The sequence below is a fragment of the Peromyscus leucopus genome, chromosome 7, assembly GCF_004664715.2.
Source record: "Peromyscus leucopus breed LL Stock chromosome 7, UCI_PerLeu_2.1, whole genome shotgun sequence".
NCBI classification, from domain to species: Eukaryota; Metazoa; Chordata; class Mammalia; order Rodentia; family Cricetidae; genus Peromyscus; species Peromyscus leucopus.
This window is the reverse complement of record NC_051069.1, coordinates 111,171,600-111,384,482: the sequence shown is the minus strand read 5'-3', so window position 1 is coordinate 111,384,482 and position 212,883 is coordinate 111,171,600. Positions and strand designations below refer to the sequence as shown.

The window sequence follows — 212,883 nt, the reverse complement described above, 5'->3', positions numbered from 1 at the left end:
AACTACAGGCCTGAGCCACCACAGAGAATTAATGGGAGCCTTCTTTCTTTTCCATTTTCCTTCTTTCTTTCTTTCTTTCTTTCTTTCTTTCTTTCTTTCTTTCTTTCTTTCTTTCTTTCTTTCTTTCTTTCTTTCTTTCTTTCTTTCTTTCTTTCTTTCTTTCTTCCTTCCTTCCTTCCTTCCTTCCTTCCTTCCTTCCTTCCTTCCTTCCTTTTTTTTTTTTTTTAAACAGGGTTTCTTTGTGTAGTCTTGGCTGCCCTGGAACTCTCTCTGTAGACCAGGCTGACCTCGAACTCACAGAGATCCGCCTGCTTATGCCTCCTGAGTGCTGGTTTAAAGATGTGTGCTACCACTGCCCGGCTTATTTCCCTTTTTAAACAGCTGTGTAAGTGATACATGCTGGGTGGCGGCGGCGGCGGCAGCAGCAGCAGCAGCAGCAGCAGCAGCAGCGCACGCCTTTAATCCCAGCACTCGGGAGGCAGAGCCAGGCAGATCTCTGTGAGTTCGAGGCCAGCCTGGTCTACAAAGTGAGTTCCAGGAAAGGTGCAAAACTACACAGAGAAACCCTGTCTCAGAAAAAAAAAAAAGTGATACATGACAGAAAATCAAAATAATAGTCTATACACATGTAAATTCTTTCTAAAAGTTTAATTGATTTCCCATTCTATTGCAAAGAAAGTAATTTCCACTTACAATTAAATTGTTTCCATAACTACTTCAATAATCCTGATCCATAAATGTGTTTGGTCTTCATTCTTAAGTTGTGAACTAGTAGTTATAAAATATACTTGATGAGAAAAATAGACTCCTTAACACATTTTCACATCTGTATGTGAGACAGGCCTTTTAAAATAAATTAACACCACACATGGCTTTTACTTATGCCACATTGAAGGACTACTGGAATTCCCCAGATCACATGTACTCTACTTGTGCCTATCTATGCATGAGTTCTTAAAATTATTCCTCACTTGTTTGCCTGGAAAACTACAAGTCACCCCTTTTTGACATGCAACCTCCCAGAAAAGTTTTCTGTTATCCTTGTCTTTACATCTGGAGGGGTCAGAAGTTCCCCTCTTCATAATAATACACCATTTTCTTTTTATTATTTTATGTGTGTGGATGTTTTGTATGCATGTATGTCTCTGTACCATGTGGTGGTTTGAATAAGAATGGCCCCCATAGGTCATATATTTGAATGCTTAGTTATCAGAGAATGGCACTACTTGAGAAGGATTAGGAGGTGTGGTGTTGTTGTTGGAGTAGATGTGGCCTTGTTAGAGAGAGTGTGTCACTTGGGTGGGCTTTGAGGTCTCAAAAGCCCATGTCCAAGAGTCTTTCTCTCTTCCTGCGGCCTGCAGATCCGGATGTAGAACTCTCAGCCTACTTCTTCAGCACTATGTCTCCACGCCGCCATGCTCCCTACTACGATGACAATGGACTAAACCTCTGAAACTGTAAGCAAGCCTCAATTAAAGGCTTTCATTTGTAAGAGTTGCTGTGGTCATGGTGTCTCTTCATAGCAATAGAACACTGACGAAGGCACATGTGCATTCCTGGTTGCCCATGGCTTAACAATGGCTCCATACAAGAAACTAGGGTAACCAGGAAACATTCAGCATCCAAACTGCTGGAACTAGAGAAGTCTTTTTGTTTGTTTGTTTGTTTGTTTTGTTTTGTTTTTCGAGACAGGATTTCTCTGCATAGCCCTGACTGTCTTGGAACTCACTTTGTAGACCAGGCTGGCCTCGAACTTAGAGAGATCTGCCTCCCAAGTGCTGGGATTAAAGACATTCACCACCATCACCCGGCTCCGGAGAAGTCTTTAAAACAATTAGTGAAAGAGCCTGTCACAGTGTGGCTTGTGAGACTGTGGGACACAGGAGTTAATAGGATCAGTCTGACTGCTGTGGAGTCAGAAGAACTGAGTAATGTTACTGTCCATTCCTCCTTAAGGCAAGGGCTGCATAAACCTGAGACAGTGTAAGGGAAGGGACATCGGTCCCTGATGGGCTGGCTTATCAGAGCCATTAGGAATAGTTTTTAATCTCCATCTGAGGTCCCCATAAATATCCAGGACTAGGGGCGGGGGATAGGTGCTATTGAGGAAACTAGGAATTAGAAAACCTGTATTTGAATGCCAATTCACTGGGTCCTATAGAGCCATGTTCACAGGGCCAGTAAAGAAAAGGGATTCAACAAGGACCTCAAGGCTGGTTTGGAGCTTTGGCAGCTTTGTTGGGCTCTTTTTGTGAGGCAAGCTCTTTATAAAGTAGACGAGGCTTTGGCAAACCTAAGTGACTTAGACCAGCATGTAAAGAGTGTCTGTAAAGAGAGAGAGTGCAACCTGGGGAAGAAAAGAAAAAGGCAAAGCAGAGGAAGAAGTCTGTTTGTTTTACTTGAAGACAAATGTGGCAAAATTTGTGTCAAGCCGGAGTTCCTATGGAAAAACATGATAGGAAGCCAACTGTGCTAAGGAGATTCTAGAAGGCTTCAAAGCCTGAGGAGCTGTTCACAGAAGATGTTCATGATAGAGTAATACAGGTGCAGATGATCAAGCCTGTCCCAGGGGTGGGTAATTATCCCCCCAGACCAAGGAGGGTGCATTTCTCTCTAGGAAAATGTTATGCTAGGGGTGGAGATGCTTTGCCCAGCCAGGAACTCCCCCAACAACCAGGTGTGGTAAGTGGGGAGGCAACAGCTACTGTGCCAACCCAGGGAGCCAGCAAATGCAGCAGGGGTGAGGAGGACCACTTTCTCCCTTAGCCCTAGGTGGTGGAGTTGATCAGATTAAGCCAAGCCCACTGAGTTAATCAGGGGTGAAGTATAGGGCGTCATCATGGAAGAACTCCAGGATATGGAAATGCAATGGCTCAGAGAGAATGAGTGAGGATTACAGAGAGCCAATTAAATTACAGGTTCCTATCCATGCTTTTGTATTCAACCTTAGTCTGTGGAGGAAGCAACTGATACAAGTGGATGGGACCTTTCTATGCTGTATTAGACCTTGCTTATGTTCCACTTTAGTATCTTCTTAGTTGTGAATTTCTGGGATCACTTGACACTTGCTCAGAACAGATGACATGGGTTTTCAGAGTGCTTGATCAAGGTTATCTTTGTAATCTCACTATTTGGTATGAGATTGTGGTTCAGGGTGTTATGTTGCCCTGCTCATCCTCTGAAAAAGGTTTTGTTATATAGATAACATAATCTCTGAATGCTTTGAAGATTGGAAAGCCATTGGAGAGACCTGTGAGTGTACCCTAAATAAGTTCACAGAGAGTAAGCAAGGGCATCTTGCAAGGGGAGAAGCAGATGCTACCAAAACCCATATGATTGTTGATTGAAACTCACAGTAATAGGTGTCAGTTACCTCTCTAGGGGTATTTGATAAAGGAGGCCCTAATGAGAAAGCCACTGCTGCTGTTTATCAAATGGGTGTGATAAGCCTGTCAAACACAAACATTTGTGTTTATGTCCATTGATCACTATTGTCAGCTTCAACTCAAAACCACTGGTGACACTCCTGTTGCTGTGGTACAGGAGTCATATAGTCAGCCCCTCCAGTGCTCAGAGATCATTGTGGAAGAGGGAATAGAAAGAATCTAAGAGCTAGATTAAAACTTTTCATCCTGCATTTACTTTAAGAGAGAAAGTAAACAACTCAAAATGACTTCTGGGAGCCCCTGAAGCTGACCCTCTTTCCCAAGAGTAAAAAACAAAAACTTCTAAGACTCACTCTCAGACAAGACAAACTGCAAAGAAGACTCAGACCAGCCAAGCAGCTTGGAAGAAGCAGATACAAGCCAAGCTGCCTGGAAGGGACTCAACGGAGCCTCCTGGAGAGGGCACTCTCCAACCTGTTGAGCTGCCTGCAGGCTGTGCAGTGTGCTCCAGGTTTTCAGCTTCTGTGAGCTGTCACCATGCTGAGGTGGGACTTTGGTGATGCAGCCGTCTTTGAGTCATTTCTTCTCCTGTAAGTAACTCCACTAAAAAACTAATTGGTATATCATGTTGGACTTCGGTGGGATCTAGATTTGGAATCCAGGTTCACTTTGGTCTGTCCTGGGCTCACTATCTGGGGTGAGTAAATGTATGTGTTGTGTCTCCCCAGGAGAAGTCTGTCACATAACACACATATAATTAAAAATTATTAAAATGTAACTAAAGATATAAAAATCTTCAAAAAATTATATAAACATAAAAGAACTGAAGGGACACTAGCCCACTCAAGCATGTAGCTCTGGTAGGTATTGCCCTTATCCCCAATTCCCTCAGCCTTGCTAAAAAACCAGTAGATTACATTCCTAAAGCTAACCCCTAATGTCTGTTCCCTTATTTGGCCATTTCCTCCTCCTAAGGCTGACTACAATGGTCCAGCTATCAAAGTATCGAAGTCAAGCAATCAAAAGCCTCCTTTGATTCACCTAGTTAACGTGCCCAATCAAAATATACCACCGCATCCTAGCTCATTCTAACACAGAGCTCCCCTTTCTCTCTTCTTAAAAATTACATCTGCAACGTCATTTGCTGCTGTTTTTCTGCCTGAGTCAGAAAGCAGCCTCTTTAACTTTTCTTCCCCTATTAGTAAAGGACCTCTCTGTGAAGACAGGTGTTTGGGTGGTTTGTGCCTCATCCAGGTCAGGGAGGGACCCCCCCAACTTGTGCCAGGGTCTCCTTCAAAAACTGTATTGAAAACAAGGATGGTAGTAAAGATTAGCCTCTTTCTAGTTCTTTATGACATTCTCTTGCTACCTGAACTTTTAAAAAATATTCCTTTTCTTTACAAAAGGATTTTGTTGTATCTTACTTTTACTCTTATTCCGTGGCTGGATGTGTGGCTGGGTGGTTGGTCTCTAGGGTCCTCCTCTCCTTGTTCTCTTGCTTTTTCTTTCTTTTCCTCCCAGGTTTCTCCTTCTATTTATTCTCTCTGCCTGCCAGCCCTGCCTGTCCTTTCTCCTGCCTCGCTATTGGTTGTTCAGCTCTTTATTAGAACATCAGGTGTTTTAGACAGGCAGAGTAACACAGCTTCACAGAGTTAAATATATGTAGCACGAAAGAATACAATATATCTTTGCATCATTAAACAAATGTTCCACAGCATAAACAAATGTAACACATCTTAAAACAGTATTCTACAATATTTCTCCCTTTTTGTCTAAATAAAAAGAAAGATTTTAAATACACACAACGAAAACAGTTATCAAGTAAGAATTACATTTACAATATTCTGTCCATTTGTACTTAGCATATTCAGAGAAAATAATGCATTATCTATCCTATCTTAGTGAATCCAAAGTTTTACACCTAATTTACTTTCTATCATAACTAAAGAAAACTGCAACTATAACTATTTAGTCTCCAACTCCATGAAAGACCCAGAAGGAATTAACAATACCTAACAACAGAAGCATCTGGCTGTCTGGATAGTCACCCAAAGTTCTTTTGCAATGTTGGGGCATCCATCTTCAGCCTACAGGCCCAAAATATCTGGCAAACTTTTCTATGAAGCAGGAAATTTGAAGGACTCTCATACTTTGTATTGGCAAAGTTCATCAGTCACTTTCCTCTGTGTCCTATTTAACCTAGAAAACATACCTAATGTGACTACAAGTTTAATTATAAATTAACTACTAACCTCATTTCTTATTTATACATTGCATTTTTAAATGAACTGCATAAGTACAATACCCCAAACAAGAATAGAAATATATATGCAGTATAACAAAATTAACTTTAAATTTGTATCAATGTATCAAAATCCATGCCAGTGCAAAATATCTGAGATTAATAGTTGTCTTTTTATCCTATATGTTTATATTCCCCTAAATGATAACAAAAATCTATACCCCTCCAAATAACCAGAAGCCTCCCTCACCTCTCTTGGGAATGTGGGTATTGTGTTCTCCAAACTGCTTCCTGCTGTCTGTGGGCAAAGTGTCTTTAGGATCCCTGAGAAAATTTGAGATAATGGCCAAGTCCTGGGAAGACCAGTAGTAACCTTTGTTGATATATATCATCTTTCAAGGTTCAGGAGGTCTCCCTTGATCAAACCTGATCCATATTAACCTGGAATGAATCCTCTTGTTTCCTCTGGGAGGGGGGGAGCAAAACCTCTTCTCCAAAGCATTTTCGACTTCCATTTGACAAACACATTTTTTTGAACTTATTTTTTAAAGTTAAGAAAGCCCTAAAGTATCTAGGTTGGTTTAATTTTGCAGTCCTGTTCATAATCCCATGTCTCCTAGCATCTGTCTTTTGCTTTTCAGCAATCAAAAAATTCAAAATCAACATAATACTATATAGGATCCAGAGACCTTTATTTCTCATCTTACATGGCTTTTTTATTTTATATTACCTTTACTCTCTCTTTAAAGACTTTACTATTTTTTTAAACTCTTTATTTCTTTCTATGACTGTCTATACCCATATCCTTTCTTTCTTAAATCTACATACATTGTAAAACATGTTGGAAACTGTTTAGAGGTTTTTTCCATATGGACCTCTTTTACTGCACATTTCTAGGTTTTTTTTTTTTTTTGGTTTTTCAAGACAGGGTTTCTCTGTGTAGCTTTGCGCCTTTCCTGGAACTCACTTGGTAGCCCAGGGTGGCCTCGAACTCACAGAGATCCACCTGGCTCTGCCTCCCGAGTGCTGGGATTAAAGGCGTGTGCCACCACCACCCGGCCATTCTAGGTTTTTTTTTTAAAGTTATTTTGACTGCACAAACAAACTGTTAAGCTACACCTGGATCCTCCATGCAGCTCTCAGCTGGCTTGCCCTGCTTCTCATGTTGGAAAAGCCAAGCCTAAAGCTCATGGCCTGGTTGGTTGGAGGTTTGTGACCTAGAACTGCATTCAACCTTACTAGCTGTAGGAAACTGGTACCTGCATTGCCACAAGCGGTTTTTACTTAGCTTGCCATTTTTATTTAGGGCTGCTGGCTGAACAGCAGCACCTCTTAAAGGAGCCATGTCTTTTTCTTTTCTTCTTTTTTTCAGCTTTCTCAGGACCTACATGGAAATTTGCCCCGTGTTCGGCATCAGAATGTAGTTGGTTGTTTTAACTCTTTTTACTCCTTGCTCTTGTGGGGGGCCTGCCACCCAGCTCCCAAATAAATCACACATGGTGGCTTATTTTTAATTATAAATACCCAGCCTCAGCTTGGTGTGGGAGTCCAGCTCCTACCTTTTGAGGGGTTCTTAGGTGGAGGAGAGAGGAATGAGGAAATATCAGATAGAAAGAGATACCTAGATGATGAGAAGAAAGAAAGAAACACAGGATAGCTTCAGGAGGGCCTGGATCAATATCCAACAGCCCTGTCCTGTATTGAAAAGGGCTTTTTATAACATGTCAAGGGGAGAGGCAAAAGACCTCCCCCTTGCAAGATCAAAACACACCATACCGTCCAGTGTAGACCCTTCCAAACACCTGGCAAACATGCCCATGACCAAATAATCTTTTTATGTAGCCCTGTTGGGTAAAGCAAGCTCAGATTCTCTGACCTTGAGTAAGTTCTCACTAGGAAACCTCTATGGGTCTCCACAGCTACACTTTTCAATATTTTAAAGGGCCCCTCAGACCTCACATATGGATTATGCCTGTCTTAGGTCATCTTCTACTGCTAGAAAGCCTTATCTGTTATTGAGATACACTTTCTGCCAAGTGTACTCTGTCTTAGGTTGACAGCTAGCAAGAAGGACTTACCCATCTCTGACTACCAGCCTCTGGCAGGGGAGGGTGCAGAGCTTAACTCTATGCAGCTCTGAAGCTGCTTTTCCATTAAGAGCTTGCAGATAGCTGGAATAATTATAGCAATACTCCTGCTCCTTATGGCTGCTAGGCCTCCTAGTAAAGGGGTAGAGGATGGTAAAGATAGAATGGCCTTAAGATGTTTACAGCAGTCTTAGCTACATCAGGCCCTTTTTTAAATCAATAAACTGATGCAACTACATCAAATAAATCAATAAACTCCTAATGCAACCGCATCAAATCTAAATACTCCCCCTTAGCATCACCATTAACATTAACAGGTTAACATCATAATTCTAGCATTAATATTACTAAACACAATTACAATTCTTACAAACTTATATCCAAAAGCAAACTCTCAATAGAACTATTTTCACTTTACAAACTTTACCAAACATCCAAAAGCAATCTCTTAGTGGAAATATTTACACTTTAAAGCAATCTCTTAATAGAACTATTTGTATTTCTTGCTAACAAAACATAAGGTACATTAACACAAGTTAACATTAATCCACACAAGGGACAAGAAAAATTTTTTTTTTAATTAAAGAGACTGAGGAATATTAATTCCCCCTTTTCTTTATAATTTTAAAACTGCATCTTGAGCCTGGGTAGAAAAAACAAATTTCTCCATTTTACATAAAGCATTTTCATTTCTACACCAACAGTTCCATTTTTTACACAGGTTGTGAGTCACCACAGTTAATAAAACATATATGCATACACAAAACAATTCCATTATAATTGAACCACTCCTGTCCATCTCATTTCTTAAGTCTGAAAAGTTCAAAAAGACAGTCTTAATGTTCCACTGAGCACTGCCTGGCTTTTCAGCTGCCCTGAAGTCCCTGTATAGCAGTTCAAGTTATAATGACTCTGAAGCAAACAACTCCAAATATGAGGAGTCTTATTACCAAAACTTATTGCAGTTCCCCTGTGTGGGCCGTTTACCCACAAATCCCACAGCTCCCAGAGTTTTCTTCAGTGCGAGCAGCAGGAAATATTAGATAGAAGGATTTATTGCAGAGAATCTTGCAGAGATAAACAGATAGAAAATAAAGGATAGCCTCGAGAGGGCCTGGAACCTTTTCCAATGGGCCCTGACTGTCTCTGAGCCAGGGTTTTTATAGAAACGCCAAGGGGTGTAGCAGAAGACCTCCTCCCCCAGCACAGCCAAGTGCAGACCATCTCAGACACCTGCACTCAGGCCCATGGTCCTGATCATCCTCTATTTGGACCTGCTGGGTAGAGCCACGAGGAACCCGAGAAGGGGCTCCCACACCCTGAATGCAGCAATTCAGTTCAAACACCAGGTTCTAAAACTTCTATTTCAGTTACAGCAGCATTTTATGGCAGTCTTACCCCAGGAACTCTGCCTCAGGACGAAGGTGGCTGTAATAGTAACTGAGCTGCTGCAGATCTCTTTTCAAAAAAGCTCTGCGCAGCCAGCATAAACTGAAGCTGTGTAACTATTTTACAGTCCCAGTCCTGAGGCCTGAGGGCTCTCAACTGCCTAGTGCCGCAGGAGCTCAAGGAAGGAAAGCCTGCTGCTACAAGCTGTAGCTTCATTGAGTCCCATTATCTGTTCTGTTGGTAGCCTTGCACTCAATACCCTGGGTCCCAGAAGCCTCTGTGCATTGCCCTGCTTGCATGGTTGAATGCCGCCCTTAGGGCAGCTGCATGCATGGCTCTGCTTTTCAGCTTGCTGCTGGGAGCCCAGGCTGGCCAGAGTTCCAGTGTGTCTTACCTAGGTATTCAGTCAGCCAGCAGTTTCCCCTGAGTCCACAGCACTACCTCTGCGTGGTTCCACCCTGGGTGGATGCTGTCCCATCTTCGCAGGGACCCTTGTTCACTGCTGCTTGTGGTAGTCAGGCCTACCTTGGTGTCCCCAAACACACACACACACACACACACACACACACACACACACACACACACACACAGACTCAAAGGCACCCTGGCCATCCTGGTGTATACCCTCAGGGCATATTTCTCTGGAGGCAGCTGCCACAGCACCCTGCACTCTGTCTCCAGTTTCTCATGTGGCTTTCCACCCATGCTCTCCCAGGGCATCCCTTACTGGGCTCTGGCTTCAGGGGACACTGGCTCCAAATGACAGACCTGCTCTGACCATTGGGGTCCGAAGTTTCTGCTGCACTCCAAGCCGCTTATCCTCTCTTGCTTTGCAGCGTCTCTGCTTGGCTTGTCAATGTTGCATGTAGCCTCAAGCCACATACCACGGCTGACCACATTCTCTTCACCAAGGTTCTGCCATGGCAGAAAGCGTGCAGAACCCCTTGCTGCTTGTGCTGGCTCTTGGTGTCTGCCATTGTTGGTGGCTTCTGGAGCTTCTGAAGCTGCTCGGACTGCTAAGTTCAGAGTGGCTGTTAAGTCCTAGATGCTGCTCTCTGTGTCCCAGGTCCTGTCTGTGCTCAAGGAAAAACTACTCTACTCTAAATTACTTTATATTAAACTTCACTGTATTCCTAGACCTAAAGCCTATATTCTCCACCTTCACCAAACTTTTTTACAAAATTAAACCTAACTTAGTAAATAGATAAAAACAGAGAGAGATACTTGCTGCAGCCTAACTGTAACTACTCTGTTTTATATTACACTTTTACTCCTGAAGATTAGAATATCACCGCCTCCTTTAATTCATTACCAAGCATGCCCCCTGCTCTGTGGTGTTCCTTTTCTTTATCCTTCGTACCTAAGTCCCTGTTGGGGCACCATCTGTGGGAGTCCAGCTCCCACCTTTTGAGGGGTTCTTAGGTGGAGGAGAGAGGAATGAGGAAATATCAGATAGAAAGAGAGACCTGGACGATGAGAAGAAAGAAACACAGGATAGCTTCAGGAGGGCCTGGATCAATACTCAACAGCCTTGTCCTGTATTGAAAAGGGCTTTTTATTACATGTCAAGGGGAGAGGCAAAAGACCTCCCTGCTGCAAGATCAAAGCACATTGTACAGCCAAGTGTAGACCCTTCCAAACACCTGGTAAACATGCCTGTGTCCAAATCATCTCTTTAGCCCTGTTGGGTAAAGCAAGCTCAGATTCTCTGACCTTGAGTAAGTTCTCACTAGGAAACCTCTGTGGGTCTCCAAAGCTTGGCTTGTTTCTTGCCATCTTTTCTTAATTTTAATTATCCCATCTATCTTTTGCTTCTGAGCTTTTTCCTTTTCTTACTTCTGTATATCTTACTTTCATTATTACTCCATGGCTGGCTGTGTGCCTGGGTGGCTGGCCCCTAGGATCCTCTGTTGGTGGAGGGCGTCTCTCCAGGTTCTACCAAGCCCCACAGTCCCACAATCCACATATAAAATAATCACTCAGACGCTTATATTACTTATAAACTGTATGGCTGTGGCAGGCTTCTTGATAACTGTTTTTTTTTTTTATCTTAAATTAACCCATTTTTATAAATCTATACCTTGCCACGTGGCTGGTGGCTTACCGGCGTCTTTACATGCTGCTTGTCCTAGCGGTGGCTCCAGTGTCTCTCTCTCCTTCCTGTTTCCCCAATTCTTCTCTCTCCTTGATCCACCTATACTTCCTGTCTGGTCACTGGCCATCAGTGTTTTATTTATATAGAGCGATACCCACAGCACTTCCCCTTTTCTTCTTTTTTTAAAAAGGAAGGTTTTAACTTTAACATGGTAAAATTACATATAACAATACAATTATCGAGCAAGAATTACAGTTACAATATTAAAGAAGATGTCCTATCTATCTTATATTTGTGAGTTTAAGGTTTTATATCTAACTTATAAAGATATAAACTTATCTTTTATCATAACTGAGGAAATTACAACTATCTAGTCTTTAACCACATCAAAGACCTAAGAAGGAACATAATGGTACCTGAGAAATGGTAGATGGATGCAAGCAACTTTCGGGAATCTTGCAAGAGTAGACCAAGACAGCTGGCAGCCTGGACAGTCACCTAATGTTTCTCAGCATTGTTGGTGCATTCAAATTGGCTATAGACCTAGAGCATCTGACAGACCATTTTCAGAAGCAGGAATTCTGAAAGACCATCTTACCCTGTCTTGGCAGAGTACAGTGGTCGCTTTCCTTGTGTCCCACTTGTCCAGAAAGGAGAGCATTGCATTCATACTGTCAGCCGTCAAGGCAAGGGCAGTTTTTTGCCCAGTAGGTCATTTTGTGCCAAGAAGACAAACTTTCAAATGGAAATGTCTTAGAAGCCCAACATTCTCTCGGGATCAAATTGGTGCAGCCAGGAGCAATTGTGTCTCACGTCAATAGAATTCTAAGTTATTTAAATGCCATATTCTCTAGGTCTATGAAGTGTTTGAAGATTACCTATCTATCTGAAATATATCTATGTATACCTAGAAGACTTAACTAACATGGCTACAAATATGATTATCATAGATGACTAATTATTAATCTATTTTTTAATTATCCATTATAATTTTAAATGAGTTACATAAACATAATACCTCAAACAAGAATAGAAATATATATATACAGTATAACAAAATTAACTTCAAGTTTGTATCAATAAACTAAAATTTATACCAATGTAAAACATTTTAAACATAAACTAAAATCTATACCAATGTAAAACATTTTAAACAAGTTGTTCTTTAAAAGTAGGTTCCTTAATCTACCCTTTTATCTTATCATCTCTATATCCTCCTATATATCTATATCATATCCCCTTTTCTTTTTTAGAAAGAGGTCACATTTATAATCAACCTGTTTTAAATAAAAATATTGGTTTTTCTCTGTCCCACACCAGAGGGCTCTTCTGATTTGGGACACAAGAATCTCTTAACCATTTTTTTTTAAAGCAATATGTCTGGGTTTAGTGGGGGAGTGAGCCAATACACCTCTAAAGCCAGCTTGGTATATTTGGGAATTTGGGCGTAGCATCTCTTACTACTTCCTGCTGGAGGGGGGTGCTGTATCTTATGGGGACGCAAAGAAAATTTTAGGCCTATGGGGTAGTCCGTGAGGCTGTATTGTGTGAACCAGTTGCCTTGAAAGCGCTCTGGATGTTAGATCATCTGGGCCATGGTGTCATCAGAGACCTTTCAGGGGGTCTTGGCTGGTGAAACCTGATGTATCTTAATCTGGAACAAATCCATAGCCTCTGGCTTTCTGTGGAAACAAAAGCAGAACCTCTTTTTCAAAGCAACATATCCTTAAATCCAAATTTTGAAGTCAAGGGACCTTTAAAATATACATATTGGTTTAATTCAACATCTTTTCCGATCAAATTTTTTTTGCAGTTAAAAATCCCAAAGACAACACAATCCAGATTGTCTGTGTAATATTCATCTTTATGTGGCTTTTTTATATTAATTTATCTTTTTTTGTCTCTTTCAAGCCTACATATATTTTACACACATTGTAAACGATTTTATCCGAATCAGTCTTATTGTGAATCTATTGCTTTAAACTGCAGTATTCTAAGACTGAAATGGCTCTGTGGCTGCTGGCTCCGCCCATTTCAGCTTACCAACATGGCGTTTTCCGCCAGTTTTGTGAGTCATCAAGTCTCAGAAATAGTGGGTCTAAGCTTTTTTTTTTTGTTTGTTTTTTTGAGACAGGGTTTCTCTGTGTAGCTTTGCGCCTTTCCTGGAACTCGCTTTAGAGACCAGGCTGGCCTCGAACTCACAGAGATCTGCCTGCCTCTGCCTCCCGAGTGCTGGGATTAAAGGTGTGCACCACCACCGCCCAGCGTGGGTCTAAGCTTTTTTATCAAAGCAGTGTGTAGCCCAGAAACCATTTTTTTTTTTTAATACTAGTAAAGACTAAATCTACCACACAGCGTAATGTGCCGCTGGCAGACACCTCATTACCGCCATACTGCAGTCAAACGCAAACGCCAGGAACGCGCCAGTAGTTCAAACCTGCGTTTTGAGGCATCTAGCTGCCCATATGAGACATGAAGCAGGAACCTGGTTTTGGCTCTGTTTAGAATTGGTTATTAAATATTCTCAGGTTTAAGGTGGAAACTCAAGCCGTTGGGCGCCATTTGTTGCTGGAGGGCTTCTCTCCAGGTTCCACCAAACCCCGCAGTCTCACAATCCACGTATAAAATAATCACTCAGATGCTTATATTACTTATAAACTGTATGGCCGTGGCAGGCTTCTTGATAACTTTTTTTTTTTTTTTATCTTAAATTAACCCATTTCTATAAATCTATACCTTGCCATGTGGCTGGTGGCTTACCGGCATCTTTACATGCTGCTTGTCCTGGTGGTGGCTCCAGTGTCTCTCTCTCTCCTTCTTCCTGTTTCCTCAATTCTCCTCTCTCCTTGTCCCGCCTATACTTCCTGTCTGGTCACTGGCCATCAGTGTTTTATTTATATAGAGCGATATCCACAGCAATCCTCCTCTCCTTGTTCTCTTGCTTTTTCTTTCTTTTCCTCCCAGGTTTCTCCTATTTATTCTCTCTGCCTGCTAGCCCTGCCTATCCTTTCTCCTGCCTCGCTATTGGCTATTCAGCTCTTTATTAGATCATAATACACAACTTCACAGAGTTAAACAAATGTAACACAAAAGAATGCAACACATCTTTGCATCATTAAACAAATGTTCCACAGCATAAACAAATGTAACACATCTTAGAACAATATTCTGCAACAAGAAACAGCACAACCTGTTGCTTCAGAGAACTAAGTCCTTGTTGAGCTAGAGTCACCTATGGCCTTAGTTTGCTTTATATTGTTTTGATAAAGGACATGACTAAAAGCAACTTGGGGAGGAAAGGGTTTGTTTGGCTTACGACCTATAGTCAGTCCATCATGAAGGGAAGTCAGGGCAGGAGCTCAAGGCAAGAACCTGGAGGCAGGAACTGAAGCAGAAGCCATGGAGGAATACTGTTTACTTGCTTGCACAACCTGCTTTCTTAATATCACTCAGGACCATCTGGCTAGGGGTATCTCTGTTCCCCATGGCTGAGCCCTCCCACATCAATCCTTAATCAAGAAAATGCCCTACAAATTTTAACAGGTAATCCCATAGAGGCATTGTTTCAATTGAAATTCTTCTCCTGTGGTGACTCTGGCTGGTGTCAAATTGACAAAAACTAACCCAAACACCTACCTAACCTATTAAGGAACCAGTGCATCCTGGAAATAAAGTGGTTTTTGTAGGCACTAAACATTTATAAGAATTTTTTTTCAATTAATACTTAAGTAACTGCCTTTTCTCATCCACAAGATTTCTGCATGGAGAACTTGCTAAGAGTACTCAACCATACCTCTTGAGCCAGCTGGCACACCAGAGCTTCGAGTGGCACCTCTGTGGGGAACAGCAGTCTCATCTCCATTACCTAATGCACTATGCAAACACAGAGACGGCAGGTTTCTATGGGTGAGAAGTATTAATGCTGGCTTTCCATCTTCTCCTCTACTGTAGATTGACTTGTATACTTTCTGTTTCTTTGCTGTCTAAGGCTGGTCTCAACAGCTAGAGTGAAGAGGATCTCAGAGCTCAGCACCTGCTTTCTTCTAGGAATCTGCTGGGCATATGTTCTTTAATCTTTGCACTGTTGTCTGAAGTATCTTCTCAATTAATACTCAGACAGGTTGGAACCATCCAGAATCTTCTTTTCCCTCTGTGCATCCTTCTGTCTGAGAATAGTGTTTTTCTAAAGTAATGTCATCAACACATATACATTTGCAAATGAGTAGTTTACTAAAGTTCTTAAAATAAGACGATAGCTGATTACTATCACACATACAATAGAAACCATTTTTTTCCCATTCATTACTTTAAACACTTGTTGTTCTGTATAGGTCAGGCTAGCTGTCGCATGAGCTTCTAGGATTATCTCTCATGTGATGGGTACATTGAGATGACAAATATTGTATGTGTCAGGCTCTTATGTGGGTGCTGGGGTCTGAACTCAGGTCCTCGTGCTTGCAGAGACACCTCCCTAGACTTACATTCATCTTTTATTTCTTTACCCCAGTGGCACTAAAGTCAAGATTCCTAGAGACTTGTCTACCAGGGAGCAGGCTTAAAGTCTTTGGCTATTTGTTATCTTGCTCCTCTTTCTTTTGTTTTCTTTGTTTTTGAGACACAGTCTCCTTATGTAGCTTAGCTGGCTGCATCTTGCTATATCATCTAAGCTGGCCTGGAGCACACAATGACCTCTTAACCTCCCAAGTGTTGGATCATAGGTGTGAATGACTATACCTGACTTTAGGATCCCCTCCTCAACCTCTCAAGTGCTGTGATCAGAAGTGTGAATGAGCACACTTGACTTATTTTACAACTTAATTATTATAACCTTTGATAACTTCTAGAATCATAGTCTATACTGCTAAATATCTTGACTCTTTCTAACCTTATTGAGAAAGCAGTTGATGTTTTGGTTGGCTTTTTATTACATTTTAATACTTCAGTTGTTCCCAAATTGTAGTTTTTATTAATGCAGCCAGTTTTCTCCCTTCTAGGTGAGGATCATAAATCCAAGAGAAGCCTGTCCATAAAAAGAACCTCACAAAATAAATAGTGTGTTTGTGTGAACCCCTGAAATAAATATCCATCACAAAACAATACATAATTTCAATACAGAAACACAAGAAATATGAAAATTCACGCAGTATGACTCCTCCAAAAGTTCATGACTGCTCATTGAGATACTGAAATCCTATAAAGTTATTTTAATTCAGATAAGCAGATGAATGAAATACAGAAGTCAATGCAAAACCTAAACAAGAAAGCCAGCAGTGTGGCTAAAATTCAACAGAATAATTGGGACTAGGAGTGAAAACTCAGAAATATTGGAGGTGAAAACTCAAAATAAAACAAAATTTAAGTGCACAAACATATGTGAACCCACACCCAATCTTTGACTGTGGTTATGTTGGTCCACCAACTGGGGACCAAGCATTCAAACATGTGAGCCTATGGAGGTCATTCTCATTCAGGCCACCACAGCATTTGATGTTTTCCTCTGGTCTCTGCACACATACATGTACACATACACAACATATCGCACTATACGCATAAATGAATAAATACCTAACCAAAGAGTGTGCTGGAATTTGTCTTCTGCACAATGCTGGCTTCAGAGGCCCTCAGTTCCTCCAGTGTGAGGAGATACATCTAAAGAGAGGTGGGTCAGAAAGATATCCTTGTATGCAATCTCCTTCCTTGGGTCCTCAGTTTTATGACCCTGGGTGGATGGCCCTGGATTGCAATGAGGTGCCAAGGGCCTCATTTCTTCCTGATTAAAATACATATAACACCACTTAGGAAATGCCACATTGTTTCTTCTGAGCCCTGCTCTCTGCAGCGGTGCTTGGGGGCGGGGACTCCTAACACACTGGGGACTTGTGGAGAGGTAGACTAGCTGTGAGTGTGGGTGGCCAGGAGGCTGTGAGGAGAAAGCCTGAGGATTCTGCTTCCCTCTTCCTGCAACATTGCCTTGGGAAACCACAGCCTGCTATTTCCCTGGTGGAACGACAACATTCATACCATTAGAAGTCCAGGTAATTCGGGTTGCAAAGACAGACAAACAGAGCCCTGCTAGTGTGAGGTGTTGAGGATAGAAAAGCTTCCTGTCCTCTGTCTCTCCATCCATGGGAGCAGCGACAGTGCAGACTTCTCCAGCATGTGACCAGGAGTTTAAGGAAGATTGTGTGTGGGAGGGATAGAAGACAGTTGGAGACTGTGGTTCGCCAAGATGGAGATGAAGTGGCTGAGTTTCAGTCTCCCCAGGTCCTATTTACCAGGCATAGTGACTCAGACCCCAAGGATAGATAGAGCCTTGCAGGCCTGATATCTAGACACTTGGAGAGTACCTTTCCATGACACCCAGAACGAGACAGAGAACAGATCCTCTGAAAGAGTTCACGAACAGAAACAAAGGACAGCAAGGCATGTGGGATTGACAGCCCAGCTGTCCTCTGGTCTTCACGTGCATATGTGTACACATGCACCTCAGCACTCGCGCACCTGAACACAAGTGCACCTACACATGTGCATCTGCATCCCCACGTGCCCCCGCACACGGACCTGTATACATACACACACACATGCACAAAACAGAAGGTTTAAGTCTCTCACGTGGATGGCTTCTGCACTTACGGGGAATCCAGCTTTCCCACCCTTGCTTTGGTGTCACCTTCGTTTTGGAGAGCACCCAGAAGAGCCTGAAAAGAGAGGCTGGCTTGTTTCTAAAGAGTGTTGAGTGAGTCTTTAGGTTTTAAATTATTTTTATTTGTTCTTTGAGGTAGAGTCTGTCTACTGTGCAGCCCAGGCTGGCCTTGGAGGCTCAATCCTCTTGTCTTAGCTTCCCTGTTGCTGTATGACAGATATACCATCAGGTTTGAGGTGGGGTGTAAGCTTCAGCTCTCCACCAGACACAGGCACAGCCTTGCACAGGACACATTTTTATCTTCACAAACAACCTGGGGGCAGATGCTGTTGTCCTACCCACGAGTCGAAGAATGGCAGAGGATTCCTTTAAAACAGGCACTCTGCTCTTCAGAGAGGACTGAATCCTCACGCATCCCTTCTCTGTCGTGAGTTCTCCTTTGTAGCCACTAGATGGCAGTGTGCCAAAGGCTATTCCTTTCATGTCTGATTGCCCAGGAATGCTCCTCAGTTTTAGATCTTTCTAGGCGTGAGCTTCGAACCCCCCCTTCTCGACATGCACGCCCGTTGCCCCAGCACTGTCAAACCAAATGCGTCTTGCTTTGGTTAAATGGAGCTTCTCTCCTTGCCTCTGACCCCGGCTTGTTTTGTAGCCTTGATCAAGAATGTCACACTAAAGTCCATTATCAGGTTAATCCCACATGTCTTGCAGTCACATCCTTTGTTTGTGTTCGTGAACTCTTTCAGAGGATCTGTGCTGTCTCATTCTGGGTCTCATGGACCCAGATTCCTCAGCGTTGAAACTCAGCAGCGACATTCACAAGTGTATGCTGAGTATGTTGAGAAGACAAAAATTCAGTTCTCTTCTCATCAGGGCCATCTCCTATGTCATCTTACAGAGATCCTGCTTGGGTACTCCTTTCTGTTAGGAAAAGTGTTTGGACACCTACTAAAATGTAGCTACACAATAAAAACAAAGTTTGTGTCACTGGGAGCTGGCCTTTTTGAAGCCCTGTGTGAACACAGTCTATGCTTAGCTACAGTTTTGCCTTCTTGTTTCTGTTACCATGGCTAACCCTTAAATAGAAAATTCCAGAAATGAACAATTCACAATTTTAGATAACTTTTATTGCAGCCTGTGGTAATTATCCTGTTTTATAACTAATAGTTATGGTTACTCTCTTACCATGCCTAATTTGGAAATTAAGCTGTATCATAGGTGTGTAGGTGTAGGAGAAAACCCAGAGTACTCAGGATGTGGTACTATTGAGGCTTTCAGAGATCTGCTAGGCATCTTGGAACACCCCCCTCCCCCATTAATAATGCTGGCTATTGTTCTACAGTGAGACTAAAAGTAATCTCATTCAGTCATGAGTTTTTCTTTAATCGGTGGTACAGCATTAATGGCTGTCACTCTATCAATAGGGCTGTGGATCCATTTTATGACACCCTTTCCAGTGGTTAGACACCAACATAAGGCTCTCTGAAAACCTCATCTAAAATCATACATAATTCACATGCTAAATGGCGGAGCTGAAAATCTGCCTCTTGTCTTCCTCACTGGAATTTAAAATGTAATGGGATGATTTAGTGGTTGGATCCTCTTCCTTGTGGAGTGTGCCTGATGAAATGCCCTTAAGTGTGAACCATGGCACTGAACCTGTGTTCAGGACTCCAGATTCTTCTTCAGACCAATGGCAAAGAGCTTTTGATGGATAATATCTCAGTTCTAACTAATCTGTTAAATTCCTATTTTTAGGTGCCCATTGGTAGAACCCCAATAACCAGACTCCTGTTTTCAGTGAACTTTCCTTTGAAACACATAAATAGGCACTGTTAAAACTTTTATTTTTTTACCTCCCAGAGTACACCATCCTATTTGGGAATGGTATAAATGTCAAAGAGTTTTCATGAACTGTATGCACTCTGCCCTCCTCCCCTCCTTTCTCTTCTCTCCTCTGTTTCCATCTTCCCCTGCCGTCTGAACCCAGGGTTCATTCGTGCTAGGCCAGCACTCTACCAACAAGCTCCACCCTCAGCATCTACTTGTGCACACTTTTATTTGCTGTTTCTATGAATCAGACTGTACCATTGGACTGTCTACTAAGCAAAGTCTAGTGTCTTTGACGCTGTTCATGTGTGACGATTGTACTCACCTTAACAGTGTCTACTCCCATCTTTCAGCCTATTGTCTCCTTATAGTCCCTGAGCCAAGCATCACTTTGTAGCCACATGTCTCCCCCACAACCCTATCCCTAACACCCACTCCCATTCAACTGTAGCTGTTTTAAAGCATTTGTTGCGTTCTTAGGTGTGATTTCTCAATGGGCAATGGGCTGTGCTCCTCCACTGTAAATTTCATTCCTCCTCTCCATCAGTGCTTTCTTAAGAGGCATATATAGGCCTGGGCACAGCTTGTTTGTGACATTGAGCCTCATGTGTGTCCTGTGAACTTCCCTTTGAAGCTCATGCTGGTATTAGGGAAATGTTGGCCTTATAAAACATTATTAAATTATCCATTTTCTGGAAGAGTTTGTGTAAAACTAATATTTAGAATTTTTTGTTGCTGTTAAAAGTTTGATAAAATATGTTAATGAAACTATCTGGGCCTTGAATTTACTTGGAAGAAGCACCTTGGAAAGTCCCTTTAAGATTTGGGTATTCTAAGTCAGGTGGTGGTGGTGCACTCAGGAGGCAGAGTCAGGCAGATCTCTGAGTTCAAGGCCAGCCTGGTCTACAGAGTGAGTTCTATGACAGCCAGAGCTTCACAGGAGAACCCTGTCTTGAAAAAACAAAACAAAACAAACAAGCAAATAAACAAACACTTGGGGTATTCCTGTTCTAGGTTTATTTCCTCTTGCATAGCTTTATTAAGTTGCAGTTTTCATGAATTTGTTCATTTTACCTGGATTGCATGATTTATTACCATGAATAAAATTCTAATATTCTTTTGTCAGTTTACAACCTTTCTTTCCTGATATTGGTAATTTGTATTACTTTTTATTAATATTGCTAGTTTTTAAAAAATTATTTTTATTAGTCTGTTACTAGAATTAAGAAGGAATTTGACTTTCTTTAGACCTTAATTTTTTCAGTTTGTATTTTTTCTATTTTTAAAGAGAATTTATTTATTTAATCTGCATGAGTGCCTTGCCTGCATGTGTGTGTAGTGTACCGTGTGTGTGCAGTGCCCACAGAGGCCAGGGGAAGGCATTGGATCCCAGGAACTGGAATTACAGATGGTTGTGAGCTGCTGTGTGAGTGCTGGGAATTGAACCCTGGTCCTCTGTAAAAGTAAGCATTCTTACCTGCTGAACTACCTCTCCACCCCCCCTCTCCATTTTTTCTATTTTTAAATTGTCTGTTAATTTGATCTATTTCATTCACTTATTCTCTTATACTTTACTTACTTTGGGTTTACTTTGCTTTGTTTCTATCTAATAAATGAAATCTTAGATAATTGACTTAAGATCACCCCTTCCCTGCCCCTTCCCTCCTCCCTCCTTGGTTCTCATTTCTTCTGACTGTAGGAGTCACTTTATCAGGGCCAGGGTAGAGTAGTTGCCTAGCATATGAGAGGTCCTGGGTTCAGTCCCCAGTACCTCAAAATCAGTGTATAAGGAGGAGTAGAAGTTAATAGAAACAAGTTGAGCCCTAGGAGGTGGCACCTACGCAATGCCTCTGTGACAGAGGATAGTGTAAGCAAAGACTTGTGTCCCAGAAGGAAGCTCCTGGGAAATCTCCAGAGTGGACCCAGCAGGCTTTCCCCATGCTTCTCTCCCAACCCTGAGTTCACTGTCTTTTGGCTGCACCCAATAGCCTCAGCATCCACAGGGCCAATGTCAGGGATATAGAGCTGAAATATTGGGCTAACCCAGCTCAGTGCTCCTGCATGTAATGGTTTCTGTCTTGTTGGAGTGATGTGAGCTAAGTGATTAATAGAGTGATGTGAGCTAAGTGATTAATGGTGACTACAAATCAGCATCATCCCTTTCCAAATGGCAAGGGGCAGATGCGATGGCTCTCTGCACTAAAAAACAGCAAATGTTCCCCTTCTGTGCCTTTTTTTTTTTAAGAGTGGGAGGGAAAATAGTGACTTGAAAAGATTTGCTGCTCTTGGAAAATTGGTCTTTACCTTAAATCACCCAACTTGGTTCTCAACTCCATTCTCCTTCAGCTCTGCCTTAATGTTCCCAGGAGTCCTGGGACACACTTGCCTTCTCTACTGCTATAGGTACCACACCTCCCCTGTTGATGCACTAGTTAGTTCTCTGTACCCCTTGCTCTGTTACAGGCAGAGGCATCCAGTGCAGGGCACTGATTGTCTATCAAGCTCCTCTCTCCTGAACAAGCTCGTGTAGCACAGGCCTTGTTAGGGAGAAAAAAGGCCACACTTCAGCACTTTGCAGCTGCCAATCATCTCATTCCAATTTGCTAAGTTCAGTGTTGATGTTATCTATTAATGTGCAGGCAAACTGTGTTTAAAATTACACAAAATCTTTGCAGCTTAAAACTCCAAGCACTTTCAGAGTTTCAAAGAGTATGTTTTTGCTATAGATATTCAATGCCTGAAAAGAAGCAACTTCGAGGAGGAAGGGTTCGTAGTTTAGAAGGGATGCATTCCATGGTGTGGGGAAGTGATAGTGTGGAGTGTGGCTAGTCACATTTCATCTGCAGCCAGGAAGCTGAGAGCCGACAGGAAGTGGGACTAGACTGTAGAACTTCAAGGCTTGTCTCTCAGTGACTCTTTTCTTCCAGTAGGGTTCCACCTCTTAAAAGGCTTCACGGCTTTTCAAACAAATTGGTCAAGCCAGATACTTTGACCTAGAGTTAAGGGTCATGTATGCACTACGGACAATTCCCAATATGTAATTGTTTTTAAGCTCATGATCTCAAGCAGCAGTATATTAGTGACTTTTCTGTTACTGTCATAAAACACCAAGACCAAAGGTAACTTAAGGAAGAAAGAGTTTACCAAGGCTTCTGGTTCCAGAAGAAGAGTCCATAATGGCAAAGGAGGCATAGCATCTGGTGGCCAAAGCAGGAAGCTCACAGATCATATTTCTTCACATAGGAAGCTGAGAGGGTGAACTGAAATGGGGCAAGACTGTAAACCCTCAATGCCCGCCCTCAGTGACATTCTCCCTCCAGCAAGGCTGTGTATAATAATGGTCAGGAAGTACATAACCTCCCACACAGTGCCACCAGCTGGTAAACAGATGTTCGAATACACGAGTCTGTGGGGCACATTTTTGTTCAAACCACCACAACCAGTTGCCTTTGTCTGTCTTGATATGTTCACATTGAAAGTTGTTTATGTCAGAGGCCAAAGAGAGCTGTAGTAGATGGAAACATTTATTTATGCAAAGCTCTGTTTACTTTCCAATATGGATCTAATTAAGGAAGCATGGCAATGCATGTGTGTACCTGTGTTTGTCTGTGGTGTGTGTGTGTGTGTGTGTGTGTGTGTGTGTGTGTGTGTGTGTGTATGAAAATAGAAAGAGTTGAGTCCAAGAGCCCAGAGAGGCACCTAGGGAAGCTGCAACCATGCAGGGAGAGGAAGTATCTAAGTATCTGATTCTAGACTTGTTGAGGGGCTGATATTTGTATGGGCTCCTTCTGAATGAGGCCCCCAACCATTCTGTACTGCATATCTGAACAGGGCTCCTGAAGCCCCCCTGTAAGAATACTTCTTTTTTTTTTTTTTTTTTTTTTTTTGGTTTTTCGAGACAGGGTTTCTCTGTGTAGCTTTGCGCCTTTCCTGGAACTCACTTGGTAGCCCAGGTTGGCCTCGAACTCACAGAGATCCACCTGGCTCTGCCTCCCGAGTGCTGGGATTAAAGGCGTGTGCCACCACCGCCCGGCAAAGAATACTTCTTGAAGAAGTAAACTACCTTTTGTTTCTAGTGCTTTCTGTCATCCTGTATGTGTGCACATATGTGTGTGTTGTGTGTGTTTGTATAGGTGTGTGCATGTATGTGCATGTGTATGTCAAGACCAGAGATAACAGTACCTTCCCCTTTTGCTCTCCACTTCATTTTATTTATTTTTTAAAGGTTTACTTTTATTTTATGTGTACGAGTGTTTTGCCTGCATGTATGTCTTTGCATCACATATATACCAGAGCCCGTGGAAAACAGAAGAAGGCATCAGATCCCCTGAAACTGGAATCACACATGGTTGTGAGCTGCCATGTGGGTGCTGGGAACTGAAACTGGATTATCTGGAGGACTGAGTTAAGTTCTCTTAACCCCTGAGCCTTTTTTTTTTTTTTTTTTTTTAACTTGCTGTACAGATCAGTCTGGCCTTGAACACACAGAGATCATCTGCCTCCCAAGCAGGGATTAAATGTATGCCCTGTGCCCAGCTCCACTTAAGTTTTTGAGGTAGGGTCTTTTGGTTGACCTGGACCTCATCACCCAGAGCTTGCTGGCTGGTCCCTGCCTCCACCTCTCTAGTCACTGGGTTACAGCTATGTGCTGGCAACCCTGGGCTTTTCCGTAGGTGTCAGGGATTAGAACTCAGGTTCTGATGATGTTGCTGTTAGCACTTTGTCCCAGAGGCATTTCCTCAGTCACCATTAGCAGACCCAAAGCTTAGTTCTTGGTACCCACAAGGCAGAATGGAGACCACTTTTGCCCCAGAAGTTGCCCAGTGCTAAGGAGACATTAGCTCTTTAGGAGGTTTTAGTCCCTGTCCCTCCATGGCAGAAGTACAGGAGCCCTGAACTCCCTTCCTCCTAGCCCTTTCTGTGGCTGTGGGCTTCTGCCATGATGTCCCTTTGCCTAGATTGGCTCCACTATGAGCCACGTTGACTGTGGAGGTGGTTCTGCAAACCCAAACTAAGAGCCTGCTTTGACAAGGCTGAAAGCAAAGCTGTGAGCAAGTTTCCAGAGCTGCAGTTGGATCTTTCAGTTCTGGGATGCACCACACGTGCCTAATGTGACAAGCCCTTCCTCCCAGCCACCCAGCAAGCAGCCATTTATTCCCAATTGCTCCCCACAGCATGGGCCAATTAGAGAGGAAGCCAGCAGGACTAGGGTCACTGGAGAATCTTTTGAGGGCAGGAGACCCCTGGGCTGCCTAGTCAAAGGCACTCACCCTCCATTCACATGCTGTGCAGGAATGCAAACTGTGGGCTGCCCCAGAAATGGAGTGGGGATTCTGTCCAGATGGCAGAGCCACAGAGTAAATGTTCCTGGCCCTGGAAACTTCCAAACTAAGATTTACAGTTCTGGCCCACCTCTGTTGAGGCAGAAATCTTTGCTTCAGCCACATCAGGAATGGTCTCTTATTGTTGACTTCCCCTTAGGGATAATACTTTCACAGCTAGCTAATGCTTTTGTTTCAAGGTAGGAGGAGTTCTCAGTTTTTCCTCTCTGAATTGTGGCTGGATTTTTCTTTAATAACTTATATCCAAATTCTTTTTGTTGGGCATGTCACCATTGCTAACAGCCAATGCTACACATTTCCACGGTCGCCTTATTTTCATTGTGCACGTGCTCCATGTTCCCTGTGAAGCCCACCATCACAGCCTGTCCTGTCTCTGTCTTCATCCCCGCTCAGAGGCAGCCATTCTGTACCCCACCCAACCCCCAGCAAATCTGGTGTGAGGTCTATTGCGGGTGTGATTTTTGTGGTATTTCTTGGCCCTTGATCGCTGAGATACCCTTTCAATTTTCTTCCGTGATTTCATCACCTTTAGTTTCCTTTCCCTATACATTTTTAGAACACTGTTTTGGTCTTACCAATGTTTACTGGACCTTCCTATCCAGCTGAATTGCTCAGAACAAGCAAATAGTTAGGTCTGGGCCACTTTCCAGGCCATTTAAGTCAGAATCTCCAGGGGCTGGGCCCTGGCCTGGGAAGAGAAACTTCCCTGATGATTCTAATGTGCAGAGAGAAGAAAGAGCTGGACACCCAACCCACTGAGGTTAGTTCATGTGAATCACTGGGAGGTTTGGTCCCAGAGATGAGCTGTGGGGTATCAGCTTACATTACTTTAGCTATTTTCCTCTTACACAAATGATTTGTGTTCATTGAATAAGGCTTAGAAAATATAGAGCCAGAGAAATTGGTAACCATGTAGAGTAGCAGTTTAACTCTCTGGTGTATATTTTAATGTATATTTTTATTTTGCATGTATGTACATAAAGAATATGTCTCCCAGCCTGGGCTACCAAGTGAGTTCCAGGAAAGGTGCAAAGCTACACAGAGAAACCCTGTAGCTAGAGTTTTCCTGCCTTGCCCAGTCAGGACAAATCTCTGTCACCTGCCAGTCCCACAGCCGCTCAGACCCAACCAAGTAAACACAGAGACTTATATTGCTTACAAACTGTATGGCTGTGGCAGGCTTCTTGCTAACTGTTCTTTTTTTTTTTTTTTTTTTTTTTTTTTAAGATTTATTTATTTATTATGTATACAGAGGAGGGTGCCAGATCTCATTACAGATGGTTGTGAGCCACCATGTGGTTGCTGGGAATTGAACTCAGGAATTGAACTCAGGACCTCTGGAAGAGCAGTCGGTGCTCTTAACCTCTGAGCTGTCTCTCCAGCCCTGCTAACTGTTCTTATAGCTTAAATTAATCCATTTCCATACATCTATACCTTGCCACATGGCTGGTGGCTTACCGGCGTCTTCACATGCTGCTGATCATGGCGGTGGCTGGTGGTGTCTCTCCGTCTCAGCCTTCTGCTTCCCAGAATTCTCCTCTCTCCTTGTCCCACCTACTTCCTGCCTGGCCACTGGCCAATCAGTGTTTTATTTATTGACCAATCAGAGCAATTTGACATACAGACCATCCCACAGTAAAACCCCGTCTCTAAAAACCAAAAAAAAAAAAAAAAAAGAATATGTTTCTTTTTAAAAATTTAATTTTTATTTTATGTGTATGAGTGTTTGCCTGCATGTATGAATATACACCACATGTGTTCAGGAGCCTACGGAGGCCAAAAGAGGGCAATGAATCCCCTGGAACTGGAGTTACAAGTAGTTGTAAGCCATTGTGTGGGTGCTGGGAACTGAACCCAGGTCCTCTGGAAGAGCAGTGAGTGCTCTTACCTGCTGAGCCATTGCTTCATCTCCCTTTTGTTTATTTAAACTTTTAAAATACACTTATTGATTGTATGTGTGTGTGTGGGTGAGGAGAATGTACGTGGGTGTATATGTGCTATGATAAAGATGTGGTCAGAGGGGTAAATTATGGGAGTCAGTTCTTTCCTTCTGCCATGTAGGAATCAGGAATCAAAGTCAGGTCATCAGGATTGGTGAAAAGTTCCTTTATCTGCTGAGCCATCTCACTGGTCTGAGAGCATCTTGAATAAAAAAAAATAGACTATTTACAACTTAGTATCGCTTTTAATACTATGAATCCCTTTCCATGTAAGTACACATTGAATTCAGTCGTCTTAACTGATGACATAGTCCAGTTCAATCTTCCAACTAATGGGTTTGGGCTACTGTTTTACCAAGGGACTGACTTAATCTTTGCTTTGGGCTCATTTGCCAGGTCATCTTTTAATATGCTTACACATTTCAGAATTGTTCTTACACAGAATTGTTCTGTTCAAAGGGAGCCTTAAAGCTGGTAATGGTGGTATATGCCTATAATCCCAGCACTTAGGAGGTAGAAGCAGACAGATCAGAAATTCAAGGTCATTATTAGCTACATAGTGAGTTTAAGGCCATACTGGGATACATGAGACCCTGTCTCAAATAACCAAAACTAAAACCAACAACAAAATGAGTTATTTTGCCCCTTTGATTGCTGAAGCCTAATTTTCTACCAACTCTTCTCTTCTATGTTTACCTTTTTCTTCAAGTTAGAAACCCCTATTTTGCCTTTAATCCAAGAATAAATATTATTCCAATCCATATGCAAGATTAGTTGGTTCAAGCTCCAGATTGCCCCAAATCTTTCCATCACCTGATCAAATCTCCTTCACCTCTCATGTAAAGTACTTTTGACTCTGACATCTCTGTTGTTTTTTTGTTTGTTTGTTTTGTTTTTGTTTTTTTTTTTTTTTTACATTTCAGCCAGAAGGATCTCCCTCAGGTATAAGTCAAGTGAAGGCACACTTCCACAGGGCTCTGTAAACCTTGTAGACTTTTTCCATTCTACTCTCTGCATTGATGATATATGCCCGGATGATGAGAAAGTCCTTCAATTTAGGAGTCTTGTTTTTTTGTTCCAAGGATTCTTTACTGGGGAGATGAGAACAATGTCTATCTACTCTCCTCATGAGGTCCCAATGACAAATCAAAGTGTGATTCCACCAAAGAGGGAATCAATGTGTTTATTGGACTTACTCACAAAGCAGTGGTTGTCAGGTTGCTGACAGAGGCACAGGTGAATTTGAAGCAGCTATATCCCCCCCCCCCCCCCCCCCCCCCCGGTGAATGACAGCTTCCCTAGGGCTGCACAGATGGAGTACCCACCCCTTCCATTAACCTTCCTCAGCATTTACACTGCAGCACCTCTGGAGACCCAGAGGCCGTAGTGCAGTCAGGGAAGAATTATATACAGATGGCTGGGGGAAGTGGCTGCGAACTCAGATGAGGGTCCAGTGACCCTCTCTACCCTCTCCTTCTCTGAGGAGAGACCAACAACCCACAGGCTCATTTCTGAAGGCCTCTTGCAAACAGGTACAGCTGGTCTGATGAAAATGGTGCCTGTTTTGTTCATTCTACAGCAATTCTATCATGAAACAGTGGCAGGTTAACTGGTTAGCTTGCAGGTAGGGTAAAATCTCAGAGTGATGTCCCAATACAAGGGTACATTCTATTAAATAAGCTTGCTGCTGGGTACAGTCTGTTGTGTTTCATGAGTATAAACTTGTCCAGGGTGTTCATAGAACAAGCAGGTCTTACCATACTTCTCCTTTACATTTAGTTATTTAGCATGTATATATGTGGGCTTACATGTGTGGGCTCATGTGTAGGTGAGATGACAGCTTGCAGGGGTTGGTTCTCTCCTTATACCATGTGAGTTCTGGAGACTGGACTCAGGTCATTAAGCTTGGTGGCAAATACCTTTATCTGCTGAGCTATATCATTGGTTCCATGGTCTTTTAGCGTTATAAATTGTTACCTGGGTATGGTGACACACTCCTTTAACCCCAGCACTCAGGAGGCAGAGGCAGGCAGATCTCTGAGTTCAAGGCCAGCCTGCTCTACAGAGTGAGTTCCAGGACAGCCAGGGCTACACAGAGAAATCCTCTCTCGAAAGAAACCAACTAACTAATGAAATAAATTGTTTTGTTCTTAGTCACAGCATTGAATGAATATCTGATGAAAAGTGAGAAGCATGAGGAACATAACTGAAATACATATAAAAAGATAAGTGATAATTCCTCAAATTAGCTTTGAGACGCTCTCTCTAGATCTGAAAGTTACATTTACCTGATTATGGTCTTCACAAGAGTCAACATACCTTTCTGAAGCATCCAGTGCTAGAAAGAAATATGGTGCACACCACTCTGGATCATCTTCCTATGCAATAGTTTGTAGGAGTAAAAGCTATGCTGTACACATCTGTGCTGTGCCATTTATAGAGAAATGCCTACAGACAGCATCTTGAAGTTTCTAATCTTATCATCTTTATAAAAACTCTTGATGGTTGAGTGCAGTGGTCCATGTCATGTTCAGAAGAAACTTTACCATTCTGATCCCCACACCATCCCCAACCCTGACCTCTGGCTGTTACAATCTAAAGCAACCTTTTAAAAAGAGAAGTCAGCATTCATTATTCTAAGAGCTTGGGAGTCATCCTTTTATTCATCTTTGAATCCTCAGCCATGGCTTGTCTCATAGTTGTGTCTTGTCCCCTTTCCTGTACAACCAGGAGTGAGGTGAGAACAAGGACAAGTGGGTGTTTGCCACCAGGCTGGGAGAAAGAAGCAAACTTGAATCGGCTATTTCCATGAGGCACCTCAAGGTCTGTGTGAATGGAGAGAGATGAAACTCTCCGTGTGACTCACCTGCAGCAGGCTTTGGGACATCAAACAATAGCTACAAAAAAGTAAGAAGCAAGTGCAGAAGAAGCCCATCAGAAAAACCCTCAAAGAAGTGAAGTCTGCCGGGGCTGGTGAGATGTCTCAGCAGGTAAAAGTGCTCACACGCAAGCCTGATGACCTAAGTTCCAACCCTGGAACCCACACCACAAAGTCAGACTCAGTGGCATGCAACTGCAAGCCCAGCACTCCTAATGCAAGATGGGAGATAGAGGCAGGAGAATCACCTGGAAGCTCTTGGGCCCGGTAGCCTGGAGTATGCAGCACAGTGGGAGAAATGAGAGACCTTGCCTCAGCAAAGCAGAAGGAGAGAACCACCTCCCAAAAGTTGTCCTCTGACATCCACATGAAAGACTCCCAGGGGAGATCTTCCTTCAGGAGAGACCCCAAACCCAAGGAACACACCGAAACCACCGATCAGATGCAAAAGCAAGAGGGTTTATTAGATACACGGGTACCCGGGGCGAAGTCTCTAGGAGGACTTGCGCCGCTTCCTAGGGCAAAGGGGACTTTTTATGGGATTCCAGGGCAGAGGCGCGGTTACAGAAGCAAGAAGCATAGTTACAGGGTCCCTATTGGTTGTTTCAAAGAAGGCCAGGGTGAACTTGGGGTCGTATGTGTGTGGCTGATTTGGCCTTGCCCAGGCCAGCTGCTTATTCCTCAAGGCCAGGGGGCCAGCCATAAAATATCCTGATTTGACTCAACTGTCTTTCTCCCAAGGCCGCCGACCACAGTTATCTCTCTCTCACAAGGCCGGATGGCTGGCCATAGTTATCTCTCTCAAGGCCGGGTGGCTGGCTACGGCTGTGAACTCCTGTTTTTCTGATTCCTTCAGAATGGCGTTTCTTGGGCTAAGTTATTGGGGGGGGACATTTCATCGGCCCAACGCCCCATGTCCTCATAATGGAGCGGGGGTCTTTCACACACACATGCTGGGGTATGTGTGCATTAAATTCGCATGTGCGCGTGCACACACACACACACACACACACACACACACACACACACACACTTAGATTTAAAAAAAAATGTCCATGGGTTTTATTTGTTTGTTGTTTGTTTTCTAGATTTGAAGGAGAGACATTTTTGAAATATTATGGATTTGCAGAAATTCCCATTTGAGACTTCAGTATGGATAAACATAAGTTACCTGGAAATTAGTGCTGCTGGATGGAGTATTGATGGGACCTTTACTCCATCCTTCATATTTCAGACGTTTGTTTTCAAGAACACAGTGTGATTGGCATACAAGTGACCTCGGTACCAATAAGAGCAGTAACCTCATTGACAGTGCTCGGTGTGGACACTCACAATTGCATTTCATAAATGCCTCCAAAGACATTGCAAAAGTCACAACTTTCATACATGGAAAGATCAAAATGCCAAGCAAGCATTTTATTTCTTCTCTGTATTACAGATTACCTTCTGACTGCAGGCAAATGGGCAGTGAAGCCCCTCCCATAATTACTAAATTACAACCCACTTGCCCTGTGTTTTTCTGCTGTATTCCAAAGAGGACTTAAGGTGATCTTGAGAAGTACAAATAGTACTTCTGTGTACAAATAGTACAGTCTGTGTGTGGGTTGAAACTTCTACAGTGTGGTTATCCCTATGACGATGTCTCCAGGACAACAGACTGAGAAAGATCTGCAGTCATGTATCAGAAGGGAAACAGTTTCCTTGTTGGGCAATAGTATTTCCATTTTACAATAGGAAAGTAGTTCTGAGGGTTAAATATCTTGCCTGAAATCACCCAGCAACTAACCAGCGGGGCAGGATTCCAACGCAGGTCTGGACAAGAGAGCCGTGATTCTTTTCGCCTTGCGTCTGGGCCCTGCACTGTGCCCAGTGCTGACTGTGTCAAGACCTTCTATTTGCTCATCAGAGCTCAGATTCAGATTTTGATTTCCTAAGAGACATTACTGTGAAATGACCTGAGCAAATGGCACACTGGGCAACTCGTAGCACATTAGCTGGAAATTCCTGTCCGACGTGGGAGACGAGAGCTGACTGGATGTCATGGGCCTGACGTTCTGTCAGTCATGGTTCTAAGTGTATCAGGAGGAGCTGGTGTGTATTTTTGGAAGCCTCATGTTCTAAGATGAGGCCGGGCCAAGGAGACCTACACGCTGCTTCATTGGGGTCTCTCTACATTGGTGGCCTCAGGGCTGACATCTGTGTTGTCGCTTGGTCTAATGTTTGAATCTTCCAAATTTTATAGCCATCTTTGATTTCTCCTTTGAGAATTTGGCCTCAATCCTCTACACACCCACTCAACATCTCCATTTAGGTCCTACAAGCAAAGTGGTGGATTTGTCTCCTTAACTTCCTCTTGTCTTAATTTTCCAAGCTTAGCAAAGGGCTCCACACCCCACTTGCTTCCTATATGCAGAGATGGTCTTCTACAGTCCACTTGTTAAGAAGCTGAAGAACTCCTTGAAATTTGAAAGGTGGGTCAGAAAGTTGGCTCAGTTAGAGCACTAGCTGCTCTTGCAGAAGACTGGGGTTCAGTTCCCAACACTCACATGGTGGCTCACAACCATGTATAACTCCAGTTCCAGGGTATCTGGTATCCTCTTCTGACCTCTGAGGGCACTAGTCATGCATTTGGTGTACAGACACACATGCAGGCAAAACACTCATATATGCAAAATAAAATAAAATAAATAAATCTTTAAAAAATTAAAACTTTAGAAAGGAGTACAGATTGAGAACAAAAATATAAAATTGTCTTTATTTGTAGGTGATGTATTTTTCTGTGTGAAAGACAAACAAAAAAACCCAAGGTATCTAAAAAAACAAAACAAAAACCTAGAACTAGTAAGCAATTTGGGTGAGGGAGACAATAAGAGAACCTGGAAACTAAAATGAAAAACACAGTACTGTTTACAATCACATTAAAAAAAACTTAGGTATAAATCTAGAGTGTGCACAGGAACCCTTTGTTGAAAATAGTAAAATACTAGTACAAGAAATCAAAGACTAAAACAATGGAAAGTCAAGCTGTGTCCAGGGACTTAACACAGCAAGGATGTCAGTTCTATACAAACAGATCTATAGATACAATGACCTATCACCACATACTGCCCATCCCCCATTGGCTACATAAATTAACCCATTTATTGTGGGCTAGGGATGACTCAAATGGTAGTTTCTACTGGTCTTTCAGTTCTCTCAGTCTTCTGGTGGCAGACTTGTCTGTGACAGCAGAAATGGTATTGCAGGTCCAGGCCCTACAAGCCACTGTTTTCACATGGAAATCTCAGTGCCAGATGCCAACAGCCCATCTCTTCAGCTTGGCCTTGCCACAGAAGGAGCAAGTATATATGAGGTGTAGCTGGTTTCCACAGAGAGGCCCCATAGTGTATCTGGTGTTTATTAGGGATGCCAACTTCTTGGTGCACTTAGTCATATCACCATGACCTGGGCTTAAGCCCAGAGAGAGTTCCCTTTCTCGTAAGTAGCCAAGGGTTCACTACACTTGAGGAACTCTGGAGAACTGGAAAATGAGATTGTCACTACCCAGGCAGTTCATGCTGTAGGAAAGAGTCAGAGTCCCTATCCCAGGGCCTTTTGCAAGGTGGCTAAGAATGTGGTGCTGTGAGCACATCTCTAGCAAGAGGTTAGGCTCAGATTCCACCCCCATCCCCAACAAGGCCTGGTTTAGCTCCCAGATGCCCTAGCTCCTGTAGCCCCTCCCCATCCATCTGCTGACAGCAAAAGTAGCTCTGGCTACTTTAGATTCCACAGGGATGGCTTGTTTCTGACCTAGTCATTTCTTTTTATGACCTCTCTGATGTTTGGGGACATCGTTCATTCTCTTTGCCACTCTGTTGCCCCAGCATCTACTTGATAGGGTGGCATGGCTGTCCTTTGCCTATTTTAAAGATCATGCCTAAAAGATCCACATCTTGGCTAAATATGTTTTCCTTTCCAGAGCGTGCAGCAAGGGATATCCATGGAGCTTTAAAAAGTTGGGTGTACTTTTCTTTTTTCTTCAAAGACACTTTAAACTCTTTGGTCATCATTTTCATCATTTCCCTTCAGATACCCAGGGTCAAGGGCTATTTTTAGCCATTGTTCTCCCCAGTGGGGTTATCCTCAGAGCATCCTAACTGCTGGGGCTCCCGTTTCATAAGTTTCTTCACAGCATCTGCATCTCAACCCCCTACTCCCTTTGAAGTAGGTTGAATCATTTGTCTATTGCTCTTCTAGCTATTTTTCATTAACTGAGAAAACTGATTGGAGGGATGAGAAGAAATGTAGCTATGGTTGCTTTGAAAGAGTGTACTATTTACCAGATGTCCTAGGGAGACACTGGTGCCTTTGAAAGCAGTGCTTTGTCAGACCCTTGGGAAGTGTTAGGAATCTCCAGGTGCCTGAGAACAGAACAGTCTGAAAAGAGGAAAGAAAAGAGCAGGATTTGCAGGTTGGTCGTGGTTTTTGAGAAGGGGAAGCACAGCCAGGAAGGAGGAGGAAGAGGCACAAAGGGAACAGATGTCAAGACAGCGGAAGGTCGCATGTTCCGAGACACAACCCATCACTCGGTGGTGGGAATCGCTGGTGACGTGAGACTGTATTAGTCACTGTTTGGGTGATGTGACGAAATATCTGACAGAAGCAACAAAAGTTTGTTTTGGCTCTCAGTTTGAGGGGAACAGTCCATCATATGGTAGCAGGAACACAAGGCAGCTGGTCTCATTGACCTCTACCTCTGGCTATCGACAGGGATTGTTCCATGACCTCCATTCCTGGCTGTGACCTGCAGGCAGAGCTTTATGGAAAGGTCTTCTGTGAGCAGACACTGAATCCTCAGGCCGTATCCCCTCAAAACTGGTGAGCTCAGGTGTACAGTCTGTGACTGTGACACACTTTGGTTAGACCCAAAGTGTCCCCAGAACTCTCCCAAGGTGTTGATTCCCTGGCACCCTGGGAGGGGGCATTGTCTGATACTCTATACTGTTTACAGTCTGGTTTCTTCTCACTCCTCTGTCTACTGTTTCCTGGGAGTGTTTTCTGATAAATACTTAGTTGTGAATCCTCACATCTGGGTCTTTTAGTAGAGATTCAGGCTGATGCAGCCTATTTTCTTTTTATTCAGCATCCAGTCAGAAACCCAGTAATTCTACTCTACTCTAAGGAACCACATTAGTTGGGTTATTGATTGGACTCCAACAGAACCTCAAAAAACTCGATTTATCACGATGAATGTTTCTTTCTGGTCCTGAGACAACCTTTGGGGCTCCATGATGTTGAGACCTGGGTTGAGAGGTCCCCCATTCCTCAGGGTTGGTTCACCTCCATGGTATGGACAGCTCCCTTCACTTTCACCCCGGACATGAGGAAGGTGGGAAAGTTGCTGTCTTCACAGATGCATGGCCACGGTTTCACAGGAATGGATGCTAGCTGAGTGAACACATCTAGATTATAACCTTGGGCTCTGTCATCACTGGGGAAGATGGAGAAGAGACTTCTCAGCTGGCACACTCACACCTTGCTTATGTGCTCCCTTCTAGCTAGAGTTTTCCTGCCTTGCCCACAGTCAGGACAAATCTTTATCACCTGCCAGTCCCACAGCCACTCAGACCCAACCAAATAAACACAGAGACTTATATTGCTTCAAACTGTATGGCTGTGGCAGGCTTCTTACTAACTGTTCTTATAGCTTAAATTAATCCATTTCTACAAATCTATACCTTGCCACATGGCTCGTGGCTTACCAGCATCTTCACATGCTGCTTGTCCTGGCGGTGGCTGGCAGTGACTCCTGCCTTCCTGTTCTTTTATTTCTCCTCTCTGTTAGTCCCGCCTATACTTTCTGCCTAGCCACGGGCCAATCAGGTTTTATTTATTGACCAATCAGAGCAACTTGACATACAGACCATCCCACAGCACAGGCAAGTGCAGACTATCTCAGACACCTGCACTCAGGTTTGTGGTCCTAATCATTCTCTATGTGGACCTGCTGGGTAAAGCCACGAGGAACCCGAGAACGGGCTCCCACAGGACATACAGAATATCCCACAGAACTCCCTTGCTTCTGGAGAGAGGTTGGCTCAGCATCTACATTGCTCTGTTTCACTTCCCTTTCATCCTGTCCCCATACAGGCTCAAATGCTGAGGTATGAGTTCTCCAGGGGGACTTGGTTTTAAGTTGGTCTTCCAGAAATGCAGTTTACTCCAAGTTTGTCATTCATCTCAAAGCCACTGACCTTCTGTACTGAGCAGAGTGACATGAAAGTAGAGGTTTGGTTTCTTCTTTTCTTAGTTTTTAATTCTTGCAGGATAAGAAAGCAGCGAGGAGTGGAGGAAACAGAAAAAGAGAGAGGGTGATGCAGAAGGGGAGATTGGGGCTGGTGAGGTGGCTCAGTGGGTAAAGGCAATTATTGCCAAGCCTTAAGACCTAAGTTGGATCCCTGGGACCCATGTAGTAGGAGGGAATCAACTCTTGCAAGTTGTCCTCTGACATCAACATGCATACTATGCACAAGCAAATACACATGCATGTGAAATATAATAAATGTTTAAAGATTTTTTTTTTTTGATTTTTTTAAAACTTTTAACTTCTTCTTTTTTTTTTTTTTTAAGGTTAATCGTTAAATTTCTTTTTTTTTTTTTTGTGATATATATTTTTTATTTTACAATACCATTCAATTCTACATATCAGCCATGGGTTCCCCTATTCTCCCCCCTCCCACACCCTCCCCTTACTCCCAGCCCACCCTCCATTCCCACCTCCTCCAGGACAAGTCCTCCCCCGAGGACTGTGATCAACTTGGTAGACTCAGTCCAGGGAGGTCCAGTCCCTTCCTCCCAGACTAAGCCAAGTGTCCCAGCATAAGTTCCTGGTTTCAAACAGCCAATTCATGCATTGAGCACAGGACTTGGTCCCACTGCCTATATGCCTCCCAAACTGATCAAGCCAATCAACTGTCTCACCTATTCAGAGGGCCTGATCCAGCTGGGAGCCCCTCAGCCTTTGGTTCATAGTTCATGTGTTTCTATTCATTTGGCTATTTTTTTTCAATAATTGAGTAAAACTGAAATTTATTATAAGCCACAGTCGTCCTAGGGACCTCCATGCTATATATATATATATATAGCCTTTATGGTTCTATGGGTTGTGGTCTGATTGTTCATTTTATATCTAGAATCCACCAATGAGTGAGTACATACCATAACTGTCTTTCTGGGTTTGGGTTACCTCACTCAGGATGATTTTTTCTAGTTCCATCCATTTGCCTGCAAATTTCATGCTTTCATTGTTTTTCTCTGCTGAGTAGTACTCCATTGTGTATATGTACCACATTTTTTTCATCCATTCTTCCGTTGATGGGCATCTAGGCTGTTTCCAGGTTCTGGCTATTACAAATAGTGCTGCTATGAACATAGATGAGCATGTATCTTTATGGTATGTATCAGCATTCTTTGGGTATATGCCCAAGAGTGGTATGGCTGGGTCTTGAGGTAGTTCGATTCCTAATTTTCTGAGAAACCGCCATACTGATTTCCACAGTGGTTGTACAAGTTTACATTCCCACCAACAGTGGAGGAGTGTTCCCTTTGCTCCACATCCTCTCCAACATTGGTTGTCATTGGTGTTTTTGATCTTAGCCATTCTAACAGGTGTAAGGTGGTATCTCAGAGTCGTTTTGATTTGCATTTCTCTGATGATTAAGGATGTTGAGCATTTCTTTAAATGTCTTTCAGCCATTTGTAGTTCTTGTTTTGTGAATTCTCTGTTTAGCTCTTTAGCCCATTTTTTAATTGGACTGTTCAGTGCTTTGATGTCTAGTTTCTTGAGTTCTTTATATATTGTGGAGATCAATCCTCTGTCAGATGTGGGATTGGTGAAGATCTTTTCCCAATCTGTTGGCTGTCTTTTTGTCTTATTGACTGTGTCTTTTGCCCTGCAAAAGCTTCTCAGTTTTGAGAGGTCCCATTTATTAATGGTTGTGCTCAGGGTCTGTGCTGTCGGTGTTTTATTTAGGAAATGGTCTCCAGTGCCAATGCGTTCAAGAGTGCTTCCTATTTTCTTTTCTATTAAGTTTAGTGTAACTGGATTTATGTTTAGGTCTTTGATCCACTTGGACTTGAGTTTTGTGCATGGTGACAGATATGGATCTATTTGTAATCTTTTACATATTGACATCCAGTTATGCCAGCACCATTTGTTGAAGATACTTTCTTTGTTCCATTGTATAGTTTTGGCTCCTTTGTCAAAAACCAGGTGTTCATATGTGCATGGATTAATGTCAGGGTCTTCAATTCGATTCCATTGGTCCGTATGTCTGTTTTTATACCAGTACCAAGCTGTTTTTATTACTATGGCTCTATAGTAGAGTTTGAGGTCCGGGATGGTGATGCCTCCAAGGGTTGCTTTATCATATAGGATTCTTTTAGCTATCCTGGGTCTTTTGTTTTTCCATATAAAGTTGAGTATTTTTCTTTCCAAGTCTGTGAAGAATTGTGTTGGGATTTTGATGGGGATTGCATTGAATCTGTAGATTGCTTTTGGTAAGATTGCCATTTTTACTATGTTAATCCTACCTACCCATGAGCATGGGAGATCCTTCCATTTTCTGATATCTTCTTCAATTTCTTTCTTTAGAGATTTAAAGTTCTTATCAAAAAGGTCTTTCACTTGTTTAGTTAGTGTTATCCCAAGGTATTTTATATTATTTGTGGCTATTGTAAAGGGTGATGTTTCTCTGACTTCTTTCTCAGCCCTTTTATCATTTGTGTATAGGAGGGCTACTGATTTTTTTGAGTTGATCTTGTATCCTGCCACTTTACTGAAGGAGTTTATCAGCTGTAGAAGTTCCCTGGTAGAGTTTTTGGGGTCACTTATGTATACTATCATATCATCTGCAAATAGTGAAAGTTTGACTTCTTCCTTGCCAATTTGTATCCCTTTGATCTCTTTTTCTTGTCTTATTGCTCTAGCTAGAACTTCTAGTACTATATTGAATAAATATGGAGAGAGTGGACAGCCTTGTCTTGTTCCTGAATTTAGTGGTATCGCTTTGAGTTTCTCTCCATTTAATTTGATGTTTGCTGTTGGCTTGCTATAAATTGCTTTTATTATGTTTAGAAATGTTCCTTGTATTCCTATTTTTTCTAAGACCTTTATCATGAAGGGGTGTTGGATTTTGTCAAAGGCTTTTTCAGCATCTAGGGAGATGATCATGTGGTTTTTTTCTTTCAGTTTGTTTATATGGTGTATTACATTGACTGATTTCCGTATGTTGAACCATCCTTGCATCCCTGGATGAATCCTACTTGGTCGTGATGGATGATTGTTTTGATGTATTCTTGGATTCGGTTTGCCAATATTTTGTTGAGTATTTTTGCATCAATGTTCATGAGGGAGATTGGTCTGTAGTTCTCTTTCTTTGTTGCATCTTTGTGTGGTTTGGGTATCAGGGTAATTGTAGCCTCATAAAAAGAGTTTGGTAGTGTTCCTTCTGTTTCTATTGTGTGGAACACTTTGAAGAGGATTGGTATTAGTTCTACTTTGAAAGTCTGGTAGAATTCTGCACTGAAACCATCTGGTCCTGGGCTTTTTTTAGTTGGGAGACTTTTGATGACTGTTTCTATTTCTTTAGGGGTTATTGGTCTATTTAAATGGTTTATCTGGTCTTGATTTAATTTTGGTATTTGGTATTTATCCAGAAAATTGTCCATTTCTTCCTGGTTTTCCATTTTTGTGGAGTACAGGTTTTTGAAGTATGATCTGATGATTCTCTGGATTTCCTCATTGTCTGTTGTTATGTCTCCCTTTTCATTTCTGATTTTGTGAATTTGGGTGCTCTCTCTTTGCCTTTTGGTTAATTTGGCTAGTGGTTTGTCTATCTTGTTGATTTTTTCAAAGAACCAACTCTTTGTTTCATTGATTTTTTGTATTGTTCTCTTGTTTTCTATTTCGTTGATTTCAGCCCTCAATTTGATTATTTCCTGGCGTCTATTTCTCCTGGGTGAGTTTGTTTCTTTTTGTTCTAGAGCTTTCAGTTGTGCTGTTAATTCCTTGGTATGGGATTGCTCCATCTTCTTTATGTGTGCATTTAGAGCTATGAATTTTCCTCTTAGCACTGCTTTCATAGTGTCCCATAAGTTTGGGTATGTTGTACTTTCATTTTCATTGAATTCTAGGAACTCTTTAATTTCTGTCTTTATTTCTTCCTTGACCCATTGATGTTTCAGGTGGGCATTATTCAGTTTCCATGAGTTTGTGGGTTTTCTATAATTTTTGTTGTTATTGAGTTCTAACTTTAAGGCATGGTGGTCTGATAAGATACAGGAGGTTATTCCAATTTTTTTGTATCTGTTGAGATTTGTTTTGTGTCCAAGCATGTGGTCAATTTTTGAGAAGGTTCCATGGGGTGCTGAGAAGAAGGTATATTCTTTTGTGTTAGGATGGAATATTCTGTAGATATCTATTAGGTCCATTTGAGTCATAACATCTGTTAGGTCCTTTATTTCTTTGTTAAGTTTCAGTCTCTTAGATCTATCTTTTGGTGAGAGTGGTGTGTTAAAATCTCCCACTACTAATGTGTGGGGTTTGATGTGCGTTTTAAACTTTAGTAGTGTTTCTTTTATGAATGTGGGTGCTTTTGTATTTGGAGCATAAATGTTTAGAATCGAGACTTCATCTTGGTGGATTTTTCCCGTGATGAATATGTAATGTCCATCCTGGTCTCTTTTGATTGATTTTAGTTTGAAGTCTATTTTATTAGATATTAGGATAGCTACACCAGCTTGTTTCTTAGGTCCATTTGCTTGGAAAACCTTTTCCCAGCCCTTTACTCGGAGGTAGTGTCTGTCTTTGGAGTTAAGGTGTGTTTCTTGTATGCAGCATATGGATGGGTCCTGTTTTCTTATCCATTCTGTTAGCCTGTGTCTTTTTATAGGTGAGTTGAGACCATTGATATTGATGGATATTAATGACCAGTGATTGTTAATTCCTGTTATTTTTTTGGTTGTGTTGTGTTGTCCTTCTGTGGTGTATGTTGGTGTAGGATTATCTATTGCTTGATTTTTCATGGATGTGTTTAGCTTCTTTGGGTTGAATTTTCCCTTCTAGTGCTTTCTGTAGGGCTGGGTTTGTGGACAGGTATTGATTAAATCTGGTTTTATCCTGGAATATTTTGTTTACTCCGCCTATGGTGATTGAGAGTTTTGCTGGGTATAATAGTCTGGGTTGGCATCCGTGGTCTCTTAGTGTCTGCATGAGGTTTGTCCATGATCTTCTAGCTTTCATAGTCTCTATTGAGTAGTCTGGTGTTATTCTGATGGGTTTGCCTTTATATGTTACTTGGTCCTTTTCCTTTGCAGCTCTTAATATTTTTTCTTTATTCTGTGTGTTTAGTGTTTTGATTATTATGTGGCAAGGGGACTTTTTTTTTGGATCCAGCCTATTCGGTGTTCTGTAAGCTTCTTGTATCTTCATAGGTATTTCTTTCTTTAGGTTAGGAAAGTTTTCTTCTATGATTTTGTTGAATATATTTTCTGTGCCTTTGAGTTGGTATTCTTCTCCTTCTTCTATCCCTATTATTCTTAGGTTTGGTCTTTTCATGGTGTCCCAAATTTCCTGGACGTTTTGTGTTAGGACTTTTTTGTCTTTATTGTTTTCTTTGACTGACGAATCTATTTTCTCTATCATGTCTTCAGCGTCAGAGATTCTCTGTTCCATTTCTTGCAATCGGTTGGTTATGCTTGTTTCTGTAGTTCCTGTTCGTTTTGTCAGGGTTTCTATTTCCAGCATTCCCTCAGCATGTGTTTTCTTTATTGTCTCAAATTCATTTTTCAGATCTTGGAATGTTTCTTTCATCTGTTTAATTGCTTTTTCTTGGCTTGATTTGATTTCTTCCCATTTTTTGTTCGTTTTTTCTTCCATTTCTTTAAGGGAGTTTTTTATTTCCTCTTTAATGGAGTTTTTCATTTCCTCTTTAAGGGAAGTTTTTATTTCCTCTTTAAGGGAGTTTTTTATTTCCTCTTTAAGGAAAGTTTTTATTTCCTCTTTAAGGTAGTTTTTCAATTCCTCTTTAAGGAAAGTTTTTATTTCCTCATTGAGGGAATGTTTTATTTCTTCTTTAAGGGCCTCTATCATCTTCTTAATGTCATTTTTAGGGTTGATTTCTTCTGTTTCTTCTGTCATGGTATGTTTAGGTCTTGCAGGTGTAGAATCACTAGGTTCTGATGTTGCCATATAGGTCTTTATGTTGTTGCCTGTATTTTTGCACTGGCGTCTACTCATCTCTTCCTCTGTGAGGTGCAGGTGGTGTCTGTGTCTGAGAGTGCCTCTCTTGTTCTAATTTTTAGTCTTGGTTTAGTAGGGGTTCTTGGTTAAATTGGTGCTATTGGGCTATTTCTTCAGGGGCAGCTGATTTCGATCGGTGAATTATATACTTATGATTCTGGTGATCTGGTTTGGTGTCTGGGTAGCGCCTTCTTCTGTGTTCCCAGGTCACGTTTTGTTCATTTGTCAACTCCTCAGCTGATCTTGATTCCTCAGACTTTAAGCTGTAGGCATCTGAATCCTCTCCCAGATGGGTTTCAGCTGAGCAGGGTAGTCTCACCAACACCTCCAAGTTGTTGGGTTTTACAGGATCAGCAGCTGGGCCCTGGGTTGTTCTCAGACGGAGTGTTCAGATTCGTTCTGGTTCTGACCCACCGAGATAGCTTCTTCCCCAGATGTTGGGGTTAGGGGCGTCCCTGTTCCAAGCTGCGTCTGCTTGTCTCCGTCCCTGGGCCTGTTTACCTCTGCAGTCCGCCACCGGGCCTGTATGTCCCTGTCAGCTGCCGCTGGGCCTGTCTGCCTCTGGAGGCCGCCACCGGGCCTGAATGTCTCTGCAGGCTGCAGCCGGGACTGAATGTCCCTGTCGGCCGCTGCGCGGGACTGAATGTCCTGTCGGCGCGCGGACTGAATGTCCCTGTCGGCCGCTGCCGCCGGGCCCGTTTACCTCAGCGGGCCGCTGCTGGGCCTGTCTACCTCCACAGGCCGCCGCCACAGGCCTACCTGCGTCTGCTTGTCTCTGCCGCTGGGCCTGTCTACCCCTGTGGGCCGCCGCTGGGCCTAAATGTCTCTGCCGGCTGCCGCCGGGCCTGAATGTCCCTGTCGGCCGCTGCTGCTGGGTCCGTTTACCTCAGCAGGCCGCCGCTGGGCCCGTCTACCTCTGTGGGTTGCCGCTGAGCCTGAATGTCTCTGCCGGCTGCCGCCGGGTCTGAGTATCCCTGTCGGCTGCCACCGCTGGGCCCGTCTACCTCCACGGGCCCCCGCCGCAGGCCTACCTGCGTCTGCTTGTCTCTGCCGCCGGGCCTGTCTCATGTTTAAAGATTTTAAAAGAAAAAAAAAGATGAGAAAGAGTTCAGGTGAACCTACATTTTGTCTTAACCAGAAGTCCTGGAGCATGAGCTTGTTGGAATAGAGGCATGTAAGCTGAGTGCTCTTTCACCAGCCATACATCAGCTACAGAGAGAGCCCAAGGAGGCCAGCTGCAGGGGAGCTGCAGGAGCTAGTGGGGTCCTTCTTATGGGATTCTCTTCTTGGAAGGAGTAGCTTCCGGTTCTGTGGGGGCAGTATTCAGACTCCTTGCAGCTTAGTTTCTGGGCTTTCCTCTGGATTCCATTTGCTCATTCCAGAGGCAGGATTAAATTGGGATGGATTAGTGAGATCTGGAGTCCTATGTCTACAGGGATGGCTGACTTGACTATCTATCTACCCAAAGGGATAAATGCTATGACACTGGGGCTCCCAACCCAGGTATATCCCATCAAACAGAGTAGGTGGTAGATAGAGTTTAAGGGATTCTCCATGTGTCTGTTTCTAGGTATGTCTTTTAAATTAGTTATGCTTAAATTAGCAGTGATCTGCTTTTAATATTCTTCTCTCGAAGCAGCTAGTGCAGTTTCAATCAGGCACCTGATTAATATGCAAAATGATTTGTTTTGATTTGTTTAGTAGGCTTTTTTCTTTTCTTTTCCCTCTTTCTTTCCTTCCTTCTTTCTTTCTTTCTTTCTTTCTTTCTTTCTTTCTTTCTTTCTTTCTTTCTTTCTTTCTGGCAACTTCTTTACCAAGTTCCTTTGCTTATAAAGGACAAAAAGAAACACTTCTCCTTCAATTCAGAGGGCACAGTTTCTTTGAGAGTGCAGATGGGAAGGCCTCTTGGAGCTGGTGTGAAATCCCAACAGCATGGCCTAGTCAATGGCAAGACTTTTTTTTTTTTTAATAGTTTTCAGTCTATTAAAAAGTGCCAGCCCTCAGCTTTAGAGATAGCTCAGTCAGTAAAGTGTTTGCTGTGCAAACATAAATTCAATCCCATAGGCATGATGACATGGGTTTGCAATCCTAGTGAGTGTGAGGCAGAGACAGGAAGATCCCTGGGACTTGATATCCATCCAGGCTCTCTGACCTCTGGTTTCCACATGCATGTTCATGTACTTTCACACTCAAGTCCTAGCCCTACATCAGCCCCCATCAATACTAAATCTGGTCTACAGTGAGTCATAATCCACATACTTTGTTCTGTCAGACTTTGTAGTTTGCTATTGACTGTGTGCTCTTGAGTTATTTAACATCTCTGAATGTAACCTACTATCTTTAAAAGGGATTAATATTATTGGAGACTGTGTGAAATATAAAACTGTAATCCTTTGTCTCAAAACCTCAATATATCCAGAGTTCAGAATTTTGGGGGTTGTAGGAAGGTAATTCAGCATGTATATCATACTCTTAGCACCCCCAGTGGAGCCTGGAGAGGCATGATATCATCAACATATTAATATTTCTGCAGCCAAATTCATGAATATTCATGTAGCATAGCATCAAGACTAAAAATAACCTCCCAACAGCGGAGGGCAAGGTTTGTAAATGAGTTACAAATGAGTCTTTCACAGCCTTTGGATGCTGGGGCTGGAAACTAGAGTCTGTGACTCTGTCAAGAGACAGCTTCTGTGTCCATCTATCCCTTTCTCAGCAAGTTGGAAGATAAGAGGACCAAAAGGGATGCATGACATGGGAGGACACAGTTTGTACTTGCTGTTTCACATTCCTTCTGCTTGGGCTAGGCTGGGCCTTTGTTAAGTCTTTTCTTAAGACACAAAATGTAGGTTCACCTGAACTCTTTCTTGTCTTTTTTTTTTTTTTCTTAAGTCTTGTCTTTGTTAAGTCTGACACTTTAAATATTGTATGTGCAGAGGTCTGGTTCTGTATAGACTCTACTCTTTGGACACAATAGAAGAGACACTTGAGAGGAGACCAGTACTCAAAAGGCCAAAGCAGGAGGACCACAGGGATTTCTAGGTTGGCCTGGGCTATATAGAGACCCTGTCTTGAAATATATGAAAGCAATCAGGCATACAAAACCAACCAAACCCAAATACATAAAGTTGATGGTTTTTGAAATCAATATGCGGAAATGTAGAAAGCTCTAATTTTCTAAATGACATTTCTCAAAGTTCAGACCTAAATACACAGTCAAAGATAACACTTTCAGTGTCTGGAAGCCTGAGGTAAATTTCCAGACTCCCATGGTTCTTCCCTGCTCTGCATATAGTCTGCAACTCCTGGCTAGCCATGCTTGACTCGGACAATGTTTCATCTTGGTTTGTTATGGTATCTCCAAATATACGATACACAATGTTTATGGTAATTTATCAACGTGATGAATCCCCTCCACAATTCCACTTACACCACACATTCTCCTGAATATTTCTTGTGAAAATTTAAGTTGGGATAAATAAATAAATAAAATGTTGTCCCAGGGATAGTGAATCAGAAGCCTAGATTACTTTTGGGTTGTTGGTTTGAGGTGTTGTCTTATTCTACTACATTTTATTTATTTTGCATTTATTAATCAGTTACTGTATGCTAGGGAGCATTATTAGCATCTACAGTACAAGCTCAAGGATTCCTTATATAAATCAGTTAGGGCCAGGTGCCTTTGTGGGTTTTTATCTTATTTATTATTTACTTTAAAATGTAACACATAAATAATCATACATATTAATGGCGCTAAGTATGATTCTTACAAGCACACACTGATCAATTCCAGTTCCCCTTCTCTACCCTCCCCTCTCACCAAACTTCTAGCAATCCCTATTCTACTTTCAGGCTGACTTTTCTATTCATGTAGCCTTCCATATGTGAGGGGAAACGTGTGGTATTTCTCTCCCTGTGTCTGTCTTATTTCCTATACATGACACCCTAGTCATCCTTACTGCTACAAATGACAGGATTTCATTCTTTAGTAACACACACACACACACACACACACACACACACACACACACATACACACACACACTCAGTGTAGTGGCACACACCTTTAATTCTAGCATTTGGGAGGTGGAATCAGGTAGATCTACATGAGTCTGAGTCAAGCATGGACTACATAGCAAGTTCTGGGTCAGTCAAGGCTGTCTAGTAATACCTCCCTGCTTTGTTTTGTTTTGTTTGAGACAGGGTTTCTCTGTGTAGCCCTGGCTGTCCTGGAACTTGCTCTGTAGACCAGGTTGGCCTTGAACTCAGTGATGAGCCTGCCTCTGCCTCCTGAGTGCTGGGATTAAAGATGAGTGCCTCCACGCACAACCCTATCTCAACCATGCACAGCAGACAATGGAATACACACATAGAGATGTGGCCACACAGCCACACACTGACAGAGGCTGTCAGAGAGATTATGTTGCTTGTCCAGTGTCATACTGCTGGCCTCTGGCAGGGTTGGTCCTCAAGCCTCTCTGACAAGAAGCTCTCTTCTGTCTACTTCACCACCTCTTTGGGACTAAGACACTGGACCTCACACAGTCAGTGACATCTGCTGGTACTAAAGGGTACACTCCTGTCCACCGTGGGAGGGTCTGTTATTCTCACTCTTCCTGGTCCCTCCTCTGCTGCCACACAGAACTACATTTTTGGATAAGACTTTCCTGTTGGATTTCAGTCAGGCTTGGCCAATGTGAGGCACTTGAAGGAGGGTGGAAAGTGGGAGAGGCAGAAGCCAGCACAATCCTGTTTCTGGAGATGTGATTGATTCAGGGTGGCTTTGCAGATTTCAGCAGCACTTGGATTTTCCAGAGAGGCGAACAAGGAAACCACCTTTTACGATCCCTGCAATCTCTTTTTGCTCTGCCGTCTGTCCTAAGCCCTTTGAAAAACAAGTTATGTGCCCCCATAAGGATCACCAACAGAATACACAATGGTCAGCCAGTCACAGAGGGGGGAACACGGGTATATTGTGCTGCACTGTGGTTGCAGCAGTTTCTGATTTCAGCACCACGATGGTGGACAGCTCCAAGCTAGCCGAGGTGTCAGTTCAGTGCTAAGAAGCAGATGCTGAAACAGAACCAAAGGAGAAAGGGATTTATTTAGGGAAAGCTGCGAAGGATAAAAGGGAAAGAAGCAGCAGTTAGTAGAGAGAGCCTCAGGTGGCAACAGGAGTATAACCTCTGAATTGCAGTGGGTAGCCATTCCAGCTTTGATCTGGAAATTCCAACCCCCATTGAGGCTTCGGTAACTGTCACGCCTCCAAGGCAGGGCCAAGAGAGGACCCTGCAGACCCGAGATCTGGATGGGCCAGTTCTCTGTTCCTGGACCCTGGACGGTGGAGGCTGACCGAGCAGAGCTCCAGAGAACACCACTGGACTGTGCTACATCTTTCCCAGACCCTGCGACCTACCTATCCCTTCATTTGTAAGTTGCACCACTAATAAACTTTCCTCTTAACTACGTGGAGTGGCCTTAATAATTTCACCAATACTGAATGGTTAGCCACATACACGTACTTACATATGTACGTACGTACGTGTGTGTGTGTGTGTGTGTGTGTGTGTGTGTGTGTGTGTGTGTGTGTGGTGTCTATGGCTCCCTTTGTATCTTGTCTTGACTGGGCTAACAGAGAGACCATGAACAAAGGCTGTCCTCCAGAGGGGTTTTGCACAAGGTCAGAAGGCCCTGGTTCCAGTATTGCAGTTATGGTCAGTGGTTGACTGGCAGGATTCAAGAGTCAACACGTAGCCATGGCATGTTGCACGGTAGACGTTTATGGATGTTCCAAGGAAGCCCAGAGCTTCCAAGCTTTTCTCAAACTGAAGAGCTGGACTTGCACAGACACTTTGTCCAAAAGCACAGAGAGATCACAGGGACCTGTGGATGAGTGTACAGCTTCCCACCTGAGGCAGGGTCCCAGTAGAACTGAGATCACTGTCCACAGGAGTGATCTGTTCATTCACATACAATTCCTCCACTTCCCACTGCCTGGCTCTTGTTTTTTGAGGTCACTCTTTAGGTGCCCTACTTGCACACAAGCCCTTATTTTAGAATCTGAATGTGAAGGGAGATGTGAATGGAATATAACTGAGGTTGAGCACCCTAGAGGAGCTCAGTGGTGATGTTCAGAGTAAGAGAACTGTAAGACTGGGGAAATGGGACTGACACTCCAGGGAAGAGCTGAGGTTTTATAAAGTAATAGAATTGTTTTATTTCATATATATATATATATATATATATATATATATATATATATATATATATAAAAGTACACATGCATGCAGGTCCACATGGAGACCAGGGGACAACCTTAAGAGTTGGTTTTTAGGGACTGTCCACTGAAGATTTTGGAGACAGGATCTCTCATTGGCCTGGAACTGTTTTCACCTCTCCAGTGCTGGGACTATAGATACATGCCAACACCAACAGAAAGGAACCTAGGACAGAGGTTGTCTTCCATATCTGTGTGGGTATCTAAGGCTCCCTATGTGTCTCTGACAGCATTGGTTGATGATGAGAGGAACTTATTGGAGCCTCCTTTACCTGGAATTATGGGACTTCTTGACCTTTGGCTCTTCCCCTATCAATCTAGTTTGAAATATGTGTCCGAACCAGAAGGCTCCTTTGTTCTATCCCTTTTACCCACTGCAAAGAGGAAGCTTTTGCTAAGGAGGCCACTGGAGCTGAGACATTGTCCTCCTGGGCTGCTGCTGGGCCTGCTGCACTGAAAACTGTTCTGTGAACCTCTGTGCATCTATCTAGCAACACTTTAAAAAATATTCCTTTAATACTTTTTGAAAACATTCCTTTATGGCATCATTAGCTGCTGGACATGGTGGTGAACACTTTCAATTCCCAGTGCTTCTCAGTGGCTGACCTGTACCTCGGATGCGGAGCCAGTTGGATCTCTGTGAATTAGAGGCTAGCCTCTGCATAGTGAGGTACAGGTCAGCCAGGGCTACATGGTGAGGCACTGTCTAGAGACAGAACACAACCCAACCCAACACAGGAAGAATGAACTCAGAGGATTTGGAGGGGGCATTATTTGTTTTTTAAAGTAGGGTGTGCTAGATAGTTTTATTTGATATAAAAGTCATCTGAGAGGATGAAACCTGACTGAGAAAATGCCTCCATAAGATCCAGAGGTAGACAAGTCTGTATTAGTGATTGATGGGGAGGCCCCAGCCCATTGTGGTTGGTGCCACCTTTGGGCTGGTGGTCCTGGGTTCTATAAGAAAGCAGGCTGAGCAAGCCATGAGGAGCAAGCCAGTAAGCAGCACACTTTTATGGCCTCTGCATCAGCTCCTGCCTATTTGAGTTCCTGTCCTGACTTCCTTTAATGATAAATAGTGATGTGGAAGTATAAGTAAAACAAACTCTTTCCCCACAAAGTTACTTTTGGTCACAGTGTTTCATCGCAGCAATAGAAATCCTAATTAAGACACAGTATCTCTCTATGGAACTCACTATGTAGAGCAGGCTGGCCTTGGGCTCAGAGATATGCCTGCTCCTGCCTCCCTAGTGCTGAGATTAAAGGTGTGTGCTACCACACTCAGATAGAGGTCTTTTTACTTATAACATCATTCTCTATCTTCTAAAAATAATGATTTACTTAAAATATTTATTTACTTTTGTTGGTGTGTGCATGTGCCACAGCAAGCATGCAGACAATCAGAACAGAGGACAACTTGTGGGATCAGACCTTCTCCTGCCATGTGGGTTCCAGGGATGGCGCTCACATGGTCAGCAAGCACCTTATCCACTGAGACCTCTCACCAGCCCTTTGTTAGCTATTTTGATGCAGATAGTTTTCTATTCTCCTGGATTTTGATCCAAATGGAGGTTATTATGTGCCAGAACAAACAGGAACCTCAGGTGTGTACAGATGGACTATTCCTGGGCATAAGTATGAGTGGAGGGATGAAGTGTTCCTCTTCTGATGTCAGGAAACCTAAGAACTGTCTGCAGTGTCCACCTGCCACATCTCTGGCAAACACCTCCAAGTGCAGCCTGTGTGTCTCTGTTGGGTGGGATGTGTGTTCTCTTCAGAGGCTACACACCATGGCAAGCTCAAGCTCCTGAAATCTATAATTAACTACAGATTTAAAAATCATATTCACTCTCCAGAATAGGAATGAATAAACTGGTTCATTTGTGGGTTTTTAATCCTCGAGGTACACACGCTTTGTAGAGGATCAGATTTTCAAACCGTTTTGTTTGCTTTTGATACACAAGCTGTGGTATCCTGTGATCTGTTCAAATACCTGTGGGTGCTGAGTGTAACCAGGGCTGGGAGGGGTGGTGTTCTAGGGACGCCTCTCTTTGAGAGATGCTAATGTAAGGGACACAGCCAGAATCTAAAGGTGACCTTCACTGAAAAGGACCAGCATTCCAGGTGGTAAAGAATCTCAAAGCCCCATAGGGTGGGACAGAGAAATTGCATTTAAAAGTCTCCACCTTTCCTCTAACGCTCATCTGTACTAAACTCTGAAGATCTCTCGCTCTAAATGGGGATGGGCGTAGCAGGTGAAGCAGGCAAGCCTCACTTCAGATATCTGATTCAAATTCTCTGCTGCAGGTGTCTGATCCCTTTGTTTCCTTTTCTGCAAACACACAAAGCAGCCAAGTAGAATTAAAGACACAAAGACTGACAGTAAACAGAATCAAGGAAGTTCATATTAGGGGTCAGAAAATGTGGCTTCTATTCAGTGTGTTTGCAGGTTTGTGACTCCAATTCTATTTTCCTAAAATATGGGTAGACTGTGGAGTAGAATTTAAAAATCCATGCTAGTGGCTGGGGAGAAGGCTCAGTCAGAAAAGTGCCCAGTGCACAAGCTGGAGGACCTGGTTTGATCCTTGAGACTAGGAAGCTCCCAGAAGCTGGGGTGGGGTGATGGTCACTTGGCACAGCTCTGGGAAGACGGAGACAGGAGGATCCCCCGGCTGGCTAGTCTTGCCCCATTTATGAACTCTAGGCTTAGAGAGAGATCCTGTCTTACAAAACAAGGTGGATGACTTCTGGGAAAGAGGATGGCTTGCCAATGACCTGCTCCCAGCCAGCCCCAGACCACGGTGCATGCTCCTTTCCCTTCAAAATTAGAGACAGTCAGTACACCTTAGTACCGATTTGCTCAGGGCATACCTCTGGTTTTTACAGCTGAGGTAAGATAGATTGCAGGAGCAGTACAGTGCTCTCCTGTGTGCCAGAGGGCAGGTCAACAGAAGGGTGCTGGAGTGAGTCTGAGGTGTGAAGGGAAGAGGAAGCCCATCGTTTTGCCTGAGGACTTACCTGGCTCCCACAACCTCTGCTTTGTGTAATTGGGGCTTTTTATTAGGGAAACTGTTCTCAAGATAGAATCCTTTTCTTCTTCCTTTCTTTTTTTTGAGACAGGGTCTCACTATATAGCCTTGGCTGGCCTGAAACTCACAGAGACACAGCTGCCCCTCTCTGAAGTCCAGGGTTTCCTTTTCTACCATCCTTATGAGTTTAGGGAATTTGTCACAGGAGCATCTGTAGCCCAACAGAATCCCAAAGTAGAGGCCCTTCAGAGCGTGGGGATGCCTGACCACCTTATAAAGAGCCCACTGTGCTGACAGCTTCACGTGCCTTCCTGGTTCCTCCACCACACTCACGGCACTGGGGATGCTGACTCCCTACAGGCTGTGGGAGGCTGGTGGAGCTGGGAGCAGGACCTCCTGGCCTCTCCTCTACCCTTCATCCATTAGAGTCTTGATAAATGGTTGAATTCACAGCAGAAGAAACACCGAGGGAGCGCCGCAGTTTGCAAGCCACCTGGACGGTACGCAGACTCTCCAGGCCACTCTGAACCGTGGTACTGACTGCAATGTGAGACACAGGGAGAGACAGGTGCAAGCACTGAAGGCCAGTTTCTCGGCCAGGAATAATAGCCTGTTCGCTGACTGAGCCCCAGGGTGGCCCTTGCTCACTTGGGCTTCTCATTCCCCCTTCCCGAGGGTGTTTTCTGTGTGACTTAGAATAAAGATTGGACTATGCAGATGTTACCATGGCAACTAGTGTTTTAAATAAAAATAGTGCTACACCCCCGGTAGCCTGTCAGTGTGAAATGTGCCTATCAGCATGAAGGGCTGGGGGCATCTTATTTCTTCAGCTCCCAGCATCCATCTCCTGCACTTCTCCGGGCCTAGAGGGTAGAACTGGCTGTACTGACAGATGCCCAGCTCTGGGGCTCCTTGGGAAGAAAGTGGGTGCCTGGCACATGCAGGCCCTCCTCAGCCAGCCAGGGGACTCTGCTTGGTGCCTCTTTCTAGAGCATCTGCCAGTGCAGGAGGGTGTTGTATTCTCTGTCTTTCTGGAGAGAAACTTTGATGGAAGACTGGTTTTGTCTGTTTCTAGGAGGAGCACAAACCAGGGCACATATGTTAGTGTTAGGTCTCAACCTGGGACAAAGGCTGAGGTGCTTACTTAACACATCAAAGGAACCTGTCTGTCAGGTTCTCCCAGCATCCCTCAGTCCCTACCTGTTACAGGTTATGGCTGGCATACCCCTACCCTACTCTAAACTTCTCCAACCCAGGGGCTGGGCTGCCCTTCCCCCAGCTGCCCCTCCTTATATAATCTAACCATTTTTGGTTACCTGGTCTCTTTTTGTCTACCCTTTACCTTCCCGGCCTCTTGGTCTGGCTCTCCTTTTCCCCTCCCACCTCTCCTCACATGGCTCAGGGTCATGTCTATTCTGGATTCTTCTAGATGTCCCTGCCTCTGGCTATGCTCTCCCTTTTATCTACAATAAACTTTCTCTTGTACCATACCTAAGAGGAGTCATTTTTCCTTTTTTATTTCTGTTTTCATTCATCTGGTGCTGAAACTCGGGACCAGTCATGTCCCTCCCTCCCTTCCTTTTCTTTTTTTCTTTCTTTCTTTCTTTCTTTCTTTCTTTCTTTCTTTCTTTCTTTCTTTCTTTCTTTCATTTCATTCAGTTAGTAAAGGTAATTTTGTAAGAGTGATTGTGTGGACAAGCAGAGGACAGTCTTGCCAAGACCAGGTTGCTCAGGAACCCCCTGGGCAAGAGAACAGCTATCACCATCATTAGATGCAGCTCCTTTCTGAGGCATTAACTTTGCACTTTCAGCCTGACTTTTTTTTTTCCTTTTTATTAAGAGATTATTCTATTCGTTTTTTTACATATTAACCACGGATTCCCCTGTCCTCCCTCCTCCCACCCCCCAGCCTTCCTTCCCAACCCACCCACTATTCCCACCTCCTCCAAGGCAAGGTCTCCCTTGGGAAGTCAGCAGAGCCTGGTACACTCAGTTGAGGCAGGTCCAAGCCCCTCTTGCCTGGACTAAGACTCAGCAAAGTGTCTCAGCATAGGCACCAGGTTCTAAAAAGCCGGCTCATGCACTAAGGACAGGTCCCGGTCTCACTGCCTGGGGGCCCTCTAAACAGTCCAGGCTAAACAACTGTCTCACTTGTCCAGAGGGCCTAGTCCAGTTCTATGGGGGCTCCTCAGCTATTGGTTCACAGTTCATATGTCTTCACTAGTTTGGCTAGTTGTCTCTGTACTTTTTTCAATCATGGTCTCGATATCTCTTACTCATATAATCCCTCCTCTCTTTCATTGATTGGACTCCTGCAGCTCCGCCTGGGGCTTGGCCATGGATCTCTGCATCTTCAGCCTGACTTTTTGAACGATCAAAACTAAAACTTCTGAAAACCCACAGAAGTCCTCAGGCAGAGAGCCAAGGGGCCAGAGCCTATGGCTTTAGAGGTGAGTAGCTACTTAAGAGGGTGTGGCCCAGGGCCATATCACCTGCTAGGGCCTCCCCACAGATCAGGGCACTGTGTTGGGAAGAGGAGCCTGATCTGAAAATCTGGAGGGATCTGAAACAATGTTTAAATGTGACGTCAGCCTGAGTCTTGTGAAAGCCTATTGGTGCACTCGGGTCAGCTGCTCCCCATCACAGCAGCTGGGGAAGGGTAACCCAAGCAGGTGTTTTCTGTTTGTGTAGGTGTTTAAAGCTGGGCTTGGGGTACTCACTTGTAATGCTGTCACTTAGGAGGCAGAGGCAGGTGAATCATGGATTCAATATAAAATGAACCAAAAACCAATCTAAAAGGACATCATTATACACAGTTCCAACCATACAATACCTCTGAGAAAGGACAACCAAAGCAGTGAAGGAGTAGTTGCCAGGTGTGTTGGGGAGAGAGAGAAAGAGAGGGAGAGGGAGGGAGGGGAAGGGAGGGGGAGGGAGGGAGAGAGAGAGGTGTAAAGATGGGGGCCTCCGAGGGCAGTGCCGCTGCTGACACTGACACACTGAAGAGTGTGTCACACATTGAGTGAATCCTGATGTGAACTACCGACTCTGGGCAATAATGATGTATCTGTGTAGGCTCATCACTTATAGTAAATGTGTCACTCTGGTCAGAGATACTGACAATAGTGGAGGCATTGAGTGTGAGTAAATTTCTGCTCCTTTCACCCAGTTTTGCTGTCAGCCCCAAACTTCTCTTAAAAAACAAAACAAAACAAAACAAACAAACAAACAAAAAAAGAAACAAAAACCAAAACAAAACAAAAAAACCCCAAAACCCAAATCTATTTAAAAAAGACAACAAAAGCAAAAGGGGGTGGGAGTGCCAGCGAGATGCTTGGCACTGAGCCTGGCAGCTTGAGTTGGATCCTGGGACCCACATGGTGGAAGGAGAGAACCAGCTTCTGTGAGTTGTCCTCTGTCCTTCACAAATGTGTCCTGGCCTGTGCTCACCCCACAAATAAATAAATGTAAAATAAGGCAAAATGGGAAAAAGCAACAAACCAAACCAGGAACTACACAACTGTCTCCTGTTTGGATCCCTCAAAGCAGACTCTGACCGCAGTTTATCTGAGAGAACAATCCGGGAATCACAAGTCTGGGGTAAGCAAGGAATGGATGAACCTTTCAGGGGCATCATGGGCAATGAGACTCCATCTGCAGGAGAAAGCCCGGGAGCTGTGCTGAGTATGGGGTGACCGCCACCCCCTCCTCCATGGTGGAAGGTGACTGGGGTTGTAGGAGAGGGTGAAGGAGAGAGGCATTAGCTCCCAGGCACTTCCTGGATGACAGGGCTTGCCCCCAAGCTGCGCTGGCTCTTGGGTACAGGCACAGGGCTTAGGAAGGCTGGGATGAGACTGTGGCACATGTCTCAGGAACTCAGAGGTGGCTGGGATGATGGCAGGGTGTCTATTGCCCATGCCATGTGTGCATTTGAGATTTATGGAAAGAATCTGACTTCAGTTTCAGGGTGTGTGGTATGACTCAGGTTTTGGGAGAAGTAGCAGCTATGAGTACCCCATGGCCCAGGGCTTTCATAACACAATCCAACAGGTTAGCGAAAGCAGCAGGTATTTCTTAGGTGTTTCTGTGGGTTTGCTCTCTCCCAGGGCCTCTCCTTCTTGTAGACTGGCACACTCCTGCTGTGTCCTTATAAGGCTTTTACTCGACTCTCTATTTATATAGAGGTCACTGGTTGTATTGGATTAAGGCCCTACCCTTATGACCTAATTTAGTATTAAGTTTCTTCTTTAAAGGTCCTATTCAAGGGCTCAGAGCTTCATCATATACTCTTAGGGGGACACAATTCAGTCAACAATTGGAAAGAGGAGAAATCCTTATGCTCAACTTCTTCTGTCTCCTGGTACTAGAAAACAGCTTGGTGAGAAGCCAGAGGCCACACAGCTAAAGTGGCAACATTATGTTGAGTTGGAATCAAAGCTGTATGCCCAGGGTGCCTAACACACCAGGGACCTTTGAGACCCATGGCCTACTCTATGGCCACCATGCCTCCAAGCCTGAGATCCTGGGGCTAACCTCTGGTTCTGAGGCCTAGGCTCCAGGGCTAGCCTTGCCGCAGGCCTGTGCAAGTGCTTCCTTCTGACCTCAGTAGGGCAGTCAGCTAGGTTAAATTGCCAGCAGATGGATCTGCTCCCCTGTGACCCACTTCTCAGGTTGGTGAAAACTTTGGGGGAATGGGCATCTGTTAGTGGACAGGTACACTGAGCCCTCCACAAGGAAGGCAACTTGGCTCATATTCAGACCCTTTCGGAAGTCTCTTTGCTATAGTCTCAGAAGGGAGCTACTGGACCCAAGATTTAGCTGTAAGTTGACCTGGGTCAACTTCTCCCATTTTTTCTTTATTAATATCAGAATGATTAATACCAAGGGACCTGGCAAACAACACCTTATACAAGGGCATGTGCAGCCACAATGCACAGTTCTGCAAAGAACATTTCATGAGCTGGATTTTTTTTTCACACTACCAGAAAAGTCTAATTTCAGAGCACCCTACCATGTGGTCCTATCCCTGTTAAACATGAAGAGTCAGATGAGTAAGCCAGGAGAAATCAGTACTTAGTTGTGAAGGAGTGTGGAGACTTTAGATCTTCTTCACACCCCCCCCCCCCACTGACTCCTGGCCCAGGCATGCCAGCCTGGCAGTTAAAAAATCTATTTATTTTTATTTTGAATGTAGGAGTGTTTGTGTGCATGTATATATTTGTACCACATGCATGCAGTACCTGTGGAAGCCAGAAGAGGGCGTCATATCCCCTAGAGCCAGACTCAGATGGTTCTAAGATGCCTCCTGGGTGCCAAGAATCAAACCTGGGTCCCTTGACAGGAGAGCAAGTGCACTGAGCTGTCTCTCCAGACCTGTACATTTTACCTGTTCCTTTGTAAGACGTCCCACAAAATAGTCGCTATGTTAAAATCAGTTGTGCGTTCTCGCAGATGCTGCTGGTTGGCAGCAATGAGGGTGTCAGGGATTGCTGCTTTAGCTTTTTACTCCTTATAGTGGCATCTCAACTTTCCCCAATGTTCCTAGTTCTGGGGCCCAGGGATGGAGTTCTGCCCGGGATTTCCAAGTCTGCTGGGTTGGAATGTTCCTGGGAAGGTGGCATCATTTGGTGAAAGGAGGGCTTATTACTGGCCCCTCCAACTCCCCTTTATTCCTCTTGAAATATGGAGGTGCTGACTAGAAGGCCAGCATCCTTTCTGTGATCACAGGAGGGTGGTAGCACAGAGGGACAGGGTCAAAGCTTTTGATAACATCCCTGAAATTGTCCACCAGCTCATCGATTTCTGGCTTCTTCATCCAGTTAACAATTCAGATGGAATAGCTGGGTTAGCTGTTATATAAGATTTTGGCTCCAAGTGACAATGTTGAGACCTCCCCTCTAAGTCCTAGATCACACCATTCCACTTTCACAGTGCCTGCATGGAGAGAGGTATTTTCCCCACGCTGGCAGTACCATCCACTTGACTATGAGCAGTGCCCATGTTTTATGTACTGAGGAACACAAGCACTCCACATGCTAAACCCAGCAGACACCGTATGAGATGGTAAGTCACATGTCCTGTAAATGCTATATGCCAGGTGATGGGGGACAGAAGAGCCCCACACTCTGGGTTCAAGGCTTATTTCACACCATGATGGCTGTGCACCCTGTTGAAGGGTGTGGTACCATGTGAGTGTAACAGAGGAGCCTGGCTGGCTTTCAAGGCTCATAAAAGGTAGCAGGGAAGTTGCTTCCTGTCTTTTATAAGTTCAGCAAGATGCAACTAATTACCAAGCCTGTCTGTGACAGCCACAGAGTCACTGCTAGAGGCCTCTGCTCAAGGCTTTAGTGCCCAGATTATGAGATAGGGGAGCTAACATATGAAGACAGTCTATGAGTCTTCCATGAGAATAAGCTAGCTATGGCAGACTGGGACACTGGGGGGGCTTTCGACATTCCAGCATGGACAGCAGAGGAACCCATGATTGTTCATAGAACAGCCTTGCACTAAATACCGACCGTGTACTAAGCTCTACTGTGTTGGCTTTGGGTGCACCCAACAAAGTAACAGTGAATCCTGCTCTTGGGGACTCATGGTCCTGTGGGAGGAAATGAGATCACAGGTGACTACTGTGGGCCCACATAGCCTCTGCTCCAACAAGGCATGATTGATGGTTGCTTTAATTTTTATTTTTTCTCACTTTCAGCATGCTGTCCCCAAGCCCCAGTTGGAGACAGTTAGGAACCTTTGAAATTAGTCACTTCTACATAGCCTGGGGTGAGTGGCAGGAGCTGATCACAAAGTGTGTGCAGAATGTCCTTTAGGCAGGCAAGCAGCATACCTCCTTGGGGCATGATAATCAACTGCCAAACTATGGGACCCTGAGCAAGTGTTTTCATTGTCCTGACCCTCGTCCTTACATAAACACTGAAACAATGCTGCTTCCCTTCCCAGGGTGCTCTGGGGTCTGGAACAGTACAAATGTCTAGCACATGGTAAATATTACCAGGGTACTGGGGCCACTGCCTTTGTCCTGGATCATAAGAAGCTTTGGTTCTGGAAACAAAGGGCCAAGCTGTGTGGCCCAGGGCAGGTTCCTTAGCCATCCTGATCCACTTCCTTGGCTATAAGATGTTGCTACTCAATTGGCCGCCTAGCAAGCTCCAGAGATCCACCTTTCTCCCCTCTCAGCTGCTGGGATTACAAGCACATGATGCTCCGACCGCCTTTTCTTGTGGTGCTGGGGAACCAAACTCAGGTCTGCATGCCTGCACATCAAGTGCTTTTCCACTTAGTGCTCTCCCAACCCTTTCATGCTGATGTCTTTAAAAATAGCATTTCAAGCTCTGTGTGACACTCCTTCAGGAGTTTTTGTTTAGGGGATAGAGGGAACAGCAGGTCAGATTAGTTTTCCTCTGAAAATCCGAATTATGATGAAGACCTCAGACTTCAGTTCTGTTCTCAAGGTCCACGTGCTCTTCCCTTGTTAACAGTGTGTGAAGTTTCCCGGGTTGTGATGGGAAGTGGGACACAGCTTCCTCCTGGTCTCACCACAGTGCACATGATAGAAAGGTCAGAACTCTTGATCTAAATTACTGTGCTTTTCTTAGGGACACTTGCCTGGGTCAGTACCTACTGAGATGCTGTGGATTAGGGCTGGAAAGATCTTTGCCTCCAGTTTATCTGTTGTATGTATGAGATCATCCACAAGGTGAGCATAAAGGCTATTGATAACTACCACCGAGATAACAAGGATGATAACAGAAACTCATTCCGAGGTCAAAGAGGCACAAGATGTTCGCATTCAATTGCAGTCACCACCCAGTCTCTAGTCTTCAGGTCAGGGTTTTCTGTTAGGGGCCGATCATAAGTGGTTTTTCTCTGATCCCACGGACACAGGTGCTCTACACTGGACATTCTGGCTTCTGTGCTTCATATTTGTTCATGAAAGAGGGGCCAAATGAAAGGCAGGGCCAAGCGAAGCACTGGAGACAGCAGGTTCATGATTGCAAGGGTAGGCAGCCACTTCCACCTGGGGGAGGTTAGTAAACCTCTCAAGATCCTCTTCTTAGAATGAGGTTGCCTCAAGCCCAGAGTGGAGAATGTGAAACCTTTGCAATGTGCTGTATGAGAAGATATGATAAGGCTTTGCATTGGTACCTGTGGCCTCCCAGGGGCAGGGATCAAACATGCCCTGGACATATTTATTCAGAACATAGGAGAGGTCAGGACTCCATAGCCCAGGGCACCTGGAGATTTGCTCCTAAGATTTGGAAAAACGGGTTTTAAACTGTTATTCAATATTCGGTGAAAACCATAAGCATATCACACTGCCGAGGATGGTGGCCTGGGAAGCTTCACTGTCACATGCTGCTGAAGTCATTTTATTTCCTCCCTCCTTCCCAACAGGTTCTCACTGGCTGGGTTTGGTGATTTTGTGTGGATGTGTTAAAGGTGTGCACCATCATGCCTAGATTTTTCTTCTTCTTGCCACCAGTATGATTTGGAACTCTTTGGAGTGCTGGCCAACATTCAGCACAGCCAGGGTAGGGCTGGTGAGTTGCTCACCCAGTAAGTTCCCATGGGTGCTGATAAGGTTGCCAGTCCCAGAAACACAATTTGAAAAACACTGTTCTACTTGGTATTCAGTATTACAAGGAAATGTCCTTTCTGAATCCAGCTTTTCCCAAAAGTACTGGCCATGGCTAGCAGGTGGTAGCCAGTCTGAAAGGTCAAGACACTGGGTGTCAAAGAGTGTGTGTGTGTGTGTGTGTGTGTGTGTGTGTGTGTGTGTGTGTGTGAGAGAGAGAGAGAGAGAGAGAGAGAGAGAGAGAGAGAGAGAGAGAGAGAGAGAGAGAGAGAGAAGCCCACTGTGTCCACAGCTTTTTGTGGTCTGCATTGGGCCATGTGGCTTGCTGCAAATGTAAGCCTCACAGAATGTGCAATGCAGAGATTCTAAACTTCCAATGAATGGCTGCTGAGAAGGCTACAGAAAACAGTGGCTGTATGGTCTTGCTCCCTTCTGATAGGTATCATCAAGTCCACCTAAGTGGATGGTCTGGAATGTTCTGGGGCTGCAGTTGCTGTTCTCAGTGAGACAGAATGCGCATTAGAATAAAAGCCACACTGTGAGTAGACCTGTGTGGCTTGGAGTGGTGCCCTGGTGGGGTTAAGGACTGAGAAGAAAGCCCAAAGTTGTGTTCTCCCAAACACTGAGTTCTGAGGGGGCCCTCATCTGAATTTGCAGCTTTGGTGTTTGAAGGTCACACATAAACCTCAGAAGAACTTACTGGTATCACGCCAAATTAAAATCCACTTTCTTCTGGGTCTTATATGATTCCCTCATTTTCTCTGGGTGTGACCCCATTTATATTTTATAAGGTTTTAAGTCAGGTCCCATTATGAAGCCTTTCAAACAAGGTTAAAACCTCTTACAAATGTTTATTAGTGGGGAGGGGTACCTGGTTAAAGACCCCAAGATGGAAGATTCTGAGAATAAAGAGGACTTTGCTAGGTCCCTAGGAGTGACCCGCTCCTCAGCATCATGGCACAGAGGCTCAGGGCACAGACGTCAGGGTCTAGGTTTGAACAGCAGGGTCACTGGTGACCAGTGGTATGGATGGTATCTCCTTGGCACTTTCTGTACGGGTTGTTCCACGACCCAGCTGATAGGAAAAACTGAGGCTGATTTGGTCAAATGCTCAAGGCAGTACCTGGCGGAAGATCCACTCTACAAGTGACTATTGGTGCAACATTGTCAAAAGGAAATAAACGATGCAGGACTCGACAAAAAAACGAGAGGGCCTTGGAGGATGCTCACAGCCTGGGCACACTCACCCATGCATTTAGCAGGCATTACTGTTCTCAGTTCTCAGTGAGCTGGGCCCACTCCAGACAAAGACACATCCTGAAGTGGAATGCAGAAGGGCAATGGTGTGGGTCGGGGTGATGAATGCTCCAAAGGACAGGAATTACATCTTGCCATGTCCATGGACTGGTAGCTACCTGTCCTTCTCAACTGGGGAATTAGATCTCTCTGAAATATATAAACCATCAATCAGGTGTCAATCACGGGAGGATGGGCTAGGAGTATCCTAACAAAGGCCTGGGTGTGGAGAAGGCAGGAGGGATTTTGGAGAAAGAGGAGATGGATGGAAAGGGAGGGAATTGGAAGTGGAAGTCAGGATCTGAACCCCTCACCAGTCCTTCTATGGGGGAGGGTGATGCCAAGTCCTTGCAGATAGCTCTAAGCCTGTGGAGGAACTGCAGGTCTTAAGGTGTAGTCTTGAGAAGATGATTTGAACATTCAGAAAATATGGGTTTGGAACAGATGTTGGAGAGGATGTAGGGAGGCCACAGAGACAAGCAGTGAAGGAACCCTGGACAGACTATCCCTGTGAGTCTGATGCGGCATGGGGCCAAGGATCCATGTATGCCCCATACTGAAGCTGTGCCCAGAGGCCGAGCCATGAATGGTGCTGGTCTCAGCCTTGTGGTGTCAGGAATCAGGAGCAGATAGTTGGTGTATTCTAAGGAGATGGTAGGAAAGTCTGAGAACTGGGCTCCTTTCACACAGAAAGCAAACATAATTTAGTACAAATGCTACATCTACCCTTAGGGGCTCAGGAATGGGGTGAGGAACAGGAGACTGTAGGAAGCAAGAGGCTCTTCTTCCAGACTCTAAGGTGACAGAGACAGCAGTGGCCCAGGATCTGTCTGGGTGACCTTCATGCTGGGCAGTATTTGCACAGGGCTTGGTCTTGTCCACTTCTGCTCCCCATGGAACCTCAGCAAAAGCCCTGTTCAAAGAGCGTAGAGTACAAGGATCATCAGAGTGTCCTGGCTCTGTATCCTACACAAAGGCAGAGAGGAAGATCCTTACTTTCCCTTGGTACTTCAGAAAGGATGCCATACAGCTCTTGAGAGTCTGCCTGGGCTCTGAAAAACAGTGTCACAAGTAAGATTTATTAGGCACAAAATACTCAAATTTGGGAGACCTTAGGTCTTCAAGTCTAAAGGGTGGGGCTAGGAAACCGCTTGCCAAAATAAGTAAGTGGAGCCTTAGACACCTCAGTGCCCCGCGACGCCTAGTGCTTGGCCCTTGTTGGTCTTTGTGTTGCTGGCAACTGTGTACGTACATAGGGCAGAGCTGTGGAAATCTCACAGGATGGAGTCAGCTGCTTAGGGAATCTGGGACCATTTGGGACGAAACACAGGCTGCCCCTGTAGGGGAGCCCTTTGAAGGTTACAGTGAAGTCACCCCTTAACCAGGTTCTCCCTCCTCCACTGCCAATATCAAAACCAAGGGCTGGGCTGACAGCTCAGTCGGTCAAGTGCTTGCTGGCACGAGGACCAGCATTAGGTCCCAGTACCCACTGGACACACTCCGGTAATGCCATTTCTGGGGAGGCAGAGTCGAGAGGGTCCCCAGGGCTTGGTGACCAGCCAGTCTAGCTGAATTCGTGAGCTCCAGGCTCAGTAAGACACTCTGCCAAGAAACTAAAGTGGAGGACTGGTGAGATCATCGCTCAGCAGGTGAAGTTACTTGCTGCCAAGCCGGGACCCCACGTGACAGAAGGGGAGAACCAACTCTTGAAAGTTGTCCTCTGACCTCTACCTCAGTGGTTCTCAACCTTCCTAGTGCTGTGAACCTTGAACACAGTCCCTCATGCCGTGGTGATCCCTAACTATAAAATCATTTCGTAACTACTTCATAACTGTAATTTTCCTCTGTTATGAATCGTAATGTAAATATTGGTGTTTCCCCAATGGTCTTAGAAGGCTCCTGTGAAAAGGTAGTTTGATCCCCAGAAAGGGTTGAGACCCACAGGTTGAGAACCACTGCTTTGCATGTGCATGTTATAGCATCAACATGTACATGTGTGAACGAGCATACACACACACACACACACACACACACAATAAACAAACAAACAAACAAATAAAATGGAGCTGTGGAGTTAACCATCTGGAGTTTAAGAATGCTTGCTGCTCTTGCACAGGACTGTGTTCAGTTTCCAGAACCCACATGGCTGCTCATAACCCCTATAGCTCTAGTTTTAGGAGATTTGACATCATCTTCTAGACTTCCTGCTCACTCGCACACATGTAGTACACATAAACTCACATAGGCACATGCACACAAATAAATAATAACATTTTAAAAAGAGCAATTGAGGAAGATACCTTTGGCTCACACACACACACACACACACACACACACACACACACACACTCACACCTACACATACACAATTTTTAAAAAAGGAGTAACAGAAAAATAAAAAAGAAAGAAAACAAAAAAGGACAAAAAGGACCTGGTTCTATTGTCTCCACGTGCTTCCAGCCTCTCTGAGGAGACATTCAGTTGAGAGTGCTCAGCCTTTCTAAGGGCCTGGGAGACCTGTCTGCGCAGCTGCCTTTGTGGGAAGCTAATGCTGCCTGGAGTGGTGTGCTCTTCTGAAGTTGAGCTATTTGTGTTGCAATAAACAGCAGCTTCCGCGGCCCCTTCTGAGCAGGAGTTGGAGAGTCACCACGTGGGGCCGGAGCCAGCTGGAGGAGCCCTGGAATGACCCGGGAGTGGGGAGGTTGTCTTACAGGCTGTGTCCAGGTGCTCAAGTGTCCGGATGCTCGATGCCTGCAGTGCAGTGTGACCCTGGTGTTGTGAAGTAGCCGTTCTCTGATTGGCAACGGCCTGATTCACAACACCAGCTGTCCCACTACACCATGCCAGAGGTCTCTGGAGTGGCCGATGGAGGAGGGGTCGACTCTGCAGTACCTGAGCTGCTGCTGGGAGGCGCTGGCGACAGTAGATAGTTGATGACTCAAGGGTGCCTGCTGGGAAGAAGTACAGACAGGATGACAGTGCAGTAGGACCAGGGTGCTTGCCCTGACTCCTACTGCAGAGACTTTTCCGTGTGTGTGTGTGTGTGTGTGTGTGTGTGTGTGTGTGTGTGTGTGTGTGTTCAACCTTTTGTGTCATTCCTCAGGAGCCATCCACACATGCCAAGAGCAACTGTCAGACCAACCAACAAAAGCTGAGATAGTCATCAAGTAGTCCTCATGAAAGAGAGGGGTTGCGGAGACATCTGTAGTGAGTTAGATTCCTAGAATCCACATAAAAGCCAGACTGGTGCATAGCAACATGGAGAAGGCAGAGACAGATGGACCCCTAAGCCTTGTGGGCTAGTCAGCCTATCCTCCTCCGTGAGTTCCAGGTCAGTCAGAGACCCTTCCTCAAAAAACAAGGAGAACGGTGTCCTGAGAACCAGCACCCAGGGTTGACTTCTGAACTGCACGCACGTGCGCACATGCACACACGTACTTGTGCACTAGCTGGCAGAGAAAATCCCTTTTTCACTATGGCTACCTGCAACAAAACAGAATGTAACAGAAAAGCCCACCTCCAAATGCAGGGGAAGGCAGGGGCTACGTAAATGGCCTATAAAGGGTCATGATGCTGAGAGCTTGGGGCTTTTGAGTCTCAGGCCTGTCCAGCTTTGTAGCTCACTTCTGTTCTTGGGGCCATCTTTCTCTTCCTTATATTTCTATCCTCACTCAGTGTTCCAGTTCCAGTTCTTTGTTGCAGCACAGAAGAACCTGGAAACCTCAGTGGGTGCCACTCACACCCTGACTCACATCTTTATATCCCAGTGGCCTCAGCAATCCTGCACACAGGCTGTTACCCTGGGTCTAGTTACTTCTTTGGGGAGTATGTCTAGAATGTGTGTCAGGAAATTATCCTCCAAGGACGGCTACCAGCCAGGAACAGTAGGGAGCTGGTAGATAACTACCAGGCTCTCTTGCTCTTTGGGTAGAATGATCTGAGATGTGTTTTACAGGGCCCCTCAGAGGTCCTCCCCTGCTTAATTCTTCTCCTCTATTGTTCCATCCCTGGGACTATACCAATACTCAGCTGCCTGTTGGAAGTGTGTTGATTTTGAATGGGTATAGTTGCACTCTTCCTATGGTAACCTGCAGTAGGGTAGTATGAAGGGCAATGCATGAGTTCTCATGTGTTCACCTTGTTCTGAGAATGAGCCAGACCCTGGTACCTCCTGAAATGTCACATCACTGGAGTCTTGCTTGCTCGTGTTAGTCCCATACAGACTCTCAAGGAATAAGAATACACAAGTCAGGTCAACAGCCTGGGTCAGGTAGGCATTTTCTTTTTAAATTTTATATTTTGTATTTTATGTGTTTTGCCTGCATGTGTGTCTATGCACTATGTGTGTGCAGTGCCTGTAGAGGCCAGAAGAGGGTGTCAGATTCCCTAGAACTGGAGCTAGATAACTGTTAGCTGCTGTGTGGGTAATGGGAATTGAATCTGGATCCTCTGGAAGAACAGCCAGGGCTCTTAACCACTGAGCCATCTCTCCAGCCAGCCCCAGGTAAATATTTTCTACATGTGTCTAACCTGCATTTCTTCATTGCTTTTTCATAGGTAAATAATCCTGTAAGTGGGACCTTGGCACCTGAGTTTTGAGGCATTAAGGGTCAGTAAAGGGCCAGTGCTGTACCAGGCACTGAGCACAGTGGCTACTTGAAGACAGTAACAAAAATAAACTGAAGGCAGCCAGTTTGCACTCAAACATCTTGGCAGATGCCACCAAGATGGGGTGTGCAAGAACAAAGCCGTGGTTCAAAGAGGCTACCAGGCTGTTGGAGCCCAGCCTGAAGTTTATTACTACGGTTAATATTGCATGCAAATAGATTTCCCCACTTTGGTCATACCAGTCCATTAATTCAGGCCCTGTCTGCTACATCTTTATTCTCAGCAGGTTAATCCTGCCAAATGCCTTTTCTGGAGTTCACATCATGCTGTGCTTGTGTGTAACAAAGCAATTGTGCCTAATCCTGTCCTATCAGCTGTGTGTCCCCGGCTGGTCAAGTCGATGATGGAAGAAGGGCAGTAAGACTTTTGTCAGGATCTCTCTCCTGCTCTGGTCCCACCCTGCCCTGTCTTTTTCTTTCTTTCTTTTTAAATTCATACGTTTTTCACTAAATGGACCTAGAGTCAACCATAGTGTTGGACATCTGCCAAGGCCATTGTTTTGTGAAGAGGAATGCCAAGGTTCTTGGTGATCTCCAACCTTCTTCTAGCAGCCCCACACAGCCATCAGCTAGACACGCCAATGAAGGCTTAAAATGGGGCTATCTTGGGCCTTTCTAGGCAGATTCTTTAACATGGGCTGTAGAAAGATGGCTTCTGCCATCACCAGATGGGGGAGGGGCATGTCCAGGTCCCATAGAATGCAGTTCCTCTTGTCCACGGCCCAGTGCTGTTAAGGTCTGGGATTTGAACCTGGACTTATCCCCAGAGGAGAGTCTGGGAGGCTAGCTCAGTTGGTAGAGTGCTTTCCCAGCATCCAGAAAGCTCTGGGTGTGGTGGTGTGTGCTTATAATCCTGGTACCAGGAGGCAGAGGTACTAGGGAATCAAGTTCAAGGCTATCTTCAGCCACACAGTTGAGTCTGAGGCCAGCTTGGGCTGCATGAGACCCTTGTTTGTTCACAAAGAAACAAACATCAAAGCAAATCCCAGGGAAGCTGCCTTCTGCCTCTGACTTTGAGCATTATGTTTCCTCTCTGGCCTTGACGTGGCTTGTTTATAAAATGGTCACACTATAGACCCCCTGCATATGACATCTGCAAGGATTTAGTTGTTGAGACATGTTAGCCATGCAGAATGCTGCTGGCATGCACTCAGCCAACATCAGGTGAAGGTTAGCTCACAATTTCATGGATCTGGAAACTGAGAACATGGTGAAACTCCACATAGGCATGTCTTTGAGGATCTTCAAAGGGGACTCTACTCTCTTTTCTGTTAATTACAGAGACACAGCAATGCGGAGGCCTGTCTACCTTACTTCTCACCGTGATGTAGTCTTCTGCATTACCCTGGCAGACTTCACTGGTCCCAAGGAGGCACTGCAAGGGAAGTCAGCACCTGTGATTCTACCCCAGCTCCGGGTCCTTCATCAGCTACTGTGACCCTGAGCAGGTTAGTCAACCCAAGGCAAGGGGGTCTTGAGTTTCAGGTTATCCTGGGATACAGGGCAAGACCCTGTCTCAAAATAAACGAATGAATGAATGAATGAATGAATAAATAAATGAAATAAGAAAAGGTTTAGCTGAGGTACCTAGCACTCTTCTACCAACACAGTAGTGCCTTCTTGTAATGGCTATTGGGACTTTGTGGCTATGGAATCCCCTGCTTGGTACCACAGCTTGTTTTCTAATCCTCATCCACCTGCCTTCTAGTCTTTCCACAGCATTCATGGAGATGCTGCTACATGGGATGTGGAAGGAAATCCATCATATAGCACCTGGCTTCCAACTCAGGCTAAGCAGGTGAAGTGGCCCCATTGTCTCACTGTGGACAGGTGGCTTGTGTCTGAACATCCCATAGAGCCTGTCCATGTGACTCCAGCATGTGAGGGAATGCTTTTAATGTATGGCATTCATGCATAGATCTGGAACCACCCCCTGTGACACAGCTGATTATGTATATGGTGTGAATGCTCAGCATCTTTCTGGTGGCCTTGAGTTAGAACACTGAACCTATCTGGTGTTTCAGGACAAGATTTTCTACCTTGCCCTGGAGACAGAATTATTTTGCTACAAGGAGGTGCTGTCTGTTGCCCTCAGCCCCCAAGCTACTCTCCCTCCTCCCTCCTTCCTCTCCCGGATCCTGATAGAGCTCCTCAAAAACAAAGTCCCATCACGAGTTGAAACCACATGATGTCCTTATCACCAGACTCCACATCATATTTGTTATCTTTCCTTTAAAACAACGAGAAAGACCATTTATTTATTTATTGTGTGTGGGGTGTGGAGGGAGGTGTGCATGCCAGGTAGCTTGTGTGGAGCTCAAAGGACCACTTGTGACACTTGGTTCTCCCCTTCTACCACACGGGTTCTGGAGAAAGTGCATCGCTGCCGAGCCATCGTGCTGGCCCCCAATTAATTTTCTCATTTAGTTTCAACTAGAGACACTACTTTTTACCAGTTTCTCACCCAAGGAAACAGAGGCGTGGCATGGTAATCAGCTTAGTCACAGCTGCAGATAGCAGATGCCACAGACCGAGGCTTGAGCCCCGATCTGCTGGCTCTAGGCCACTAAACTGCAACATGCATCTTGATGTGATGTCATGGCTGTGGTGATATATTGTGCACCCTAAAAAAATTTGCCTGAAGATCAGAGAGACAAAGGAACAAGTCCTGCCATGTCTTACCTCTAGGACTCCTCAGCTTGAAAAGCTCTAGTTCCTGTCTCTTCATGCCTTATATACCTTTCTCTGCCCAGCCATCACTTCCTTCCTAGTGCTGGGATTAATGGCGTGTGTGCTTCCCAAATACTGGGATTAAAAGTGTGAGATCTCAAGTACTGGGATTAAAGGTGTGTGACTCCCAACTATTGGGATTAAACATTTGTGCCACCACTGCCTGGCTCTGTTTCTCTCCTAGACTGAGTCAATTTCATGTAATCCAGGGTGGCTTTGAACTCACAGAGATCCAGATGGATCTCTGCCTCTGGAGTGCTAGGATTAAAGGTGTGTGCCACCACTGCCTGACCTCTATGTTTAATCTAGTAGCTTGTTCTGTCTTCTGAACTTCAGGCAAATTTTATTAGGGTGCACAATATATCATCACACATGGCTGCTATGGAGCATGGGTGGGCTTCCCGAATTATCAGTTTCATCTAGCATTTCCTTATTCCAAGGTGCAGCTATGTCTCCCGCAAAAAGGCCAACCTCATGTTCCCCTTATTGTATATATTTTAAGACAGAGTCTCGTGTATCTCAGGCTTTCCTCCAACTTATTATGTAGCTGAGGATGGTCTTGAACCTCTGATCCTTCTGCCTCCAGCTCTTAAGTGCTGGGATTACAAGCATCCATCCTAACACTATGTTTATGCAGCACTTGTGCATACTAGGCAAGGACTCTACCAACTGTGCTACATCTCCAGGTTCCTGTTATTGTTTTGATGAATATTATACTTAGGCTGTTTTGGGGGGGTGGATAGGATGAGGGTATATATTTAAAAAAAGAGGGGAGGGGTAAAATTAGACAACCCCAGTACCTAACATACCATAATGATCAGAACACGAACACACGAACACACACACACACAACACACACACACACACACACACACACACACACATCATAGCCTAGTTTTTACTTGCCAATCTGTTGAGTAAAATCAGTCAGCAATACCATGCTAATTAAAACATGATGGAATCAGGCTATTTGCAGAATTAGCAGTTGTGACTGTCTGGCCTCGGCGGCCCGGGGAGGCCCACTGAAGGCTGCTTCTGCATTGCCTTGTCATGAGTCTGCGCTGAGAAGACAGTTTCCCCAGCATGGCTGGAGCAAGCCTTGTCTACCTAGCAAACTGCAAATGTCTCTGAACTTTGTTCACTGGAAAAGAGACAACATTAACTTCCCATTAGCATCCCTGCACATTTCCTCCAGGAAGATCAATCACACTGCAGGCCAGACACATGGCCCTGGCTCATAATTCATCTTGGGAGGAGGCATAGCTGTTCTGTGATGGATCTAGGGATCTGGGTGCAGCTTTGGTTGGGGGAGCAGAGGGAAATTAGGTTTAGGAGCAGAATAATAAGTAGGGCTTTGGGAGAACACTGCTTTGTGTCATGTGGCCAATTTACTGTCAACAAATTTGCTTTATGCGTGCATGCTACTGGAGTTTGAGCTTATGATGCCTTCTTTTCCACACTTCAAATTTGGTGTCTTATGTATGTGCGTTTGTACATGCGTGTGTGTATGTGCATGCATACATGTACATGCGTGCGTGTGAGCGTGTGTGTGAGCGTGTGTGTGTGTGTGTGTGTGTGTGTGTGTGTGTGTGTGTGTTTGTGTGTGTGTCCTCCTTTCTCTTTTTAGCCCAGTCAGTGTTGGCTGTGCTCCATGTCTTTGGTGTTCTAGGGGCCAAGTAAGAGACAGTGTTTAGTGTTCTCTATTAAAATAATTCAAATATGGCAATTTTAAAATGTCCTGACTTCCTTTTACTTTGTTGTTGAAATTCTGCTTTTCTGCCCCTGCCCCTGCCCTCTCTTCCAGCACTGTTCTCCTCTCCATCCTGGGCTTCTAAAGGGCCGATAACAAGAGGAAGTGAAAGCCCCACAGGAATCTGTCAACACCGAGGAACTGTGGGATGAAGGTTCCCTGAGGAGCTGTGGGCTCCTTGTCTCCCTGAACCATGTTTGCTGCTGTTTTAAGGACCAAGAAACATGCAGGGGAAATGTGCTTTCTTGAAATTTGCAAGAAGCTACTTCCCCTGGAGCTACCTCCCGCCACCCTGGAATCCCTGCAAGACAGACTATGCTGGGACACGCTCCCTGGATAAAGAGGGCTGCTGTCCGTGTACATCCCTTCACCAGCCCAGGGAGACATCAGCAAAGGGAGGGCGGACATGTACCACAGATAAAACTGTTCACAGCTGAGACAATTCCTTGTAACCATGCTGACCACAAGGACCTACAGCTTCCCTTCCCTGCCTGTCCCATCAGAACTTCCAGGGGAGTCCCAGACCTTCTGGAAGGCTCCAAGCCCAGGGCACATGAGCTGTTGTCCTTTCCTGTGGGGGCTCTAGGCAATTCCATTTTCACAGTACCAAATGTTCCATTTTCAGATAAAATACAGAAAGAAGAAGCTGGAAGGAGCAGTTTTTCTCATGGAAGACAAGAAGTTTCAGTTGGGGTGGGGTGGGGGTTGGAACCAGCATCAAGACCTGAGCTGCCTGCCCAGGCATCTATCTTCATCAGACCCACTTTCTCTCCTCCAAAGTCCTGCTTCCTTCCCACAGTTCAGCTGTGGAGCCCTGTGAGGCTTCTCTTGAAAGGTCTCGAGACTTTCGTCATGACGGGTTTGCAATCTGTCCAGTATTTCTCCTAGGAAATTCTCTTTGTAAAAGTGCAGCCATCAGTATAGTCACAGAGGGAGACAAATGTTTAATGGATGGAGCAATTACAGATCAGCAAGAAAAATCCTACTCTAGGACAGAATAAGTTACCAATAGCCACAACCAGTGCTCCGACAGTTTCTGAGAATGAATGAGGGAGTCCCCACCTCTCCCACCCGAATCCCTGAGCTGGGACGACAGTGGAAACACAGACTCACTCCAGCGGTGTCAGCAATGTCACTGGATCACTTCAGACGTGCTGGCACACTGCCAGCCACTACTGAGGAAAATTAGCAGCCAAAGCGAAGGTCAAGTCTCAAGTTCACATTGCTCTGGGCACGGGGACCACTGGCCTCGCAGACCTTGATTGGGCGTCACTGGGATATTACTGTAGCAGCAGCAGCTGAGGACCACTGCAGCCCTGAGCTATCGACATCACCTCAGCAGTGTGTTTAAGGGGAAACGGCTCACTCAGGAAAGTGCTTCATGCAAGGCCCTCAGCTGTATTACAGATGTTGAGGGGAGGGAGATACGAGGTTCCGGGGACTTTCTCAACAGCAACTCTAGCTCAGCCAGTGAGTTCCAGGTTCAGGAGGAGACCCTCTTTCAAAAAATAAGATGGATGGCTCCTGAGGAATAACACCTGAGAATGATCTCTGGTCTCCAACACACATGTGCACACATGAACACCACACACACACACACACACACACACACACACACCACACACTTCTGAGTTCTGGGAACAGGAGGCAGCTTACTGCACACAGAGGCACTCTAGGCCTGAGCAGAGTCATGGGAGGAACAGGAAGGTAACAAGCACAAGTGAGATACCATTAAGGGAGCCACACGGCTTCCCTGGTAACCCTATTGAAAATGAGTCTTTGTATAAATATTGGTATCATTAAATAAGGACTACTTAGACAATGATCCCAGAGACTTTGCTCAAAGTAAAGCCTTTTTGTCACAGAGGGCAGCAAGGACATCAAGACACATTTCCATACTCCAGAGAAGATGTATTACCTGGAAATGCTACATCCTGTGCTGGGCAGTGCTCCACCCATGCCTCAGTTTCCCCATTGCTAAAATGGGATTGGCAACACCTTTGAGTCTCAAAATCAAACACTATGTGACTGGTTTGAGGATACAGCTGTCACCAATTCAGACCCTATCAGCTGGCTCAGAATAAACCCACTGACCTGTGGGTACAGCACAGCCTCTCCAGTGTCGCCCTGGAACAGCCACATTCTTCATTCTGTAAGAAATTTCCAGAAATTAGTCATCCACACTGTCATCCTATCCACTCAGCCAGAGCAGCTTTGGAACACAGGTGAATTTCATGGCCAATGGAGGGGTCCCTGAGTTACTGCTGGCCTGACCTGATGCTGGGCTGCGAAGCTGAGGGTTAGATGGAGGATGGGGTGCTCTTCCAGCCAGGGCACTTCATGAGGGCTCTCCCCAGTGTGAGCAAGTTCTTCGACAAAGAGACAGGGCACATCTAACACCATCACTGTCCCCTCGAGTGCGTCTCAGTTCCTGTGTGACTAGATGCATGAGTAACATGCTTTCACAGGCCTTTCAAGCATAGGCAGAGAGAGCACATAGAGTTTCTGCTGTGAGGCTGGGGCACCTGGGTCCATGTTTGCCTCCGATATTGGCCTTTCCAGCCCCATACCACACCCCCTAGCCCCTTCACACATTGCTAGACAGAAAAGAAAATGGTGCGATACTCTGTAGACAAGGCACTAAATGCACAGCCTAGTCAATGATATTCCATGGTCTCTCCTCCCTCCTAGAGGCTCCACAGACAGCTACAGAGCTGAAGGCTGAGAAAGAGAAACTTACAAGAAAAATTGGGGAGGAAGGAAAAACCCTCAACAATGGTGTCTTCTGAGCTGAAGAGACATTGGACCAAGTGACTCTGGTCACAGTTTTGTCTCCGTTTTGCAAACAGAGACTGAAGCAGAGGAGCTTTCCTGGGAGCAGTCTGTCAGGTTGGAAGGGGTGTCTCTACATCACAAACATCTCCAGCATTCCCTTAAAGCATCCTTTGGTTCGTGGCTGGCACTGCTTCTTTACTGCTCCGCTGGGCTCACAACAGCAAAAGGGACAAAGCAGCTCCTTCACAGAGTTTAACTAGACTGGGTGGACATGCTGTACTTGAGAGGTCCTCAGGGGGTACCCAAAGACACCTGAGCACCTGGGGTGGGGGAAAAGGTCAGCAAAGCACTTTGTAATGAACTAAGTCTCCTTCCTTGGCTGCAGGAGAAATGAGGTAAATAAAGGTTTATAGCCATTTTCATTTACCATACATAGTCACATGGCTGAGAGCTCACACGGGTGTCCTTGTCACCACAGAAATGAGCCCTAACAACACAGTGAGTTGTTCCTACAACAACTCTGACAGGCAAGTCCTGGGGGGTGCTGTACACTCCAACAGCCACTCCTAAGTAATGCCTCTAGGCACGGGGTCCATTATTTCACAGATCCATGACATTCTTGGAAATGCTTTTTTCCAATATCAAAGCTTGGGAAGACAGCTGGGTGTGCTGAGGGACACCTGTAAATCCCAATGCTCAGGAGGCAGCATCAGGAAGATGGCCTCAAGTTTGGGGGTGCCCAGGTTAAGGCTCCCAGAATAAAAGCAATGGGCAGTGCTAGACAACCAGTGATGCTGTCACTGAGAAGACATTTTGGAGCCCAGTAGCCAGCAGCTGAGAGCTTGCCCCTCGCACCTGCTTCACTGTGACCCAGCATCCTTTTGAAATCAAAGAGCCCCTCAGTACTGAGTGGTTTTGTGTGTCAACTTGACACAAGTTAGAGTCATCAGAGGAAGGAGCCTCAGCTGAGGAAATGTCTCTTTGAGATCCAGCTGTAAGGAAGGCATTTTCTCATTTAGTGATCAGTGGGGGACGGCACAGCCCATGGTGTGTGGTGCCATCCCTGGGCTGCTGGTCCTGAGTTCTATAAGAAGGTGGGCTGAGCAAGCCAGTGAGCAGCACCCTTCCATGGCCTCTGCATCAGCTCCTGCTTCTGGGATCCTGCCCTGTTTTGAGTTCCTGTCCTGACTTCCTGCAGTGATGAACAGTGATGCTGAAGTGCAAGCCTAATAAACCCTTTCCTCCTCCCTAACTTGCTCTTTGGTCATAGTGTTCCGTCACAGCAATAGAAACCCTGACTAAGATACCCGCCATGGCAGACCCCTCACCTGGTGCCCAGCCACCCCACACTCTGCTTTGAGGTGGTTGCTCTCCTCAGTCACACATTACCAGGGACCTTTGTAAGAGACACCCTCCAAGCCTACTGTGGAGACAGGCTAAGGAAGTGGACATGTAGCACGCTTATGATAGATCCACTACACTACATAGATTCCAGAACATTTCATACATACTATGCCAAGAGAGTTTGGAAGTAGATCCTGAAGTGCTGCTTCAGCTACCCAGATACCCGTGACCTGGGGGGCAGACACCTTCTCCCCTTTTAGGGCTGAGGTAAGGCTCTCAGACCCTATCGTCCTGCCTTTCCAGGGACTTCTGACATTTCTGCCGGTGGTAACAGTTCTCAGGACCTGAAATTCTCTGACAGATTTGCTTCTATTTTAGTGTCTTGCCAGAGGTGAAATCTTGATTTCGAAGCTGAAGAATCCTTCTGACCCTAGAGGGACTGGAGAGGAAGGAGCCTGAAGCAGGGCTCGGCAGTTCTTTCACCAGACCCAGAAGCCGGAGGTAGCCCATCAGCATGATGACTGAATCCAGGATGAGGCTCCTCCCTAGTGCTCTCTGGCCCAACCCAGCTGCTCTTCTGAATTAGTCTTCACGGGCTGGGACCCAAGAGACAATGTTCACTTCCACAGCACCTTCTTGCTCCAGACACCAGAGATTCAACCTAGAAAAATCAGCAGTAACCTAGTTCAGGGCTGCTGAGGAGGGACGGAGACACTCAGCCTGGCTTGGATGTTCTAAAAAACACCACCAAGCCCCACTACTCACATATACCTCTGCTCCTAGCCTCCCCAGTGTTGGGATTACAAGCAGGTGCCACCATACCTGTGACTTCTGGGAATTAAACTTGGGTCTTTATGCTGTGGAGAAACATTTTCACAAACAAGCTATCTGCCCAGCTTCTCACCCAACTCTCCACTTTTTGACAAAATGTTGTTGTCCTAGGCTGGTCACAAACTCACAGTCCTCCTGTCTTTGCCTGTCCACTGCCTCTGTGTCCCTGTGTGTGATGACAGGTACCTGCTGTCTGATAGTTGCAATCTTTCTGAAACATAAGCTTTGGAGAGAACATTCGGACTTTGGGTCAGGCGATGCTTAAGCTTACTTCTCAGCTCTGTAGTTCCCCTGCTGCATGCATCTCTGTCTCCTCTTGGGTAGAATGGGGACAGTGTGTCCCTTGGAGGGCTGCTGGGAAGATCACTCCAGATGATGTGGGGGAAGAGGAACCATCAAAGGGTACCAAAGAGAACAGGGGAGTCCAGAGCATCTTAGTTTATTCTTCTTACCTTTGGGACCTCTGTTCTGGTTATAAAAAGAGAATTTTCCACCTGGTCTATGATTTCCTGTGAGAATTCCTTTCTGATTCAATGTCTAGGAAGCTGGGCTCGATACTACAGAATGTGTTATTCAGAGAACAAACCAGCAAAAAGCACATAAGCATCGAAGTTAGGCCAGGAGGATGGACACTGCCACTGTGAGCAGGACACCCAGGTAGCCTGTCAGGCTTTCTCCTGAGGATTTACAGACCCAGGCATTAACTGTCAGCCTCGCAATGAGAAAATTAGTCAGCGATTCCCAGTGACAGCTCTTCTTCCAAACAGTAAGAGAATAATCAAACACTAAGTCCTTCCAGTCAAGCTGAAGAGCAGGATCTGAGGAGTGAGTGCATCCCACCTGCCAGTCACTGGGAAAGAGGGACAGAGGTCTGCTGCAGCTTCAGCTTTTATTGAATTCCCAGGATTATCAGGGTCTGGAAATTCTGAATGCAAAAACCACAAAGGCAGCGTGTGGTATGAGTGCAGCAGGTGGAGGCTTCCAGGTCTGGTTTGTGTCTGGATGGAGTCATAACTGCTAAGGTCCTGGTGCACCAGGGTCTGCTCTTCTCCTTCCACTGAGGTTAGACCCATCGCTGAGGCTTTAAATGCACTGGTACCTCCTGCGGGGATGTGGCCTGCTGGAAATTGTGTTTTATGCTTTGGGTCTGATTACCCTGGAAGGTCACCCATCTTGGCATCTTGATTTTGTTTCTGGTCCACTTTGGAACAACCTTCCCTGGCCCATCTTTGCACTGCATGCCTCTCCCCCGGCCTCCAGTCCTGGCTGCCAGGGCTGAATTCAAGAGTGTGAGTGTCATTAATTGACATTCATCAAAACACTCCTCATTGTTCGCAGACACTCCAGGCCGAGAGGTGGAACTCACTCGGTATTTCATGTTAATCTGTATTGAGGACTTGCCTGACAAAACACATTACTGTAAGAATTGCCAGCCTGAAAAGGAAGCTGTGTTTATGGCTCACCCCTATTTTTCTTGCCTAAAGGAAATGACACTCCCCTCTCTATCCTTCCCAGCCTTCCGTGGCTCACCCTCCCCTATCATCCACACAGCCTTAACATTTAATTTTTCCTTCACGAGTAAAGCTTTTGTTGGTGGTGTCTGCAAAATTATAATAAACATCTTGGGCTTCTGCACTGGTGTCTGAGATTAAAAACACAAAACAATGAGCCTCGACATACTGCTTTTAATGCGGTGTGATAAGTGGCATTTCCCAGGGGACCACATTGTGGCCATCTAACTGCAGCTCCAAGGGCTGTGTGCTGGGGCGGGGGTGCGGGATGTGTCTCGAAGAGGAGGCTACAAGCCATGCTGAATGGTGACAGTCAGGACTCAGTGTCCATGTGACATCTGCAACACAGTGTCAACTTGTGTTTCAAATTACTTTCATGTGTAAAAACAAACAGGGTTCCTCTCTCACAGGGAAGATCTTTTATTTTATGTTCGTTTGGTCTGTCCTCTCTGGATGAGGACACTTCCCTAAGTGCCCGCCAGGCACAGCTCACTCTCTTGCTCCTTTCTTACCTCTCTTGCTTCTCTTGTCTCTGTCTGTATGTCTGCCTGCCTCTCTCATGTCCCCACTCAGACATGGCCTTTCACTTCCCCCTTCCTCCTTCCCCTTCCCCAAAAAACCTCTTGTGCTAACTCTGTTGTGCATGTGGCACACCTTGGCACACCTTGGCAGGGTCCACCAAAGGCTACCCACTTTGCCTTTCTTTTTTTAATCCTTTCAGGTGGGCCAACCATATGTCATGGGAAACCCTAGTTCTTGTGACAGGGAAAAGGTACAGGGAATCATGAGCTTTGTGTGGGAAGGGCTGGTGGGGTCTATTTCTGACTGTGCAAGCCTGTGCAGAAGCCAGGCGGAACCGGGCTGGATACAGTGGTTCTGTCTGCTCCTTCTGCTGGGTGAGTGCCTTAGATCAAGTTGTGGGGAAAGCATATCTGCTTTGGAGACCCTGGATATAAAATGGCTCACAGCTAAATCCATAATTCAAGCATCCCAGGTCGGTGCTAAAAGAACCCATTTCAATGACTTAAAATGTTTCTAATTAAACCTTGATGGGTACAGCTGTCCCCTCCTTTGGTATCAAATCCATGCTACCTAGGTGATTTTAAAAAGACATAATTAGTTTTTTTTTTTTTAATTGCCATGACAAAATTTCTGACAAGAGCAATTTAAGGAAGGAAGGGCTTACTTTGGCTTGTGATTTAATGATTTAATGGTTCATTCAGTGCATCATGCTGGGGACGGCAGGGCAGCAGGGGCCTTATGTGTCTGATCACAGTCAGCTTTCCCTTTCTCACTTTTTATGTATCAGGGACCCCTGAAGGACAGCACGCCTCACCTCCAGGTGGTCCTTCCCTCCTCAGTCAATCTCTCTGGAAACATCCCGACAGACAGACACTCAGTGCAGATCTCAGGCGACTCTAAACCAGCCAAACTGACAACGAAGAGTCACCATCAAGATGTGAAGAAGTAATGACTTTGCTGTTTGAAGCAATAGCTGCAGTCCTTTACCTTCCGAATTTGAAGAATAAATAAATGCATGGCTTGGATTTGGGGAGATGGATGAGAACGGTGAAGACTGACCAACACTGACCAGCCACACAATGTCCCGACAGCAGGAACAAGGCGGCATCTATTCTAAATCTAAGCACTGTTGTCTCAGTTAGGTTTCTGTTGCTGGATAAAATACAATGACCAAAAGCAACTTAGGGAGGGTTTATCTCAGGTCTCACTCGACCCCGAGCAAAGTCAGGGCATGAACTCAAGGGAGGACTCTGGAGGCAGAAACTGAAGCAGAAGCCACAGAGGGACTCCACTTACTGCCTTGCCCCCAGGAGTGGCACCTAAGAGTGGCACCACCCCCAGAGAGCTGGACCCTTGCACGTCAATCATTAATCAAGACAATACCCCACACACTTGCAGACAGGCCAATCTTACAGAAGGCATTTTTCCCAATTATAATTCTCTCTTCCCAGGTATGTTTAGATTTGTATCAAGCTGACCATAGTTCTGATGTAAGAATTAGGTTAAATAAATATGCTCTATTAACTTCTTGAACAGATTATTAAATGGATATATTCAGACCCCTGACCCAGGCTCAATCCAAGATGGCCACTCTGCCTTGCCTCTGAGAGCTGGCTATCAGAAAGCTTGATGCCTCTACAGACTGTCTGCAAAGAACTCCTAGACCTTGTTCACTGCTATCTGCAAACTAACCTCAAATCCAGCCGAGGGAAAAGAGGGAACAGACAGGAGGCCTGAACAGAGATGTGCCGGCTCCAACCCCACAGGCAGACTATCCCGCAGAGGCCAGACCCGAGCCTGCAGAAGGTCCTGCTGCTGCTTGTGGACTTTCACCCAGCACACGATCCTTATCATAGCATTTATGCCCATCTCTTGTATTTCTGCACTAGGCACATCATATCTCTCCACAGGAACAGAGGATCCACAGGGATGGGGGTTCTTTGACTTGCTCAGCTCTGGAGCTCGAATGCTAAGCTCAGCGTCTAGCATGTAGCAGATGCTGAATCAGCTTGCTGGGTGGATGAAGGAGTGAATGAAAACGGGAAGGCGCATCACTGTTCCTCAGAGCTGCTCTCCGTACTTTTGGTATTTGCACAGAAGTAAGCATGGAAGCTGATGCAGAGCAGGTAAGAATCGACTCTAAATTATGTCAAGGGTAAAAAGCCTATTGTTGTTTATCTTTGTTGCGCTGTGAACTGGGTGTCACAGCCTGTTGACTGTGCTGCTTCCAGCCTGTTCTTTTAAGGCTGGTAGTTACTGCAGAAACATGGTTGGGTAGGGGAACAGCAGGAGAAAAGAATGAAATTGGATGCCAAGCAAAGCATGCTTGAACCAAGAGGGCAGAAGGGTCTCTTAGTGCTGTCTGGAACTCACCGCATACACGTGCCGGTGTCTGTGGGTGAGAATGACCCAGGGTCAGTGAAAATTCATGGCTTAGAAGACTCAGATACTAAAAATTCCTGTTCTAAGGGCAAGGGGGTTCTTTAAACACTTCTTTCAAATCCAACACACACATAAATTTGTGTGTGTGCGCACACATAGCATCCACAAAACCCTTTCCTAACCTATCACTGAAAATCCAGGTGTATAGTGGAACCAGGTGTATTCAATTGAAGACTTGCAGGTTATATATTTATTTCCCTGGCTTAAATATAAATCTCCATCCCCCTCCTCCAGTGTTTCACCCATGCTAGGTAAGCTCTCTTCCACTGAGCTGGAACACAGCACCCATGGACTTCTCTTTCAACTGTTATTTACTAATTTTTTGGCCTTACCAGTGACCTTTACTCAAAATTCTTAGCTCTTCAACTGACCAGCCAACCTTTCTGTAAATGGTTAAGATTCTTATGAAAACTAGACTTATGGACAGAAGGTCAGATTCATTTGCAAACGGAAGCGACCGCTTCTTTTTCAAGCTCTACAGCTCCACACAGGAGTGGAAAAAAAAAAAAAAAAAAAAAAAAAAACTGGCTTCATGCTCAGCCAACTGCCTGCTTTTCTATGTTGGATCAAGTCCCTGCATGCTTGTCAGGGGATGTCTGCTGCAGGCTGAGTGGTGACACATGAGAGCTGAGACCAGAGCCTGAGCACAGGGTCCTAGGCTAGCAGGGTGGTTGGACACTCAGAACTGAGAGCCATGCCTAGCTTAGATATACGTTAGTGACAGGACTCATCTTTGCTACCTGTTTTGAACATGATAATCACATAAAGGGCTTAGATTACACATGGGAACACGGCACAACATGATTAAAAAATGTGCCTTCTGGGGCTGGAGAGAAGGTGAAAAACCAGCCTGTCTCCATCTTAGATAAAGCCATCTTATAATAAAGACCAACCAGGTTCATTCATGTTCATGATTAAGTCTGTTTCTCAAGGATTGGGCTCTGCCCCACCTGTCACCTTAACTACAAATGGCTCTGTACTGCCTGGTCCAGGAATGTAATCATGTCTTTGTTTTAAAGTTGTTAAGACCACCTTGCAACCATGTCTTTGTTTTAGGGGTTGTTATGACCAATTTATTATGCATTTGTTCTGCTTTTATATCCCTACCTATTTGCCTGCCAAATCTCCCACTTAGAAATTCCCTACTTATCTACAGCCATTCCACCCTGAACGTGCCTGATCTTGTCTGAAGGGTCCCCTACTCCTAAACTAAAAACCCTTATCTTTCCCATGTCCAGTGCTTATGTCTTGAACCCCACCTTTAAGGAGAGAGAGCCTATGCACATGAATAATAAAGCTTGCTTTAACTGATTTGGCCATGGTGATTTGGGTCAGTGGTATTTCTCCTTGCATCCATGGGACTAACAATGGATCAGAGGTTAAAAGCAACTCTGCTCTTCCAGAGGATACAGCTTCAGTTCCCAGAACCACATGGTGGCTCACAACTTCTGGTAGCTCCACTTCCAGGGGATATGAAGCACTCTTCTGGCCTCCTTGGGCACTTGGCACACACAAAGTGCACATATATACATGCAGGTATACACACACACACACACACACACACACACACACACACACACACATTTAAATAAATCTTTAAAAAATGTAAAAAAAGAAAAGTGTGTCTTCTATTTAACCATGGGGAAAGAGTAGAAGAATCCAATTAGAGCCACATTCTCAGTTCTTACAACAAAAATGCCAGTGTAGGGGTAGGAGCTGGGGCTCAGCAGCAGAGCCTGGGCCATCACGCTCCTCAGCACCAGAAGAGAGGTGTGAAGGAGGAGAAAGGCTTCAAGTGAGACCTTCCGGGCAAATGCAGCCTGTGCTACTTACTGCCTGGGTTCAGAGAAAAGGAGATGGCCAGGTGATGGTGGTGCACACCTTTAGTTCCAGTACTTACTTGGGAGGCAGAGGCAGGTAGATCTGCATGAGTCCAAGGCCAGCCTGGTCTACAGAGTGAGTTCCAGGACAGTCAGGGCTACACAGAGAAACCCTGTCTCGAAAAACCAAAAGAGAGAGAAAGAGGGAGGGAGGGAGATAGATAGATTACTGTAAAGCACATCATTGGGATAAGGAGGAGAATCAGAAGGTAGACCCTGACACTGTACCAACGCAGCCAATACAATACAGCAAACAGCTGAGCCGAGACTACCCCACCTCATTATCACACTTTCCTAACTGTGCATACTTTGTGTTCTCAGTAAATAGATGCTGAAATTCTAAAAGATATATGAATTCCTGAAGAGTTTTTTTTTTTTTTTTTTTACAATTTTTTGAGAAGTATTTATTTTTATTTTATATTTATTTGTCTGTGTGATGGCACTGGATCCCTTGGAACTGGAGTTACAGATGGATGTGAGACACCATGTGGATGCTGAGAACTGAACCTGGGTAATCTGGGAGAGCAGTCAGTGCTCTTGACCACTGAGCAGTCTTTCCAACACTCTTGTTTTCCTTCAGTTCTAAAACATGCCAGCCATAACCACATGCTTCTCTCCAAGGAAGCAAAAGCCACATGGGAAATAACCAACATTACTACAATACCTATTTGTGTATTGTGGTATTTCTGTAAATGCCAGTATCATGTGACCCCAGTGATTGCTATTTGTGTCACATAAAAAGTTAAACTGTTTCCTAACTTTTGGGGTCCTGTTAGAAAAACTGCTTGGGAAGAGAAATGATATTTTTATTTTATATGACATTAAGTAAAACAGATGATTTCTGTTTTTCTTCCCATAATATAACAGGGATGGAATCATATAATGCCTTTGGTTTTTTAATTATGTCAGAAAAACACATTCCAGAGTTATTAGTAGCTTCTATTTGGGCTTCTGAGGGCCAGTGTGGCATTTGCTCTAGAAGCCAGACCACGTCTTACGTATGTTCAACCACTGAGGAGAATTCACTTTTGGTAAGGAATACACACACACACACACACACACACACACACACACACACACACTCCTGGACACTAAAATACACTTTCTTCCATTCAAGTTGCAGATAATCAAAAGGATACAAGCAAGAATATTTTGCTTGGCATGTGGCCTAAAAGTTCTAAATTTATGTATTCTATTTTTGCTTCTTTCTTAGACTGGATTAGTTACTAGGCAACTGAAGTATTTAATTTCATTTGCTAATAGTTCCATGTGCATAGTGGCAGCTAAGCATGTGGGACTGTGGACGCCAGTACAAACACAGCCCCCCACCCAGCCTCTACTCAGTCCTTACTGTACCCCAACACAACCCATCCTTCCGGTCTGTGTCTGACTTGTGCTTATGAGGAACTCACATTTCTTGTGGAAATGTTTATGGTGCAGATGCTCTTGGGGTCTGTCACCCTCACTCTGAGATCCTCGTGTGCAGCATTCAGAACCCTCTTCAGACTTCTGGTTCAAGATGGCAGACCATGCACATATGTTTTCTTCCCTTCCTAGAGAAAGGAAATAAAATCTTTAGTAATATACTGCATAGAAAAACAAACAGGCCATTGTGAAAAGAGCAATCTGAGAGCAAAAAGAGTCCTTGGGAATCAAGAACATGTAAAAATGTGCTCAGGGTTTTGTCTTGAGGGGAGGGCAAGCTACAAATTCTGAATAAAACTGCATTTTACTATTAATGGCAAGAATTAAATATCCTGCTTTAAGTAACAAAAGTATATCAGTAAAATATAGAAATTCTAAATCACCTTCTCCTACCAAACATACACACCCACACCCACCCCACCCCCCACACACACTCATGCATGCTACTTAAGCAAACCAACCCCGTTGAATACAGTGAAACAGAAAAGGTGGGTAAGGAGATGATCATAAAAAGCATGTTAAGTTAAGCAGGAAACAAAAATAAATGACAGGGATAAGCCTAAATATACCAATGGCACAATACAGAGGACTTACAGTTCTCCTATTAAAAGACAGACTTTCAGATGGAAAGGTATACAACCACCTATATGCTACACTGAAAGGGACTTAAAATGCTATGGCATGGAATAATTGGAAATAAACATAGTGTGTTATCAATAAGAAAGAAAGGAAGGAAGGAAGGGAGGAGTGAGTGAGTGAGGGAGGGAGGAAGGAAGGAAGGAAGGAAGGAAGGAAGGAAGGAAGGAAGGAAGGAAGGAAGGAAGGAAAAAAGCATTGATATAATTAGACCAAAGCAGAATCCCAGGACAAAAGTGAACATTGTTATGTGGGTTGGATTAAAACACGAGGGGGCACCTGGGAAACCTGAGCTCAGAGGAGGGACTTGCCAGGCTTCTCGCTCAGAAACCCATGAATCAAGCACAGCAAAGAGAGATGGCTTGAATATACAGGCACTGAACTGGGTGGTTTTCAGATTCCAACTCAACTCTCAAATAACAGCACAACACATTGGTGGTTAAATCTCCACAGGACACCTTGAAAATTTCACCAGTACTAGGTCACAAGTAATATCTCAATAAAACTTACTTGAAAAGAGAAATATTCCAGGCTTCCTGGAGCTCTAACTCAAGAGTAATTTATGGAAGGAAATCAAAGGTGAAATTAGAGACAGTACTGTGATGAATGGCTATAGCACTCAGCTCAAAGTCTGCAGGAGGCATCAAAGAGACTCCAACTTTAAATGCACCCAGCAAGGAGAGAAGCCTGAATATCACTGTTAGCTCAAGAAAAAAAATTGAAAAGTTGAAGGGATTCAATAAAGAAAAAGATGATGAAAGAGAAACAAGTTGGTTTGATCATTAGATCTTAAAGATGTCAAAATGAATAAAAAGGCGAGTCTAAAACAAACAAACAAACAAACAAACAAAGCCAAACAAACAGAAAACTAAAACTTAAAAAAGGTTGAACAATGCAAAATTAGGAATAAATAGGGCATTGCAGACATGGATTGATTTCAAAATTATAACATGCATGTATGTGAAAGTACTAGTAGTACATTTGAAAATATAAATGAGGAAATGGAAGTAAGTGGTATTCTAAGAACATACACATTACTGTAACGAACCAGTAAGGGGCAGAGAGAACGAGGAAGCAAAGCTGGAGGGTCCCACACGCAGATGGTTGGGGACTTGGCACTTTCTTTGTCCTCTGGCAGTCTCTAAAGTACACTTTCGCTTCTGTGCTCTCCTGAAGAGACATGAGGTTATCAAAAGCTTTTCTGTTTGCTGCATGAAGCTGGAGGAACCTGGATACCCCAACAACTTGAGAGGTATATTTTTTAGGAAGTCTTCCTGTATCCACATTCCACTGAACTAAGAGGCAGAGAGTAGAGGATGCCTGATAGATAAACCTGACTCAGTCAGGACAGCTACCAGGCCTGGGTGCAGCCCCAAACACTGCGGCTGTTGTTTCCTCCCTGATTTCCAGGTCACCTCTGACAAAACAGTGATTGACCCTGGATTGAAAAGAATAGGTGACATCCAAAACAAGCCCAGGGACTGTCAGGTAACTAAAAATCACAGTGACCTGTGATACCAGCAGGATCTACCTAACTAAAAGTGAACAGTCCTTCCTGCTCACACACCTTGCCTAAGTGTTCCAAAACATGGCAAACACATTTGTAAAGCCATCTTCGATGACCGTGTCGTTTTAGAAAATCAATTGCTTCCTGCGGGCCAGGATGTAAATTTCTTCTTGCACCTGGGAAATGATGTTGACAAATTACTTATTATGTTATTAATTTTCTTCTTAATCTCTGTGCTCCTGCTAGATCACTTCTCAAATGTGTTCAGCTCAGGTGGCCTGTGTCCATCCATGTGCAAAGTGGACAAGATAGTAACACCTTCATTGTGGACATTTTAAGTTTACATTAGAGCATACCTCATGGTGCTCTTCTGGGAGCCTTCACCACAAACCCCTTGGAAGCATGTAATAACCCGGGGAGGCAGGCAGAACTGAAGTGATATCAAGAATTAAATGACTGATTCTAACATTTCCCAGTCAGTGGGTGAGTCAGAAACCAAATGAGATGCTCCTGCTTTCTATCGTAGCATGCTTCTTTTTCTGGAAAGCATGGTGGGGAGATAGGTATCTTCCTTATTACTCTCTACAAGATAGGAGTGGTCAGTGGCAGCACAGCTGTCCTGCTTTATGCTTTCTGACACTGTTTCAACTTTATACTTGTTTTGCTCAAACATGAAAAGTTTAAAAATTGGTAGATATTTATTAATGATTCACTGTAGTTAATGATTTGGAGACCAACATTTTCACTGTGGAAGGGCCTAACTTAATTTCTAAAACAACACTTGGTGAAAGAAGCAACCTAGAATAAGGGAGTTCTTAACTTAAAATTATATATATATCCACACCCAGAGAAATGTTAGGGTAAGTAATTCAATTCAGTAATTCACACATAAATGAGACTGGGCATACACACATGTATGTATGAATGTATGTATGTAAGCACATATGTATAGTGGCATATGCCTGTAATTCCAGCATACAGGAGGCTGAGGCAGGAGGGTCACAAGTCTGAGGGCATTATCTAGTAAGACTTTATCTTGAAAGAATATATGTGTGTGCATGCATTCATGTGTGTGTGTGTGTGTGTGTGTGTGTGTGTGTGTGTGTGTGTGTGTTTTCTCTCGTGTTCGTTCGTTCGTTCGTTCGTTCGTTCATGCCTGCTTGCCCATGGAGGCCGGAGGATCCCTGGAGCTGGAGTTATAGGTAGCTGGTTGTGGGCTGCTCAGTGTAGAACCTGGGAATTGATCTCCAGCCTACAGAAGCAGTCAGTGCTCTTGGCTGCTGAAACATCTCCAGCCCTCAGAAGGTGTTCTTGCTTTTAGAAAAAAATCTGCTCAGCACAAGAAAGCAACCCCAGTGGGCCGGGACGCCTTTGCTGCCTTGTAAAAAGGGCAGACTTACTGAGTGAGACCAAGAGTACATGCTCACCTACTGCCCAAGTTTAAACCTTCTTGGGGAGAATGTGACCAGAAGCTGCCGGACCACCTCTGGAGAGAGAACATGGCTGACAGATGTCACATGGCACAAACACAATCAAATAAAAAAACACTGGGGACAACATTGAAAACAGTGATGAGGGAAGCCGGCTCAGCAAGAGGGAACTGGGATGCAGCAGGAAGGCTGCGTGGGTGAGAGGCTGAGGAAGGGGCTGGCTCAGAGGGAAGGAGGCTTCTTTTAGCAACCATTGAGAGAACATGGTTTGTGATGAATCATACATCCAGCCTCAACCTGTGTGTTAGAAATGTACATTCCTTAGTGCTTCTTAAGCCAATATTCACTATAGGAAAAGAAGCCTGGGTCAGGCCTGGACTAAAAGTTCACGTTTAAGACGTTTGCTTTGAGAGCAGCGGCTCTCAAACACATTGCATGGTGGGTGCTCAGGAACTACTTGACCAAGTTGTGTAACCATGTCCTTTCTCCAGCTCTGTCTACTCAGTTTAGGGCAAGTCTTGAAGGGTGCTTCTTTTCTCTTCCCTTTTTCTTCTACTTCTCCTTTTCTTTTCCTTTTTGTCAGGTAGGGTCTCGGGTAGCTAGCCTTTACTCACTATGTAGTCCAGGCTGGCCTTGAACTCCTGGCCCTGCTCTCTCCCAGGTGCTGGGGTTAGAGGTGTGCGCCTCTTTATTCAAAGGGTGCTGGGGATCTACCCCCATGCATGGTAGGCAAGCACACTACCCACTGAGCTACATTTGTTGACCTTAAACTCAGATTCAAGCAATTCTCCTGCTTCAGTTTCCCCAGGAGCTGGGACCAGTTACCACCACACCCAGCTAGAGAAAGCTCCTAAAAGAGGGGTTCACCCAGGTACTTAAATCCACTGAGGCATAGAGGAGCATCCTGAGCCCTAGATAACTGCAGATTGGGAGCCTTTTCCACACCCCTCTCCATCCTGTGCCTGGTTGCAGTTACCAAAAAAAAAAAAAAAAAAAAAAAAAAAAAAAAAAAAAAACCTGAGGGGATGGCAGAGAGTGGAAGAACATGGGCAGAGGGACTGCCATCCAAGGAGGGATGTCCATCTTTCCGGGCAAAACCAGCTGTGAAGTACCTTGGGAAAACCTTCACTTTTGCCTTTACCTAAGGATGTCGAGACAAGGTAGGAATGAGGCTTGGTATTCTCTGCCTTATGTAGGGCCCAGCCTCGAGGGTGTAGGGGGGGGGGAGTGCTAAAAGTGGCCTCCTAATGGTCTTTCTTAAAATTTCCAGACACTTTCATTTTAAGCCAGTGGAAGGGCTAAGCCATTTATCTCTGCCCCATCTGTACTGGAAAAAAATCAACCTTGGAGTTCACCTGACAAGTCCCATTTTCCCACACCAGCCTGAAGGACCGTTTCCTCTCCTGACATAGATACATATTCTCATTCTCTCTCTCTCTCTCTCTCTCTCTCTCTCTCTCTCTCTCTCTCTCTCTCTCTCTGACTCTCTGTCTCTCTCTGTGTCTTTCTCTCTGTCTCTCTGTCTCTGTCTGTCTCTCTCTATTTTCCTCTCTCTTTTGCCAGGCCTACTGGCCATCAAGCTCCAGGGCTTTCTTTGTTTCCACCTCACCAGCTGTCACATGGGTGATGGAGACTGAACTTAGGACCACATTTGGGTAGCAGATGCTTTACTGGATGAACCATCTCTCCAGGCCACTAGAAATCTCTTGAAAAACAATGTAAGTTGAGATTAAAGAAGAAAACATCTCTTCCTCCTCCAACTGCTGTGGGTGAGATAACCTGGTTAAAGAAGCAAAGATCTCACAGACAAGAGATCAGTTTGCTGAAGTGAGCATAAAATAAAGACAGAAGAGAAGAAGAGACACAGATGTGTAAAGGCCCCTGAGCTAAGCACAAAAGGTGGGAAGTGAGGCTAGGATGCATAAGCAAGGGCCCCAGGGATGCTGGAGAGCAGCACCAGCTGACCTACTGACTTAAGATGAAAAACCAAGGCTTTGATTAAGACCATCAAAAAAAAAAAAAAGGCAGAGATTACCAAAGCCTTCATGTCTCAAATGCTTTTACCCTCCTGTCTTCTCCCACAGGTCTTTAGAAACAGACAATTAAGACAAATAGCAGCTAGAACAGTTGATATCTTGGCCAGTCTTGGTCAGGCCATTCTGAGGGCTGGGAACTTGGGAGCTGGGATCTGTTCTCAGTCCTATTCCTCAGATCCACACAGCGCTTGTGCACTAGCCGCGGTTGATGCTCCCTCTGCCAATTAAGTGTTTTCGTTATCATCCTTCCCACTACTCATTCATCCAGCATTAATCCCCTTAAAATCGGTTTTTGCTAGGGAATTTTGCTTTTTAAAACCCAGTATGCATTTAATAGAAGCCACGGCCCCAGCTTGGCTGATGGGCAGGCGGCCTCCCTGTTTCTCCTTGTCTCGAGTCCCACCTGTCTCTGCCACTTGGTCAAAGTCTTGCCTTTCTAGGTTAATAAACTGCCTTCAAAAATGGCAGTTAATCCTGGGATGACAAAACGTTAAGCCGCCCAAGGAAGAATTAAATATTTCAGAAGAAGAGGCGGTTAAAAATTGGCAAGTGCTATTTTAGATTCTTTGAAAATTTAAGTAGAAAAGCAAAAAATAGAAAATGGCTTGTCTCGGGTAAAACGGAGCAGAGTTCATTTATGAGACTCTTAAAAACATGGGGAGGGGCAGTCAGGGACAAATGACAACAGCAGCTTCTGGGTACAAAGTGATGGACCAGCACACCAGTGGGGATGCTCTGGTTGGAGGGAACCAGTTGCTTGAGTTGGGGATATCTAGAGACTGCTGGAGGAACTCCAGCATGGCAAGGGAACAGGATTCGAAAGCGGAGAGCTGACCTGATTTCTTCTCATGGAACGGAAAGCAACCCTGGCGCTGTTGGGGAGGAGGTCCTGGAGTCAGGGTTGGGTCCTGGGTTTGAACCTTGTCTCTGCTGGGCTGAGTTAAAGTAGGTGGAGAGGGTAAACTGCTCGGCTGCATGCCTTGAGGTATCAAATCATCAATACAAGCTAGGCTGTGATGATATAATGGCCACACAGACTTAACCCGACACAGTTTTTACTTCGTACAAAGAGAGTGAGAGAGAGAGAGAGAGCACTTTTCCCTCCACGGACAGAGGGAAACCAGGTAATTGTAAAAACGCTGCAATCATTTTCCTACCCTGCACTTTAACAATCCAATTTATTGCTCTGCTCCTCACAGCTGCTTTCTAGGGCTACAGACTGAGGTTCAAACCTATTAGTGGGATCTGAATGGCAGGTTTGAGGATTTATGTATTTATGGCTCACTTCAGAGAGGCACAAGTGATGTGACTTCAATTGTTTTAATTTGCTATACCCGGTCTCCAGCTGCCTTGGAGTGTTTAGAAGGGGCTGGAATTCCCTGGTGTGCTGCTACAGGGTTCTGGGTGGTATTCATGGGCTGGAGGTGGCACATTCTGGGCACCATTCATGGTAAGTGCAGCTCAGACCACCTAGAAAGTGACTGGTAGAGTTCCTGAAGGCACCTCATGGGATGCTGAAGTTGATGTGGCTCCAGGACACTAGAGTTTGTGGCTGAAGGAGGGACAGACCCCACACACTATCCATGCCCCAAGGATTCTGCAGGGCATGTGGCTTTCCAGGGTGGGGGAACAGTTCCCCTGCTGCAGAGAGCCAGGTGTGGGAGTGGGAGCAGGGGTGGGACGCAGTCCCTCAGAGGACACAGTGTGCTTCATTCTCCATCTCTCACCTAGATATGTAACTTGGAGCCAGTCCTTGGCCTTTCTTGGTCTAGGTTTCTCCACCTGTTATATGGAGATTATAAACCTACTGCTGAGGGTAGTTAGGATGGTGAGAATTCAGTAAGAATGCATCAAAGAGACCAGCAGGAAGGAGGGGCACAAAGAGAGGGCATCAGTTTAAGTGTGCATGTGCACGTGCGCTCATGTGTGTATAATGTACACATATATAAAATACATGAAAATGTCACAGTGAAGACAATCATCTGTACCATTTAATATACATAAATAAAACACCTTTGAGTGCTGGGAGGGAATGTGGGACTCTGGATGTTGGCTGTGGTTTGCGAGATCACATGCCTGCGTCTCTTGAAGACTCCCTGGCTGTGGCACATCAGGCCCCCACAGGCTCCCATTTGTCCACTACAGGAGAGACCTCTCCCTGCAGTGCACTATCCCTTTGGGGCTTTGACTCCTTGCCTGGTTTCAGTTTCCTACCAGTTGCCACCTCCTTCTTATGTGTCCCTGCTCTCAGCTGTCCTGCCTCCCTGGCTTCCTACACACAATATAAAGCAAATGTGGCAAGCACCATGCCATGACCACACCATGCCCATGACTCCTAGGCCCTAGACACAGGGCCCATGTCTTAGATGCCCCTTCTGGCCTTCCCACTGAGCCCCATGTAGGGCTTAAACAATGCAGAGAGTTACAGCCATGGGCCCCATCTTGCATCCTCTCATTCAGTGAAATCACCCAGCTTTCACAGCTCTCTGACTTAGAGGCCTGGCACTTTCATGGGCTAGACACCCGCCTCAATCAGACATAAAAAGATACACTCCATGCAGACCCTTCTAGAACCAAGGCAAGGACTCAAGACTGAGGCTATCAAGTACTCAGAAAAAGTGCTAACCTCTCATTGCATCTGTGTACCTGGAAAAGTCCATGGTGTCATCAGTGGGCCTGCTGCTGCTCACTGAAGGACTGCACCTAGATGCAAATGCTGGTGAGCCACACTTGAAAGGTACATGGACCCTGCTTCTACATCAAGACCTTGATGTTGTTGGATTACAATGCTTTAGTTAAGAGGCTATTTTAATTTTAACTTCCCAAATGACCACGGATTTGGGGCTGCATCTTTACTCAAATGTAAGTAGCTACTGGTTAGGGATTGGGTGCTGGAGTCTGTAGACCTGATACCTAGTCTTTGCCGAGGATTCAGGCACGACCCCCCAGACATCTCTATGACATGAGAATGGATTGTACCCTAACCTCAGGGGCATCTGACCCAGCAGAGGGCTGTGCTGTGTGCAAGAATTGGGTTGGGAGCTTACAGCAGCTCCATCCCTGTAGGATGGTTGAAATGGAGGATAAAGTGGGGTCCTCATGAAGTAAATGAAGCTCCCATAATCTAGCATAAGTCAGAGATGATGGGTGACCTTGTTCTGCTTGGTCAGTTTAATTGGGTGCATAGAACATAAATGGGAAAGAGATGAAATGAAAACAGAGTCCACGTGTGGCAAGACCATAAGGCTGACAAAAGGGACCACCTGGTTTTTAGAAAGTTTAGCACTCAGAAGGCTGAGGTGAGAGGATTGCCATGAATTCAAGACCATCATGGGCTAGAAAACAAAACACACCCCACCCCCAGGCACCTCAAAAGGCAAAATCAAAGGTAATTTAAGAGATGACAGAAGAAGAAAGGTTATGTATTTGTGGCTCACCTCCGGGAGGCATGGGTGAGGAGATCTGCTGTTTTAACTTGCTACACAAAAGTGGGTAGAAGAAGACTGGACAGCAGGCTTTCTTTTCCATAGACTTAAGTTTTGAAAATACCTGTTCTCAGAACATTAACCACATCTCTAGCGTTCAGCTCATTGCTAAGCAGTCATAGGAAACAACTAGTTGGCAAATCTCAGCTTTTAATCCACACAGGTTGTCTGTCTTTAGGAAGGAGGCTAACAGCCAGGGCTTGAGAAATTGCCATCCAACCCTTTTGCTTTTTAAAACCAGAAAAACCACAACAGCCTCTTCAACTAAGACGCTCAATGGGCTCAGATTTGCTGGTGGCAGTCAGAGGGATTGTGAGGCCTGCCTGCCTCATGGGTAGTGGTGCTAAGGAGGTGGTTAAGGGAGGCTGTGAAGTATCTGCCTCCATTCTCGACTCAAATTACCCCAAGGAGCCAGAGGAAACCACTTTCCGAGTGTGCAGCAGGCAGCAGGAGAGGGTGGTGCTGGGGAAATGTCTGGCTGTGAAGCAGAGTGCCATTTCAAGAAGGAAATCAGCAACCCACAGGCCATGCTGTTTACCATGCCCCTGCTATTCACAGGTAATTTACTGAGAGCATGAAGCCTGCTGCCTGCATCCTCTCTGGCTTTCATGTGGCCGCATTTCTAGGTCCCAGTGGAGCCCGGCTCCTGGGGCTGCAGGGCTGTTTGTTCTGAAGGGTGGCAGAGCTGTTTCCTCAGGGAGATGTTCACCATCTAGTTTCCATCCTGTGATCACCTTACCTCATGTTTGACTTTTTTATTTTATTTTTTAAATTCTAATCATGGGAAACAACAACAACAACAAAAAAACAACAACAACAAAAAAAAACCCATCTTGTTTCTAGTTTCTCACGGTGGCTCCAGAGACCAACATCATCTCCCTGAGAACTGGTTAGACAAACCAACTGTGGGAAATGCTTTTTCACAAGATCCCCATGTGCACCCACAGAACAGCAGGAATCCTATCCCTGTGTAGGTTCTCATGGGCTGCTTCCCATCAGGTGATTTAAGTAAATTAGTCTACACTGTGAGCTGGGTCAGCTCTTCAGGGAAAGGGAACAAGAGAGGAGTCTGGGCATTGTGGATTCCTGTTAATCCCCTCTCTTTCACCCCCTCTCTCTTCCTTCCTTCCCCCTCCTATTCTCCCCTCCTCTACATAAAACAGGGTTTTATGTACTCCAGGCTGGCTTTGAACTCGATATGTAGCCAGGGATGATGCTGACCTTCTCATTCTCCAGCCTTCATCTCCCGAGGGCGGAGATTCCAGTCAGGGCTTCGAGTTATGTTAGGCAAGCACTCTACCAAGTGAACTACACCCCTAGCCTGATTCTTATTAATTTCATAAGAACACCACAGGGTAGAAAGCCTCCTCAGCTGCAGGGAGGCCACTGGGACTCTTCACCCTTAGCTCAGCCACATGGGTTATGTGGGTATACATCTTCTATCATTATTACTCTTACTCTGGAGGGAGGGCTGACCACATTCTGCTTGACTCCGGGACTCAGACCTACCCCTTTCCATCTTGGCTGTCCTCTAGTCATGACCCCGATTTCTCTTCCATGTTGTCACTACAAGAGTCACACTGGCTTCCAGTTTCCATCCATCCTGGGCTGGGGTTGCCCAGGACTCATCTGCCTCTACTCGCCCTCTCTGTTTTCCTGGCACTGTGTCATCTGGCGGGCCGGCGGCGGGCGGGCGGGCGCTCAGTGCTCCCTCGCCTGACAGTCTGACTGTGATGCTTCCCTTCCCACCTCTGCATTCCTTCTTCTCCCTCTGTCACCCTGCTGTGGCTTTGGGAGGCTGACAGGAAGGGCTTCCTCCCCTCCTGGCAGCATAGAGAAGCCAGGATTCAGGTTCCCTTACTACACAGACTCATCAGCTCAGATCTTTGCAGCTCTCTCTGGTACCTGCAGGTCACTATAGTTCCACGACTAGACATGGCCTCATCTCTGCAAGTTCCTTCTGTTTGGTTCATAATCCCTTTATAAACCTTTTAATGCAATGCCAGTGTGGCTTCTGCTGCCTCCGGGGCCGACCAGGCTGCTCTCCACACATCACATTCCTGAAGGTCCCACTGGCCATTTCTCTCTCCTTTGTTCTCTGTTACACCCCGTAGACAGTTCCTCTCACAGCCGCACACATGGCAAGTTCAGAATGTCCCAGGTAGGTCCCCCTAGCTGGTCAGAGTGGTATCACTTGCTCTGTCCAGGTTTTCATCTGCCATCACCACCCACTCTACCACTGACAGCATCTCAGGAGTCAGATGGGGAGGGCCTCAGACTTCTCGTTCTAAATCAGGTCTGGAGAGTACTCTCCCAAGCTCCCTAACTGGTGTAGAATGTGGGGGCCCACGGACCTTCCATGTCCCATCTCAAGGTCCTGATCCCCTAAACTGCCCTCCTGATGGCCTCTCCATTCCCACCTCTTATTCCAATCAATCCATCCCTGTGACAAAGACACTTTGGAATGTCAGCCCAGCTTAGACACTTCCTGAGGTCCCCAGGACGCTATGTCCTGGCATACAATCTAGATGAGCGACCGACATCTTCCTAGCTAGGACAGCCAGCAGACCCTCTCCACTTCAGTCCTGGCAGCCCTCCCCCTGCTGCTGCCCCGTGGAGGCTCTGTCCCACTCCTGATCATCCCGTTAGAGTCTAGACTGCTTGGGAAAACCCCAAAGGGCTCTGCCTTTCTCTCATTTCCTGCAGACTCTTACTTTCTGTCCCACTTACCATTAACAATTAATCACGTCCTACTTCTGGCTGGCTTGAACAACCTCAAAAGACACAGTTAACTCTCGAGCAGTTTGGCCTGATAGCCCCAATCACACCATTTTCCAGAGGGGTGGCTACTCCACCTGAGCATTTCTTCAAACCCCTCAGCATGCAGGATCCAACAGGGTAGGCCACAAACCAAAGACACGCACAGTCCTCCCACTTTATGACATGACATAGATATAAATCGGCCTTTTTGAGTCTCACAGTGCCCCTGTGAGCCGAAGAAGGCACACTGAAGGGCACTCCAGCTTCCACTGTCCTCTCAACTGCCCAACTTTCAATTGGCTCCTGGTTTCTATATAAACCTGGCCTCATTACAGCTGATTAAACACACTGCAATTTCTACTTGAATATAGGTTGTGATATACACATTTTTTTTTTTCTGAAGACACTAAAGTGCTTCTGTGTCATCCCTCATGTGACACTCTGCTGTGCAACAGTTACACACCTCTGCCCTAAGGTGCAAGATGCCTCACTACATCCTGCCTTGGAGAAAGCAATGATTTTCACCAGGCTCCCTTCCCTTCTGCAGCCCACTCAAGTCCACTGTCCCTATGGCAGCAAGAAGGATTAAGCAAAGAGTTGACTAGGTTATTCTCCACCATCTCTGTTCCTACAAGGCTGCCCTACAATGTTTTCCTGTCCAGAGGATCACCACTGCCTCAACTCTTCCTCAGTCCCTCATTGAGTGGCCTCATGAACCCATCCATCTTGGTTAGCTTTTAGTGCTAACTTGGCACAACCTAGAGTCGCCTGGGAAGAGGGGCCAGCAGCCAGTAGAGGATTAAAAGAGGAGGTCAGAAGTACAGAAAATGAAGAGTGGGGCCACAGTGGCCACAAAAGCATAGACTCAGGTTCTTGGAAGACACCTCATAGACAATGCCTCTCACTATCCCGTGTGTTCACTCATCACCTGTGTGTTCAATGTGGTACCCTTGGGAGAGCCCAGCATCTGATCTAACAAGCTCCAGTGATCTCACCTTGAGCCCTAAGATTCCAGGTAACCTAATTCAACTATCTGGTTTTATAAGCCGAAGACAAAAATGGTCGGGCAGGAAGGTCAGTGTAAGAAATGGGAATAGTCTAAGGCAGTGCCTGTAACTCCTGCCCTCAGACCCTTTCAAGATAACCATTAAAACGACACAGATGATGGGGTGAGAGCTTCCTCTGCCCTCACAGTCATTAAAATGACACAGATGATGGGGTGAGAGCTTCCTCTGCCCTCACAGTCAGCTTTGGGTGTGATGTCACTTGCAGACACTGCTCTGAGGCCTGGTAAGAACTCAAAGCCTGAAAAGGAATTGATTTAGTAGCATGAACCTAAAACAACAAACAAATAAAAAATCTGGGACTCTTAAAACAGAGGACTCTCAGGATCATGGAAATCGAGTGAGTGACCTGGGACACACAGGACTCAGATGCTGCTGGAATGAGAACCTCTTGCTTTAACAAGACATTTGCATAACATTTGTCAACACTGCCAAGTCTTACTGACCAGGATGCTAGTTACTTGTCTTATTTCTGTGATAAAATACTCGATTCAAGCAACAGAAGGGAAGAGTGATTGCTTTCAGCTTGACGTTTAAGGGGCACAGTTCAACATGGCAAGGAAGTCTTGACATCAGAAACAGCCATGGCTGTGGCAGTGGCAGCGTAAGGTGCTTGCTCACATCTAGGCAGATCACAAAGCAGAGACATGACAGGAAGTAGTACGTAGCAATAAATCACACTGCTTCCTTCAACTAGGCTTCATCTCCTAGAGGTTTCAAAACCTTCCCAAACAGCACCCTTGGCTGGGGACCAAGTGTTTAAACGTATGAGCCTGTGGGGGATAGTTCACATCCAAATCATGTTGGAAAGGAGAGCAGGAATCAGCTTCTGGAACAGTTCATCATTTCCAATGGGAATGGTCCAGAAGCTCAAGTGACTTGGCAGTTTCCAGAAGATCTTACCCTTCAGCTCCCCCCCTGAGCTTGGATCATAGAACTGCAATGAGCAAAACCCCTGTACTTATTACCACATCATCCTAAACCTTAATTAACAGCTTAGTAACCTGTGCTTTGGGATAGGCCCAGGCTCAGAACCCTGACAGCTCATTTTAATGCCTGAATTCAGGACCCACCAGGCTAGATGACCCCCTTCAACTGCATTTAGCCTGGGGTGGTGCAATCAAGGACACGGTGTTGCCTGTGTGCCCTCTGGTGGTCATATCAGAAGGTGAATCCAGCTGAGGAGGGGTGGTACACACCTTTAATCCCAGCACTCAGGAGGCAGGGGCAGGTGGATCTCTATGTGTTCAAGGCCAGCCTGGGCTGCATAGTGAGTTCTAGGACAGGTTCCAAAGCTACACAGAGAGACCCTGTCTCAGAAAAGCAAAACATTGACAACAAACAAACAAAAACAAAAAAAGGAGAAAGAAAGAAGGTGAATGCAGGGCCCATTGCCTGAGCTGAGGAAGGAGAAAATGAGGGTGGCTGGGATCCTCTACCTTCTGATTCTGTTTGAGAAGGAGCAATATCACTAAAGAGGAGGAGAAAGAGCCACCTTCGTTATGGGAAAGGCAATCTAGATAGTTTAGAATGTGCCAAATATGAAGGGATCAAAACTGAGTTGTAATCTCAAAGAGGAGAGAGTTGTTTCTAGAAGGTGCTTTTCAAGTGCATTTGCAACTAACTGAACATTTGATGTCAGACAGATTTCCCCTGCACGTGTGAGCAGCTTGCTGAATGAATTCTGAGCCATGTAGAAAAGCACAGCTGTGAGGACAGTCCATGGAGGAGGGGTTCCACATCTCCCCATCCACAGGGGAAAGCAGAGGAGGGCGGCTCCACCGAGTGAGTCTCCAGGGATGAGGAGCTGAAGCAGGGACATTACTGGCTCCCATTCTATCCCCTTCCTCTATCTTGAGAACTTGCCCTCGCACTCACAGGGTGGGGGGCATCCTTGTCTGCCCCTTGACTTTAGGTTGCCCAGGCAACTTTCTTTGGCCAATAGAATGAGGCAGGTGGATGGTATGCTGCTCCAGAGTCCTTGTCTTAAGAAAACTCAGATGTGTTAGCTTGTTCATCTGTTGTTGCTGTAAGCAGAGCTTGCCTGGTTACCTGCTGGTCCATGGAAAGAGAGCCAGATGAATGGAGGTACTCAACCAACCCCAGACCTGGGGAGCAGAGAACACAGACACACAGCTGTGACACCTGAAGCTCTGGGACCCACTGAGTCAGCCCAGAGAAGCTGAGCTATAGTAGCCCTGTGGGCCTGTGATAACACTTGTGGGCCCTGGAACAGATGCAACTGGCACCAGCCCCTCTCAGGCTGCCAGGTCAGGGTTCTGCTCCAGGCAGCTCTTTATCCCAGAAGGCAGACTGGTGAGCTACTAGAGGAGGGGCTATGACAACTGAGTAAGGGGTCATTGGTGACTCTAATTTCATTATCCAATTGTCATTGTTCCAGCATTCTGCTGATATTTCTACACAGTATGCAAAGAGAAATGAGACTTTTCGTCCCGCCCATTGGCTGGAGAGAGGGACTTTTGCTAATAATGAACTTGCAATCACTAATGCTTTGCCATGCCACACGCCTTTCCTCAGGTCTCCTGGTGTCTCCTAAGCACTTCCTCATCCATCATCTGGAGGCCTACAGCTCACTTTTGCGCTGTGGGATCTCTCCCAAGCTCTTCAGTTAACAGTTTTCTGGGAGGGAAGGACAAGGAAGTGCCCATGGTCTCACTAATTAAATGACTCCCTACCAGCTCAGTTACTCACCACAAATCTGGCTGAGGTCTTCTTTATGACTGTCTTATCTTAGGAAAATCTAATTTTCTGTGCCTCTCATTCCTCTACAAAAAGCTTAAAGGTTGCTGTTGTGGTTAAAATAGCACACTTCTAAGAAAAGCCCAAGCCTATGTTTACACATGGAGATACTTGTATTAACATTATGTTATTGTATCAAAATGCCTTATACAAGAGAAACGCTTTACTTTGGCTCACAGGTTTAGAGGTTTTAAGTCCATATTTGGTTGGGTGTGGTTGTTTTGAGCCTGTGGTGATACATTAAGGTGAGAGTGTGTGGTGGCACAAAACTGCTCACGTCTAGGCAAGGAAGAGAAAGGAAGAGAAACGAACTGGGAGCCCATTGTCCCTTCAAGGACATCACTCCAGTGATCTACTCGTAAAGATTCTGCCACTCCCAATAGTGCCATTAACAATTCTTTAACACATGGGGGCCCTTGTGGGGTACTTCTCAAGGGTAGCCATTTGGTTTAGAAACACTAAGTAAGCAGGGTTGCCGTGCAAGGCAGTGGGGCTGGGGGTTACATGAAGATTCCTGGTCACAGAGGTAAATGGTGCTAAGATCCAGCGCTACATGGCCTAGGCCTTGCCTCCCACAAAGCTGGAGCTGCCCAGAAGGACACCTGCTTTTAACCTGTACAAAGGCTTTGTGGCAGCATGCCCAGGGCAGTAAGCCTGAAGATATATTTGATATGTTTTCAGGCAAAGCGAAGAATATCCCTTCCCTCAGTGGCTTGAAAAGAAAAATAAAAAAGAGGGACTAGAAAAAAGGCTTCCCCTTTGCCCCAAAGAGTTTAACAGGGTGTATGGAGAGGCTGGGACTGGAGTCAGGGCCTTGCTCATACCCAGCAACTACTCTGCCACTGAGCTACATCCCTAGCCTTTGCTCTGTATGAGCTCCTGTGCATGTACAACTTGTGCAGAGGTCTGTAGTGGGTAGCCATTCCAGCTTTGATCTGGAAGTTCCAACCCCCATTGAGGCTTCGGTAACTGTCACGCCTACAAGGTGGGGCCAAGAGAGGACCCTGAAGACCCAAGATCCTGATGTGCCACCTCTCTTGGTTCCTGAACCCTGGATGCTGGAGGTAGACCGAGCAGAGTTCTCCAGAGAACACTGCCGGACTGCGCTATGTCTTTCTCAGACCCTGCAACCTACCTATCCCTTCATTTGTAAATTACACCACTAAATAAACCTCCCTTTTAACTACATGGAGTGGCCTTAATAATTTCACCAATAGAGGTCAACCTTAAATGTTGTTTCTTAGAAACCGTTCCCCTTGGTTTTTGAGATACCTGGCATAGAACTTGCCAAGCAGGCTAGCTGGCCAGTGAGTCCCAGGAACCTGCCTCCCTCCATCTCCCTGGTGCTGAGATTACAAGTGTACACTAACACACCTGGCTTTTTAATTTTTTTAAAAATTCTTTTATGTGGTTTCTGGGGCTGGTACTCGGATCTTTGTGCAAACCTTTATCCAGCTGAGTTATCTCCCTCAGCCTCCTTGGCCTTTTCCTTTGCTTGGTTGTTTTTTGAGACAAGATCTCAAGATGGCTTTGAACTCATGGCACACTCCAGGCTGAGCCCTGACCCTGTTGCCTCTGTTTCCCAAAGGGCTGGGATTCCAGGCATGGACCATTTATACTTCACAGGCCTTGGAATGTCCTCAACAGCATCTTGTGAGCTGTTTGTACACAACTAGGTTTGAGAAATGCTGTGATGTTTCTTGTCTCTTTGATCTAGGTTTAGATTCTCAGAAGCCAACAGCAGGTCAACCAAACAGACCAAAAAAGAAAAAGAAAAAGAAAAAAAAAAAAAAACACCTCTAGCAGTTTATGTTTAAATTCTAGGGTTAAAGTTCCAGCCATATCTTTCCTGTCTTGTTAACAACCCCCTAGTGAGTCAGAACCTCCCAGTGTCTGGGCCAGGGAAAGGGCCAGGGCCTGGAAGGGGATGTTGGGTGAGGGAACAGCTTGGGAGGTGGCCTGGTCCCTGCCAAGTGGCCTCTGATGTCACACTAATGATAGGAAAGAGCTCGGCCACCGAAGGCAATTAGGGAGGATGAGACACCGCACACGCCAGGCAGCCGGGGAGCACAGGGGGATCTGATTATCCTTCTGTCTTGTTTAATAGGAGTTAATAGTTGGAAAGGAATAAAAGGATAGTGTGTGAAGTTCACTGCCAATGCAGTCTAATATGCATGCTATGTTTTTATTTCAAAGAGGATAAAGGCCCAAATTTTATACTGAAAACAAATGTTAAAAATTAATTATAAAGGAGATACCAGAGGGCCTCCAGCCTGTTCCCTGGGTGACTGATTAAATGCCTGCCTCATTTAGGCTGGTATAAACCCAATCTGTTGGAAGGAGGCCAAAACTACTTGCCAACGTCCACAGAGACTCTCCAAGAAAATGATCTTGGTGCCAGAGAAGAGAAAAACACACTTACCACCACTGCCCGGAGCCAGCCACCACCACAGGGTGCCACCCGGTCATAGGAAGGACACTGAGCCATTCTGCAAAGTCACAGGGGGGCAGGAGTGTCCTTTATCAACTGGTTACCAGTGAGCCAAAGGAATGGGCTGCACAGGCCAGGAGAAGGTAGCCTCCACAGGCTGGGACTGGATGGGAATTTTTTTTTAAATCCATATTTGAGTTTTGTTTGGTCTTGGAAAATATCTTCCCAATTCTCAGAACGTGCAAGCTCTAACTGAAAAGCTTTTCCAGAGCAAGCCAGGAAGTAAGCCAATGACTCCATTTATTCTTTGAATTTTAAAATTAATTTTAATGTCAAGATAACATTTTTTTTGTTCAAATAAAACTAGAGGATTGCCCCCAAATGATTGCAGCCTACACTGACACTGTGAACAGGCTGGTGTGGGTCCTCCCAGTCCCTCAGAAAACATATAGAGGGCTGTGTTGTGTAGTCTCTGTTTCACACGTAAGATCAAAGTGGCCTATTTTACTGTAACTTGCTTTTTTTTTTTTCTAGACAGGGTTTCTCTGTGTAGCTTTGCGCCTTTCCTAGAGCTCACTTGGTAGCCCAGGCTGGCCTCGAACTCACAGAGATCCGCCTGGCTCTGCCTCCCGAGTGCTGGGATTAAAGGCATGTGCCACCACCGCCCGGCTTAACTTGCATTTTATATAAAACAGCAGATCACAGAAATTGACACACACACCATTACCTACACTAAGTATGGCATGGTTATCCAATATGTGGACTGGCCATGCCATGGGGTAGGTACTTGGTGATGTCTATAATGAGCAGATCACAGAAATTGACACACACACCATTACCTACACTAAGTATGGCATGGTTATCCAATATGTGGACTGGCCATGCCATGGGGTAGGTACTTGGTGATGTCTATAATGAGCAGATCACAGAAATTGACACACACACCATTACCTACACTAAGTATGGCATGGTCATCCAATACGTGGACTGGCCATGCCATGGGGTAGGTATTTGGTGATGTCTATAATGCGGCCCTCACCTGTGTTCTCAACTGTGTCACTTTGCCCCTCCACTTCTCCAAGACACTAAACACCGGCTGAATGACCCATCTGTTGGCCCCAGGAAAGGAGGCCAGGCATTTCCACAGAGACCACAGTGTTTATGTCCTTTAGGGGCTACTCTTTACTCTCACCTGCTGGTCACTACCTACCGCTCTGACTTCTGGACCCTTGGTTCTCACCTCTGCCTCTTCTGTTGCACTGCTGAGCAGTGCTGGGAATTATGGGGTCTCACCTACCCCACCCCCCAATTTTGAAATAGGATCTCATGGAGTCCAGGCTAACATCAACGTCTATGTGCAGCAGAGGATGCCCTGAGTTCTGGATCCTGCCTCCATCTCCTGATCCTTGGATCACAGGTGCATGCCGCTATATGGCTTATTCACCTTCCCACTTCAGTGGGCGGTTCCTTAAGAGCAAGAATGAACAGGAAGGATGGAACAGATGTTCAACAAATTTTTGTTCAATTAAAAAAGCCTGGGATCTAGCTCAATGAGTAAGAGTACTTGCTACACACACATGCATGTACACGTGCACCCACCTACCCACCCACCCACACCACACCACACCAGGGCATGGTCACATGGGCCCTTAATGCCTAGGTGGTAGATGTGAAGACTGGAGAGTCACTGGGATTTGCTGGACATCAGATTAGATGAGAAAAATCAGCGGATGGCCTGGTTGCAAGGGGCCACAGAGAAGCAGGCCATTGCTTGAAACTGGGTGCAAGGCCTTGCGCTGGCCAACTAAAGAAGCAAGTTTGACCAAATGGATGGCCAGTTAAGGGCAAGGCTGCAGTCTAATTCTGACATTACATCCCACCAGTCTCTCCTTACTGAGCTCTCTAAAGTCCACAAAACTATCCCTTTCTTTCCAGCGTGGATACAGCTGCCAGCCCTGCCAGGTCTCTGCAGTAGCATGTGTCTAATACCCCACTTCCATTCACTCCACATTAGTCTGGGCATCTCTGAGAAACAGCCCTGTCCTGCCAGCCACTCATCTGGCTGTGGCTTATTTCCTGCAAGTTTCAACTCTGCATTAGAGACTGTCCCCACTGCTCGTGTGTGTGTGTGTGTGTGTGTGTGTGTGTGTGTGTGTGTGTGTGTGTTTGTCTAGATGTGCACCACATGTGTCTGGGTGCCCTGGGAGGCCAGAACATAGGATCAGATTCCTAGAAACTGGAGTTACAAGAAACTGTTGGTCACCCAGTATGGGTGCTGGGAACCAAACCTGGGTCCTTTACAAGAGCAGCTGGTGCTCTTAACCACGGAGACGTCTTTCCAGTCCTTATGGCTGTACTTTTGATTCTCCTGCCTTCCACCTTCCATGCACCACCCCCGCCACATACCCTCATCCTCTTTTCTTAAAACAAACCAGTGTTGGTGTCCCTGTAGGTTGCCTGGGGACAGGGACAGTGATGACCCAGTGCCAGCATAGGCTGAGCTCTTTGCCAATTCCTGATACCTGGCTGAGTCTCCAGGGATACAGTCAGTGTGTTCCAATGGACACACCCTCAAGAGCCAGCCGGCTTGGAATTACTGAGCAGAAAGCATAGGTCTGAAAGGATTCAAGCAAATACCGACATGAAGGACCCAACGTGCTTCTGCTGCTAGGATTGGCAGACAGGAGGCAAACCTAATTCCCATCAACCTTTTCCAGGATATGCAAGCCAGAGCTGTGCACACAAACTGGTGTCAACATTGCCCTCGATGCTCTATCAATCATAGTTATTGCACAGGTCTAACGATGTTATCTTTGCTCCCAGGTCCGAGAGTCTGTAATTTAACCCAAGCACTTTTCCACAAAGTGTGAGCCAGGCTCATTCACCAGCTCTCTCAACTCCCTTTGTGCTTCTAAATTAGAAAACTAAAATGTCACTTCTCTCAGATCTTAAAAAAAAAAAAAAAAAAAAAAAAAAAAACCCAAAAACCTCTCCAGGTCAAGGGAAAAGAATCAAAGCAATTAACTTCTTGGATAAATCACAAGATGGTGGTAAAAGAACACACCTGAAAAAGTGCTTAAGAAGTAAAGCCGTTCCTGAAGTGACCTCTCTGCAGTTCCTTTCCCTGGGCTCCTGTCACGTGAGCAGCCAGGTAGAGGCACCCCAGATGGCTGCAGGAGAGACGACTCACACACGGCGGGCACACTCCTGGCTGTTTGGTGAGGCACGACTCACACAGGCGGGCACACTCCTGGCTGTTTGGTGGGCACACCTGTGGCTGATCTCTTTGCTTTTCTTCCTTTTTTTTTTTAACACCTTCTTTCATTTTCCCTAATAACAGGAGTTTCATTTCTGAGTTCCCAGGGGGCCACTGTGGTCTAACAAATGATGCATATTGACTGTGTACACGGCCTTCTGTCACTGGGCCTAGAAATTAGGAAAAACAGACTTGTCTAGAAACAAAAGGAGGAAGTAGGATTCCAGCTAGTTGGTCACATCTTCACCTTTTCTCCGCTAGCTTTGATTCATATGATTAATATGATTCATTAAGATCTGCCTTCTCCTAGTGTCTCTGTACAAGTGAAAATGCATTTTGAATGGCATGTTTCTTTCCAATAGCCAGTGTGGTAGCTTGGAGGGCTAAAGGTACCTGCTGACGACATCCAATGGGTTTTAAAGTCACAGCTTAAGATAGGTGTGGTGATGGACAACTGTCACCCCAGTACTTGGGAGGTTGATGCAAAGAGGGTTGTGAACTTAGGGTTAGCCTGGGACACATTGTGAGACCTTGACCTAAAACACAAACAACAAAACCTACCTTGAGATGTATGCAGGGCTAAGCTCAGCATCCTGGAGTTTCCATAGTCACATGAACCTGACCTGGGCTGGACACATAGCTAAGTTGTTAGATTACATGCTTGCCATACTCGAAGTCTTGGGTTTGATTATTGGCACAAATGAATGCGGTGTGGTGGCTACACCTGTCATCCCAGTACTTGGGAAGATCAGAAGCTCAAGGTCACCCTCAGCTACACATGAATTCCAAGCCAGCCTGGCCTACCTGAGATGGAAGAGTGCCACAAAATGTGGTCTCCTGCACATGGTGTAGCTGTTGAACTCACAAAGTCACACAGTTGTGACTACTTGTATAAGATTGGGCCTATCAACTCTGAATATGGGAGGGTCTTGAGAGGTCCTATTTGCTATTAATGGCTACTGGGGATGGGAAGTCATTTTCCTTAATGGTGTAGCCCCTGGTCAATTGCTCATATTCCAATAAATAATCTCTCACCCATGTTCAATCCTAATTAAACTTGGTGGGTCACACCCCCACTCGGAGACAAACCTTTGAGAAGGGTTCCGTAGGAACTAGAGTGGGAGAAGCAAGTAATTGGGGGTGAGTATGATAAAAATACAATATATGAATGCATGAAATTATCAAATGATAATTTTTAAAAGTAAGCCAACTATGAACCAAATATACATGGCATAAAAATTTTAAATTACCAGAGAGAAAAAAAAATGTAATTATAAACTTGATTACTCTAGTAAAGGAGGAATTCAAAAGATTAAATGTAGTAAAACCAAATGTAATTGATAAAAATTTTTAAAAAGAGAAGGGGGAAAAGGACACCTAAAGGACTTTGATTTGAGAATACTAGATAGTGCAGAGTAAAGCTGTGCCTGACCCATCCAAGGGTGTTCCTGAGACAGGCAGGACCCACCCCAAGTGGTGTCTAATCAAGACCTTGGTAGGTCTTGTCACCTTGCTGCTATAGCTATGGTTTTCTTCGTAAGAGTGACACACACCTGGCCCTGAGGGCTATGAAGTTTCTGTCCTGGTGGCCGCATGTATGTCTATGAAACTGTGGCCCATAGGGTCTCAACGGACACTGGAGAAAGACAAGTCTGGCCATAGACTGTTTTCCCCGTTACTCTCAGCCAAAAGGTACACAGACAGGGGCTGGGCTTGTAGTAATCGGAGGTCACCCACTCCCGTGACTTCCTAAACACATCTCAAAGCAAAGGCCAGTCTCACTTCCTCCAACCCCCCTGGTGGAACCTTAGTACTGCAACACCACCTCATGAGCAGGCGCTGCAGAGATCCTACCACCATGCTCCTTTCCCTCCCCCATACAGACAACAGCCAGTGAGTCTCCATTTCTGGGTGTAGACAATGCTGAAATCCACAGATCAAGGGTGAGGTTGGACCAGAGGGACTGCATGGAGAAGATGATAACAATGGGATCTGCTTTCAGAAAGCCCTTGCAGACACTTACCTAATCTCTGCTGGGGTCTGCATACTGTGGAGCTGGGATGGACACTACTGGGCTACACAACGCCTCACAGCACTCTCCTCCTTTGGGGCTGGCAAACTCACTCCTAGGAGCCGGTGAGCCCAGCGGATTAGCAGTGCCAGGCAGCTTGCCTGTGCCAGGTGTGCAGGTGGCAGGAAGCCCAGGGAAGAAGGCTGCTCACACCCACCCGTGGGCCCCAGCCTGGTATGCTAAGGAGGACAGAGTCACTCTGGCAGGCACATGCTGTCTGTGACTCATCCAGCTTTGCTCTTAGGACTGTTTAATGTCTTTTATCTTCCACAAACGATCTTGTCAGGCAGCTGGGAGGTGTGAGATGTTCAAGCAGGCTCAGGGGTGTAAGCATGCACACACAGCATCCTTTGAACAGCACAGTCGTCTCACTCGAAAAACAATAAAAACAGCACACCTGCTCGCCTTAGAGTGCTCAGCGAACGAACAGTCTTTTGGTGACATCCCAGCTCCCCTCTCTCCCCACCACCCAGTGGGAAACGACTTCTTTTCCCCAAAGATAGCCAAGGGCTGGCTGTATAGTCAGTGGCAGAGATGTCCTGGGTGCCATCCCCAGCCTGGAAGCAAGAAAGAGTGGGGCACCTTAGAAGTGTGGTGGGCAGGACGGAGGCAAGGAGCGGGCAGAAATTAGGATGGGTCAGGTCAGTCGGCTTGAGCACAAACACTGCCGATGTTGGGCCACCTACTGCCCTGGGCACTGGGCCCTGGGGATGGATCCAGTGTGGGGTTATCAGGGCCACTAGCAAAGGAGCTGAAGAGTGTTAGTGAAAGAAAAATGTGATTTAAAAAATTACTCTCTCTTTATTCCTTATTTAATAACTAACAATGGGTTTGATACCTAGACATTTGGAGGGAAAATAGACAATATTTTCAAGTCACATTGAAAAAAAAAAAAAAATCTAAGAAGCCTGAAGCCGCCTGGATGAAGCGGGACTCCAACCTGACAGGAAAGACCCAGTTCCACTCCAGAGGAGCTTATTGAACAGCACTGTTCTCCTAAGAAACTTAGAATGTCCAGAGAGAGGAAGACATGTAGGAAAAACAAGAAATAAGGTAACCATAATGATTAATCTTAACTGTCAACTGGACTGGACTTACAGTCACCATAGGAACACAACTCTGGTGCTTCTGTGATGTGAGGATATTTCCAGAAGAGGGAAGGCCCACCCTAAATGTGGGGGGTACCATTTTATAGGCCAGATTCCTGGCCTGAATAAAAGGGGGAGGGGCCAGCTGAGCACCAGCATTCACCGAGTGTGGACACAATGTGACCATCCACCTCAGGCTCCTTACAGCATGCTCCCCACCATGTATCCACAAACTGTGAGCAAAAATAAGCCCTTTCTCTCTCTGTCAGTTGCTTCCTCTCAGCAACAAGAAAAGTACCCACTACAGTAACTGATGTAAGAGCAACCCCAGAAACACACTGTACAGCCCCCCTCCCGTACAGAGGACTGCAGAGAGAGAGCTGGCAGGATATCCGGGGTCTGGATGGCCAGTGCTGGCCCATGAGTGGCCCATGTGACACAGCTCAGAACCGCCAGCTCCTGGCTGGGGTGGTGGCCACCAGTAGAGAGATCTGATGGCTCATTAAATGTTTCTTGGGGTGTGTTGGGCAGTAGGTGTCTGCTCTCAACGTGAGAGTCTGCCTGGTGAAGACAGGGGGATTAGAGAGAAGGCAGAGTGTAAAAAAGAACAGGCAGTATTGAGAGAGATTTGGAAAGGAAGCAAAGTCACAGGAGGAGGCGGGGGAATTGGGAAGGCAGTAAGAGAGATGGGTCTGCCAGTGAGAAGCCGGGGCAGTGCTGGTGGTGGACATGGCAGATCCACCAGGGTGGAGCTCCTGGGCAGCAGGGAAGCCAGCTTCTTCCCTGGGCCTTTATACCTCAGCATTAAGATGAGGGTCATCTTGGCTGGCAGAGGCCAGCCACCTACAACGGAGCATCACTGAACACTGCCAGCTTAAAACACAGGCCACAAGAGCTTGATCAAGGACATGCATGGGGTCAGATGTGAACAGGGAAGCACAGGAGACAATTCTCAAAGTAGAAGACAATTTTTAAGGCAAAAGAGAGCCGAGGCCTGTTGACAGCCTGTCCCAGAAGCCCTGAACTCCCACAGACACTGACAGGAAGATGAGAAATAGCTACTGGGTTGCTCTAGTTTCTAGAGAGATCCAGGAAGGATTAAGGAAATAGGGTCTGTCTTGAGGGAGTACCACATACTTTACAGACTTTGTATTTGAGAGTAATAGAGGCTTTTAATAACACCGGATTCCTGGCAAGAAAGGGGCTCCAGAAATCAGGCGTGTTCCATCTCCGTTCTTACTGGAGGCGTTTGTCAGCTTCATTACCCGCCACAGTGGTTCCATATCCTACACTGGGGGAGCTGGGGAGGAAGACTGCCATGGGTAACAAGCCACCCCACAGGATTATACAGTGAGACTCTGTCTCAAAAACCAAAACAGAACAGTAACAAGATGCCATAGGGGTTCCTGAACCCTGGCCACCTGTTCCATGTCCTGTTACTACTCCACAGAGCGCAGCCCTCCATCAGGGGCTCTCAGCCTCTCTGGACAGACCACACTTACAAAGGGGAAATGCGGGAAGTGTACCAAGTGTGCTCTCCGTGGCACTTGGCTGACTTGAGCTCCCTCCTCTGACAGAGCAGAAGCTGTGAGGTTAGTGCAACGGGGCAAAGATTGTGTAGCCCCCCCCCCCCCGTGTGCGTGTGCATGTGTATGTGTGTGCGTGTGTGCGCGCGCGTGTGTGTATGTGCGTGTGTGTGTGTGAGTGTGTGCGCGTGCGTGCGTGTGTGTGTGTGCGTGCGTGTGCGTGCACGCGCGTGCATGTGTGCGTGTGTATGGTGGGTGTGTGTGCATGTGGTGTGTGTGCGGCGGTGTGTGGGTGGGGTGGCGTGTATGTATGTGTGTTGTGTGTGCATGTGCATGTGCATGTGTGTGTATGTGAGTGTGGTGGTGTGGTGGTGTGTGGTGTGGTGTGGTGTGTGCGTGTGTGTGCATGTGCGTGTGTGTGCGTGTGAGTGTGTGTGTGCGTGTGTGCATGTGCGTGTGTGCATGTGTGTGTGCGTGTGTGTGTGCGCGCGCGCGTATGTGCGTGTATGTGCGTGCGTGCGTGCGTGCGTGTGCGTGCGTGTATGTGCGTGTGAGTGTGTGTGTATGGGGGGCTGCCGGAGTCTTCTTTTCCCAGACTGTCCTGGAACACCTCCAGCCTCAGCATGGTAAACACTAGGATATCGGTATAAGTCACCAACCCAGCACTACACTGTGTTTGAAGAAATAAAATGAGTAACTGAAGGAATACAAGGGTTCTGCTCTTAAGGTTCCAGTTGACAGAATACTGATGTCCCCAGACAACCCAGTCATTTCAGAAGAAAAACAGCTCATGGGTCAAAAATGAGACTGCAATGCTGATTTAAAGAGAAAAGTGCACGTGCTGTGGGCCACTGGCCACCTCCGTCAAAGGCCGGCGTCCTCTAGCTTCATTTTCTTGACCCTTCGAGGTCCCCAAACTTTTTCATCCTTTTTTGTTTCTTTCTGAGACAGGATCTTGTGTAGCTCAGGATGACCACCACCTCACCATGACAAGAATAACAAACTCCTGGTACTCTTGCCTCTATCTGCCAAGAGCTTCCTTCACAGGCCAGTGCCCCCACAGTGCTGGGCCGGGGCTTACAAGCATGTGAGTGCAGTGCCTGTGGAGGCCAGAAGGAGGAGCTGGATCCCCTGGAGCTGGAGTTACTGATGGTCATGAGCGGCCCCACATGGGTGTTGGGAACCAGATATAGGTCTTCTGGAAGAATAGCAAGATCTTAATCCCCCGGCCATCTCTCTAAACCAGAAACAATAACTTTAAAATGAACAATTAATGAGAGGCCAGGTTAGTTTACTACAACTTTAATAGGACCAGCTATACTGGCTCCTTAACTTTTACTTTGATGGAAATCTTTTGGGGGTAGAATGAACGGCCAGGGGCTTTGGAAAAGAAAGGAAAACGGCAGATGCAGTGTCTGGGCTTTCTCCTTCTTATGCCCTTGGCAGACATTAATAATCAATTACAGGACCCTTGCTGAGTGTTGATTAGATCTCAGATTTCACCTCAGATGCCAAGCTCAATCAGTCCCGGTAGCTCTAAAGAAGGATCCTCTTGCCTTTTTCTGTTAGATCTAGATTTTTAAAAGCAACACTGTTGGAAAAAGGACACAGGGTAATCCCTCTGGTTTTACTGTCATGTTTTTATTTTTAAACTCGTCTCCCTCCCTGCCCTGATTTCTGTGGCCCTCTTGATAGCCTGTGCCACCCTGTTTAAGCAGAACCACACCCTGATCTCGCTGGCATTCCTTAAGGATGCTCTTGGTTCCTGCCTGGCACCCAGGCTCCACTCCACCTGGGGTCACCTCCCACACCTGGTAGGCCTCCAGCAGAGCTGGACATTAGAGAGGGAAACACATGGTTCCTGTTGGTTCTCTCCATGGCTCTAAGCACAGGAGCTCAGGTTTGCACTTTCATGATGCATGAGACCTAGCTCTCCATATTAGGGTTCTCCTCACTAACTCTGGGGGTTGTGGAGTCAAAATGTTCTTGGAGTTAGAGTCAGAACCTAACCTTATGGCCAGGCATATTGAATAAATCTTCCTTTTCTGCTTTGTGCTATTAAAATTGGCTTACAAGGGTGGGGTGGGGGTCGGGGGCACAGGCAAACCTGCCTTGGGCTTCCAGGGCATGCGAGTAGCTCCCAGGTGGACCCATGGTCCTGTCACATCAGAGATTGCTCCCATTCAGCTGTCAGCTGTCTGTCTCTCCCAGGGATGTAAGGCTTTGCTGGGCCACTGTGATCTTACACGATCCCAGTCCATCAGCAGTGGATGCAGACATGCAGACCTGACAGTTAGTGATGCTTGTGTGAGGAGTCTATAGGAGGAAAGAAAATAAGTCTTCACCCCTCAAACACACGGAACACAGGAGGTAAACCCAGAAGCCAAAGACTAGCCTGCCCAGCTGAAGAGAGTAAAGGCAGACAGAGCTCTCCTTGTCTCCTTCCCCTGGGGACAAGCTGAGAGCCAGAGGACAGTAGCTAGCCAGTCAAGAGGAAGCTAAGAGGTTTCTGCAACCCAGTATTTATAGCCCAGGCTGCCCTTGAACTCCTCATCCTCTCTGGGTGCCACAGTTCCAGAGAGGACACATTTGGGGTCCATTTTTAGACTCAACTGGGCTAGAAAACACACATCCTCAACCTCTAAGAAGTCAAGACTTGGGCAGACCTGCACTACAGGTGGCATCTGGGGAAGGTAACGGTGGCTCTGCATCCTCAGTTCCTGTTCCCTGCCACTCAATCTCTCACGGTGGCTCTGCTTCCTCAGTTCCTGTTCCCTGCCACTCAGTCTCTCACGGTGGCTCTGCTTCCTCAGTTCCTGTTCCCTGCCACTCAGTCTCTCACGGTGGCTCTGCTTCCTCAGTTCCTGTTCCTTGCTGCTCATTCTATTCTATCATGGTGGCTTTGCATCCAAAAGTGCCCGGCTGGTCTCACTGTGATGAGGTCTGGGATCTGTAGACTGCACCCAGCCGTCCTGGCCCTATAGGGTGCTGAACTGGGGGTGACAGGGACTCTCAGTCATGCAGGAGTTGGGGCAGAGAACCAGTGTGGTATTCTAGCCCTCAGGATTGCCTGTCTCCAGAGCATCTGGGGCAGACTTTGCTCTGGAGATGGGAATGCAAATCCAAGGGGCAGACAAGGAGGCCAGCTCCTGGAGCCCACTCTAACTGGGCTATTTTCACTGGCTACAGTTGCCTTGCAAACACTCAGTCACATTTAGACCGACAAAGGCCTTCAGTTCCTCTCTTGGTGGGTATTCAGTGACCTCTGGAAGTGGGAGAAATTAGAATGCCCTGATGTGTTCATCCCAGGGACTCCCACCAGGGCCATCCAGAGCTGGGTCTCAGGGCAGAGGAGGTGGAGCTAGTTACCTGCAGGCCTTTTTCTGCCTTCACCTTCCTCCCTTCATCAACAGTGCCTCATTCTGGATCTGGGCAGGGATCCAAGACACTGGCTTCTCTACCCTGGCTGTGGGCTACCCTCCTCAAGACTACGGTGTCCCCTTTCCTCCTTCAGGGAAGGAAGGATCCAGAAAGCAATAAAAAAAAGACATACATAACAAACAAACCATCTTTCATTGTACACAACCCTGTGTGACATAAGGACAGTCACACAACTGTACACAGCATGTCACGCCTGTCCCCTTACTGCCTGTCCTCCTTTCCCCACCCCCACACCCTTAGTCCCTTCATTCCTCCAGCTTCACTTCTGGCTAACATACACATACACAACCTTATGTAACCATATATCTAGGAGCCACAAAGAGAGAAAACATAATATTGTCTTTCTGAAACTGGCTTAATTCATTTAATACAATCATCTGTTTGCATTCATTTTCCTGCAAACAAAATAGTTCATTCTTCTTAATGGCTGGGAAAACACCATGGTATATATACACTTTTTTAAACCCACTCCTCTGACGATGGGCGCCGAGGTCTGTTCCATAACTGATGGTGAATGGTGTTGCACCAGTGTCCAAGGATCTCTGTGCTATGTACAATCCATTTTAATAGTGCTGTCAAGCTGGTGTTATGCCCTTCATGCTTCAGAAACTTAGTGGAAACAGAAAACAGACCTAAAGTTTGGGACCAAACTCAGTTCCCCAGTGGCAGGTGCGGGGATTACTGCTCCAACAGCTGTGTATGACAGTGAGGGTGTGTTGGAGAACATTATACCAGACTCTGCTTTGTGTCAGCAACAGGCCAGCTGTGCAGCCTGGGAGGGTGGGCAAGCAGCCACATCAGGGCTGGGGATGTCTGAGGTCTCTCACTATCTGATTCACCATGACTCAATGGGAGGCCATTTGTGACAGTCTTGTGCTCTGGGGCATGGACATAAGGCCCAAGGAAGAAGGACCCATTTCAATTCAACAAAAACGTATTGAGATCCCAGGTGCTGGCATCGTGCTCAGCACGGGGAGAAGCCAGCTGAGAGGAGAGAGGACAGTTGTGTGAGGGCTGCAGTACAAGCATGTCTAAGTCAGCTGAGGCCCTGGCATTGCACTGCACAGACTGGACAGTGGGGTCCTCACATACCATTGTCTTCATGAGGCAGGCCACTCACTCTCGAGTGGGAGCACTGTGCCCTTTGAACAAATGGACACACATTGCTTTCTGCTCAGGACACTGCTTTGCCGTAGCCAGCACTGACAAACTGTCCTCTGACGGGCAACAGTGTGGATGCCACAGAAGCATACAGATGCTCAGAGGGGCTGGCGTCTGCCAAGTGCTCTCTTCTCACACTTCTTTACACTCTGTGCTCCTCATCACACCATGTGTGGTGGTTAATCTTTAACTTGACTAGATTTAGAATCACCATGGAAACACACCCCTGAGTGTGTCTGTGAGGGTGTTTCCTCTGAGGAAGGAAGACCCATTCTGAATGTGGGTGGTACCATGCTACAGTCTGGGGTCTCTGGTGAATAAAAAGTGGAAATCAAGCTGAGCACCAGCATTTGTCTGTCTCTTCTTCCTGTCTGGGTGAAACGTGACCAGTATTCTCTTCATGACGGACTGTACCCTCAAACTGTGAGCCCAAATAATTACTTCCTTCCTTAATTTATCAGCAAATTTGTCCCAACAGGGAAAGTGACACACCAGGAGACAGGCGCTCCTCGGCCACTGATCCTTGTATTTGCATCTGAGAGTCTTAGTGGCTTGACAACTTCTGACAAGAACTGAAGATGACTTTTCAGATTAGATGAAGCATTTCAACTCTTGACCATTAAGCTATTCTTGAGATGTGAGGACCAAAAATTCTCTAATGAATTTGTAGATAAAATTCCGTTAGAAATAGGAGAACTCTTTCTTGCATGATTCAAAGAAACTATCATACAAAGATATGTAAAAATACCCACATCAAAGAAAAGAAACAAAGCTACATCTACTCATTTACTCTGGTCTTAAAGGATTTTATGCAAAAGTACAAGTAGGCCAAAATAATAAATAAAATTTTATCCCTAAATCAACCTCTTATGGAAACGATCATAAGGTCTCCTCCTAATATCCCTGAGCTCCAGTCCATATTGTCCTAAGACAAGCAGTGAGCCCAGAGAGCTTCTGCAGATGGGGCTGTGGGGTTTAATCTGTATAAAGGTTCTTATCTGCTAAGGGGAGAGCCCTGTGGAAAAAGCTTCTGCCTACAGAAGAGCAATCAACTCACATGCAGATGTGGAATAGACTTCACAGAACCACATGCTTCTTGTGCTACTGAAAAAAGGTGTTGGCTCTGTGACAGGAGGGTAATCCTTCACTTGGGAGAACAAATGCTTTGATCAGATGTTGCTCAGCATTCAGAGGCTGACTCTTGGTAACTTCCGGCTAGTCCTTCACTAACACAACCCTTCACCAAGGCACTGTGAGATCCCACCACTGCCTGGCAGTGGAACAGGACCTTATACAGGAAGGTTGTCCCTGAGATGACAGGTAGATAACAGGCTGTCACTCCCTAGTTGTACCCAGACAGAGACAGCATGAATCAAGGGGATGCAACCTCTTATTTCCCCACACCTATCTCAAGCAGTAATTCACTTCTGCACGCCTCAGTAACACTGCCCCTCAACTAGGACAAGAATGTCTCCTCATTTCAAACCAGAGAGAAATCTCCTTATCTACAGCTTATGGGCCCCAAGCCCAGGGTCTCTGCTAGAGAAATGGATTGTGGAAACTTTGTACCTAAGGTTGTCAGATGTCCACCATCAGTCCTGCTCAGAACTGCAAGAATGGACTGTTTGAAGAAAGCTAGCTCAAAGAACTTGGTAGAAATACCAACACAGCCTGGCAACACTGGACCCTTTGTTTATCTGGACTACTCATAGAGAACAGTCCCATTCAGAAGTATTTACAAAGAGCTGAAATGGCCATTCACCAAAGACCTCTTGGGTTGCTGTGAATTGATCAGTGATGGAAGGTTCAGTCACTGAGAAGACTGATAGAACATGCTTGTCTCAGTGCATCTCCAAGACAAGGAGGCCATCATACAAGGCATAAAATTGCTTCTGTGTTGGCTTGATTCTTTGCCCTCCTCCATCCCAAGCATTGTTGGTCACCATGTAAACTCTGGAGCTGCTGAAGGTCTACCTTCCACTCTAGAAACATGATGCTAGGTTGAACTGAGACCCTTGACTCTCCAAACATGTGGACGCTACTAACTGAAAGATCTGTGAGGAATGTGGGTGCTAATGATACTTTTAGATGGTTGGATGAATTCAATAAGGTTCTTCTAGCTCCTATGTCTTCCCCTGGATAAAGTGCCCCCCCCCCCGTTTTTCATGTGTATGCATGCCTATATGTGGATGAACAAAGTGGATCTCAGGAAGCATCCGTGATAACTCTTCCACCTTATGTTTTGAAGTTGGGCCTCTCTACCAAACCCAGACAGAGCTTGCTCATATGGCTAATTTTATTGTCAACTCCACACAAGCCAGAGTCATCTGAAAGGAGGGAACCTCAACTGATAAAATGCCTCCATAAGATCAGCCTGTATGCAAGCCTGTGGGGCATTCTCTTGATTAATGATTGATGGTTGGTGCTACTCCTGGGCTGATGGTCCTAGAGTGAAGAAGGAACAAACTGAGCAAGCTGGGCGGAGCAAGAACCCTTTCCTCCCCAAAGTGCTTTTGATTGGTATTTTATCACAACAATAGAAATGTAACTAAGACACCTTGCCTCCACCATCTGAGGATGCATTTACAGGTTACCACATCCAGCTAGTATTTACATGGGTTTCTGGGAATCTCAACTCCAGACCTCACATTTGCCTCACTGGCAAGGGTGCTTTAACCACTGCTCCATCTCCCTTGCTTGGAGAGGGTTTTCTTGCTAAGAAAATCAGCAAATAATCAGAAGGTGGTATGTCACACTCCAGCTTTTGAGGCATGGTGTTGTATCACACAGTAACTTGAAACCAGTAAGAGTGAATAAGGTGTTAAAAATCTAAGACTATGATTGACTTAAAAATAGCAATTGTCAGGCTTATTCATATAATCATATTGCTTGCATTCTGATGAGACTGCTGCAGTGGGGGTGGATGGGTGGACTTTCAGTGACTCCCATGGACCTGCTCATAGCTGGCACCCTGCTCTGTCTGCCCTTGGTTAGTAATCACTAATCCTGTCCTGCCAAGGTGGAGGCAATTGCTAAGGACTTTTGTGCTTCACTGCCTAGCAGAATTTGTTTTTTGCTGGTTTTACTGGAATCTAAGGATACTCACAGCACTGTACCTCACATGTCAGTGTTACCTAACGCCTGTGTCTGGGGCGGGGGTGGAGGAACAGGTTTCTCTGAAGCAATCAGAATTCCTTTGATGGAGAACTTGGAGCTGGAAGAAGTAGGTCAATACTTGGAGCAGTTGGTTACAGCTCAGCCCAGGAACCCCAAACCCTGTGTAGCTGGGATGACTTTGGGTTCAGATTAAGTCCATGACCTTTCAAACCCTTACCTCAGTGTGGTTTTTGTTACTGGGAACAGGGGACACAGCCAGGTCTCTCAGAACAGTGGTATGTGTGGAAGCTGCTATTCTTGCTGGGAACAGGGGACACAGCCGGGTCTCTCAGAACGGTGGGGTGGTGTGTGTGTGTGTGGAAGCTGCCGTTCAGCTGAAGGTTGCTGGGGCATTTAGATTTACAAAGGTGTGAGGAAGGCTGGCTTTCTCAAGTCTTAAGAGCTAAGAAGTTGCCACCTTTAGAAACAACTTGTTCCTACTGTCTTTTTCTCACGGTTAGGCAAGGAAATACACGCATACAGAGAAAACCAGAAAACCGGGCTGTAAAACACTGTTTGGGAGACAGCTCGGGTGGTAAGGTGCTCGCCTCGTGTGCACGTGGGCCTGAGCTTGGATCTCCAATCCCATGTAAAAAGCTGCATGTGATTGATGGCTCTTCATCCTAATACTGAGGAGGCAGAGACAGGAGGACCCTTGGCTCTAGCTGGCCACCTATTCTTACTGAACCTGAGCTCCAGGTTCACTGAAGGACCCTTTCTTAAAAAACTAAGGTGGACAGTGACTGAAGACACCTAACATTGACCTCTAGCCTTCACACAAATGCACACACGTGTGCACACATCCCCCCTCCCATGTGCACATATACATACATGCATGCAGCACACTGCAAACACGTATACTGCTTAACATAATAACTTGATAAGTCAAAAATGTGTGCACATAAAGAAAGGTATCTGAGCCGGGTGGCAGCGGCGGCGGCGGCGGCGGCGGCGGCGGCGGCGGTGGCGGCGGTGGCGGCGGTGCACACCTTTAATACCAGCACTCGGGAAGCAGAGCCAGGCGGATCTCTGTGAGTTCGAGGCCAGCCTGGGCTACCAAGTGAGTTCCAGGAAAGGCGCAAAGCTACGCAGAGAAACCCTGTCTCAAAAAACAAAAAACAAAAAACAAAAAACAAAAAAAAAAAAAAGAAAGGTATCTGAAACAGAAAACAATATTAGTAACGGGTCTTCCCAGTACCTTGTGCTCAGTCCTCTTCTCACACAGAATGATGCTGGCGACACTGTGTCCCTTCAGAAGGTTCTTTAGTCTATCATACAGAGCTAACAATAGACATCAAATATGACATCTCACACCCCAGCCTTCTGAAGGAAGTAATTCAAGTCGACACTACGTAGCACACAGGCTTAGAGGAAAATCACCACACTCCTGCATACGACTGAGGCCTCAGTGTTTTTTCCATCCAGCGTCTCTAGATTCATGATGGCTGGCTGATGAAGTAGTTGCCTGTTTTGTTTGCTTGTTTTAAAGGACATTATCCCAACAGTTAAAAAAAAAAAAAGCTGTTACCCTACCCCAGACATGTGTATGCTCTACCTGGCGCATACTAGGTTCATATCAGTTATCTGAGGATGGACAGTTACTATCTGTGAAGCTGCACCTTTTCTGTACCACAGTGGGTTATCTTCTGTTTAAGCAGCTAAGAGAGGAAGATGTTCAACACAACGTGGCTGATGTAACTTGCTACCTGTGAGGTTTCGGAGACAGGGGCTCCAAGAGCCCCAAACACTCACTTATTCCACTGGCATATAGAGTTTAACAGCTATCACCTTGGAAATCCCCAGCCAGATATGTGGATAACAAGTTATCAACAGGACTGCATTCTACCTTGAGCTGAAAGTCTCTCCCCCAGGACTCAGGGCAGCTGGGGCTGGGGACCTCACTCAGCATGAGTGGCAGGATCAAGAAATACAGCACTTTCATTATTTTCAGGGGATTATCCACAAGACGGTTAAATAAACAGGCTTCAAGGTTTTCTGTTAGAAATACACAACCATGGGGCTGGAGAGATGGCTCAGTGATTAAGAGCACTGACTGCTCTTCCAGAGGACCCAGGTTCTATTCCCAGCACCCACACGGCAGTTCACAACTGTCTATAATTCCAGTTCCAGGGAATCTGGTACCACACCTCACACTGACATACATGCAGACAAAACCACCAATGCTCATAAAAATAAATAAAAAAGATAAAAAGAAACACAGAACCATAAATAGAATAGTTTTAGTAGTAATAGCACAGAATTTCAATGTTCCCATAATAAACTGGTATCAATTAGGACACCAAGAAAAGTCAAACTATCTCAGTGTAACCCAACTTTCAAATAGCCAACAAGAAATACGCAGAATCTGTGTGATTTTCTGTCTCATTCAAATAGGTTCTGAGTATCATGGGGAACCCCTTCAAGTTCAAATCTTAAAGAGAGAGAGTAAAAGCTAATATAATCTCAATAATGCAAACCCAACACAAAGTCTCACAAAAATGTTACTTAACTCCATTTCCACCTGCATCAGGCAGAGACTCTAAAAATGTCTGAGACCGCCCCCCAGCTCAAATCTAACACCCAGTGTCAGCAGAAAGTGCACCAGCAGTGACCTCACTGTAGGATGCAGGATCGAGTGGCCACCAGAGGTCCAGGACCCCCCCCATAGGATGAGTCCAGCACGACCTCCAGGGAGGCAGGATGGTGCAGGATCCCACATTCCATGACCCCCCCATGAGGATGCAGGATCGCCAGAGGATGGAGGATCGAGTGGCCACCACACCCATAGGATGCAGGATCAGTGGCCCCATAGCAATGACCCCCCCCATCACAGAGGACATAGAATGACCCCCATAGGATGCCGAGTGGCCACCACAGAGGACAGAGGTCCAGCAATGACCCCCCCATAGGATGCAGGATCGAGTGGCCACCACAGAGGACAGAGGTCCAGCAATGACCCCCCCATAGGATGCAGGATCGAGTGGCCACCACAGAGGACAGAGGTCCAGCAATGACCCCCCCCCCCATTCCAGCAAGACCCCCCCCATAGGATGCAGGATCGAGTGCCACCACAGAGGACAGAGGTCCAGACCCCCCCATAGATGCCGAGTGGCACCACAGATTGGAGGATCGAGGGCCACCACAGCCCAGCAATGACCCCCCCTAGGAGCAGGATCGAGTGGCCACCACAGAGGACAGAGGTCCAGCAATGACCCCCCCATAGGATGCAGGATCGAGTGGCCACCACAGAGGACAGAGGTGCAGACCCCCCATAGGATGCAGGATCGAGTGGCCACCACAGAGGACAGAGGCCCAGCAATGACCCCCGGTAGGATGCAGGATCGAGTGGCCATCACAGAGGACAGAGGTCCAGCAAAGACCCCGCCCCCATAGGATGCAGGATCGAGTGGCCACCACAGAGGACAGAGGTCCAGCAATGACCCCCCCCATAGGATGCAGGATCGAGTGGCCACCACAGAGGACAGAGGTCCAGCAATGACCCCCCCATAGGATGCAGGATCGAGTGGCCACCACAGAGGACAGAGGTCCAGCAATGACCCCCCCCCCCGGGATGCAGGATCGAGTGGCCACCACAGTGGACAGAGGTCCAGCAATGACCCCCCCATAGGATGCAGGATCGAGTGGCCACCACAGAGGACAGAGGTCGAGGTATAAGTCTGAATGCCCTGTGCTCTGTGTCACAGATAAGCCTGGCTTTCCAGAGCCTCCTTTCTGCTAGAAACATCAATGACGGTAAAGATTCTCAACCTCACCTCACCAGCAAGGAGGACAGATGACAGGGAACTCCCTTCATGGTGCTCACACAGGCCTGAGTGAGCTGCAGTAGGAGCCCTAACCCTACCTGGCAGAAAGTTCCATGAGGAGCCAGGCGTGCTGGTAAGGAGAAGTCTAGTAAGTCTTGAAGAAGGCCGCCTCTCAGGGCAGCCTTCCAGGCTAAGGCATTTCACCCTACCCAGCAGACAATAAGTTAATAGATTTGGCTTTAAGTAAGACATAGACCTCTCTTTCTGTACTTTTTGAAAATTTGACTGGATTTGGAAGCAAAAACATAACAAAAAAGAAAAGAAAAAAAAACCTGAAATAATGTTAAAAGTTGAGATAGCCAAATAATTTATCTGCTAAGATAGGTCAAAATTTCATTTGACTGTGGTGATATATTGTGTCCCCCAATATATTGTGCACCGTAATAAATTTATCTGGGGTCAGAGAACAGAACAGCTACTAGATAGACATAGAGGCCAGAAAACGGTGGCACACACACCTTTAATCCTATCACTTGGGAGGCAAAGATCCATCGGGATCTCTCTGAGTTCAAGGCCACACTGGAAACAGCCAGTCATCGTGACACATGCCTTTAATCCCAGGAAGTGATGGCAGGAAGCAGAAAGGTATATAAGGCATGAAGACCAGGAACTAGAGCCTGGTTAAGCTTTTAGCAGTTCAGCTGAGATCCATTCAGATGAGGACTCAGAGGATTTCAGTCTGAGGAAACAGGATCAGCTGAGGAACTGGCAAAGTGAGATAGCTGTGGCTTGTTCTGCTTCTCTGATCTTTTAGCATTCACCCCAATACCTGGCTCTGGGTTTGTTTTTATTAATAAGAACTTTAGAGATTTGTGCTACATTTGGTCATTGTTATTTTGGGACAAAATCTTTTATATAGCCCTGGCTGGCTTGGAACTCACCACGTAGGGTAAGCAGACCTTAAATTTAAGGAAATCCTCCTGCTTCAACCTCCCTGGTGCTGGGTTGTGAGCCACTGTGCCTGGCTAAATATTACTTTTGTTGTTTTGTATTAAGGCCTCAAATTCTAAGTCATTAACAATGGGGCAGGGACATTTTATTGATTAAAATCCACCCAGTGCTGAGCACATGCTGGTGGCATTCTGTGGGTGGCCGTTACAGTGACCAATGTGAACTTAAATCGTGGAGAGAGAACCAAGGTGCCCCATTTTTTACAGGTGTCATAACTGAACTTCATCTTGAGAAAGTGACCAAAGTTGCTCAGAAATGTATGCAGGAGAGTCCTCATGGAAGAGACTTATGCAAAGCACAGTTAGGTTCCTTAGGAAGGATGTTTAGAAACTTCCTGTGTTACCTTAAAAACCAGGAGGGAAAGCAAGCAAAGATGCCACTGGTCCTCAGAGACACCAATGAAAAGCCAGCAAGTTCCCCCTAAAGGGCAACGTATGCGGAAACTGCAGCCATGCTGGAATGAACATCGGAGAGGCACTCTTTGAAGACAGTATGAGAACTTCCTAAGTTGGCTGAAGGGCAGGGGAAGGTCACAGACTGTGTGCTCCTGGGACTCTCTTCCTGTCCTGGTCAGTAGGAAGGTGACAGGTAGGAACTTTGAGGAACAGGTCTCTATCCTCAGAAAGGGCTCAGCTTGTCCAGGTCACTCTACCAAGAGGAGAATAGTGTGCACTGATCATGGGGAGGCAAGGGATGAATTGTGCCAAGCGTGGTGGTTCATGCCTGTGATCCTAGCACTTGGAAAGTAGAAATAGGACCAGCCTAGGCTCCATGGTGAGCCCTGTCTCAAAAAAGAAAAAAAAAAAAAAAAAAAAAAGGAGTAAGAACAGGAGGAGGGAGAAGGAAGGGGGGGGGCAGTGGCCTTTAGCAGAGCTACTGGCACCGTGCTGCCTTGGGCGCAGAGCCTCCTCTGCTGTGCACTGCCTTCTGGGTACTCAGGAGCATGGAACCTGTCTTTCCTCCTCATTCTCACCCCCAAACATTCTCACTCACCTGCCTGCTGGCTGACTTCCATCTGTCTTTCTGCCCCTCCAGATGTGTTCCTAAGGAGGGTGTGTGGACCTTTGCAGGCCTCAGAACGATGTGTTTCTCCTGAGTTTGTGGATAACCTGATTGGAGTTTGTTAGCTTGTCACCTGGACATCAAACACTGGCCTGTGAGTCAAGCTTTGAAGAGAAGTAATGGTCTACCTCTAGGGCCACACTGTCCCAGATGAACTCTTCAGGGAGCGAATGGGAAATGGAAGGAGGGCCAAGATGGGCAGAGTTTTGCTCACTCTCAATTGACGAATACAAAATGGGCTAAAACCCAGCAGGTGGAAGTAGGAGTCTAATCTCCTCAGGTGGGCTGTGGTTACGGGGTGGTCTTAGCCTTCACTGGGAAATGTGGCCTTCTGGTGACTCAAAGATTCTCCGATCCTGTCTGCCACAGCAGCCACACAGCAGCATTCTCCATTAGAAAGCCCTAGAAGGAGCCTTTCACTTTATACACAGACAAGGGACCCCATGAGACACCAGGCAAGTGACCTCAACAGTGTGGTAGGAAGGAGAATCTAGGTGTCTGTTGTTGAGTAGTCCTTAATTTTTCTCTATAGTGTTCTGCCTGCGTGTGTGCATACGCACAAAATGTATGCCTGGTGTCCTCTGAAACCCGAAGAAGACATCAGACATCCTGGAACTGGAGTTACAGATGCCACAGAGGGCACCATGGTGTCTCTCTCTGTTCCCACAGAGAATGGAGTAGAAAGCTTAACAGAGGACTGGGTGAGATGCTGGGTTGAGGGTACAGCCTGCTCCTGGGTAGAGTTGCCAGTCAACCTTCCAGCTAAGGTGTTGGCTGTGTCTGTTGCCTTTTAAGGTTATAATGTCCATTTCCTCCTTACCAATTGAATCTCTTTTTGAATGCCTATGCACTACTAACTAATTCATTTTTTCCCCAGTGCAGCGGCTTAGGCTTTTTACCCGGCTCAGCTTCTCAGTGGTTCGGATTGACTTCTAGGATCCCTTAGGAGAGCCTCAATCAGTTCTTTGTTAAATGTTGGGAACACCCTCACCAACCCTTTCAACTCAGTTCCCACTGCCTACATCAGACTTCCTTAAATCATTGGTGCTTTTGGGAGTCTCTTTTAAGACATGATTCCGTGTCTGAGGTCATAAAGACATGTACATTTTCCTTTTAAACATTTTAAAACGTTGTCTTACATTTAGTTTTGGATCCATCTGGAAATTTATTTTTATGTCACATTTGAGAGAGCTATCTAAATTTATAGTTAGTTCCCTGTATGGAAGAAAACAAAACAAAACAAAACAAAACAAAAAAAAAACCCAAAACCAGGCACCCCAGCAGGGTGCTCTGAGCTGGCTCCCTTCTCACACTGATTGACAGTGCCACCCCTGAAGATGAACCTGGACATACTCCACACTTGAGGGACAGAACCCAAGCATCACAGGCTCTTCTCTGCAGTGCTTTAACACTGTGTGACTCAGGCTTGGTTGGCTTGTTTGTTTTCCTGCCAGGTCTTCGATAGCCCAAGCTGGCCTTGAGCTCCTGGTGATCCTCTTGCCTCTACCTCAGTGCAGAGACTTCAAGTGTGCCCACTCCAACCATTTATGGTGAACTGGGCTGCTTGCAAGCTAGGCAAGCGCTTTACAGCTGAGCCACACCCACTTACTCTTCCTGCCTGGTTGGCTTTTGTTCTTGTAAGACAGGGTCTTGCTACGTCATCCAGACTGCCCTGCCTCATCTACCACCACGCCCAGCTTGTCTTCCTTATTCTGTCTTTGGTTTTCAGTATTCAACATGGATTTCTGGATCAAGTTTGTGAATACTTTTATTGAAATTGTATCTTAGTAATATGCTAAGTTGGGTGAAATTGCTCCCCCCTTTGCAGTATTAGTTTGTTTTAATTTAAATTTTCTTTCAATGAAAAGCTAACAGCTCCCCACACTCTCCTTTGCTATTAGATTTATTTCTGTTTCTCACTTTCCAGTTAATGGAATCCTTCAAACTTCATTTTCTTCTTACAAGTCGGGAGTGCTTAAGAATGTTACTAAACTAGTCTCTGTCAAAATTCCCAGATGCATGGAATGCTTCTAATTATGTAGATTATCTGGGATTTTCTAGGTAGACTGCCATATGGGTTTTTAAAAAAGGAAATTTCTCTTCTTCTCACCCCTTGTTCCATTTATTTCTTCATTAAATTCACAGACTCTAGTCCTTCAGGACCCAGGAACCGGTGTCTTTGCATTTCTTACATGTAACATATTACTTACCAGTCAAGGTGTTTAACTTTCTATTAAATATCCTTCTATTCACATAATTTAAAAATTAGTAATTTTTAAAACTGAAAATGAATGTAAATTTTTGTAAAAAAATCTTTTTATTTATTAAACACTTGAACACATTAGCATGTGACTGAGGTCAATCCATTTACATCAGATTTTTAATGTAAAGCTACCCACGAGTCTCCTAGGTATCTCATAGGCTTTCCTAATAGATGTCTGCACTCAGCTGACTTGTGGGCCATTTACGATTCCACTGTTGCTTCTGCGTTAGAGCCTCCATGTGTGTACATGTGTGTATGTATGTACTCACATGTGTAGGTGTGCACCGTGCACGCATGATATAGAGTCAGACATTTTTAGAAGTTTTTAGTCACATGAGAAAAAATTTTAAAAAGCTATTTTCATGGTAGAGTTCTACGAAGGTACCCTGGCATCATGTAGTTATTTGATTTTGTCAGAAAGTTCCACTTACATCTGAGAACCTACCATCAATGAATGCTGAAGCCAAACACAGGCTGGTGGCAGTAAGGCTGTTTCCCTGCTCACCCCTTCAGGGCCAGCAGGCAGGTGAGCTGGTCTAAGTGAGTGGGGGCTCAGGGAGGCCAGGTCCACCTGGGCCTCATAGCATCCTGGTCCTTTATTCTACTTCTTATCAATAGATAAGTTTGGCATTCTATCCACTCCTAAGAGATGGCACACAGATCACAGGGGAACAATATCCCTCTCGGTTTCTTGCTTCCTCTGAGTGCCAGTCAGGAAATAAAAGACAGACATCCTCCATGGATGGTTTGTTTCTGGCATCTTCTCCTCTCTTGCTCTACACCACAGGAACACAGGAGAGGACATGGAAAGAGCAGCAGAGAGAAGCCACTTAACCTACAGGAAGGACACCTACAGGAAGCTGGGGAGAGAAACTGGCAGCTACGGGAGCCAGGAACATGTCACCAGGGATGGCTATAGTCCTGGTGACCCTTAGGACTCTGTGCAAGGAAGGCTACTGGATTAGTCAGTGTTTGCTAGCATCACACATACTCTGGGGCAGAATCTTGGCTGAGCCTAGGGTCCAGCAGCTCCTTCCTTCTGGAAGATTCCATCATTTCAATCAAGGCTTCTAGCCTCAGAAGAGAGATGTAGAGTGTCACAGAAACACACATACAAGGTGGAGGGGACCAATCCTGAAATAAAGTAAGGCTGTGTGAATTTCACAGAGCTGTGTAGTTTAAGTCTCCTGTCAAGGGCACAGATCTGTGGCTATGAGAGGTAAATCCAGTAGTTATTCATTGCTATGGAATGTGGTAACATCTTAAATACTAGGGCATCTGTGAATTCATTTGATTCTTGCTCCCTTCCTGAGTAGTGCTGCCATTATCCCCACTAACCCCTTAGAAAGGGCAGCCAGCCCAGAGGCACAGGGCTCCTGTGACAGGCCTTTTAAATACCAGCTGTACTTCTCCAGAGATGGCAAAAGCAGCCTACGGGGATGGCCTGGGGGGGGCATATATGATGACCTTCAGAAAGGGCACCCCACACTGATGCACAAGGCTGGCATCTGAGTAACCCTGAGTGTGGCAGCCTCACACAGCACACCAGAGTAACAACCCAGTGTACTGTGGACAGCAGCTCACAGAAGTGTTATTGTGAATCCAACCTGCTCCTTGAGGAGTTGTGGGCAGTGTCTTCACCCCATCTCACCCCAAGTGATTATTTTAGAATTCTTCTATGTGACAACTACAGAGGTGTTCTGGGAAAGCCAATCTCCTCATGTTGGGAAGTGTCCTAACAGGGGAAGAATGTTAGGGACACTAATATGACCGCCCTTCATCATCCACTGTCACTTCAGGAAGCAGTGAGATAGGCTCTCACTTGGCTCATGGCCAGTGTTCACTGGCCTGATGAGATGGCCCAGACAGGTGTCTTCCTGCCCATCGCCCTAGGTGCACACTCAGTGTGAACTGAACAGGCTTTGTAAGATGTTTTTTTGCACACATCTCCAGTCTACACTGCTCCTGAACAGAGGCCGTCTCTTTCTTGGTGCCTTGGCAACCAAGCCCAAGACAACTTGTTAACTGGGTTGTCATCAGTTCTGTGCTCAGAAGCGCTCTTCTTCTCAGTAACAGAACTGGGAAAGCCTGCGTGTGGGAGGGTTGCATGTGGGTTGCAGGGCCGCAGCCGACAGCGCCTTCCAGCCCCGAGCACAATGTGCAACAACCCACCCCAAACCACAAACCACCACCCAAAGCTGCAGTAGCTGCAGGGCCCGTCCCCTGCTACAGATGGCCATGCCGGTCAAGTACTGATCTCTGCGCATGAGTACAAAGCACAACATGTGATATGTACACGGAGGCCAGAGGACAACCTCGGCTGTGGAGTTTCAGGCGCCATCCACCTTCTTTTTTTCAGACAGGTTCTCTCACTGGGACCTGGAGCTTGCTGACTAGGCTAGGCTAGCTGGCCAGTGCTGGGATTATGAATGTGCATAATCTTTCTTTTTTTAAAATGTGAGTTCTGGGATTGAACATGGTTCCTCTTGCTCGCTTACAAAGGACTTTACCAATTGAATTATCTCCCCAGCCATCCCCTCCAAACTGTGCTTTCAAAGTGGTGGTGATGGGGGGGCAAACAAAATGAAGCCCAGTGCTTTTCTGTTCTATCATAGGATGCTGGTACTTTCATTTCTCATTTTCCCAGAAAAGGCATCATCAAGCACTTGAGCTCTGGGTGCAGGTGGATGAGGATCTGGTTCTAACTTTATTGGCCCTAGCCCTATGACCTCAGACACTCTCTTCAGGAGACTGGGACTCAGTTTTCTCAAATTCAGAACCTGACTGCCAGTATCCCCATTGCAGGGGTGCCTTTGAGGACTGGGCAGAATTATATGTGGAAAGTCCTTGGAAGTTGGTAGCAAATGACTGAGCACAAATTTGATTTCTAGAGAAAGGAGCGTTAAGTGTTGAATACACTCTGTGAACTCATGTGCAAAATGCACTTGGAAGACCTGCGTGCTATCCTGTAAGCACAACAGACCTTACTTTTAAATGCAGGACTGGAGGCATGCCCGCAGCTTTACAACAATGAACAATGCCTATTCACAAAAATCTGGAAAGAAACATTTGTTAGTAAGGGAACAATTAAACACATGTAGCTTATATCCACTCTTCCGAGTTCACTTGATTAACATCATGAGAACATGCTCAACAGAAGACAGAGAGTGGGAAGTGAACAGGATGTGAACCCCAACTTCGACCCTGTGTTAGCAGAGACCAAGGCAAAGGGACCGGATTGGAGGTGGCCTCTTATTGTCATAGGGTATGGCTGTGGGTGGTACATATTTTTCCTGTGTGCTTTGCTGTACTTTCCAAATTGTCTAAAATGAACATTTCTTACTTTTAGAATCAGAAAAAAGTGGATAGTAAAAAATAAATGTGTGTGCCACACAGCACTTGGGAGCGGTGGTGCTATTATGGAAATGAGGTACGCTCTGCGGTACTGTACTCCTAAAAGGGCGTGGGTGTGGGTGGGTGCGAGATGGAAAACCTGCTCACTACTCAGCACCATAGAAAACAGAGGCTTCGGCTCCAACTTCAAGACAGAAAAACTGGGAAATGGGCTTTGAAGAGTATAAAACTCACTGATCCAAAGCCCAAGGAATTATTTGCGCTATCTAATCAGGAAATGAGAAACCAGGAAGGAGAGAAAAGTCACAAAGTAGTTTCTCAATGAAAAATTGCTGTCAAACAATTGTTTTATATGACACAGAGAATATTCGAGAATTGCCTTTTGTTATTATTATCATCATAATATCATTTTTAAAAACATGAGCTGGGGTGATAGCTGTCAGTAAAGTACTTCCCTTGAACCTGAGTTCAACCCCCAGAATCCTTGTTAAAACATCAGGTGCAGATGGAGAAAGATGGGCCAGTAGTTACTAGCACCCAGTGGCCTGCAACTCCAGGGGATCCAAGACCCTCTTCTGGCCTCTGAGGGTACATGTACAAACACTCATCTCTCTCTCTCTCTGTCTTTTTCATATATATATATATATATATATATATATATATATATATATATGTGTATATATATATATTACATACATGTGCACACACACTTGTGCACACACACACATATACAAACAGTAAATTTAAATTTTCTGAAATAAGATGGCTTATCTGGACTTAAATGATGGGAAATTGGATTTTATTCCCAAATGGAAATAATATAAAATCCCTGTAGCTATGTGCGTTTACACTGGGTGGAATTTTTCACTTATAACCTTCTTCTTTTCAAAAAGATCTGAAATAGAGTATCATCTTTGATTTTTAGTTTTTGTATCAAAATGTCTGCAGGGACGACATTAAAGAAGGCCAAAAAAAGTGAATTCTCTGGTCCCAGCAACTTCACCATGGTTGTGAGGGAGCACATAATTAGTGAGGCAGAGTATGTGGGGCTGCTGCTGCTGTGGGGGAGGGGCTGCAATGCTCTACAGCTTCCTTAATCCACCTGCAACTTCAGTTTATGGCTGCTTTGTTTATCTGTTGTCTTTAGAGGAGGCCACGATGGATTTTGTGTTGGCTAGCCCTTGCTCCCATGGCAGGGCGAAATGAGTCGCAGCTGGACCCAAAAGGCACTGTGGGCCCAAGTATTATGAAGTCACTCCAGAAACTGTGGCATCTCAAGAAGCTGGAACGAGGCAGATGGACCACCCTGAAGCTCCAAGGAGAACACAGGAAAGGAAATTTGGTACATAGGCCACTCTAGGAGCTAACTTCCCACAGATAAGAACTGTGCAGGTGACAGAATGTAGGTTTCTGTAAAGGCTGGTGATCCTGTCAAGACTGGTGGTGACACCATCGGTCACAAGGAGCTCAATGCGGCATTCCTGACCTGCCTTCCATGAGAACTGCAAATGGTTTCATTTTTCATCTTATAATGATTAAGCCAGGAAAACTTCCATCCATTCATCCATCTAACCATCCATCCATCCACACACTTACCTATCTATCCATCCATCCATCTTTCTATGCATTTATTCATCCATCTATCTGTCATCTACCCTACCACCCACCCATCCACCCATCCATCCATCCATCCATCCATCCATCCATCCATCCATCCATCCATCCATCCATCCATCCCCTTCATCCATTTATCCATATATCCATTCATCCATCCAACCATTCATCCACCCATCCAGATATCTAACCCAGTCATTAGTTACCATTCACTGTACTAGGTGCTAAAAGCATACAGCAAGATTTATTATTTCCTAGCCTTGAGATCAGAATTGAGTAATAATAATAATAATAATAATCTGTAACAAGACATCTGTAACATCCTGTGATAAAGAATAACAGGTTGTGATGTGGAAGAGAAAGACTCTGCCACACTGACAAGGACTTGTGGGTCTTGGTTACAGGCTGGACTGGGGAGGTCAGCAGCATTCATGCCTTGGTTGTTTCCCACTTACCACTGGCAAAGTCCTGCTTTATACTCTTGTTTACTGTTGTTAATGTGTGAAGTCCTGGGGAGCGAACCTGGAGTTTTATGCCAGTCAGTAAGTCTTCTACTGCTGAGCTGCATCTCCAGCCTTCTCAACTTTTATTTTGATACAAGGTCTCACTAAGTTGCCCTGGCTAGTTTTGAACTCAATTCTTTAGACCTTGAATTTGTAATCTCCCTGCCTCAGCCTCCCAAGTAGCTGTGATTATAAGCCCATGATACCAGGTTCAGTTGTATCCCAGCTTCTGTAAAACTCTTTAAGAAAAGTAAGTACTTTGGAAGGCCTGGAGGGCTGAGTGATCAGAGGTGTGGCATTAAAGGCAGATGGAGGGACCCAAGTGGACCAGGCAAGGAGTACCACACTCCACATGAAGGCCTCCACGGAGGGGAAATTAGGAGGCACAGATTCTTCCTTGTTGCCAATGAGAGACTTGGTTTCAGATCTGAGCTACATGCTCAGTGGCACCTGCCCCTAAGGGTGCAGCTGAGGAGTGCTGGGCTCATGCAGGGGTTGTGCAGTGGGCAGCCTTGGGACAACCGAAAGCTGTTGTCCCAAGGCTGCCACCGCCAGGAGAAGCAGCATGTAAAGATGCCGGTAAGCCACCAGCCATGTGGCAAGGTATAGATTTATAAAAATGGGTTAATTTAAGATAAAAGAACAGTTAGCAAGAAGCCTGCCACGGCCATACAGTTTATAAGTGATATAAGCATCTGAGTGATTATTTTATATGTGGATTGTGGGACTGCAGGGCTTGGGGAACCTGGAGAGAAGCCCTCCAGCAACAAGTACTGCTTGGCTATCTCAATTCATGCCTCTTCTGGAGACATTTGGAGGTAAGCAGGGTGGAATCCTCTGGTGTGTGTGCTGCACAAGCCTCCAGCAAAGACCCGTTTCTCCCTCCCCTTGAATTTCTGAGTGAAAAATGACAATACTAAAATGTCTCAGGAAAAGGTGCCTGCCAACAAGCAAGGTGAGCTGAGAAGAGCCCCTAGGACTCACAGTGGAAAGAAAGAACTGACTTTGGAAAGATGTCCTCTGATCTCCACACATGTGCCATAGCATGCTGTTGCCCACATATGTGCATGTGCCTGCATACAAAATAAATAAAAATATAGTAAAAATTTTACTTACTTTAAATAATCTGGCACCCTTTATTAATTCTACCCATGATAACAGTATTAGAAGGACCCTTGAGGTAGGGATTGCCTGACCTGTTGCAAGCAGGAAGCTGAGATCTGGAATACAGCAGCCAGGGCTGAATATGGGTGAGACAGTGGGAGAGGCCTTTGAGGGGAGATGCTGGAGAAATGACAGAAGGCAAGTGGTGTGAGAGGAGAGATGTCATGATGATATGCGAGAGCCTGGTGCCTGGCTGTGCTGGTGAGAGATGAAGAAGGAGTAGGTCAGGGGGAGACTAAGCTCATCATTGGAACAGTTAATGCATTGGTGGGACACACATGGGAAAGCCCAGCCAGACTCAGGAGGCCATTACTTGGGATGAATGACAAGCCACAAAACCCAATCCCCATTTAGAGCCCCGGGCTGAAAGATCACTCCCCTCCTTCCTATATGGAGCACACTGCACATACTTCTGTGTGAAGGGCCCTGACCAGGTTCTGGAGGTGCAGGAGACAGCAGACTATCTCTGGACCTTGGGGCAATTTGTTTCTCCCTGGATGACTTTAAATAGCATAAAGGAGGCACTTCTGAAGAATTGCCTTCTGAGCTGAGATCTGAAGACCACAAACAGAGAAAAGGGTTAGATTTCAAGGCATGAAACTTAGGAGGAGGGCGCTATATGGCTCATCCAAGGAAGTGAAAGAGGCCAGGCTGGTCTGAGTATTGGCAGTGGGGCTGGGTAGGGAAGGCAGCGGAAGGAGCTGCATCTTCCTTTCACAGGTAACGAAGAGCCTTGGAAAGCTGTTTCCCCTACTCTCTGAGAGATGGTTTCTACCTGGTGCCTGCCAAAGAGTTTGATCCTTTAAGGGAAGTGACTACTATAGCCTGAGCCAGGCTGTTATTTTAGTAACTCCCTCATTCAGGGGCCTGAGTCTGAGCCTACCCAAGACACATCATCCATGCTGGGGAGGTAGAGAGAACCAGGGGTAACAAATACTTGAGTTGAAATGCCCCTCTGCTGCTAACCCATTGGACTTCTGTGTCTCAGTTCCCTCCACGTTTGCTTCCAGGACATTTTCTACACCTGTGTTCTCTTACCTAAGCAGCATGCACCCTGGCTGTGGATGAGTCTATTCCCATGAATTATCAACCATTGGTCTTAGCAGGATGACCCACAGCATTTGAGTCAGAGTACTGTGTCCGCCTTCTGTCACAGAAGCCTACCTTTAATTAACGGTCCTTGTTATTCTAAAATAGTTTAAGTCTCTAGTAATCACAATAATTCAGGGTACCTTTCAAGCAACTGGTGATGAGGTTTTCTGGAATCCTAGTAGAGTAACTCATGAGGGAATCTCAGTTCTGCATTTGGTTGTGGGTGGTCTGCAGTGGGAGTCCAGCTTCAGGGCTATATAGAAGCCAGTAGGAAGGAGCTGAGCAGTACAACCAGGGAAAACCTGCCTTGTGAGTTGCTGAATTAGAAGGACTCTGGAAGGTTCCGGTGAGTTTTGGAAGGCTGGATGGTCGAGCGAGAGCTTTGGAGAGGCAATCCTCTTACCTCCTAGCTTTAGGAAGTAATCTTAGAGCACTGTGTGACCAAAGTTATCTTGAGGGCTATGAAGAGAGTGGTTGGGATCTAACTGACAACCTTTCTACCAACCAAACCACAATGCTTTCCCTATCTGGGTCAAAAACAAGTGATGGGAAAAACAGTTCTCGTTGTTTTTCAAATACCTGGAACTATGGGAGCTCAGTATATGCATGGGAGACAGGACTGGAGAAAAGAAGGGAAAGGAGAGGGGAAGAGCAAGGGCCTAGCACTCTAATGAGAGGTGATGACAGAGAAGGGAGTCATGAGAATCTTGTCTGGAAACTAGGAATAAAATATTTTTCAGCATCTGTCTACCCAAGGCAGGTTGACCTTAGCTGAGGGTGGAGAGCAGAAACTCCAGAAGGAAGCTGAGAACCAAACCACTAATCCAGCAAGCCTTAGACTGTCTCACTTCACGGTTCCCATGGCCCTTGCCCACACGTTCTTTCAGTTCCTGCCAACAACCCTGTGAAATAGAAGCTATTACTCTTTTTAGGGATGTGAGAACTGAAGCTAAGAAACCAAATGAGACTGTCAGTCACTGGCATCAGAAGGCTTAAAATGCAAACTCCCAGCTCTGCCTTCAGAGGAATTAGGAACTCAGGTCTGGGGAACAGTAGGCTGAAGTTCCAATTTACATTCTTCATCCCCAGCTAGTCTCAATGCACCTCCACTGAGGGACCACTGAGTCCCTGTGATCCTGGTGCTGGGAGTCACCCTATCCTCAGCTCTCCATTAACCCACCATTTCCTAGAGACTTGTTTCTTGACTGATCATGAATTTCTACCATTTGGTAACTCCAGTGGGGCCAGATTTAACCATCATCCTGGGAACAGGATCATGAGATGGCCCGAGAAGTCTGCGAGGGCTAACTGAAGCCACTCTACCTTGTTTATTCTGATCACAATGTGACTTTGGAAGGCATTTCATTCATGCTATACTGATAACAATAAAACTTTAAAATGATAACCAAGAGGAATACATGGGTTTAAAAATGGTTCTGTATACCAACAAAGAATCAAATGCAAGAGGAGTAAGAAAGCCTACCACTTCATATGTAAGATGCCTCTCAACTGCACAGGAGCATCTCATCTCCTGCAAGGGAACAGGGAAGAGCAACGGAAGCATTTGAATAAATCATGAATGACAGTTGTTCTTCTGCTTATACGGACATGTTCAGCTATTGGTGATTTTGTGCTTCTAACCTGATGACCAGTTAATGGTTTCACTTTCCAAAATGCAGCTTTTTTCATTGTGGGGTTTTTAAAAACATGAAAATTGGTTAAATTAAAGAAGAAATCTAAAACACTTGACCTAGTTCTCCTGTAGCACTTAAAAACATGGAGACACTTCCTCAAATAAAAGAGGGTGAGATAAATCACAGCCATGAGGTAGAGAAAAGATAAGGAATTGGCCTGAGCTACAACAGCTTGAAGTACATGAAGACTTTTGCTCAAAAGATGTTGGTGGCTTTGCCCACTGGCTGTGGGAAGAAAAACAGAGTACCGCAGTGACGAATGCACCCTGCAGCAGGAAGAGGAAGAGAGCAGCTTTGCTTTTAAAAGCTTGACTCAGTGTGCTGATGAGTAAGAGCAACGTGGAGCCACGAGTAAGACTTACAGACAGTATTTTAAAAGCTCGCCTTAGAAAGCAATAGTAGGTGCCTTGGTTTCTTTTGCTGTGACTGTGATGAAACACCCTGACAAGGCAACATAAGAGAGAAAGGGATTGTTTCTGGCTCACAGTTCAAGTGTACAGTTATCATTGGGGGGAGTCAAGACACCAAGGGCTTCGATGGAAACAGCTGGTCATATCGCATTTGCTGGCAAGAAGCAGAGAGTAGCAAAGGTCTGCACTCAGTTCACCTACTCCTTTTTATAGTGTAGGACCCCAACCTAGGGAATGTCACCACCCACAGTGGGTGGGTCTTTCCATCTCAATGAATTTTATCAAGGCCAGGACCTGTCATCTATGTGATTATAGATCTCATCAAGTTGACAAGTAAGATTAAGCATCACACTAGGTAAGGAGTCTCTTTGGAGCTGCGGGATTTCAAAGGTTCCAGTTGTGTTTTAGAGTAACCTTTTCTGGGAATGATAGCAAAAGATCTAAAAGAAGAGAAATGCCTGATATGTCTACTTATGGTCCATAGAGACCAGGGATCCTTTCACTAGAATAAAGGAACAAATTTAGAGAGTAAATATCTCAAAGTGTGACTTTGTTTTACACTAGAAATACAAGTAAGACACCATCCCATTGTGGATAAGAAAACAGGACTGAAGATAGCCATGTTAAATGACAGGAGGAAGAAGGAAAGGAGAAAGCCAGATTCAGAAAGGTGAATATCTTGTCTTCTTTTACTCATGGAATCTAGATTGAAGGAGGACTATCAGAGAAGAGGAAAAAGGAAGTGGGAGGGAGATGGAAGGGTGATGCAGGTGCAGATGAATGAAGTGATCAAAGGTCATTTATGTATAAAAGTGCCATCATGAATCTCATTAACAATTATCATATGCTAATAAAAAGTTTCAAGAGACACCAAGACAATTTATCTACTGCATATGCAAAGGCTCTAAGTTTTCTTCTTTCTTTTTTTAAGTATGTGTGTGTGAGTGTGTGTGTGTGTGTGTGTGTGTGTGTGTGTGTGTGTGTACCTATGGAAGCCAGAAAATGGCTTCAGATACCCTGGAGCTGGAATTAAAAGCAATGGGGAGCTACCTGGATGCTGGGAACTGAACTCAGAGCCTCTGGAAGAGCAAGCACTCTTAATTAAGCTGTTTCTCCAGCCCTATCTTTTCCAAAGGAAGGTACTTTTTTTTCCCCACATCATTTTGCTGGTTGTTTATTCTTTGGTTTTGTAAAGGGAATGGCATGTAATTTAAAGTTGTCTGATGCAGTAGAGCCCAGAGTCTGGATGGATAAATTATTATCTGTCATGTCAAGAGTCCTACGCAGTAAAGGAAACTGGCAGTCCCAGAAATAAATGCTGAAACGAGAAATTCATGACGTGCCACCGTCTGAACGCACTGGACACTTTAGTTCTTCTGGAAGCTCAGACACACCCTCTAGTTTCTAGTATGACCCTGTGTGAGTGGCTCCCTCAGCAACTAATACTACCCCCAGAAATGGTGGTCCAAGCCTGAAATCCCATTATTTAGGAGGTGGATGGGGGAGGATCAAGAGTTCAAAGTCATCCTCAGCTACATAGTAAGTTTGAGGCTATTCTGGGCTACAAGGACCCTGTCTCAAAAAACTCAAAAAGTTTCCAAGACAGCCAGGGCAGTTAAAGAGAGAAACCCTGTCTTGAAAAACCAAAACCAAAACCAAAACCAACAACAACAACAACAAAAAAAACCCATCATTACCACCAACAAAAACCCAATAAGCAAACAAACAGACAAATTAATAAATATTCCCACCAAGTCCACTCAAAATCTAATACCAAATCATCTGTGATCAACATACATGCAGACAACATGTCCACCCCATGCAAACAAGGAATGAAGCGCTTACGCTGGTGATCACCAATCACAGGCCGCAGGGCAGAGCAGTGAGGGTCCAGGCAGAGAGGAAAGGAAAGACAATGGCGGCACCTATTCCTTCTGTGTCCCTATCCTCTCCTACTAAAGGCAGAAAGACCAGAGGACAGCTGACTCACCTCATGCCTCACTTGGTCCCAGTGTGACCTGTGAGGGCACAATCTGAGGCATCTGGGCTCGTGATAGAGCAGGTCACTCACGTTTGTCCCACTGTTCACACGTCCAGGCCCTCACTGCGATAGGGACCCTCATGTGATGGGGTGTTCAGAATGACAGAGCCACCCAGCTGGTGAAAATGCTGGGGCCAGTGTGGTGTGGGTTCCTACCCATCCCTGCACATTTGGAGTTAACAGGGTCAAAGGAATGGTTAGCACCAGGCCCTGGTCTCCTATGCAGCCACGTTAAGCGATTTGATTCAGCAAAGAAGCAATGCAAGGTCAGAGAGACAAGAAGGAGGGGCAAAGTCGTCGGTGCAGCAGTGGCGAGCAGGAGAGAGAGTGTGGCCTCAGGGCAGCTGCAGGGAGCCAGCCTCGGGTGTGGCTCACCAGCACCTCACCTGGCTAGCTGCAGGCTGCTGTGTAACCTAGCACCAGCTACTCACTGTCCCTGTGCTCCAGTTTTCTTACGAACCATCACACGTCAGCTTAACTGAACGGAGTCTTTAGAAAAGTACCATGTTACCTAGCATGCCTCTGTGAGTTCATCTCATTCACTAGCCCGAGTTCCACTCGAGAACACTGTCTGGAACCAGGGCTCTCAGGCTGACAGTTCAGCAGAAGTGGGGACAGGAAAATAGGTCAAGAAAACATAGGGTCTGTGCACTGTGAGCGACAGGGCTGAGTCTTTCAAGGACCAGCCAAGGAGCCCAAGCAGATGGAAGATGAGTAGAGAGAGCAGCTCTCCAGAGGTCCCACCATTCCCAGGTGAAGGGGTCTGACTGAAGTGCATGGTTAGCACAGGGCTAGAAGTGGGAGGCAGAGCATCGCTGGCTCACCCGCAGGAAGCTGCCAGAAGCCGTCAGTAGGCTCTGCAAGGCTGCACCTGTGAGGGCTCAAGAGCATGCACAAAGTGCCCAATGTATTCCACTAGCAAATACTAACCACCTGCTTGGTCCGGTGGGGAGGCCCAGCACGGAACAAGGCCATCTTTCTCTACCACCATGAAGGAAATGGCGACAGGGAAACAAGCGAGTGAAAATGAGGCTTCCTGCCAGGTTAAAGCACTATGAAGAAAATAAAATGGGGCGATGGGCCTAGGCAGAAGATTTCCTGCGATACAACAATGGGCCTCTCTGAGGACGTGAAATTGGAGTTGAGGCCCAAATTATGCAAAAGAGCCAGCCATAGAATACAGAGGCCAGTGCAAAGGTCCTGGGGCATAAAATGGCTGGTGAGATACAGGGACAGCTTAGGAGGAAGTGGGAGATTCCAGGAGAACCACAGGAGGCAGGATCATCTCTTGGAAGGTATCAGAGGAGATCCTAGATTTTATTCCAAGTGAATAGAGAAGCCATCGGAACATCTTGAGACAGAGAGATTACATGATCTGGTTGCTTTTTGAAGAAATGAGCCAACATTAGAAACAAGAATTAGCATGTGTTGCTTTTGTAGGTTGGACATAGGCAGATGCAGCTCAGCATAAAGCCTGTCCTGGTGCCCATCACCAAGAATAAGGGCAGAATCTTCGGGATCTCAAAAGAGCTGGTGGTGGAGGTTCTGTGGGAAGGCCCTTGTCATGTCCTATCACCCACCAGCACATGAGAACTCATCTATCAGCTCCCCTTCCACTGTTTGCTGGAGTCCCTGCCCTGCTAACACACACACACACACACACACACACACACACACACACACACACATATACACACTCATGGTGACACAGGTCACACTGTTTTGCCATTCATACAACACAGTGGGGAAAGGACTTGGCAGGATCTCTTTCCTCCTTCATCCTATTTCTCTTCCTGCCTCTGGGGTTCTTAGAAGACAGGAAATTCCTGAAGGCAGAAAGACGGATCTGTTTAAGAGGTGACCAGGATGAGCCTCCACTTGCAGTGGTGACTTGGGGGTTCAATGAGATTCACCCTGGTCAATTCCCAAAGCTAAATTAGAACTCAGACCAGCTCTGCACACGGTTCTCTTCTTCCCTGCCACACTCTACTTAGCTGTCGCTGGTAGCTCTGCATTGGTGTGAAGGTTATGCTTTAAATATGTGTAAGAATATGTCACAAGTTTCTCTTTAGGCTGTGGAACCTCGTCTAAGATGCTGTGTTTGGCAAGCTTTCTTTGACACTCCAAGGAACTATCACTGCACTCAATTTCTAAAATCTTCCACTGTCTAAACACTCAAAGATGTCTCAGTGAGGCTGTGCCCTTTGACCTCACTGTGCACTTTAACCTTGTGGTCATCCTTGAAGCACAAAGGGAGAGTGTGTTTGACCCCTCTGCCACCTGGAGACTGGTGCAGAAATCTGAGGAATGACATGAAACTTCATCTTATATTAGATCCCATACAAGCCACGACCACCGATTACCCAGTGGTTATGGGAAGAAGAGTCAGAGACTGTCCACTGTGAATCCATGAAGAACGGGCTGCTTAGAGCCTTTGGGTTTCTATGAAATGATTCCTAGTTGTATTTTTCCAAGACATGTCAAATTGTTAACACTAGCCAAGCATCTCAAGTAGATCAAAGAGCCACCAACCCACGATTTATATAACAAAGGGACCATAAGGCATCTCATTGCTTCCGAGAGCTAAAATCTGCAAAACTACACTCAAGCCTTGTTCAATCTCTCTCTCTCTCCTCCCACCCTCTGTGTTTGGGGGAACCAGAAACCAACCTTGTATGCCATCCTCAGAAAAACCATCCACCTGTGTTTGGAGACAAGGCCTCTCATGGCCTGGAACTCAGCAAGTGGACTGTACTCCCAGTGCTGTGGTTAGGTGTGTGTTACCATGCTCAGGCTTTTTAACTTGGGTTCTGGGGCTCGAGCTCTGATCTTCCTGCCACACGGTTCCTGGTAAACATGAGCGCAGCACCAACATGCCCTCAAAGTGTCCTATCTTACTTTTAGCTACGATTAAGAACACAAAAAATAGACTCACATGCCAGTAAAGTATCTATGTAATAATTTCTAACATTCTCTGGAGGCACTGTCCCTCCCCACACCATCCCTAACAAATGTGAGATCAACAGGACTTTCAGAGTGGAATCGATTCTCCAGATCCGTGATGCAACCACAACGGAGCAGCCTACAGCCTTTCATATTAACCGATCCCTTTTAATTATTCATCAAAATGAGGTAGTGCTTTTTACTTTAAGTGAATATTTGAAACGATGGTTTAACATCAGGCAGGGCTAGGATGTTTGCCTCAAATATTCTGAGACTGAAAGAAACTTTGTTTTAATAGTTTAGACTGATTTTTTTTAAAAAAATCTAAACAGGACTATATGAAGGCAATAATATCCAGGTTGTTGTTCAATGAATGTGCATTTGAGTGTATGTGTTTTATAGAATACAATAGAATTCAGGCCATCAGTAAAAGATTTTATAGACCATAATCCTCCCCAGGGACCGAGTGCCAACTGCACCACAATGAACAAAGGCCACATACAGAGAGGGTCACTGTGGTCTGCTCTCTCACAAAACCCACAATTTAAACCATAGCATCTCTTGTACTGGAGGGAGTCATCTCAGTCTCATTTTAAGCCTCCTCCTCCCTTCTTCCTGTCCCTCCCTCCTTCCTGGAGTCTGCTGTAAGGTTCTGTTCTCCTCAAGCTCTCAGAAAGATGTTTGCACAGTTCACTATAATAACCGCATTATTGCAGTGTGAACTCTATACATTCCTTCCACGTGTAACACACCAGTATGGTGGTTCAGACAGGGAATGAGCTTTCCACACACCAGGCACAAAGACACCACACTCACTCAGTGTCTACTGTGCTGGCTCCCCCATAAGCATCACTAACATCTCCAACTCAGATCTACAATGATGCTCCCTAAAAACCAGCCCATTATCACACCACATTCACAGTGTTAATCCTAGGGTGACTCTTCTACTGACCAAAAGGGAATTTTGACTATCTGGCAGTTAAATAAGCAAAATGAAAACAGCATATTATTGCTCAATAAATGTTCTGCTTTTGTGTCATCTGTTCAGTTCTCTCCAGTGGATGGTCAGCCACCAGGAAAGCCTGTGGGAGAATGTCAGCTAAGGACGCTTTTTGGTTCCTTATCACACTGCTTACTCACAAATATCACTCCAGTGTGACTTTTCACTCACTCCTTCTCATCAAGGCAGCCACTTCCTCATGGCTACCCGATGGCTGTCATTTCTACTTACAGAGTAAGTCACGCATGTAAATATGCACACTCCATCGTCTATCTTAATACAATAGAGACTGAACACATAGTTAGTGGATCATTTTTAAAAAGTGATAGGCACATGTTGGGTAGAATACAGAGTGAGTTTACAGAGAATGTAAACCCAGAACAAATGCTGCTGGGCCTAATTCAGTCTTCCACCAAGCCTCCTCTCCAAATACAACAAATGCATTCCAAGTGTTTAAAATTAGATAGGTATTTTACACAGTGAAATGTCTATTTTATTAGATGAGCTATTCCATACAGAGCATGTATAATACTTTAACAGTTAACAATATACATACATTTGGTTAGAAGGATCAGTTAGAACCAGTTGGTTTGAGCAAGCTTTTATAGTGCTGAAACTAAAAATAGGTTTATCAGAATCTGTAAAGATATTTCTGCTAAGTGTTCACTGGCCTAAAAATAATCTCTTAAAACAATTTAGATGGTCTGGCTGGGGTGGGGCATGACATATGTGCATGTTGACCCAGGCTGGATTTCCCGGTGCCACCAAATCCGTAGCACAATCCAGGCCAAGTGTATAGACATAGCAGAGACCTTGGAAGTGACAAAAGAGGTTGAGGTCATTTTACTTTAAATGATGTAGTTCTGGATAGAGGAGCAGGAGCCAGGGAGCATGGCCAGATGAAACCCAAGTTAAAACCAGAATAAAGGGGGCGCCAACAACTCAAGTCCCATTTCACTGTCACCGTAGGGAGCATCTTTTGTAATATTTATTTTCATATTCCTTATTAAACTATGTAAAATGCCCACCCCAACCTGGGAGTCATCTCTAAACAAAAGCCATACAGTGTCCTGTCCAATCTTTACATTACAGGCCAGACAAAAACTGTTACTTGTCAAATGTTGTTGGGAGGGGATGGCTGAGCTGTGTGCATTTTAAACGTATAGGAATCCAAGGAATTAATAAAATATATAATATAAAAGATACAATATATAAATATTATACACTCATAAATATATATATACACACATTTATGTGTATGTATTTTTGTCCTAATTAGCTCTTCATAGAGCAACATATGTTTGGTCACCAAGCCACGGAAGGCTGGGCGGCACCTTTGTCTTTCTTTTCTAGTCATGAACATGCCTGCGAAGTGCAGGGCACTCCCATGCATCCTGGACTGCCTAATACCTAAAATAAAACACACTGTGCCAGGAAATCCATAACTCAGTCTGCAAATGTCAAGCCGGGCATCAGGCTCCAGGTTAGATGGGTAGGCAGGGCTATCGTGTCCCAGCACAGCTTCTGGGACTGGGCACCAAACCCTGCGATGCCTAGGGAGCAGGGACTTATAATTTACCCCCAGGGGGAAAAAATGCCGGGAGAGGTTGGGGGGAGGGGCGAGCTCACCTTGCAAAGTGGAGGAGATGAGGGTCTTGCACCTGCACCTGCTAGGTTCCCTGTTTCCTGGATGCGCACAACCCCAAAGCCGGCTAGAGCGCTGCTCCTACTTACTGGGTCCGCGTCATTAGCAGATGGAATGGCTCCATCGGATGCCGGAGGAACCTCTTTTTGTGTGTGTAATAAGGAGACTCGAAGTTAGAGGAACCCCGCAGCTGTAGCAAGCTCGCCTCATGTGGACAGACACTCGCCGCCGGTCCCCAACTCCCGCGGCGCCAAAAAAAATCAATGGGAAGCACTGCACGGGGTGCAGACAGACAAAGACGCTGCCCGCCAGGGCCCGACCGGCTGGCGCACAGGGAGCAAGGGTTCCTGCATACTGCTTCCCTCTGAGATTTCTCTGATGACACCGGGACGCATAATCCGGACACTGTCCCACCACAAGCATTGCTGGGTTCTCCAGATGACTGACTGTCCTATGCACTACCCGAGAGCATCGAGGTTTCTCTCACACTCCACGCCCCGGGAACATACGTTCCTGCCAGGACCCACTTTGCCAGTGGCCAGTCCTCTGACACCTCCCCAGTCTCAGAGCAGCCTTCAAAAGCCCCTAGGGTTTGGGGAGGGAAGAAGGAGGGAGGGAGGAGGGAGGAGAGTAAGAAAGGAGGGAGGGAAGAGAGGAAGGAAAGAAAGGAGGGAGGGAGGGAGGGAGGGGGAAGGATGGATGGAAGGAGGAGGGAAGGAGGAAGAGGAGGGGGGAGGTTCTAGGCTGGCTAAGTAGGTGGTTAATACCAACCAACTATTGCTGCTTTTAATTCCAAGACAAACTGCTTTCTTAATGAATTAGTGAGGACAGGAGAAGAAGAAAAAGGAGAGGGAGAAGGAGGAGGAGGAAGAGGTGGTGGTGGTGGAGGAGGAGGAGGAGGAGGAGGTAGAAAGTCTTGATAGAGGAGGTGTGGTCTGAATACACTTGAGCAATAAAAATACTGAAGTGTGGCAAGGCTGACAGTGGGTGACACTCTCTAGATGGGCCTAGACTATCTTGTTTGTTATAAACCCAGGACCCAGCAGGGCCTGCTGAGCGGGTAACAGCCCTCATCATACCACTAATTCTGAGACCTGTGATGAGTAAATCAGAGTCTAGCTCAGGTAGACCAGCTGGCTGCTACCTGTCTTGATACTGGGGGGGGGGGGGTCTTCCATGCAGCTTAGGGGAGGTGCCCAAAGCTATGGCCTCTCTTCCTTTGACACATCTTCCAGTTTTGGTCTTGTTTATTAAGGAGGCTTTGTAATTATACAACCATCTGGTGGTTATGATTTTAATTAAGTTATATTCTATTTCATATTATTCACTAATAACCACATCTTTCTCATAAGTAGCAAGACACCATTAGTCCAATTACTATTTCTCAGTAAATCAGTTTGGCCACCTTAAACAGTTCCTCATCAGTAAAAATACATGCAGAGAAAATCTGAGCTTTTCATTAAACCTTAGAACAGTGATTCTCAACCTGTGGGTCACAACCCCTTTGGGTACAAACCACCACCCTGTCACAGAGGTCTCCTAAGACCATTGGAAAACACAGATATTTACATTATGATTCATAACATTAGCAAAATTACATTTATGAAACAGCAACAAAAATAATTTTTTTGGTTGGGGGTCACCACCACATGAGTAACTGTATTAAAGCCTTAGGGGTCTGCTTGATAAGGACAGTGGTCAGCCTACACAACCCAGAGTCCCACACATTTCAACAACCCAGAGCAACATAGCTGTAGAAACAAGTCAGGAAGACCAGGTAACTGCCCTGGGCAAGCAGATGCCTGAAGAGAAAGAAGACGGAGGGGAGCGGGCCCACTGAGGTTCACCCTACAACAGATAAGGAGCTGTTTTCTTTGGTTTTCAAGGCAATGCAAAGCAAGGCTTTGTTATCGCCTCCCGCTCCCCCCATCTTTCTTCCCCCTCCCAGCTGTAGAGAAAGACATTGTGAGACAGTATCAGCCTAGAGTCACAGAGGCTGGCTGCATTAGCGGCATCACACAGCACTGGGGTGATGTCTTCGCTCTCCAGCTCTCTAATTATTTACCCCGATCAAGCCTGACTGCTGGAAAATCAGCTCTCTCCAGGAGGTGACGGAGCTGAAAGGTTCTTTTCACAGAGAAATCACAGGCTGGTAGCTGGCATCTAGCCTGCAGGCCAGTGAGCCCTTGTGGGCAGTGTCATGAAATAAATACCCAGGACCACCCCATTTTTCTCATTCATCCTTGGGCAAGCATCCATCCATGTGAGGAGACCTGAGAAGAGAATTGCTGAGTTACAGAGAACATACAGAGCCTGGGCCCCTAGAACAGAAGTCACTGTTCTTAAAATGAATGTTGTGAAATTCAGAAGCGTGCCGAGGTGGCTGGCATGTCTTAGCCGGAGCATGGCTCCCAGTTCCTATAGGCAGACAAAGCAGAATGCTTCATTGTTCCCACGGATGGGTGCTGCTTTCTCATGCAGGTTTCCTGAAAAATGGAATGTTCAGGAAACATTTATGTTAAAATTTGCTGGAGCTCTAATAAAAACAGAACGCCGCCAGCTCTGTCAGCTCACACACTCCAACTCCATAGAATAAAAATCCTAAGAAAAAAATCAATGGGAATCAATCAATATCATTTATATCTGTCTATTTTGGAGAGCTTCAGTAGCAGCAACATTTCATCTAGATGCTTTCTGCTTTCTAGGACTGAAAATCTATTGTCACACATATGTAAAATTTTAATTTCTAGACCCAAGATAGAACAAATTACCTTTTGGTTCCTTTCTTCTTAACCAGCTCATAAGGAACAAGGCAGACATGACAGCCTGCGGGGACGTGGGAAGTACACCCCATGAGGGACAAATGCCACCACTATTCAATGACAAGGGTCACCCATAGGCTTGGGAGAAACACTGATTGGTATTTCCTACTAGGTTGTATTTATTCTAACATTAAAATCAATCTGTATTATATGGGCACTTAATAGAACATACAAGCATTTCCCACTTCTCAGGAAGGGCTGGGATTCTAAATCTGTGATAGATGATTAACTTGCTAATTAAATCTCTCTCTCTCTCTCTCTCTCTCTCTCTCTCTCTCTCTCTCTCTCTCTCTCACACACACACACACACACACACACACACACACACACACACACACACACACACTTTTCTTTTTTTAGAAAAAAAATCTCTTTGACAATTGACATTTTAGTTCAAGGTTGGCCATGGAACTGCTGTGTCCAGCATCTAACTGAAGGTCTCCCAGTACAGCTGAGGCCATGCTTGTTGTCCAGTTTCTCATTGAACACTGGCCTCGGTATTACGGCATGTAGGGAAGGGGCCAAGTAAACTCATAGCGTGGGACTCCTGAAAGCCTCTACCCAGCTATTTGTTAGACACCACAGAATCCATATCAAGTTTTCCACAAAATACCGTGTTAATACAAAGAATCAACAGAATTTTGAATGGGGTACACATTTAACTAGGTGGACTATGGTATCACCTCTCTTTCAAGCATTGAAACCACCGCCCAGCTATTGGTGACCCCTTTGAAGATGTAAAAGCTTATCTTGGAAGAACAAAAACAAGCCTTCATAATATCTCATGGTAACAAACCATTTTATAGGGGAAATTGGAGTGTTATACATGAGATTAAAATTCATTGGGAGAAGTAGTACTAACTATAAACTATTTGATTGGTGGTTTAAGTAATTTAGTAAGTGTAGAACCATTTCTTGTTTTTAAGAAAAATAAAGCAAAAACCCTACCATTCCCATAGCACGGAAGATGAGCGACCTTGTTCAAGTTTGGAATTTTTATCCTCTATAGGAAAATGTTTATTGTAGTAATTACAGCGGAAATCTTGTGGTATTGGGACTTTTCCACTGCTCAGAGAATTTGCAGCTGTTCAAACATTTCGATCTTTTTGTCTCAATCACACCTGCCTTTGCACAGACTCAGACTCCCGTTCTGTACCCTCAGTGCAGGCCAAGAGACATTTCCTGTCACATGAGTTGCTCGACAGCTCGAGACTGGGTTTGCAAGCTTTATTTTCCACAAAACAGTGCAAGATGCACAGTTCCTGGAGCCTGTGCCACAGCCCTGGCACACCGAGCAAGGACCCGTGGGCAAAGAGGCTGTGGGTCCACTTTCTGACTAATTAGGCCAAGTTGACAAACCAGTCAACTCCACAATTCAGGGTTGTGACTGCCAGCCGGGGGTGTCCTGGGACAGAGGGCTCCTTTGGTCTTGTCTGCCTGCTCAGTGCCCTGGCCTCCTGGTCCTTCTTCCCTGAGATCTTCTTGCCTGGTCCTGGCATCAGTTATCTCGCTGGCCTGGTGGCAGCACCCCTGGCCTGAGAGTGCTGTCTGAGTATCTCATGAAGGGTTACAACAACCTAATTACAGAAACTGACTCTATTCTACACAGTGACAGGGTCAGAATGGTTGAAGCCATTAACATCTCAGTGAAAGGAAAACACAACAGATCCAAATGTGGTCGTATTTACACAAGTGTGACATCTGCAGCACCACAGTAAGCTTTGGTAGTGACAGTTCTACTTTGCAGAAGAGGCAAAGTGACAGCAAGGAGGTGACCCCACGGCTGACATCCTAGGAGTGTGTCCACTGATTTCAAGGTGCTGCAGGCCTAACACCTCCGTTCACAGCAGGATGGACACCAAAGATGGAAGCTTTGAGGGGTCTTTCAGCCCTGACCACCCTCATGTTGGCCACCATCACTGGTTCCCTACATGGGCCAGTGCTGTCAGCAGGAGGCAGAATTACTCTATCACGCACGAGTGGATTAAAGGGAGCCTGGCGGTGTAGACCCTTCCTGCCAGGCAGCTCAGATTTGCGTGACCTACACTGTAGCCTTTATAGCTAAGCCTTCTCAGAAGCATGAGCAGTACTGACTTGAGCATGGGGCTGGACTCGGTCAAAAGGAAGCAGCAGCTTCCCGTCCTATGGCTCGTGTATAGCTTGTGGGTTTGGGGAGAGGGACCAAAGGTGCGATCTCTTCCTTTCCCCCTCCCTTCCATCCTTGGTCTACTATGTTGCCTAGACTGAGCTTAGGCAGTCTTGCTGCCTCAGTTTCTCCAGTCACTATGCCTCCTAGAGTAGAAATTCAACTGCTGCTGGCTGGGAGAGGCTGTGATGAAAAGCTATAGTCTGAAGAAGCTGGCGAAGTTGTAGTCAGGACTGATCAGTTGCTTTCTTGACTGTTTCCCCTCAGGTGGGCCTCAGGTATAAAGTGGGGTGTAACATGAATTTCTAAATGGTCTTTTAATAAAAACCCAGAGCAGGATATCAGGGTGAATGTTGAAAGATCAGAGAAGCAGAGCAGCCACAGCTACCACCTCTAACCTCACCAACTCCTCAGCCTGAAAAAGCCTCTAGTTCCTGTCTCCTTGTGCCTTATATGCCTTTCTCTGCCCAGCCATCACTTCCTGGGATTAAAGGCATGAGTGCTTCCCAAGCAAAGGCATGAGATCTCAAGTGCTGGGATTAAAGGTGTGTGCCACCACTGCCTGACCTCTATGTTTAATCTAGTGGCTTGTTCTCTGATCTACAGGTAAATTTTATTAGGGTACACAAGATATCACCACAGTGGGGTAAACAGTGCCCCTACTTCAGAGCTCGGATGGGAAGAGCATCATGACCTTGAAAGCCTGGCAGGGAACAAGCAGGGAGGTAAGACAGCAGAGTGAAGACGAGGTAAGAGCAGAGGTGGCTGGAGAAACACTGGCCATGACCGTGCACTCTCCCGCGCACCTCAGTGAGCCCTGCCAGTACAGCCTGGGACCCCCGGCAGGGACGCTGGCAAGGGTGTAGGGACAGGCTTCAGGAGGTGGTGCTGCAGAAAGAACATGGCCAATGGGCCAGAGCTGCCATCAGGGCGCTCGCTCCCTCTGTGCAGGGGAAGCACTTTGTACAGCAGCCTGGGAGAGGCTGTTCTGAGCACTGCTGAGGGGTTAAGGACCCCCCCACCCCGCCCCAGGCCACAGGGCCAGTCAGTGGCATGCCCAAAATTCTGACAAACACATAGGACACTCAGCCTCACACCCAACAGCCTCTTGAATTGTTTTTCTGATTGCTTTTGAGACTGGGTTCCATGGAGCTCATACAAATTCTCTATGTAACTGAGGTTATCCTTGAATTCCTACCACCCAAGTGCTAGGATTGGAGGCACTCACCGCCATGCCTAGAGTCACCTGAATTCTAGTGTCTACTGTCTGAGTTCTGTTCTTTTGTCTACTTCCTTTAACTGTCTCATCCCCACCACGTCACCATCTGCCCGTCCTGCCTACCACAGCTGTGCCTGCGTGAATGACATTCTCTGTCCTGTGTCACCAACTGCCCCACCTCACAGCTCCCAGACGCTGATATAGATGCAAGGGGGCCACACCCAGAAGAGACTGGAGCAGGCTTCTCTTCCCATCTGTATCGCCATCCATCTCCCCCAAACTCCACGCAGGTACTGACAACATTCAATCCAGGGAGAGATCTCCAGCCTGCTTGATTGAGCATCAGTTAGCTACACAGGGCAACCCTCTTCTGGACAAATCTAGACAGCACCTATATCCTGTGGGCAGAAACTCTGCCCTTCTCTACAAATCACCATCATCTCTGAACAGTCCTGACCTGGAGATGGCTGTGTGGGTCACAGTGCGGCAGGAATTCGAACACTTGCTTCTTCCTGGGAGAATTGCCCAGTGCGTGTTCATGAGGATAGGGAAGGGGGGAAGGGGGAGAAGAGAGGAGGGAGGGAGGGGAGGGAGGGGAAGGGGGAAAGGAGAGGAAGAGAGAGAGGGGAAGAGGGGGAGAGAGGGGAGGGGAGAAGAGCGGAGGGGAAGGGAGGGGAGGCAGCACCAGCTTCTCTGAGTTTCCCTCCACTTCCTCCTCCAGTGAGAGAAGTAAATGAGGTCAAATAACTCCACAAAGATTGGACATCAGTGAACGGAGAGTGTCAGCACTGTACCAGTGACAAAGGCGCATGAGGAGCCACATCAGGGTCTTGTGACCAGAGAGGAAATGCCCTGCACCCAGCAGTACTGCTGCCTGGCCGGAGCGGCTCCTGGCAGCTCTCAAAGGCAGGAGAGGCTGGTGGGTGGCTTGGGGACTCCCTTCTATGGCCACTTGCTCCTGTCCAGTTACTTCCAGTGGGTCCTCTCACCTGAGCAGAGGGTCCCCAGACATTTCTTGGTTTATATGTCTTCTTGGGTTCATTTCCCGACTCCTGAGTCATGATGGTCAGGATGGTTCAGGGATGAGGTACAGAGAGTAACAGACACAGCGTTGGTGGAACTTGTATCTAGTGGTGACCAGAAAAAACAAACAATCCCAAGCACACAAATAAAACTGCAAGCATGGAAGAACTGCTGCTCAAGCGAGAAGAGGAAGAGGTACAACACACATTCTTGTCGACAAGATGTCCCTGGACGGTGAGTGGCTGGGGGAGGGGAGAAGCCGGGTGGAGGAGGCCCTGACACATATGGACACAGGAAGTCTGGGCTCCACAGCAGAGGAAGGGCTCCAGTTAATGGCAACTCTGAATGGGGTGTGTGGGTGTGAGGGAGATGAAGGTGCCAGGGTGACAGCAGGCTTACGCAGCTGGCTGCCTGGCAACTGTAGGAGGGACTTCCAGTCCCCTGAAACACACTCACACCCTGCCTACCAACACAAAGCTAAGAATGTCCCACCAGGGAGCAGCAGGGGCAAGAAGGCTGGGTGAGTTCCCAAATGACATTCCATGTATAATTTCGTAGCCCAAGCCCCTGGGACCATCTGATGTCTGCTCTGTAGACTTTAGATACGGAGTGGAGGCTGTGACGGACCAGAACCAGCCCAGCTGCGGCACAGAGCAGACCACTGGGTGTGGCATAGTCTGAGCCCAAGAAGAGCTCTTTACAAAGGGACAGTCTGTCAGAAGGACAGGGAAGGGCACACAGCAGCAGGTAGAGCTCTGTTTCCCTGCAACACACACTGGGCACAGGTGATCAGGGGAAGAATGGCCAGCCGAGGGTGTGCAAACACCTGAGGACAGGGGTTCTGGAGCCCCAGGCCTGGTCCAGAGATGGACCGATGCCTGTCTTCATCTCGTTTATCAAGAAGCAATTGAGAAAAAACAAGTGGAAGACAGAACAGACTCTCTGTGGAACTCCACATGGCACAGATCGACTAAATAAACCTCACAGCACACATTCTCCCTAAAGCCTGAGATGTGGCTGGCAGGGAACTCTCCTGGTTTTGGAGGGCTAGAAATGGGATTGTCACTGTGACTTGTTGGATGGAAAGCTCTCCCAGCCAATTGTTCTGAATAACCCTTCCTAGAAACTAGCCTTTTATTTCCACTGGCACACTTCTCAGGGTGGTAACAAGACTCTTTTACAGAGTCAAAATCTGTGGTATTGTGTTCCCCAAATATTGTGCGTTCTAATAAACTTATCTGGGGTCAGAGACAGAGCAGCCACAACATTTAACATAAAGAATAGGCAGTGATAGTACACGCTTTTAATCCTAGCATTCCAGAGGCAGAAATCCATGTGTTCAAGGATACAGCCAAGCATGGTGACTCACGCCTTTAATCCCAGAAAGCCAGCCTTTAATCCTAGGGAGTGGTGGTAGAAAGCAGAAAGGTATATAAGGTGTGAGGACCAGGAACTAGAAGCATTTGGCCTGGTTAAGCATTTGGCTGGTTAAGCATTTTGGCTGGTGAAGCTTTCAGGCTTCTAGCAGCACAGTTCAGCTGAGAGCCATTGGGATGAGGACACAGAGGCTTCCAGTCTGAGGAAACAAGACCAGCTGAGGATCCGGCAAGGTGAGATAGCCGTGGCTTGTTCTGTCTCTCTGATCTACCAGCATTGACCCCAATAATTGGCCTCGGGTTTGATTTTATTAATAAGAACTTTTACGATTCATGCTACAAAAATCTGATTTTTTTGAGAGGTTCAATTATTTGCCCAAAGACACACAGCAGCAAGGAAGCGGCCTAGGCAGGATGTGTCCCCAAAGTCTAAGTTAAGGCACGTGCTATTGCACTCGTGAACAAGCTCAGGAGGTAAGCCCTGCATGGAGGCTTACAGTCAGTGCCCCCCGCCCCGCCACCCCCAAGCTTCTGCCCATCTGCCTCGGGTTCTCATTTTGCTCACATGGCTATTGAGGCACCAGGGGTGACAGACACGGTGTACCCCAAAGCATTAGCCTGCTCTTCAATTGTGATGGCTAATATTTTCAATTTGACTGGATCTAGAATCACTGAAGGCCTCTGGACATGTCTGTGAGTAATTATCTAGGCTAGGTTAGTTGAGGTGGGAAGAACCACCATAAAAACTGCCAGGGCCATCCCATGGGCTGGGGTTCCAGACTGCATTAGAAGGAGAAAGTGAGCTGAGCATCCATCTACCCCTGCTTCCTGACTGTGGATGCAGCTACCGCATGCTCCTGCTGCCGTGCCTTCGAAACCAGGATGGACTGCACCCCTCCAAGTCATGAGCCAGAATAAACCCTTCCACCCTTAAGTTGCTTCTTCCGGATATTTGGTCACAATAACAAGACAACTAACTAAGACACATTTCTTTCCAACCTCTTCTGGCTAAGGCTGTCACAAGACACAGTACCTGGGTGCTGACCCCACCCAAGCCCATTTCCAGGGCTGAGGGCACATAGCTACAGATTTTGCTGAATCAGGGATTTATATATATATATATATATATATATATATATATATATATATATATATATATATATATGATATATATTAGACACATATATCTATGATAGTCTTTGGAACATTTAATCAAAGTAGACATAAATCTCTGTGCAGGATGTTTATTCTTCTAATATGTAAAGGAAAAGGAAAAGCTGAGGAAATGAGTCATTTATACATCAGGCAGAATCGAGTGGGGCCTGGGGAGTGCGTGGATGGTTCCTGAGGCTTGCTAGCCCAGCTGGGAAGAGGCAGCTACGGGAAAGGAGGGCCTGGAGCACACCAAACCTCTAACTCCATCCTTCCTTTTCTTCTTCACAGCTCATGACTCAGAAGCACCTGGAGTGGGTGGTGTGGAGGGCCTGGATGCCTGGGCTGAGACCATGTGGAGTTCAGGCCTCAGAAAGCAGGATGGCAAAAAGCATGCCACCTTGAGCCATTGGGCCTGCCCATCCTGGGCCGGATGCTTCACTTACAAAACGCATGGGTGGTTATGGAGATAAAGCAGAAACAGCCAGTCAGGCGCAGAGCCCAGACAATGCTGCAGAGTTAACACAGCCATGATAATGAGCAGGGGAAGGGAGAAGGTCCCTTATGTCTTGGATGCTGCTGCTCAAGAACCAGGTGGCCAGCTGGCCAAGGGACACAGAGCACACCCCTGGACATTCCCAATTCAGAGGATGTCCCTGACCCTGGCCCAGTGACTAGGTATGACTCTGACCTGCATAAGGCCCTACATTTCAGACACCCCTGCTTCTCCAACAGTCTATTAGGGCAGGACAGGTACTGTGAAAGAGACCTGACTTGGTATAGCCAGCCAAGTGGGGAGCAGATAAGCCAAAGTGGGGCTTCCCAGCTGCTCTGACTCCTGCAGGTGGAGATCATCTTTAAAATCACGCCAGGTCCCTCTGAAGATGTCTTCAGACCAACATGTCTACATAGAAGGTTCAGAGGAGACATCTGTGCGCTGTCTTTGTGAGTGGATAGAGCGGCCATTGTCCTTTCCATGATGGCCTTTGGTACTGTAACGTTAAGTCACCACTAAACCCAAGCCAACCTCGGATTCCCTGGCCACACAGGCCACTGTGTCCTTTCTCGGAAGGTTCTGGGGCTGGGCAGGGCCTGTCACCCTCCTGCAGCCGTGAGTCAGCCTCCCTTCCTTACAATCTCAATGACCAAGGCTCTGCCAGTCAGAGTGGCTGTCACCGTGCCCATGTGCTCCTGTCCCCCACTGAGCAAACTCAGGGCTCTTGGGCTCGGGCCGCCTCACAGCTGGGAACAATGAGCTCTCTCAGGATGCTATCCATAGAACGGCTAAACTCCTTTTCTGAGCAAGGTTTCTTGACCATTTTCAAGTACAGTCCCTCCTATACACAAGCCATAAATGGTGCCAGCAGGGACGATTCGGCCATTTGTGGCATGAGAAGACTTCTCTGTGTAGGCCTGTTGTGAATTGTTCTTTTTTCAGTGGCTTAATTGTCAGCCCCAAGCCTCACAGCAAAGAGGAGAAGAACGTTTCCCTGAAGGCCCAGGCCTTGTTGGTGAGGAGGCGTGTGTGTGGGGGCCTCCCAGAGCTATCTGCCTCCTCTCAGGCTTCAGACCTGTGGGGCTGCTAAGGGACATGGCCTAGGAGGGCTGCAGTGGGGGGAGGACCGAGAGTGAGAAAGGCTGGCCTCCCAGTGACATGTGAATGTCCTTCTTCACTCTGTAGCCCAGCCTGCTGGGCTTTACCACCATTTCCCCCTGCCCCACTGAGACCGAGGGAGGTGAGGAGACCCGTCAGCACTGACTCTGCCCCTCAGACTTGCAATGACCTCAGCGGCCTGGCACCTCTGCAGACACAGCAGTAACCCTCGTCAATGATCATATAAGAAAAAGCTGTGCCAGCCCAGCCAGTCAGGAAGGCTGAGGCAGGCAGCCATCTGGGTTGTGGTACCCTGGAGACAGAACTGAAGGGCCTGTGAGAGCAAGTCAGACCCAAAGCTGGTACTCCATTTCTATCCTACACTTGACACACTTGTAGTACTTGGTGAACCCTGCCTTCCGCAGTCCCTCAGACCTGCACTGATAGGTTCCTCTCAGCTTCTGATGCTGTGGTTGCCTGCTCTGCCTCCCTCTCCTCCTCCAGGACTGACTCCTGCCTGGCCAGCAGGGTGAAGCCCTCAGCTCCCACGCTTTTCAACCAAGGGCACTCAAAAGCAGGGCCATTCCCAAGGACTCAGAAAGCATGATTCGGACGTCTGAGGCTACCCTCAAAGCAGCAGTATTTGAAATGGGAGCTCCCCAGGCTCAGCTAGGAAGGATCAAACTGGGCTAGCTTCGATCTGGCCACAGAATTGGAGAGATGGACTGGCCTTTGTTCTTTATGGCTTGTCCTTGCCAGTAAGGTCTTAAGGGTGTTATTTTGTGATAGAAGAATGTAGAGGGATGGGCCAGGTTTTCCAAAAGTACCATCACGGCACAGGAAACCACTTTGCAGATACAGGAACAGTGAGCAGCTAGGATAACACAGGGCAGAGGTGACAGTGGGCAGGACAGGGGATGACATGTATGTGTAAGATATGTATCTGACGGGTCTCCTCACCTCACTCAGTCTCAGTGGGACAGAGGGCAATGGTGGTAAAGCCCAGCAGGCTGGGCCTACAGAATGGAGTATACATACATTATATATCATATATATTATATACACATATACTTTATATATAAGAGAGAGAGAGGGAGAGCCAGCCCATGAGCAGTGGCAGAAGTACATTCATACCCAAGGGAAAACCAAAGACCTCCCTCACTGCCCAGAATACCTACTCAAGAGCACTTAGAAGTCACACTCCTTTGGCATTGGTGGTAGAGTGTGAAGCAAGTGTGTCTCTGCAAATGTCCTGTCCTGAGGGAGGGAAAGGCACAGCTGGGACTTGGCTGGGATGGCCCAGAGCTCTAGCCCTCAAGACAGCTGAGCAAAAAGCTCCAAGTAGAGGGTGTAGGGCCTCAGGGCAAAGCCACCTGAGGAAGTTTGTGGAGAGATATGCTAACCAGACCTGGCAGTGAGTTCAGAAGAGGAGGGAGGTTAGTGGCTGGCTGGGCATGGTGAGGAGCAGCACCACAGGGTGGCAGGAGGCCACATGAAGGCTGGCTTAGGACAGATGAGCGAGATCCGTGCTACCCTCTCCTCAGTGAGAAGCACTTTTGATCTTTTAGAGGCAAGGGCAGCCTGAGACAGAAAGCCATGAGGAAGGCTGAGAGCAGTACACATGTGAGACAGCGCCAGCCTGAGGGGAGGCAGAGGCAGAGCGGGAGGAAAATGGACACCACAGGAGAACGCAGGGCGGGGGCATCCGGGGATCACCAGAGGCCTGCATCCAGATTCCTAGGAGAAGGGTGGCATGGGAGGAGATTGGTATATGTGTGCTGTGCTGAATACTCTGCTCTGTTTGGAGAGCTGGGAACCATGGAGACACAGGCCCAGGGGAACCTGCCCAGTGTGCTGGGCAGACAGGAGACTACAATGGAAGGTGAGAGAGGACCAGACCAGGGACACTCCAACACAGCTGATGCAGGTTCCTTAAAAATGCTGTCAGGCTTTCACTAGCTGAGATGTTTACTGAGGACCCTAAACTCAGGCTTCACAAAAGACTTAAGGGAAGGAACCTCACACTGGCCAGTGCCCAGCTTCTTCCCTAAGATTCTGATTCTGCTGCGACTGCTTGTTCCTCTGAAGACAGAAAGGAAGGCTCTAATTCTGCACATGAGACATGGGACTGGGTGTGAGATAGTTGTCTGCCTAATGCAGCTCTGTTCTCTGTACTTACACAGACCTGAGTACTCTGTGTATTCTGAGTAGCACAGGGTCACTCTGGGCAGGACAGCCATATGGCCTCCTCTTCCCACTTCCCCTTCCCTCATGTCTGTCTGCAGACAAAACCAGGATCCACTGGGAAAAACCCACTTGCCTGAAGATGCTTGTATCTCTAGCAGACTCTGAACCCTTTACAGTCAACTCAGTGGTGACACCCGTGGGTGGGGAAGAGAGTCAATGGCTCTACGTAGAGGTGTGCAAATGTGTGAATGAAGTATCTCAGCCTATAAGTGGGTCTTGCCTGTACTAAGGTGATTTAAGAAATGTTCTTTGACATGCCAGGGGCTGGGTGTAAGTCAGACGAAGAGACCAAATGCCAGACCAAAGGAAGGATGACAAGGCCAAGAAAGAATTAGAAGGGCCAGAGGTTCTGTCATAAAGCTCTTCTGCTTAAGGCACACCATGGTTGGCACTGCCCAGCCTCCAACTTCCAGAGCATTAAGGACTTTATAGCAGAATCAACATATGTCCATCAGTCGCCAAAGTGGGATGAACCAGTATGTAGCCACACGTGACACTTACAAATTTGTAAGTAAGGAAACATCTTCAGTGTCTTTGCCACACTGACATTTTTCAAGCTCTAAGCAGTTGTACTACAGAGAATGTGTCCATTTCTGCAGAGTTGCATGCGTGACACAGTTCAGGTGCTGACTCTGTACACAACCAAATAAGCTCATGTTCAGAGCGAGTGCAGCTAAGAGGGTCCAGCCACTGTAGTCGCCAATAGTGGTATGTATTGGGTACTACAAAAGAAAAAAAGTAGAAAGTTCTGGCGTTTGGCCGATTCTCTTGCATTTAGTCACACCTCAGAGAGGCATCAGTAGTCACTGCTTCACCGTGTGCTGTTCTGTTTTTTACTTTACTGTCAATTTCAACCCTAGCCTTAGAGGTTTGTCCGTCTGCCTGATTTAAGGCATCCTAGTCTGCTCACAGAGGAACATTTGCTGAGAGCATCTGCAGAAGCTAGTGCTTCACCATGTAGGTAGAACCTCACAGAGGCTTAAATTTTGTTGTTTACCCAAATGATGTCCAAGGACTGTACCCGAATACAAGAGCCCGATCATGTGGTCTGTGCAGGTTTCACGTTTTAAAATCATATCTTGAACTCTGTAAGCTTTCATTTTGTAAGAGTAAGAGGAAAAGGCAGTTTTAGGGGTTTTGTAGAAAAGCCCAGGAATCTACAAAGCAGAAAAATAACCCAGTCTGGGTAGAGCTCAGTGGTTCCATCCAGCGATAAGGTGAAGGGTACGAAGAGTGGTGGCTGTCTGGACTGAGAACCACATCGGCTCTGATACTGGATGTTCAAACCCCTGCGGACAGAGTTCATAGACAAGGCATCCAGATATTTGGATGATTTGAAATCAATCCAGTTCCTCTTTCACCAGGTTCGCATGTCTGTCACACTGTTGTGGCCATAACATGGTCTGAAGGAGACCAGAGCTACGGCAAGATGAGAGAGGAAACTGAAGCTGAAAGTAGGGTTCATTGGTTTCACAGACTTTTGATTTTTAAATGATAAAAGAATCTCACTCCTTAAAAGCTTCCTCAACCCCACCAAACAAACAAACAAATTCACTAGGTTCTGTGAGGCTATGAGCAATCTGCCTAGCAATGAAAAAGTAAATTTAAAAAGGCAAAATCTGTGTGTGCATACGTGTGTGTACGTGTGTGCATGCGCACACACGTGTGTGCACGCATGTGTGTGTGTGTGTGTGTGTGTGTGTGTGTGTTTTGTGTGTAGGTCACATAGCATGTGTACATGTGACACGTGTGTGCAGCATGTGTGTGTGTGTGTGTGTGTGTGTGTGTGTGTGACTGTAGGCTCACACACGCCATGGTGTACATGTGAAGGTCTAGGACAACCTTGGGTGCTCACCCCCCTTCCCTTTCACCTTGCCTGAGGCAGGCCCTGTTCCACACAGGTAAGCCAGGCCAGCAGGCTCTGAGTGTCTGAGGATTCTCCCTTCTCCACCTCCCATTTCACTCTAAGAGCTCTGCAATGATGGATGTACACTATTGCTGGTGCTGGGGACCAGAATTCAGGTCCTCACACTTGCTCTGCAAGTGTTTTGCCCACTGAGCCATGTTCCCAGTCCTCGAGAAAAACAACTTAATATAGTATGTGCCTCACACAAAACTAAGTAGTGGAAATCAACAAGCCTGTTTTCTTTAATTTTCTACATCTAGCCATGTCTAAGTATTAGGCTTCTGGTTAAACAGGAATGGTTTTGGCTCATTTGAAATGATACATTTAAGTATCAATTTACTTGAGTACTTATAGTGTTTTCTATACTTATATAGTGTACATATATTAATAAGCATGATATGAATTCCTGCTGACTGTCGTTGCTTTCGTGGTGATCTAGAGGTTTGAGAGACACATGGTGGTGAGCTAGAGGCTTTCCAGTTACAGTATTTCCTTGGTGAAACCAACTCGTACGGCACTCAGTTACATGCCCTTAGCAAATTTCTCTCAATTTTCTCCTAGCAAGCAATTAAACCTAAAAATAAACTTTTTATTAAACAGAAAGCTAAATTATTAAAAGTCATTTACACCAGATTACCCTGCTGATAGCTGCATTACTACATACACTGAAAATTTTCTTTACTCAAATGTGTTTTTTATTAAAGTGGAATAAAAACCAACCTCACAAGTTTTTAAAAGCAAATTATCGTCTTCATTCACTGTATTACCCTTGGTCTCGCATTACTGTGAGAACTAGTCTCCGCTGCCCTTTTATGCAGTGGTCATAACTCTACACATGCTGCATTTAAGCTGCTAAAAACACAGAGAAAATGAAACAAAAATGTAAGGACTTCTAGACCTTTCTTAACTTCTCTGCAGCCATAAAACAGCAAACTCTAGGGGTGGTGACATCATGTTTGTGAAACAGCTCTACATTCTGCTGCTTAGCACTGATGTTGAGTACTGTCTGTGTGTACATGGTTCTGGATGCGCGCGCGCGCGCACACACATAAGGCCAGAGGACAACCTCAGGTGTCGCTGCTCAGTCACATCTACCTTGTTTTTAGAGACAGGGTCTCTCAATCACTTACTTAGCTAGGCTGGCTGGCAAGTAAGTGTCCAGGATGCTCTTGTCTCTGTGTTTCTAATGCTGGGATTACAAGTATCTATTGTCACACCTGCCTCACCCCTTGTCTTAACATGGCTTCTAGGTATTTAACTCTGATTACTACTCTATCGACGGAGCTATCTCCCTGGTCCTTGAAAATATTTTTAAATGATGTGAAAGTTTTACCCAAAATTTGATAGGTATATTGAAGCTGTTTTTAATTCTACCAGATTTTTCTTGTTTACCTTTAAGTAGCCTCATTCTAAGTATAGGTTAAAAACTGGCAAGAAAGCAATCTATTTAAGCAAAGTATTTATTTATATTACCTAACTGATAGCCAAAAGATACTTTAATGTTCTTTCAATGAAAAAAATGGATCACGTGAGTAAAGGTGGTGGTCCAGTGGTAGAGCCCGTGCCAACAGGCCCACGGCAAAATCATATAGCTCTTTTCCCATCCACTTCAGTGAGATGTATCACTAAACCACCCAACATTCAAGACAAATAAGGTCTACAAATGCAGGTTTCCTACTCAAATTCTTTAGAAATGTTTTTTCTTTCCAATTTTCTTTTCTCTAGGATTTCATTTTCTCTCTCATCACTGACATCCAAGAAGTCCCAGTTTTCTTCCAACTTTTGCATGTGTACTTCTCTGTAGGTTAAAATTCATGAGCTTGTTCTTACAACTGAGTTTAAGCTTACCTTTCATTAAAGTCTCACCAGATAGTCTCCAAGCATAAGCTATGTAACTGACTGACTCTGAAAAGCCACACATACCCTACACAGTTTTTAATTGGAGCCAAGTTGTTGACATACATAAAGATATGTATAGATTATTTATCAGGTATATTTTATAGTTATCATTTACTAGTAAGGGAAGCTTTCCCATAATACACATCCCTGAATCTCTAAATACCAGCTTTCTGGTAATCCATTTTCTCAGCAAACTTTGCACCCAATCCATCTGCAAGCCAAAAACTTAAAAAACAAACAAACAAACAAAAAACATTTCATCAAAGTAGCAGGAAAAAAATGCAGGTTCTTGCTGTGGAAAGGGAAGGTTGAAGCTCAGTGCCCAGCAGTTTTACTTGCCCTGATTGGCACACTGATCAGTATGAATGCCACCTGAGGTGGAAACCGTGAAAACCACAACACACCACACTTTACCACATCTTCAGTGCTGCAGGGAACAGGAACAGACATTTGTCCAAGGGGTGATAATTGCATTTGTGCATGTGAGTGTGTGTGTGTGTGTGTGTGTGTGACAGAGTGTGTGTGAGAGTGTGTACATGTATACAAGGAGGTCAGAATGTATGTGTGAGAGAGAAAGAGAGAGTGTGTATGTGTATGTGTACACATATATACAAGGAGGCCAGTGTGTGTGTGTGTGTGTGTGTGTGTGTGTGTGTGTGTATGCGTGAAAGAGAGAATGTGTGTGTGTACATATATATAAGGAGGCCATAGTGTGTGCGTGTGAGTGTGTGTGTTTGTACATATATACAAGAAGGCCAGAGTGTATGTGTGCATGTGCACGTGTGTGTACTTATATACAAGGAGACCAGAATGTGTGTGTGTGTGTGTGTACTTATATACAAGGAGGCCAGAATGTGTGTGTGTGTGTGTACTTATATACAAGGAGGCCAGAATGTGTGTGTGTGTTCTTATATACAAGGAGGCCAGAGAGAGAGAGTATGTATGTGTATGTGTGTGTGTGTGTGTGTGTGTGTGTGTGTGTGTGTGTACTTATATACAAGGAGGCCAGAATGTGTGTTGTGTGTGTGTGTGTGTGTGTGTGTACTTATATACAAGGAGGCCAGAATGTGTGTGTGTGTGTGTTCTTATATACAAGGAGGCCAGAGAGAGAGAGAGAGAGAGAGAGAGAGAGAGAGAGAGAGAGAGAGAGAGAGAGAGTGTGTGTGTGTGTACTTATATACAAGGAGGCCAGAGTGTGTGTGGGGTGGCGGTGCATACACATATACAAGGAGGCTAGAGGGGGATGTCAAACGTCCTCCTCTATAGTTCTGTCTTATTCCCTTGAGAGGATCTCCCACTGAGATAGGCTGGCAGCCAACAAGCCTCAGTCATCCTCCTGTCTGTCCACACAGCGCTGATGTTACAGGTGCACGTACGAACACATCTAGCTTTTTATCTGTGTTGGCATCTGAACTCAGGACCTGGTTATGCAGCAAGTGCTCTTACCTACCGAGCCATCTCTCCAACCACCAATTTCTTTTTGCATGCCCCCTACCCCCTCACACATACAGCATATCAGAACTTGCTGCTAAGTCTGATGACCTGAGTTGATCCCTGGAATTCATCCTGTGGAAGGAGAGAACTGACTCCCACAAGTTGCCCTCTGACTTCCACAGCACACGGTGGTAAGTCAAACTTGTAAACACACACACTAAACAATTTTTACAAAACCAAAATTTGATTAGCAAAAGGCCCTTGGCGTTGTTTGCTTAGAGAAGAGGAGGCACACGTGATGGCTGTTCTTGCCAGCAGACTGGGGAACACACCACACTCCAGACTGCATGGGTAAAGCAGCATGCCATCGAATGCCATGGACATCCCATGAGCCCTTAGTAGCAGGATTGTGCACTGACAGCCAGTGGCAACAGAGTCAGCTGCCAAGTCAGTGATAAAGAAACTGGACCCTGCTGGAAATGCCTACCACCACCCAGGGCCACCCTGAAGGTCCCTTCTCTCTGGGAACACTTAGTACCTCAATGACTGCTCTCAGGAAGTATTAGTAACTGTAGACATGTGTGGGTGTATGCTCATGTGGGTACACATGCATGTGTGTGCATATGAGTGTGGAGGCCGGAGGTCAACTCCAGCTGTTGTTCCTTAGGCACGATCTTCCTTGTTTCTTGAGACAAGGTCTTTCCTTGGCTTTTAGTTTGCCAAGTAGACTAGGCTAGCTCCTGGGATCCAGCCATCTCCATCTTTTTTTATTGACTGATTGACCACTTTGTTTTATTTGAGACCTGTCTCACTATGTAGACTAGACCGGTGTGGAACTCACCAAGAACCTCCTGCTTCCCAAGTACTTGGATTAAAGGTATGGGTCATCAGGCCTGGTAATTCAACTGTTTTGACATTGGGCCTCACATTGTAGCCCAGGCTGGCCTTGAACTTATAGCTAGCCACCTGCCTCAGCCTCTCTGGTACTGGGTTTGTAGAAATAATCCAAGACTTCTGGCAGGAAAAGTAAGTTTAAAGAATTGCATGTAAAATTATAAAAATGAGATTCCTTCACATAATACCCAACAGCAGGCTTAAAGGGGGTTGAGGGATTAAAATGTGGCTTTCCTAATGCATGGCTATTCCTCTGTTTGGTTGCTCTTAAAAATAATTTATGTAAAACAGCCTTCTCTCTAAATATACTGTGTGTTCCCATATATGCATTGAAAATATTTGCATACAGTGTGTGTATGCCCTGGTACACACATGGTAAAAATTTTAAAAATATGGACTGCATAAATCAGTAGCTGATTTTAAATATACATCAACTTAAACAGATTTGTTTGCAATTTATGAATTCCTCAGGTATAAAAGATCTTTCTTACTGGCGGTGCTTCTAGAAGATGTTTATACTCTGCGGAGTGTACAAAAATGCCTCTCACACAAACAAAGGAAGGAAAGATTCAGGAGCTCGGCATTCTAACCCTGCCTTCGCTATTAAACATCCACCATGAATGCAGCAGACTAGCCGAGACCGGGGAGGTGAGCTTGTCATGCTACAGTAGACATGATATTTTGTGTGCTGCCCAAGACATTTTCCTCATGAATATAAGTCGCCTGCCATTTATTATGAGATTTTCCTCCGATTGACACCCCATTATGTATATTCAGTCAAGCTCGAAAGAGATTTCGGTGATCAATACACTATTTGTGTTGAAAGTCTATTAGTGGCTCTAGCAATGAGCTGCAGAGAAGCAAACATGAAGGTGGTATTAAGTGAACTGAATGATACAGAAATTTGTGTTTTAGATGAGGCAGACACAGGATGGCATAAAAACAAGAGAACGTAAGAGAAATGTCTTTTCTATTAAAAGCCAGCTTTTCCAAGCCCATCCACTGACAGAATGCATTAAATGCCTGATAATTTTTTTAAAAATATCTTAAATTACATATCAAGGTGTGTGAAGCAGTGGGGAGATGCGTCTCTCCTAGCACCAATCCCTTCACGGTACAGACGATCTCTCTTGCTTAAAGAGTCACATTTGGAAGCACTTGATACCCTAAGATGAAGAAGGCAGGTCCAGCCCTGGGGAAATCTGTAAACTCTTGCACCATGCAGCTATTTGCTGGGTACTTCAGTACATTTCATTTTCTAACCTACTAGTATAGTATCCCAAGAGCACAGCCTTCACTGGCTGGGAGCTGGCATTTTGGTTAGTATATGTGGTTAAGTTGCTAACCACAGAATTTCATCTGACCTCAAAGAATTCAGCTACTGAATCTGGAGGTAACTACATATTAGGAGCCATCTGCCTGAGCTAAGATATTAAAACATACAGGGACACCCAGAAAGAAAAAGTCATCAGGGAAATATCAATTCGGCATTACCCAGATACCAAAGCTTCACATCCTCTTACAGTGTAGCAAGGAAGAGCGCAAAGGAAGGCAGTTAAAGGTCGCAGTGACCTAGGCAGTTATAGACAGTCATGTGGCTGGGTCCTATGTAATGTCCCTGTGTTAAACGTCCCCCGAGCCATGGTCCCCAGCCCTCTTCCCCAATCTTGGGTAGACAGACTGGAAAATCAGTATAGATCTCTAAAACTATCGATATTTAATTATTTGGTTTGTTGAACTTACAGTTTGAACTACTCTCGGGCAGAGGGGCAGCAGCTGGACGAGTCAGAACACCTGCAAGAGCAAGACAGCCAGAGCGTTAGCAGTTAGGGTTGTCTGCAGAGTCTGTGAGTGCCAAAGAAAGGTCGTAGTTGTTTGACCAACGCAGATGAGTTCCGAGATGCATCCGCTGCAATGCTACTCATCATGGCATTTGACTCCAAACACCTAGAACTGGATTGCTTTCAAATTAGCAACCTAAAAAATGACACATTGAGACACTGAAAAAAAAAGTGGAGGGAGAGTGCCTGCCTTGCTTATAGGAATACCAATATCCATCCATTCATCGCTTGTCTTGATGGTCCGGAGATAGCCCACCTAGACCGAATCAGAATCTAATATCCACAGGAAAGACAAAAATAAAAATGCTCCTGACAACCTCAGAGTCTCCTCAAAATGAAAATCAAATAATCCTGAGCAGCAAATTCGGTCTGTGTGGGATGTGTGTGCATGCGGCAGAATGTGCATGCAAAGCGCATTCTTGAATCCTGCAGGAATGTCTGTGCAAGTATTTAATGCCACTTAAAATGAAAAGGGTTGCAATTCCAAGTGTTGGGGCTGGGGACTGCTGGATTGGGGCTTTTGTGTTTTGTTTGTTTTGAGACAAGGTTTGGCCTTGAACATGGATCCTCCTTCTTCAGCCTTTCAAGAGTGCTGGAATCATAGGCATGTACCACCACACCCAGTTTCTAGTTTTTAAAAAGCTACTTTTCACTCTCTCAAACACACACACACACACACACACACACACACACACACACACAGAGAGAGAGAGAGAGAGAGAGAGAGAGAATAAAAATGTATCAATTTTAAAATACACAAAAACTAATGATATTACAAATCTAAAATTCCTTGAAATAAGTTGATTTGCAAACTGGGTTTTCAACCAATTCCTTATAAACCACAAGTGTGATGTGACATGCTCAGATGAAAAGGAGAGATTCTCAGAGGCTGGCTCCACATCAGACATCACATACCCCCCACCCCCCATCCCCCACCCCCCACCTCCCCCCACCCCCGCTTTGTCCTTCAACACTCTCCAGTGCCCTGAAAAAGCTGTGTTCATTAGCAACAGTGCTCCTGGGGTGAAAAATGAGCATAGTTGGCATGCTTTAGTAGTTCAGGTGTTAATTCAGTCAGATCACTAGCTTCATTGGGATGTTCTGGAATGTTCCTCACACGATGCTGTGTGTATATTTACTGGGGGAACTCAAGGCAATAATATTCTGGAACCTTCTCACACTGCAATCAATAGCAAGCGGACAGTGCCAACTCCCTCAGATAATCGCTGGATGTCTTAGGAAAAGATCCTTTGAGGCATAGCTGCCAAGGCACGAGCATCCAAGCAGAACGCTAGAGCCATCCTGCCAATCTGAGTCCTGAAGCTACTGAAGTCGGTTTTGATTTTAGAGTGACCTGCAATCACAGGCAATTTACCTGATTGTTCCTGTGACTCAACGCCTTCAAGGTGCTGGGATTTGTAGGTATGTTTTGTAGATTTAAGAGAGGGGAAGATAATGTAAGGGGGGAAAGGTGTTTGTGTTGGGGGAACAGAAGGAGCTTCATCAGCTTTGAACTTGAATTATCAGTTTAAAAAGGAACATGCAATTTTCACTCAGAGTAATGGCTGAGGTAAGTGCTAACAGGTCCAGCAAAGATCTGGAAATGTGCTCACTCATGCTAGTGATCAGGTGAGAAGCATCTTTTTCTCCTCTTAAAATAATGTATTTGCCTTAAGAATGAATGGTAACCACGCAGGCATCTTTTAGGGGAGAAAAAATAAGAAAAGTGAAGCAGCTTTGGTCTTCCCTTCCTCTTGGTCAGCCCCGCTCTCGGCGGGAGACGATGCGCAGAATGGTGGTAATGGGAATTAGGAATTAGGAATTCATAATGCCTTTTTCTTCAAAGAGCTTACAACACTTTCTTTCCTATAGATTTGAAATCTTGTCCTGCAGAGGTGGTCTTCCTCTAGTCAGGTGGCCTGGCTTGACCTGGTTCTGCTTGGTGGACCCTGCAGTAAAGGGTTGTTAGTCCATTCATTTATTTCCTCCTCCTGCCCGCATGAAGACACCAGGTTCTTGAGTATCCCACATGCTGGCTTATTCCATATATTACCTGAAAACCTCATCAAAAATAAATAAATAACAACTCCAAAACCTTATCTTCGTAAAGAAATTTCATCAGGAGATCCAAAGCCTTTGCCGTTTTTTCTCCCCTTGTCTGTCAGCCTCCCAGACCTTAAGTTTGGAAGCATTTTGTATCTTTCCATCAAAATCAGCCTCTCAAAGTTACTATCAATGCTTTGCCAAGCTGACAGGTGAAATGGAGAAATGTCAGGCTTTGAAGCCCTGCACATGAGTTGAAGTCTACCCCCTAGAATGTCAGTGAGCACGCAGTGTAGGCAACACCCAAGCTTGACACTGCCTCGCCCTGAACCACTGCAATTGCAGGGCTCCTTCCCTGGTTTCATGCAGAGGCTCAGAAACAGGGTGGGGCTCCCTGGCCTTGCAATGGCAAAGAGAATCTTTGCTGTTAAGAAAACTGAATTGTTCACATTCCAGTTTTCCAATATTTTGCACAAATACTTTGGACATAATCATGTGGTTAAGGGTGCCACTCTTTCTAATTTTATAATGGAGATGAAAGCCTTTGTGTCAAATGAGGTGTGTGCACCAGCATAGACGGTGGGTATTGAAATGAAGGGGGTGAATCTAAAAACCCAGGAGACAATCTCCCAGAGGAAAGCTATGAGGGGACTGGGTTCTCTGATAAGGCTTATCATATATTTTTTAAATTTCACAAGTATGGTTAAGGTCTAGAAGTAAAATCTAACTGTGCTGGCTTCCTTATGAGTCAGCAGACCTCTGAACCCTTCAGTCAGTGCAGCTAGAGTCAGTGGCCAAGAGCTGTCTTTGGACACACCCATTTTCCCAACCCTGACACTCTCTCTCTCTCTCTCTCTCTCTCTCTCTCTCTCTCTCTCTCTCTCTCTCTCTCTCTCTCTCTCTCTCTCTCTCTCCCCTCCCTCTTTCTCTCAATATCATCTCTATGCTTCTTGGTGTCTTAACTCAGAGCTTGCATCCCAAACTGCACCCTTCCACCTCCACCAAGACAGAATCCGGCTCCAGTGTGGAAGGGCTAGCCTTCATCTCTTTCCTGAGTGCAGCTGGATTAGGGCCTATTTCTTCCTTCATGGGCAACTCCTACTTCATTTTCTCTCCAGTCTGCATGTTATCATTCCCTTCAGTGGCATATGACAAATTAAATTGGCCATCATTGTACTCATCAAAGGAGGTTGTCTTCTATTCTCCAGAACTGCTTTCTCCAGTCCTGTTCTCTCTCTCTCTCTCTCTCTCTCTCTCTCTCACACACACACACACACACACACACCTTGGTATTTATTTATTTCTATTTTTTAGGATTTTGTTTGAAGGGAAGAGGGTTGTAAAAATAATATATAGCTGAAACTCTCTACGAAGAAAGAAAATCAAGGCAGAGCCATAAAACCAAATGTACAGTCGCAAAATAGGATTTACATACCTACACCTGTTCTACCTTGCATTTAAAACAAAAACTTTACTCAAAAACGCGAATTAAATGATTTTCACATCTTTCCTAGTAATTCAACACTTTAACACGTATTTTCTGCCCCAAAGTCATAAAGTAAAGATAATATTTTTAGGTACGTGCAAGTCTCACACCTCCTTGTCAGAATCACCTGCAGTACAGAGGGGCTGGCTGGTTAGCACCGCAACATCTATAGCCACCGTTTCCCTCTCTCCGAAAGCAGTTCCAGTGGCTTTTGGAGACAGAGTGACCAGAGGCAGAGGCTTCGCCCTATCTGGGGCTGATCCTCACTAGGGCCCCCGCCCCCCACATTCAGACTCTCTGGCAGTACCCAACCCGCGCCAGCTAGCTGCAGCTACCGGCTCCCACCTGAGTGTCTTTTCAACCTTTGTCAAGTATCTCAAGACAGGAATTCTTCAAATCAAAGCTCTCTTCCAAACCAGAGACTGAGGAAACTCCACAGGGAGGCCCAGAAGGCTAGCGACTTCGGACTCTCTCTGCAAGCTTGACTTAGTCATTACATCAATCCGCCGGTGCCTCGAAGGACCCTGGGGTCCCCACACGGTCGGAGAGCATCCCACGCCAGCGCTCCCTCTGGGCACTCACCTACTGCTAGAAGGGGAGTCACACTCTGTGGTCCACACTTCCGCCGCAGAAACCTAGCACGCCCACCCGAGTGGCCAGCGCGCCTCGCAGTGTGGTCGCTTCACAGGGTGCCCGGTGCACCCACTGAGGTGGCCGGACCTCTGGGTGTCTGAGCGTGCCCTCCGAGGTGGCCGGATCGCCGGTGACCGGGTAGGGCGGTGGGACCCAGGCATCTGCTGCGAGGAGCGGTCCCGGGCGGGTCTGCGCCGAGCTCGAGCGAGCGGGCGAGCGGGGCGGGAGGGGCCATTTGTAACCGAGCAGACGCTACCACCGCCCCTTACTCGCGGGGGGCGGGGGCGGGCGGTCAGGTGACGGCGGCCCACCCCGCGCCGCTGAGCCGGGTGGTTCCTGCCCGGGAGGAGCCCCCTGGCGCGCTCTGATTGGAACTCCCGCTGCAGTAGCGGGGGAAGGGGGACACGTGACCGCCCGGCTGGGCAGCCCGGCGCGCCCCACCCGCTATGGGCACCCCATCTTCCATCCTGGAAAAGCCGGGGAACACAGGGAAGGCGGGGGAGCACGCAGGGTGCAACCAGCCCCTTTAGCTGCAGTGCTGGGTGATCACCGCAGCTGAACCTGGGAAGGCTCTCACTCTACCAGCCGGCCTTCACTGTCCTCCGCCCTGCCCTTGGCGGTAGAACCCTCCCTTCTCGGCTGCAACACACACACACACACACACACACACACACACACACACACACACACAGGCACTGACACTCTGGGTAGACCACCGTCACTTCATAGTTAAGAGTGACCGCTCCCCTCCCTGCCTCTCCTTTCTGAGCACCGGCTTAGGGTACAGGAGAGCAGCTTAAGGCGATGCATTGCAGACACGGCTCAGCTCAAAGGCTAGAAAGCCCCCCTCCCCGCCGCCGCCGCCACGCACGACTGGACCACGCCCGTGATGCCCGATAACTCTCAGGTCTAGAAGGATAGAAACTCTAGCTGACTCCCTCGGGGGAAAAGGGAGCCGCAGTTGAAGGTCCACCCTCTCCGGATAGGGCAGTGACCATCGGAGTGCAAGTCCAGTCCACAGCCTAGGGGAGCAAAGACCCAATAAAGATCAAATTAAAACATAAGGTAGTGGTGCCGCCAGGGACATGCCTCGTGGTCGTGGGAAGCCGGCTATTAACCACCCACAACCGGGCGTTGCTTTTCTCTTGAATTGTGAACGCCTTCGGAGTTTCGCGCTGTTCCAAGCTCCAGTTCCTCTGCAGAGAGCGAATTCCGCAGCCTCGCACTCCACCTCCCCATCCATGACCCCCTCCCTTGGTTGCACCATCCTAGATGGCAGAAATTCAGAGAAAATGCGGTGTCACGTCCGCCGCGATGCCCGCGGACGGGTCCCCCAGCAGCACGTGGGGACCGTGAACCCCTAGTCTGCCTGCTGCTTGGGCCGTACTGTAGTTACACCTATGCGATTATTAGAAGTAAATTGTCTCTCTATACTAACTTCTTTCTAATTCTGTCCAAGGGAGTTTTGTACTGGATTTGGTCGTGGATGCGGTTTCCGGCCAAGGTGGCCACTGCAGAGTCCAAGGTACAGAAGGAGAAGAAGGCGGGACTCTGGCCCTTGGTCCTTTTGCGCTCCACCTTCACTCCCAGCCTCCATCCGCGATGCTACACCCACCTTGACCCAGACCGCCTTTCCCTAATCCTTTCTTGATGTGTGAGTGTTTAGCTTCTCGGGGCACAGGACAAACGTCCAGCAGGTTTGCTCAGCAGGAAGTTTAACTGTATGTAAAGTGGGCACCAAAGCTAGACAGAACTTTGGAGGACGCTGAACAGCTACCCATGGGAGAGAGAGAAAGGTAAAAGGAAACCGGACTGTCAAATTGAGGAGAATCTTACTTTTAAGCGGACGCCTCTCTGCTCTTCTCCAAACTACACTACATAAAAGGGAGAGATAATCCATCACACACACACACACACACACACACACACACACACACACACCTCTACCTTTTAGTAAGAAAGCTGGGTCAGTTTTGGGTTCCCAGGTGTTAATTTTGATGTTAACCACCACTTTGAAATGGAAAGTTGGTTATGGCCAGAAAGTCAGAAGGGACGGGTCTTAGGGTTTTCACAGTTTAACTTGCTCTCCCAACCGTCTCTCAGGGAAACTGGGGGAAAACTGGGGGAGTACCGGACACTTGTGGCATGGCCTGAAGAGATAATTTCCGGGAGTCTGGCATGGATTCAGTTGCGATATACAGAAGCCTAGACAAGCCTTGAATAGCCCTTTAGAGCCTCAAGGATGTGTTTTGTTTGTTTGTTTTTTTAACTTGAACTGTAGACCATCCCCCCCCTTCAGTGCTTTATCTTGCACGCCTGGGAATGATTGTGCAGTTAAACGCACACACCTACGTATGATGGGTCCCTCACAGCTGGAGGTGCGTGGTGTCAGATCCCGGACTTTCACACGTCCTGACCTTGGGGAGCATTCAGAGGGAGACAGCCCTGGTGTAGCTGACACCAGGCAAGGGAGACCCGCCTTGCAGTGAAGGGTGGAGGTGTTTGCAGGCCTCTGATTCTACCCCGCTGGGGTCTGTCTACAGGATCATGCCCTGTTGAGAAAGTGCCCAACAGCCCGGATGGAGGGAGTGACATTGAACCCGACAGGTCGCTGCAGAGCGTTTGCCTTTAACATCCTCCTAGGGCTTGGTCCGAGGTCTGTGGAGCTGTGTCTTTGGGGTGACCACACCTTGTGTGGGCTGGGAGAAGCTGCTTTATGGTGGCGGGTGGGGCAGGTTAATAAAGTGCAGAATTTGTCCTGGTTTTTACTCTAAAAGGCAGCTGGTAGTATCGACAGGTTAATCTTGGTAAGCTGAGAAGAGGGCGTGGTGGAAGGAGACAAATGGCAGCTTGGGGGTCCCGGGATAATATGGATTTCAGAGGCTTCCTGTCTGCGGGCATGCCCTAGAGCTGCGTTAAGTGTCACTATTCCCTTCCATAGTGCAGACACTGGCAAGAGTCTGGGCCTGCCATTTCCCCCGGTTCATTCTTAGAGCGGAACAGGCCAGCCAGGATCATAGGTGTGCCTGGCAGGCACCTTACTGCCCTTGTCGTCTCCACCGCACCCACTGCAGAGTTGCTGCGACAGTGGGACCGCTACCTTCTAAAGCCTTCTGCCCCCTCCTTGTTGGCTGTTCACCTCTCGCCCCGCCCACCACCTTCCTTCCCCAGCGCGTTCCGCTGCACGCCCACCAGGCACGCGTGGATGCCTAGGGCTGGGAGCAGCCTTTGCGGAGCGCCTACGACGGCGATCCGCAGCCGGGTCGCGGCTGCCCCAGCTCCGGGTGCACCCACGTGGAAACCGCCGGCTACCGCAGGGTCCCGGGCTCAGCTGCGGGGCAGAGTTCCCGCGAAACCCCAAGGTGTTCCGCAGGTCAATGTCCATCTGTCTCCGCCCCACCACCCCTAGTCAGGATGTGAAGGGAAGGTTTGGAAGCTCCAGTGTCCCCAGCTATCCCTGGACAAAGCCTCCCGCTTTCCGGCTTCCCACTCCGGAAATTCAAGGAGGCCGGGGCCGCGGGGAAGGGACGCGCGTGGAGAGCGCCTTGAGGCGTCTGGCCAGGATGCAGTGCCGGCCGTGTCCCAGCCTTGCCTAGCGCGGTTGCGCCGAGGTGCTGCAGAGCGCAGGCCGGGCGGCGCCGGTGGCCGCACACCCACGTGCCTGGGTGAGCGCGCCCTCAGCCAGCCGCTGCTGCTCGGCTGGCGCCGGCTAGATCTTCGCAATGCCCCGCCCCGCCCCACCCTCCCGGTGCTCTCAGCCTCTTTGGCGTCTCGGCCGCAGCTTCCGAGACCCAGTGCCGCCTCTGAGAACCGCACTACCCGGCATGATTGCGGGCGGTTGCCAAGAGGCCGCACCTCTGCGCTAGGTTCGGTGCTTACCTGGTTCTGTGCATGGCCGGGTTCGGTCACTGCTCCCGGGGGTTCGTTCGTCGCCCACTGCCTCCTGAAAGGTGCACGGGAGGGCGTTCCCGAGGCTCCAGCACCTCCTGAAACCTTTCCCCAACTGACATTCTGCATGGTACCTTCTTAGCCTGTCACCTTCTTTGATAGGAGGGGATGCGTAGCCCTGGCGTTTTCTTTCTGGGCCATGCCTCTCGCTCACATCAACGCCCACTTCACACACCTGATCGCGGCGAGTCCAGGCCCTGAATCCTCCTCACCCATTCCTAGTTCCAACACCCTGCAGTCGCTGACAGCAACGTGAGGGGGTGGCACTTAAGACCGTGGTAGTGTCCCCAAATTTAAGAAACAATCACCTATCCCTTGTCTTTGTGTGTTTCAAGGCGTGTAGCATGTTTAAGAACACATACAATCCGGAAGCACTCACACAGTTAGAAAATCAGACCAGAGTATCTTGAGAGAAGTGTAGATTCACATGCATTTCTAAGAAAGAACTCAGGCTTTGTTGGTGCTGGTTTGTTTCTCGCCCAGGCTAGCCTCGAATTTAGCAGGTAGTCTAGGATGACTTTGAGCTTCTGATCCACCTGAGAGCTGGGATTACAGGCTTACAACACCACTGCTACCTATGTGGTGCCAGAAATCGAGCCCAGGGCTTCCTAGAGGTGAGGCAAGAGCTCTGTTAACTGAACTGCAGCTCCCAGGCCCCTCGACGAAACTACAAACAATGCTGTATATTAGTGGATATTGGTACAGCATGGATAGACGCCCTCCTCCCCTCCCTCTCTCTCCAATCTCCAATCATTCCTGTTTTCCCCTCACAAATGAAATTTTGGGTAGTCACCACCACTGCCGACTCACCAAAGTCTCCCTGTCCCCGAGGATGACAGGTGACCCCTGACGACCCTGTATTTTTCTGCCCCTCCCAAGTTTTGTCATTTAAAGATTGTTGAATAAATGGAATTACTCAGTCACGTAGTCTGTTTCTTTGTTCTTTCTTAAAACAACAAAAACCTCAATGCAATTTCCCAGAATTCCATCCTACTTGTCAATAGTTGGTCATTGGATTGCATTCATGAGGGGAGGGGTCAGTCCTTTAACTGTCAGGTGGAGTGCTCCTTCAAGGAGTTTCTGTATGTTGGTCATTATGGATAAAGACGTTATGAGCGTCCGTGTGCAGGTTTATGGGTTTCTTGGGGAAGAATGACCATGAGAGTGATTGCTGGGCCCTGTTGGCGCAAGCTTACTTCTGTAAGACACTTCAGATGTCCAGAATACCCACACCTCTCCACCTCCACAGCAGCAGTTTGTGGTGACTCGGGTTTTCCTCACTCTTACGGCACTTAGTACTGTCGGTATTTTGTATTTTAGCCATTCTGCCAGGTGTAGTAGTATCTCAAGGAAAATGTACATTTCCCTGGGGGGCTAGTGGTAGTGAACATCTTTTTTTAAATTACTGGTTTAATTTTGCTATACGTAGCTGTAAATGTTATCTCATTAAAAATTAGTTCCCATATGATCATTGTATAGAAACACAATTAAAATGTGCCTGCCTAGGCTGGAGAAATGGCTCAGTTGTTGTAAGTGCCCGCTGCTCTTCCAGAGGACTGGTGCTGAGTTGCCAGCACTCAGGGCAGGCAGCTCACAAGCACCCATGACTCCAGCTTCAGGGGATCTTACACACTCTCTGGCCTTGTTGGTGCTGTACGCAGGCTCATATATCCCCACAGATACACAATTTAAAAAGTAAATCTTAAGAAAATTTACAAGTTGACCTTAAGCCTTGTGATCATGTAGACCTTACTTATCACATTTCCTATAGAGGCAATCATGTTGTATCTAAAAATAAGGAGCATTTTATTTCTTCCTTTCTATCTGTATGCCTTTCTGCTCCTTGTCTTATTTCAGTGGCTACAACTTCTAGCTTTTTGTTTGGCAAGAATGCTGGCATAAATGACTTGTCTCATTCCTGATCCTCTGGGGAAAATTATTCACCTTGAAGAATTCTAGCTCAAGAGTTTGTAGATTTTTTTTATCCTTTTCATGATTTTATGATATGATACATTGTTATTATTGGTTGATTCTCAAATATGGAATCAAACTAATTCATCTATGTATATCCCAATTGGCCAAAACATATATTAATAGTAGTTCTTATACATATTTAGGTTCATTTAAGTTCATAATATTAACATGAATGTTACTTTTTTTTCTTTGTTTACAGTCTGGTTTTATGATTAGAGCCTCATAAATTAATCCTCTTCTGTTTACATTATGTAAACTTATTGTTAGCTCTTTAAATTTTGGTAGAATTTTCTTCTAAAACCATTTGGCCATGGGAATTTTTAAAATAAATTTTTAGGTAAAATTTCCTTTAATGGTTGTAGGACTATGATATATTTAATGTTGGCTGAATTTGGCTAGTTTTTAGTTTGAGGAAAATTAAGTTACTTTCTAAGTTTTAAAATTTCTTCTGGGACTGGAGAGATGGCTCAGTATTTGAGAGCACTTGCTGCTCTTCTAGAGAACCAGGGTTCAGTTCCCAGCACTCACATGGAGGTGGACAACCAGCTGTAACTCCAGTTCTAGGGGATTCTAGTGCCTCTGGCGTCTTTGGGCACCTGGACTCTCTGCACATACCCTCATACACACATACATCTTAAAATCTTAAAAAAAATCTTAAAAAACAAAAATTGTAATTCTTTTAATGAATGGAGCATGGAGTTTGTAGTAGCACCTCTTGCCTGTTAGTAATGTAGGAATGTGTGACATCACTGGTTTCACTCCTGACATTGGTGACTTGTGTTTTTCCTCTTTCAGTCAGTCCTGCTAGGGATGTATCAATTTTACTGATTTCATTAAAGGACCAGCTTTTCATTTCACATTTTTTGTTGTGTTCTTATTTTCAATTTAGTTTTCTTTTTATGCATGTCTGTGCACTTGTATGTGTAGGTGCATATGAACATAATGTTTGTGCATGTGGAGCTAAGAGAACAGTGTCTGATGTCATCTTTCAGAATGCCATCCATTTCCTTTGAGACAGGGTCTCTCCCTGACCTGGAGCTCACCAAGTAGGTTGTTTGGCCAGTGAGATCCAGGATACTGTTGTCTCTGCCTCCCCAGAGCTGGGATTAAAACATGTGTCATCATGCCCAGCAGAGCAGAGTGTGATTACAGTATGTATAGTCATGCCCAGCACAGCAGAGTGTGATTACAGTATGTATAGTCATGGTCAGCACAGCAGAGTGTGATTACAGTATGTATAGTCATGCCCAGCACAGCAGAGTGTGATTACAGTATGTAAAGGCATGCCCAGCACACCAGAGTGTGATTACAGTATGTATAGTCATGCCCAGCACACCAGAGTGTGATTACAGTATGTATAGTCATGCCCAGCACACCAGAGTGTGATTACAGTATGTATAGTCATGCCCAGCACAGCAGAGTGTGATTACAGTATGTATAGTCATGCCCAGCACACCAGAGTGTGATTACAGTATGTATAGTCATGCCCAGCACACCAGAGTGTGATTACAATATGTATAGTCATGCCCAGCACAGCAGAGTGTGATTACAGTATGTATAGTCATGGTCAGCACAGCAGAGTGTGATTACAGTATGTATAGTCATGCCCAGCACAGCAGAGTGTGATTACAGTATGTATAGTCATGCCCAGCACAGCAGAGTGTGATTACAGTATGTAAAGGCATGCCCAGCACACCAGAGTGTGATTACAGTATGTATAGTCATGCCCAGCACAGCAGAGTGTGATTACAGTATGTATAGTCATGCCCAGCACAGCAGAGTGTGATTACAGTATGTATAGTCATGCCCAGCACACCAGAGTGTGATTACAATATGTATAGTCATGCCCAGCACACCAGAGTGTGATTACAGTATGTATAGTCATGCCCAGCACACCAGAGTGTGATTACAATATGTATAGTCATGCCCAGCACAGCAGAGTGTGATTATAGTATGTATAGTCATGCCCAGCACACCAGAGTGTGATTACAGTATGTATAGTCATGCCCAGCACACCAGAGTGTGATTACAATATGTATAGTCATGCCCAGCACAGCAGAGTGTGATTACAGTATGTATAGTCGAACTCAGCACACCAGAGTGTGATTACAGTATGTATAGTCATGCCCAGCACACCAGAGTGTGATTACAGTATGTATAGTCGAACTCAGCACACCAGAGTGTGATTACAGTATGTATAGTCATGCCCAGCACACCAGAGTGTGATTACAATATGTATAGTCATGCCCAGCACACCAGAGTGTGATTACAATATGTATAGTCATGCCCAGCACATTAAGTGAATTCTGAGGATTTAATCTTCAGAGACCTTGCACTTGAAAGCAAGTGCTTTGCTTGCTGAAACATTTCCTAATTTTTTTACTTTAAATTTTAGTATTTTCCTCCTTATTTTTTGCTCTGTCTGTTGCTTTGAGTTTACTTGGCTGTCATTTTCTAGCCTCTTGAGGGAGGAGCCTGCATTGTTGGCTTGTGAATTCTTCCTTCTGCTGTAATCAACTAAAGCTGTAAATTTCCCTTCTGGCACAGCTTTAACTGTGTCTTGATATTTTTGATAGGTATTTTCATTACCATTCAGCTTTAATACATTTAAATTTCCTTCTCAGACTTCCTCTTTGACCAACAGTTTATTTATAAGTGTGTTGTTTAAATTCCAAGTGTTTGAAGATTTTTTCCCTATCACTTTTGCTATTGATTTTTAGTTTGACTATACTGTAGTCAGAAAATTCAGTTTACAAAATTCAATTATTTTAAGTTTCCAGAGGTTTTTCTTATGAGGCAAGATAGGTTCTTTGGCTCTTGAGAGAAACACACACACACACACACATACACACACCACTGTTGCTGAATGAAGAGTGTTCCACATGTTGGTTACTTCCTCTGGATTGACACATTTTCTCCTGGGCGCTCCCAAAAAGTAACAAGACTCATGGTGCAGCCCTCACCAGCACCACCACCAAGTTATACACACAAGTGAAAAATTGCTGTGGAAGAGGAGACCCTTCCTTGGCACTTCCCTGACAGCTGCATTGGGAACTCCGATGGTGCATGAGTTACCGCTCATACTGAATAGTTCCTCGCTCAGCTCCACTACCCCAGTACCCCTTGGCTTATGAGGCTAGACTTGAGTAGAATCACTTCTTGGGTTCATTGTTGGTGCTCAATGTGGGTGAACAGACATTTGTTCATGTGACAGGAGAAGTTATGCAACCTGCTGTCACACAGGAACCAACAGAACTGAAGATGAGTCTAGGAGAAACTGAATGGTAGTTATTTCCTGCTGTGGGTGGTAAGACATGCATTCAAGGCTAAGCTGCCTGAGGGTCAAGTGTGCTGAAGGGAAACCCCAGGGTAGCCATCTTCTACTTGGTATGGATTAGTGTGCTTCCTAGCTCAATGAGATCTGTTATGTGAGTATGTGCCCCCAAATGGCTGATGACTGGGGGAAACAGTGTGAACCCTGCAAGTAGAATGCATGCCATGGGGTCATAAGCAGGCTATGGCAGCAGTTTCAGACATTGGTGATTTTCCTCCACACCAGTCTCCAATTTGGCAAGGAGAGTGGAATAGTGGGAAGGTGAGATAGAATTGTTGGCTGCTGTTTCTAACAGCCTGGGAGCAGGCATAAATTATACCTGGACTAAAGAGCCCAGAGGGAAAAGGTCCATTACCATTATGGCTGGGAAGTGTGGTGGGAGGCAGGCATGGCATCAGGAATAGCTGAGAGCTCAGATCTTCCACCACCACTCTCCGGCCCAAGACAGGGTTTCTCTATGTAGCCCTGGTTGTCCTGGAACTCACTCTGTAGACCAGGCTAGCCTCGAACTCAGGATCCACTTGCCCCTGCCTCTCAAATGCTAGAATTAAAGGGCCTGTGCCACTACCAGCTGGCTTGAGAGCTCACATCTTAAACTGCAAACAGGAAGCAGAGAAAGTGAACTGGGAATGACATGTAGAATTTGAAACTTCAAAGCCCATCCTCAGTGACAAACTTCCTCAGTGACAAGCTTCCTCCAGCAAGGCCCTACCCCCTAATCTTACTTAAACAGTCCACCATCTGGTGACCAAGTATTCCAACGTCCAGATTATGAGGACAGCTTGTCCAAACCCCCACACATACCCAAAGCCTTCATTTCCCCACTCTCCCTTTTCTGGGATTGGTCTGTGTCCATAGCATTGACAACCTCACCTACATGCCCTAATGAAGAATGAAATTACAGGGTCTTTTATTTAAAAATTGTTATGAATTTTTAAGGCAGGTGTGGTGGTGCATACCTTTAATCTCAACACTCAAGAGACAGAGGCAGGCAGATCTCTGTAAGTTACAGTCCAGCCTGATCTATATTGTAAATTCCAGGCCAGCAAGGGCTATGTAGTGAGACCCTGTGTGGTGGTTTGAAAGAAAATGTCCCACACAGGCTCACATGGAGTGGGCACCATCAGCAAGGCACATCAGTGGCCCTGCTGGAATAGGTATGGTGTTGTTGGAAGGGGTGTGTCACCGGGGTCTCAGCTGTGTTTGAGGTCTCAGATGCTTAACAGTGTGACATTCTCTTCCTGCTGCCTGCCAATCCAGATGCAGAACTCTCGGCTCCTTCTCCAGCACCATGTCTGCCTGCATGCCACCATGCTTCCCACCATGATGATAATGTACTAAACCTCTGAAACTGTAAGCCAGCCCCAATTAAATATTTTCCTTTATAAGAGCTGCCATGGTCATGGTGTCTCTTCGCAGCAATAGAACACTGACTAAGACACCCTGTCTCAAAAATGAAAGGAAAATAGAATTTCTAAATGGAGAAGGCAGAGCATTAGATTAAGTGCCGAGCTCCCGGAAGCACTGCTGTACCAGCCATGGCCACGAAGGCAGCTTTATTGGTCACTGTACGAAAGGTCACCCTTAATGTCACACCTGGGAAAACCTGTCACTTGAGTGAGGACTCACACATGTTGAAGGGTTATCTGTAAGGGCATTTTATGCGCAAATACCACAGATGAGAGGCTGACCTCCCAATGAGCCATGTGGCTAGTGTCTCTGGGAAACAATGTGCTAATGAGCAGTCCCTGGTGACCTGGGGAGTAATACAGGGGAGTGAGGTGTTACTGACAAAAGCAGATGGGAAAGGATTCAGAGTCTTCACGTAACAAATGTTCACCATGCACCAGCTGAACGCCAGGCTCTGGACTGAGTGTTCCACAGTGGTGGGATGGCTGTCACTCTGGACCGTCTGTCAGTCTTTGAGACCTTGGTTTCCTGGGTTGTTAGATGGGAACAAGGGTATTGTTGACTTGAGAACCTTTAGGAAAAAGGCTCTAGATAGATTATTAGTTATGGTGGTGGTAAGCTGTTAAAAAATATTTTCAAAAACATCACAATACATGTAGATTGTAGACTCAAGGGAGCTTTTGATTTTTCCTTTCTGTTTTTTTTTTTTTTTTTTTCATTTCAACAACTCAGTGACAGTGTCCATACCCAGAAATCATAACCAAGTCCTTCAAAATCTTGAGTGAATTTATATAATTTTGTTCTTGGACTTTATGTACATAAAACCTGGTAAAGGAAACTCCCTGCTAAATCTATTCAGGAGGTTGTGGTGGTGGTTCACCTTGACTGTCCACTTGTTCAGATTCTGGGTGTTCAGAATCAACCAGAAGACACCTCTCTGAGCTTGTTCATCCTTTTGGGGAGGTTTAGTTGACAAGAGAAGACCTGCCCTAAATGTTTGTTGCACCATCCGTAGCGTGGAGCCCTATAGTGAGTAAAAAGAAAGTGAGCTGAGGACAGGCATCCCCTCTCAGCCTCCTGAATGGATGCAGTAAGACCAGCTGCCTCGGCCTCCTGCTACTGTGCCTCCCCTCTATGATGCACTGTATATACCCTCAAATGTGACAAAATAAATCTCTCTTTCCTGAAATTACTTTAGTCAGGTATTTTTTTCCCACAGCTTTCATACAATTGATGTGTTCCTTTAAAAAAGAAAAATTCAACTGATGTTGGGAAATAGGGTTACATTTGAAGTATTTTTGGGAATTTGGATATTAAAAAGGAAATTTGCATTAAATTATATATTTTTTAGAAGAAATAACTTTTATCAAGCAAAGATGTGCTGGATTTGAAAACTCAAGCAAAAAGCAAACGTCCCTGGGCGCCCAAGTGAGGGGTCTGTGGCTTCTCTTCTTGCTCTTGAATCCTGAGGGTGTGCAGATGGAAGGAGAAGCTGGGAGGGAGGGGAGGTGTCAGCATCTCTGCAAGGTTCCTCATCCGGTCCTAGTTAAAGGGTAAGTGTCCTTCCCAAGAAAAGGATGACAACAGGACCCACAGTCTTCAAGGGCTGATGCGAACACTTTTAGGTAGCTAGTAAGCTATTAGCAGTTAAATACTGAAGGACAGCAAGGATGACCCTCCTTCATAATCAATAACTTATAGAAGCAAGAACTGTGATTTCAGGGAGATTTTGTCCTCAGCCTTTTAAGTTAGGATCACTGTACAGCAGGAGGCTCTGTGATGAAGAAGAAAGACACTTCCGTTGCCCTCCTGTGAGAGTCCATCCAAACGACCCATCAGTCACTCAGAAAATTGTGCCTTAGGAAACTATCTGCTCCAGAGACTTCAAAATAGTATAAACCTTCCTAAATTGTAAATCAGAGGCCAGAGAGACTGCGGTGCCAAACAAGACGAGCTGCCCTTTTCAGGATCCACACTGAGGAGTTTGATGTCCAATAAACGTAGATATTTCAGTTCACCAGGGTGAGGCAGTGTGGTGTGCAGGGTTCTAAATACGGACTCCTAAACTCTCAAGCAGGTGAGTGAGGAAAGAAGAGGACTGAGAGGCTAGATCCCAGCTGCCAGCCTTCTGCACTCTGAAACATTGAAAATTGTGTCCTTGAAAGCAGAAACAAACAAACAAACAAAATCTAAGAAGAATTGTGGTGATATATTGTGAACCCTAATAAACTTGCCTGAGGATCCAAGGACAGAGCCAGCCAGATTAGACACAGAGGCCAGGCATGGTGGCATACACCTTTAATCCCAGCGCTTGAGATCTCATGCCTTTGCTTGGGAAGGACACACTCATTTAATCCCAGGAAGTGATGTGGCAGAACAGAGAAAGGTATATAAGGAGTGAGGAAACAGGAACTCACTCTCTGAGGATTTCGTAGAGGTGAGAACTAGTGGCTGGCTGTTCTGCTTTTCTGATCTTTCAGCTTTCACCCTGATATCTGGCTTTGGGTTTTTTATTAAAAGACTATCTAAGATTCAAACAACAAAAAATAATCAGTATCAAAAAAAGCAATATAGAATTATATTTCCAAGTAAAATGTATTATCTGACCTAAATCATAAAAGTTATATCGTAAAAGTAATATCATTATTAATAATAATGATTATTATTATAATCTGGGGCCAAATAAATCAATAAGTCAGGATATAAGAATAAATATTGGCAATTGAAGTTGTTGTGCTCTTAAGGTGACTCATGCCTGGTAGAGTGAGTAGATAAATGTAAGCAAGTCCTTGTTGTGATCTAAGGGTATTGACTAGAAAGACTGAGTTCATGTTTTAATTAGACAATTAGAGGAGAAAGGATGGAACAAACAGAAAATGAATAAGGAAATAAAAAAAATGAAAAATGTACAACAAAGAGAAAAAATAAAATAAGGCAAAATGAATCTGAACATATTAGAGATAAATCAATGGTTTAAATCTGCCTGGTATGTACTGGGTTCCAGGTTAGTTTTTTTTTTAAGTCAAAACTAGATGCATACTGTTTATAAGAAATACACCTAGGTGTTTTTTTTTTCTTCTTTTCTTCTTTTGCAGGAGGCCATAAGGAGAGGGAGCAGACCTGGGAAGAAAGGGAAGTGAATGTAATTGGGGTGCATTATGTGAAATTCCCAAATTATCAATAAAAATATTATTCTGGAAAAACAAAAAAGTAATACATCTGGGAACAAAATGACCTGGTAAAGTTGACAGTGAACAGGCGAATATGACTTACAATGCAAAACTTATCAAGTAAAAACCAAAAAGGCAAAAAGATGTGAAATTCAAGAATGTGGAGCACATCAGAAGGCACAAGACATGAGCTGCATCTCATCCCCGGCCGAAGTGATGATAATTGATGGTAATTAGGAGGCCGGGTGACCTTTGGCCAAACTCCAGCAGAATTTGCTAAAATTACCCCAGTGGAAAACTAATGGGAACAGCGAAGTCATGTATTTGAAAAACAGTGAAGTTCCCCTGATTGCAGAGCGTGCTCTAAGGAGGCCGCGCCTGTTTTCAGTTGCTATAACAGACTACCTGACACAGGATAATTTAGAAAGGGAAGCAGTTCATTTTGGCTGAGGTTCTGGTAACCGCACCCCCATCATAGGCTGGGTTTCTGGTAAGGGCCTTGACCCGCATGGTAACAAATCAGAAGTGAGGACAGGCTGGCAGGAATGTGTCGGAGGTGGAACATGATGGGGGGCCTGTCTGGTAATAATCAGTTCTCACAATAACTGGTCCAAGGCTAAGTGAGCAAAGACAAGAAGAAATCCACTCAAATACCTCTCCAGGGTCCCAGTACCTGCCAACACTTACATTTGGGAACAACTGTCAACATAATATTTGGAGGGGCCAAACTATGCCCAAACCACAGCAAAAGTCACAGTGATAGAGGAAGGCATTGGCCCAGGAAGAAGGGATTAACAGGACCAGAACGCAGACCCGCCGTGGACTCAGTGAACTGATAACACTGTGGAAGAGAAAGACAGGACCTTGACTCAATGAGGGAGGTAGTTAGGATAATTTTCTATTCATTTGGAGAAAACAAACTTCTAGATTTTTATCTTTTTATCTCTTGTCATAAACAAAATGTTCCAGGTGGATTAAGGAGTAACATGAGATAAATGAGGAGCTGTGAATGAGAACTCTTGCTGTGTTGAGAGTAAGTTGAGCATGGTAAAGACGCAAAATGTAAAATGTTGAAAAACTGCGCAGAAAAAAAAAAAAAGAACTACAGTGTCATAGAAAGATGTTATGGAGAGAACTAACCTGTGTGCTGAGCCTGGACTTTAGCATACAAACAAAGACCAGTAGATATTGTATACAATATAAAAATCTCCCAACTCAATAAAAACTAGCAGTTTGCTTAAAACTGGGGAAAACTGGACGTGATGGCTGGCATACACCTGTAATCCCATGCACTAGATAAAGATCAGCATGGGCACCATCATGAAACCTTGTCTCTAAATCAAGAAAGAAACAGTCTTTGGGAAAATTATGAATAAGATAATTCACAGACAAGGTAAGACAAATGGCCAAAAACCACTTAGCATAATGTCTAATCCCAATAGTGATTATGGATATGAAAATCAGGGCTGAGAGACGGCTCAGCCAGCAAAGGGCTCCCCACACAACACAAGGAGCTGGATACATCAAAAAGCCTTGATTGTGGAAACAGAGGACCCCCGGGGGTTTTGATGAAATGTTACGTGAATGGAAAGATGGAGATGACACCGTACATTCATGTACCGTCAGGGAGGCTGGCTGGCAGCTTTTCATGAGTCTGTCCAGTAGCGCGTTTCAAAATTAAAGAGAGAAGAAATCAATATAATAGAAGTGAGCAAAGAACTGCATAAATTAATTAGGCTAAAAGTTTGTTATTTGAAGAGAACAATCAAAGTAGCTAGACAGGAGAGCAAGGTGGGGGCTGGATTGTGCAATATCAAGAATGAAAAATAAAATATTCTACAGGCAAAATAAGGATAACAAATGGCTATTCCAAATAATTATATGACAATTTGTTTGATGCATTGGACAAAACAGATAATTCCTTTAAATTCTTTGACAAATATAAGTTACCAAAATAGACACAGGATGGAAGAGGAAGTCTGAGTGCTGCTATAATGAAAGCAGCCTTAATCTTAAGTTTCCTGGCGCATTCACTTCCTAGGCTCAGATGGTTTCAGTGGTAATTCTATGAAACATGTAGGAAACTCAACACTCTGACACAAACTTCCATAAAGCAAGAGAGGCAGTAACACTTTGTCTAACTTCATGAGGTGAATACCACCCTAATATAGAAATCAGATATAGGTATCACCCCTAATATTATGGATCAATAATACCTCTCATAAATTATAGGTAGAAAGATCCTTAGTAAAATTCTAGCAAATTAAGTCTCACATTGAGTTACAGTAATTATAATTCATACCAAACAGTATTTGTATGAGGAATGCAAGGTTAGTTTAGTTTTTTTTAAAATTAGTCATTATATTCAATTAGCAAAATGGAAGAGACAACACATACAGTTGTCTGACTAGGTAGAGAGAAAGCATTTAACAATTAATTCAGAAGAGTAAAAAGGGTGTTCCTCAAACAGATAAAATTAATCTACTGGAAACTTAATCGCTCACATGTGTCTCTTGGTAACATTTTGAAGTTGGAATCAGGCAACATCTATGGTCAGCAAATCTGCTCAGCTTTTACATATGTGAGCAATTTCTACAAAGTAAGAAAAGAAATAAAGGGTATAAATATCAGAAAGAAAAATAGTAAAATTGTTTATATTTGCAAATCACTGAATCTTAGGTAGAATGCTACATGGACCCTATAAAATATCTATTGAACTAATAAATAAATTTAATAATGTCAAAAGATCCAAGACTAATACACCAAAGTAAATTGTATTTTTACACATCAGGATCAAATAATTGAAAAAACTATTTTTAAGATTTATTTTTAATTTTAACTATGTGTGTGAGTGTGCATCTGTGTGTAGGTGTGCACACCTGAAAGCAGGTGCTTGCAGAGGCCAGAAGAGGGCAGCAGATCTCCTAGAGCTGGAGTTAGATTGGTTGTGAGCCACCTGGCAATCTGGGAACCAAGTTCCTCTCTTCTACAAGGGCAGCCAGTGTTCTTATTCCTGGGGCTGAAGCTATACATGGTCATGAGCCACTATATGGGTGCTGGGAACTGAACTCTGGTCCTTTGCAAGGCAGACAGCACACTTAACCACCAGGCCAGCTCTCCAGGCCCCTGCCTGCTTTTCCATTCAGTGCCAGATGGTAAACATCTTAGGTTTTGTAGGCCAGATCTCTGTCACTGTGATGTGAACAAAACCATAGGCAAAATGTGGCTGTGTTCCGATGAAACCAGCTGGTGGTTGGATCTCACCCATAGTCTGTACTTGCTATCCCCTTGTTAAGCAGTGTGATTGACATCTGCCCTGACCCTTCATGCCTTTTTGTCTCCATGTTCACTCCTATAATCTTTGTTTTGACTTCTCTTATGGACTCTGGGAATAGCCATGTGATTGGCTTTAAATCAGTAGGATGTATGATTTGAGACAATTTGGTGGGAAAGGCACAATGCAATGGGGCTTGCTGACTTTTGTGTCTCTACTGTTCCTCCTGACAGCATGCCTTGGCTAGCTACTGGAGGACGGTGCAGGTCCTTTCAGTTGTCTTGGTTAAAGCCACCCTAGATTGGCAGTCAAACCAAGTCAAAATGAACAGGACTGCTGTACAGACCACAACAGATATGTAAGCAAGTGCCTATTGTGTGGCACTAGAATTTTGTTATGTGGCATTAGCTAACTGACACAAAAAGAAACATGCCTAACTGATAACAATGACAATCTTGAGGATGAGATAGGGTGAACTAGCTTTAAGAAGAGGAAGAGGAGGAAGAAGAGGAGGGGGAGGGGGAGGAGGAAATCTTTAACAAAAATAAACCTGTTGTATGATATTGTTTGTGTTCTGATAAATAAAGCTTGCCTGGAGATCAGAGGGCAGAGCTAGCTACTAGTTAACCATAGAGGCCAGGCAGTGGTGGCTCACACCTTTAAACCTAACACTTGAGAGAAGGAAGCAGGAAGATCAGGAGTTCAAGGCCACCCTGGACTACACAAGATTGAACCCGTCTAAAAGAGAAACAGAGCTGGGCAGTGGTGGTGCATGCTTTTGATTCCAGCACTAGGGAGGTGGAGACAGGATCTCTGCATACATTCCCTTTGAGGATTCTTAGATGTAAGAGGTTACTGGTGGCTGCTCTGTTTCTCTGATCTTTCAGCTTTCATCCTCGATATCTGACTCCAGGTTTTTATTGTTAAGACTAATTAGTATCATGCTTCATAAACCATATTGTAATTTTTGAGATTCAGAAAATACAGAGTCCTGTCATCCTGCCAACATTCATTGGAGTACTGAGCAAAGGCACAACCATAATAAAGGACCAAGATTTAGTTACCACTTTTCTTTTTTTTATATCTGTTTCCTGTTTTATTCTTTGTTTATAGATACACCAAGTCTTGTGTGTTCTAAAATTTTTTCTTCACCTTTGTCTTTGTTTATCTTATTCCAGGCATCTTCTTTCTCTTCCAAAAGTTAACTCCATGAGTAAAACAAATGAGTGCATGCATGTGTCAGTCAAAAATCAAAATAAAACAAATTAAAATAAGCAACAAAAATAAAATTGTTCTTTTCTGCCCATGACTTCTCTGCTATTGCTGCTTCCTGGAGCCAGGACCTTGAAAAGGATTTGGCTTATAAGCAGTGTGATGGCATCTCTATTTCTTAGCTCATTATGTTAGTTACTCTTCTTGTGTTTGTGACAAAGTCCCGGACAACAGCAGCTTAAGGAAGGAATGGTTTTCCATGGCTCACGTGGTGGGGAAGGCAGGGAGGCAGAAACGCAAGGTCACATTGTGTCCATGGCCAGGGAGCAGAGAGAGATGAATGCTGGTGCCCATCTGACTCTTCTGTTTCTTTTCCTCGTTTTCTTCAGTCTGCTCACTCAGTTCACATTCAAGGTGGTTTTCTTGCCTCAGTAAACCTTCATGTAGACACACTCACAGACACATCCAGAGGCATGTCTCCTAGGTGGTTCTCAAACCTAGCCAAGTTGACAATGACAATTAACCAACACACATCTATTTGAACTTCTTTCTACAAAAGATGGTGTTTGTCCCTCTGCCCTTACACAAATTACATGTCTTTAAGTTTTTAGATTTTATATCTATAGTTCTAAATAACATTCTCGATAGTAATGTTCATATTTTAATCAAAGTTGTGTGCCTACCCATATAGCTCCTACTGTAATCCTTCCAAGAGGTAACCACTTCCAAATGCCAGGTGTGCTGGGGGGACACCCAGGGTCCACAGAAGGGGATCAGCTTCTCATTGTTGATGTGTTCCTAGGTGATGCTGTTGCCTCAAAATTCAGCTGGCAAAGGGTCCCTAGTTCCCTCTGAGTCCTACCTTAAGGAAGGAGCTGGAACAAGATAACCTCGTCTTCTCACAAACCCAGATCATCTTCTTGATCGAATTGTGCAGTCTTCTTCATTCTCTCCAATGCTGGCAGAAGAGTACCTTCTGGAAGATCTCCAGGTGTCCTGGTTTAACTTACATGAGCATCCAAGGTGACCCTAAACAACTATGGAAAACACACCAGAGCTGCTCACTGAGACAGGTGCTGTTCTCCCTCATCCCAGAGTTCTTTCCTCTCCATCAATCTCAGTTCCTGCCTCCACTGTTAGGTCATCTCACATAATTACAGCATATTAAAAATTCAGGTTGGCACCCTTCCATGGCTTTCATCTGCATTCTGAAAACGTAGGAAAGCGCTCCAAAAGGCAGCCACGGAAGTCCCAGGCTAGTTTCAGTCTGAGCTCTTCCGGAAGCCACTCATGAGAAGGGTTCAGTGCAGTATGTGGGGTTGGGGGTCCCCAGGAAACATTGTGAGGAGGGCAGAACTGAGACTGGAAAGGGAAAGAGGCCAGTGGAAGCTTGGAGGACAGCAGATGCCTCTGGGAAATCAGACTCACTCCGTTGAGAAACCCTGGAGCAACACAAAATAGGCCCCTTAGCTCTGTTCAGATTAAGGCATGGGAGCTGAGATATTGACGCAACTACCCAGGTATGTGTGGCTGCCCCCAGGGAAGTGAGTTCCCTGACTCCGAGTCCCGCAGCCACATGACAAAGGGGAAATGACCTATTGGGAGTTCAGCCACATCCATAGTCATGTCAAGCAGCTCCCTTCCAGGAGGACTCCCGTTTATTCTTTCCTGACTACATACTCCATGTTAACAGCTACCGGAAGACTATCTGACAGTGAGGCAACTTGACTCTTACAAGGAGTGTCACCTCAACCCAAGGTCCTGAGTGCAGGAGTTGGAGAGCAAGCAATTTCTAACAGGGCGAGGGACCCCTTGGCTTGGCATTCCTGGAGTTCCACATCATGGAACAGTGTATTCTGTTATTCCTTCCATAGCAATCTCCCTGCACCCTGCTCATTTGCTTTATTTCCCCAGGAATGTATGTCAAGGAGATAGATCTGTGGAGAAAAGCTATCCAGAGGGGCTATTTTCAAAGGAACTATTTTAAGGCTGCCCTTCCAGTCCACCACATCCTGACACTGGGTATATTTAGTATCTTCCATAGACAGGGCTAATGGATTTTTAGTTGCAAATCATTACAGTTCAAACCACTGCCGTCTTTATTTTTTTAATTGCAACTACATTACACACACACACACACACACACACACACACACACACACTACATACACTTTCATAGCGACCTATATTCTTACACAAAAATGTTCCTTAAAAAAGCAATTCTTCTGTTGAACTCAAAATCTTTCCCCACTGAACATTTTGTGTCTGTGGGAGGGACCAATGTTTCGGGCTAGCAAGTGTTGCCTTCATACTGTGTGTGAAATGCACATGTACTTGGTCAAAGAAAAGAATGCAGCAAAGGTGTTTTAAATTGACAGCCTGAGACGGGTAATTTAACATGCCATTCTTTGCCTCTGCTTCCATTGCTGCTGAGCGCTGCTGAGCACTGCTGATTCGCCCCTCAGAATACAAATTTAAACGTCCCTTCTGTTAATATGGCCTCTTTTCATTCTCTGCATTAATCTCCTTTTGCCAACACAATAAAGACTATAAAGTAGCAAGTTCCAATATCAGGAACCAAAGCTGCGGTTCTGAATCTCATCAATGCAGTCCTGTGGGCTGTATCATCTTGCAGTCAGAGGTGCTGGCCACATGTCACCTCTGCCCTTGGCCACAATTCTAAAGTCCTCCCACGATGCAGCTGCTCCATTCTGAGACTCCAGTCCTGGTGTCACAGCCCAGGCTTGCATGTTCTGTCTTGAGCTGGACCCTCAGCCTCTGAGGAGGACGCTCTGCATCTTCTCACACAGTGCAATTCCCAGGAGCTGCAGGCTGCACATGTGGGCATAGAGGTTAGTATATATAGAGTGCGGCAGCCATGCCACACCCAGCTCCACGGGGACACAATGCCCATGTGGAGACGAGTGCCACTGTTCTGACAAGGTAGGCACTCCAATAAACACATTCATGGCAGTTAATCTCTGTAGTCAGCTTGATGGGGTCTGGAATCAGCTGTGCCGTATGCCTTGGGTGGGTCTGAGGACATTTCCAAGAAGAATTAATTGTGGGGTGAAGACCCTCCCCCCAGCATGGGTGGTACTTTCCACCACAGCCCAGATGTCAAGAGGTCTGAGGGAACATAAGAGTGATCTGCCTGCCTTCACTTCTTGCCGGTGAGTGCATCTTTCCTCAGTCTTTCAATGACATTGGTACCCAGCTTCTTCAAACTTCCAGCGGGCTGAAGACAGGTGGCTCTCCAAGAATCCTCTGGGCCGTCAGTACCAGGTTGGGACTGCAGAGGCCTCCAATCTCCTGCACTGAACAACTACTGCGTTTTCAGCCTTCCAGGATGTAGGCAGCCATTGTTGGAGCACTCAGCTCTCATCATGGAAGCCAGCTTAATAAATCCCCTGTGTAGTATACATTCATTTTTTCAGTCTTTCATCTAGAGCACCTGACTAATACAATCTTCAAAGGCGTGGTGATGGGGGCTGCAGTTACTGAGTGTTGTTGACAGGATGCTGGAGAAACGGCTGTCTGCGTACTTAGAGCAGTAGCAACATTTTGGAATGTAAAGATGCAGATCCTAGGGGCAGGGGAGATGTCTGAGTGGGCAAAGATGTGTGACACAGTTAAGAGGGATATGGGCCAAGGACTTACATCATCTTTTTTCCCTCACAGAGCCTTGGGGCTACACAGAAGGGGCTCCCAAATGTGACAAAGCAATTTTTCAACAACTAACTGTGCCTCTGGCTGCTGGATCTTATAGGTCCATGCTAAATGGGACTAGATGTAACTGAGGACAGCCCCATAGTCATACACTGGCCTTAGCACTGCTGTGTCATCCCCTCAGTGATCTTGTCTCCTAGACCAGGCCTGGCATGAAGGCCAAGCTCAGATTTCCCTATAGCTGCTGTTGCTATTTCCACAATGATGAGCTGAAGTGCACTTTGCCAGTGTGGTTACTGAAAACAATGGATTGATCAAGCCAGACAACATCTTCCCTAGCAGTGTCAATCTAAAACCCAGATCACTGAGCTCCATCTTCAAAATACAGATACATAAATAAAATATCAGCATTGTCTGTGGGGTAAAATCTGGGCTGCATCTTAATGTTGGCCTACTGTGCACAAAGCCCTGGGTTCCATCCCAGCACCTCCTTACAGCGGGATGCAAGAGGACCTTTCATGGGGATCTTGATGGGGACAAGGGCTGGAGCTTGCTCACAACTCTCTCTGCAGCTCCTGGGGGAGGGCCTGTCACCAGCAGGTGCTCTCTGTATGTTGTTTTGTTTTTTGTTTTTTGCTTTTTTTTTTTTGTATGAATGGTGTGGAGGAATGATGTGGTAATCATGGAAGAGTTGATATTCTATAGAGATATGACCCTAGACTTTTGAGAATCTTCAAATTTGCATATCTTGCTGTGGCTAGTCAGTCTGTCTTTAGAATGCTGTCTTTGTTTCTTTGATAAAATACTCTCACAAAAGCAACTTAAGGAAGAGGATTTTTCCTGTGTCTCTCAGTTCAAGGGTACAATTCATCATGGTGAGGACATCAAGGTGGCAGAAGTTTGAACCAGCTGGTCATATCACATCCACAGTCAGGAAGCAGAGAGCAATGAGTATGTGGTGCTGCTCCGTGAACCTTCCCACTTAAGCAGTCCAGGACCCCAGCCAGGGAATGATGCTACCCAAGGTGAGCAGTCTTCCCACCTCAATTAATGGAATCAAGACAATCCCCACAGACATGCACAGGGGTCCATCTCCCAGGTGAGTATATATATTCTGTCAATGAAAGCTAACTGTGACAGATGTAGGCACCCCCCAAACACCCTTCAGTAAGTGGCAGAAGTCTGTGAGTGTTACATGCCAGCTAAGTGATTTGTATAACTTCACATGCTGTTTGATGGTCTCCTTTTGCACAGAGTGGAATGACAATGTGTACCCAGGAGGGTACCCCTGAGACAAGAATTCAAACTAAGGGAGGAGACAACAGGAAGCTCCTTTAGGGGTTGGGGAAGTAACTGAGGGTAGGGGAGGAAGATATTGCAGGAGACTTTTAAAAAATAGATTTTCTGGGGGCTGAAGATATGGCTCAGGAGTTAATAGAACTTGCTGCTATTCCAGAGGACCAGGGTTTGATTCTCAGAACCCATATGGCTGCTTGCAACCATTTGTAACTCCAGTTCAGGGGGCTCTGATGCCTTCTTCTGTCTCCATGGGCACCAGGCATGCACATGGCACACAGACATACACACAGGAAAAATATCCAAAGATATTAAACAAGAATTTTAAAAATAGATTTTATATATTTTTATTTTTACTTTTTATTTATTTATTTATTTATTTATTTATTTATTTATGAGTGTGTGTGTGTGTATATGTGCATGTGAGTACAGTACCTTTGGAGGCCAGGAGAGGGTATCAAATCTTCTGTAGCTGGGGTTACAGGCAACCATGAGTCACCTGACGCTGCTGAGAATCAAACTCAGGTCCTCTGCAAGAGAAGTATGTACCTTAACTGCTGAGGCATCTCTCTAGTTCCAGGAGTCTTTTTTGAGCAGTTAATTTCTGAGGGCAATTGGAACTTAGTACTACTGTTTAGGCATCTGACAAGCTGTCCCATTGGGCAGGACTGGCTACTCACCTAGCCATCACCCATGCATCTTGAGTTGAGGCTGCTCTAGAGACCCTGGCTCTCTAGCATGCATGAAGCATGTGGTCTTCCCAGAAAACACTCCTCAGGCAGAGTCCAGAGGGGATCTGGGTAGTCAGGGAAGCCACACATTTTAGTGGGGAAAGCCACACATTTTACATTTTACATTTTACATTTTACAGTGGCAGATACCAGCCATTGTGTTACATGTCAGGGACATCCAGAACTCTGTGCAAAGAGATAACATTGCTGGCATGTCTGGAATCCTAGTACAGTTGTGAATGACTTGATGTGAAGGAACAAAAGGAAGAAAATTTTCATGGTATTCACTGAGCCAGTAAGTGTAGGTATGGAGGCCTGCCCATTTCTCCCCTTCCTTTTCATGTCCAAAGTGTTGAGAAAAGATTCTGTTTTCATTTTGGTTTTGTTCCACTCATATGGTGTGGCAGTGGGAATCCACAGCATTCTCTCAACCTTTCCAGAGGAAACTGGAAATTTTGACCTATAAAGAGAAAGGGGGAAGGAACATGTGGCAGCCATGATGGTGCAGGTCTGGTGTGGCAGCCATGATGGTGCAGGTCTGGTGTGGCAGCCATGATGGTGTGGATCTGGTGTGGCAGTCATGATGGTGTAGGTCTGGTGAACAATCCCTCACCACTGCTTCTATGAGTAACCCCTCACTCCTGCTCCTGTGAGTAACCCTTCACCCCTGCTCCTGTGAGTAACCCCTAACCCATGCTTCTCTGAATGGCTTTTCACCCTTGCTCCTGTGAAAAACCCTTCATCCCGATCCTGTGAACAACCCCTCATCCCTGCTCCTATGAGTGACCCCTAAACCATACTTCTTTGAATGGCCCTCACCCATGCTCCTGTGAGAAACCCCTCACCCCTGCTCCTGTGAGCAATCCCTCACCCCTGTTTCTATGAGTAACCCTAATAAACTCAGTTTCACTAAATTAGACTTAGATGGAATACTTTCTTTGGCCTGTCGTTGGTGTCTTATCTGAAGCAAATAAACATTTGTTCAAGTTTCTCCTAGAAAAGTCACACAGCAAATATATTCTTTGTTTCTAGAAGCAACATGGAAACATATCCAAAGGAAATACACACTATAGTGTCCCTAAGGGTTACCAAAAGCCCTGGAGAACCTGCTGCTGTCTCCATTGCTACCTTGTGTTCTAAGTTTAGACATTTAATCTTTGAATTATGACTTTTCTTCCATTTCTGATCCTTCTTATCATTTATCTGTCAAATATGCGCTGTGGGATGTGTGCTCAGGCTCTGAGCTTCCTCATAAGTGCATCTGAGGTGTTTTCCAGGCCCAAAGAACAGGAAGGAGCCCTTTGCTTCCTAGAACAGGGCAGGACAGGTAGAGCTGTAGGTTGCTGTTCTTCCGTGACTCATTTTCCTCTCTATAAAATAGGGACTTTCTATGCTGTAAGGACAAGCCATGGGGAACAAAAAGTGCCTAACATGTGATATATTTTTGACAAATAACATTTTATTATTAATAGGGAGACTCCCTGAGGCTCTGTAGAGGGCCTTGCATGTGGTCCAGGCACCCATGCCTTTCCCGTCCTAGCTCCTTTCTGCCTTGCCCTCATGGTTCAGGGGACGAGGGAATATCTACTCCTGTTCTGTGCCTTGCAACCCTCTCTACCATAGTTAGAACCAGCCAGGCAACTCTGTTGTGAGACTGATGGCCTTGAGTGAAGGAACTGGAGCTCAGAGAGATGTGGGTGTTCTCACCCAGATCCCCTAGAGCACTGCATGGCTTTAGGAAAGACCATCAGTGCTGACTACAGGACTGATGGAGCCCAATACAAAGAAAGCAAGGAGCCTCATATCTAAAAGTTGCTAGGAACTTCAAAACAGATAGTAGGACATTGGAGTCAAGTGCAAGGAGTTTTGACTTGGTGTCCTGAGCAAGTCTGTGGGTCACAGGACCATGAAACAGCTCAAGTATAGACTTCAAGTGAGGAGCTGCAGAGAGGAGGCAAGGCTTGGAGGGGAGACACAGATACCGTGGACGCTTACCATGCCAGGTGTACCTTGTGGGCATGGGTTTATTTTTCTGTTCATGGCCCAGGAAGGTGTCATGGCACTGAAAGGTTTATGCTGCACTCTGTGACCATGCTATTGTCTTTAGTGGACTCTTAAAATGTGCTGCAACTGGTAGAGGTAGTATAGGTAAGTAAATAGAAGCTGTCCTGAGGAGCAAGGAGCAAGCTGGCTTCAGGAAGGCATGAGACCTCAGGGAATGCTGTGGGTGGAGTCTGCATAGTACAGCTCTCCACTTGGCAGCTGAGGGTTTGGAGGCTCAGGTTAGTGTTGGAGAACAGAGGGTATGTTGGCATTTCTGCTCTCATGTTCTCTTTCTCTCTCTCCCCCTCTCTCTCTCAGTGAAGGGAGTTGTTTGGGTTTTTTGAGACAGAGTCTTACTACGTAGGTGAGATTGGATTTGCAATCTTTCTGTCTGTACCTCCTGAGTGCTGGGATTACAGGTATACACCACCATACCTGAGTTTTACTCTTGCTTTAGCCCCAAAGCCAGCAATTTATCTATCTGATACTGTGTTTCCACCTGGTACCCCCTGGCTGAGGTTAGATGGCCCAAATTCCTGGGGTAACCTGGTGGGGGGTGGAGGCTGCCTGTCCCTGAGCCTGAGTGAGCCAACATCTTTGGTTCAGCTGTGACTGGTTGCTTTGTCATTGCAGGCTAAAGCAGAGGCAGTCGCCCACTGCAGCCTTTCAGCTGCCATGAGTCTAGAAATATTTTTGGAGAATGTAGGTCTATTCTTCAGCCTCTCCCCTGAACAATGTGGACAGGAAGGTCTCTGCAGTGTTCATGGGTATCAGTGATTTCTTACGGGAAGCTTCAATTCATGCTTGACAACTGTCTCCAGAGCCTTAGGGCAGATCCAACTCATGACAGGTACATGATGGGGCCTCTGTGTTGTTCAGAAAGTATTTAAACACTAATTGAAAATCAGAGGTTTCATGTCACATTTTCAACATTTGGCTTTTCTGGAAAAAAATGGGTCAGCTGTCAGCAACCCCTGGCCATATGTCCATACGTAATTCAGCTTATCTACAGGGCTTAGCAGGTATGCCTTACCTAGGTCCATCTGCCCATCTATCCTGCTCCTCATTCCTACCTGTGGTATTACTGCAGCTTGGGTTTCGTGAGTATGGGCATATGTAGTGGTGGCATTCCTGATGCTGCTGCAAACACAATGGGTATCCCCAGCGAATGCATGTACGTATGGGTGTGGGCTTTACTCTACATAGCACATGAAGAAAGGAGTTGCCTGGAAGGCCGAGGAAGGTGTGACCTCAGATGTCATTTGTCACAGGCCTCGTCACTGAGTCAGGCTTCTGTCTAGGGCTTCAGAGCCAATTGATTGTGATTAATTTCAGAGTTGGAACATTTCATCTCCTTTGGACATATGAGCTTTTTAGTGACACAGACATGGGAAGGCACTTATGCCAGTCTGAATCAGAAACAGACTTACTCCTTGGAAACGTCAGGCTGTGGCTAGCAAGATGGCTCAGTGGTACATGCACACTCTAAAGTGGTTTTTGTTTTGTTTTGTTTCTTATTTTTTAAAGAAAAGAAACATTAGGCTGGGCAAGGGAACTCCACTTTTCAGCAACGCTCTAAGGGAATTCTAAGAAGAGCTCTCCCCACTCCGCAGATGAGCATGGCAAAAGACCTGCATGGCAGATTATCTCATTAGCAGGCCCTTGGAGGAGATGAGACACTGGATGGTAAGCATGTCGATAATTGTGTCCTTGGTTCGGGGCCAGAACCCCCCTTTCCCTCCTCGGCAGCTTGCCAGCTAAGGGAAGAGACCACAGGCTTCCGCAGCCTCTCTCTGACAGTGCTGCAGAGCGAGTTATTTTAGTGTGTGTACGTGGGAAGGGTGGGAAGATGGAAAGAAAAGTGAGAAAGTGTATGTAAGCAAATATTCAAAGAGAAAGAGGGGGAGCTCATCTTTATAAAATAATCAATGGGATCCTGCCAGAACCCCAAGTGAGCAGTGGGTCTGTGGCCCTTCATAGCCAACAGACACTAACTGCCAGCTTCAGCCTTGGTGCAGCCTGGGCATCCTCAAGAAAGTGAAGTGGGTCCCCGTGTCCCTGTCTGCCGTCTGCAAACAGCCGCCGGACACTGAAGCCACCAGGCCCAGCACAAAAACGGCTCTGTCGTCTCACAGGCCGACACCTGGAATGGAACAGGCTGTCAATGCCGAAGCCACCTTCAGTGTTACCGTGCTGGAGTGAAGGAAAGAATGCGGTAAGAAGGCAGGAAGCCGGCGTTGGGAAGACGGCTCAGTTAGTGAGTGTCTGATGCACAACGTGAGGTCCTGAGTTCCGATCCCCAGCACCCAGGTAACAGGCCAGCCATAGAGACCTGCACCTTCAATCACAGCGCTAGGGTGCAGAGACAAACAGATCCCAACCAAATCAGGGAGAGACTGTCTCAAGAATAAGACAGAGGGAGATTGAGCAAGACACCTAACACCAACCTTTGACTGCCATATGCACACACACACACATAAACACATACATACACCTACACACATATACATACAGATATACCAACACACACACATACACACTATACACACACACACACATATATACATATTCATACATACATACACACATATGCATACAGATGCACCAACACAACATGCACACAAAAGCCTGGTGCTTTTTCCGCAGAGAAAGAAAGTCAGAAGGGACAATAACAAGCTGGTTAACATCCAGCCAGGCTTGCTGCTAAGTGACAGTCACCTTTTCTGAGAAATTCCTGGTCTTTCTTCACATCCCACCAGCCCTGATGGCGTCGACCCCCCCCACCAGACCCCCCACCTCCCACCCTCACCCCTGTCCCGGGTCAGCTGTGAGGGCAGATTGAAAAGGCAAAGGATGAGGTTTTAAGTGAGTGACACAGACAGAGCATATCCACAGGACCGAGTCAGCTGCTTATCTGGGACAAATGTCCATGCGCAACTCAAAACAAATGAAATCGCACCCGGAACGCTTCCAGTTTTGAGTGTGTTGAGGCTTACACTTTCCTTTGTCTGTATTTCAAGTATAGAAATTGCTTCCGGTCAAAATAACCTGATTCTACCCCACTTGAATTTAACTCGCATTGTGAGGTGTTTGCTTCTCTCCTCGGTTGTGACCCAGGCTGCAGAAACACAATTCAGATACACATTCCACGTGATGAAGCTCACTGGACCCTAACAGTGCAGTTATTCACACAAAAAAAATAAAAATAAAAAAAATTAAAAAAAAATACCGGAAGCAAACAGATGAGAAGTGTCTAGAGGAACTTTGATTTGCTCACAGGAGTTTCAACATGCTGTTAAGGACCTGTGTCCCACGGCAAATTGAGAGTGAGACGTGTTAGAGCAAAGGGCAGTGTCTTGCCTCACTGTGGTTCTGGGTGTTTACTGATATCAGTGAGCATGGAGATGAAGACACTCTGAACAATGGTTCTGTGGAGTGGGGTTGTGGAAACCCACACAGATCACTTATGGAAAAGTGGATGTGTCTGAAGCTGTCAGGAGTGTGGGCAGCTGGGCTCATCTGGTTATAAATCCCACTGACCTTACTCCCCCAGCCAACGACTGGACTGCATGAGACTACATAGAAAAGGACCTTCTAGGGCAGGCTGAGAATGGTCCCAAACCCAAACCCACTCTTGCTAGTTCCTTCATGCTCCCTGTGGAGGCCATCTATCCACCTCTAGTATCACTTTCTTCCAGGTTCTTTTGACCCGAAAGTGTCACCACCTTCTGAAGGGACTTTGGTCCAGATGTGCTCTGCTGGGCTTTAATCTAGGCTCTTAGTATTTGGTTCCAATGACCAGGGAAGTATTTGTGATTTAGCACACTGGTCCTGTTCTCTGGGATTGGTGCCTGTGAGCCAATTCTGGGCCATCTTCCCTGCTCAGGTGTGTGCAGGTGAGTCCAGGTTTCTAGTTCCTAACAAGGACATCAGGAAGTCAGAAGACACTGATCTCTCAGAGTGGAAAGAGCATTCACATTCCAGCAAGAATCCCAGCTCCTTCTGTTGTCTCCTAAAGTATGAAGAAAAAGCAGAACAATGGGAAACTTTCAGCCCAGAAATTCTATTATCAGCTGTAGACAGCTTTTCCTTCTCCCATTCTGAACTGAATTGTTCTTTCTCTCCTCATATACATTCCTCACAGCTGGAAAGGCCATCAAAGCTCAGAGAAACATCAGCAAAACCATACAGCTTTGTTCAAACGAGAAGAAACATCCTCCCTGCACCTCCAAGTGCCAGCTCTCCCTCTCCTTGTTTACTAGAACATCTTCGGCAATCCAGTCTGTTCCTAGAGGTTTCACCTTGGTGAGGAGGCCCTTGAGACTGGTGGCCTCCCTTTCAGTCTGCCTAGGAATCCAAAAAGCCTGCACTAAGTCAGGGCAGGAATTGGAGGATGTAGCTTAGTGGTAGAGTGCTTACCCAGCATGTACAAAGCCCTAGATTCTGCCTGAACACTGAAACAAAGTAAAAGTAAAGGAATACAGGACCATGGCAATCAGGGTCAGAGCGAGAGCGAAATGCTGGTCTCTGAGGGTCAGGGGATGTGACTCACCTACTAGACTATGACATGGACAGTGTGTGTCACTTCAGAAAGCAAATAATTGTTGACCATCTGCAAAGAAAGTACCATATCTGGGTTGGCATGATCTGGGAGATCTATTCACTCTGAAGAAAGTGTTTCTGATGCCCAGGCGTCTGGTACATGCACATGGGCAGCAGATGCTGCTGAGACCCAGGCTGAGGCTTTCTCCCACACACAGGAAGTTGCTGGACTAGAAGCAGGAAGAACTTGGGCACTGAAGAAAGTGGGCAGTTATACCAACCAGTGAGGGTTTGGGTGAGGCACATAAATGCCCCAATATCTTCATTCATGGTGAGTTTCCTCAGAGGCATGTTCAACACCATTCTTCCTAGCCAGAGGGGTCAAGCCCATTCATTTCCTTAAGGAAATTCATACTTTTCTTTCTCTCCTCACTTACAATTATTTCTGAGATCACCTTCTAGAAAATGTCTTGCCACCAAGTCTTTATATTTGGTTCTATTTGAAGGGATCCAAGTAAACAGCATACACCCATTTATCCACTCATCTTTCTGTTCATCTATCCATCAATGATGACACTTAGTACTTCCCAGCTACTGTGCTAAGAGTAGGAGAAGACAGGCTAGAATGTACACATAAAAAAGGTTTTCTTCCTCCCCGGTCTTTGCCATATGACAGGCAATGCTAGGATAGATACTGTAAGTCTTCAGGCCAAGTTACAGAGGGCTGCTGAGGTGGACACCGTGCCTGCTGCTCCTGAGTACTTTCAGCTCTTGACATATTGATTATACTTTTTTTTAAGTTTAAGTCTTTTCCTCAGAGTTCACAATATGCATTAAAAACATTACATTTATTCACTTACATATGTGAGTATGCATGTGTATTTGTGTGTGTAAGTCCTGTCATGAACATGGCAGTCAGAGGACAACTTGCAAGAGTTAGTTCTTTCCTTCTACCACACCCTGGTGACGGCACTCAGGCTTGGTGGGAAATGCCTTCACTTGCTGAGCCTCCTCTTTGCCCTTTACAATATGGATTTACAGTGAGTCCAAGACTCCAGGGGCAGTGTGAGAATGAGATTCAGCCATTCTTTGGATTCTGTGGGGGTTGGTACCACCTGTGGATACCAAATCCCATGGTTGCTCAAGTCCCTCCTATAAATTTGCATATGCAACCTACATCCTCCAGCAAGCCTTAATTCTTCTCTAGGTGACTTGCAAGGCCTCATCCAGCTGATCATGCTCATATAGTTGTTATCCTGTATTGTTAGAGAGTAATGACTAGAAACATCTGCATATCTACAGATACAAGCTCTCGCCTGAACATTTTCAAGCTTGGCTTGTCTGCATGTGAGGGTGTGGAACACACAGATGCAGAGAGCTAGTAATTCTCTCAATTGGCTGACCCTACAATATCCTGTCATTCATTTTGTTAGAGTGACCTTTTAAAATATAAATCTGAACCAAAGTCCATGAACTGAAGTGAGATAAAAATAAACTTGGAGTTTTTCAAAGTTGAGTGGGCCAGGGCCACATGCTGTTTGTAAAATGGCTCAAAGAAGTCTTCCCCTCCCTGAACTGTACCCTTTTGCAGTATGGCTTTCCACTTCCTCTATGTGTGTGTGCGACTATAGAGGGCAGAAGACGACCTTGGATGTTGGTCCTCAAGTGCCTTCCATCTTCTGTTTGAGACAGGATCTCCTTTATTGGCCTGGAACTTCACCAAGTAGACTAGGCAAGCTGGTTAGCAAGCTCTGAAATTCTGTGTTTGCTTGCCATCTTGCCTTCACTGGGATTCACAAGAATATACCACAGTGTCTAGCTTTGTATGTAGGTATGGGGTAACCAAACCCAGGTCCTTGAGCCAGCCAGGCAAACATTTGCTGTTTCCCCAGCTCCACCTCTTCTCATCAAGAGAGAGGAGTTTTGAATTTCCCCACTCCTAGAATATGGGACCAATGACATGTTCACCAATGTGTCACAAACAGGGACTTGACAAGTGCCTGTGCATTGAGGCCAGGACCTTGTTACAGAGAAATAAAGGACCATTTACTTGGGTATACTTGCTTTGTGGTCTAAGAAGCTCCTGAAGTACAGCTCCCTCTTTAGCCATGGGTCCCTCTGGAGCTGCGACTCCCAAGAGCCCCTATCCATCATGGGCTCATTAGCCACAATGTCCGTCTTCTAGCCTCTGCCAGCAGACAGCCCTCTGTCCACTGGCCTTCTAATAGCATTAGGAAAACCCTGGCTCCAGCCACTCCTCAGGTCCTTCCTATTCACAAACACTCTCCAAGCTATCCATGTTATTACAGAGCAGCCAAGATGCAGCACTCTCTCCACCCGCCTGCCTGCCCCCCTTAAAAAGGATGCAGGAGCCAGAAGATTCATGACAGATGCAGAAGAGAGCTCGAAGATGCAGTTAGATCAGAAGCCGGAAGTCAGACCAGGCAGAAGCCGGAAGTCAGCCTCCCGGGACCGGACCGGGTGCTGGCAGTTCTGCTCAGCAGGCCCAGCCTCCACCACTCCTGCTTGCTTAGAAGCTCCACTTTCCTGCTCCCAGCTCCACCTAGGCTCATTTCCATAAGCCTCTGGTACCAGCAGCACTTAATCACGTATAAAATTTAAGGAGCCAATCATCTGAAGAAATAAACTCTAGGTTACTGTGCGACACTTCCCCTCTCCCTTTCTTTCATCTTTGCTCATCTCTATTTCACTGCTGAGGGTGGTGCTCTGGAACTGCCTTTAGGCTGTCATTGATGTTGCTGACTGTGCTCCGAGCTGGTACAGTTATCTTTCCCCACTTGAGAAGCATGGCCAGCCGCCTGCATGAAGAATTTGGCAATCTCAATCTTGTCCCTCCCCCACCTTGCCCAGTGTACCTGGAAGGGCAAAGGGCAAAGAGCAAATGGAGCCTTATTTCATCCAGCCCCGGCTGGATCTGCCAGGGTGTCAGGACATCTGCACCCCAAAAGTAGACTTGTTCCAGCTTGGCTTCATGCAAGTGGTGGCAGACGGCAGGAAAGTAGGCAGGAAGTGCGCGGTCTTCACTGGTCGGTGCACACTCAAGAGTATGCAGAGATTCAGCTGTCACAACAGATGACCCCATAAATCCAGCCAGGAGATGTGACATCAGAAACAACGTCTTCCCTTCCGGGTGGATCAGCTGAGATCATTAATTCTGTTGCCTTGGTTAAGTTACTACTAGACCTTGCTGAGACTCAGTATTTGCATCTGTAAAATAGGGGTTGCTAGCAAGTTAAACAGATGTCAACAGTAAGGCAATTATCCCCGAAACACTTAGCCAAATGTGTGTGTGTGTGTGTGTGTGTGTGTGTGTGTGTGTGTGTGTGTGTGTACAGCTTGCTGTTGTTCATCTTGAAGACATCAAATATGAATGAGCAATCAGGAGCAGGGATGCAGGCTGGGAGAGCCAGCTCAGGACTGGGCAGGGAGAGTCAGGCCATGCTCTCCCAGGCTCCTTTCCTTGAAGAATCCCACCTCGGACAAGTTCTGAATTATTGGCCTCTGCTTTTCTGTATGTGTCCTAAACAGGACCTGGATGACATTTAACTGCCTCCTGTGCTAAAGGTCAACTGATGGATGACCTTGAGGCCGAAGATGACCCTTGGCAGTTCCCAACACCATCTCTCTCTGCTTTGATCTCTCCTTGCAGTTTATGAAGTTTCTAGTGTGTTGTAGAAATTTAGCAGAATCACTGTATGGGATAGATATTAGAATGAACAGCTGTTTTTTAGAAGTGCTTTGACCTTGAAGAATCCTTGTTGAAATTAGTGATTATTTCGCTTAAGGGGCTTTGCAGCCACCCCAGACTTTGGTCACAAGACACCTCAGGCACACCTGAGGCTCTTGTATTACTGTGTATTCTATACAATACATAATAAAGGACTAGAGTCATGGAGGCATGTGATGGTCTCCTTCAGTAAGACATATAAATTAAGATTAGGAACCTTAGTAGGAGGAAATACTTTGTATAACTTTCAATAAATACGCCTTTGTATGGCTGTTTGGGGTTCAGTCCATCAGAAGAGGCTGGACCTTCTGCTGCCACATAGGTCTTAAAATTTCATCTTGGGAGTGCTTTCTTTCTCCAACCCACGTGGTGCACCCTGACACTAGTGTTGCCCTGGAGCACATGTCTGCCAACCAAATCAAATGGCCCTTCTCAGAATTGTTAGGGCAGGAGGAGATGCAGGCGCCATTCATTCATTAACAAAACCATTCCTGGTTATTATCTTCAATACTCAGACTGAATCTTTATTATGATTTAATCTACTCCACTCATTCTTTATGGGGCAGGATTTGATTCAGAAATCAGGTCAATTTCAAGACTGCTATTTGTTGACAAAGTACTTTGTTTTAAAATATGCACCTGTGTTCCTGTTGCATGGCAGACAGATGTTTATTCACCCCAGCTAGGATGCTGAGGACAGATTGAAGACATGATTCCAACTGAGCCCAGCTTGGTGAGCCAGTGAATTTACTAGAGTCACCAGAAATCCCACCCCAGCAAGGGTGATTCATGAAAGCAGTAATCCTAGAGCTCCAGCCCAAAGACAGCATCTCCAAAGTCCCCAGGCCCCCCACTCCAAGCCCCACATTTGCAGTTACTTAATACTCACCTTGGGGTTGGGGAGCTTTGCTGATTTTGTAGTTTTCTGACCTTGCCAGCTTCCCTCCTCCCTTCACAGAAATGGTTTCCTTTGGAGGAAAGGGTGACACATTCTTGTCCCAGCATGGTATCTAGCCTCTTCCCCTACTTTCTGATCTGGTTAGGGGCCACACATTGAGCCAGGCTCTCTTCAGACTGTGACTGTGTGGTAGAGACTGGGAGGAGGCACCTGGACACCCGACTGGACTGACTGGACTGAGCCACCAGCTCACCCTCTCCCTGTGCTTCACCCACTTTCTGTTGTAAGTCCTTTATAGAACCCCCAGATTAGCAGCTTGGTGGTTTGATGGTACTCCATCTCCCACAGGAGTCTGTCTCCTTCTCTGGCTCACAAATTTAACTTTTTGAAGTTTTCAGACAATAATTCAAATGCCACTGGCTCAAGGTGACCATCAAGTTTCTGGGACCCTAGCTCTTTGAGCCAAACTCACCAAGAGTGGAGAAAGGATCAATCATTTCTCAAAGACACCCTGATGTTCCCATATCAATAGGTGATGTTTTGAGGTGAGTGAAGGCACCCTGGGTCCCTCCTGCCTCAGTCATCCTTTTCTATTCAGGAGGTTCGTGGGAGAGAAGGTGAGTGATGCTGGCTAGGATGGTGAGGCTCACCCCAGGTTCTAGGATGCAAAAGGCTCATTAAAAAACTGAAAGAGGAGGAAGAAGAAAACGCCCTTTGATGAGTCAGGTATACATGAGTCAGAAGCAGAAGAAGCGAATACGTCTGAAGTCGAGTGGGATTAAACATTAAGGGAAATGTTGCTTAGCAAAGTTCTTTGTGGTTTTTCAAACTCACATCAAGAACAATAGAAAAAGCGTTCCAGATGTTCACTGAGACTTGGGAAGGAGCCAGCACCAGAGCCTGTGATGAGGGAGCAGGAGCGGGAGGAGGAGCGGGAGGAGGGAGAGTGAAAACGGTGAGAGAGGGGATGGCCTCTCTGCGAGCCTAATTCATCATGAAATGACCCACAAATGTGGGAGGACTCAGAACCTGTGGACCTGGGTGTGCAGGGATCCTAGTCTCTGGATTAGAAGTGACCAGAGTAAAGGGTTAAGCCTGTCCAGTGCTGCGCATGAGAGGCTCTTTCCTATTCTTCCTCCTTTGCACTTGGGTTTCTTAAGCAATTCTTTATAGTTTGGCATTGTCTTCCAAATTGACAGTCTGGTCATGCTGATTTATTTATCATCAAATGCACATCTTTTCTTCTCCCTCTGTCTTTTTTTCCCTCACTGACCAGAAAACTGCTGGAGTTCACATGAGAATGCAGTGGGTGAACATCTGCCAGTCACAGAGGCAGAGTCACACCAGTCCACTCCACACTGTCTCATAGCATTTATTATTTTCATGAAGAGACCATTGTGGCTTTATGGAATCCTCCCAGATAGGTTTAAGTTTAACAGCAGCAACAACAACAAAATCTATTTCCAGAGCTGGGAGATGGCTTAGTAGGTTCAGTGCTTGCTGTAGAATCATGAAGACCTGCATTCAGATCCCCAGACTGCACAGAAAAGCTGAGCATGGTGGTGTGCACACATGATCTCTGCTCTGGGGAGATGGAGACAGGAGGACTTCAGGAACTCCAGTCAGCTAGACTAGCTAAATCAGTTAGTTCCAGGTCAGCGAGAGACCCTGTCTCAAAACAAAAACAAGGTGAATGGTTCCTGAGGAACAAAGAACACCCCAGGTTCACCTCTGGCCTCCACATGTGCCCTTCCCCCAACATACGTATGTGTATGCACACACACACACACACACACACACACACACACACACACACACAATTAAAAATCAGCAAACAATAAAAATATTAACTCCCACCTGGGCAGTGGTGGCACACACCTCTAATCCCAGCACTTGGGAGGCAGAGACAGGTGGATTTCTCTGAGTTTGAGGCCAGCCTGCTTTGTAGAGCTAGGTCTAGGACAGGCAAGGCTACACAGAGAAACCCTGTCTTGGGGAGTGAAGTGAATCAGAGGTGGGGTGGGTGGGGAAGCCAAGTGGTGTTGGTGCACACCTTTAATCCCAGCACTCAGGAGAGAGAGACAGGAAGATCTCTGAGTGCAAGGCCAGCCTGGTCCACAGAACCAGTTCCAAGACAGTCAGGGCTACACAGAGAAACCCAGTATTGAAAAAAATTTAACAAACAAAACAACTAACTCCCGCCTCCTAGTAGTATAAAAACCCTACTGGTTTGCCAACAAAATGGCTAAACTAAATGGCTCAGCAATGGAGAGTCAGCTGGGCAGCCCCTGAGGCACACGTTTCTTGAGATCTCCTTATTGTAGCTAGCCTTGGGCTAGCGAACCAAGACTCCAGCTCTTACAGCTCAGTCAGTGGGGATGGACAGAGAGAAGTAATCAGCCACCACAGAACGCACCAAGTGTTAGATCAGAAGCTGTACATGGTGCCGTAGGAGCCCAGGAGAACTAGGGAAGTCCTCTGCTCCTGTGTGTGTGTGTGTGTGTGTGTGTGTGTGTGTGTGTGTGTGCGTGCGTGCGTGTGTGTGTGTGTGTGTGTGTGTGTGTGTGTGTGTAACTAGAGTTTTCCTGCATTGCCCACAGTCAGGACAAATCTCTGTCACCCGCCAGTCCCACAGCTGCTCAGACCCAACCAAGTAAACACAGAGACTTATATTGCTTACAAACTGTATGGCTGTGGCAGGCTTCTTGCTAACTGTCCTTATAGCTTAAATTAATCCATTTCCATAAATCTATACCTTGCCACGTGGCTCATGGCTTACCGGCGTCTTCACATGCTGCTTGTCATGGTGGCGGCTGGCAGTGACTCCTTCCGCCTTCCTGTTCTTTCTTTTCTCCTTTCTGTTAGTCCCGCCTATACTTCCTGCCTGGCCACTGGCCAATCAGTGTTTTATTTATTGACCAATCTGAGAAATTTGACATACAGACCATCCCACAGTGTGTGTGTGTGTGTGTGTGTGTGTGTGTGTGTGTGTGTGTGTGTGTGAGAGAGAGAGAGAGAGAGAGAGAGAGAGAGAGAGAGAGAGAGAGAGAGAGAGACTCAAATCCAGGAAGGCAGGAAGAGCAGGAGGCATGCTTAACCCCTGAACAATCACTGCAGGCCCACTATCAACCTGCGCACTGAACCTTTAAAATGTTTTTATTGAGATGGAATTTATATATCACAAAACTTACCATTTCGAAATGAAGTGGGTTGCCGTATACAAATGTTCATCAATTTACAGTGGGGTTGTCCTGATAAACCAATCAAAAGTTGAAAATATCATAAGCCAGAAATGTATTTCACATGCCTACCAGCAAGACTTGGCAATAGGGTGACTGGGCACTGTGTCTAGCTATGGCTGCTCAGCATGGTAAGAATCTGTGGCACTGCACACAGTTGGTCCTCAAAGAGGTCAAGCTTCACAATTTAAAGTGGGACGCTGTATTGACCAGGAAACACTCCAGGGTGAGGATTTTATAGGCTGGGGGAGGGGCATGCACATGTACATGCCACGCACCCTTCACTGCTCTCGTGGGTTGTTCATTTGTTTTTTATGTGTAGGGTGTTTTGCCTACGTCTGTGTACTACATGTGTGCTTGGTGCCCGCAGAGGCCAGAAAGGGCGTTGGATCTCCTGGAACAGGAGTTACAGATGGTTGTGAGCTGCCATGTGGGTGCTGGGAATCAAACCTGGGTCTTCTGGAAGAGCAGCCCGTGCTCTTGACCACCGAGTCCCACCCCTCACAGCTGTGCTTACTCTCTCCTGTCCCTTGTACGTGTATGATTTTGTGTGTCTAACATCTTGGAACCACAAATCATAGAACACATGTTACTTGTCTTCTGAGACTGACTTAATATTTTTTAATTTTTATTTGATTTTATTACTAAATATTATAAATATTATCTTTATTTAATATGACTACTGCCAGTTGCATCCATTTCCTTGCAAATAGCATAACACAATTCCTAATAAATGAAAATAATTCCACTGTGTATGTATACCACATTTTCTTTGCTCACTCCTCTGTTGGTAGACATCTAGGTCATATTCATATATTTTTGTTCATATTTATTTTATATTTTACTTTTATATTTATCATTATTATTCTCACTTATTCCTATTTTTTGTTGTTCTCACATTAAGAATAACTTTCAAAGTCTGAGACCCTAAACACTTAGATATTTCATATTTCCCAAAAAGGAAAAAAAGCTATGACATAGACACAATTCACTCAAGGACAAAATTTGATTTTAACTAAAAGTTTTATACCCCTTAGTTGAGGGCCCAACCCAGCCCATTCCTGGCCCTTGGACATCAAGTTTAGAGCCATTTGGTTGGCACATGGTAACAGGATCCGATGGGCTCAGGAGCTTGTTGTGTAGGTTGTCTTCTGGGTGGCAGAGAGCAGTTAGTTGTTCCCAGGGGCGATGATCTTCTGTTATGGTTTGAATACAAAATGTCCCATGGGCTGCTGTGTTTGAACACTTTGTTCCCAGCTGGGCTGGTGCTATTATAGAACTGGCAGAATCTGGGGTTCATGGAAGGAAGTGGGCTGCTGGAGGTGGGTCCCCAACATTATATTGTCCATGGCCTCCTTCTGTAGTGCTCTCTGCTTCCTTCCTGTTCTGCCACAGATTCCACGTGGGCCGCCTGGATGCTCTGCCCAAACACCCGGGACCGGATATCACAGATCCTCAGAAACTATGATCCCAGATGACCTTTCTCTCCATAAGTTGCTTTGGTTTTAGTTGCTTTTCTATTGTGAAAAGACACCATGACCAGAGCAACTTATAAAAGAAAGTGTTTAATTTGAGGCTTACAGTCTCAGGGGGTTCGAGTCCATGATGGTGGAACAGAGGTGGTAGACAGCTGAGAGCTCACATCTTGATCCACAGTCAGGAAGCAGGGCGAGTTAACTGGAAATGGCATAGCCTTTCCCTGCTGTGGCAATAACTAACGTCTACTGCCTTCCAAAACCCGCAAGATAAGACCTAAGCCCACCAATCCTGTGCCTCAAAGCCCGCCCCAAGTAATACACCCTCTTCAATAAGCCCACATCTCCTAATACATCCTAGACAGTTCTACCAACTGGGGGCCAAGTATTCAGGCTTAAGAACCTATGGTGGCGGGGCAGCGGCGGGGCAGCGGCGGGGCAGCGGTGGCGGGACAGCGGCGGGGCAGCGGCGGGGCATTCTCATTCAGACCACCATATCAGACAACACAACTCCCCGTGTGTCTGAGCTGAGACATAAACTATACTTGAGCATTTAGAAAAGCCCAACATCTCTGAAGGAGCCCCAGTGGGACCATCTCAGGATGGCTAGAAGGGAGGTTTCCCTTGGGATCCACATTCAGAGACCAAACAACACTAATTTGCCTTTCCCTGGATGGAGTGAGTTCTGCCCAGGGCATCCTCTGGGGTTACAGACTCCTTCCTTCTCCAGATTTGCCCACAAATGCCTCTGTCTTTGAAACCAGAGCTGTGAGCTGCTCATCCCTATTCTCTGCCTCAGCGGTAAGGGGCCATTAGTCCATAGCTCAGCCTTGGGGCCATCAAGACTACATTGTAAAGGTAAGTTTAGTTTACAAGGGTATAAGACTGTGTCATAAAATCTGGAACATGTGGCCTTCATAAAAGAGGAAAATTTTTTAAATGGTTTCTTTTTTAAGTAAAAATTTATTTTCAAGGCTGGGCAGTGGTGGCGCATGCCTTTAGTCCCAGCACTTGGGAGGCAGAGGCAGGAAGATCTCAGTGAGTTTGAGGCCAGCCTGGTCTACAAAGTGAGTTCCGAGGTAGCTAGGGCTGTTACATAGAGAAAGCTTGTCTCAAAAAAAATATTTTTAAAAAGATAGAGTGGAAACTTAACTCATCTGACCCTATATATGTGTATGTTTATGTATGCCACATATACACAGCTATAGATTGCTAAATGACAAGGATGCCTGAGAAAGGCATCACTGGATGAAGTTGTCAACATTGCAGAGCATATACCCCAGCCAAGATCACTGTGATGCCCCTAAGTGATGCCAGTGGGGGAACATTGTTGCAGACGCATGGCTGGTTGTAACCAAAATGACTTCATGTGGCATATACATGCTCATGTAGAGATAAACATGCATGATTGTAGTGGGTGAGGTACCAGCCCCTAGGGTGTGGCCTCTGAGCTAGTTTAAGACCTGAGGCGCACATACACAGGCCCCTTCTCTTCTCTCCCTCGAGGGCTTGGACAGTGGAGATTGACTCAGGCGGCAGAAGCAGCGTGGGACCAACCATCAACCTTCCAAGACTCTGCGACAGATTTGCCATATCCTGTTTAGTGAGTTGTACTTCTCAATATAATTCTTTAATAATTCATTTATCAGTAATCTGTGGATTATCTGCAATACATGACACATGTTTATACATGCATGGTCTGTGTATCTTCACTCAGCAACTGATCACTTGGTTTGCATTCAGCTTATAGGTATGATTCCCTGACTCTTCCTATGCATTGTGGAGAAGGAACAATTGCAGGTACTAATGATTTGCTAGCCTCCTGTCACACGCCAGTCTTCAGTACAGAGGTGGGGGCAGTATTCACACCAGAGCATAGCAGAAATAAGAAAATATTGCAGAATATGTCCCACACCAGGCACTACCTGCATAAAGATGCTGGGGCTCTTCAAAGCATCACCTGAGTCAGATGGCCATGGAGTAAATACCTTCAGATGCATGAGGAGAAACATTTAAAACAGAGGAATCTATATTTTCAAGTTATTAACCAAGCTTGAAAGCAAATATTTTTAGATGAATGCACTGTCCAAAAAGTAACTTCCTCAGCAGCCATTACTGAGACACCGATACAAGATGTGCTTAAGCAAGAGAAAGGAGAAAACAGGAAAAAGGAGAAGAAAGGAAAACAGATTCAAGCTACAGATGCCAGCCAGAATGGTCATGGAGAAAAATCTGGGTGAGCCTATACTCAGCCTAGAGCAACAGTTATCACACGGAGGAAGGCAACAGAACACAGAGAACACCTCCTTACATGGCCACTTGATAAATGTTATTCTCAGACATTTTATAGATCCACTGAAGATATGAAGTAGACAGGAAAACTTGAGGCGATGATAAACTCCAGGAACATAAAAAATTTGTAAGAGATGAAAAGATGCAATTGTCTTTCTGCTTCAACAGTGATTGTATTTACAGTTATAAGAATGAAATCACTGGTTGTCCAGTGATGCAGTCACCCCAATTCCCAAAATAGCTGATGTAGACCCGATGCTGGTGGGGCAGGGACAGTGAGATGTTACAGTGTTACTCTTGTGTGTATGCACACTCTTGCAGGTGAATTCAGAGACCAGAAGAGGTCCTGAAGGTGGAATCGCAGGCGGTTGTGAGCCCCCTGTTCCACATGGGTGCTGAAAACTAAACTTGGGTTCTCTCGAAGGACAGAGTGTTTGTTTGTTTGTTAAATATTTTACATTTTTTAACCAAGCATTTCTAACATGAATAAGTCAAGAAACTGCAACCTGCCCTTGTTATTTAGACACAGCAGGATGAGTACTCAGGACAACAGCTGAACTATTTAGCTGCTCTGGGGTGTGGGGAAAGAAGGGAATTAGCCCTTTTTATGGCCATATTCTCAGTCAGTGCTATTCCACTTAAGGAAAACAGATCAAAACAAACACACACACACAAAAAAAAACCTTGTGACACCCAACAGGAAAACCAAATGGAGACAGCCTTAAAAATGTACCATGAAATCCTGAACTTGGAGTTCCCAGACCATTTACCTGAGAGAAAAGTCCCTAAGTCCCCCAGTAAGTTCCTATAGCATACCCTCCTCCAAGACACTTGCTCTGCATTTGTGAAAACATCCAGACTTTAGGGGGAGAAAGGAGAATGTGCAGAATTCCAAACAGCTTCTATGGGGGAAACCGCCATGGCAGCCCATGCACATATTTATTTGCACCACAGGAAAATGCTCAGATTTGGTTGGAGAGACTTAAAATCATTAGTGTCTACATTAGTGTCAAATGTGTTATCCACAGTATTTTCCAGAGGAGAAGTGTGTGTTTCACAAACAAGTAGGCAAACGGAAAGGAAGGAGCCAGGAAGCCAGGAAGTGTGACTCAGCCGCTGTGAACTTTAGTCGGGCAACCTTGCCAACTCACTGCTTGGAAGGGAAAGCTCATCTCAAACTCTTGTTTCTTCTGAAAGACATATGAAGTTAATCTCACCCTAGAAGGGAGACTTCATAGCCATTGCAGGTCAGGGGAGACCTTTGTGGTGCTTGGTGCTGGCTCAGATTTGAGCTGTGGCTCCAGTCCTCAGAGCACATCCATAGTGGTTTATCCTCACACTCTTCCCCAGCCCTCCCTAATGCTGGTGGATTCCTCAGAGCCGATCCAAACCCCAGAAGGCTGCTGAGAGAAACGAGAGCATGTTCATTGGCTCATCAGAAGTGCACAGTGCTCTCCAGCTGGGAGATTTGCAGAGAAGAAGCCCAAACGTGAAGATGAAGTTTGATTTGATGAACATGTATGGGAGGCTAACTGAGCTATTCTGCAGGGAGATCTGGGACGGGGCCCCAGAGACCCTACTATTTCATCCTAGCTCTCATCCAGACTCTTTCTTTCCTTTCCTCTCTCCCTTCCTCCCTCTCTGCCTCCCTCTCTTCCTTCTTACTTTTATGTACAAGTTGGTGAGGGTGCCTGTGTGTGCACATGTATCTGGAGGCAAATGTTATCCTCAGGTACCATCTACCTTGTTTTTAGAGATAGGCACTTTCATCAAGACCTGGCTGGTTAGTAGGTCCCAGGGCTCTTTTTATTTCTGCTTTCTCCAGGCTAGGGTTGTAGCACGAATCTTAACAAGTCTTATTAATAAAATCAAACCTGGAGCCAGGTAATGGGATGAATGCTGGAAGATCAGAGAAGCAGAACAAGCCACAGCCACCTACCTCGCCAGTTAGTTCCTCAGCTGATCCTGTTTCCTCAGACTGGATGCCTCTGAGTCCTCATCCAGAATGAATCTCAACTGAACTGCTGCTCCAAAGCCTGAAACCTTAACCAGCTAAACGCTTCTAGTTTCTGGTCTTCACGCCTTATATACCTTTCTGCTATCTGCCATCACTCCCTGGAATTAAAGGCTCACTTCTTGGGATTAAAGGAGTGTGTCACCATGCCTGGCTGTTTCCAATGTGAGCCTTGAACTCACAGAGATCCAGAGGGATTTCTACCTCTGGAATGCTAGGATTAAAGGTGTGAGTGCCACCATTTTCTAGCCTTTGTATCTAGTGGCTGTTCTGTCTCTGACCCCAGATAAGTTTATTAGGGTGCACAATATTATAGGGAACACAATATCACCACATAGGGTCACATAACA

The 212,883-nt window shown here is 45.8% G+C and overlaps 2 long non-coding RNA genes across 2 annotated transcripts; both read right to left on the bottom strand.

Moving 5' to 3' along the window:
* Positions 1-60,839: 60,839 nt before the first annotated feature.
* LOC119088380 lies at positions 60,840-63,594 on the bottom strand. The gene is made up of 2 exons (XR_005092057.1): positions 62,301-63,594; positions 60,840-62,217 (listed from the first exon to the last, which is right to left on the bottom strand). It is a non-coding gene; the product is annotated as an uncharacterized LOC119088380 (long non-coding RNA).
* Positions 63,595-63,653: 59 nt separating this feature from the next.
* On the bottom strand, positions 63,654-168,516 carry LOC114707652. The gene is made up of 5 exons (XR_003736682.2): positions 168,214-168,516; positions 164,005-164,055; positions 83,169-83,309; positions 72,546-72,601; positions 63,654-64,255 (listed from the first exon to the last, which is right to left on the bottom strand). It is a non-coding gene; the product is annotated as an uncharacterized LOC114707652 (long non-coding RNA).
* Positions 168,517-212,883: the final 44,367 nt, after the last annotated feature.